This window comes from Carya illinoinensis, chromosome 15 (genome assembly GCF_018687715.1).
Source record: "Carya illinoinensis cultivar Pawnee chromosome 15, C.illinoinensisPawnee_v1, whole genome shotgun sequence".
Taxonomy (NCBI): Eukaryota; Viridiplantae; Streptophyta; class Magnoliopsida; order Fagales; family Juglandaceae; genus Carya; species Carya illinoinensis.
This window is the reverse complement of record NC_056766.1, coordinates 22,881,583-23,167,347: the sequence shown is the minus strand read 5'-3', so window position 1 is coordinate 23,167,347 and position 285,765 is coordinate 22,881,583. Positions and strand designations below refer to the sequence as shown.

Genomic DNA, 285,765 nt, shown 5'->3' with positions numbered 1-285,765 from the left:
AGTCTTGCTGTCTTGACACTTGAAAGAGCTATAGAGTTGAGTTTGGAGCTAGGTCTTCAGCAGGTAATATTTGAGGGGATGCCCTTGATCAAATGGTTAATGATGTTAGCTGTAAAGAAGAGAATTGGTCTTGGTTTGGACAGGCTGTAGAAGATATCAAAGACTTTTCTGTCTAGAAGATCAGATAACCAAGATATCCATATCAATGCAGTTAGAACCAAATGAACTATGAGCACTGAATTTGGTTATGGATATCTGCATTTGGTTCTCTAATGAAAGGGTTTATTGTTTTAAACATTATGGTATGAAAGGGAAAAGCCATGATATTACGATTGAATGCTAAGCTTTAGCATATCATCTAAAGATTCCATTTCAGGCCTACAAGAGATATATATAAACACAAAATCCCTTAGCATTCCGATTGCCCAAGTGATAAATCTATTTACTAGTCAAATTGTATCATTTGTGAAGTTGTACACAAAATATCACAAATAAATTGCTAAATGACCATGATCTGAATCTAATTATAATTCCCAAGGAATAAAAAAAAACTGCAGAAAAATGCCCAGAGCAACTTTTGTTTTGTTTTGTTTTCTTGTTTTTTTGTTTTTTTTTTTTGTTTTTTTTTTTTTGTTTGGGGGGGGGAGTGTGGGTTTGTTATTTTGGGCATAGCCCGGTCCATGAGTGCCAAATTATGCTTGACAATGAAATCATCAACTTATCACCAGGCATCCAAATATGTAAGTAGGGGTACTATTTTTTTTTTTTTTATAAGTAGAGGTACTATGAACTCATGAACTTATGTAATGCCAGTCCCTGAAATATCATACTCGAGATGTATGTAGGAGCGATCAGACTCAGGTTTGTGAAGCTCTTTTTGGCCAGCAACAGTAACTCTTCAGGAAAAAGAGTTAAAACCAACTTCAGTAAACACTAATAAAAATGACATAACCAAATGCAGATATCCATATCAATGCAGTTAGAAACGAAGCCCTAAAAACAGAGAGAGGATCATCTTTTTATTGCAAACAGAGAGAGGAAGGATCCAGGGCACAAAATCATCGCTCAGTTTAGGGGAAAATGAGTTTAATAGAGGGACTTACCGGCTTGGACAGCGAAGAAGAATGGTGAAGTCAAATGGCAAAATCGAACGGCGAAATTGAACGGCAGTGGCTAGGGTTTCTAAAACTGAGAGGAAGAGTTTGTGCAGTGAAAGCGTATAGCAGATCTATCGGTTTCGACCGATATGGATTTCTCTCAACCCGTAGGTGACATGGATCCGAAGAACCCGGCATTTGTCGGGTGGGCTCAATTCGGTTGCATCGGACGGACCGGCCCAAGTCCTTTTTTGCACACCCCTACATGCTATGCATCATTTTGAAAAAGAAATGAGTCTATTATTAAAAAATTAATTTTATTTTTATGTAGTTTTATTATTTATTTATTTTTTTAAAATGATTGTGCGACACTTGCACACTTATAATTATAAGTATCATTTTTCTTATTGTTTATGTCCATAATAATGAGATTTATTTGTACAAGTGGTGTGTTGACCTGGCCGAGTTACAAATAACCAAATATGAAGATTTTTTTTTTTGAAAATTTTTTTAACCGCACAATACGGACAATAACACGCATGTCGTGTCGGATATCTTGTTTCATCCCGACAGGGCCAAATTTACCGGGTTGCGCCACCCACCTTTTAAATCAATTGAGCATTTTCTTAAAAGTGAAACAATTGGAAAATGTGGAAGGTAAATGTTTTCTTTACAAAAAAAATTAAAAAAAAAATCCCTCCAACCAACGTGTTAATTTGTGTTTCATAAGAGTTCCGTACAACGAGTTTTACGTCTTATTATGCAATGTAATTATAAGACAAGCAATATCAGCTTGACATGTCATTTGTATTTTTAGTTTTATTTTTTATTTTTAAGGACATCATTCAGACATCATATCATTTCAAAATCTCTATAAAAAGAATTATTATTATTATTTTTTTTTAAATAGGAAATATCATTCAGACTACATATATAGAAGTTGGCAATTCCACCTCCAGCAAAGGTGTTTTTGTAGAGAGCATGTCTTAATATCTTACCTATAAAAAGAAACTTGATCAAAATGAAAATAGTAGACACCCCCAATGCCCTCTATGTTCATAGGAACAAGAAACCAGTGAACATATAGTATGGGAATGCATTGGTGCTGGTGATGTTTGGGGCAGTGCTCAAAGAAAATCCAAAAAAGCCTTAACGAAATTATGGAAGTAATGTTCATGAAGTTAAACAAGGAGGAGATGGAAGAACTGTAACTAGTACTTTCGAAACTTTAGGGGAGAAAAAATGATTTTATATTTAAAGATATTCTCACCCACCCAAACCCCAACATAATTGCTCACACTCTAGGCAAGAATGCATTAGGAATTTCTGATTTTATTGTTGACATGGAGGAAAGTCCTAATTGAATTCAATTTCTGTTTTATAGTTCTTAATCAATGAAAATTGCATGATTAAAAAAAAAAGAAAAGAAAAGAGCAAATCATTACAAAATCCCTAAAATCTAGCAACCCGCTTGTTCATCCTCCAGTGCTGCACTTTTCTCCATTGTCGCTTCACTACTGCTGCTATCAACCACGAAACCCACTTCCATATTGTTGTCCTTTTTATGTATTGTGCTTCCACCTGGAACTGAGTTCTTTTCATCTCCTTTTCTTGTTTGTTCTTCGGTTTGTGCCCTTTTCATCTCTTTACTCTATAGAAAAATGTTTTTTCCCGGATCTTATTGAAGTTATTTCATTTGACAGTTGATAATTGTAATTGTACCATGTCTGGTTAGCAGTTGTTGGCATTGAAACTTTAGCCCAAGACCAAGACTAGGCCCAGTCCACCTAAAGGCCACCATTGTGAGAGAGAGAGAGAGAGAGAGAGAGTAGAGGGGGGACAAGGAGGGGATAATGAGAGGAAGGATGTCAGAAGAAAATCTAGGTAAAGATAAGAGGGGAACGGAAAAAGCATAATGGAAATAAATATGTCAAATATGCAAGGGAAGGTGGCCAATCCTCACTACTGCCTAGGGGCACGTAGAAAGAGGGATCAGATCAAAGGAAATGACCAGATGATTTCTAGTGGACTTCGACTTCTTTTTCAACTTCTTCAACCTCTCGAAAGGGGTTCCAGCGAGATCATATTCTCCAGTAAATATATTCAAGATTTGTATTGTATAGTAAGAAATAAAGGGCAATAAAAGACTGTAAAACAAACATATCATAGTAGATTTCTCCTCAAATGACTCATGGACATAGGCAATATGCCGAACCACATAAATCCGTGTATTAATCTCTCTTTTATATTCTCGTTATTTATTTTCCATTCATTATTTATTTATTGATAAAGATTGTAGTATTTGTGACACCGCATGAATTGGGTTCTAATTCTTTCCTTCTTACTTTTATCTTTCTTCATTTAATTCTTTGGATAAAGTATCTTTGCCCAATAAGTACTTAAATTGAAGATAAATAATTTTTACAGTCGTGGAATGCACAAGTACTGTACAATCCTTTTAAAAAAAGTGACTAAATACCGGGCCCACATGGAAAAAAACTAATTTTTAATAATGGATCACACTTTTTTTCAAAATAATTATATGGCCTTTGTGCATTCCATGACTGGATTTAGCATTACTAATGAAGCTATGCACTTTGATAGGATAGCTAGGGTACCCAAGAATTGGATAGTCAGAGAAATGACAGGTGGGATGAGATTGGTTTGGATTTTAGGAGAAAGAGGAAGCTAGGATTCATAGAAGACAAGTGAGAAGGAGTTGGTAGACGCAAAGTTTTCAATTCTGTTTTGTTGATATTTCAGGTTAAGATATTAGAATGAAATATTTTGGTACCGATATGTTTTTGTGTACCGTTTGAAATAGTAGTTATATGTAGGGCTGTGCATAAAGGGCCTTGGGCCCGATCCATCCGACTAACCAATCCGTCCAATTTGAACAAAAACGGGTTCATCGAGTCAAGATATATTAGCGGGTTGTTTTTCATCGAAACCGTCGAACCGTTTCCTTCACCCCACTGCCCGTAGAAACCCTAGCCGGTGGCGTTCTTTGTTGCCATAGACCTTCTGTTGCTGCTCCCCTGGCCAGAAAAAGACACATGCATACCCTGAAGAGACCCATCTCACTGCTCGCATGATCTCCATGTTTTTCTCCTGCAATGGCTTCATTGTCTACCATCCAATGACCCACTTGGCGAGGGCTAATCATTGAGGCAGTGCTGAGGGCCAATCTAAGAGATTTTTCTAGTCGGTGTCCCCGATGGCAAAAGATTTGCCCAGAAGGATGCTCTACAAGGACATGTCTAAAAGCTTCTTGGCGGAGCAAGTTTTGAGTAAGTGCCTCTCATTTGCTTGTTTTGTCTTGTGCTCTGTTTGGTTGCCGTGGAAGCTTCCCTTTTGTTTTCCTCATAGTCAAACATGTTTCAAAAATTGAATAATATTTGCCATGAGAACTTTTTTATATAAATTAAAATGGTGATTAGAAATGGAGTAGCAACAGAGTGAAGAACTAGTGAGGTTTAGTTATGGATGATAAACAAAAGTATAAGAAGATGATTACTGAGAAGTGGTTGTTTGATTTGAAACAGGACACCCATGGAGAACCAGCGGCAGTGGAGGAGTGACCAGAATCCATCTCTTGCGCAATTGAGTGGGCATGCTCATCGACGATCCCAAAAGACTGGGGAAGAGGAAGTCAAGGGAAGACTAGTGGCCATTTTTTTGTTTTTGCATCTAATTATTTCCCTTTTCGTTTGATTTCTCCTTGGAATTGAATATGGTGGAATAATTGCTTTCTTCTTCCTGGAGAATTGGCCCTTGAAACTAAACTCAGATCTAACCCAACCCGAATTTTTTTGGGTTGGATCGGTTTGGGTTGGCGCGCATTTAAGTCTGTATTGGGTTGGGTCGGGCCCAAATCTGACTTTGGCTGGATGGGTTGTTTATATGAATAAATTATATATATGTATATATAAATAATTATATATAAAAAATATATTCCAAATTTTGAAAATATCAATGTAAGTGTTAAAAATATAATAAAAAGTGGATAGATTACCGATTGTAAATGGTATTCTTCATTTATAGGACAGTACGGTAACTACTAAACCTATGATGTTTTGCCACTTTTTGCTAATATAAAATCGTTGTAATAAATAAATATCTATATATATTATATAATATTTTCAGTGCAACTAAGTCTATTAATTTCTAAAATTCTTGTCCCTCCATCTTGTGATTGCAGGTTTTTATTTTTGGGTTCCTCACTCACTCATTGTGTACTTGATTCGATCTAATCCAATGCCTAAACTATTCGAACCTTCTCGGTTCAGACTCTAGGGTCTCATTTTGATGCTTTCTGCACTCGTCAGTTGTGGTTTGGTGAATCCTGTTATACACCTAAGTAGTAAGTGGAGTAATTTGCTCATTTCGAGGGTGAGTGCCTCCAGAAATTGAGGAATAAAATCGTCGTATTAGTTTTGCATAATTCCAAAAATTCCTGACACCAACGCTTTTATGCTTCTAACTTGTAAAAACCGAGTAAAAGATAAAATTACTATGCTTGACATAAAGGAAAATGACAGACACCCCACATGGGCTTAACTAGACTTAATTGGACTTACTTAAATGGACAATCTAATGGGCCTAGCCCTAATGGATACAAGAATAACCCATATCGTACTTATTGGACTCACTGCTAAAAGGACTTAAGCTTCGAAGCCCGTCAACCAACCCAAGCCCATTGGCCTACTGTCGATGAGAACCCTAGATCCCCTTAGGTTGTTTATTTCGGATATAACTCCATCTCTTCGCTACCATCAACCCCACTTTTCCTTCGTTGTTGTCAGCACCATGCTCAACTCCCTCAACTATGTTCCCACTATGTAACAGAGCACTTCTCTCAAGACACCTTGCCCACAAGACCTCCTTTGGCTTCAGTTGGAGCATTCCTTGGGAATTTATTGGAGGAGGGACAGTAACCGCAACCCTCTATTCTCCCAACTACTTCTTAACTTGGGAGATGTGGAATATTGGATGGATCTAGGTTGTGGATGGCAGTTTCAGCTTGTAGGCCACCTCCCCTACCCTGCTATCCACTTGGAATGGTCCGTAGAACCTTGGAGAGAGCTTAAGATTGTAGCGTTGGGCATCGCCATCTGGCAGTATGGTTGGAGTCTTAAAAAAACCCAAACTCCTTTGGTAAAGCTCTGTTCTTTCCTCTTCAAATTAGCATAATTTACCATTCTATCTTGTGCCTTGTGTAGATTATGACGAAGTAGTTGAGTATTTGATCCCTAGACTATAGCTCAGTTTGACCTCATTTACCTGTGTGGTTCCCGATATATAGGAAGTCGATTTTGGAGTGAGGTATTTATACAAAGCCTCAAAATGCATCATGTGGTAGAGGTATGCCGAGTGGTATTGTACCACCACTCAGCCAACGGCACCCACTTCACCCAATCCTTTGGCCTATCTCCCACAAAACGTCTCAAATAGGTTTCAAGATAAGTAGTACTGAATTCTAATTGCACTCCCTAAGCCTTAAACAACTCCTTCTAGAAAGTGCTAGTACAGGTGCTATCCCTATTGGAGACAATTGACTGGGGTAGCCCATGTAGCTTGAACACATGTTTCACAAACCGCTGAGCCACCGATTTAGATGTATAAGGATGTCCCAATGGAATGTTTACTTAAGCAATCCACAACAACCCAAGGAATGTTGAAACCATTAGAACTTGGCAATCCCTCGACAAAGTCTATGGTGATGTGAGTCCATGGTTGAGACGAAGTAGGTAAAGGCTGTAGTAACCCGCTAGGGAAAGAATGCTTAGTCTTTTGCTGTTGGCACACAACTCACCCTCTTATAAAGGCCCTCACTTCAGCTTTCATACCTGGCCAGTAGAATTCTTTCTTAACTCTGTCAATGGTTTTATCCACCCTCGAATGTCCACCCCAAGGGATCCCATGTAAGAGCTGCAGGAGTTTATTTTTGAGTGTTGGGTTCTATGCAATGTAAATTCTGCCCTTGTAATATAACAAACCTTCCCTCAAGTTATACTATTGTGATAATTGGTTACCTTGACATTTGGACACTAGTTCCTGCAACTTAGGATCCCCCACATAACTTTGTTTGATCTCACTTACCCACTCTAAAGAGGGTACTGCCAGCAATGCTAAGGAAATTTTCTCATCTTATAGTTTTTTGATAAAAGACCTAAAAGGTATGGTCTCCACTTCTAAATTGTAGTAACCAACACATATAGTTCCTTTTCATAAGTAGGTAGTAAAAGGGCCTTGCCCTTAAGGGCTTGAATATAAAAAGAAATGGGTAGACCTTGTCGCATTAACACAGCTGCCACCCCATTTCTTGAGGCATCACACTCTATTACAAATGATTTTGAAAGGGCTAGCACAGGAGGACTGGTCAGTGTAACAGCCCACTAGAAACTCAATAGTGGAATTTTTATAAGCTTTAGAAATCTCGTGAAAACCCAGTAAGTTTTCATAAATCGATCAATCATGTAGGTTTTAGTCTGTCAACATAATCAATGGTACCACTCACTATGATGCAAGAAGCGTGATTTTATTTATTTAAGATAGTTAGAAGTGTTAGAATGCGATATGGTCTATGCCATTAGACTCAGTTAATTATTTAGGATTTTATAGCACAATAATCTCATTTTCAGTTTTCGGACGAAACGCTTGTTCAAAAACATTGTTTATTACGAGGTACTTCAGGGTTGAATTTTGATAAATGAATTGCACATTAGGTTAGTGAAGATATTTAGGATTTTAAAATGTAAAGTTTAATTTTCACTTTCCTAGAGTGAATAGTAACCTCAATAGTAGAACCAAGTACAGTGTTTTCAGAATCACAATGTAGAATATCTAAATTAGGTTAGAGAAGTTTTATTTGGACATTTGGTAGGATCTTAGCCACCCTTGGTGAATAGTATTGGACACTTGGCACCAAGAGAAACCATGAGATGGATTGTAAAGAAATTAAAGTGTGTGATCATGCCACCTAAGCAAAACCTTATTTCATCCAACCATCCAAATTGTGTCAAACCAAAGAAGATTTCAACCCTAGTGAACCCTAAATGATTGAAATACAATTGAAATCCCAAAAGTTTGGTTGAAATTGAAACCTTAAACAGTTTCTCCAAATCCTAAAATTGGCCTCCAAACTCTATTTGATTCGATTTATAGCATTTTGTTTAATCGGTTGATTAAATCACTTTCACATGCTATTTGTTGGGGGGATTTTCCACAAGACTCCAGGTCCATGGGAACTGGCTTGGACTAGACATAAAGAGGATTCCCCAGAGGACCCCAAAAAGCCGGCCTAGGCCCATAGGGTCTCTCAGCAACCAGAATAAGACGCACGACCCATGGAGGTCGAGCATGCATGCCCTAGTCAGGATGGGACATTACATAGAGCACAAGAAGCCAAACCAGAGAAAAGGGAAGGAAGCATGCCAAAGAAAAGGGATGGGACTCCAAAGCAGCACAGGGAGATCACGCTACGTTAAATAGGTTCACCAAACAATCACGCTGAATTAATGACTGGTCTTAGATGGCCACACCGCATTAAAGACAAACCGAGTACCCTTAGTAGGCTCCAAAAGAGACAAATGATTGTCCCGAACATACTTATCTCTGAAAAAATTCGCCCAAAGAGACTTACCCTGAATAAGACACTAGACAAGTTTGCAATGTAAGGCCTTCTATATTTCGTCAAAATCCCGAATACCCAACCCACCCTCCTCTATAGGCCTACAAATGTTTTTCCAAGTAACCCATTTCTGTTTTCCTCTCCTATCAAAGTCACCCCAAAAGAAAGAACTTAAAAGTCTATTCAAAGCCAAAGTCACATTATGAGTAACCTGTAAACAGCCAGAAGGTGGGTAGCCATACTCGATAGCACATGTTGAAGGAGAATCGTCTGGCCACCAGCAGAAAGCATCTTCATCTTCCAGCCCGCAATCTTCTTATTAATTTTTCCAAGCAACTCACCAAAATCACTAGTTCTGAGCCTCTCATCCACGATAGGAACACCCAAATACTTAAAAGGAAAGGACCCTTCAACAAAACCAGTAGTGCGAAGAAGGGAAGCCTTCCTTTGAAAAAGAATCTTACGAGAGAAATAAATAGCACTCTTTTCTTTACTAAGAAGTTGACTCATCCAAGTTTCATAAAGATTTAGAACCTGCATCAACTTCCTCATAGACCTTTTCCCACCATTCGCAAAAACAACAATATCATCCGCATACATAAGATGAGATATAAGCGGGGTGCCTCTAGCTTGAGAAAATTGAGCAATAGTACCATTATCAAACGGAGTCTTGATAAGGCGAGAGAGCACATCTTGCATGATAATGAATAAATAAGGTGAGAGCGAATCACCCTGCCTTAGATCACATTTCCCTTTGAAAAAATCCAAAGAAGTACCATTCATCATAATTGAATACCAAGGCGTAGAGATGCACACATTAATCAGATTGCAAACACTAGGAGAAAACCCAAAAGCATCCAAAACATGTAATAAAAAATTCTAGTCAACTCTGTCATAGGCCTTAGACATATCAAGCTTGATGACCACATTGCCCCCATTAGACTTTTTATGAATCGAATGAACCATCTCTTGGGTAAGACTAATATTCTCAAAAATATTTTGACCAGGAATAAAAGCTCCTTGTTTATGGGAAATAATCTTTACAAGCAACTTAGTCATACGATTCACAATTATTTTAGCACAAATCTTATAAGTCACCGAACAAAGGCTCATAGGTCTAAATTTATCAAAACCAGTAGGATTTTCCACCTTAGGAATCAAGACATTAAAAGAAGCAGTATAAAACCTAGGAAGAGAATAGTTAAGGAAAAAAATCACAAGTGGCTTCCAGTAAGTCATCTTTAACCAGATTCTAACAAAATCTAAAGAAACCAGAACCAAAACCATCTGAGCCTGGGCTACTGACAATGGGGATACTAAAAAGAGCATCCTTCATTTCCTCAAGAGTAGGTGCTCTACAAATATCCAAATTTTCATCTTCTGTGATGACAGGAGAAATCAGATGACTTAACGTGGGCAAAAGACTACTTCTTTCAACACCCAAAAATTGATTAAAATAATCCACAGCTGCCTGATGAATATTTAAAGGGGAATCTAACACCATTCCATCAGATAAGCACATAGTTTTGACCCTTTTATGACTTTTAGCATTCAAATAAGCATGATAAAATTTCGAGTTCTGATCCCCATCTTTTAACCAGCTTTTTTTAGCCATATGAGAAAGACAGGTGTCCTCTCTGCCCATCCAAGTTAAAAGCTCCAATCTCTCAATGTGACTCTCTAGATCATTAATAATGGTATTAGTCCTACCAAAAACCTGCTTATTACATTCCCTTAGGGCCATTTTGACTCTTTTCAATTTACAAGATAATTTAAACATACTAGAACCATCTCCCTCCTCTTTCCACACCCCCTCAACCAAACGAAGGAAGTCGGCATGATCAGTCCACATATACTGGAAATGAAAGGGGCAAGGTCCATACCTGAATGGGTCTGTACCCATTTGAATCACCAGTGGCGAATGATCTGAAGTCGTTCGAGCTAATACTTGATAAGACACATTAGGGAAATTCTTAAGAAAATTAGAATCAAGGAGACAACGGTCTAACCTAGCCCAGCTCCGAGTTAGCCCGCTTGACCATTACACCAGGTCATTCTCAAGCCTTGATGCAACATTTCTAGCAGGTGACAATTTTGAATGAACAAGTTAAAATCCTCCATCGCTGCAAATGGACTGGGAAGACCACAAACCACCCAAGGAAGATGCCCATGACCATTCGCTGCTAGATCTTCCTAAAGTGTCTTCCTCTCAAGCTGATTACACTTGGCGTACATAATGGTAAGCACATAAATAGACCCATTGTCCTCAACTTTCACAGAAATAAATTGATTGGTTCTAGCTAGCCAATGAATAGAAACAAGAGAGTTTCACAACAACCAAATTTTGCCACCTTAAGCTTCATTAGTTAAAAATGAGTCACAACTGAACCTTCCCAGGAAAGTAGGGATTTTATCTTCTAACAAAAAAGGCTCAGCCAGAGCTATAATATTAGGATGGAACTGTTTAATAAGTTTCCTCAAACGCACCTGAGAAGTGCGAACTCCTAGAATATTCCAAAAAATAAAAGGACTAATCATAAATTAAGTTTGGATGGGCGGGTAGTTACCCTTGTAGAGTACCTTTTATTAAAATTACTAACTGGATTGTGAAGTCCTTTGGGCTCAGAATAGTAGTCTTTCCTCATGTCCTCTTTAAGTCTATCTCTCTCAGTTTCTTGATCTGAATGAGATTCATCTCTGACATCCACTTCATAAAAAGTTTCAGCTTGAACGTCCAATTCTGTATTGATAATATCAGAAGGAGACTCCAAATAGCTTAGAACCCCATTCGGCCCCTTGGATTGGAGCGTTTCATCAAGAGGCCCATCCTCACCAAAGCCCACAGACACTAACATAGCTTCTTTCTCAATGTGAACATTTTCTACTCTCGGATCCGCAAGACTTAGAGGTTCCATACTAGTTCCATTTTTCTAACCTGCAGATTGATCCTCACTTTCATTAACATCAGAAACTAAGTCTGTGGTTGGTGGGCCGAGAGCCACATGAATTTCCTTGTCCCCAGAATCAGGAACTGGGTGTATTAGTTGTATAGCCTTCATGCCCTCCTTATCCAGAGTCTCACTGTTACCATTCTCTATATGTGGATTGTTTGTGATTCCCGCTCCAAAACTAGAAAAACCATAGTCCACTTTGATTCCATCGGTGGCCTCCAAATCATGGATCTTCACATCAGCCAGCGAATCCTTAATTATACTCGGGTTAGACAGAGCCTCCCGATTGCTAGGTTCCCCATGTTCTTCAACCACTACACCCTCAAAATGCACCAAACACTTTTCATTTGTCTGTAAACTACCTTCCACGTGATCTTTCTCTCCCTTAGTTTTACGAGATTTTTGCACCCATATCTTCCTGGCCTTTGCCCTGTATTTTTTTTCCCTTCCACTACACTTTTGTTTGTTGTGACCTTGACAGCGGCGAGTAAGACAGTAAGCCGGCAGAGTCTCATAGATGATCTCTTGCCTTCTACTTCTTGGCATTCCAGGCATACCGATCCAGAAATGAGTGATAGGTTCCTTAGAGGCATCAATTTCTAAACACACTCGTGCCCCATCTGTGTGAGTGGCACAAGTCGTCAGATTGTCCCTATGAATGTACTTACCCAACGGTGCCGTAAACATCTTCAATAAAGATGAGTGATAATAGTTCGGCAGAAGACCCGGCAGAAAACCCAAACTGAAATGGTTGGCGGTTCAAAATCCTCATCAAACTCCGGTGTCCATGCAAATGGTCTATAATGAACACCCTCCATATTGCACGATTCCCTCAAGAGAGCTTTAAGAAAATCTGCTTCATTTGACATGCGAATGAAGATGTTCCTGGGATGTTTCATGGCTGAGACAACCGGCACACTGGACAGACCCTAGCGATTATGGATAAAAGCACGGATGGCATCAAAAGAAGGCCTTTGTCGAAGAAATTTTATCACCATCGAAAATTTAAAGGGCTCAGCAGTCTTGGCAATCTCGTCCGACGAGAACGTGAAGAACATTTCACCATCGACAAATTTTGGCTGCCGGAAAGAAACCACCGTCTCAGGCAAAGGTTGGGGCACTGCTGAAACCAGATCAACAAACGACCGAAGAGGACCTGCCATGGGAGGCTAGCCATCAAGGGCCGCCATGCAGCGGACGCACGTAACGGAAGAAAGAGAAGCGATGAAAACCCTAGCAGAGCAGGTTTTCATGTAAAAGGAAACTTTAAAAAGCATACTTGGTGTTAAAAATTAGACACATAAGTGGTATCCATTATTCACGATAAAATGAGGAAATAATTTACTTTTTCGTTCTCTCCCTCCTGGAGTCTCTCTCTCTCTCTCTCTCTCTCTCTCATAAGCTCTTCTCTTCCTTTCTACAGTCACTCTCTCTATCTCATCTCAAAATTGTAGCCTCTTTCTCCCCTAAGCTTGGAACCATTTCAACGTCACCTCTCTCTCATCTCAAATCGTGCCCACAACATCCAAAATAAGTCTGTTATAAGTCTTTTGGATTGGCTCTTCTTTCTTTCTATCTATCTTTCATTCTTTCTTTCTTCTTTTATATCTTTTTTATTTCCAGTTCCTTTTCTTTGAGAAATGCAAACAAAAATTATTTTAGACAGTAATGTGTCATGTATATAACTCTTTGTTTTATCATTAAAAAGGTCAATAGAGATCTCATGTCTAATGAGATGCTAAAAATAGTATAACAACTAGAGTATTTGCAAGCTAAACTTTGTTCCCGCATGGGAGGATCTTCTTATGAGGAAGTATAGGTATTTCGCAACTTATATATCTTTATTGGTCATTATTACAACAAATTGAACATGTTTTACAAATAAATTCTTGAAGATAAGTTGAGTCATTGACAAAAGTTACTTGATAAAACTAATCATGCAGGTTGTTAAGAAAAAGGGTCTCAATTTTGGCTTGAGTAGAGAGGGAGAAAGAGTCCCCACAAAGGATGTGGATTTCGACTTGTAGTCAGGAGGGAGAGAGTGGAGAAAGAGAGAGAACTTAGACTGAGGAAAAGAGAGTTGATTTGGATTTATTTTTACATACGTATCACCCTCTTATTGGAAGGTGAAAAACTTATTTACGCACCGCGTCTAGTTTGGACCATCTAATGTAATGTGTTTTTTGTTATAAATGATATAATATGAGTATTGCTAAATATAAGTTGCGCATACTCCAAAAGAATATTTAAAAAAAAAAAGTAAAACCTACTTAGAAAAATGTGTTTTTTTTTTCAAAAGGATTGCATAGCAGCCTGAATTTGTACAAATTATTATTTTTTTTAAATTTTATTATTTTTAGTCTTATGTGATTTTGATTCTAACACGTAATAAAAAACAATCAAATTATATTGCAGAAAGTCAACTCTTTTTTTTTAAAGGAGTATGGCACCTCCAAAACTTTATTGAAAACAACTCTCGATTATGCGGAGGAAAAACCTAACAAAACAAAACTATATATAAACCACTAAGCCTTACTAACAAAATACTAAACACCTGCAACAAAGGTGAACCCCACCCAAACATTATTTCCTAAAGCTAGGTAAGCCAAGATAATCCAATCTAATCAAACCTCTTAAATGGAGGGACAAATCATCAGTATCGATGTATGTACAATTCATCCCCTCCTCCCACTTTGCTAAAAAATCTGCTATTTTATTACCTTCTCTAAACTGATGTGTAATCGTGTAATCGAAGTCATGAATAACCTTAATAAGCTCTTTCCAAAAATCCCATAAATACCAAACTGTACAAGAAAATTTTTCCATCCTCTGTACCACCAGCATTGAGTCGCACTCAATCTCCAACTTCCTTATGTCTAGGTCCCTACAAAGCAATAAACCATGAAATAATGCACGAAGCTCAACTTCATTATTTGTACCATAATCAAAATTTGCCGAAAAGCTACCACCACTCATCCTCTATCATTTTCCACTACTCCACCACCCCCACAGCTGCCTGGGTTACCTCTACAAGAGCCATCAACATTGAACTTGAACCAACCTTCTCTTAGCCTCTTCCTAGAAATCTGCATAGGACAACAAAAATTTATAAGCAAAACCTGTATCTCAAGTTCCTCAAGGATAGCATGGTCCAAGCAAGATGCAGTCCCAACCTTCAGAGGCTTCCTAGAAATTAATCGCAACCAAGTTTTAATGGACAACCATACCCTATCCACTGAATCACATCTCCTTTCGATCCTATAGGGGCTTGGATCATTAATGCGTGGGGACTAAAGGAATTGCCGGCTGCCTTACCCCTTCATGGGCCCCTAGGTTCCTCCAGTCAAGATGCATTAATAGGGAACAGAAATGTAGAGAATCCTGTCCCCTGTAGGATTGGTCACATTGAATGCAGCTAAGAGTGGCTAGCCTCAAGGTTGGGCTCTTGTAGTTGACACAAACGGCCGTATTAAATGGAACATCATTGCCATTTGGGATAAATGCCATTATATTGACAAAAAGATACCACAAGAAATCGTTATAAAAAGAGAAAGGTTGACAACAAGAAGGAAGTTACAGGCTCGATATATCTCTCAATCCTTCCCCCAGCCCTTTGAGGAAGGCTGACAATGGGAAGGAGTTTACAGGCTCAAACTTTGAAGAAAGGACCTAACTTTGGCATTGTGATTGAGCTGAAATATTGCATATTTTAGCTATTTAAAACCAATGTATTTTAAATTCATCATGACATTATTATTGGTTTTAAATGGAAAAATGGTTAAAGTGAATAAATCAAAGTTGTGATTTTAATTGATTAAAAGCATGAATTTCTGCTTGAATTCTACCAACTATTGATTACTGTGCATTCTAGTCCATAATTTTTCTTGCTTTCTATTATCATTTGTGTTTGTACCATTGTTCTCCTTGTTCTCCTTGTGCTTCCTAAACAATAGTTGGGATGTAGAGAAGCTAGTGTAGTTGGTGGGGACTGATGTAGCGGAGGCAATTGTTTCTAATCTTGGGGGTCGAAAGCAAGGTGATGACCGTCTTATATGGCTAGTTACGTCGGATGGGTCTTTCCCTACCAAGAGTGTTTGGTCTTTTGTTCGAGTTACTGCTCCTAAATCTCAATGGTCTCATTGGATTTGGCATGGTATTTTGCCAAAGAAATTTTCCATACTCATGTGGAAGGCATTGAATAATAACCTTTCTGTGGATGATCAGATTAGAAGAATTGGTGTCCCTCTAGTTTCCAAGTGCAAATGCTGCCATGAAGGTGCTTTTGAGGATCTCAACCATGTTCTCTATGGAGGTAATATAGCAGTGGCCATATGGAAGTTTAGCCCACATTTGCTAGGCATTCCTTATGTCGCTAGTCGATCATGGAAGGCTACGGTTGAGGCTTGGTTTCATTGAGCTTCAAAGTTATCTCAGCAAAGAGAGATTATGTTGAGGAAAACCAGTAGAACAAACACGTGTTCACTCGGACAGCAGCAAAGCAAAACACTCACTCGGACATGCTTTGACAGCCAATCAACCATGCAGCACATGGACAGCAAAAGAAATGGACATGCTTTGACAGCCAATCACACATGCAGCAATAAACGTGACAGCAGCCACTCACACGATGCAACCATGCAGCACATGGACAGCACTTAAACAAACCATGCACATGCAGCTGCTACAGCAGGAGAACACCAGCTCACACCATAAAAGCAGCAGAACACATTCGGACCATGCAAGGAAACTCACACCATAAAAGCAGCAGACCATTCGGACCACATGACAGCAAACATGCAGACCATTCACCACATGGACAGCACACACACCCACTCACTCGGATGTGCAGCAGCTTCTGCAGCAAGGAAAAGCACACAGCCAGTTCACACATGCATGACAGCAGAGATGTTTGCATAATTTGGCACGTATTCTCCAGAGATGTGAGGAAAAAAATCTTTTACTTAATTGGGAGAAATGCCAATTTATGGTTACTCAGGGCATTGTATTTGGGCATATTGTTTCTTCTGAGGGTATAAAGGTTGACAAGGCAAAGATTGAATTAATATCTAAACTTCCTATCCCTAGGACAGTTAAGGATATTCGTTCTTTTCTTGGTCATGCTGGCTTTTATAGGCGGTTTATTCAAGGGTTTAGTTCTATTGCAAAACCTTTGTGCACTCTTCTACAAAATGATATTGAATTTGTTTGGACTGATGAGTGCCAAAAAGCCTTTGATACCTTGAAAAAGTCGCTTACCACTGCCCCTATTGTGCAACCCCCGCAGTGGGACCTTCCCTTTGAGATTATGACAGATGCTAGTGACTATGCCTTAGGAGCTGTTTTGGGGCAGCGAGTGGATAACAGACCTTTTGTGATTTATTATGCCAGTAGAACTTTGAATGATGCCCAGAAAAATTATACCACTACTGAAAAAGAATTGCTTGCAGTGGTTTTTGCACTTGATAAATTCCGGGCTTATATTCTTGGTTCTCCTGTTACTATTTTCACTGACCACTCTACTCTTAAGTATTTGTTGGCTAAGAAAGATGCAAAACCACGCTTGATTTGCTGGATTCTATTACTTCAAGAGTTCAACATCAACATTAAGGACAAGAAAGGAGTTGGAAACGTGGTAGCTGACCACCTCTCTAGATTGTCATCATCTCCTTCTTCACATGTCAGCCTTTCTCTTGATGATAGTTTCCCGGATGAGCAGTTGTTTGTGGTTGATAGAGCTCCCTGGTATGTTAACATAGTCAATTATCTGGTGACTGAGCGAATGCCTTCTGAATGGTCAACCCAAGATAAGCGTCGGTTTTTATCTTAGGTAAAACATTTCTACTTTGATGACCCTTATCTTTTCAAATATTGTTCGGACCAATTGATTCGGAGATGCATTCCTGATGATGAGTTTTCTTCGGTATTGAGATTTTGTCATATTGGTGCATGTGGTGGTCATTTTTCAGCAAATAAAACAGTGACAAAAATTTTGCAAAGCGGTTTTTATTGGCCTTCCATGTTTAAGGACGCTTACAATTTTTGTAAAGCATGTGAGTCTTGTCAAAAGTTGGGAGCCATTAGCAAAAGAAACATGATGCCCCTTTCCCCCATTCTTATTTTAGAAATCTTTGATTGTTGGGGAATAGACTTCATGGGACCTTTTCCGGTTTCCTTTGGAAACACATATATTTTATTGGCTGTGGACTATGTTTCAAAGTGGGTTGAGGCCATCGCTTGCAAAACCAATGACCATCATGTTGTACTAAAGTTTTTACAATCTTTGTTTGCTCGATTTGGCATGCCCAAGGTTATCATTAGTGACGGGGGTTCTCATTTTTGCAATAAACCATTTTCTACACTTATGAAGAAATATGGTATCACACACAGAGTTTCTACCCCTTATCACCCTCAAACAAATGGGCAAGCTGAATTGGCAAACAGAGAGATAAAAATCATTCTGGAGAAAACAGTAAATCCTAATAGGAAAGATTGGTCGATTAAGCTTATTGATGCTTTGTGGGCTTATAGGACAGCTTTTAAAACAAATCTAGGGATGTCTCCCTATCGATTAGTTTATGGTAAAGCTTGTCATTTACCTGTTGACATTCAGCATCGAGCTCTTTGGGCCATAAAACATGTTAACATGTCACTTGATGAAGCTTCAGGGTTGAGAAAATTGCAGATCAATGAATTGGATGAAGCTCGTCGGAATGCTTATGACAACGCGCAACTGGCAAAGGAACGCATGAAAATTCTGCATGATCAGAAAATTCATCCAAAGCATTTCACACTTGGCCAGGAAGTTCTTCTTTACACCTCTCGCTTGCATATTTTTCCTGGAAAGTTGAAATCCTGATGGAGTGGGCCGTACATTGTAAAGACCATTCATCCTCATGGCGCGGTAGACATTGTCAATCCGAAGAATGGTAATAGCTTCACTGTCAACGGACAACGTCTAAAGTCATTTCTGAAGGTCTTTGATCCACATGAAGAGATCTTGCTTGTGCAAGACCCCAGGGGAGTGCTTTAAGTTGTTTTTCCTTCTTTACAGTTTTCTTTACTTGCTTTGTTTTTATTTGTTCTTTTGCTTTGATTTTATATTTCATGTTGATTGTTTGTTTTGCTTGCTTAGTTCTGTGCACTTTGTTTTCTTTTGTTCGATTCATTGAGGTTTTCTTTTGTTCGATTTATTGAGGACTATGTATCTCACTAGTTGGGGGGTAGCATGTGTGCACATATAATAATAAAAAAAAAAATTGAAATTTAAGATTTGTGAAATTTGAGCATCTTGGTGGAGTAGTTGAACGGGATCATTTGTGAAAAATTTATTTTCAAGCTTAAACATAGAGCATGATTTTTGATGCATCATGTTTTGTTGATATGTGGCTTGAAACACTGGGATGTTATGCTTATTGAGATGAAACTTGATAAAATTTTTGTAGAACGAAAGGCAAATTTTGAAGGACATTTTGCACATGCTTACGCTTGTAGTGTTCCTTATTTACCATTCATTGATTTAACACTGGAGAAGTAAACTGCAGGACTACCGAGCCATGCCAAAAAAAAAAAAAATGAAAAGATTAGAATGAAAAAAAAAAAATAAAAGAGAGAAAAGGAAACTTAGTGAACTTTCCTAAGTAAAAAGGGCTAGAAACAGTTACCCAAGACTTTGGGGGTTGAGTGTCCAACCTTTAAAAAATAGAGCTGGCGTGAAAACTGCTAGTCCCTTGGGCTTTGAGGTAGTTAGAATCAGCAACGATTAATCTTAAGGTTGAAAAATCCTATGACAAATCATGGCTAGTAATAAGGAACGCACAGCCAGTTTAGCTCCACACACACATTTGAGTTATGAGGAATTTGCCTCAATTCTCCGTGAAAAATTGTTGAGATAGTCTTGATGGGTATAGCCCCTGGTGGTTTAGTGGTAACATGTCACTTTTGTGAGAATTCAGAATTATGTTTGATTGCTTTTGTTTGAATTTCGAGTTTTATGCAATGTTCATCTCAATTAATTTTCACTATTTTGCTCAAGGATTAGCAAAATGCTAGTTGGGGGGTGTGATTGAGCTGAAATATTGTATATTTTAGCTATTTAAAACCAATGTATTTTAAATTCATCATGACATTATTATTGGTTTTAAATGGAAAAATGGTTAAAGTGAATAAATCAAAGTTGTGATTTTAATTGATTAAAAGCATGAATTTCTGCTTGAATTCTACCAACTATTGATTACTGTGCATTCTAGTCCATAATTTTTCTTGCTTTCTATTATCATTTGTGTTTGTACCATTGTTCTCCTTGTTCTCCTTGTGCTTCCTAAACAATAGTTGGGATGTAGAGAAGCTAGTGTAGTTGGTGGGGACTGATGTAGCGGAGGCAATTGTTTCTAATCTTGGGGGTCGAAAGCAAGGTGATGACCGTCTTATATGGCTAGTTACGTCGGATGGGTCTTTCCCTACCAAGAGTGTTTGGTCTTTTGTTCGAGTTACTGCTCCTAAATCTCAATAGTCTCATTGGATTTGGCATGGTATTTTGCCAAAGAAATTTTCCATACTCATGTGGAAGGCATTGAATAATAACCCTTCTATGGATGATCAGATTAGAAGAATTGGTGTCCCTCTAGTTTCCAAGTGCAAATGCTGCCATGAAGGTGCTTTTGAGGATCTCAACCATGTCCTCTATGGAGGTAATATAGCAGTGGCCATATGGAAGTTTAGCTCACATTTGCTAGGCATTCCTTATGTCGCTAGTCGATCATGGAAGGCTACGGTTGAGGCTTGGTTTCGTTGAGCTTCAAAGTTATCTCAGCAAAGAGAGATTATGCTGAGGAAAACCAGCAGAACAAACACGTGTTCACTCGGACAGCAGCAAAGCAAAACACTCACTCGGACATGCTTTGACAGCCAATCAACCATGCAGCACATGGACAGCAAAAGAAATGGACATGCTTTGACAGCCAATCACACATGCAGCAATAAACGTGACAGCAGCCACTCACACGATGCAACCATGCAGCACATGGACAGCACTCAAACAAACCATGCACATGCAGCTGCTACAGCAGGAGAACACCAGCTCACACCATAAAAGCAGCAGAACACATTCGGACCATGCAAGGAAACTCACACCATAAAAGCAGCAGACCATTCGGACCACATGACAGCAAACATGCAGACCATTCACCACATGGACAGCACACACACCCACTCACTCGGATGTGCAGCAGCTTCTACAGCAAGGAAAAGCACATAGCCAGTTCACACATGCATGACAGCAGGAACACTCACACAAGCAGCCTCATTCGGACAGCACACACTCAGACAGCAGCTTTCGGCAAACATGCAAATCACACATGCAGAAAAATAGATGCAGAAAACGTGGACCTACAAACCAACACATGCAAACAATGCAGATCATTCGGACAGAACACCAGCTCACACACACATGCACACATGCAGAAAGCATTCAGACCACATGCTAAAAGCAACTCACGCATGCAGCCACTCGGACAGCAGCCACTCACACCAGTTCACACATGCAGACCAGCAAAGCATCCCCATGTACACGTGCAGAAGCACATCACACATGCAGTAAACATGCAGACCAGTAAACGTGCAGCAGCAGAGTTTTTTTTTTCTTTCTCATGTGAACGGGAAGCAGCAGCAGCAGGGAATGAGTATTCGGTTAGCTGAAGCAGCTGGACGTGCAGCTATTTATTAGCTGGTAGCAGCAGCAGCAGAAGGCAGTTTTTGTTTTGGACTTATTTTCTCTTTGTTTAGAAGCTAGTGGCAGCAGCAGTTTTTTTTTACTTACTTCTTTCCGTTTAGAAGCTAGAGAGAGCTATTGTTTTTTTTTTTGGTTTTTCATTCGGCTACAGTTGAGCAACTAAGTTCTTGAAGTTGCACTTGTTTTCCCGTTTGAGTTTTCTTTCCATATATAGCCGTAGGGCAACCTTGAGTTTATTTTCCTTCTCTTCCGTTTAAGTAGCAGAATTTTCATTTCATTTTCTTTGACTTTTCTTTCTTAATATAGATTGGGCAGTTTTTGTTTTTGCCTACAATGCTTTGTTGTTTTAAGAATTTTTATTAAGTATTAAGAATTGTTTTAGAATTTTATCTCATTAATTGTAATACCTTAATTTCTTTCAAGTGTGCTAGTTGGTTTCATGCAACAAGAGAATTGTTTTAGAAGTCTTTAATCAAGTATGCTGGTTTGTTTCATGAAATAAAGGAATTGTTTTAGAAGTTTTTAATTAAGTGTACTAGTTTAATTTATTGCAAGAAGGGTTTGGTAGAGAGCTTTTGTTTTTGTTTTAGTTGGGTAATTTAATTGTTGTTTGCTTATTTCATGTTATTTATTTTTATTGTTTCATTAAGCTTTCATTTTAATAGTGATTACAATTGTTATGGTTTAATTTGAGAATTTGTGATTTAGATACAATGATAAACCCTAGAATATTGGTTTTATGCATTTTCAATTTTCAATGCATGTTTTGTCAATTACTTTCTAATCTAGTTTAATTCTTAATTTAGTTTTATTAATCTCTGAATTTAATCTGTTAGTCATTTACATTCCAATCCGACAATCAAAAATCTAAAAATATGAATCTAGTCCATGACTAGTAACCTCTTCCATCTATTGTACATATCATCCTCTTGTTTTCTCTTTGTGAAGTTTTTCACATTCTTCAACAAGTTTAATTTTAAGTAACTTTCCCTGAGGAGACGATCTAGGAATTTATTCCTAATTATTACACGACATCCTCCTGCACTTGGGATAGCATTAGTGCTACTCATTTTTGAGTGAGTCACATTGGTGGTGACACAACCACCTTCAGCCCTTTTCTTTTACCCTCACAGGTACCAGAGAGTTTTCATTGCCTAGCAGCTACAAAACACTCATCGACATGTGCATTGATTGTACTTCTGACATGCCTCAACACTGTTTGATGCCCGCGCTCAAACTCGACTTATGTGGGGGAACACCTTTCTTAACTATCCCAGTCTCCCTTCACCATCCAACAAGTGTCCCAGACCCCCTTACCACCCAATCACTCAAGTTGATGGGCATAGGGGTGAACATCCTTCCATAGTGCCCCAGTCCCCCCTCGCTACTCAGCGCGTTTGATTTTAGATCATGTTTGGTGACTTAGGTCAATGCTCCATGCTTGGGCCTTGGCGTCCGAATGCCACCTATTGCAGTTAATTTTAGGGCCCGCTTGGTTACTAAGGCCGATGCTCCATGATCGGGCCCCGATATCCAAATGCCACATAGTGCTGTTGATCTCAAATCCCACCTAATCACTTGGGTCGATGCTCTACACTCGAACCAAAGCGGGTCACTTAGGTAGATGCTTAGAACTTGAAACTTGGCTACCGCTGGGGGAACACCTCTCTAAAGTATCCTAGTCTCCCATCACCACCCAGTATGGTTCATTTCAAATCCCATCTACCAAGGCCAATGCTCCGCGCTCGAAACTTAGGTGCAGTCAATTTCATATCAGGCCAATTCACTTAGGTCAATGCTCCATGCTCAAAACTTGACTGCCGATAGGGAGAACACCGATTCCAAGTATCCTAGTCCCTTATCGCCACTCAGCGTGATCGATTTTAGATCTTGCCTAGTGACATAGATGCTACATGCTCACGCCTCATCCCTCTAAATGCCACTTAGTGTAGTCAATTTTAGATCCGGCCTCGATGTCTCACACGCAAAACTCAACGGTTGCAGGGCAGAACACCCCTTACGAGTGTCCCAATCTCCCTTGGCCATCCAACACAGTTGATTTCAAATCCAACCTGGTGACTTAGGCTAATGCTCTACATTGGCGCCTTGGCATCCAAACTTCACACAATGCATTCGATTTGTCGATTTTAGATCCTGCTTGGTCACTCGAGTCAATGCTCCACGCTTGAACCTTGATGGGCATAGTGGGGAACACCTCTCCCAAGTGTCCCAGTCTGTGACCCAGTGTGATTGATTCTAGATCCTGCCTGAGTTTAGGCAGCCTTTGACTGTTGCTCAAAGTAGTTGACTCCAGATCCTACCTGACCTTGAGTGGCCTCTAACTGTCACTCAACGTGGTCAGTCTTTGACCCAACCTAATTCCTTGGGCCAATGCATCATGAGAAGGTGGACCCTGATAATTCAAAGGACGATAGGAAATCAGGAAGAAAACTCACAATTACAACGGAAAAAAGAATGCCAAAAGTCATATTCACTGAGTATTCCTGTGGTTACAAGGACCCAAGCCAATATAAGGTAACCTCCAACATTGGGTAGGACAAAAAAAAAAAAGGGAAAACATAATGAAAGTCATCTTGAACAATCATGGGCAGGAAATGGGATCACGGAAGACATCAGCCACTAGGTCACACCCTAGGGAGTCCAGGGATTCGCAATCCACTCGAGAGGGAGCTAAGTGAATGGGAGAAGAGTCTTACCGGGGAAAAGATGTTGTTGAGCTAATCAGCCATTTACCCATATCGCCTCCACCCTGGTGCACTCCTTGGTCACCCAAAGGGGTAGCAAAAGCATCCTGAGACCCTAGTGGGTTGAGCTGCTTGCTGGTCCTTTCAGTTTAAAGGGATTGTCTCCCCCACTAAGCAGAACCTTTTTGCTGTGCTACCCGATGAGCCCTCTAGTGGCTGCTTAGCCCCTCGTGGCATCGAAGGCCTCCTAGGAAAGCACGACCTGCCATATGGGACCGGTCGGGAGCGATGAGTTTGGTTTCCCTTCCCATTAAATCAGAGGACTCATCAAGAAATGCACTAAAGAGGTTTTCCTATTAGGGCGAGATGGTCCTTTCTAAACTTGATAAACCTGTGGCTAGAGCTCCCATCGACATGACGCTGCCCAAGTATCCTGCTCCCTAGGGTCTCTCCTGTGGGTACTCGGTGTTGTTGAGTGAAGACTGGTCCTCATTGTCTTTGGTAGATGTTTCGGTTAAACAAACTGTTCTATGGTTGGCAGTCCTTCATTCTTCTTGTGCCTCCACCTTGGGGCATCTCGGCTGGTTAGGACCATAAAGCAAGGAGTGCTCCTCATCATCTCGCCATGCAAAAGGGGTGCCAACGGTGCTATGGTGGAGGCAATGCCAAGGCTAGGGCGAAGGTGATTCTAGGGGTACCTTTTATGGTTGGTGAGCTAGGACTGGGGCATTTCGGAAAGGTGTTCCCCCACCTCCTCTAGTTATGGTTCAAGCATGGAGCATCGACTTGAGTGACTAGACTGGATCTGAAATGGACCATACTAGGTGGTGTTTGGTTGTCGAGGAGTGAGTGTAGAGTAATGGCCTATGTAACCATGTTTAGACGCTGAGGCACGAGCATAGAGCATTGGCCAAAGTAACTATGTGGGATCTGAAATTGACTACACTAGATAGTGTTTGAATGCAAAAATGCAAGCGTAGAGCATTAACCTAAGTCACAGGGTGGGATCTAAAATTGACCGCACTGGGTGGTGAGGGGGAATGACCCACTTGACCAAGTTGGATCTGAAATGGACTACACAAGGTGGCGTTAGGATGCTAAGGCACTAGAGCAAGGCATCGGTCACTAGGGTCAATGCTATGCGCTCAAACCTTGACCAACGTAGGAGGGAACACCTCTTCTAAGTGTCCCAGTCCCCCCTCACCACTTAGCACAGCCGATTTCAGATCCCACCTAGTGACTTAGGCCAATGCTCTGTGCTCATGCCTCGGCGTCTAAATGGCACCTGATGCGGTCCATGTCAGATCTACCCCAGTCACTTGGGTAAATGCTCCACACTCAAACCTTGAGGGGTACACCTTTCCCAAGTGTCCCAACCCCCCCTTCACCACCCAGCGTAGATTTCAAATCTCTCCTAGTCTCGAAGGTCGATGCTCTGTGCTTGCGCCTCAGCATCCAAACACCACAAAGTGCAGTTGATTACATATCCTAGTTTGATGCTTTATGCTTGAACCTCGACAGGCACTGGAAGGAACACCTCTCCCAAGTGTCCTATTCCCCCCTCACCATTTAGCAGGGTCGATTTCAAATCCCACTTGGTTACTTAGGCCAATGCTTTCTGATCACGCTTTGGCATCTAAACTGTACCCAATGTGGTCCATTTCAGACCCAGCATGGTAGCTTAGGTAAATTCTTCGCACTCAAACCTCGACGGGCACACCTTTCCCCAGTGTCCCAATCTCCCCTCACCACACAACATGGTTGATTTCAAATCTCGCCTAGTCCCGTAGGTCGATGCTCTACGCTTGTGTCTCAACATCCAAACACTGCCAAGTCCGATCAATTTCATATCCCAGGTCGATGCTCTGCGTTGGAAGGAACACCTCTCTCAAGTGTCCCAATCCCCCATCGCAACCCAATGCAGTTGATTTCAGATTGCTCGGGTGACTTAGGCCGATATTCCATGTCGTGCCTTAGAATCCTAATGCCACACAGTGCGATCAATTTTTGAACCCAGTGGTAAGTTAGGTCGAAGCTCAATCTCACTCCTATATGTCCAAAGGCCACCAAGTGCAGTCGATTTCATATCCTTCCTAATTACTCAGTCGATTTGCATTTGAATGCTACACAATGCGGTCGATGTTAGATCCCGCTTGGTTGCTTGGGTAATGTTCATCACTAAAATCTTGATGGGCTCACCTCTCCTAAGTGTCCCAGTCCTTCGTCACCACCCAGGAAGGTCGATTTCAAATCCCACGTAGTCTCGTAGGTCAATTCTCTGCTCTCACTCCTCAGCGTCCAAAGGCCACCAAGTGCAGTTGATTTCAGATCCCACCTAGTCACTCAAGTTGATGCTCTATGCTCAAACGTTGATGGGAGCAAGAGGGAACACCTCTCCCAAGTGTCCTAGTCCCCCCTTGTCACTCAATGTGGTTGATTCCATATCTCGGCTAGTGACTTAGGCTGATGCTCCGCCCTCACGCCTTAGCATCCAAACGCCACACAGTGCCATTGATTTCAGATCCCGCTCAATTGCTTGAGTAAATGCTTCGCACTCAAACCTCGATGGGTGCATATCTCCTGAGTGCCCCATTCCCTCGTCACCACCCAACACATTTCATATCTCACTTGGTCGATTCTCCATGCTTGACCCTCAATGTCTAAGCCCTACTAAGTGCAGTCAATTTTAGATCCCACTTGCTCACTCGAGTTAATGCTCTCTGCTCGAACATCGATGGGCATAGGAAGGACACATCTCCCAAGTGTCCTAGTCTCACTCACAACTCAACAATGTTGATTTCAAATCTTTCCTAGTGAGTTTAGTTGATGCTATGCCCTCATGCCTTAGTGTCTAAATGCTAGACAATGCGATCAATTCTAGGTCCTAATAGGTTACTTAGGCCAATGCTTCCCCCTCGAACCTCGATGTCCAAACAAAACCTAGTATGATCCCATGTGGTCACACAGGTCGGTGCTCCATGCTCAAACTAGATGGGCATAAGAGGGATGAACTCTTCCAAGTGCCCTAGTCCCCTCTCACAACCCAACACAGTGGATTTCAAATCCCGCCTAGTGACTTAGGTCGATGCTCTATGCTCGTGCCTTGGTGTCCAAACACTAGCTAGTGTAGTTGATTTTAGATTCAGCCAATCACTCGGGTAGATGCTCCATACTCAAACCTTGATGGTCGTAGGGGGAACATCTCTCCCATGTGTCCCAGTCCCCCCTCGCCACCTAGCGTGGTCAATTCCAAATCCCTCCTGGTCTCGTAGGTCGATGTTCTATAGTTGTGCCTCAGTGTCCAAATGCCACCAAGTGTTATTGGTTTCCAATCCCCCCTAGTCATTAGGAGTGAAGCTTTGCGCTCAAACCTCAATGATCGTAGGAGGGAACACCTCTCCCAAGTTTCCCAGTACCCCCTTGCCACCTAATGTGATCGATTTCAAACCCCTCCTGATGACTTAGGCTGAAGCTACAAGCTCACACCTCAAGATTCAAACTCCACCTTATCCAGTCGATTTCAGATCCTGCCTAGTCGCTCGGATAAATGCTCTACACTCAAACCTCTACGGGTGCACCTTGCCCAAGTGTTCCAGTACCCCCTCACCACCCAACACGATTGATTTTAGATCCCGCTTGGTCTCGTAGGTCGATGCTCTGAACTTGAGCCTCAATGGGTGTAGGAAGGAACACTTTTCCGAGTGTCCCAGTCCCCCCTAATGCCACCAAGTGTGGTCAATTTCAGATCCTGCCTAGTGACTTAGGTCAATGCATTGACGCACACCTCAGCGTCGAAACACCACCAAGTGTAGTCAATTTTAGATCACCCTCAATGGTCGTAGGATGGAATAACTCTCCCAAGAGTCCCAGTAGCCCCTTGTCTCTCAACGCAGTCAATTTTAGATCCCTTCTGTTGACTTAGGCTATTGCTACCAGCTTGGGCCTCGATGTTCAAATTCCACCTAATGCGATTGATTTCAAATCCCACCTGGTCACTTGGGTAAATGCTCCACACTCAAACCTTGATGGGCGAACCTCTCCCAAGTGTCCCAGTCCCCTACACGACCCAGCATGGTCAATGTTTTATCCTACCTGGTCTCCTAGGTCGATGCCCCGTGCTTGCGCCTTACCTCTGACTGCCACTCAATGTGGTCAGCCTCTGACCCAACCTCGTTCCTCGGGTCAATGCACCACGACAAGGTGGACCCCCAATAATTCAAAGGATGATAGGAAACCAAGAAGATAAACTCACAATCACAAGGGGGAAAGAATGCCAAAAGTTATATTCACTAAGTATTCATGTGGTTACAAGGACTCGAGCCAATATGAGATAATCCTCAGCATTGGGCGAGACCATAAAAAGAGAGAGAGAGAGAGAGAGAGAGAGAGAGAGAGAGAGACGATAAGAAAGTCATCCTGAATAGTCATGGGCCGGAAGTGAGATCATGGAAGACATCAGCCATCTGGTCACACCCTAGGGAGTCAAGGGATTTTCTGTCCACTCGGGTAGGAGCAAAGCTAATGGGAGAAGAGTCTTACCGAGGAAAGGATGCAATTGAGCTAATCCAACATTGCCTCTACCCTAGCACACTCCTTGGTCACTTAGAGGGGTAGCAGAAACATCCTGAGAGAATGGCAGGGTAGGAACTCTCTCAGGAGGAGTGGATTTGGATCACCGTGAGCTACTTGCGAGTCCCTTCAGTTCAAAAGGGACCATTTTGCCCTCCAAGCATAACCTCTTTGTTGTGCTACCTGATGAGCCCTCTGATGGCTGCTTAGCCTCTTGCGACATCAATGGTCCCCTAGGTAATCACAACCCGCCACGTGAGATTGATTTCCCTTCTCACTAAACAAGAGGGCTCATCGAGTGTAGAAAAGAGGTTTCGTTAGGAGTAGTGCTCGTTGGGTGTGGCTCCCACCAACACAATGCTGTCCAATAATCCCACTATGTAGGGTCTCTCCCATGGGAACTTGGTGTTGCTAAGTGAAGACTAGTCCTCATCTTGTACCGATGGTTTGGTTAAATAGGCAGCTCCGTAGTTGGCGGTCATTTTGCTCTTCCAATGCCTTTGCCCTTGGGCATCCCAGTGGATCTGGATCGTAGAGTGAGAAGGGTGCCTCGTCATCTTGCCCTGCAGAAGGGGTGCCAATAGGGCTAAAGTGGAGGCAATGCTAGGGTACCTTGTATTGGCTTGGGACTTTATAACCACATGAATACTTAGTGAATATGACTTTTAAAGTTCTTTTTGCCTCGCGATTGTGAGTTATATATCTTCTTGGTTTGCCACGTCGTCTTTTGAATTATTGGGAGCATAAACATCTAATGTGGTCACACGGGTAGATGTTCCACACTTGAATGCAACATGGGTAGGAGGGAAGACCTCCCCCAAGTTTCCCAATCCCCCCTTGGCACTCAACACAGTCGATTTCAGATCCTGCCTGGTGACATAAGCTGATGCTTTGTGCTCGCGTCTCTATGTCTAAATGGCACTTACTGTGGTTGATTTTAGATCTAGCCTGGTCGCTCTTGTAAATGCTCCACACTTGAACCTCGACGTGCATAACTCTCACAAGTGTCGCAATTCCCTATCACCGCCCACCACAATCGATGCTTTGCGCATGCACTCGAAATGCCACCAAGTGCGATCAATTTCAAATCCCCCTTAGTCACTCGGGTCGATGCTCTGTGCTCGAACCTCGATGGCCATAGGAAGGAACACCTCTCTCAAGTGTTCCAGTCCTGCCTCACTACCAATGTGGTTGATTTCAAATCCCGCCTGATGACTTAGGCTGATGCTCCACTCTCGTGCCATAGTGTCCTAATGCCACACAATGCCTCAGCGTCCAAATGCCGCTAAGTGCGATGGATTTCAAATCCCCCCTAGTCACTTGAGTCAAAGCCCATGCTAGAACCTCTATGGTTGTATAAGGGAACACCTCTCCTGGTCATGTAGGCCAATAGTCTACACTCACGCCTCTACATCCAAACACCACGTAGTGTGGTCTATTTCATATCCGTCTTGGTTGGCTAGTTTGATGCTCCTTGCTTAAAACTTGACAGGTTCAGGGTTAATACTTCTCCCAAATTTTCTATTCCCCTCTCACCACCAAGCATGGTCGATTTTAGATTCCACACTTGATGCCCCGTGCTCATGCCTTGGCATCTGATTGCCACCTGTGCGGTCGATTTTAGATCCCACCTGGTTAGTTAGGTCTATGCTCCATGCTCAAACCTCAGCATCCAAACACCACCCAGTGTAATCTCAAATTCTGCCTGATCACTCGGGTCCAAACACTACGCTCAAACCTTGGCGGGTGCAAGGATTTACACCTTTCCCAAGTGTCCCAGTCCCCCCACTACGCCTCGTGCAGTAGATTTCAAATTATACAATGTGACTAAGGCCAATTCTCCATGCTCGCCTCAGCATCCAAACGCCACCCAATGTTGTGGATTTCATATTCGGCCAGGTAACTTAGGTCGATGCTCCACTCTCGAACCTCAACGAACACAGAGGGGACCACCTCTTCCAAGTGTCCCAGTCGCCCCTCTCCAACTAGTGTTGTTGGTTCCATATCTTGATTTAGCTTGGGTGGCATCTGATTGCCACTCCAACTAACCCTCCAACCTTTTCACCCTTTCCTCAAGGCTGAGAGGATGTACGTGAAGAGATTGGTGTCTGTACCCCAAGCAGCCCACTTCGCGCCATTGTACCTTGGGGCAGTCAGAGCCCATATAGTGTCCTCAGCATTGATGAAGTTGTTAGCCCTATCCATGAAGTCTCGTAGCATCGCATGGGAGTGCGTTGACGCTGGCATCCAAAAGGCTTGCTGACCCTATTAGGCCAAAATAATATCAGATTCAATAGACAATGCCAACTATTGAAGTGTGTTTCGTAACAGCTTCGCAACAACAACACTCTTGTACTTGCGAGGGCAGAAGAAAAGGTGGCAAAGGGTGGTCGTGTCACCTTTGATGCCAAAGTCAGGTCTTTTCTTCAAGGACCAGGAAAGCAAAAAGCTATGGAAGTTAGAGAAATCAAGAGCTCGAGGATGGTGAGAATAATAAAAAGGGACCAAGCAAGGATCTAAAATTGATTGTGCTAGGTGGCGTTTGCACGCCTTGGCGCAAGCGCATAGCATCAGCTTTCATGACAAGGTTGGATTTAAAATTGACCGCATTGGGTGGCAAAGGGGGACTGGGACACTTGGGAGAGGTGTTCCCCCTTATGCCCATGAAGGTTGCCCTGGCTATCGGCCTGGGTGTTCAAGCAGAATCTCAAATCAACTGCATAGGGTGGTGCTCAAATGACATGACGTGAGCACAAAACATTGGCCTAATTCAATAGATGGGATCTTAAATTGATTACAAAGGGTGGCTAGGGGGGATTAAGGCACTTGGGAGAGGTGTTCCCCCTACGCTCGTCAAGATTAGAATGCAGACTATCAATCAACTGACTAGGCTGAATCTAAAATTGATCACACTTAAGAGCATCAGCCCGAATGACTAGGCGAGATTCAAAATCAACTACACTGGATGGCATTCTGACGTCAAGGTATGAACATAGAGCATCAGCCTATGTCACTAGGCAGGATCAGAAATTGGCGGCACAAGGTGGCTAGGCGGGATTGGGACACTTCGGAGAGCTATTCCAATTATGCCCATCAAGGTTCAAGTGCAGAGCATTGATCTGAGTGACCAAGCAGGATTTGAAATCTACCATAATAGGTGGTGATTGGATGCCTAGGCTCGAGTACAAGGCATCAGCCTACGAGACTAGGTGGAATCTGAAATCAACTTTGTTGGATGGTGAGTGGGGACTAGGACACTTTTTCGTGGTTTCGCTTCAATGTCCAAATGCCACCAAGTGTGGTTGATTTTGGATCCCACCTGGTCACTTAGGTCGATGCTCTTCGCTTAAACCTCAATGGGTGCAAGAAGGAACACTTCTACTAAGTGTTAGTCCCCCCTCGCCACCCTACATAGTGACTTCGGCAGATGATTCACCCTTACACCTTAGCATCCTAATGCCACATAGTGTGGTCATTTTTAGATTCTGCTAGTTACTCAGGTATATGCTCTGACTCATGCCTCTGCGTACAAACACCACCAAGTATGGTCTATTTCCTATCTCCCCCAGCCACTCGGGTTGAAGCTATGCACTTAAACCTCGATGGTAGTAGGAGGGCACACCTCTCCCAAGTTTCCCAGTACCCTATTGCCAGCCAAAGCGATCAATTTCAGATCCCTTCTGGTTACTTAGGTTGAAGCTACATGCTCATGCCTTAGCATTCAAACACCACCTGATGCGTTCAATTTCAAATCTCGCCTAGTCTATCGGGTAAATGCTTTCCACTCAGCCTCGACAGGTGCAACTCCCATCTTTGTGCTTGCACCCCACTATTCAAAGCACCCAACACGGTCAATTTTAGATCTCGCCTGGTCAAGTAGGCCGATGCTCTATAGTCACACCTTGATGGTTCACTCTAGATCCTGCCTGGTCACTCAGTTTGATGCTCTAGCATGAACCTCGAAGGGAAAAGATGGGAACAACTCTCTCATGTGTCTAAGTCCAAACATCGCACAATGCGGCCGATTCTAAATCCTGTCTGTTCACTTATGTTGATACTCTTTGTTGAACCTAACTAGCGTGAGGGGAACACTTCTCCTAAGTTTCCAAGTACCCACTCATCACCCAGCATGGTCGATTTGAGATCCTGCCTGGTCTCATAGCTCTAACTCACCTCTTGGCATCCAAACACCACCAGGTGGGGTCGATTTCAAATTTGGCCTATCACTTGGGTAGATTTCTACACTCGTACCTCGATGGGCATGAGGGGAACACTTCTCTCAAGTACCCCAATACCTCTTTGCCACCAAGTGCAGTCAATTTTAGATCTAGTTAGGTGACTTAGATTGATGCTTTATGCTCACACCTTGTTGTTTGAACGCCACCCAATGCAGTTAAATTTAGATCCTGCTTGGCCACTTGGGTTGATGCTCCGCCCAACCTTGGAACTCAAACCTAGACACTCAAAGGGGAAACACCTCCCCTAAGTGTCTCGATCCCCTTCGCCACCCAGCGGGGTTGATGTCAGATCCTGCCTAGTGACTTAAGTTGATGCTCCACAATCGCACCAAGGCATCTAAACCCTGCCTAGTGTGGTCGATTTCAGATCTTGCCTAGTCACTTGAGGTCCCGCAAGGATTGGGTGAAAAGGTTAGAGGGCGAGCTTGTTACCGTGAACAAGAAGCTTGTTTGGATCACGCGCTAGATTGAGGGGGCTAAACATCTCTGTAATCAAGCCTGGAGCAGAGAATATTCCTTGGGGTTAGAGAGGGTGATAGGACACCTGGCCAAGAACCCTCACGATGCCGCTGGGACTTTGTACTTGGCTTGATTTGCTCCTTCCTGAGTGGACAGTGAGTCACTTGACTCCCTAGGGTGAGACCTGATGGTCGATGTCTTACATGATCCTGATTCCCGCCCATGACCATTTGTGTTGACTTTCTTTTTGTTTCTCTTTTTAATTTGAGTGTCTCGCCCGATGTCAGGGGGTTGGGTCATTGTAACCACATGAATACTTTGTGAATATGACTTTTGGGGTTCTTTTTTTTCCTTGTGATTGTGAGTTTATGTCTTCCTAGTTTGTTGTTGGCCCATGGAACGGGGCTAGGTCAGAGGCTAGATCTAAAATGAACCACACTAGGGTTTTTTGGATGCCAAGTGTAAGCGTGGAACGTCAGCCTAAGTAACCAGGTGGGATCTGAAATTGTTCACACTAGGTTGCATTCGGATGCCAAGGTGCGAGGATGGCGCAGCGGTTTAATTCAGCAGGTAGGATTAGGGCACTTTGGAGAGGTGTTCCCCTTGCACCCGTCGAGGCTCAAGCATTGAACATCAACTTGAATGACCAGGCGAGATCTGAAATGGATCTCGCATCGGGTTTGGGGCACATGGGAGAGATGCCCCCTGCTGTTGATTTTAGATCTCACCTGGTCTCATAGATCTATACTTTACTCTCACATCTCCATGTCCAGCCGCCACCCAGTGTGGTTGATTTTAGATCCCACCTAGTCACTTGGGTCAAGGCTCCATGCTTGAACCTTGATGGGTGCAAGAGGAACACTTCTCCCATGAAATCAATTTTTGATCTTGCTTGGTCACTTAGTTTGATGCTCCGCACACAAACCTCGAAGGGCAAAGGTGGGAACTCCTCTCCCATGTGTCTCAGTCACCCTGGCCACCTAGTACGGTTGATTTCAAAGCCCACTTGGTGCCCCAATCCCTTCTTGTCATTTGAATGCCACCCAGTGCAGTTGATTTCAAATCCAACTTGGGCACCTAGGTAGATGTTCTTCATAACCTTAATGGGCCATGGGGAAACACCTCTCTCAAGTGTCTCAATCCCCCTCACCACCCAGAGCGGTTGATTTCAGATCCCACCAAGTGACTTAGGAAGATGCTACAAAATCGTGCCAAGGCATCCAAACATCGCCTAGTGTGGAGGATTTTAAATCTCACTTGGTCATGCCAGTCGATGCTCCAAGCTTGAACCTAGGAAGGGAACAAGGGAACACATCTCCCATGTGTCAAAATCTTTCCTTGCCGCTCAGCATAGTAGATCTTAGATCTTGATTAATGACATAGGCTGATGTTTCACACTTGTGCCTTATCGTTTGAATGCCACCCAGTGCGATTAATTCCAGATCCATCCTAGTCACTCAGGTTGATGCTATGTGCAACCTCTAGGGCACAAAAGGGAACACCTCTCTAGGGCACGAAGGGTCCCAGTCCCCTTGGCAACCCAGCATGGTCAATTTCATATCCCTCCTGGTCACGTAGGCCGATGCTTCAAGCTAGCTCCTTGGTGACGAAATGCCACCTATTGCGGTGGATTCGAAATCCTGTGTGCCCACTTAGGCCGATGCTCTACACTTAAATCTCAAAGGGAGCTTGGGAGAACACCATTCCAAAGTGTCCCAGTCCCCCTACGCCACCTTGCATGGTTGATTTCGGATCCAACTTGGTGACTTAGGATGATGCTCCGCTCTTCCGCCTAGGTGTCTAAATGCCACCTAGCCTAGTCGATTTTAGATTTTGGCTAGTCAGTTAAGTTGATGCTTTGAGCTCAAACCTCAACAAGCACAACAGGGAACACCTCTCTCAAGTGTCCCACTCACCCTCTCACCCAGTGCAATTGATTTCATATCCCACAGGGTCACGAAAGTTGATGCCCCCTTTTGTACCTCAGCATAAAAAAGCCACCTTGTGTGATTGATTTTAGATTTCTCCCTATCACATAGGTTGATGCTCCGTGCTCGTGCCTTGATGTCCAAACACCACCTAGTGCGGTCGAGTCTAGATCCCGCCTGGTCACTTGGGTTTATGCCCTGCACTCGAACCTCAACCAACATAGGGGGAAAACCATTCCCAAGTGTCCTAGGCCCCCCTTGCCACCCAATGAGGTAGATTTTAGACTTACCTGCGTCCAAATGCCACCATTGAAGTCAATTTCAGATCCCTCTTGGTCACTCAGATCGAGGTTCCACACTTGAACCTTGACAGTTGTAGGGGGAACACCTCTCCCATGTGCCCCAATCTCCCTTGCCACACAGTGCGTTCAATTTAAGATCCCAAATATTCTAGTATATCAATGCTCCACACTCACACCTCAGTGTCCAAATTCTACCTAGTACAATTGATTCCAGATCCCGCCTGGTCACTCAGGTCAATGATCCGTGCTCGCACCTCTACGCGTGTAGGGGTAACACCTCTTGCAAGTATCCTACGCTCCTTCGGCACCCAGCGTGGTCAATTTTAGATCCCGCCTAGTGACTAAGATTGATGCTTTACACTGGCCCCTCTAGGTCCAAATGCGACACATTGGAGTTGATTTCAGATCCCACATGGTTACTTAAGCTGATGCTCTATACTTGTGTCTTGACATCCAAACGCCTCTTAGTGCAGTTGATTTCAAATCCTGCCTCCACGGGCATAAGGGAACACCTCTCCCATGTGGGGTTCTCCTTTGCCACCCAGCAAGGTCGATTTTGGATCTCGCCTGGTCTCTTAGGTCGATGCTCTACGCTCACACCTTAGCATCCAAATGCCACCCAGTGCGGTCAATTCTAGATCTAGCCTAGTCACTCGAGTCGATGCTTTGTGCTCGAGCCTCGACAGGTACAGGGGGATTACCTCGCCTACACGGTTGACTTCAAATCCAATGTGGTTACTTTGGTCGATGCTTTGCGCTCATGCCTCATGGTCCAAAAGCCGCTTAGTGTGGCTGATTCCAAATCTTGTCTGGTCACTAAGGGCAAAGATGGGAACACCTCTCCCATGTATCGCACTCCCTCCATGCCACCAAGCATGGTCGATTTCAGATCTCACTTGGTGACTTAGGCCAATGCCATCATGCCATCATGTGCCATCATGTGCGGTTGATTGAAGTTCCTGCCCGGTAACTCAGGTTGATGATCCAGACAGGTAAAGGGGTTAACACCTCTCCCAAGTTCTCCAGTCTCCATGCCCCCTAGTGGGGTAAATTTTAGATCCCAGCTAGTGACTTAGGTCAATGCTCTACACTTGTAACTTGTTGTTTGAATGCCACCCAATGTGGTTGATTTTAGATCCTGCTTGGTCACATGGGTTGATGCTCTGCTCAACCTTGGTGGGCGCAAGGGGGAAAACCTCTCCCAAGTGTCCCAATCCCCTCTTGCCACCCAGCGTGGTTGATTTGTGATCCCACCTTGTCTTGAAGACCGATGCTCCACGCTTGCACCTCACCATTCAAATGCCACCAATCGTAGTCAATTTTAGATCTCGCCTAGTCAAGGAGGCCGATGCACTGCACTAGGGGTGTAACCGGTCCTGTTTGGTCCGGTTTTGAACAAAATTTAAGACCGAACCGATATGTACCGGTTTTACATTTTTCAAAACCGATTATGCACCGGTTACCCTCCTAAACCGGTACTCCGGTTTTACCGGTTTCCAGTCCGGTTCGGTCCGATTTTACCGGTTTTAATGTACTATATTATATATTATATAATATATAGTATATTATAGTATATAATACTATAGTGATAATATATTGTAGTATATTAGAATATATATTATAATTGTATTATAGACTATAATGATATATTATAATATATAATATAATGACATATTATATTATATTATAATCTATGGTGATATAGTATAAGTATAACTATTAATATGCACTATATAATATTAGTATAACTATTAATACAATAAGCAAAATGATATAAGATTTTAAAATTTAATATTATATTAATTAGTAATTTATTACAAAACTATTTTATATATAATTATATATTATATATAATATAAAAAATTAAAAAATATATAAATCGGTCCCATCCGATTTTAGAAAAAGAAAAATTAGAACTGGACCGATTTTGACCGGTTTTAAGAAAACTAAAACCGGTATCGGACCAAACCAACCTTGGAACCGGACCGATGCCACCGGTTTGGTTCGGTCCGGTCCGGTTTACCGGTTTATCGGTTTTTTTTTACACCCTTACTCCGCACTCATGCCTTGGAGGTCGATTTCAAATCCCACCTGGTCACTCAATTTGATGCTCCATGCACGAACCTTGTAGGGTGAAGGTGGGAACACCTCTTCCATTTGTCCAAGTCCCCCCTGGCCACCCGGAGTGGCTGATTAAAGATATTGCCTAGTCACTCAAGTCTATACTCTGAGTTTGAACCTCAATAGGCGGAGGGGGAACACTTCTTCCAAGAGTACCAGCTTGGTCAATTTTAGATCTCACCTAGTGACTTTGGTTGATGCTCTACAATCACGCAAAGGGGTTAAAAAGATGCTTAGTGTGGTCTATTTTAGATCCTACCCGGTCACTCAAGTTGATGCTCTGCACTCGAACCTCGATGAGCGGAGGGGGGAATACCTCTCCCAAGTTCCCCAACCCATATTGCCACCCAAGACAGTAAAGTTTAGATCGCGCCTTGTGATGTAAGTCGATGGTCTGATCTCATGCCTTGGTGCAAAAGTGCGATCGAGTGTGGTTGATTCTAAATCCTACCTAGTCACTCGAGTTGATTTCAAATCCCTCTTGCTCCATGCTTGAACCTCAAAGGGTGAAGATGGGAATGCCTCTCCCATGTGTCCCAGTCCCCCCCTCCACCTGCTTGGTCAATTTTAGACACTGCTTGGTGACTTAGGTTAATGCTCCGCCCTTGCGCCATAATGTCAAAACGCCACACAATGTTGTCGATTATAGATCCTACATGGTCACTCAGGTCGATACTCTGCATTGAACCTCTCCCATGTGCCGCAGTCCCCCCTTCACCCTGCGTTGAACCCCTAAGTTTTCCAGTCCTCCTTGCCACCTGGTGCAGTCGATTTCAAATCCTGCCTAGTCTCACAGGTTGATGCTCTGACCTGTGTCTAGGCTTAGAAATACGACCGCCCGGGGGGGGGGGGGGGGAGGGGTCACTTTCAAATTCAGCCTAGTCACTTGGGTCATTGCTCTGCACTCGAACCTCGATGGACACAAGGGGAAACACCTCTCCCAAGTGCACTAGTCCCTCTTCGCCACCTAGTGTGGTCAATTTTTTATCCAATTAGGTGACTTAGGTCACTGCTCTACACTTGTGCTTTGTTGTTTGAATTCCACCAAGTGCGGTTGATTTTAGATCCAGCTTGGCCACTCAGGTCAATGCTCTACGCAACCTTGACACTCAAACCTGGACTAGCATAGGGGAAACACCTTTCCCAAGCGTCCTGATCCCTCTCACCACCAAGAACGGTTGATTTTAGATCCCACCTAGTGACTCAATTGGATACTCCAAAATAGTGCCAAGGCATCCAAACACAACCCAGTGCGATCGATTTCAATGCTCCAAGCTCATGCCTCAGCATCTAAATACCAGTGGATGGAGTCAATTCTAGATCCCCTTGTTCCCTCGAGTTGAACCTCAATGGACGCAGAAGGGAACACCTCTCCCAAGTGTCCTAGTCCCCCCTCATCACCCAGTTCAGTAGATTACAAATCCTGCCTCAACTTGGGTGGCCTATGATCACCATTCAACACAGTTGGCCTCTAACCCAACCTAATTCCTTGTGTCCATGCACTACGGCAAGACAAACCCCATTAATTTGAAAGACGACACAACAAACTTGGAGGACATATAACTCACAATCACAAGGCAAAAAGAACTCCAAACTTGGAAGACATATAACTTGAGCCACAAGCGCGAAGTATTGACCTTGGTCACTAGGGAAAATCTAAAATTGACCGTGCTAGATGGGCAAGGGGGACTGGGACACTCCTTAGTGGTTTCCCCCTGCACCCATCGAGTTTTGAGCCAAGGGCATCAACCCAAGTGACCAGATCGGATCTGAAATTGATTGCACTAGGTGGCATTTGGAGGGCCGAGGTGCTTGGTGTTCTCCCCTACGGTTGTTGAGTTTCAAGTATGGAGCATCAACCTTAGTGAATAAGCTGAAATGAACTTGATTGGACTGGGTGGCGTTTGGACTTTGAGGCGCGAGCACGGAGCATCGATCTTCATTGGCAGGTTCTAAAATCAATCTTGTTGGGTGGTGAGGGGGGACTAGGTTACTTGGGAGAGGTGTTCCCCTTGTGGCAATTGAGTTTTGAGAGTGGGGCATCAGTCGGAGTGAGCTACTAATGTTTGAGTGCAGAGCATTGACCCAAATGATCTGGTGGGATTTAAGATCGATAGAACTAAGAGGCATTTGGATGCCTAGGCCCAAGAGCGGAGCAACAACCTAAGAAACTAGGTGGGATCTGAAATCGGTTGCACTAGGTGGCATTCAGAATCCAAAGTGCAAGCACAAAGGATTTATCAATGAGACCAGGTGAGATCTAAAATGGACATCGTTAGGTGGCAAAGGGGACTGGGACACTTGGGAGAGGTGTTTGCCCCTACACTCGACCACAGAGTATTTACTCGAGCTACCAGGTGGGATCTGAAATAGACCACATTAGGTGGTGTTTGGACATGAACGCGCGAGCGATGAATATCGACCTAAGTCACCATGAGGGATCTGTAATCGACCATGCTGGGTGTCGAAGGGGCACTGGAAAAGTAGGGAGAGGTAATCCCCCTACATACATTAAGGTTTGAGCATAGAGCATCGAACCATGTTGATGTGTGTAAGTACAAATAACGTGCATGTTGATGCATGTTTTGTAGCTACCCGGCAACAAAAACTCTCTAGTACCTATGATGGCAGAGAAAAGGGGCTGTGGGTGGTTGGAGCGTGGAGAGGAGTAGGAAAGGAAGAAAGTAGAAAGGAGTTCCCCCTGTGCCCATCGAGGTTCGAGCGTGGAGCATCAACCTAAGTGACCAAGAGGGATCCAAAATCTGCAAATCGACCCCACTGGGTAGTGTTTGGATGTTGTGATGCAAGCATGGAACATCGGCGTAAGTCACTTGGTAGGATCTTAAATTGATCACACTGGGTGGCCAACGGGTCTAGGACACTCCCAAGTGGTGTTCCCCTATGCCCGTCTAGTTTTGAGCGAGAGGCATCGACCCAAGTGACAAGGCCGAATTTGAAACCGACTGCACTAGGTGTCAAGTTTCGATAGCACTAGGTGTCAAGAGGGGGACTAGGACAATCAAAGCAAATGTTGATGCGTGTTTTGTAGTTGGTAGGCAATAAAATCTCTGTGGTACCTATTAGGGTGGAAGAAAGGGGATATGGGTGGTTGCGTCACCACCAATGCCAAAGGTAGATCTTTTCTTTAAGAACTAAGAAAGTAGGAAGCCATTGAAGGTTTAAGAAATGTATCAAGCTTGTAACCTCTTTCCCATTGTTAGCCTTCCTCAATTTATAGCGATTTCTCATTGGATACTTTCATCACTATAATGATATATGTCCTGGATGGCATGATATCCTATTTAATGCGGTTGCCCATGTCAACTATAGGAGCTCAACGTCGACCTAAATTCAATGCGGGCAACCCAGCATGGGATAGGATTCTTGGCATGTAGGATTCTTGGCATGTTTGTTCCCCATTAATATGTGGTGACTGGAGGAACGCAGGGGCCCAAGAAGGGGTAAGGCAGCCAACGGTTCCTCCAATCACCACGCGGGAAACAAACAGGTGTGATCCTGTCCCCTACAAGATGGGCTGCATTGAATGTTGTTTGGAGCGAGGTCTGGCTCCTGTAGCTAATTGGAATGGTGACATCATGCCATCTAGGACAAATGCATTATAGTGACAGAAGGATCATACGAGAAATTGACTATAAATAGAGGAAGTCTGACAACAAGAAGGAGGTTACATGTTCAAAATATCTCTCTAACTTTCCATAGCTTCCTGCTTTCATGGTCCTTGAAGAAAATACTTGACTTTGGTACATTTGTTCCCCCTACATCTATCGAGGTTCAAGCGTAGAGCACTTACCCAAGCTACCAGGCATGATCTGAAATCGACTGTACTAGGTAGTGTTTGGACACTAAGGTGCAAGCAAGGAGCATCGACTAAAGTCATAAGCATGATCTAAAATCAACCATGCTGGGTGACAAGGGGAGACTAAGACACTTGGGATAGTTGTTCCCCCTATGCTAGTTGAGGTTCTGACACAGAGCATTTACCTGAGCTACCAAGCGAGATCCAAAATCAACTACACTAGGTCATATTTGGACACCGAGGCGTGTACAAAGAGCATTGACCTACAAGACTAGGTGGGATCTAAAATCTTGGATGGCGAGGGGGGACTAAAAAACTTGGGAGAGGTATTTCCCCTACATACTTTGAGGTTTGAGCGTAGGGCATTGAACTGTGTTGATGTGTGTAAGTACAATGAACGAACATGTTGATGTGTGTTTTGTAGCTCCTAGGCAACAAAAACTCTCTAGTACCTACAAGGGTGGAAGAAAGGGGCTGTGTGTGATTGTGTTAAGGTGAGGTTTTGCATTAAGGACCAGGAAGCCATGGAAGGTTTGAGAGATATATCAAGCTTGTAACCTCTTTTCCATTGTAGGCCTTCCCTTATTTATAGCGATTTCTCATGGGATACTTTCGAAACTATAATGACATTTGACATGAATGGCATGATGTCCCGTTTAATGCAACCACTCATGTCAACTATAGGAGACCAACGTCTCGGCATGTCTGTTTCTCATTAATGCGTGGTGATTGGAGAAACCTAGGGGCCCAAGAAGGGGTACGGCAGCCGGCGGTTCCTCTAGTCACCAAGTGTTAATGGGAAATAGACAGGTGTGATCCTGTCCTCTACAGGATGGGCTGCATTGAATGTAGCTTGGAGCAAGGTCTGGCTCTTGTAGTTGATAGGAACGATAATGTCATGTCATCTGGAACAAATGCATTATAGCTTTAGAAGGATCCCACGGAAATGAACTATAACTAGAGGAAGTATCAGCCTAAGTCACCAAGCGGGATCTAAAATCCACTTTGTTAGGTTTCGAGGGGGGACTAGGGCACTTAGTAGAGCTCTTCCCCCTGTGCCCATCTAGTTCGAGCGCGGAGCATCGACCCGTGTGACCAAATTAGATCTCAAATCGACTGCACTCGATTTTGTTTGGATGTCGAGGTTCAAGCACAAAGCATTTGCCTTTGTAACCTGGTGGGATCTAAAATTGTTCACATTGTGTGGCGTTCGAATGTTAAGGCGTCAGGGTGTAGCATTGGCCAAAGTCTCCTGGCAGGATTTGAAATCTACTGTGTTGGGTGGCAAAAAGGGACTGGCACACTTGGGAGAGGTGTTCCCTCACGCTCCCGTCGAGGTTCAGTTGCAAAGCGTTGACCTGAATGACATTTGGACACTGAGGCGTGAGTGTGAAGCATCAACCTTGTGGGAGGTGGGATTGGGACACATGGGAAAGGTGCACCCATCGAGGTCTTAGTGCAGAGCTTTTACTCAAGTGTCTAGGTGGCATCTAAAATTGATCACACCGTGCAATGCTTGAACGCAAAGGCATGAGGGTGTAGCATTGACCAAAAGTCACTAGTCGGGATTTAAAATCAACATTGTTGGGTGGCAAAAAGGGACTGGGACACTTGGAAGAGGTGCTTCCTTGTGCACCCATGGAGGTTCAATCATAGAGCATCGACTGCACTTGGTGGCATTTGGACATTGAGGTGTGAGAGCAAAGCATCGGCCTACGAGACCATGCGGGATCTAAAATCGACCATGCTGGTTGGTGAGATGGGATTGGGACACTTCAGAGTGGTGTGCTCATCGAGGTTTTAGTGCAGAGCATTCACTCTATTGTCCAGGCGGGATCTAAAATTGTTCACACTGGTTTGAGTGCAGAGCATTTACACTGAGACACGAGCACATAGCATCGACCTAAGACACCAGGCAAGATCTGAAGTTGACCTTGTTGAGTGGCGAGGGCGGACTGGGACAGTCGGGAGAAGTGTTCCCTCCCACTCCCATTGAGGTTCGAATGTAAAGTATTGACTAGAGTGACCAGGTGGGATCTAAAATCAATTGTAGTTACAAGAATTTGGATGCTAAGGAGTGAGCTTAGGACATTAGCCTATGGGACCAGGCGGGACATAAAATCGACTATACTGGGTGGTGTGGGGGGATTGGGACAATTGAGAGAGGTGCACCCATCGAGGTTTGGGTGTGGATCATTTACCCGAGCGACAAAGTGAAATCTAAAATGAATCGCATCAAGTGGTATTTGAACACTGAGACGTGAGCTCGTAGCATTAGCCTTAGTCACTAGGAGGGATCTGAAATCAACTGGATTGGGTGGTGAGGGGGGATTGGAACACTTGGTAGTGGTGTCCCCCTGCGCCCGTTGATTGGAGTGATTATTGTGTAATTCCACCACTGAGGCGCCAGCATGGATCATCGATAGTTGGCAAGGGGGGCACTAGGACACTTAGGAGATTTGTTCCCCCTTAGCCTGTCTTGGTTCAAGCACATAGCATCATCCTGAGTGACCATGCGTGATTTGAAATGAAGAACACTAGGTGGCATTAGGAAGCCAAGGGGGAGACAAGAGCATCAACCTAGGCAGGATTTGAAATTGACCGTGCTGGGAGGCCAGCGAGTGACCAGGTTTTGAGAATAGACTCGAGTGACCAAGTGGGATTTGAAGTTGATAGCACTTGCTGGAACTTGGACACTGAGGCGTGAGTGTAGAGTATCGGCCTAAGAGACTAGGCAGGATCTAAATTCGACCGTGCTTGGTAGTGTGGCAAGGACTAGGCACTAGGGAGAGGTGCTCTTGTCGAGGTCTGAGTGTGGAGCATTTACCTGATTGACTAGGCTGGATTTGAAATCAAATGCATAAGGTGGCATTTGAATGTCGAGGCATGAGCTCATAGCTTCAACCTAAGTAACCAGGATGGATCTAAAATTGATTGCTTTGGATGACGACGGGGTATTGGGAAACTTGGAGAGGTGTTCCCTTCTACGGCCATCGAGGGTTGAGCGCATAGCTTTGACCCAAGTGACTGGGGGGCGGTTCTAAAATTGATCATTCTTGGTGGTGTTTGGACGTTGAGGCATGAGCTGAAGCATAGACCTAAGTAACTAGCAGAATCTAAAATTGATCGCACTATGTGGCGTTAGCACGCTAAGGTGGGAGGGTGAAGCATCAGCCTAAGTCACTGCGTAGGGTGGTGAGGGGGGACCGACACATTGGAGAAGTGTTCCTTTCTGCACCTGATGAGGTTCGAGTGCAGAGCATCAACCCAAGTGACTTGGTAGCGTTTGGACAAGCATGAAATTTCAACCTATGGGACCAGGTGGGATTTGAAATCAACCATGTTGGGTAGTGAGCAAGGATTGGAAGAGGTGCACCCATTGAGATTTGAGTGTAGAGCATTTACCCGAGTGACCTGGCTGGATCTGAATTCGAGCACAAATCATCAGCCTAGGTCACACCAAGCAAGATCTGAATTCAACCATCCTGAGTGGGGAGGGGGAATTGGGAAGCTTGGGAGAGTTCTTCCCTCCTGCATCTGTCGAGGTTTGAGTGCAGAGTATTGACCCGAGTGGTCATGCACGATCTTAAATTCACAATGCTGAGAGGCATTTGGACGCCGAGGAAGGTCGTCGAGCCTTTCAATCTACATGCACACACTTATATATGAAAAAATCATTTTTTATTCTTCTCACCGTCGATTCTTTACATTGGGAGCCATCGGATGCAAAAGAAAAGAGGAAAAAAGTGAGCTTTCATCTACATTGGAACACCTCATACCAACGGTTTGCGAGACCCTTGCCTGTTCGGCCCTGAGCAACATTAAGAAGTAAGAGGCCTATTTCCGTCCCCTACTATGAGAACTTGAGTTCGTCGGGTTCCTTTCCTCGTAGTTATTACACATAGCACTCACACACCATTCTTTGCTGGGAACTTTTTCTTAAGGTGGTAGGTTGAGGTAACCAGCTTCAGGTTGTTCAGTCGCGACCGCCCGATGGCATTGTATGAGGAGTGGGTTTTGACTACAAGGAAGTCGGCCATACGCATTGTCGTCTACCTTCCTGTCTTGGCTTTTTCCTATCTCTACTACTCGCTTTGAGGGTAGCTGGCGCCCGACTATCTACACATCTGTCCCTCCCCGAATCTCCTCCTATTCATCCTTGTAGATTTCCTCCATGACTTTCCTTTTCAGATAGAGTCTTCCAGCTTCGCTCTGGTGGCTCTCCTCCTCCATGATGCCCTTCCTTTAGCATCTACACGTGCAAGCTCGTGTGCACCTTCCTCAATGAGATGAAGTAGTTGCTCCTTTCCTCGCCTACCGTTTCCTTGCCTCAATCTCGTTCTCGTTAGTTTTGGCGTCAGTACCCCTCTTGGGGCTGCTTGTGGTCAGCTCCGTGCCAGTGTACCATAGGCTGGTTAGAGCCCGGAGGGTGTCCTTAGCATCGATGAAGTCGTTAGCCTGATCCATGAAGTCCTACAGGGTTGTTGGGATTTTCCGTACAATTTTCCCAATGGGCTAAATGAAACCCATGAGTGCTGCTAGGGTGATCTTCTCATCCAAGTCATCCGTGGTCATCCGCTCCTAATTAAAGAGGTAAGCGGCCAACCGTCTTCTTTTCCTGCTAGACATGAATTGGTGGCCCAGTTCCTCGAAGCTGATAATGGCTGGTTGAAGGGTGACAAACCATAAGTCAGGGGGAAAGCCTAGCACGTCATCTCTCCCCTAAAAGCCTTGTAGTTTCATGTGAGTTTTAAACGTTTCTAGGTGCTTGGCCTGAACCTTCAATCTGTTGTACATCTCTATCTATGGGGGCCTAAATTTTGAGGGAAGCGAGACTGCCCTCATTTCGACTCTATAGGCTAGGTCTATGGTGCTAAGTAGATTGATCCATAGTAGATGGTCATCGTATCCTCTTTTCCATCTCCTCAGACTTGCCCATGAGACTGGGTAGTTTGTCGCTTTTCCGCTTGTGCTCTTCATCTTTGGGTGGTGCCTCGCTAGTGTTCTGCGACTTCCCTTCTATCTGCTCAGTCTTGCATGGTCTGACACCTTCCTCGAACACTGCATTCTTCCACTTTAATATTTTGCTTTCCTACCGAAGGGCCCCATGTGAAAGGTCAATCGTTTCACAAGTTCTTCCACTTCTGTGATCCTTCCTTCAATGCTTGCCAACGTAGACTCTTACTTGAAGGTCGCACAGGCATGCATTGTGGTTGGCATACAAAAGGCACGCTAACCCTATTAAGCTGAAAAATATTAGATCTCACAGATGGTGCCAACTGTTGATGTGTGTTTTGTAGCAACTTTGGCAATGACAACTCTCTAGTACCAGCGAGAGAAGAAGAAATGGTGGTGGGGGGGGGTGTGGTTGTGCCATCTATGATGCCAAAGTCAAAGTCTTTTCTTCAAGGACCAGTAGAGCAGGAAGTTATAGAACTTGGAGGGATATATTGAGCTTGTAGCCTCCTTCCCATTGTCAGCCTTGTGGGATCCTTCTATCGATGTAGTGATGGACTTTGTCCAGGACGACATGATGTCAAATTTAATAAGGCCGCTCTTGTCAGTTACAGGAGCCCAACCTCGGTGCTGGCCACTTCGAGTTGCATTTAATGGGACCGATCTTGAAGTCTATAGGATTCTATTTTATCTATTCTGCATTATTGTGTGGTGACTAGAGGAATTTCTGCTACCTTAACCCTTTTTTGGGTCCCTTGGTTCTTCCAATTACCACGCATTAATGCAGAGCATATTAGCCTAGATCCTATCGCCTCCTGGATCGGCTGCATTGAATGGCTCTTATAATTGACAAATGCCATCATTACAATGATAGAATGATCTCACGAGAAATTGGCTATAACTTCCTGCTCTCTTGGTCCTTGGAAAAAATATTTTGACTTTGGCATGATAGATGACACAACCACCCCCGCCACCCTTTCTTCCTCTCTCGTTAGTACAAGAGAGCTGTCGTTGCCAAAGTTGCTACAAAACACACATCAACAATTGGCACCGTCTGTGAGATCTAATATTTTTCGGCCTAGAAAGGTTAACGTGCCTTTTGTATGCCGACCATAATATATGCATGTGTGACCTTCAAGTAAGAGCCTACATCGGCAAGCATTGAAGGAAGGTTCACGAATGTGGAAGAACTTGTGAAATGATTGACCTCTAACATAGGGCCCTTCAACAGAAGAACAAAATATTAAAGTGGAAGAATGCTGTGTTCGAGGGAGGTGTTGGACCATGCAAGATTGAGCAGATGGAAGGAAACTCATAGAACATTGGCGAGGCACCACCCAAAGATGAAGAGCACAAGCAGATAAGCGACAAACTATGCAGTCTCATGGGCAAGTATGAGGACATGGCAAAGAGGATACGAGGACTATTGACTCGGTTTCGAATGTGCTTCCAAGTATAGAAGTGTCAAGTTGTATCAAGGATAAGTCCAGGATCGTATTCCACAGGTGCAAAGGGTTATCAAAGCGTATATGAGATGTTTGAGTAACAAATGTGTCAATTATGAGAGATGAAAATAAAATTAAAATGCAATGCAAAAAAAAAATCGAAGTTGAAATTTGAGTTTCTAATCAAAAAGGCAAATTAACAAAAACTTGAGTTGGGTATTAGACTCTCTTTATTTCAGATCCTAGATAATTTTCTCGATTAACAATCCAATCAAGGCATTGATAAACAGAAGATAAAAAGTTGTGCTCAAGTTTTGCAATATTTTTCCTAAGGGATTCTCTACTTTACTAGCCAAACACACATTAACAAACAATCAAGAGAAGCCTTGATAATTTTCAAGCTTTTGTTGTGCCTTACGTCAATAACAAAACAAGAGCAAGAGCTGCAATCTATTTTCAATTTAGATCCGACTAGTAATATAGTGAAATCAACATTCAATCACAAAATATTGCATTAAACTAGAACCATGATATTTTTAACAACAAATAAATTAAGTCTCATTCCACAACCCAAGTTTTAGAAATTAGCTACACATGATATTTTTAACAACAAAAATAAGTCTAAGATGAGTCATGACAAAATCTAAAAGCAAAAGAAATCTAAAATAAAAATAAGCCGAAAGCCAAAAATTAACCAAGAAGAAAAGCCACCTCCAAGATGCTAGACGAAAAAAAAAACGTAAAGAAGAAGAACAAAGACGTCGAGCTGCCAAATGAAAATGTAAGCTGTAGAAAAATAATCCAATGCCGACAAGCAGCACCACGCTGACTCCACCACCCAATAAATCCAGAAAATCTAAAACTAAAAACAAGTAAATGAAACCGGCTGCCTAAAGTCTGAACCGAAAGAAACTTCAAATGAAATAAAATTGCTGCCGACCAAAATGGTCTGTAAATGAAAAAAGAATGCAGTAAATGCTGCCGACCAGTAGCTGTCTCAAAGGAAAAGAAGAATAAAATTCCAAGCTATTCGACCGCAAGGTCTAAACGAAAAGTAAAGTAATAAAACTAATGTGTGAAAGACAAATAGCATGCCCAAAGGCTACCAAAAATTCCCACCGTCTGGAACGAAAATGAAATAAAAATAAAACTGCTGTCCGAAGGTCTCTCCAAAAACAGAGTGCAGTAAGACAGAATCAAATGAAGCCGGCCAACCATCTGCTACCAAACGAAAAAAAGAAGAAGTAATAAAGCTAAAGACTAATCTACTGCTGCTGCTAGAGTCTAAAACGAAAAGGAAACCAGGTGAAAATAAAATGAAACCAGCCGCCACCTAAGGGTCTGAAAAAGCTCAAAACCAAAGGAATTAAAATGCTAATAAAAACTACCGAAAGATCAATCTTGTATTAGGAAAGAAAAGCCAAAGAAAATAAAATGAAAACTCTGCTACTTCTCCTTCTAAACGAAAACAAGAATAATAATGTGTTAAAGACAAAAACCAGCTTGCCGAACGAAACAGAAAGAATAAAGGTAAAACTCTGCTGTTGCTGCTGCACCGAACGAAAATGAAAAGAAAAAGAAAATCCAAAACCAGCTACTGCAAGGTCTAAATGAAAAGTAAAGAAGAAAATCCAAGCTAAGCTACTGAACTCCAACTTAAACGAAAAAAAAAAAGAAAAAGAAAGAAGGTTTCCTCTACTGCGAATGAATAACAAAAGAAGTAGAGAAATAATAAATAAAGACTTCTGCCCAGCGTCTTCAATGATCCAGTGCATATCCATGTGCTGTTGTAGAACCAACAAAAGGCATAAAACCTGCTGTCTTCAACGTGCTTCCATGCAAAAGCTAAAATTGAATCCTCAATGCTTTAGGAGTCAGCATCTGATCTCCATTTGGTGCCAGCGTGATCTCTTCTATCAAATTTGAGGGCCAGCTGTTCTGCTGACCTGCTGCACGTCCGAGTGCTTCCATCTCTTAGCTTCACATGCCAAAAGTTGCTTTCCAACAAAATGATGCATGAGCTGCATTGCTCCTGCTTTCCGAGTGTGTGCTGTCTGTCCGTGTGAATTTCCTTGTTGTAGTTTATTGCATGTGTGAGCTGCTGTGGTCCCACGTTTTCTACATGTGTGAGCTGCTAGTCCCACGTTTTCTGCATGTGTGAGTGGCTGGTTCCACGTTTTCTGCATGTGTGAGTGGCTAGCTGTGAGTTGCTGTTTTGATGTATGTGTGAGCTTCAGTTCTCGCTCTTTGGGCTTTTCTCAATTCTTCCATTTCTCTTCCAAACCTTTTCTGTTATAAGAGGAATAAAATTGAAATATTTATTTTCATGTGAAATAATTGCATTATAAATCTTCAAAAGCACTAAGAATATCAGAATTATCAATTAACTCAAGTATTATGATCTATTGCATAATTAAGTACTTAAATCATTTTTTTATTAAACAATTTATTCACTTAAGTAACTTAATCATGCAGTTTTAGCGCTTCATCAACTATCTGTTGTGGACCAGTCTACTTAGCACCATAGACCTAGCCTATAGCGTCGAAATGAGGGCAGTCTCGCTTCCCTCAAAATTTAGGCCCTCATAGATAGAGATGTACTACACATCGAAGGATTAGGCCAAGCACCTGGAAACGTTTAAAACTCACATGAATCTACATGGCTTCTAGGGGAAAGATGACATGCTAGGCTTTCCCCCTGACTTATGGTTTGTCACCCTTTAACCAGCCATTATTAGCTTCGAGGAGCTGGGCCACCAATTCATGTCTAGCAGGAAAAGAAGACGGTCGGCTGCTTACCTCATTAATAAGGAGCAGATGACCATAGATGACTTGGACGAGAAGATCATCCTAGCAGCACTCTTGGGTTTCATTTAGCCCTTTGGAAAAATTGTATGGAAAATCTCGACAACCTTGGAGGACTTCATGGATCAGGCTAATGACTTCATTGATGCTAAGGACACCCTCCGGGCTCTAACCACCCTATGGTACACGAGCGTGAAGCTGGCCATAAGCAGCCCCAAGAGGGGTACTGATGCCAAAACCAATGAGAATGAGATCGAGGCAAGGAAACGGTTGGCGGGGAAAGGAGTAACTTCTTCACCTCTTTGAGGAAGATGCACACGAGCATGCACATGTAGATGCTGAAGGAAGGGCATCATGGCGGAAGGTCGCTTGTACTGCGCCTACCATTAGGAGGAGGGCCACAGGAGCGAAGCTGGAAGACTCCAGCTGAGAAGGAAAGTCATGGAGGACATCTACAAGGACGAATAGGAGGAAATCTGGGGTGAGGATAGATGTGTAGATAGTCGGGTGCCAGCTACCCTTAAAGTGAGTAGGTAGAGATAGGAAGAAGCTAAGACAGGAAGGTAGATGATAACGTGTATGGCAGACTTCCTTGTAGTCAAAACTCACTCCTCATACAACGCCATTGGACGGCCGCCACTGAACAACCTGAAGCTGGTTACCTGAACCTACCACCTTAAGAAGAAGTTCCCAGCAAAGAATGGTGTGTGAGTGCTATGTGTAATAACTATGAGGATGGGAACCTGACGAACTCAAGTTCTCATAGTAGGGGAGGAAAATAGGCCTCTTGCTTCTTGATGTTGCTCAGGGCCGAACAGGTTAGGGTCTCGCAAACCGTTGGTACGAGGTGTTCTGATGTAGATGAAAGCTCAATTTTTTGCTCTTTTCTTTTGCATCTGATGGTTCCCAATGTAAAGAATCGACGGCGAGAAGAATAAAAAGTGATTTTTTCATATATAAGTGTGTACATGTGGATTGAAAGGCTCGACGACCTCCCTCGGCGTCCAAATGCCACTCAGCGCAGTTACTTTAAGATCAATCACACTAGGTGGCATTTGGACCCCGAGGCCAGAGCGTGGAGCATCAGCCTAACTCGCCAAGTGGAATCTAAAATATATCACACTGGGTGCCATTCAGGCACAAAGGCGCAAACCTGGAGCATTGACCTAAGTCACCAAATGGGGTATGAATCAACCCCGCTAGGTGGGTAGCGAGGGAGGACTGGGACACTTGGGAGAGGTATTCCCCCTGTGCCTGTTAACTCGAGTGACTGAGTGGAATCTGAAATCGACTGCACTGGGTGGCATTTAGACACTAAGGGCGAGCACAGAGCATCGGCCTAAGTCCCTAGGCAGGATCTGAAATGGATTGCGCTGGTTGGCTAGGGGGGAATAGGACACTTAGGTTGGATTTGGACGTTGAGGTGCAAGTGTAGAGCATCAACCTATGAGACCTGGCGGGATCAAAAATCATGACAGGGTGCCAAGGGTGGATCGGGACACTTGGTAAAGGTGTTCCCCCTACACCCACTGAGGGTCGAGGGCAAAGCATTTACCTGAACTATCAGGCTAAATCTAAACTCGATTGCACTGAGAACAACAGCCTAAGTCACCAGGCATGATCTAAAATTAGCTGCACTTAATGGGAAGGGAGGACTGGGACACTTGGGAAATGTGTTCCCCTTAGGAGTGTCCCAATCTCCCTTGGCCACCCAACACAGTCGATTTCAGATCCTACCTGGTGACTTATGCTAATGCTCTGCACTCGCACCTTGGTATCTAAACGTCACCTAATGCATTCGATTTGTCAATTTTAGATCCCGCTTGGTCACTAGAGCCGATGCTCCATGCTCGAACCTTGATGGGCATAGGGGGGAACACCACTCCCAAGTGTCCCAGTCATTGACCCAGCGGGATCGATTCTAGATCCTGCCTGAGTTTAGGCGGCCTTTGACTGTTGCTCAAAGTAGTCGACTCCAGATCTTGCTTGATGTTGAGTGGCCTCTAAATGTTGCTCAATGTGGTCAGTCTTTGACCCAACCCCATTCCTTGGGCCAATGCACCACGGCAAGGTGGACCCCGATAATTCAAAGGACGACAGGAAATCAGGAAGAAAACTCACAATCACAAGGGAAAAAGAATGCCAAAAGTCATATTCACAAAGTATTCCTATGGTTACAAGGACCTGAACCAATATAAGGTAGCCTACAGCATTGGGCAGGATAAAAAAAAAAAAAAAGAGAAAAAAAAAACCAGAGAAAACATAATGAAAGTCATCTTGAACTATCATTGGGCAGGAAGTGGGATCACGGAAGACATCGGCCATTAGGTCACGCCCTAAGGAGTCTAGGGATTTGCAATCCACTAAAGAAGGAGCTAAGTGAATGGGAGAAGAGTCTTACCAAGGAAAAGATGATGTTGAGCTAATCAACCATTTTCCCATATCGCCTCCACCCTGGTGCACTCCTTGATCACCCAAAGGGGTAGCGGAAGCATCTTGAGAGAACGGCAGGGTAGGAGTTCTCTTGGAAGGAGTGGATCTAGATTGCCCTGAGCTGTCTGCTGGTCCTTTCAGTTCAAAAGGTATTTTCTCCCCCTTTGAGTAGAACCTCTTTGCGGTGCTACCCGACAAGCCCTCTGGTGGCCGCTTAGCCCCTCGTGGCATCGAAGGCCCCCCTAGGAAAGCACGACCCACCATATGAGATTGATTCGGAGTGATGAGTTTGGTTTCCTTTCCCATTAAACTGGAGGGATCATCGGGCAATGCACCAAAGAGGTTTTCCTATGAGGGATAAATGGTCCCTTTTGAGCATGAGGAACCTATGGGCGGGGCTCCCACCGACATGATGCTGCCCAAGTATCCTGCTCCCTAGGGTCTCTCCTATGGGAACTCGATGTTGTTGAGTGAAGGTTGCTCCTCCTTGTATTTGGCCGATGCTTCGGTTAAATAGGCTATTCCATGGTTGGCAGTCCTTCATTCTTCTTATGCCTCTATCCTTGGGCATCTGGCGGGTTGGGACCATAGAGCATGGAGTGCTCCTCATCATCTTGCCCTGCAAATGGGGTGCCAACAGGGCTATGATGGAGGCAATGCCATAGGTACATTCTATCATTTCGAGACCTTATAACCACACAAATACTAAGTGAATATGACTTTTGGATTCTTTTTCCCTTGTGATTGTGAGTTTTATGTCTTCCAAGGTTGTTGCGTCTTCTTTTGAATTATTGGGGTCCATCCTGCCATGGTGCACTGACACAGGGAACAAGGACGTGACTAGGCAAGATCTGAAATCATATGCATTAGGTGGCATTCAAACGACCAGGCACGAGCACCGAGCATCAACCTAAGTCACCAGGTGAGATCTAAAATTGACCGCATTGGGTGGTGAGGGAGGACTAGTGCTTGGAGAGATATTCCCCCTGCACCTGTTTAGGTTTAAGCACAGAGCATCGACTGAGTTGCTAGGTTGAATCTAAAATTGACTAGACTTGGGAGCATCAACCCGAATGACTAGGCGAGATTTGAAATTGACCTGATGGGATGGCTTTCAGACACGAAGGTGCTAATGCTAATCATCAGCCTTAGTCACTAGGCAGGACATGAAATTTACCTGGCATGGTGGTGAAGGGGGACTAGGACACTTTAGAGAGGTATTCCCCCTGGTATTCCCCCTGTGCACTGATGAAGTGTTAGAAATGCATAATTAAGTTGTTTTAGTGAGTGATTTATTACATCAAATAAGGGTTGAACACTTAATTATGCATCAAAATTATAACATTTAATGGAAAATTTATTGATGATAATATTTTGCACATCAAAGTCTCATATTTGCTCTTGAAATACTTAAACTATAATATCATTTCATTTATATATTGTAGGGCATTTATGGAAGGAAAGAAAGAATGGGACCTATGAAGAAATAAAAGAATTGATTATGGTCAAGTTGGAATCTCATCTATGAGGCAGCATGTGGAGACCCTTGGACGGCTGGAGGTCTTTCGGTTCCTTAGCATTTTATTGTTTTGGTTTCCAGACCTAGGGTTCCTTCTTACAGCAGGATGTTTCTCTTTTTCGTTTGAGTGGAAGGGATGGCTGGCAATTCTCTTTTTGGTTTGTTTTTTTTCCTCTACATCTAAGGGGCTGCACGCTGGGCAGAAGTGGGGTGTTTCAGTTTTTTTTCACAAAGGAAAGCAGCAGAACCATGTGCTAACACCAAAAACGGAAAGCACATGGCAAGGTGGTCTATGGAAGGCACCAACCTGGACGTTGCAGACGCTGTACAGCAGTAGGGGAAGAAAACTCACACATGCAATAAACCACACCAGCTCACACATGCAGAAAATGTGACAACAACTCACACATGCAGCAACAAACATAGCAGACAGCAGCCTCACTCGGACAACACTCATTCAAACTCACACATGCAATAAACCTGCAGCAAGGAAATGCACACATGCAGACCAACAGAACACTCACACATGCAGACCAGCAGAACAAACACAGCAGACAGCACACTTGGAAAGCAGCACGTTGCAGACACTCGGACAACAGCATAATTATTTCTCTCTTTCTTTCTGGAAGTTGAACGTGCAACAGCAAAGAGTTTATTACCTTCTTTCTTTTGTTTAAGCTGGAGCAACAGGACATCACATGGGATCATGGAAGGCAAGCTGTTCATTTCAGCTTTCTTGCTTCTGCACATGAAAGGTCACCACGACATCACATGTACAGCTCACAAACACACGGCTATAAAATGAAAGAAGGCTGAAATGCTACGGGGGGTAGAGTAGCTTAGCTTGTATTTTTATTTTCTTTCTTTTGTTTTAGTTTTTGCGCAGCCAGTTTATCTTTCTTGCACTTTCTTTTGGTTTTTCATTCGGCTACAACAGTAGCTTAGCTTGGAGTTTATTACTTTCTTTCATTTTCTTTTAAGCCAGAGGCAGCAGTAGAGTTTTTTTTGTTTTTATTTTTTTGCTTTCCAGACAGTTTTATTACTTAGCTTTTCGTTTAGACCTGGAGGAGGGTAGTTCTTAGTTTTGTTCTTAGGAATTTTATTTCTTTTCTTTTAGTTTAGATGCAAGGCGACTGTTTTTGGAATTATTATTCTTCCTCTTTTCATTTTCGGTTCTAGGAGCAGCAGTAGAGTAGTTGAGTTTTATTTCTTTTCTTCGTTCAGTAGCTTATTTTCGTTCAAACCGTCGGTAGCTGAAGTAATTGGTTTTGTCTTTCACACATTAGTTTTTCTTGCTTTTCGTTTGAGTACTTTGGTGCAGCAGTAGAGTAGCTTGGAGTTTTATTTTCTTTACTTTTTGTTTAGAACTTTGGGGCGGCTGGTGTTGATTTTATTGCATTCTTGCTTTGCTTTTAGATAGTAGGCGACTGGGATTTATTTTCTGGTTCTTACTTTCAGTTTTGCTTCTTATTTTATTTTATGTTTTAGTCCAGGGGCGAGTAGACGGAAGCTCGTTCGCACTCTCGTTTTTCATTTATTTTTTTTCTACTCTTAGTTTGGATGTTTATGAACAGACGAAGCTCAGGCTCTACGTTTTCAGTTTTCATTTTACTTTAGTTGTCCTGCATGCAGCATCTCTAGGATTTATTTCGTTTGGAAATTTTCTCTTAGATTTTATCATGGTTCAACTTAGATTAATTTTTATTGCTAGAAATATAATGTGTAGCTAATTTCTAAAACTTGGGTTGTGGAGTGAGACTTAATTTATTTTAGGTTCTAGTGTAATGCAATATTTTGTGATTGAACGTTGATTTCACTATATTACTAGCCGGATCTAAACTGAAAATAGATTGCAGCTCTTGCTCTTGTTTTGTTGTTGACATAAGGCACAACAAAAGCTTGAAAATTATCAAGGCTTCTCTCGATTGTTTGTTAATGTGTGTTTGGCTAGTAAAGTAGAGAATCCCTCAGAAAAAAGATTGCAAAACTTGAGCATAACTTTTTATCTTCCGTTTATCAATGCCTTGACTGGATTGTTAATCGAGAAAATTATCTAGAATCCGAAATAAAAAGAGTCTCATACCCAACCCAAGTGTTCGTTAATTTGTTTTTTTTAGAAACTCTAATTTCAACTTCGATTATCTTCTTGCATTGCATTTGAATTTTATTTTCATCTCTCATACTTAATTCATTTGTTACTCACAAATCTCTTATACGCTTTGATAACCCATTGTCCCTGTGGAATACGATCCTGGACTTATCCTTGATACAACTTGACACTTCTACACTTGGAAGCACATTCGAAACCGAGTCAAGTTTTTGGCACCGTTGTCGGGGACAACTGGTGCTTATTAGAGCATTCCTCTACCACGAGTCATGCTTATTAGAGCATTCCTCTACCACCGTTGCCGGGGACAACTTGGAAGCACATTCGACCACGAGTCATGCACATCAAGGTTCAAGCATAGAGCATCAACCTGAGTGACAAGAGGAGATCAGAAATCGACTACACTAGGTGGCGTTAGGACTCTAAGGCTCGAGCATGGAACATCGGCCTTAGTAACCAGGCATTATCTGAAATTGACTGCACTGGGTGGCGAGCTGGGATTGAGGCACTTTAGAAAGGTGTTCCCCACCTCCTCTCGTTACGGTTCAAGCATGGAGCATCGACTTGAGTGACTAGACTGGATTTGAAATGGACCGTACTAGGTGGTGTTTGGTTGTCGATGCGCGAGTCGAGTAACGGCCTATGTAACCATGTGGAGTCTAAAATCGACTGCACTAGATGGTGTTTAGATGCTTAGGCATGAGCATAGAGAATCAGCCAAAGTAACTATATGGGATCTGAAATTGACTGCACTAGATGGTGTTCGAATGCCAAAATCTAAGAGTAGACATTAACCTAAGTCACAGGGTGAGATCTAAAATTGATTACGCTGGGTGGTTAGGGGGAATGACCAGCTTGACCAAGTAGGATCCGAAATGGACTGCACAAGGTGGCGTTTGGATGCTGAGGCACTAGAGCAAGGCATCGGTCACTAGGGTCGATGCTCTGCTCTCAAACCTCGACTAGCGTAGGAGGGAACACCTCTCCCAAGTGTCCCAGTCTCCCCTAACCAGTTAGCACAGTCGATTTCAGATCCCGCCTAGTGACTTAGGCCAATGCTTTGTGCTCACACCTCGGTGTCTAAATGGCACCCGATGCGGTCCATTTCAGATCTAGCCTAGTCACTTGGGTAAATGCTTGACACTCAAACCTCGAGGGGCACATCTTTCCCTAGTGTCGCAAACCCCCCTCACCACCCAGTAGGTTAGATTTCGAATCTCTCCTAATCTCGTAGGTCGATGCTTTGTGCTTGTGACTCAGCATCCAAACACCACAGAGTGCAGTTGATTTCATATCTCAGGTCGATGCTTTGTGCTTGAACCTTGAGAGGCACTGGAAGGAACACCTCTCCCAAGTGTCCTATTCCCCCCTTACCATTTAGCCCAGTCGATTTCAGATCCCACTTGGTGACTTAGGCCAATGCTCTGTGGTCATGCCTTGGCATCTAAACTACACCCAATGCAGTCCATTTCAGACCCAGCATGGTCACTTAGGTAAATGCTCCGCACTCAAACCTCGACGGGCACACCTTTCCCAAGTGTACCAATCCCCCCTCACCACCTAGCACGGTTGATTTAGAATCTCGCTTGGTCCCGTAGGTCGATGCTCTGTGCTGGAAGGAACACCTCTCTCAAGTGTCCTAGTCCCCCCTCGCAACCCAACACAATTGATTTCAGATTGCCCTGGTGACTTAGGCCGATATTCCATGCTTTGCCTTAGAATCCTAATGCCACATAGTGTGGTCAATTTTTGAACCCACTGGTTACTTAGGTTGAAGCTCAAACTCACTCCTATATGTCCAAAGGCCACCAAGTGCAGTTGATTTCATATCCTCCCTAATTACTCAGGTCGAAGCTCTGTGCTTGAACCTCCTCACCACCCAACGCAGTCAATTTCAGATCCATCCTAGTGACTTAGGCTGAAGCTATGAGCTCGCGTCTCGACATTCAAACGCCACCTGATGTGGTCAAATTAAGAACCCACCTGGTCAGTCGAGTAAATGCTTTGCACTCAAACCTCGACGCCAGTACCTTTCCCCAGAGTCCCAGTCCCACACCACCCAGCAAGGTTGATTTCAGATCCCGCCTAGTCTCATAGGCCGATACTCCACACTCATGCCTCAGGGTCCATAGTCCAGCAAGTGCTTTCGATTTTAGATCCCACCTGGTCACTCATGTTATTGCTCTGTGGTCAAACCTCAACGATTGTAGGAGGGAAAACCTCTCCCAAGTGTCCCAGTCCCCCCTTACCACCCAACATGGTGTCCCAATCCTCCCTAACGCCTTTGTATTTGAATGCCACACAATGCAGTTGATATTAGATCCCGCTTGGTTGCTCTGGCAGTGCTCATCACTAAAATCTCAACGGGCTAACCTCTCCCAAGTGTCCCAGTCCTCCAACACCACCCAGCAAGGTCAATTTCAGGTCCCGCCTAGTCTTGTAGGTCAATTCTCCATGCTCGCACCTCAACATCTAAGCCCTACTAAGTGCAGTCAATTTTAGATCCCACCTAGTCACTTGAGTTAATGCTCTCTACTCGAACATCAATGGGCATAGGAAGGACACCTCTCCCAAGTGTCCTAGTCCTGTTCACCACTCAACACTATTGGATTCAAATCTTTCTTGGTGACTTTGGTTGATGCTCTGCCCTCACGCCTTAGTGTCTGAACGCTAGACAATGCAAATGATTCTAGGTCCCAATAGGTTACTTAGGCCTATGCTTCCCGCTCAAACCTCGATGTCCAAACAAAACCCAGTACGATCCAATGTGGTCACACGGGTCGATGCTCTATGCTCAAACTCGATGGGCGTAAGAGGGAAGAGCTCTCCAAGTGCCCTAGTCCCCCCTCGCAACCCAACACAGTGGATTTCAGATCCCGCCTGGGGACTTAGGTCAATGCTCTATGCTCGTGCCTTGGTGTCCAAACACTGGCCAGTGTAGTTGATTTCAGATTTAGCCAAGTTACTCGGGGTAGGTGCTTCGTACTCGAACCTCGATGGTCGTAGGGTGGAATATCTCTCCCATGTGTCCCAGTCCCCCCTCGCCATCGAGCGCTGTTGATTCCAAATCCCCCTAGTTTCGTGGGTCGATGTTCTATAGTTGTGCCTCAGTGTCCAAATGCCACCAAGTGTTATCGATTTCAGATCCCCCCCGATCACTGGGAGTGAAGCTCTGCACTCAAACCTCAATGATCGTAGGAGGGAACACCGCTCCCAAGTTTCCCAATACCCCATTGCCACCAAATATGATCGATTTCAGACCCTCTTGGTGACTTATGTTGAAGCTACAAGCTCGCACATCAGGATTCAAATGCCACCTTATGCAATCGATTTAAGATCCTACCTAGTCACTTAGGTAAATGCTTCCCACTCAAACCTCTACGGGTGCACCTTGCCCAAGTGTTCCAGTACACCCTCACCAACCAGTACGATCGATTTCATATCCCACCTGGTCTCGTAGGTCGATGCTCTAAACTCGAGCCTCAATGGGCATAGGAAGGAACACTTTCCCAAGTGTCCCAGTGCCCCTTAATGCCACCAAGTGCGGTCAATTTTAGATCCTACCTAGTGACTTAAGTCAATGCTCTGACTCACACCTCAGCATCGAAACACCACCAAGTGTTGTCAATTTTGGATCACCCTTAATGGTCATAGGATGGAATAACTCTCCCAAGTGTCCTAGTACCCCCTCGTTTCTCAACTTAGTCGATTTTAGATCCCTTGTGTTGACTTAGGCTACTGCTACCAGCTTGGGCCTCAGTGTTCAAATGCCACCTAATGCGATTGATTTTAGATCCCACCTAGTCACTCGGGTAAATGCTCCACACTCAAACCTCGATGGGTGTACCTCTCCCAAGTGTCCCAGTCCCCCCACACCACCCAGCATGGTCAATTTTTTATCGTACCTGGTCTCGTAGGTCGATGCCAAGTGCTCACGCCTTACCCCTCCCAAGTGATTTCCTAGAGGGCCTTCAATTCTGCGAAGAGCTAAGAGGCCATTGATTTTTGCTCAAAGTGGTCAATTCTAGATCCTGCCTGAACCAATATAAGATTACCCTCAGCATTGATCCAAATGACTAGGCAAGATTCAAAATCAACTACACTGGATGGCATTCTGACGTTAAGGTATGAATATAGAGCATCATCCTATGTCACTAGCGGGATTAGAAATTGGTGGCACAAGTTGTCGAGGCGGGACTGGGACACTTCGGAGAGCTAAAATCGACTTTGTTAGATGGCGAGTGGGGACTGGGACACTTTTTTGTGGTTTGGCTTCAATGTCCAAATGCCACCAAGTGTGGTTGATTTTGGATCCCACCTAGTCACTTGGGTCGATGCTCTGTGCTCAAACCTCAACGGGCGCAAGAAGGAACACTTCTCCTAAGTGTCAGTCCCCCAACACCACCCTATGTAGTGACTTCGGCAGATGATTCACCCTTATGCCTTAGCATGCTAATGTTACACAGCGCAGTCATTTTTAGATTCTTCTAGTTACTCAGGTATATGATCTGACTCATGCCTCAGCATACAAACACCACCAAGTACAATCTATTTCAAATCTCCCTTGGTCACTCGGGTTGAAGCTTTGCGCTTGAACCTCGATGGCCGTAGGAGGGCACACCTCTCCCAAGTTTCCCAGTACCCCATTGCCACCTAAAGTGGTCAATTTCAGATCCCTCTTGGTTACTTAGGTTGAAGTGACATGCTCATGCCTCAGCATTCAAACACCACCTAATGTGTTCAATTTCAGATCTCGCCTGGTCGGTCGGGTAAATGCTTCGCACTCAGACCTTGACAGGTGAACCTCTCCCTAGATTCTAGTCCCCCCACACTGCCCAGCAAGGTTGATTTTAGATTCCCCCAAGTCTCATAGGTCAATACTTTAGACATGCGGCTCAACATCAAAATTCTAGCAAGTGCTATAGACTTCAAATCCCACCGGGTCACTTAGTTCGATACTTTATGCTCAAAACTTGACAGGCACAGGAGGGAACACCTCTCCCAAGTGTTCCAATCCCCCATTGCCACCCAACGCAGTTGATTTTGGATCCTGCCTGATGACTTAGACCATTGTTCTGCCCTCACGCCTTAGCATCCACACAATGTGGTCAATTTTAAATCACACTTGGCCATTCAGGTAAATGCTTCGCAGTCAAGCCACGATGGGAGCTCCTTTCCCAAGGGTCTCACCAACCAGCATGGTCGATTTCTGATTCAGCATGGTCTCGTAGATAAATTCTTTGCACTCAAGCCTCAATGTCCAAACACCACCAACTGCAGTCAATTTTAGATTCCATTTGGTCACTCGAGTGGATGCTTCATGATTTAACCTCGATGGATGCATGAGGGAACAACTCTCTCAAGTGTCCCAATTCCCTTTCACCACCCAACACAATTTATTTCTAATCCCGCCTAGTGACTTTGACCAATGCTACGCCTTCATGCCTTAGCGTCCAAACGCCACACTGTGCGATCAATTTTAAATCCTGCCAGGTTACTTAGGCCAATGCTTAGTGCTCGAACCTTGACATCCAAACAAAACCCGGTGCAGTCGATTTGATATATGATGTGGTCACTAGGGTTGATGCTCTACTCTCAAACTCGACAGGTGTAGAGGGAAGAGCTCTGCCAAGTGCCCCAGTCACAACCTAACACAGTGGATTTCTGATCCTGCTTGGTGACCTAGGCTGATGCTTTGTGATTGAGCTGAAATATTGCATATTTTAACTATTTAAAACCAATGTATTTTAAATTCATCATGACATTATTATTGGTTTTAAATGGAAAAATGATTAATAAGAATAAATGCAAGTTGTGATTTAAATTGATTAATAGCATGAGTTTATGCTTAATTTAATAACTTGAGATTTAATTGGATAATGTTTATTCATATGCATATTTTATCTTATTTAGAAAGCTTGGTATGAGATAAATTTTGTATGTGATCCATATGTTAAACTTTTTGAATAGATTGGAAGTCATTAACGCATGCATGACTCAAAACAATGTATTTTGGCTTGTAGGTCTTATACACATGACATGGAAAGATATATTGAATTGTTGACCACCTCTAGATTGAAGAGTGCCGTATGCACTTCATCCCACCAACTCAACACAAGTCACTCTCATCAATCATCCACCATCTCTTCCATTCACACTCAAATAAATCCACCAACTCCTTTCCAACCCATGGAAAAATACCTCTTTTGTCTTCCAATTGGTTGCATATCACATGAATTTAATCCATTCACATGGCAACAACTTGGCAAGTTGGAAGAAGGAGCTGAAATGTGATTGAAGGCTGCTGTCCACCGAAATTATACATTGAAGAAGCACATCAAAGGCTACTGCCTTTCCACTGAATTGGACAAGAGCTGTTGGAGAAGGAAGATAGAGAGCTGCATGTGATGTAGTCAAAAATTAACACCACCGAAAAGGGAAAATGGAAAGCAAGACAATACATGCAAGTTGGGTCAATGTTTACGGCAATGAGAAGAGAATAGAGAGAGGCATGTGAATGTTGTGCTGGAATTAACGTGTGTGTGTGGCTGGACGGTAGAATAAAGGTGTGAAAGGAGAGATGCCGTGATTGGTGTTCGGTGCATGATTTGCTTGAGCTGAAGTGTGATGTGCAGGAATTAACTAAGAGAAGTCGGTGGGTGCTTAATGTGTTGTGCTGAAACTGAAAAATCAAAAAGGAAAGAAAGCAAATTCGGTGCATGTGAGTGATGTGCTGGAATTAATTGAGAGAAGTCAGTGGGTACTTAATGTGTTGTGCTGAAACTGAAAAATAAAAAAGGAAAGAAAGCAAATTCAGTGCATGTGAGTGATGTGCTGGAATTAATTGAGAGAAGTCGGTGGGTACTTAATGTGTTGTGCTGAAACTGAAAAATAAAAAAGGAAAGAAAGCAAATTCGGTGCATGTGAGTGTTGTGCTGGAATTAATTGAGAAAAAGGAGTGAAGAGCAAAGTCGATGCATGATTAGAGGAAAGAGAGCCGTGCTTGACTTGTATAAAGCAATGGATGGTGAGAGAGACGTGGGATTAGAGGGAATTTTCTGGAGGTATACATACTGTGTTGGACTTGGTTGCTTGGTTTGAATTGAGAAACCGATTGAATAAAGAGTGTGAATGCAAGATTGAAAGTGAATGCAAGAGTCGGCTGGAATTATTCTTCAAGTGGAGTGTGAATGCAAGATAGAAAGTGAATGCAAGAGTCGGCTGGAATTATTCTTCAAGTGAAGTGTGAATGCAAGTGAAGTGTGAATGTGAGAGGCAACTAGTGGAGTTGTTCGGCTATAAAAGGGGTGCAAACCGAAGGAAAAAAAAGGAGGAGAACTTACAAGAACAACTTTGTGCTTTGTTATGTTCTTTAAATAATTGAGTCTTTCTTGTGTTCGGAGTTTTGTTTTTCCTTTTGGCTTCAATGCTTTGTTGTTTTAGAATTTTATTAAGTGTATTAAGAATTATTCTAGAATTTTATTTCATTAAGTGTAATACCTTAATTTCTATTAAGTGTGCTAGTTTGTTTCATTACTAGTTTGTTTCATGCAACAAAAGAATTGTTTTAGAAGTTTTAATTAAATATGCTAGTTGGTTTTATGCAACAAAAGAATTATTTTAGAAGTTTTAATTAAATATGCTAGTTGGTTCGATACAACAAAAGAATTGTTCTAGGAGTTCTCATTAAGTTTGTTACCTTAATTTATTGCAAGAAAGGTTTGGTTGTAAGCTTTTGTTTTTGTTTTTGATTTTTCTGAAACATCATACGTGGGGAGTAGAGGAATTGTTCTAGAGTTTTCATTAAAGGTTTGGAGATTAATTTTCAAGAGTGATACATGAGAAGTTGTTTCTTTTTGCTTTAGATTTCAATTGAATGGTGAAGGGGAGTTTTCATCTAGACTTTTCGTTCTCTATTTTATTTAACTTCAGTTTAAAGTTTATGGAATACTTTTGAAATTTTTTTGGCTTAGAAGTTTGGGTAATTTATTTGCTGTTTACTTATTTCATGTTTTTTATTTTTCTCACTTATTTAAGCTTTCATTTAATAGTGATTACAATTGTTATGTGTTATTTTGAGAATTTGTGATTTAAATACAAAAATGAATTCTAGAATCTTGGTTTTAGGCATTTTTAGTTCATGTTTTGTCAATTACATTCTAATTTAGTTTAATTCTTAATTTAGTTTTATTAATTTCTGAGTTTAATTTATTAGTCCTTTGCATTCCAATCCGACAATCAAAATCTAAAAATGTGAATCTAGTCCATGACTAGTAATCTCTTCCATCCATTGCACATATCATCCTCTTGTTTTCTCTTTGTGAAGTTTTTCACATTTTTCAACGAGTTTAATTTTAAGTAACTTTCCCTGAGGAGACGATCTAGGAATTTATTCCTAATTATTACACGACATCTTCCTGCACTTGGGATAGCATTAGTGCTACTCATTTTTGAGTGAGTCACTTTGTGCTCATGCCTTGGCATCCAAACACTGACTAGCACAGTTGATTTTAGATCCCACCTACTTAATCGAATCAATGCTCCGCTCTTGAACACTGTCATTGGGGGAACAGCTCTCTCATGTGTCTCAATCCACCTCCCACCACCTAGTGTGGTTGATTCTAGATTCTGCCTTTGCTTGGGGAGCCTCTAACCACCATTTAACAGGGTTGACCTTAGACCCCACCCCATCCCGCCTAGTCTCTCAATTTGATGCTTCACAGTCCAATCTTGACGAGCGCAAGGGGAATACCTCTCCCACGTAACCCAGTCCCCGCTCCCATTTAGCGCATTTGATTCAGATTCTACTTGGTATCATAGGTCAATGCTCTGTGCACCCAGTGTGGTCAATTTTAGATCCTGCTAGACCACTCGGATCGATACCCCATGCTCGAACCACAATGGGAGCAGCCCTAGTCCCCCTTCACCACCCAGTGCAGTTGATTTTAGATAGTGCCTGGTGACTTAGGCAGATGCTTCATGCAATTGACTTGTTCTTTGAACTCCACCTAGTGAGGTTAATTTCAGATCCTGCTTGGTCACTCATGTCAATGCTTCATGCAATCTCAGTAAGCACATGGGGGACACCTCTCCTAAATGTCCTAGTCCCCCTCCTTACCCAACGTAGTCAATTTCATATCTCATCTTGTTAATTAACTTGATGCTTCATGCTCACGCCTCGATGTCCAAATGCCACCAAGTGTGGTGGATTTCATATCCCACCTAGTCACTCAGGTTGATGCTCTATGCTTGAACCTCGACGACTGCTAGGGGAAACACCACTCGCAAGTGTCCTATTCCTCCTCGCTACCTAGCATGGTCGATTTAAATTCCTGCCTGGTCTCACAGGGTGATGCTAGGTCAATAATTCACACTTGAACCTCGATGGTCGGAGGGGGGATAATCTCTACCAAGTGCTAAGATTCCCCTAGCCACCCATCACAATCAATTTTAGATCTGAATGCCACCTAGTGATGTCAATTTCAGATTCTCCCTAGTCACAAAAATTGATGCTCCACACTCAATTTTAGTCCATAGTGACCAGGCACCCAACGGTTCAAAGCCAACCAATGCGGTCAATTTTAGATCTCGCCTGGTCAAGTAGGCCGATGCTCTACAGTCACACCTTGATGGTTGACTCCAGATCCAGCCTGGTCACTCGGTTTGATGCTCCAGCATAAACCTTGAAGTGCAAAGGTGGGAACAGCTCTCCCATATGTCCAAGTCCAAACTTCGCACAGTGCGGTTGATTCCAGATCCTGCCTGTTCACTTGTGTGATACTTTTTGTTGAACCTAACTAGCGTGAGGGGAGCACTTCACCTAAGTTTCCAAGTACCCCCTCACCACCCAGCGTGGTCGATTTGAGATCCTACCTAGTCTCGTAGGCTGATGCCCTGACTCACCTCTCGGCATCCAAACACCACCAGGTGGGGCCGAATTCAAATTTGGCCTGTCACTTGGGTCAATTTCTGCACACAGACCTCGATGGGCATGAGGGGAACACTTCTCTCAAGTACCCCAGTCCCTCTTTGCCACCAAGTGTGGTTGATTTTAGATCTAGTCAAGGTGACTTAGATTGATGCTATATGCTCGTGCCTTGTTGTTTGAACGCCACCCAGTGCGGTTAAATTTAGATCCTGCTTGGCCACTCGAGTTGATGCTCCACCCAACCTTGGCACTCGAACCTAGACGGGCATAGGGGAAACACCTCTCCTAAGTGTCTTGATCCCCATAGCCACCCAATGGAGTCGGTGTTAGATCCTGCCTAGTGACTTAAGTTGATGCTCCACAATCACACCAAGGCATCCAAAACCTGCCCAGTGTGGTCGATTTCAGATCTCGCCTAGTCACTTAAGGTCCTGCAAGGATTGGGTGAAAAGGTTGGAGGTCGAGCTTGTTACCATGAATGAGAAGCTTGCTTGGATCACCCCCTAGATTGAGGGGGCTAAACGTCTCCGTAACCAAGCCTGGAGTTGAGAATATTCCTTGGGGTTAGAGAGGGTGATAGGACACCTAGCGAAGAACCCTCAAGATGCCGTTGGGACTTTGTACTTGGCTCGATTCGCTCTTCCTGAGTGGATAGTGAGCCACTTGACCCCCTGGGGCTAGACCTAATGGTCGATGTCTTACATGATCCCGATTCCCTCCCATGATAGTTTGTGTTGACTTTCTTTTTGTTTCTCTTTTTAATTTGTGTGTCTTTCCCGATGTTAGGGGCTTGGGTCCTTGTAACAACCACATGAATACTTTGTGAATATGACTTTTGGCATTCTTTTTTCCTTGTGATTGTGAATTTATGTCTTCCTAGTTTGTTGTTGGCCCATGGAATGGGGCTAGGTCAGAGTGTAGATCTAACATCAACCACACTAGGGTTTTTTGGATGCTGAGGTGCGAGCGTGGAACATCAGCCTAAGTAACCAGGTGGGATCTGAAATTGTTCAAACTAGGTTGCATTCGGATGCCAAGGTGTGAGGATGGAGCATCGGTCTAATTCAATAGGTGGGATTGGGGCACTTTGGAGAGGTGTTCCCCTTGCACCCGTCCAGGCTCAAGCATCGAACATCAGCCCAAATGACCAGGCGAGAACTAAAATCGATCTCGCATTGGGTTTGGGGCACATGGGAGAGGTGCCCCTTGCTGTTGATTTTAGATCTCACCTGGTCTCTTTGGTCTATACTCTACTCTCACATCTGCATGTCCAACCGCCACCCAATGCGGTCGATTTTAGATCCCACCTAGTCACTTGGGTCAAAGCTCCACGCTTGAACCTTGATGGGTGTAGGAGGAACACTTCTTCGATGAAATCAATTTTAGATCTTGCTTGGTCACTCAGTTTTATGCTTCACACACAAACCTCGAAGGGCAAAGGTGGGAACACCTCTCCCATGTGTCTCAGTCACCCTGGCCATCTAGTGCAGTCGATTTCAAATCCCACCTAGTGCCCCAATCCCTTCTTGTCATTTGAATGCTACCCAGTGCAACTGATTTCAAATCCAACTTGGCCACCCAAGTCGATGTTCTTCATAACCTTGATGGGCCATGGGGAAACACTTCTCCCAAGTGCCTCAATCCCTCTCGCCACCCAGAGCAGTTGATTTTAGATCCCACCTAGTGACTTAGGAAGATGCTTCTAAATCAGGCCAAGGCGTCCAAACATTGCCTAGTATGGTGGATTTCAAATCTTGCTTGCCACACAGTGCGGTCAATTTAAGATCCCAAATGATCTAGTAGGTCAAAGCTCCACACTCACACCTCAATGTCCAAATGCCACCTAGTATAATTGACTCTAGATCCTGCCTAGTCACTCAGGTCAATGATCCGTGCTGGCACCTCTACTCGTGTAGGGGTAACACCTCTCACAAGTATCCCAGGCTCCCTCGACACCCAGTGTGGTCAATTTTAGATCTCGCCTAGTGACTAAGGCTGATGCTCGGCACTTGCCCCTCTGGGTCCGAATGCCACAAAGCGGAGTTGATTTTAGATCCCACATGGTTACTTAAGTTGATTCTCTGTACTTGTGTTTTGACATCCAAACTCCTTTTAGTGCGGTTGATTTCAAATCCTGCCTCCATGAGCATAGGGGGAACGCCTCTCCCATATGGGGTTCTCCTTTGCCACCTAGCAAGGTCGATTTTAGATCTCGCCTAGTCTCTCAGGTCGATGCTCTGTGCTCGCAGCTTAGAATCCAAATGCCACCTAGTGCAGTCAATTTTAGATCTCACCTAGTCACTCGAGTCGATGCTTCGTGCTCGAACCTTGACAGGTACAGGGGGATTACCTTGCCTATGTGGTTGACTTCAAATCCCGTGTGGTTACTTTGGTCAATGCTCTGCGCTCATGCCTCATGGTCCAAAAGCCACCAAGTGCGGCTGATTCCAAATCTTGTCTAGTCACTAAGGGCGAAGATGGGAACACCCCTCCCATGTATCGCACTCCTTCCATGCTACCAATCACGGTCGATTTCAGATCTCACTTGGTGACTTAGGCCAATGCTCCGTGCTCGTTTCTCAGTGTCCAAATGCCACCATGTGCGATTGATTGAAGTTCTTGCCTGGTAACTCATGTTAATGATCCAGACAGGCGAAGGGGTTAACACCTCTCCCAAGTTCTCCAGTCTCCATGCCCCCTTGTGGCGCCAATTTTAGATCCCAACTAGTGACTTAGGTCAATGCTCCACACTTGCAACTTTTTTTTTGAATGCCACCCAATGTGGTTGATTTCAGATTTTGCTTGGTCACATGGGTTGATGCTCTGCTCAACCTTGGCGGGCACAAGGGGGAAAACCTCTCCCAAATGTCCTAATCCCCCCTTGCCACCCAGCGTGGTTTATTTGTGATCCCACCTTGTCAAGAAGACCGATGCTCCACGCTTGCACCTCAGCATCCAAACACCACCAATTGCAGTCTATTTTAGATCTCGCCTAGTCAACGAGGCTGATGCTCCGCACTCATGCCTTGGAGGTCGATTCCAAATGCCACCTCGTCACTCAATTTGATGCTCCATGCATGAACCTCATAGGGTGAAGGTGGGAACACCTCTTCCATTTGTCCAAGTCCCCCCTGGCCACCTAGAGTGGTTGATTGAAGATATTACCTGGTCACTAAGGTTGATACTTTGAGCTTGAACCTCAATAGGCAGAGGGGGAACACTTCTTCCAAGAGTCCCAACTTGGTCAATTTTAGATCTTGCCTAGTGACTTTGGTTGATACTCTACAATCACATAAAAGGGTTAAAAAGATGCTTGGTGAGGTTGATTTTAGATCCTACCTGGTCACTCGAGTTGATGCTTTGCACTCAAACCTCGATGAACGGAGGGTGGAATACCTCTTCTAAGTTCCCCAACCCCCTATTGCCACCTAAGACAGTCAATTTTAGATCCCCCCTTGGTGTGAAAGTGAGATCGAGTGTGGTCGATTCTAGATTCTACCTGGTCACTCGGGTTGATTTCAAATCCCTCTTGCTCCATGCTCAAACCTCAAAGGGCGAACGTGGGAACATGTCTCAGATGTGTCCCAGTCCCCCCCCTCCACCTGCTCGATCAATTTCAGACACTGCTTGGTGACTTAGGTTAATGCTCTGCCCTTGCGCCTTAATGTCAAAACGCCACACAATATTGTTGATTATAGATCCTACATGGTCACTCAGGTCGATACTCTGCGTTGAATTACAATGGGCGCAGTCAATCGACCTTGCGCCTCTAGTCGATACTCTACGTTGAACCTCTCCCACATGTCCCAGTCCCACCTCCACCTAGCGTTGAACTCCTAAGTTTTCCAATCCCCCTTGCCACCTAGTGCAGTCAATTTAAGATCCTACCTAGTCTCACAGGTTGATTCTCTGACTTGCGTCTAGGCTTAGAAACACGACCGGGGGGGGTCACTTTCAAATTTTGCCTGGTCACTCGGGTCATTGCTCCACACTCAAACCTCAATGGACACAAGGGGAAACACCTCTCCCAAGAGGGATCTACAAATCGACTACATTGGGTGGCGTTTGGATGCCGAGCCGCAAGTGTGGTGTATCGACCTTGGTCACTAGGCAAAATCTAAAATTGACGGCGTTGGGTGGCCAAAGGGGACTAGGACAATCCTTAGTGGTGTTCCCCATGTGCCCATCAAGTTTTGAGCCAGGGGCATCAACCTAAGTGACTAGACTGAATCTGAAATTGATTGCACTAGGTGGCATTTGGAGGGTCTAGGTGCTAGGTGTTCTCCCTTACGGTCGTTGAGTTTCAAGTATGGAGCATCGACCTAAGTCAATAGGCTAAAATGAACTGAATTGGACTAGGTGGTGTTTGGACGTTGAGGCGCGAGCTTGGAGTATCGACCTTTGTAGGCAGGATCTAAAATCGATCTTGTTTGGTGACGAGGGGCAACTAGTTTACTTGGGAGAGTTTTGAGAGTGGGGCATCAGGTGGGATTTGAGATCAATTGCACTAGGAGGCATTTAGATGCCTAGGCCTGAGCACGGAGCAACGACCTAAGAAACTAGGTGGGATCTGAAATCAATCATACTAGGTGGCATTCAGAAGCCAAAGTGCGAGCACAAAGGATTTATCAATGAGACTAGGCGAAATCTAAAATGGACAGCGTTAGGTGACGAAGGGGACTGGGATGCTTGGGAGAGGTGTTTGCCCCTATGCTCAACCACAGAGTATTTACCCAAGCTACCAGGTGGGATCTGAAATAGACCACACTGGGTGGTGTTTGGACACAAACGCGCGAGCGATGAATATCAACCTAAGTCACTAGGAGGGTTCTGTAATCGATCATGCTCGGTGGTGAAGGGGCACTGGAAAACTAGGGAGAGGTAATCTTCCTGCATACATTAAGGTTTGAGCAGAGAGCATCGAACCATATTGATGTGTGTATGTACAAACAACGTGCATGTTGTGCATGTTTTGTAGCTATCCGGAAACAAAAACTCTCTAGTACCTGCAATGGTAGAGAAAAAGGGTTGTGGGTGGTTGTGTAACCACCAATGCCAAAGTTAGGTCTTTTCTTTTAGGACTAGGAAAGGAAGAAAGTAGGGAGGAGTTCCCCTTGTGCCCATCGAGGTTCAAGCGTGGAGCATCAACCTAAGTGACCAAGAGGGATCCAAAATCTACAAATTAACTACATTGGGTGGCGTTTGGATGTCGAACCACAAGTGCAGAGTATCGACCTTGGTCACTAGGCAAAATCTAAAATTGACCGCACTGGGTGGCCAAGGGGGACTGGGAAGCTCCTTAGTGGTGTTTCCCCTGTGCCTATCGAGTTTTGAGCCAGGGGCATCAACCCAAGTGACCAGGCTAGATCTAAAATTGATTGCACTAGGTGGCATTGGGAGTGCTGAGGTGCTAGGTTTCCTCCCCTACAGTCATTGAGTTTCAAGTATGGAGCATCGACCTAAGTGAATAGGCTGAAATGAACTCGATTGGACTTGGTGGCATTTGAACCTTAAGGCGTGAGCACGCAGCATCGACCTTCTTAGGTGGGATCTAAAATCGATCTTGTTGGGTGGCGAGGGGGGACTAGGTTACTTGGGAGAGGTATTCCCCATGTGGCAGTTGAGTTTTGAGAGTGGGGCATCAGTCAGAGTGAGCTGCTAATGTTCGAGTGTAGCGCATTGACCCAAATGATCAGGTGGGATTTGAGATCAATTGCACTAGGAGGCATTTGGATGCCTAGGCCCGAGCGTAGAGCAACGACCTAAGAAACTAGATGGGATCTGAAATCAATCATACTAGGTGGCATTCAGAAGCCAAAGCGCCAGCACAAAGGATTTATTAATGAGACTAGGCAAGATCTAAAATGGATAGCGTTAGGTGATGAAGGGGACTGGGACGCTTGGGAGAGGTGTTTGTCCCTACGCTCGACCATGAAATATTTACCCAAGCTACCAGGTGGGATCTGAAATAGACCACACTGGGTGGTGTTTAGACACGAACGCGCGAGTGATGAATATCTACCCAAGTCACTAGGAGGGATCTGTAATCGACCATGCTCGATGGTGAAGGGGCACTGGAAAACTAGGGAGACGTAATCCCCCTACATACATTAAGGTTTGAGCACAGAGCATCGAACCATGTTGATGCGTGTAAGTACAAACAACGTGCATGTTGATGCATGTATAGTAGTTGCCCAGAAACAAAAACTCTCTAGTACCTATGATGGCAGAGAAAAGAGGATGTGGGTGGTTGTGTCACCACCAATGCCAAAGTTAGGTCTTTTCTTTCAGGACTAGGAAAGGAAAAAAGTAGAGAGGAGTTCCCCCTGTGCCCATCGAGGTTCAAGCGTGGAGCATCAACCTAAGTGACCAAGAGAGATCAAAAATCTGCAAATCAACCCCATTGGGTAGTGTTTTTATGTTGTGACGCAAGCATGGAGCATCGGCTTAAGTCACTTGGTAGGATCTTAAATTGACCACGCTAGGTGGCCATGGTGTCTAGGACACTCCCAAGTGGTGTTCCATAGGCCTGTCAAGTTTTGAGGGAGGGGCATCAACCCAAGTGACCAAGCCAGATTTGAAACTGATTGCACTAGGTGGCATTTAGAGGGCTAAGGTGCTAGATGTTCTCCCTTGTGGCCATCAAGTTTCAATAGCACTTGGTGTTAAGAGAGGGGGACTAGGACACTTAGGAGATTTTTCCCCTTTGCCTGCTGAGGGTCAAGCACAGAGCATCTACCCAAGTGAACAAGCGAGATCTGAAATCAAGAACACTGTGTGACATTCAAAAGCTAAGGGGGAGCAGAGAGCATTGGCCTAAGTGGGATTTGAAATTGACTACCTTGGGTGACTTGAGGGGACTAGGACACACCATAGTGGCATTTAGACCTACTAGACTAGGTAGGATCTGAAGTTGATAGTGCTGGGTGGCGAAAGGGACTAGGACACTTGGGAAAGGTGTTTGCCCCTACACTTGCCGAGGCTCGACCACAAAGCATTTACCCAAGCTAGTAGGTGGGATCTGAAATAGACCTCACTATGAAGCATTTGGACACGGAGGCCTGAGTGACGAATATCGACCTAAGTCACCAAGAGGAATCTGAAATCGACTGCACTGGGTGGTGAGGGGGGACTAGAAAACTTGGGAGAGGCATTCCCCCTACATACGTCGAGGTACGAGCATAGGGCATCGAACCATGTTGATGCGTGTAAGTACAATCAATGTGAATGTTGATGCGTGTTTTGTAGTTGGTAGGCAACAAAATCTCTGTGGTATCTTTGAGGGTGGAAGAAAAGGGATATGGGTGGTTGCGTCACCACCAATGCCAAAGGTAGATCTTTTCTTTAAGAATTAGGAAAGAAACAAGCCATTGAAGGTTTTAGAAATGTATTGAGCTTGTAACCTCTTTCCCATTGTCAGCCTTCCTCAATTTATAGTGATTTCTCATGGGATACTTTCATCACTATAATGATATATGTCATGGATGACATGATGTCCTATTTAATGTGGTCGCTCGTGTCAACTATAGGAGCTCAACCTCGAGGTTGGCCACTCTAACCTGAATTCAATGCGGGCAATCCAGCATGGGACATAATTCTTGGCGTGTAGGATTCCTTGCATGTTTGATCCCCATTAATACGTGGTGACTGAAGGAACCCAAGGGCCCAAGAAGGGGTAAGGCAGCCGGCGGTTCCTCCAATCACCACGCGAGAAACAAATAGGTGTGATCCTGTCCCCTACAGGATGGGCTGCATTGAATGTAGCTTAGAGCTAGGTCTGGCTTCTGTAGTGAATTGGAACGGTGATGTCAAAATGCATTATAGTGACAAAAGGATCCTACGAGAAATTGACTATAAATAGAGGAAGTCTGACAACAAGAAGGAGGTTACATGCTCAAAATATCTCTCTAACTTTCCATAGCTTCTTGCTTTCATGGTCCTTGAAGAAAGTACTTGACTTTGGTATACTTGTTCCCCCTACACCTGTCGACGTTCAAGCGCAGAGCGCTTACTCGAGCTACCAAGCATGATCTGAAATCGACTGTACTAGGTAGTGTTTGGACACTAAGGTGCAAGCAAGGAGCATTGACTGAAGTCATAGGCATGATCTAAAATCAACCATGCTGGGTGGCAAGGGGAGACTAAGACGCTGGGGACAGTTGTTCCCCCTATGCTAGTTGAGGTTCCGACACAGAGCATTTACCTGAGCTACCGAGCGGGATCTGAAATCAACTACACTAGGTCGTATTTGGACACCGAGGCGCGTACAAAGAGCATTGACCTACGAGACCAGGTGGGATCTAAAATCTTGGATGGCAAGGGGGGACTCAAAAACTTGGGAGAGGTATTTCCCCTACATACATTGAGGTTCGAGCATAGGGCATCGAATTGTGTTGATGCGTGTAAGTACAATCAATGAACATGTTGATGTGTGTTTTGTAGCTGCTAGGCAAAAAAAACTCTCTGGTACCTACAAGGGCAGAGGAAAGGGGCTGTGTGTGATTGTGTCACCACCAATGCCAAGGTAAGGTTTTGCATTAAGGACCAGGAACCCATGGAAGGTTTGAGAGATATATCAAGCCTGTAGCCTCTTTTTCATTGTCGGCCTTCCCTTATTTATAGCTATTTCTAATGGGATACTTTTGAAACTATAATGACATTTGTCCTAAATGGCACGACGTCCCATTTAATGCAGCCGCTCATGTCAACTATAGGAGCCCAACGTCCTGGCGTGTTTGTTTCTCATTAATACGTGGTGACTGGAGAAACCCAGGGGCCTAAGAAGGGGTAAGGCAGCCGGCGGTTCCTACAGTCACCACGTATTAATGGGAAATTGACAGGTATGATCCTGTCCTCTACAAGATGGGCCGTATTGAAAGTAGCTTTGAGTGAGGTCTGGCTCCTGCAACTGACAGGAATGATAATGTCATGTCATTTGGAACAAATGAATTATAGCGTTGGAAGGATCCCACGAAGCGAGATCTGAGTCACCAAGCGGGATCTAAAATCCACTTTGTTAGGTTTCAAGGGGGGACTAGGGCACTTGGTAAGCTCTTCCTCCTGTGCCCCATTGAGTTCGAGCATGGAGCATCGACCCGTGTGACCACATCAGATCTCAAATTGACTGCACTCAGTTTTGTTTGGATGTCGAGGTTTGAGCGCAAAGCATTGGCCTAGGTAACCTGGTGGGATCTGAAATTGTTTGCATTGTGTGGCATTCGAATGCTAAGGTGTGAGGGTGTAGCATTGGCTGAAGTCTCCTGGCGGGATTTGAAATCAACCGTGTTGGGTGGTAAAAGGGGACTGGGACAATTGGGAGAGGTGTTCCCTCACACTCCCGTCGAGGTTCAGTCGCAAAGCATTGACCTGAGTGACATTTGGACACTGAGGTGTGGGTGTGAAGCATCAACCTACGAGACCTTGTGGGAGGTGGGATATGGACACTTGGGAAAGGTTTCCCTATCAAGGTCTGAGTGCAGAGCATTTACTCGAGTGTCTAGGTGGGATCTGAAATTGATCACACTGTGCAGTGCTCAAACTCTAAGGCATGAGGGCGTAGCATTGGCCAAAAGTCACCAAGAGGGATTTAAAATCAATTGTGTTGGGTGGCAAAAGGGGATGGGACACTTGGGAGAGGTGCTCCCTTGTGCACCCATGGAGATTCAATCGTAGAGCATCGACCGCACTTGGTGGCATTTGAACATTGAGGCTTGAGAGTGAAGATCGGCCTACGAGACCATGCAAGATCTGAAATCGACCATGCTGGTTGGGAAGGTGGGATTAGGACACTTCAGAGCGGTGCACTTGTTGAGGTTTGAGTGCAGAGCATTCACTCAATTGTCCAAGTGGGATCTAATATTGTTCACACTAATTTGAATGCAGAGCATTTTCACTAAGGGACAAACGTGGAGCATCGACCTAAGTCACCAGGCAAGATTTGAAGTTGACCGTGTTGAGTGGCAAGGGGGTACTGGGACACTTGGGAGAAGTGTTCCCTCAAGCTCCCATCGAGGTTTGAATGTAAAGCATTGACTAGAGTGACCAAGTGGGATTTGAAATCAATTGCAGTTATAAGAATTTGGATGCTAAGGAGTGAGCTTAGGACATCAGCCTAAAAGACCAGGCGGGACATAAAATCAACTACACTGGGTGGTGTGGGGGGATTGGGACCATTGAGAGAGGTACACCCATCGAGGTTTGGGTGTGGATCATTTACCCGAGCGACCAGGTGAAATTTGAAATCAATCGCATCAAGTGGTATTTGAACGCTGAGGCATGAGCTCATAGCATTAGCTTAAGTCACTAGGAGGGAACTGAAATCGACTGCATTGGGTGGCGAGGGGGGACTGGAACACTTGGGATTGGTGTCCCCCCATGTGCCCATTGATTGGAGTGATTAGGTGGCATCTAAAATTGACCGCTTATTGTGGCATTCCACCACTGAGGCGCCAGCAAGGATCATTGATAGTTGGCGAGGGGGGCACTGGGACACTTAGGAGATTTGTTCCCCCTTCACCTATCTTGGTTCAAGCATAGAGCATGGACCTGAGTGACCAATCATGATCTAAAATGAAGAACATTGGGTAGGAAGCCAAGGGGGATTGAAGAGCATCAGCCTAGGCAGGATTTGAAATTGACCGTGCTAAGAGTCCAGGGAGGACTGGGACATTTCAGATTGGCGTTCCCTCTAGTGCTTGTCAAGTTTTGAGAATAGACCCGAGTGACCAAGCGAGATCTAAAGTTGACATGACTTGCTGGAATTTGGACACTGAGGCACGAGTGTATAATATCAGCCTAAAAGACTAGGCAGGATCTGAAATTGACCGTGCTTGGTAGTGTGGCAAGGACTATACACTAGGGAGAGGTGCTCTTGTCGAGGTCTGAGTGTGGAGCATTTACCTGACCGACTAGGCTGGATTTGAAATCAAACGCATCTAGTGACATTTGAATGTCGAGGCATGAGCTCCTAGCTTCAACCTAAGTAATAGGAGGGTGAAGCATCAGCCTAAATCACTGCGGAGGGTGATGAGAGGGGACTGACACATAGGAGAAGTGCCCCTTCCTACACCTGATGAGGTTCGAGCACAGAGCATCAACCCAAGTGACTTGGTAGCATTTGGACATTGAGGCACAAGCATGGAATTTCAACCTATGGGACCAAGCGGGATTTAAAATCAACCATGTTGGGTGGTGAGCAGGGATTGGAAGAGGTGTGCCCATTGAGATTTGAGTGTAGGGCATTCACTCGAGTGACCAGGCTAGATCTAAATTTGAGCACAATTCATCAGCATAGGTCACACCAGGCAGGATCTGAATTCAACCATGTTGAGTGGTGAGGGGGAATTGGGAAGCTTGGGAGAGTTGTTCCCTCCTGCACCTGTCTAGGTTTGAGTGTAGAGTATTGACCCAAGTTGACCCGAGTGGTCACGTGAGATCCTAAATTCACAGTGCTGAGAGTGGCATTTGGACACTGATTGTCGAGCCTTTCAATCCACATGTACACACTTATATATGAAAAAATCACTTTTTATTCTTCTCACCGTTGATTCTTTACATTGGGAGCCATCGGATGCAAAAGAAAAGAGGAAAAAAGTGAGCTTTCATCTACATTGGAACACCTCATACCAACAGTTTGCGAGACCCTGGCCTATTCGGCCCCAAGCAACATCAAGAAGCAAGAGGCCTATTTCCCTCCCCTACTATGAGAACTTGAGTTCGTCGGGTTCCTTTCCTCGTAGTTATTACACATAGCACTCACACACCATTCTTTGCTTGGAACTTCTTCTTAAGGTGGTAGGTTGAGGTAACCAGCTTCAGGTTGTTCAGTGGCAGCCACCCGATGGCGTTGTATGAGGAGTGGGTTTTGACTACAAGGAAGTCTACCATACGTGTTGTCGTCTCAACTTCTTCCTACCTCTACCTACTCGCTTTGAGGGCAGCTGGCGCCTAACTGTCTACACATCTGTCCCTACCCCTGATTTCCTCCTATTCATCCTTGCAGATCTCGTCCATGACTTTCCTTCTCAGCTGGAGTCTTCCAGCTTTGCTCTAGTGGCCCTCCTCCTAATGGTAGGCGCAGTATGAGCAGCCTTCCTCCATGATGCCCTTCCTTCAGCATCTACTTGTGCATGCTCCTGTGCACCTTCCTTAATGAGGTGAAGAAGTTGGTCCTTTGCTGGCCAACCGTTTCCTTGCCGCGATCTCATTCTTGTTGGTTTTGGCATCAGTACCCCTCTTGGGGCTGCTTGTGGCTAGCTCCGCGCCCGTTTACCATAGGGTGGTTAGAGCCCGAAGGGTGTCCTTAACATCGATGAAGTCGTTAGCCCAATCCATGAAGTCCTACAGGGTTGTTGGAATTTTTCGTACAATTTTCCCAAGGCGCTAAATGAAACCCACGAGTGCTGCTAGGGTGATCTTCTCGTCCAATTCATATGTGGTCATCTGCTCCTTATTAAAGAGGTAAGTGGTCGACCGTCTTCTTTTCCTACTAGACATGAATTGGTGGCCCAGCTCCATGAAGGTGATGATGGCTAGTTGAAGGATGACAAACCGTAAGTCAGGGGAAAGCCTGGTACGTCATGTCTCCCCTAGAAGCCATGTAGTTTCATGTGAGTTTTAAATTTTTCCAGGTGCTTGGCTTGATCCTTTGATCGGTTGTACATCTCTATCTATTGGGGCCTAAATTTTGAGGGAAGCGAGACTATCCTCATTTCGACGCTATAGGCTAGGTCTATGGTGCTAAGTAGATTGGTCCATGGCAGATGATCCTTGTATCCTCTTTGCCATCTCCTCATACTTGCCCATGAGACTGGGTAGTTTGTCACTTATCTGCTTGTGCGACAAACTATAAAAGGCTAGGTCAATGCCCCACTTTCGCACAAAGGCGCGAATGTGGGGCATTGACCTAAGTCACCAAATGGGATATGAATCAACCTTGCTCGGTGGGAAACGATGGGGGACTGGGACACTTGGGAGAGGTATTCCCCCACTGCTTGTTGACCCAAGTGACCAAGTGGAATCTGAAATCGACCGCACTGGGTGGCGTTTGGACACTAAGGCACGAGCATAGAGCATTGGCCTAAGTCCCCAAGCAGGATCTAAAATTGATTGCTCTGCATGGCGAGGGGGGACTAGGACACTTAGGTGGCATTTAGACGCTGAGGTACAAGCGCAAAGCATCGACCTATGAAACCTAGCAAGATCAAAAATCGACCGTGTAGGGTGCCAAGGGAGGATCGAGACACTTGGTAAAGGTGTTCCCCCTACACCCACTGAGGGTTGAGTGCAAAGCATTTACCCGAACTATCAGGCTAAATCTAAAATTGACTGCACTGAGAACATCAGCCTAAGTCACCAGGCAGGATCTGAAATCGACCACACTTAATGGCAAGAGAGGACTGGGACACTTTGGAAATGTGTTCCCTTGCATCCGTCAAGGTTTCTAGCCGTGTTGATGCCTTTAGAGACCATTTCAATAAGTTATCAAGTAAGAATCTATTGGTAGTAAGAATCTAGTGGTGAATGTTGGTATGGGAGTCTTTTCAGCGACTCGTTGAGCTGAATTGTTGGCAATTATTAATAAGAGACAAAGTGAGGCATTGTCGAAGAGGTTCGAAGTGATGTTTGTGGATTAGAAGGATGAGATATTTGATAAAGTTCAGTTTGAGATAAGGATAGATGGGAAAGTTTCTTCCCCACTAAATTATTTTCCTCCTATGGAGCCACCAAAGGTGATTGATAAGGTAGGGGATGTTCAATTGGTGTCGCCTAATAAATCAGTGTGTAGTTGGTTTGAATTATCTAAGGAAAACTCTAAGTATGAGGTTGATGGTGACCGTGTGTCTGAGAAGAGTGTGTCACCGAGGAGTTTGCTCATGGTGGTTGATGAAGCTTTGGAGTTTGAATTTTGTCGTTTAGTTGAAAAAGAGGTTGGGGTTCCCAAACAGAGGTTTTCATTGTCTGAGAGCGACCCTGAGGATGACTTGGAGGAGCTAACAAATAAATGTTTTGATTCTGATTTGGAGTTGAATGTTCCATTGAAGTGTCTAAGAGAAAGGAAGAAGAAAAGTCCAATGACATTCCTAGAAAGGAAAACTCGGTCTCGAAAGCCATTTTAATTTTATTATGAAGATTCCTATTTGGAATATTAGGGGTATTCTTTCGTCGAAGAGTAGGCTTCGACATATTTTGAATAAAAGCCGTCTATCTGTGGTGGCACTGTTAGAACTTTTCTTGTTGCTAATAAATGTAGGCGATGGGCTAGATGATTGCATCGGCCTAATTTTATAAATAACGCCGAAGTAGGTGGTAAAGTATGGTTGTTCTAGGATGATGAGCTGGAGTTTGAGCTTGTTGCTATGTCGGATCAAGCACTATCTGGTTGGTTTATTTGCGGCAATATTAGAGTGATGGTTACTATTGTCTATGCGAGTTGTTTTTGGGTGACAAGACTAGAACTGTGGGATCATATTTGTGGTTTAGATATGGGTAGTTGGCCGGCTTTTTTTTGTGGGGGATTTTAATATTGTTCATGGGGATGATGAAAAAGTGAGAGGTCTTTTGAGAGCTCCTCGTGCAAAATTGGAGTTTAACAATTGTATTCATGATTGCAGACTGATTGATCTTCCTTCTATTGGGAAAAAATTTTCTTGGTGTATTGGGAGGCTTGGTGGTAGACGAATTTGGGCGAAGTTGGATCGTATTTTGGTTACGTCGAGGTTCTTGAATTTTTTTTTTTTTTTTGAGGAGGCTCATATGGAGTATTTTTTGCGGTCTTCTTCTAATCATTGTCCTATGCTATTTCATTTGATGAGAGAGAGGGGGAGCTGCATTAAATACTTTAGATTTCAGCGTATGTGGGGAACTCATGAGGGGTTTCTACCGTTGGTTCGGGAGGCTTGGAATCAAAATGTGGATGGCTCTCCTATGGTGAAAGAAAGTCAAAAACTTCAAATTTTAAAAAGCATGCTACGGAAATGGAACATTGATATTTTTGGGCAAGTTGATTTGGAATTGGCTAGTGTGGAAGCTCGGATGGTGGAAGTTGAAGATATGCTTAGGATCAGGAAAATGAGCTATTGGTTTGTAAAGAAAGCCATCTTAAATGGCTTCATTGAGAAGAGACTTTGGGATGTCAAAAATCTTGTATTAAATGGCTAGAAGGGGTTTTATATATAGCCTTTTTTCATGCATCTATGCATGTTAAAAAGAAGAGCTTGATTGTAGATCATATGTCGTTGAGTAATGGCCAGGTCTTGGATTCAATTGAAGTCGTGCATGATGAAGCTGTTCAATTCTTTCAGGAGCTCTTGTCAACATCAGATGTCAACTTGGATGAGGAGGCTCTAAGTTTATTATTGTCGGTGGTTTTGGAATAGGATAATGAGGCATTATGTGCCCCACCATCCTTGGAAGAGGTAAGAGAGGCATTATGGTCTATTCCACAGGGTGGAAATCCGAGACCGGATGGTTTCTCGACTAGCTTTATCATACTAGCATGGGAGGTGGTGAAACAAGATATTTTGGACATGGCTAAGGAATTTTTTGATGGGATTCCATTGACTACTTTTTTTGGGGCTACTAATCTTGTATTGATCCCAAAGGTGGGTGCTCCGGCTGGTTTTGGGCAATTTCGACCAATCAGTTTATGTTCGGTGGTCTATAAAATCTTGGCTAAAATCTTGGTGTCTCGTTTGGCCCCAATTCTTGGGGGAATTATTTCACCAGAACAAGCTGGTTTTATTTGGGGGCGTAGCATCTTTGATGATATGGCTCTTGCTCAGGAGCTTGTACATGGCATGAATCGTAAAACTAAGTGTGGAAATGTCATATTGAAGATCGATATGGCTAAAGCATATGATCGTGTAAACTAGAGATTTTTGTTGGAGGTGATGCGTAGTCTGGGTTTTTCAGATAAGTGGTGCTCTTTGATTTTCAATGCCATTTCATCACTTGCTTTTTTAGTTATGTTGAATGGTTGTTGCAACGGTTTTTTCAAGCCTTCCCGTAGACTTTGTCAAGGCAACCCACTTTTGCCGTATCTATTTATTTTGTTGGAGGAACTTCTTTCAAGAATGCTACATAAAGCATTTTCCCACGACCAATTTAAGTATTTTAATACTTGTGGGGGTGTGAGTATTTCTCATTTATTGTATGCTTATTATTTGCTAATTTTTGCTAATGGAAGTAAAGTTTCTACTCGGAATTTGAGGGGGTTGATTAAAAAATATGAAGAGATCTCAAGTTAGTTAGTAAATCCTAAAAAATCCTCGATTTTCTTCTCGTCTAATATTCCATGGGGTTGGAAAGAGGATTTGAAGCGGTTGTCAAGTTTTATAGAGGGTGCATGGAACTGTACGTAGATGGGAATTCCGTTACATGTTGGGCGTATTAATTTGAGATTGTTTGAGCCTTTGTTGTTTAGGGTGCAAAAAAAGTTGGCTGGGTGGAAGAGTAAATTGTTATCTTTCGGTGGAAAAATTAATCTTATAAAGCATGTGCTTACTAGTATGCTCATTCATTTAATGTCTGTGATGAACCTGCCTAAAGGAATTTTGGGAAACTGAATTCAATTTTCTCAAATTTTCTTTGGGATTCTAGTGACGAAACTAAGAAGCATAAATGGGTTTCATGGCAGAATAGTTGTTTCCCAATAGTGGAGGGGGGACTTGGTATTCGTGATTTGTCCGAGGTTCAAAAATCATTATTTATGAAGTTTGCTTGGAATTTGTTGAATGGGGGTTTGACTCACTCAAAAATGAGTAGCACTAAAGCTATCCCAAGTGCAGGAGGATATCGTGTAATAATTAGGAATAAATTCCTAGATCGTCTCCTCAGGAAAAGTTACTTAAAAATCAAACTCATCGAAAAATGTGAAAAACTTCACAAAGAGAAAACAAGAGGATGGTATATGCAATGGATGGAAGAGATTACTAGTCATGGACTAGATTCATGTTTTTAGATTTTGATTGTCGGATTGGAATGTAAAGGACTAATAAATTAAACTCAGAAATTAATAAAACTAAATTAAGAATTAAACTAAATTAGAAAGTAATTGACAAAACATGAACTGGAAATTGAAAATGCCTAAAACCAAGATTCTAGAATTCATCTTTGTATTTAAATCACAAATTCTCAAAATAACACATAACAATTGTAATCACTATTAAATGAAAGCTTAAATAAGTGTGAAAAATAAATAACATGAAATAAGTAAACAGCAAATAAATTACCCAAACTTCTAAACCAAAAAATCTCAAAAGTATTCCATAAACTTTAAACTGAAGTTAAATAAAATAGAGAACAAAAAGTCTAGACAAAAACTCCCCTTCACCATTCAATTGAAATCTAAAGCAAAAAGAAACAACTTCTCATGTATCACTCTTGAAAATTAATCTCCAAACCTTTAATGAAAACTCTAGAACAATTCCTCTACTCCCCACGTATGATGTTTCAGAAAAATCAAAAACAAAAACAAAAGCTTACAACCAAACCTTTCTTACAATAAATTAAGGTAACAAACTTAATGAGAACTCCTAGAACAATTCTTTTGTTGTATAGAACCAACTAGCATATTTAATTAAAACTTCTAAAATAATTCTTTTGTTGCATAAAACCAACTAGCATATTTTAATTAAAACTTCTAAAATAATTCTTTTGTTGCATAAAACCAACTAGCATATTTAATTAAAACTTCTAAAACAATTCTTTTGTTGCATGAAACAAACTAGTAATGAAACAAACTAGCACACTTAATAACAATTAAGGTATTACACTTAATGAAATACAATTCTAGAACAACTCTTCATACACTTAATAAAAATTCTAAAACAACAAAGCATTGAAGCCAAAAGGAAAAACAAAACTGCCGAACACAAGAAAGACTCAATTATTTAAAGAACATAACAAAGCACAAAGTTGTTCTTGTAAGTTCTTCTTCTTCTTTTATTTTCTTCGGATTGCACCCCTTTTGTAGCCGAACAACTCCACTAGTTGCCTCTCACATTCACACTTCACTTGCATTCACACTTCACTTGCATTCACACTCAATCTTGCATTCACATTCAATCTTGCATTCACACTCCACTTGAAGAATAATTCCAGCCGACTCTTGCATTCACATTCTTTATTCAATCGGTTTCTCAATTCAAACCAAGCAACCAAGCGCCTTTCACTCCCCAAACCAAGTCCAACACGTCTTCACACCTCCAAAAAATTCAGCACTGGCAACCGACCACTTTCCTTTAATCATGCACCGATTTTGCTTTCTTTCCTTTTTATTTTTCAGTTTCAGCACAACACATTAAGCACCCACCAACTTCTCTCAATTAATTCCAGCACATCACACTTCAACTCAAGCAAATCATGCACCGAATACCAATCACGGCATCTCTCCTTTCACACCTTTATTCTACCGTCCAGCTACACACACACACACACACACACACATATATATATATACATATGGTTGAATTCGGTGCTTCTCCATTCCATCCAGCAATATATATATCAAGTCGGTGCCAAACTCCCCCAACTACAATTCACTCCAGACGTGAGTGTAGAGTAACATCCTAAGAGACTAGGCAGGATCTAAATTCGATCGTGCTTGGTAGTGTGGCGAGGACTAGGCACAAGGGAGAGGTGCTCTTGTCGAGGTCTAAGTGTGGAGCATTTACCTGATCGACTAGGCTGGATTTGAAATCAAACGCATCAGGTGGCATTTGAATGTCGAGGCATGAGCTCGTAGCTTCAACCTAAGTAACCAAGAGGGATCTAAAATTGATTGCTTTGGATGACGACGGGGTACTGGGAAACTTTGAGAGGTGTTCCCTCCTACGGCCATCGAGGGTTGAGCGCATAGCTTCGACCCAAGTGACTGGGGGGATTCTAAAATTGATCATTCTTGGTGGTGTTTGGACGTTGAGGCATAAGTTGAAGCATAGACCTAAGTAACTAGCGGAATCTGAAATTGACTGCACTATGTGGCGTTAGCACGCTAAGGTGTGAGGGTGAAGCATAAGCCTAAGTCACTGCGTAGGGTGGTGAGGGGGGACCAACACTAGAGAAGTGTTCCTTCCTGCACCTGATGAGGTTCGAGTGCAGAGCATCAACCCAAGTGACTTGGTAGCATTTGGACAAGCATGGAATTTTGACCTATGGGACCAGGCGGGATTCGAAATCAACCATGTTGGGTAGTGAGCAAGGATTGGAAGAGGTGTGCCCATTGAGATTTGAGTGTAGAGCATTTACCCGAGTGACCTGGCTGGATCTAAATTCGAGCACAAATCATCAGCCTAGGTCACACCAGGCAAGATCTGAATTCAACCATGCTAAGTGGTGAGGGGGAATTGGGAAGCTTGGGAGAGTTGTTCCCTCCTACATCTGTCAAGGTTTGAGTGTAGAGTATTGACCTGAGTTGACCCGAGTGGTCATGCAAGATCTTAAATTCACTGTGCTAAGTGGCATTTGGACGCCGAGGAAGGTCGTCGAGCCTTTCAATCTACATGTACACACTTATATACGAAAAAATCACTTTTTATTCTTCTGACCGTCGATTCTTTACATTTGAGCCCTCGGATGCAAAAGAAAAAAGGAAAAAAGTGAGCTTTCATCTACATTAGAACACCTCATACCAACGGTTTGTGAGACCCTGGCCTGTTTGGCCCTAAGCAACATCAAGAAGCAAGAGGCCTATTTCCGTCCCCTACTATGAGAACTTGAGTTCATCGGGTTCCTTTCCTCATAGTTATTACACATAGCACTCACACACCATTCTTTGCTGGGAAATTTTTCTTAAGGTAGGTTGAGGTAACCAGCTTCAGGTTGTTCAGTGGTGGCCGCCCGATGGCATTGTATGAGGAGTGGGTTTTGAGTACAAGGAAGTCTGCCATACGTGTTGTCGTCTACCTTCCTGTCTCGGCTTCTTCCTATCTCTACTACTCGCTTTGAGGGTAGCTAGCATCTGACTGTCTACACATCTGTCCCTCCCCTAATCTCCTCCTATTCATCCTTGTAGATTTCCTCCATGGCTTTCCTTCTCAGCTAGAATCTTCCAGCTTCGCTCTAGTGGCTCTCCTCCTCCATGATGCCCTTCCCTCAGCATCTACATGTGCATGCTCGTGTGCACCTTCCTCAATGAGATGAAGTAGTTGCTTCTTTCCTCGCCAACCGTTTCCTTACCTCGATCTCATTCTCGTTAGTTTTGGCATCAGTACCCCTCTTGGGGCTGCTTGTGGCCAGCTCCATGCCCCTTTACCATAGGGTGGTCAGAGCCCGGAGGGTGTCCTTAGCATCGATGAAGTTGTTAGCCCAATCCATGAAGTCCTATAGGGTTCTTTGGATTTTTTGTACAATTTTCCCAATGGGCTAAATGAAACCCACGAGTGCTGCTAGGGTGATCTTGTCGTCCAAGTCATCCATGGTCATCTGCTCCTTATTAAAGAGGTAAGCGGCCGACCATCTTCTTTTCCTGCTAGACATGAATTGGGGGCCTAGCTCCTCGAAGCTGATAATGGCTGGTTGAAGGGTGACAAACCATAACTCAGGGGGAAAGCCTGGCACGTCATCTCTCCCCTAAAAGCCGTGTAGTTTCATGTGAGTTTTAAACGTTTCCAGGTGCTTGGCCTGAACCTTCGATCCGTCGTACATCTCTATCTATAGGAACCTAAATTTTGAGGGAAGCGAGAATGCCCTCATTTCGACTCTATAGGCTAGGTCTATGGTGCTAAGTAGATTGATCCATAGCAGATGGTCCTCGTATCCTCTTTGCCATCTCCTCATACTTGCCCATGAGACTGGGTAGTTTGTCGCTTTTTCGCTTATGCTCTTCATCTTTGGGTGGTGCCTCGCCAATGTTCTGTGACTTCCCTTCCATCTGCTCAGTCTTGCATGGTCTGACACCTCCCTCGAATACAACATTCTTCCACTTTAATATTTTGTTCTCCTGCCGAAAGGCCCCATGTCAAAGGTCAATCGTTTCATAAGTTCTTCCACTCCAGTGATCCTTCCTTCAATGCTTGCCAACGTAGACTCTTACTTGAAGTTCACACAGGCATGCACTGTGGTCGGCATACAAAAGGCACGCTAACCCTATTAGGCTGAAAAAATATTAGATCTCACAGATGGTGCCAACTGTTGATGTGTGTTTTGTAGCAACTTTGGCAATGACAGCTCTCTAGTACCAGCGAGAGAGGAAGAAAGGGTGGTGGGAGGGTGGTTGTGTCAACTATGATGCCAAAGTCAAAGTCTTTTCTTCAAGGACCAGGAGAGCAGGAAATTATAGAACTTGGAGGGATATACCGAGCTTATAGCCTCCTTCCCATTGTCAGCCTTGTGGGATCCTTTTATCGATGTAGTGACGGACTTTGTCCAGGACGACATGATGTCAAATTTAATAAGGCTGCTCCTGTCAGTTACAAGAGCCCAACCTCAATGCTGGCCACTCTGAGTTGCATTTAATGGGACCGATCTTGAAGTCTATAGGATCCTGTTCTATCTATTCTGCATTATTGTGTGGTGACTGGAGGAATTTATGCTACCTTACCCCTTTTTGGGCCCCTTGGTTCTTCCAGTTACCACACATTAATGTCGAGCATATTAGCCTAGATCTTATCACCTCCTGGATCGGCCGCATTGAATGGCTCTATAATTGACAAATGCCATCATTACAACGATAGAATGATCTCACGAGAAATTGGCTATAAATAGATGTTATAAGCTCAGTATATCCCTCTAAGTTCTATAAGTTCCTGCTCTCCTGGTCCTTGGAGAAAAGACTTTGACTTTGGCATCATAGATTACACAACCCCCCCCACCACCCTTTCTTCCTCTCTCGTTGGTACAAAAGAGCTGTCGTTGCCAAAGTTGCTACAAAACACTCATCAACAATTGGCACCGTGTGTGAGATCTAATATTTTTTCGGCCTAATAGGGTTAACGTGCCTTTAGTATGCTGACCACAATGTATGCCTGTGTGACCTTCAAGTAAGAGCCTACATCGGCAAGCATTGAAGGAAGAAGGTTCACAGAAGTGGAAGAACTTGTGAAATGATTGACCTCTGACATAGAGCCCTTCAACAGGAGAACAAAATATTAAAGTGGAAGAATGTTGTGTTCAAGGGAGGTGTCAGACCATGCAAGACTGAGCAGATGGAAGGGAAAGTCACAGAACACTGGCGAGGCACCACCCAAAGATGAAGAGCACAAGCAGATAAGCGACAAACTACCGAGTCTCGTGGGCAAGTATGAGGACATGGCAAAGAGGATACGAGGACCATCTGCTATGGCGGCATTTGGCGGGCCAAGGTGCTAGGTTTTCTCCACTACGGTCATTGAGTTTCAAGTATGGAGCATCTACCTAAGTCAATAGGCTGAAATGAACTCAACTGGACTGGGTGGCGTTTGGACGTTGAGGCGCGAGCACTGAGCATCGACCTTTGTAGGCGATATCTAAAATCAATCTTGTTGGGTGGCGAGGGGGGACTAGGTTACTTGGGAGAGGTGTTCCCTATGTGGCAGTTGAGTTTTGAGAGTGGGGCATCAGTCGGAGTGAGCTGCTCATGTTCGAGTGTAGAGCACTGACCCAAATGATCCGGTGGGATTTGAGATCAATTGCACTAGGAGGCATTTGGATGCCTAGGCCCGAGCGCAGAGCAACAACCTAAGAAACCAAGTGGGATCTGAAATCAGTCATACTAGGTGGCATTAAGAAGCCAAAGTGCGAGCACAAAGGATTTCTCAACGAGACTAGGCGAGATCTAAAATGGACAACGTTAGGTGACGAAGGGGACCGGGATGCTTGGGAGAGGTGTTTGCCCCTATGCTCAACCACAGAGTATTTACCCAAGCTACCAGGTGGCATCTGAAATAGACCACACTGGGTGGTGTTTGGACACGAATGTGCGAGCGATGAATATCGGCCTAAGTCACTAGGAGGGATCTGTAATCGACCATGCTCAGCGGTGAAGGGGCACTGGAAAACTAGGGAGAGGTAATCTTCCTGCATACATTAATGTTTGAGCAGATAGCATCAAATCATATTGATGTGTGTAAGTACAAACAACGTGCATGTTGATGCATGTTTTGTAGCTGCCCGGCAACAAAAACTCTCTAGTGCCTACGATGGCAGAGAAAAAGGGTTGTGGGTGGTTGTGTAACCACCAATGCCAAAGTCAGGTCTTTTCTTTCAGGACTAGGAAAGGAAGAAAGTAGATAGGAGCTCCCCTTGTGCCCATCGAGGTTCGAGCCTGGAGCATCAACCTAAGTGACAAGAGGGATCGAAAGTCTACAAATTAACTGCATTGGGTGGCGTTTGGATGTCGAACCACAAGTGTGGAGTATCAACCTTGGTCACTAGGCAAAATCTAAAATTGACCGCGCTGGGTGGCCAAGGAGGATTGGGACACTCCTTGGTGGTGTTCCCCATGTGCCCATCCAGTTTTGAGCCAGGGGCATCAACCCATGTGACAAGGCCAGATCTGAAATTGATTGCACTAGGTGGCATTTGGAGGGCCAAGGTGCTAGGTTTTCTCCCCTATGGTCGTTGAGTTTCAAGTATGGAGCATCGACCTAAGTGAATAGGCTAAAATGAACTCGATTGGACTTGGTGGCATTTGGACGTTAAGGCGCGAGCACGCAGCATTGACCTTCTTAGGCGGGATCTAAAATTGATCTTGTTGGGTGAGGGGGGACTAGGTTACTTGGGAGAGGTGTTCCCCATGTGGCAGTTGAGTTTTGAGAGTGGGGCATCAGTCAGAGTGAGCTGCAAGTGTTCGAGTGTAGAGCATTGACCCAAATGATCAGGTGGGATTTGAGATCAATTACACTAGGAGGCATTTGGATGCCTAGGCCAGAGCGTAGAGCAACGACCTAAGAAACTAGGTGGGATCTGAAATAGGCCATACTAGCTAGAGCAGCAGCACAAAGGATTTATCAATGAGAGCAGGCAAGATCTAAAATGGACAGCGTTAGGTGACGAAGGGGACTGGGACGCTTGGGAGAGGTGTTTGCCCCTACGCTCGACCACAAAGTATTTACCCAAGCTACCAGGTGGGATCTGAAATAGACCACACTGGGTGGTGTTTGGACACAAACGCCCGAGCGATGAATATCTACCCAAGTCACTAGGAGGGATCTGTAATCAACCATGTTCGGTGGTGAAGTGGCACTAGAAAACTAGGGAGAGGTAATCCCCTGCATACATTAAGGTTTGAGCAGAGAGCATCGAACCATCTTGATGTGTGTAAGTACAAACAATGTGCATGTTGATGCATGTTTAGTAGCTGCCCGGCAACAAAAACTCTCTAGTACCTACAATGGCGGAGAAAAGGGGCTGTGGGTGGTTGTGTCACCACCAATGCCAAAGTCAGGTCTTTTCTTTCAAGACTAGGAAAGGAAAAAAGTAGAGAGGAGTTCCCCTTGTGCCCATCGAGGTTCGAGCGTGGAGCATCAACCTAAGTGACCAAAAGGGATCCAAAATATGCAAATCAACCCCACTGGGTAGCGTTTGGATGTTGTGACGCAAGCATGGAGCGTCGGCTTAAGTCACTTGGTAGGATCTTAAATTGACCACGCTAGGTGGCCAAGGTGTCTAGGACACTCCCAAGTGGTGTTCCCTTATGCCTGTCAAGTTTAGAGGGAGGGGTATCGACCCAAGTGACCAAGCCAGATTTGAAATCGATTGCACTAGGTGGCATTTAGAGGGCTGAGGCGCTAGATGTTCTCCCTTGTGGCCGTCAAGTTTCAATAGCACTAGGTGTCAAGAGAGGGGGACTAGGACACTTAGGAGATTGATTCCCCTTCGCCTGCTGAGGGTCAAGCATAGAGCATCGACCCAATGGAACAAGCAAGATCTGAAATCAAGAACACTGTGTCTAAGGGGGAGCAGAGAGCATCGACCTAGGTGGGATTTGAAATTGACTGCGTTGGGTGGCTTGGGAGGACTAGGGCACACTGTGGTGGCATTTAGACATACTAGACTAGGTAGGATCTGAAGTTGACAGTGCTGGGTGGCAAAAGGGACTAGGACACTTGGGAAAGGTGTTTGCCCCTACACTCGCCAAGGCTCGACCACAAAGCATTTACCCAAGCTAGTAGGTGGGATCTGAAATAGACCTCACTACGAAGTATTTGGACACGGAGGCCTGAGCGATGAATATCGACCTAAGTCACCAAGAGAGATTTGAAATCGACTGCAGTGGGTGGTGAGGGGGGACTAGAAAACTTGGGAGAGGCATTCCCCCTACATACGTCGAGGTACAAGCATAGGGCATCGAACCGTGTTGATGCGTGTAAGTACAATTAACGCCAATGTTGATGCGTGTTTTGTAGTTGGTAGGCCACCAAAATCTCTGTGGTATCTTTGAGGGTGGAAGAAAGGGGATATGGGTGGTTGCGTCACCACCAATGCCAAAGGTAGATCTTTTCTTTAAGAATTAGGAAAGCAGCAAGCCATTAAAGGTTTAAGAAATGTATTGAGCTTGTAACCTCTTTCCCATTGTCAGTCTTCCTCAATTTATAGCGATTTCTCATGGGATACTTTCATCACTATAATCATATCTGTCAAGGATGACATGATGTCCTATTTAATGTGGTCGCCTGTGTCAACTATAGGAGCTCAACCTCAAGGTTGGCCACTCTGACCTAAATTCAATGTGGGCAACCCAGCATGGGACATGATTCTTGGCATGTAGGATTCCTTGCATGTTTGTTCCCCATTAATACGTGGTGACTAGAGGAACCCAAGGGCCCAAGAAGGGGTAAGGCCGCCGGCGGTTCCTCCAATCACCACGCGAGAAACAAATAGGCGTGATCCTGTCCCCTACAAGATGGGCTACATTGAATGTAGCTTGGAGCGAGGTCTGGCTCCTATAGCGAATTGGAACGGTGATGTCAAAATGCATTATATTGACAAAAGGATCCTATGAGAAATTGACTATAAATAGAGGAAGTCTGACAACAAGAAGGAGGTTACATGCTCAAAATATCTCTCTAACTTTCCATAGCTTCCTGCTTTCATGGTCCTTGAAGAAAGTACTTGACTTTGGTACACTTGTTCCCCCTACACCTGTCGAGGTTCAAGCGCAAAGCGCTTACCCGAGCTACCAAGCATGATCTGAAATCGACTGTACTAGGTAGTGTTTGGACACTAAGGTGCAAACAAGGAGCATCGGCTGAAGTCATAGGCATGATCTAAAATCAACCATGCTGGGTGGCAAGGGGAGACTAAGACACTTGGGAGAGTTGTTCCCCCTATACTAGTCGAGGTTCCGACACAGAGCATTTACCCGAGCTACCAAGTGGGATCCAAAATCAACTACACTAGGTCGTATTTGGACACCGAGGCACGTACAAAAAGCATTGACCTATGAGACCAGGTGGGATCGAAAATCTTGGATGGCGAGGGGGGACTCAAAAACTTGGGAGAGGTATTTCCCCTACATACATTGAGGTTCGAGCGTAGGGCATCGAACTGTGTTGATGCGTGTAAGTACAATCAACGAACATGTTGATGTGTGTTTTGTAGCTGCTAGGCAACAAAAACTCTCGGGTACCTACAAGGGCAGAGGAAAGGGGCTGTGTGTAATTGTGTCACGACCAATGCCAAGGTAAGGTTTTGCATTAAGGACCAGGAACCCATGGAAGGTTTGAGAGATATATCAAGCCTGTAACCTCTTTTTCATTGTTGGCCTTCCTTTACATATAGCGATTTCTAATGGGATACTTTCGAAACTATAATGACATTTGTCCTAAACGGCATGACGTCCCATTTACTGTAGCCGCTCATGTGAACTATAGAAGCCCAACGTCCCGGCATGTCTATTTCTCATTAATGCATGGTGACTAGAGAAACCCAGGGGCCCAAGAAGGGGTAAGGTAGCCGGCGGTTCCTACAGTCACCATGTATTAATGGGAAATTGAGAGGTGTAATCCTGTACTCTACAGGATGGGCCATATTGAAAGTAGCTTCGAGCGAGGTCTAGCTCCTATAGCTGACAGGAACGATAATGTCATGTCATTTGGAGCAAATGCATTATAACGTTAGAAGGATCCCACGAAGCAGGATCTAAGTCACAAAGCGGGATCTAAAATCCACTTTGTTAGGTTTCAAGGGGGGACTAGGGCACTTGGTAGAGCTCTTCCCCCTGTGCCCCATCGAGTTCGAGCGCGGAGCATCGACCCGTGTGACCACATCAGATCTCAAATCGACTACACTCGGTCTTGTTTGCATGTTGAGGTTTGAGCGCAAAGCATTGGCCTAGGCAACCTAGTGGGATTTGAAATTGTTCTCATTGTGTGGCATTCGAATGCTAAGGAGTGAGGGTGTAGCATTGGCCAAAGTCTCCTGGCGGGCATTGGCCAAAGTCTCCTGGGATACTTGGGAGAGGTGTTCCCTCACACTCCCGTCGAGGTTCAGTCGCAAAGCATTGACCCGAGTGACATTTGGACACTGAGGTGTGAGTGTGAAGCATCAACCTATGAGACCTTGTGGTAGGTGGGATTGGGACACTTGGACACAACATTTTTTTTTTTTTTTTTGCCTATAGTATACACACAAGCAAGTATATACAACAGATTATTTGGGTATTGGAGCGACTGCTCCTCCATTGCAAGTAGTGTCAACGTGAGACACTCATGTTGTTTTCTAATTTTTTTTATTGTTGTTCTTACTAAGTTTTGTTTCTTTACGTCCAACCATCTCAATTGCATCTCTCGGATCAGGATGATTATCAGGACAAGTATAAATGGTGGTGATTAGCAAGTATGTTTTGGTGGAAATGATTGTGTTCAGACACAATTATTGGAGTATGTTTTGGTGGAAATTATTGGAGTGCAATTTTGGTAGAAATTATTGAAGTATGTGGTGGTGTTTGGGTCCATTAAGTTATTTTAATGTAATATTGAATCGTGTAAAGCTACTTCCTGTAATAGGCTTAGTGCAATTTCCTATAATGCATTTTTGTACTAATGGACTTAGTGCAATATCTTGTAATGCACAATTTTGTGATGGAATGCATTTACAAGGTATCTTGTAAAAACTGAAGATGAAGAAATTGTCATGTGGAGGTATACAAAAATACAAACCTGTCCATTCATTCTCAAAAGTAAAATATTTACAAATTCACAACCAGAATAAGTTTACAAGGTATACTGTAAAATCTGAATCTATCCATGCATTCTCAAAAGTAAAATATTTACAAATTCACAACTAGAAGAAGTTTACAAGGTATCCTGTAAAAAGTGAAGCTGAAATTACCATGTGGAGGTATACAAAAATCTGAAACTGTCCATTCATTCTTAAAAGCAAAATATTTACAAATTCACAACCAGAATAAGTTTTCAAGGTATCCTGTAAAAATTGAAGTCGAAATTGCCATGTGGAGATATACAAAAATCTGAAACTGTCCATTCATTCTCAAAAGTAAAATTTTTACAAATTTACAACAAGAAATGCCCAAACCATAAAACTGCCCATCCATTACATGTCAATATTAAAGTACATCTCAGAACTACCCAAAGCATAAAAATACTTTCAACCCATGTGCCCATAGACGTCCATCGTGTGATAGCTTCTCAACACCACCTGAATACAGGTTTGCTAAATGTATCTTCAGTCAGTGTAAGCCAGACTTCCCTAAAGGTTGCCCTTGGGCAAACTCAAGCATTCCTTGATGGAGATCGAAACTCAAATGATTCAAATGTGTATGCATTGGGTATGCTTAGCCACGGAAATCCACATTGTGGGGATGGTAAAAGCCCTCCTCATCTCTCATTTTCCAAGCCACCTATGTGAGTAGGAAAAGCATATTGGTCAATATTAAGAGTCAGGAGAGGAAAAGCACATTCTTGAACACAACTGTCAGCCAAAGTCTAGACAAAAATATATAAAAAAGTTTACACACAAAGGCCTTTTTTCCCTTTTGGGTGGCACCATATGCAATATCAAGAGTTCAATAGATTAGCAAGTAAATCCATGGACTTATCATTGTTTCAAAAGAATTCCAATTTTTTTTATTAAGCTCAGGATATAAGAAATGGAGATCTTGCAGAAAGTTTAAGTTTAGTATCACATCGTTGAGAATGCCTCTCTAACTTAATCTTCTTTGCCTTTTTCACACTCCATTTCCATTCCTAAATTTTTGACAAATCCTCTTTGTGTGGTTTCTCAGGCACAGGAACCTACAATCACATTGGGAATGCAATATCATGGATCATTCAATCAAGCCGGTTCTTATAAGAATATGCGATAATGTGAGAAATGGGAGCCATCATTTGGAGGGTTTTGAAACCCTGCACCAGCTCAAACTACAATAGGACTAAATACATTCAGAGTTGAAAATAATGAAATTCACATCTACCACACAACCAACCATAAAAAACGCATGCCTAATTTACAACTTAAAATAAGGAAAGCTGAGAGAGAACATTATAAGAGCTAAAAACCTCTATCCTCAAATCTCTGTATAGCTGGTCAACTGTCCACAGCAATACTAGCTTTTCTTCTTTTGTATTTTGAATTCCTATTCCCATTCCACTCCTTAACTAGGTATTCTCTTATGTATACTTTCAGTATATGGGTTGCGATATTTAAATAAAACTCAGATGACATTATTTTTATTTTTTTAAAAAAAGAAGCCAACTGAAATAATAAAGGAAAGCTTGATTTCTCAAATATCGCCCAATCAACAACCAAAAACCAAAAAACTGAAGGCAAAAACTTTGAGTGAACAAGATTCATCGAGGAAACTTTCCAAGAATAATGGAAACTAAAAAAAACAAAGAATCACCTAGCTAGGAGAGATTGCTTACAGAAATTCACTGCCAGCAGAAATTTGCTGCTGAAGACACTTTGCACTCTTCTCTCTCCTCTCAATCCAAGTTTGATAGGCAGAAATTTAGATCAGATGTTGAGAGGATGCCTCGAGGGAGACAAGATGGCTCGGGGATATGTTCAGGCGAGGGTTCGTGGTTCAGGGAGATGTGTTCGTGTGGTTCAAGGAGATGAGGGAGATTCTCGAGTTCTTAGGTGGAGATGAGGTATATGAGGCAGATTAGGGATTTTTGATTTTCAGGGTTCGTAGGTGGAGAAGAGGGAGATTGGAGAAAAAATTTTTAGGCTTGGAGATGAGGGAGATTGGAGATAAAATTTTCAGGATTCGTGGGTGGAGATGAGAGAGATTGGAAAAATAAAAATTTCAGGTTTTGTACGTAGAGATGAGGAAGACGAGGGAGATTGGAGATTTTCAGTTCGTTATTCTATTTTATTTTTTTAATATCCACCTGGCAGCAGCCGAGTCAGTCGGTGGAGAATTTCGGTAAAAAATTCGTAGGGACATAGCATTTTCCTTTTTTCATAATCTTAAATATTTATTTATAAATAAAAAATTCACAACATTAATAAATAAATTTCATTAATTACTAAATAAATAAAAAATCCATTCGGGACACTTCTTCTAGACCCAAATTTGGATCCCAAAGTATTTCTGATTCAAATTACAAACATTGGGATTTGTATTATGAGCAATGCTACATACATTCATTTTTACGTGCTCTCTGCGCACTCTATTGATATTATTGGTTGGATCAATTTTTTTTAATACACAACCAATCACATCAGTGAAATGCACGAAAGAATACGTAAAAATGATTGCACATAAGATTTTTGTTGTATTATCTACATCGCAGAAGTAGGCAGTTAGAAGAGATAAATGCATGTTAATCCACAATATTTAATATTGATAAATGCGTGTTAAGAGTGACGAGATATAAAAATTTTCATCCAATTGTGTGATTGACTATGGGGAAAGAAAAATTCTAAACATAAACCCACACACCACACTTTTTGTTTTCTTTTACCAAATGTTTTTTATATGAAGAATGAGTAGAAAAATCCAATTAGTTTAAGAAGTGTGGTGTGTGAGATTATGTGTAGCAAAGCTCATGAAGAAATGCATGATGAACAAATCTTATTCATGAGTTTCGTGAATCCAATCTTTGGTTGGAAATTAACATCTAGTCTTCCCTATTTAAAATTGAAAAATTCTAAAAATAAGTCCACACACCACACTTTTATTTATTTAAACCAAAAAAGGGAAAACCTTGGATTCCTTCCCCAAAAATTGACATAAAAAACCGTTTATTTACACTTGATACTTGAGATGGAACTGAAAAAGGGCAATAAAATCAGGAATTAACAACCAATCAAAACAGGGTTGGAATCCACCAACCCATTTATTTCAATTTGCCAAACCATTTAATTTTTATTTTAATTTGCAGATCAAATGGCACCAAAAAAGGCAACGAAATAAAATTTAAAAAAAAAAGGTCCAAAATGTCGAGCGGTGCAAAAGGAAATTGAAGAACCAAACATCAAGCGGTGCAAATTAAAGAAAATATATAACCACGTATTTCTAAAGCTTCAAACACGTACCTTTTATACTGATTACTCATTTTTTTCACTCTCCAATAACAACGGATGTTCTTTATGATTCTCTTTCTAAGTAAATCTCTACCACATCTGAAGGTTCTCAAACGTTCGTTCAGGGCCTTTTCAGGCGTTCAGTTTGGGTGATTTCTTGCATTCTTTTTAATAGGTATACTATTTCTTTCGTCTCTTTTTTCTTGGATTATAAAATTAATGTGAAAGAGGTCTGCCATCTATGTATATTTTATTTGAATTAGATTAATAGTTTTGAGGTGACCATTTCTGTTCTTCAATAAAACTAAAAATGCAAAATGCTAGACTAGTATATCATAGAAGACAAACGATTGTAAATGATATAAGGAGTGGAGCAAGAATGCGTCATGATGGTGAACAAAGTAGTGACAGTATAAGTAATGACATACTTGTGCGACGTAGTAGACGAACGATAATGGATGATATAGGAAGTGGAACAAGAATGTGTGTTGATGGTAAACGAAGCAGAAATAGTAAAACTGACGAACTACCAAGTAAATGACTTAAGTACATAATTCATGTATAATGACATCATTTTTCACAATAGGATTAATAGTAATGATGCTTTTTGGTTTTGTTTTCTACGTTCCAGGAAAATATACAGAGCCTTGGAATTTTGATCCTCCATGTTATGAATGTGAGTAGCGTAAAGCAATATTATGGTATGAAGAAAGAACTCAAAAATCAAGGATGCCCACTCAACCGAGAATTTCTCTATTGTATGGAGGGTCAAGTTTTGTTACCTTTATTTAAGATGCCACCTTCTCTCTTAGAAGAACTGTTAAGTCCTATGGGTGGGCAATGTTAATAAAAGTTTAGGACACAAATACAAAGTTATAATATCGTCCTTGCTATGACTTCAACGGGTGGAAATGTAGACAAGAATATCAATGATGGAGGTGATCATTACATCTTTCGAGTTAATGGTCAAACTCATCATAAAATTGGAACCCTACATCCAATAAATGATTCAAATCCTCAATTTGCATAGTTATATTTCTATGACACTGAGAATGAAGTAGAAAATTGAATGAGTGTATTGAATCACAACACCTCTAATAAAAATATTGAATCATCAATTCTTACTGCATTGGTCCAAATACTTAATGAAATGAATGGATTGGTGAAAGGTCTTCGTATGGTAAGTGTTATAAAACTTTGTGTTTTATAGATACAAAAAATATTGCCAAGATTTGTAATAAAGAAATACAATTCAGATAACAAAGCTTTATCAGTTTCGGTTCTGAAAAACTTAACAAGTATATTTCTGTTTCTTGACTCAAAACCGAAATGCACAAGATTCACAATATACACAATACTATCAACTGTGTTCACAAAACCATCAGAATACCAACACAGATCTTATACAAGAATATACAGTACTTCCAGATCCAATTTATAAGCATGAATCAACAAATAACCGTGAGCATATATATACCAGAAATTAGCAAGGATATAAGAATGATCAATGAAATAAGAAAATAAGCAAAACATGGAAAGAACACACCGAGATACGTGGTTCGACCCTAATGGTCTACATCCACGGCAGGAATGGCCTCAGAGATCCTTTATTGATAAACCAATAATCACAGAGAAGCCTCAGTACATGGTGATACAAAAACCCCCTCTTTCTCACATAGAAATCGAACGGATTTCTCACTCAAAACAAACCCTAGAAAAGGAACCCTAGAACAATCGCCCCTTTTCTCCCTCTCTGCCTCTCTGATTTTACAGCCGATAGAAAATGAGTCTGCCCTAGGGTTACAACACATAAGTGGTATCTATATATGGTGCACCAGATCTGCGACAAGTGTCTCACACCCAGCGGCTTGGATCACTTCTTCAGATTGCACGACACATGCTTCTCACGTGCTTGTTTAAAAGCTGACTTAAAGCTTCAGGGAACCAGATCGAGCCACAAGACCTTCACTTAATTAAAACACATTTTAAACTCATTAGTAAGCACAGACAGAAATGAAGAAATGATTTGACATACACATTACAGTAAGGGACCGTTTCTCAGATAATAATATTCATAAAATGGGATTACGTCTTATTAGTTCAAGAACAAAAGATGGAATATAACATAATTTACCCAATTGTTATGAGATTGCTGCAATTATTATTGGTGACATTGGTAATATTGAGGATGCTCATCGGGATATTGTTGTCCAATATAAAGGAGGTGGATTGAAAATGATTAATGAGTTGCATCCATCATATATGGCATTACAGTATCCTCTTCTTTTTCCATATGAAGAAGATGGATTTATGCTTGGTATTTTACGTAGAACTGATCATAGAAGTACATAAAAAAAGAAGGAATTCATTACTATGAGGGAATATTATGCATATAAATTGCAAGAACGTGAAGGAGAAGGACACATTAATATATGACAATCGTTTATGCCAACAATTTGTTCTTAATGCATACACATGTATTAAAGAAACCCGGCTGATGTGGGTGAGAAGAAACGAACATAAATTAAGGGTTGAGTTATATAGTGGATTGAGAAATGCAGTTTTGAGAGGAGATACAACTGCTGCATCTATTGGAAAGAGAATTGTATTACCTTCAAATTCACAAGAAGCCCAAGATATATGGTTGAGAATTATCAAGATGTAAAGGCCATTTGTAGGTGGCCAATATAACATTCACATGCAATGCAAAATTGACAGAAATTGAAACTTTTCTGTCTAAGAGCCCTAGACAAAAAGCAAAGGATCGACCAGATACAGTCATAAGAGTTTTTAAAATTAAACTCAATCAACTTCTACATGACTTAAAACATGGCCAACACTTAGGGAGGTTGCTTGCTGACAATAATTTTTATCATTTATTATATTTATTTGTATCTTAAACTAGACATATATGTGCATATCTAACTAGACTTATATTGTGTGTATAGTTATCTACACTATTGAATACCAAGAGAGGACTACCTCATGCACATATATTGCTTTTTTTACATTATGATGACAAGCATCCAACTTAGACTGAAATAGATAGAAAAATATCCGTAAAGATCCCAGGTGTTAACGAAGATCCCAATATATGGTTCATGGTCCATGTGGATTTATAAATCCAACAATAAGTTGTATGATTAATAACAAGTATAGTAAAATTTTTTCGAACAAATTTAATAGGGAGACGTCAATTGATGAAGATGGATTTGCAGTATATAGGAGAAGAGATGATTTCGATATGTATATTGAAATGAATGGTGTTAAGTTGGACAACAGATTTATTGTTCCTTACAACATGAACCTACTGGTGAAATATCAAGCGCATATAAATGTAGAATGGTGCAATCGTTCAATAACTATTAAGTATTTGTTCAAATACAAAAATAAAGGACCTGACCGTGCGATTGTAATTCTAGAAGAAAATCTTCATATAAATGGTTCTATAGGATCACAACATGTTACTAATATTAATATGATTAAATCGTATTAAGATTGTAGATATGTATCTGCAACGGAAGCATGTTGGAGAATATTTCGGTTTGACATTCATTATTGTGAACCGGCAGTGGAGAGACTAAGTTTCCATCTTGAAAATGAGCATTCAAATGCTATGTATGAGGAAGCAAGAAATTTAACATATTCTAGTTCTCCATCCGAATGGGTTTGTAATAATGGAGACAAGGAATGGAATTTGAGAAAGTAAGGACGACGTGTAGGCCGAATATATTACTCACATCCTGGAAGTGGTGAATGATTTTATTTACACATACTTCTTAATATAGTTAAAGGAGCTCGATCTTTTGAAAAAATAAGAACAATAGATAACATATTATACCCATATCTCAAGTCAACATGTTATGCCCTTGGTTTACTTGATGATAAGGAATGGCATGAAGCTCTAAATCATGCTTCACAATGGGCATCTGGAAAGCAATTGCGTGAATTGTTTGTCACAATATTAACTTTTTGTGAGGCTATGGATCCTTATAAATAATGGATTGCTAACTATGAGTTGTTATCTGAAGACATTCTTCATCGCCAAGGAAGAGTTTTTCTATTTCACTTGCATCTTATTGAGATACAAATAAAAAAACTATGCACTTTTGTGAAATTGAATAGTTGTTGGTAAGAAATGGAAGATTGTTAAGAGAGTTTGAAAATATGGTGTATCTAGATGTATTACTAATTGGGGAAAACAATAACAGATTGTTACAAGAGGAGTTAGACTGTAATAGGGTTGGGTTAAATGAGGAACATTACAAGTTATTTGTTAATCTTAATGTTGAATAGAGGAGAATATATGACTCTGTCATTGAGTCTGTGAATGGTGAAAGGGTGGTTTTTATTTTGTATACGAACATGGTGATATAGGAAAAACTTATCTTTGGAACACGTTGATATTTTGATTATGTTGAGATAGGGAACTAGTACTTGCAGTTGCTTCATTCGGAGTTGCAGCTCTATTATTGCTTGGTGGTCAAATTGCTCATTCAAGATTTCAAATACCAATTAATGTGTCAAATAATTCAACTTGCTTATTTAAACAGAGCTCTCAAGTTGGGGAATTAATGGTAAGAACCAGTCTCAAAATTTGGGATGAGGCTCCTATGGCTCATCGGAATTGTTTTGAAGCTATGGATTGTTCATTAAGAGATATTTTACAATTTACCAACTTAAATAATGTAGAAAAACCATTTGGGGGGAAGTTCTCGGCGGTAATTTCTGTCAAATATTACCAATCGTATCCAAAGGTCAAAGAGAACAAATAGTTGAGGCAATCGATTTAGATGAACAAGTATTTTTCAATGCCGATTCGATATGTAAAGCCACAGACAATATTACAGACCAACAAACAATGTTTCCAGTAGAACTTTTAAATTCTTTGGAATTTCCCGATATTCTAAATAATGGACTGAGATTGAAAGTAGGGCACCATTAATGTTACTTCAGAATTTAAATCAGAGTAATGGTCATTGCAATGGCACTCGACTTATAGTTACTCGGTTATCAAAATGGGTTGTTGGGGCACGAATCATGACCGGAATGCATGTAGGGGAAAAAGTATCTATTTCTCACATCATTTTATCTCCTTCCGACTCAAAATTGTATTTTATAATGAAGAGAAGACAATTTCCAATCTCTAAATGCTTTGCAATGATAATCAACAAAAGTCAAGGTGAAACATTAGAAAGTGTCGGGCTTTTTCTTGAAAAACCAGTTTTAGTCATGGTCTACTATATGTCGCAATCTCTAGAGTTAAGAGAAGAGAATGATTAAAAATTCTTATCACAAAAAAAGGCTACGATGGTCATTTTTGTAAAAGAAAATATTGTATATAATGAAATCTTCAACAACCTGCCAAAAAGTATTTAATTGTCATTTATTTTTCAGTTAAATTTGTTTGTTTTGTTAACTTTATATATTTTTATACTTCCAATGAATAATAATTTGCATTTTTTTCTAACATGTTTTAATTTAAATTTTGTTTAGGTATGATTGACTGAGGTGAATATGGATTGCACACCTTTGAATAAATTATCATTTGAAAATGAATCATTGAACATTGAAGTTAGACTATTACGAATGTGGGATGCAACAAATATAGCAAATCAACACGACCCTTTTAGCCTTGACTTGATACTAACAGATGTCAATTTAAGTTGCTTTTCGATTTTTTTTTTCATACCTGCTTTTTACATTTATTTAGACCCTACTTAATTTTAGCTAATATATTTTCTCATTTCTATTTGAAAGGGAACTCTAATTCATACAAGTATAAGGAAAAATATGGTTAAGTGATTTTGACCTTTGTTGAATGAAGGGTTTACATATGTAATAAAAAATTTGTTGTTAAAGAATGTAAAGGGAAGTATCGTCCAGTGCCTACGAATTATAAGATTCTCTTTGCATCATCAACTTTGGTCTCTAAGCTTAATGGATTTAGTCAATTAGTACCTAAATTCCAGTTTGACTTTACAAATTATGAAACTATGTCAAAATGTTGCTGACCCTACATACTTGACTAGAATTTCTATATAATAAAATCTTATCATCTCATATATGAAGTTTAAGTTTAAATTCTATTTTCTATATGATGAAAGATTATCATCTCTCATACATAAAATTTAGACTAAAGTTCTATTTAAATTTAAACATCATGTTATGTCTTCGGATCATTATCAAATGTAATTGGAAGATTAGAATATGTGGGAGCTGTAGAGAAGAGAAATTCAAAGGGTCATCCTGTCATGCTATGGACAATTCAATTACTATTAGAAGAGTATGTACATTCTATTTCATGTTACATCATAGATAAATTAATTTACTGTTTAATAATATTACATATAAAAATGTCTAATTCACGCATTATAAATTTTAGGAACAAATATACCACTTTATGGGGGACTACCATAACGCAGATTAAAGATGATTTTTTTAAAAATAATCCAGAACCATCTGTGGTGGTAGTTACCTCGACAATAGTCAAGACATTTAGAGGTAGCATTTATATTATTGAAATTGAATTTGGATAAGTAATAATAACATTTATTATTTTTTATTCTCTAAATAATGAATCAGTATCATATTAATTATATCTATTAACATATTTTGAATGAATTAGATTTCAGAATGTCTCACGAATGGAAGTCAAAACCTTGAAACCAGAGCAACCGGTGATATCTAATATAGAACTTCCATTCCACAATAGAAAAAAATTTCTGAATTTAAAGAACTCGAATGGATCTGCAGAGTCAAACGTATTGATTTTGTGTTTTCAATTTAATACACTATACTATTTTTTAAGTTTATACACTTTTTATAATAATTAATAACAATTTAATATTGTAGGAATTATTAGTCATGTGCTTATGTAAAGTTGTAAAAATAGACATTAAATTTTGATGGTATTATAGTTCATGCCTTATATGCAAAACAAAAGTAAATTCATTGAAGGATCTTCTTGGTGTGAACAATGTAAGGTAGAACCAAAACTAATTGTACCAAAGTAATTTTACAAAACAAATTATGTGTATACATTCATTTGCACAAACACACACGTGAACATTTATATTTAATTTAATGTGTAGCCTATTTACTAAGTGTTTTGGTAATTATTTAGGTATCGGATAAATATGCAACCGATTGATAATTTGAGATCAACATCGTCGGTGCTATTTGACAAAGAGGCTGAGAAAATTTTACATAAAATTGCAAAAAAACTTACAAAAAAACACGACCAAGTAACAAAATGGTAAATATAATATTTTTTAACTAAAGATGATTATAGAAAGTACAACAAGTACATTCAAGCACTAGCATTGGATTAGCTAAATGTCAGTGCTCTTCATATTTTATGGAATGTTGATTAAATTGAGCCCACATTGAATTAGCTAAATGCTTTTTATATAAAATATTAGTTATAATAAATTCATCTTACATTCCATATATGAAAAGAACTGTAGCTATTTCAAACTAGTATTTTATTTCTTGTCCCACATTTGAGATTATAATATTATATATAGATATGGAATTTTTATTGATTGTACATATGACATTTTTATTTAAATATAAGATGTTACCATCTATGTACACATGAGATTATTATATTATAGATAGTTGGATTGTGAAAATGAAAATGAATATGATTATTTGAGTGTTTAGATTGGAGTGGGTGAGATTTTATAAAAGAGAAAAACTTCAAATTGGATAAAAATTAGACACATAAGTGGTATCCATTATTCACAGTAGAATGAGGAAAGAATCTACTTTTTCGTTCTCTCCCTCCTGGAGTCTCTCTCTCTCTCTCTCTCTCTCTCTCTCTCTCTCTCTCTCTCTCATCAGCTCTTCTCTTCCTTCTACAGTCACTCTCTCTATCTCATCTCAAACTTGTAGCCTCTCTCTCCTCTAAGCTCAGAACCATTTCGTCGTCGCCTCTCTCTCATCTCAAATCGTGCCCACAACATCCAAAATAAGTCTGTTATATAGGTCTTTTGGATTGACTCTACTTTCTTTCTATCTATCTTTCTTTCTTTCTTTCTTATTTATATCTTTTTTATTTCTAGTTCCTTTTCATCTTTGAGAAATGCAAACAAAAATTATCTGTGTCATGTATATAACTCTTTGTTGTACCATTAAAAAGGTCAATAGAGATCTCATGTCTAATGAGATGCTAAAAATAGGATAACAACTAGAGTATTTGAAAGCTAAACTTTGTGCCTGCATGGGAGGATCTTCTTAATTCTTATGAGGAAGTATAGGTATTTCGCAACTTATATCTCTTTATTGGTCATTATTACAACAAATTGAACATGTTTTACAAATAAATTCTTGAAGATAAGTTGAGTCATTGACAAAAGTTACTTGATAAAACAAATCATGCAGGTTGTTAAGAAAAAGGGTCTCAATTTTGGCTTGAGTAGAGAGGGAGAGAGAAGAAAGAGAGAGAGTCCCCACAAAGACATGGATTTCGACTTGTAGTCAGGAGGGAGAGAGTGGACAAAGAGAGAGAACTTAGACTGAGGAAAAGAGAGTTGATTTGGATTTATTTTTACATACGTATCACCCTCTTATTGGAAGGTGAAAAACTTATTTACGCACTGCGTTTAGTTTGGACCACCTAATATAATGTGTTTTTTGTTATAAATGATAAAATATGAGTATTGCTAAATATAAGTTGCACTTACTCCAAAAGAATATTTAAAAAAAAGTAAAACCTACTTAGAAAAATGTGTATTTTAATAGTTTTTGTTTTTTTTTTCAAAAGGATTGCATAGCATCCTGAATTTGTACAAATCATTTTTTTTTTAAATTTTATTGCTTTTAGTCTTATGTGATTTTGATTCTAACACGTAATAAAAACAATAAAATTATATTGCATAAAGTTAACTCTTTTTTTTAAAGGAGTACAGCACCTCCAAAACTTTATTGAAAACAACTCTCAATTATGGTGGAGGAAAAACCTAACAAAAGAAAACTATATATAAACCACTAAGCCTTACTAACAAAATACTAAACACCTGCAACAAAGGTGAACCCCACCCAAACATTATTTCCTAAAGCTAGGCAAGCCAAGATAATCCAATCTAATCAAACCTCTTAAATGGAGGGGCAAATCATCAGTATCGATGTATGTACAATTCATCCCCTCCTCCCACTTTGCTAAAAAATCTGCTATTTTATTACCTTCTCTAAACTGATGTGTAATCGAAGTCATGAATAATCTTAATAAGCTCTTTCCAAAAATCCCATAAATACCAAACTGTAAAAGAAAATATTTCCATCCTCTATACCACCAACATTGAGTCGCACTCAATCTCCAACTTCCTTATGTCCAGGTCCCTACAAAGCAATAAACAATGAAATAATGCACGAAGCTCAGCTTCATTATTTGTACCATAATCAAAATTTGCCGAAAAAGCTGCCACCACTCATCCTCTATCATTTTGCACTACTCCACCACCCCCACGGCTGCCTGGGTTACCTCTAGAAGAGCCATCAACATTTAACTTGAACCAACCTTCTCTTAGCCTCTTCCAAGAAATCTGCATAGGACAACGAAAATTTTTAAGCAAAACTTGTACCTCAAGTTCCTCAAGGATAGCACGGTCCAAGCAAGATGCAGTCCCAACCTTCAGAAGCTTCCTAGAAATTAATCGCAACCAAGTTTTAATGGACAACCATACACTATCCACTGAATCACATCTCCCTTCCATCCTAGCTAAGCACTGCCACTTCCATAATTTCCAAGAGATTAAAACTGGCATCAACCTAATCAGCACTCCCTTTTGAGATGACTTCTTGGCACACACAAACCAGAAGCAAACCCATCCCCACCAACTTGTAAACTCTTTGCAATTTACACCTAATGCCACTAACGCCCTCTTCCATATTTCTTTGGCTATATCTTCTGAATTTAGAACATGATCTTGATCCTCTATCTCACCCAAACCACAACAATTGCAATGAGAAACTAAAGGAACACCCACGGACTGTACATGAACATCTACTGGGAGGCGGTTAAACCTCACTTTCCAAGATTACTCCACATCCATTCCATTCCTTCCAACTTAGGCCCCTTTACTTGTATCACATCCCACGCTGAAGACAAAGAGAACTTACCATCACTACTTGGCAACCAAATTAACAAATCTTACCTTCACGTCGACCTGGAACTGCAGCAATAATATCCCTTGCCTGATTGCAACCAACCAAGCTTTCTCACAATCGCTCATCCCAAACGTTATCAACCCAACAACCTTTAACTTTCAACTGTGGACAAGAGACCATAGAGTTTGAAACAGCTAAAGGTCCATTAGAGATCCACTTATCAAACCAAAACGAAAGATTACCCTCTCGCACCTTAATAAATATATTTTCCAAGACTTCCGGCAACACCTTAGAAATTGATTTTCAAAGTCTAGAGTCGCCACTCTTTAAGAAGGAAATTAATTTCCAACGAAAGATTGGATTCATCAAACTTATGAATAAGATTTGTCAATCATAAAATTTCTTATACCTTGTCACTCTTGATTCTTAAAAAGAGATATATAGCACTTGGACTATATAGCATAGATATCTTAGATAATGTAAATCCCAATATTAAATATTGTGGATTAACATAATCTCTTCTAACTGTCCAAATTGCTTAAAATATAATATTATAAAATATTTAAAATAAAAATTATAAAAATCTTAGACAATTCAAACCGACACTTTGAACGACTTATTTTTGTAATTACTAGGTCTAAGAATGAAAACTTTGTAATTACTAGCTTCAATGTCGCCGTCCTATTGAAAAAATCCTATACTGCAAAATCGGAAATCCAAACCACCTAGTTCTAGAATAATTATAGGCTTACTACCCTTCTACCATTCTTTTACTAATTGTTTTATTTTTTTAATTCTCTTTTATGTAATGGTTAAGGAAATGATTATTAGTAAAGTTGCATATTTTTTAAAATTTTTTAATGATTAAATATGTTAAAAAAGTACTTAAAAGAAAATTATAAAAAAACAAAAATTTCAAATATACTGTAGAATAATAAATAGACAGTAAGAGGATATTAAGCTATCTCAGCTTCTGAAACAATTTGAAACTCAAATCTCTGTGTTCCAAAGATCTCATTTAAAGAAAAAAAAAACAAAAAACAAAAAATCATCAACGGTACCTTTTGCTCAAACGGCTACGTCTCTTTCTATGAAAAAAATTTCGACTCTCAGCAAACTTTCCCAAGAAACACTGTTTCTTCTCATCCAAACATTTTTAGCATACTAATGGCTGCTGCGATTGCAGTTATGGTAGGGGATAAAGAACTTATCTCTTTGGATTTCAGTTTATCATTTAATTTCACTTTCCTTCTCGTTCCCATGTTTTCTTGCAAATAGTCGGTGCTTTTCTTCTCCTAGATTACCATAATGTTTTTATACTATTTAGAATTGTAATTTCTAAATATTTTTGGTTATGTTGCTTTTCTTGGCAGGCGCAGTTGCTTAATATGTCTAATCCTCAAAAAGATCCACTTCTGTAAGTGGAAACAACATGTGGATCCCTTCTATATGAACATTAGGTTCTTTGGGAGTCTTTTGAATATGCAATAAGTTTCTTTTTCTTCTTCATTTTTCCTTCGTTATAATTCCCAACTCATTTTGAAATTGTATTGTGCATATAGTTCGCTAAAAATGATTTCTCTTTCCCGTTTTCTTTAAATCATATTATTCAGGACGAATTGGTGAATCAAATGCTGATCGGGATAAAATGTAGCTTGAGCTTGAAAAAGAATGTTTAGAAGTATACAGGAGAAAGGTAGATCTTGCAAGTCAATGTAGAGCTAAGTTACTCGAGGCAATAGCTGATGCTGAAGCAGCATTGGCTGCCATCTGTTCTGCAATTAGGGAGTGACTTGTACATATTAGGCATGTCTGCAATGATGAGCACACAATTGATTCTAGCTCTGCTATTTTGTGAATGACTGTATGTGTGGTTACTAGTCTATGCTTGTTTTCTGACAGAAAATGTTCACAAAGAAATTACAAAATGCTTTGCATTTTATGGGTCAAAACCCAGACCTTCAAAGACCCAGGGTGTTAAAAAAGTGATTCAACCTGAGGTGCAAGCAGTAAAAGACATTCACTTCGATATTCTTTCTCTACATCTAAATCCTTCTACTTAATGTATCACTTTTTGGTGGTTCAGGATGAGAACCAATATATTGCTGGAAGAGGTGCTCATCTTACTCTCAACCATGCTGAGAATGCTTGCTCTTTTGTTAGTAAACTTCTAGGTATACTCTGATCATATAGCTTAGCAGCCTTAATCAGGTATGGGGGCTCTATTAAAGAAGCAAACATGACATGAGACCAAATTGAATGGTGAATTCACATTTATGTGAGCTCATTGATTAAAATTATTTTATCTATAAGATCAAATAATTTGGCTTGTTTTCATTAAAGTTATGATTTTTCAGTTTTATAGTTTGCTTAAGAAGAAGCCAAAAATGTTATATATATAATATAAATCATAATAGTTACAATCTTTCTACTCTATTATTTCTGTTGATTGTCTTGTTTAGCTTACAGGCAACAACAACTCTACGAGGGTGGAAGAAAGGGTGGTAGGGGTTGGTTGTGTCACCTCCGATGCCAAAATTAGGTCTTTTCTTCAAGGACCATGAAATCAGAAAGCTATGGAAAGTTAGAGCGATAACCTCCTTCCCATTATCAGCCTTCCTCTATTTATAGTTGATTTCTCATGGAATCCTTCTGTCATTATAATGCATTTGTCTCGGGTGGCATGATGTTACCGTTCCTGACAGCTGTAGGAGCTAGACCTCACTCTGAGCTACATTCAATGTGGTCGATCCTGCAGGGACTTGGATCATTAATGCGTGGTGACAAAAGGAATTGCCGGCTGCCTTACCCCTTCATGGGCCCCTAGGTTCCTCCAGTCAGGACGCATTAATAGGGAACAAACATGCCGAGAATCCTATCCCCTGTAGGATTGGTCACATTGAATGCAGCTCATAGTAGCTAGCCTCAAGGTTGGGCTCTTGTAGTTGACACAGGCGGCCGTATTAAATGGAACATCATTGCTGTTTGGAATAAATGCCACTATAGTGACAAAAAGATACCACAATAAATCGTTATAAAAAGAGAAAGGTTGACAATGAGAAGGAAGTTACAGGCTCGATATATCTCTCAATCATTCCCCCAGCCCCTTGAGGAAGGCTGACAATGGGAAGGAGTTTACAGGCTCAAACTTTGAAGAAAGGACCTAACTTTGGCATTGGTGGCGACATAACCACCTTCAGCCCCTTTCTTCTACCCTCACAGGTACCAAAGAGTTTTCATTGCCTAGCAACTACAAAACACTCATTGACATGCGCATTAATTGTACTTCTGACATGCCTCAACAATGTTTGATGCTCGCGCTCAAAGTCGACTTATGTGGGGGAACACCTTTCTCAACTGTCCCAGTCTCCCTTCACCATCCAGCAAGGTCAATTTCAAATCTCGCTTGGTGACTTTGGCCAATGTTCATCGCTCGTACCTCTGCATCCAAACGCTAACCAGTGAGGTTGATTTTGGATCCTGCTTGATAGCTTAGGTAAATGCTCTGGGGTCAACCCTCGGCGAGCATAGGGGTGAACACCTCTCTCTCAAGTGTCCAAGTCCCCCTCGCCACCCAACACCGTCGATTTCAAATCCTGCCTAGTCTCATAGGCCAATGCTCTACATTCGCGTCTTAATGTCCAAATGCCACCGTGGTGTGTCCCAGTGCCCCCTCACCACCTAGCATAGTCAATTTCAGGTCTTGCCAGGTGACTTAGGTCGATGCTCTTGTGCTTCCCTTTGGCTTTTGAATGCCACCTAGTGTGCTTGATTTCAAATCTGGCCTAGTCGCTCTGGCTGATACTCCATGCTTTAACTTCAGCGGGCACAAGGGGAACACATTTCTCATCAACCAAGGCCGATGCTCTACACTTGAAACTTAGGTGCAGTCGATTTCATATCCGGCCAATTCACTTAGCTCAATGCTCCATGCTTAAAACTTGACCGCAGAAAGGGAGAACACCTATTCCACATATCCTAGTCCCTTATCACCACCCGCGTGGTCGATCTTTTATCCTGCCTAGTGACATAGATGCTACGTGCTCACACCTCAGCCCTCTAAATGCCACCTAATGTAGTCAGTTTTAGATTTGGCCTCGATGTCCCGCACTCAAAACTCAATGGTTGCAGGGCGGAACACCCCTTAGGAGTGTCCCAATCTCCCTTGGCCATCCCACACAGTTGATTTCAATTCCAACCTGGTGACTTAGGCTAATGCTCTACACTGGCGCCTTGGCATCCAAACGTCACACAATGCATTCGATTTGTAGATTTTAGATCCTGCTTGGTCACTCGAGTCAATGCTCCATGCTCGAACCTTGATGGGCATAGTGGGGAACACCTCTCCCAAGTGTCCCAGTCTGTGACCTAGTGTAATCGATTCTAGATCCTGCCTGAGTTTAGGTAGCCTTTGACTGTTGCTCAAAGTAATCGACTCCAGATCCTACCCTTGAGTGGCCTCTAACTGTCGCTCAACGTGTTCAGTCCTTGACCCAACCCCATTCCCTGGGCCAATGCACCATGAGAAGGTGGACCCTGATAATTCAAAGGACGATAGGAAATCAGGAAGAAAACTCACAATCACAATGGAAAAAGAATGCCAAAAGTCATATTCATTGAGTATTCCTGTGGCTACAAGGACCTGAGCCAATATAAGGTAACCTCCAGCATTGGGTAGGACAAAAAAAAAAAAAAAAAAAACAAAAGAAGAGAAAACATAATGAAAGTCAACTTGAATAATCATGGGCAGGAAACGAGATCACGGAAGACATCGGCCATTAGGTCACACCCTAGGGAGTCCAGGAATTCGTAATCCACTCGAGAAGGAGCTAAGTGAATGGGAGAAGAGTCTTACAGGGGAAAAGATGTTGTTGAGCTAATCGGCCATTTTCCCATATCGCCTCCGCCCTGGTGCACTCCTTGGTCACCTAAAGGGGTAGCAGAAGCATCCTGAGATAACGGTAGGGTAGCAGTTCTCTTGGGGGAAGTGGATTTGGATTTCCCTAAGCTGCTTGGTGGTCCTTTCAGTTCAAAAGGGATTGCCTCCCCCACTGAGCAGAACCTTTTTGCTGTGCTACCCGACGAGCCCTCTAGTGGCCGCTTAGCCCCTCGTGGCATCTAAGGCCTCCTAGGAAAGCACGACTCGCCATATGGGACCAGTCGGGAGCAATGAGTTCAGTTTCCCTTCCCATTAAACTGGAGGACTCATCAGGAAATGCACCAAAGAGGTTTTCCTATTAGGGCAAGATGGTCCTTTCTAAACTTGAGGAACCTGTGGGCACAGCTCCCACCGACATGACGCCGCCCAAGTATCCTGCTCCCTAGGGCATCTCCTGTGGGAACTCGGTGTTGTTGAGTGAAGGCTGGTCCTCCTTGTCTTTAGCATATGCTTCAGTTAAACAAGCTGCTCTATGGTTGGCAGTCCTTCATTCTTCTTGTGCCTCCACCTTGGGGCATCTTAGCGGGTTAGGACCTTAGAGGAAGGAGTGCTCGTCATCATCTCACCCTAAAAAAGGGGTGCCAAAGGGGCTATGGTGGAGGCAATGCCAGGGCTAGGGCGAAGGCGATCCCAGGGGTACCTTCTATTAGCTTGAGACCTTATAACCACACGAATACTTAGTGAATATGACTTTTGGATTCTCTTTCCCTTGTGATTGTGAGTTTTATGTCTTCCAAGGTTGCAACATTTTCTTTTGAATTATTAGGGTCTATCTTGCCGTGGTGCACCGACATAGGGAATAGGGATGTGACGAGGTAGGATCAGAAATTGTATGCATTAGGTGGTGTTCAAACGACTAGGCACGAGTACGGAGCATCAGCTTAAGTCACCAAGTGAGATCTAAAATTGACCACATTCGGTGGCGAGGGAGGACTAGTGCACTTGGAAAGGTATTTCCCCTGCATCGTCAAGGTTTGAGCGCAAAGCATCGACTGAGTGACTAGGTTGAATCTAAAACTGACTACACTTGGGAGCATCAACTAGAATGATTAGGCCAGATTTGAAATCGACCTCATAGGATGGATTTTAGACGCCAAGGTGCTAACGCTAATCATCAGCCCTAGTCACTAGGCAGGATCTGAAATTTACCTTGCACGGTGGTGAGGGGGGACTAGGACACTTTAGAGAGGTATTCCCCCAGTGCACATCACGGTTCAAGCACGGAGCATCAACCTGAGTGACAAGGCGGGATCAAAAATTGACTACAATAGGTGGCATTAAGACTCTAAGGCATGAGCATGGAACATCGGCCTTAGTAACCAGGCGGTATCTAAAATTAACTACATTGGGTGGTGAGCTAGGACTGGGGCATTTCGGAAAGGTGTTCCCCCACATCTTTTTGTTACAGTTCAAGCGTGGAGCATCGACTTGAGTGACTAGACTGGATCTGAAATGGACCGTACTAGGTGATGTTTGGTTGTCGAGGCGTGAGTGTAGAGTAACGGCCTATGTAACCATGTGAAGTCTAAAATCGACCGCACTAGGTGGTGTTTAGACGCTGAGACACGAGCATAGAGCATCGACCAAACTAACTATGTGGGATCTAAAATTAATTGCACTAGATGGTGTTCGAATGCCAAAATGCAAGCGTAGAGCATTAACCTAAGTCACAGGGTGGGATCTAAAATTGACCGCATTGGGTGGTGAGGGGGAATAACCCGCTTGACCAAGTAGGATCTGAAATGGACTATACAAGGTGGTGTTAGGATGCTGAGGCACTAGAGCAAGGCATTGGTCACTAGGGTCGATGCTATGCGCTCAAACCTTGACCAGCGTAGGAGGGAACACCTCTCCTAAGTGTCCCAGTCCCCCCTCACCACTTAGCATGGTCAATTTCAGATCTGACCTAGTGACTTAGGATAATGCTCTGTGCTCATGCCTTGATGCAGTCCATGTCAAATCTAGCCCTGTCATTTGGGTAAATGCTTCACACTCAAACCTCGAGGGGTACACCTTTCCCAAGTGTCCCAACCCCCCCCCCCTTCACCACCCAGCATAGATTTCAAATCTCTCCTAGTCTCATAGGTCGATGCTCTGTGCTTGCGCCTCAGCATCCAAACACCACAAAGTGCAATTGATTTCATATCCCAGTTTGATGCTTTGTGCTTGAACTTGGACAGGCACTAGAAGGAACACCTCTCCCAAGTGTCCTATTCCCCCCTCACCATTTAGCATGGTTAATTTCAGATCCCACTTGGTGACTTAGGCCAATGCTCTGTGATCACGCCTTGGCATCTAAATTGTACCCAATGTGGTCCATTTCAGACCCAGCATGGTTGCTTAAGTAAATTCTCTGCACTCAATCGTCGACGAGCACACCTTTCCCAATTGTCCCAATCTCCCCTCACCACCCAACACGGTTGATTTCAAATCTCACCTAGTCCCGTTGGTCGATGCTCTGTGCTTGTGTCTCAACATCCAAACACTGCCAAGTGCGGTCAGTTTCATATCCAGGTCGATGCTCTGCGTTGGAAGGAACACCTCTCTCAAGTGTCCCAATCCCCCATCGCAACCCAACGCAGTTGATTTCAAATTGCCCAGGTGACTTAGCCCGATATTCCATGTCGTACCTTAGAATCCTAATGCCACACAATGCGATCAATTTTAGACCCCAGTGGTAAGTTAGGTCGAAGCTCAAACTCACTCCTATATGTCCAAAGGCCACCAAGTGCAGTTGATTTCATATCCTCCCAAATTACTCAGTCGATTTGCATTTGAATGCCACACAATGCGGTCGATGTTAGATCCCGCTTTGTTGCTCGGGTAGTGCTCATCACTAAAATCTCGATGGGCTCACCTCTCCCAAGTGTCCTAGTCCTCCGTCACCACCCAGCAAGGTCGATTTCAAGTACCGCCTAGTCTTGTAGGTCAATTCTTTGCTCTCACTCCTCAGCATCCAAAGGCCACCAAGTGCGGTTGATTTCAGATCCCACCTAGTTACTCAAGTTGATGCTCTATGCTCAAACGTTGATGGGAGCAAGAGGGAACACCTCTCCCAAGTGTCCCAGTCCCCCCTTGTCACTCAACGTTGTGGATTCCATATCTCGCCTAGTGACTTAGGCCAATGCTCTACCCTCACGCCTTAGCATCCAAACGCCACACAGTGCCATTGATTTCAGATCCCACTCAATTGCTTGAGTAAATGCTTCTCACTCAAACCTCGATGGGTGCATCTCTACTGAGTGCCCACCCCATTCCCTCGTCACCACCCAACACATTTCATATCTCGCTTGGTCGATTCTCCATGCTCGCCCCTCAACGTCTAAGCCCTACTAAGTGTAGTCAATTTTAGATCCCACCTGCTCACTCGAGTTAATGGTCTCTGCTCGAACATCGATGGGCATAGGAAGGACACCTCTCCCAAGTGTCCTAGTCTCGCTCACCACTCAACACCTTAGCATCCTAATGCCACACAGTGTGGTCATTTTTAGATTCTGCTAGTTACTCAGGTATATGCTCTGACTCATGCCTCTGCGTGCAAACACCACCAACCACTCGGGTTGAAGCTATGCACTTAAACCTCGATGGTAGTAGGAGGGCACACCTCTCCCAAGTTTCCCAGTACCTCATTGCCACCCAAAGCGAACGATTTCAAATCCCTTCTGGTTACTTAGGTTGAAGCTACATGCTCATGCGTCAGCATTCAAACACCACCTAATGCGTTCAATTTCAAATCTTGCCTAGTCGATCGGGTAAATGCTTTGCACTCAGACCTCGACAAGTGGAACTCCCATCTTTGTGCTTGCACCCCACTATTCAAAGCACCCAACACAGTCAATTTTAGATCTCGCTTGGTCAAGTAGGCCGATGCTCTAAAGTCACACCTTGATGGTTGACTCCATGGTCAAGTAGGCCGATGCTCTATAGTCACACCTTGATGGTTGACTTCAGATCCTACCTGGTCACTCAGTTTGATGCTCCAAACCTCAAAGGGCAAAGGTGGGAACAGCTCTCCCATGTGTCCAAGTCCAAACTTCGCACAGTGTGGTCGATTCTAAATCCTGCCTGTTCACTCATGTTGATACTCTTTGTTGAACCTAACTAGCGTGAGGGGAACACTTCTCCTAAGTTTCCAAGTATCCACTCACCAACCAGCATGGTCGATTTGAGATCCTACCCGGTCTCATAGCTCTAACTCACCTCTTGGCATCCAAACACCACCAGGTGGGGTCGATTTCAAATTTGGCCTATCACTTGGGTCGATTTCTACACTCAGACCTCGATGGGCATGAGGGGAACACTTCTCTCAAGTACCCCAATCCCTCTTTTCCACCAAGTGCAGTCAATTTTAGATCTAGTCAGGTGACTTAGATTGATGCTTTATGCCCACACCTTGTTGTTTGAACGCCACCCAGTGCAGTTAAATTTAGATCCTGCTTGGCCACTCGGGTTGATGCTCTGCCCAACCTTGGAACTTGAACCTAGACGATCAAAGGGGAAACACCTCCCCTAAGTGTCTCGATCTCCTTCGCCACCTAGCGGGGTCGATGTCAGATCCTACCTAGTGACTTAAGTTGATGCTCCACAATCGCACCAAGGCATCTAAACCCTGCCTAGTGTGGTCGATTTCAGATCTCGCCTAGTCACTTGAGGTCCCGCAAGGATTGGGTGAAAAGGTTGGAGGGCAAGCTTGTTACCGTTAACAAGAAGCTTGTTTGGATCATGCGCTAGATTGAGGGGGCTAAACATCTCCATAACAGGCCTGGAGCAGAGAATATTCCTTGGGGTTAGAGAGGGTGATAGGACACCTAGCGAAGAACCCACGATGCTGCTGGGACTTTGTACTTGGCTTGATTTGCTCCTTCCCGAGTGGACTTTGTACCCGCCCATGACCATTTGTGTTGACTTTCTTTTTGTTTCTCTTTTTAATTTGTGTGTCTCGCCCGATGTTAGGGGCTTGGGTCATTGTAACCACATGAATACTTTGTGAATATGTCTTTTGGCATTCTTTTCTCCTTGTGATTGTGAGTTTATGTCTTCCTAGTTTGTTGTTGGCCCATGGAACGGGGCTAGGTCAGAGGCTAGATCTAAAATCGACCACACTAGGGTTTTTTGGATGCCAAGTGTGAGCGTGGAACATCAGCCTAAGTAACCAGGTGGGATCTAAAACTGTTCACACTAGGTTGCATTCGGATGCCAAGGTGCTAGGATGGAGCATCGGTCTAATTCAGCAACTTTGGAGAGGTGTTCCCCTTGCACCCGTCGAGGCTCAAGCATCAAACATCAACCCGAATGACCAGGCGAGATTTGAAATGGATCTCGCATTGGGTTTGGGGCACATGGGAGAGGTGCCCCTTGCTGTTGATTTTAGATCTCACCTGGCCTCATAGATCTATACTCTACTCCCACCTAGTCACTTGGGTCAAGGCTCCACGCTTGAACCTTGATGGGTGCAGGAGGAACACTTCTCCCATGAAATCAATTTTTGATCTTGCTTGGTCACTTAGTTTGATGCTCCGCACACAAACCTCGAAGGGCAAAGGTGGGAACTCCTCTCCCATGTGTCTCGGTCACCTTGGCCACCTAGTGCGGTCGATTTCAAGGCCCACTTGGTGCCCCAATCCCTTCTTGTCATTTGAATGCCACCCAGTGCAGTTGATTTCAAATCCAACCTGGGCACCTAGGTCGATGTTCTTCATAATCTCAATGGGCCATGGGGAAACACCTCTCCCAAGTGTCTCAATCCCCCTCGCCACCCAGAGCGGTTGATCTCAGATCCCACCTAGTGACTTAGGAAGATGTTACAAAATCATGCCAAGGCATCCAAACATCGCCTAGTTTGGTGGATTTCAAATCTCACCTGGTCATGCCAGTCGATGCTCCAAGCTTGAACCTAGGAAGGGAACAAGGGAACACATCTCCCATGTGTCAAAATCTTTGCTTGCCACTCAGCACAATAGATCTTAGATCTTGATTAATGACATAGGCTGATGTTTCACACTTGTGCCTTATCGTTTGAATGCCACCCAGTGCGATTAATTCCAAATCCAGCCTAGTCACTCAGGTTGATGCTATGTGCAACCTCTAGGGCACAAAAGGGAACACCTCTCCAAGGCACGAAGGGTCCCAGTCCCACTGGCAACCCAGCTTGGTCAATTTCATATCCCTCCTGGTCACGTAGGTCGATGCTTCGCGCCCGCTCCTTGGTGACGAAACGCCACCTATTGCAGTGGATTCCAAATCTTGTGTGCTCACTTAGGCCGATGCTCTGCACTTGAATCTCAAAGGGAGCTTGGGAGAACACCTCTCCAAACTGTCCCAGTCCCCCTACGCCACCTTGCGTGGCTGATTTCTGATCCAACTTGGTGACTTAGGATGATGCTCAGCTCTTCCACCTCGGTGTCTAAACGCCACCCAGCCTAGTCGATTTTAAACTTTGCCTAGTCAGTTAAGTTGATGCTTTGAGCTCAAACCTCAACAGGCGCAGCGGGGAACACCTTGTCCCAAGTGTCCCAAGTGTCCCAAGTGTCCCATTCACCCTCTCACCCAACGCAATTGATTTCATATCCCACAGGGTCACGAAAGTTGATGCCCTCGCTTGTACCTTAGCATCAGAAAGCCACCTTGTGTGATTGATTTTAGATTTCTCCCTATCACGTAGGTTGATGCTCCGTGCTTGTGCCTCGATGTCCAAACACCACCTAGTGCGGTCGAGTCCAGATCCCGCCTGGTCACTTGGGTTTATGCCCCGCACTCGAACCTAAACTAGCATGAGGGGAAAACCACTCCCAAGTGAATAGGCTGAAATGAACTCGATTGGACTGGGTGGCATTTGGACGTTGAGGCACGAGCACGGAGCATCGATCTTCATAGGTGGGTTCTAAAATCAATCTTGTTGGGTGGTGAGGGGGGACTAGGTTACTTGGGAGAGGTGTTCCCCTCGTGGCAGTTGAGTTTTCAGAGTGGGGCATCAGTTGGAGTGAGCTACTAATGTTTGAGTGCAGAGCATTGACCCAAATGATCAGGTGGGATTTAAGATCAATTGAACTAGGAGGCATTTGGATGCCTAGGCCCGAGCGCGGAGCAACAACCTAAGAAACTAGGTGGGATCTAAAATCGGTTGCACTAGGTGGCATTCAGAAGCCAAAGTGCAAGCACAAAGGATTTATCAATGAGACCAGGCGAGATCTAAAATGGACAACGTTAGGTGGCGAAGGGGACTGTGACACTTGGGAGAGGTGTTTGCCCCTACACTCGACCACAGATTATTTAACCAAGCTACCAGGTGGGATTTGAAATAGACCACATTAGGTGGTGTTTGGACACAAACGCAGGAGCGATGAATATCGGCCTAAGTCACCAAGAGGGATCTATAATCGACCATGCTAAGGGGCGAAGGAGCACTGGAAAACTAGGGAGAGGTAATTCCCCTGCATACATTAAGGTTTGAGCACAGAGCATCAAACCATGTTGATGCGTGTAAGTACAAATAACGTGCAAGTTGATGCATGTTTTGAAGCTACCCGGCAACAAAAACTCTCTAGTACCTACGATGGCAGAGAAAAGGGGCTGTGGGTGGTTGGAGTGTGGAGGGGAGTAGAAAAGGAAGAAAGTAGAGAGGAGTTCCCCCTATGCCCATCGAGGTTCGAGCATGGAGCATCAACCTAAGTGACCAAGAGGGATCCAAAATCTACAAATCGACCCCACTGGGTAGCGTTTGGATGTTGTGATGCAAGCATGGAACATCGGCATAAGTCACTTGGTAGGATCTCAAATTGACCACACTGGGTGGCCAAGGGGTCTAGGACACTCCCAAGTGGTGTTCCCTATGCCCGTCAGGTTTTGAGCGAGAGGCATCGACCCAAGTGACAAGGCCCAATTTGAAACTGACTACACTAGGTGTCAAGTTTCGATAGCACTAGGTGTCAAGAGGGGGACTTGGACAATCAAAGCAAATGTTGATGCGTGTTTTGTAGTTGGTAGGCAACAAAATCTTTGTGGTACCTATTAGGGTGGAAGAAAGGGGATATGGGTGGTTGCGTCACCACCAATGCCAAAGGTAGATCTTTTCTTTAAGAACTAGGAAAGCAGGAAGCCATTGAAGGTTTAAGAAATGTATCAAGCTTGTAACCTCTTTCCCATTGTTAGCCCTCCTCAATTTATAGTGATTTCTCATTGGATACTTTCATCACTATAATGATATATGTCCTGGATGGCAGGATGTCCTATTTAATGCGGTCGCCCATGTCAACTATAGGAGCTCAACGTCGACCTAAATTTAATGCGGGCAACCCAGTATGGGACATGATTCTTGGCATGTAGGATTCCTGGCAAATTTGTTCCCCTTAATACGTGGTGACTAGAGGAACGCAGGGGCCCAAGAAGGGGTAAGGCAGCAGACTGTTCCTCCAGTCACCAAGCATGAAACAAACAGGTGTGAACCTGTCCCCTACAGGATGGGCTGCATTGAATGTTGCTTGGAGCGAGGTCTGGCTCCTGTAGCTAATTGGAATGGTGACATCATGCCATCTGGGACAAATGCATTATAGTGACAGAAGGATCCTACGAGAAATTGACTATAAATAGAGGAAGTCTGACAACAAGAAAGAGGTTACATGCTCAAAATATATCTCTAACTTTCCATAGCTTCTTGCTTTCATGGTCCTTGAAGAAAATACTTGACTTTGGTACACTTGTTCCCCCTACACCTATTGAGGTTCAAGCGCAGAGCACTTACCCGAGCTACCAGGCATGATCTGAAATCGACTGTACTAGGTAGTGTTTGGACACTAAGGTGCAAGCAAGGATCATCGACTGAGGTCATAGGCATGATCTAAAATCAACCATGCTGGGTGACAAGGGGAGACTAAGACACTTGGGACAGTTGTTCCCCCTATGCTAGTCAAGGTTCCGACACAGAGCATTTACCCGACCAACCAAGCGAGATCCGAAATCAACTACACTAGGTCGTATTTGGACATCGAGGTGCGTACAAAGAGCGTTGACCTACAAGACCAAGTGGGATCTGAAATCTTGGATGGCGAGGGGGGACTCAAAAACTTGGGAGAGGTATTTGCCCTACATACGTTGAGGTTTGAGCGTAGGGCATCGAACTGTGTTGATGTGTGTAAGTACAATCAATGAACATGTTGATGTGTGTTTTGTAGCTGCTAGGCAACAAAAACTCTCGTGTACCAACAAGGGTGGAAGAAAGGGGCTGTGTGTGATTGTGTTAAGGTGAGGTTTTGCATTAAGGGCCAGGAAGCCATGGAAGGTTTGAGAGATATATCAAGCCTGTAACCTCTTTTCCATTGTCGGCCTTCCCTTATTTATAGTGATTTCTCATGGGATACTTTTGAAACTATAATGACATTTGTCCTGAATGACATGACATCCCGTTTAATGCAGCTGCTCACATCAACTATAGGAGACCAACCTCCCGGCATGTCTGTTTCTCATTAATGCGTGGTGACTGGAGAAACCCAGGGGCCCAAAAGGGGTAAGGCAGCAGGCTGTTCCTCCAGTCACCATGTATTAATGGGAAATGGATAGGTGTGATCCTGTCCTCTATAGGATGGGCTGCATTGAATGTAGCTTGGAGCGAGGTCGGGCTCCTGCAGCTGATAGGAACGATAATGTCATGTCATATGGAACAAATGCATTATAGCGTTAGAAGGATCCCATGGAAATGAACTATAAATAGAGGAAGCATCAGCCCAAGTCACCAAGCGGGATCTGAAATCCACTTTGTTAGGTTTCGAGGGGGGACTAGGGCACTTAGTAGAGCTCTTCCCCCTGTGCCATCGAGTTCGAGCGCGAAGCATCAACCTGTGTGACCAAATCAGATCTCAAATTGACTGCGCTCGATTTGTTTTAGATGTTGATGTTCAAGCACAAAGCATTGGCCTTTGTAACCTGGTGGGATCTAAAATTGTTCGCATTGTGTGGCGTTCTAATGCTAAGGCGTGAGGGTGTAGCATTGGCCAAAGTCTCATGGTAGGATTTGAAAGCAACTGTGTTGGGTGGCAAAAAGGGACTGGGACACTTGGGAGAGGTGTTCCCTCATGCTCCTGTTGAGGTTCAGTCGCAAAGCATTGACCTGAGTGACATTTGGACACTGAGGCATGAGATTGAAGCATCAACCTTGTGGGAGGTGGGATTCAGACACTTGGGAAAGGTGCGCCCAATGAGGTCTTAGTGCAGAGCTTTTACTCAAGTGTCTAGGTGGGATCTGAAATTGATCACACCGTGCGATGCTCGAACGCTAATGCATGAGGGCATAGCATTGACCAAAAGTCACCAGTCGGGATTTAAAATCAACCCTATTGGGTGGCGAAACTGGACTGGGACACTTGGAAGAGGTGCTTCCTTGTGCACCCATGAAGGTTTAGTCATAGAGCATTGACTGCACTTGGTGGCATTTGGACATTTAGGCGTGAGAGCGAAGCATCGGCCTATGAGACCATGCGGGATCTAAAATCGACCATGCTGGTTGGTGAGGTGGGATTGGGACACTTTGGAGTGGTGCGCTCATCGAGGTTTTAGTGCAGAGCATTCACTCTATTGTCCAGGCAGGATCTAAAATTGTTCACACTGGTTTGAGTGCAGAGCATTTACACTGAGGCACGAGCACGGAACATCGACCTAAGTCACCAGGCAAGATCTAAAGTTGACCGTGTTGAGTGGCGAGGGCGGACTGGGACACTCAGGAGAAGTGTTCCCTCCCACTCCCGTCGAGGTTGAATGTAAAGTATTGACTAGAGTGACCAAGTGGGATCTAAAATCAATTGCAGTTACAAGAATTTGGATGCTAAGGAGTGAGCATAGGACATTAGCCTACGGGACCAGGCGGGACATAAAATCGACTATACTGGGTGGTGTGGGGGGATTGGGACAATTGAGAGAGGTGCACCCATCGAGGTTTGGGTGTGGATCATTTACTTGCGCAACCAAGTGAAATCGGAAATCAATCGCATCAAGTGGTAGTGGTGTCCCCCCTGTGCCCGTTGATTGGAGTGATTATTGTGGTGTTCCACCACTGAGGCGCCAGCATGGATCATCGATAGTTGGCGAGGGGGGCACTAGGACACTTAGGAGATTTGTTCCCCCATTGCCTGCCTTGGTTCAAGCACAGAGCATCGACCTGAGTGACCACACATGATTTGAAATGAAGAACACTGGGTGGCATTAGGAAGCCAAGAGGTAGAGAAGAGCATCAGCCTAGGTAGGATTTGAAATTGACCATGCTGGGAGGCCAGCGAGTGACCAAGTTTTGACAATAGACCTGAGTGACCAAGTGGGATTTGAAGTTGATAGCACTTGTTGGAATTTGGACACTGAGGCGTGAGTGTAGAGTATCGTCCTAAGAGACTAGGCAGGATCTAAATTTGATCGTGCTTGGTAGTGTGGCAAGGACTAGGCACTAGGGAGAGGTGCTCTTGTCAAGGTCTGAGTGTGGAGCATTTACCTGATTGACTAGGCTAGATTTGAAATCAAACGCATCAGGTGGCATTTGAATGTCGAGGCATGAGCTCGTAGCTTCAACCTAAGTAACCAAGAGGGATCTAAAATTGATTGCTTTGGATGACGACGGGGTACTGGGAAACTTCGAGAGGTGTTCCCTCCTACGGCCATCAAGGGTTGAGCGCATAGCTTCGACCCAAGTGACTGGGGGGGTTCTAAAATTGATCATTCTTGGTGGTGTTTGGACGTTGAGGCATAAGTTGAAGCACAGACCTAAGTAACTAGCAGAATCTGAAATTGACTGCACTATGTGGCGTTAGCACGCTAAGGTGTGAGGGTGAAGCATCAGCCTAAGTCACTGCGTAGGGTGGTGAGGGGGGACCGACACACTAGAGAAGTGTTCCTTCCTGCACCTGATGAGGTTCGAGTGCAGAGCATCAACCCAAGTGACTTGGTAGCGTTTGGACAAGCATGGAATTTTCACCTATGGGACCAGGCGGGATTCAAAATCAACCATGTTGGGTAGTGAGCAAGGATTGGAAGAGGTGTGCCCATTGAGATTTGAGTGTAGAGCATTTACCCGAGTGACCTGGCTGGATCTAAATTTGAGCACAAATCATCAGCCTAGGTCACACCAGGCAAGATCTGAATTCAACCATGCTGAGTGGTGAGGGGGAATTGGGAAGCTTGGGAGAGTTGTTCCCTCCTGCATCTGTCGAGGTTTGAGTGTAGAGTATTGACCTGAGTTTACTTGAGTGGTCATGTGAGATCCTAAATTCACAGTGCTGAGAGTGGTATTTGGACACTGAGGGAGGTCGTCGAGCCTTTCAATCCACATATACACACTTATATATGAAAAAATCACTTTTTATTCTTCCCTCCATCGATTCTTTACATTGGTGGCCCAGCTCCTTCAAGGTGATGATGGTTGGTTGAAGGGTGACAAACCGTAAGTCAGGGGGAAAGCCTGGCACGTCATCTCTCCCCTAGAAGCCGTGTAGATTCATGTGAGTTTTAAACGTTTCCAGATGCTTGGCTTGATCCTTTGATCGGTCATACATCTCTATCTATGGGGGCCGAAATTTTGAGGGAAGCGAGACTGCCCTCATTTGGACACTATAATAGGCTAGGTCTATGGTGCTAAGCAGATTGGTCCATAGCAGATGGTCCTCGTATCCTCTTTGCCATCTCCTAATACTTGCCCATGAGACTGCATAGTTTGTCGCTTATCCGCTTGTGCTCTTCATCTTTGGGTGGTGCCTCGCCAGTGTTCTGCGACTTCCCTTCCATCTGCTCAATCTTGCATGGTTTGACACCTCCCTCGAACACAACATTCTTCCACTTTAATATTTTGTTCTCCTGCCAAAGGGCTCCTTGTCAGAGGTCAATCGTTTAACAAGTTCTTCCACTTTCGTGAACCTTCCTTGAATGCTTGCCGATGTAGACTGTTACTTGAAAGTCGCACAGGCATGCATTGTAGTCGGCATACAAAAGGCACGCTACAAGACATCAGCCTACAAGACCAAGCGAGACATAAAATCAACTACACTAGGTGGTGTGGGGGGATTTGGACAATTGAGAGAGGTGCACCCATCGAGGTTTGGGTGTGGATCATTTACCCGAGCAACCAAGTGAAATCTAAAATCAATCGCATCAAGTGGTATTTGAACACCGAGGCATGAGCTTGTAGCATTAGCTTACTTCACCAGGAGGGAACTGAAATCAACCGCATTTGGTGGTGAGGGGGGACTGGAACACTTGGGAGTGGTGTCCCCCTATGTGCCCATTGATAGAAGTGACTAGGTGGCATCTAAAATCGACCGCTTATTGTGGCATTCCACCACTGACGCGCCAGCATGGATCATCGATAATTGGTGAGGGGGGCACTGGGACACTTAGGAGATTTGTTCCCCCTTCGCCTATCTTGGTTCAAGCACAGAGTATCGACCCGAGTGACCAAGCATGATCTAAAATGAAGAACATTGGGTAGGAAGCCAAGGGGGGAGCGAAGAGAATCAGCTTAGGCAGGATTTGAAATTGACCGTGCTGGGAGGCCAGGGAGGACTGGGACACTTCGGATTGGTATTCCCTCTAGTGCTTGTCAAGTTTTGAGAGTAGACCCGAGTGACCAAGTGGGATCTAAAGTTGACAGCACTTGCTGGAATTTGGACATTGAGGCACGAGTGTAGAGTATCAACCTAAAAGACTAGGCAGGATCTAAAATCAACCGTGCTTGGTAGTGTGGCGAGGACTATGCACTAGGGAGAGGTGCTCTTGTCGAGGTCTGAGTATGGAGCATTTACCTGACGGGCTAGGCTGGATTTGAAATCAAACGCATCAAGTGACATTTGAATGTCGAGGCATGAGCTCGTAGCATCAACCTAAGTAACCAGGAGGGATCTAAAATTGACCGCTTTGGATGACGACGGGGTACTGGGAAACTTGGAGAGGTGTTCCCTCCTACGGCCATCAAGGTTTGAGAGCATAGCTTCGACCCAAGTGACCGGGGGGGATCTGAAATCTATCATTCTTGGTGGTGTTTGGACACTAAGGCGTGAGTCGAAGCATAGACATAACTAGCAGAATCTGAAATTGACCGCACTGTGTGGCGTTAGGACGCTAAGGCATGAGGGTGAAGCATCAGCCTAAATCACTGTGGAGGGTGATGAGGGGGGACTGACACATAGGAGAAGTGCTCCTTCCTGCACCTGATGAGGTTCGAGCGTAGAGCATCAACCCAAGTGACTTGGTACAATTTGGACGTTGAGGCACAAGCATGGAATTTCGACCTATGGGACCAGGCGGGATTTAAAATCAACCATGTTGGGTGGTGAGTAGGGATTGGAAGAGGTGTGCCCATTGAGATTTGAGTGAAGGGCATTCACTTGAGTGACCAGGCTAGATCTGAATTCGAGCACAATTCATCAGCCTAGGTCACACTAGGCAGGATCTGAATTCAACCATGCTGAGTGGTGAGGGGGAATTGGGAAGCTAGGGAGAGTTGTTCCCTCCTGCACCTGTCTAGGTTTGAGTGTAGAGTATTGACCCGAGTTTACTCGAGTGGTCATGTGAGATCCTAAATTCACAGTGCTGAGAGTGGTATTTGGACACTGAGGGAGGTCGTCGAGCCTTTCAATCCACATATACACACTTATATATGAAAAAATCACTTTTTATTCTTCCCTCCGTCGATTCTTTACATTGGTGGCCCAGCTCCTTCAAGGTGATGATGGTTGGTTGAAGGGTGACAAACCGAAAGTCAGGGGGAAAGCCTGGCACGTCATCTCTCCCCTAGAAGCCGTGTAGATTCATGTGAGTTTTAAACGTTTCCAGGTGCTTGGCTTGATCCTTCGATCGGTCATACATCTCTATCTATGGGAGCCTAAATTTTGAGGGAAGCGAGACTGCCCTCATTTGGACACTATACGCTAGGTCTATGGTGCTAAGCAGATTGGTCCATAGCAGATGGTCCTCGTATCCTCTTTGCCATCTCCTCATACTTGCCCATGAGACTGCATAGTTTGTCGCTTATCCGCTTGTGCTCTTCATCTTTGGGTGGTGCCTCGCCAGTGTTCTGCGACTTCCCTTCCATCTGCTCAATCTTGCATGGTTTGACACCTCCCTCGAACACAGCATTCTTCCACTTTAATATTTTGTTCTCCTGCCAAAGGGCTCCTTGTCAGAGGTCAATCGTTTAACAAGTTCTTCCACTTTCGTGAACCTTCCTTGAATGCTTGCCGATGTAGACTGTTACTTGAAAGTGGCACAGGCATGCATTGTAGTCGGCATACAAAAGGCATGCTACAAGACATCAGCCTACAAGACCAAGCGAGACATAAAATCAACTACACTAGGTGGTGTGGGGGGATTTGGACAATTGAGAGAGGTGCACCCATCGAGGTTTGGGTGTGGATCATTTACCCGAGCAAAAGGCATACAAAAGGCACGCTAACCCTATTAGGCCGAAAAACTATTAGATCTCACAGACGGTGCCAACTGTTGATGTGTGTTTTGTAGCAACTTTGGTAACGTTAGCTCTCTTGTACCAGCAAGAGAGGAAGAAAGGGTGGTAAGGGGTGGTTGTGTCATCTATGATGCCAAAGTCAAAGTCTTTTCTTCAAGGACAAAGAGAGCAGGAAGTTATAAAACTTGGAGAGATATACCGAGCTTATAGCCTCCTTCTTGTTGTCAGCCTTGTGGGATCCTTCTATTGATGTAGTGATGGACTTTGTCCAGGATGACATGATGTCAAATTTAATAAGGCCACTCCTGTCAGTTACAGGACCCCAACCTCGATCCTGGACACTCCGAGTTGCATTTAATGAGACCAAACTTGAAGTCTATAGGATCATGTTCTATCTATTCTGCATTATTGTGTGGTGACTGGAGGAATCACCAGCTGCCTTACCCCTTTTTGGGCCCCTTGGTTCTTCCAGTTACCACGCATTAATGTGGAGCATATTAGCATAGATCCTATCGCCTCCCAGATCGGCCGCATTGAATGGCTCATATAATTGACAAATGCCATCATTACAACGATAGAAGGATCTCACGAGAAATTGGCTATAAATAGAGGAAGTATGACAACAGGAATGAGGTTATAAGCTCTGTATATCCCTCCAAGTTCCATAACTTCCTGCTCCAATGGTCCTTGAAGAAAATATTTTGACTTTGACATTAGAGATGACACAACCACCCCCCACCACCCTTTCTTCCTCTCTTGCTGGTGCAAGAGAGTTGTCATTGTCAAAGTTACTACAAAATATACATCAACAGTTGGCACCATCTCAGAGATCTAATATTTTTTCGACCTAATAGGGTTAGCATGCCTTTTGTATGCCTACCACAATGCATGTCTGTGCGACCTTCAAGTAAGAGTCTACATTGGCAAGCATTGAAGGAAGGTTCACGAAAGTAGAATAACTTGTGAAATGATTGACCTCTGACAAGGAGCCCTTCAGCAAGAGAACAAAATATTAAAGTGGAAGAATGCTGTGTTTGAGGGAGGTGTCAAACCATGCAAGATTGAGCAGATGGAAGGGAAGTTGCAGAACACTGGTGAGGCACCACCCAAAGATGAAGAGCACAAGTGGATAAGCGACAAACTACGCAGTCTCATGGGCAAGTATGAGGAGATGGCAAAGAGGATACGAGGACCATCTGCTATGGACCAATCTACTTAGCACCATAGACCTAGCCTATAGTGTCCAAATGAGGGCAGTCTCGCTTCCCTCAAAATTTAGGCCCCCATAGATAGAGATGTACGACCGATCGGAGTATCAAGCCAAGCACCTGAAAACGTTTAAAACTCACATGAAACTACACGGCTTATAGGGGAGAGATCACGTGCCAGGCTTTCCCCCTGACTTACGGTTTGTCACCCTTCAACCAGCCATCATCACCTTCGAGGAGCTGGGCCACCAATTCATGTCTAGTAGGAAAAGAAGATGGTCGGCCACTTACCTCTTTACTAAGGAGTAGATGACCACCGATGAATTGGACGAGAAGATCACCCTAGCAGCACTCGTGGGTTTCATTTAGCACCTTGGGAAAATTGTACGAAAAATTCCGACAACCCTGTAGGACTTCATGGATCGGGCTAACGACTTCATCGATGTTAAGGACACCCTCCGGGCTCTAACCACCCTATGGTACACGGGAGCGGAGCTGGCCACAAGCAGCCCCAAGAGGGGTACTGACGCCAAAACCAATGAGAATGAGATTGAGGTAAGGAAATGGTTGGATGGGAAAGGAGCAACTTCTTCACCTCGTTGAGGAATGTGCACATGAGCATGCACATGTAGATGCTGATGGAGGGGCATCATGAAGGCCGCTCATACTGCGCCTACCATTTCATAAATAAAAAGGCTCGACAACCTCCCTCGGCGTCCAAATGCCACTCAGCGCAGTTACGTTAAGATCAATTGCACTAGTTGGCAATTGGACCCCGAGGCTAGAGCGTGGAGCATTAGCATAACTAGCCAAGTGGAATCTGAAATCGATCACACTGGGTGCCGTTTAGGCACAAAGGCGCGAATGTGGAGCATTGACCTAAGTCACCAAATGGGATATGAATCAACCCCGCTAGGTGGGTAGCAATGGGGGACTGGGACACTTGGGAGAGGTATTCCCCCAGTGCCTGTTGACCCGAGTGACCAAGTGGAATCTAAAATCAACCGCACTGGGTGGCATTTGGACACTAAGGTGCGAGCACAGAGCATTGGCCTAAGTCCCCAGGCAGGATCTAAAATCGATTGCACTAGGTGGCGAGGGGGGACTAGGACACTTAGGTGGCATTTGGACGCTGAGGTACAAGTGCAGAGCATCGACCTATGAAACCTGGCGAGATCAGAAATCGACCATGCAGGGTGCCAAGAGAGGATCGGGACACTTGGTAAAGGTGTTCCCCCTACACCCACTGAGGGTCGAGTGCAAGGCATTTACCTGAACTATCAGGCTAAAACTAAAATCGACTGCACTGAGAAAATTAGCCTAAGTCACCAGGCAAGATTTGAAATCGACCACACTTAATGGCAAGAGAGGACTGGGACACTTCGGAAATGTGTTCCCTTGCATCCCTCAAGGTTTCTAGCCGTGTTGATGCCTTTAGAGACCATTTCAATAAGTTGTCAAGTAAGAATCTGTTGGTAGAAAGAATCTAGTGGTGAATGTCTGTATGGATTAGAAGGATTAGATATTTGATAAAGTTCAGTTTGAGATAAGGATAGATGGGAAAATTTCTCCCCCTTTAAATTATTTTACTCCTACGGAGCCACCAAAGGTGATTGATAAGGTAGGGGATGTTCAATTGGTGTCGCCTAATAAATCAGTGTGTAGTTGGTTTGAATTATCTAAGGAAAACTCTGAGTTTGAGGTTGATGGTGATCGTGTGTTTGAGAAGAGTGTGTCACCGAGGAGTTTGCTCGTGGTGGTTGATGAAGCTTTGGAGTTTGAACTTTGTCGTTTAGTTGAAAAAGAGGCTGGGGTTCCCAAACAGAGGTTTTCATTGTTTGAGGGTGACCTTGAGGATGACTTGGAGGAGCTAACAAATAAATGTTTTGATTCTGATTTGGAATTGAATGTTCCATTGAAGTGTCTAAGAGGAAGGAAGAAGAAAAGTCCGATGATAGTCCTGGAAAGGAAAACTCGGTCTCGAAAGCCATTTTAATTTTATTATGAAGATTCTTATTTGGAATATTAGGGGTATTCTTTCGTTGAAGAGTAGGCTTCGACATATTTTGAATAAAAGTCATCTGTCTGCGGTGGCACTATTAGAACTTTTCTTGTTGCTAATAAATGTAGGCGATGGGCTAGGTGATTGCATCGGCCTAATTTTATAAATAACGTCGAAGTAGGTGGTAAAGTATGGTTGTTCTGGGACGATGAGCTGGAGTTTGAGCTTGTTGCTATGTCGGATCAAGCACTGTCTGGTTGGTTTATTTGCGGCAGTATCAGAGTGATGGTTACTATTGTCTATGCGAGCTGTTTTTGGGTGAAAAGACTAGAACTGTGGGATCATATTCGTGGTTTAGATATGGGTAGTTGGCCGGCTTTTTTTGGTGGGGGATTTTAATATTGTTCGTGGGGATGATGAAAAAGTGGGAGGTCTTTTGAGAGCTCCTCGTGCAAAATTGGAGTCTAACAATTGTATTCATGATTGCAGACTGATTGGTCTTCCTTCTATTGGGAATAAATTTTCTTGGTGTATTGGGAGGCTTGGTGGTAGACGGATTTGGGTGAAGTTTGATCGTATTTTGGTTACGTCGAGCTTCTTGAATTGTTTTTTTTTAGGAGGCTCATATGGAGTATTTTCTACAGTCTTCTTCTGATCATTGTCCTATACTATTGCATTTGATGAGAGAGAGGGGGAGCTGCATTAAATACTTTAGATTTTAGCGTATGTGGGGAACTCATGAGGGGTTTCTACCGTTGGTTCGGGAGGCTTGGAATCAAAATGTGGATGGCTCTCCTATGGTGAAAGTTAGTCGAAAACTTCAAATTTTAAAAAGCATGCTACGGAAATGGAACATTAATATTTTTGGGCAAGTTCATTTGGAATTGGCTAATGTGGAAGCTCGGATGGTGGAAGTTGAAGATATGCTTAGGATCGGGAAAATGAGCTATTGGTTTGTAAACAAAGCCATCTTCAAAGGCTTCATTGAGAAGAGACTTTGGGACGTCAAAAATATTGTATTAAATGGCTAAAGGAAGGGGATTTAAATATAGCTTTTTTTTCATGCGTCTATGCGTGTTAAAAAGAAGAGCTTGATTGTAGATCATATGTCGTTGAGTAATGGCCAGGTCTTGGATTCAGCTAAAGCCGTGCATGATGAAGCTGTTCAGTTCTTTTAGGAGCTCTTGTCAACATCAGATGTTAACTTGGATGAGGAGGCTCTAAGTTTATTATTGTCGGTGGTTTTGGAATAGGATAATGAGGCATTATGTGCCCCACCATCCTTGGAAGAGGTAAGAGAGGCATTATGGTCTATTCCACAGGGTGGCAGTCCGGGACTGGATGGTTTCTCGACTAGTTTTTTGATATTAGCAAGGGAGGTGGTGAAACAGGATATTTTGGACATGGCTAAGGAATTTTTTTATGGGATTCCATTGACTACTTTTTTTGGGGCTACTAATCTTGTATTGATCCCTAAGGTGGGTGCTCCGGCTGGTTTTGGGCAATTTCGACCAATTAGTTTATGTTCGGTGGTCTATAAAATCATGGCTAAAATCTTGGTGTCTCGTTTGGCCCCAGTTCTTGGGGAATTATTTCACCAGAATAAGCAAGTTTTATTTGGGGGCGTAGCATCTTTGATGATATGACTCTTGCTCAGGAACTTGTACATGGCATGAATCGTAAAACTAAGGGTGGAAATGTCATGTTGAAGATCGATATGGCTAAAGCATATGATCGTGTAAACTGGAGATTTTTGTTGGAGGTGATGCGTAGTCTGGGTTTTTTACATAAGTGGTGCTCTGTGATTTTCAATGCCATTTCATCACTTGTTTTTTCAGTTATGTTGAATGGTTGTTGCAAAGGTTTTTTCAAGCCTTCCCTTGGACTTCGTCAAGGCGACCCACTTTCGCCGTATCTATTTATTTTGTTGGAGGAACTTCTTTCAAGAATGCTACATAAAGCATTTTCCCTGGGCCAAGTTAAGTATTTTAATACTTGTGAGGGTGTGAGTATTTCTCATTTATTGTATGCTGATGATTTGCTAATTTTTGCTAATGGAAGTAAAGTTTCTACTCGGAATTCAAGGGGGTTGATTAAAAAATATGAAGAGATCTCAAGTTAGTTAGTAAATCCTAAAAAATCCTCGATTTTCTTCTCGTCTAATATTCCATGGGGTCGGAAAGAGGATTTGAAGCGGTTGTCAGGTTTTATAGAGGGTGCATGGAACTGTACATAGATGGGTATTCCGTTACATGTTGGGCGTATTAATTTGAGATTGTTTGAGCCTTTGTTGTATAGGGTGCAAAAAAAGTTGGCTGGGTGGAAGAGTAAATTGTTATCTTTTGGTGAAAAAATTATTCTTATAAAGCATGTGCTTACTAGTATGCTCATTCATTTAATGTCTGTGATGAACCTGCCTAAAGGAATTTTTGGGAAACTGAATTCAATTTTCTCAAATTTTCTTCGGGATTCTAGTGAGGAAACTAAGAAGCATAAATGGGTTTCATGGCAGAATAGTTGTTTCCCAATAGTGGAGGGGGGACTTGATATTCGTGATTTGTCCTAGTCCCCCTCGCCACCCAACACCGTCAATTTCAGATCCTGCCTAGTCTCATAGGCCAATGCTCTACGTTCGCGTCTTAATGTCCAATTGCCACCGTGGTGTGTCCCAGTCCCCCCTCACCACCTAGCGTAGTCAATTTCAAGTCTTGCCAGGTGACTTAGGTCGATGCTCTTGTGCTTCCCTTTGGCTTTTGAATGCCACCTAGTGTGCTTGATTTCAAATCTGGCCTAGTCACTCTGGTTGATACTCCATGCTTTAACTTCAGCGGGCACAAGGGGAACACATTTCTCATCAACCAAGGCCGATGCTCTGCACTTGAAACTTAGGTGCAGTCGATTTCATATCCGGCCAATTCACTTAGCTCAATGCTCCATGCTCAAAACTTGACCGCAAAAAGGGAGAACACCTATTCCACATATCCTAGTCCCTTATCGCCACACGCGTGGTCGATTTTTGATCCTGCCTAGTGACATAGATGCTACGCGCTCACGCCTCAGCCCTCTAAATGCCACCTAATGTAGTCAGTTTTAGATCTGGCCTTGATGTCCCGCACTCAAAACTCAATGGTTGCAGGGTGGAACACCCCTTAGGAGTGTCCCAATCTCCCTTGGCCATCCAACACAGTTGATTTCAAATCCAACCTGGTGACTTAGGCTAATGCTCTACACTGGCGCCTTGGCATCCAAACGTCACACAATGCATTTGATTTGTAGATTTTAGATCCTGCTTGGTCACTCGAGTCAATGCTCCATGCTCGAACCTTGATGGGCATAGTGGGGAACACCTCTCCCAAGTGTCCCAGTCTGTGACCCAGTGTAATCGATTCTAGATCCTGCCTGAGTTTAGGCAGCCTTTGACTGTTGCTCAAAGTAATCGACTCCAGATTCTACCCTTGAGTGGCCTCTAACTGTCGCTCAACGTGTTCAGTCCTTGACCCAACCCCATTCCCTGGGCCAATGCACCATGAGAAGGTGGACCCTGATAATTCAAAGGACGATAGGAAATCAGGAAGAAAACTCACAATCACAACGGAAAAAGAATGTCAAAAGTCATATTCACTGAGTATTCCCGTGGTTACAAGGACCTGAGCCAATATAAGGTAACCTCCAGCATTGGGTAGGACAAAAAAAAAAAAAAAGGAAGAGAAAACATAATGAAAGTCAACTTGAATAATCATGGGCAGGAAACGAGATCACGGAAGACATCGGCCATTAGGTCACACCCTAGGGAGTCCAGGAATTAGTATTCCACTCGAGAAGGAGCTAAGTGAATGGGAGAAGAGTCTTACAGGGGAAAAGATGTTGTTGAGCTAATCGGCCATTTTCCCATATCGCCTCCGCCCTGGTGCACTCCTTGGTCACCCAAAGGGGTAGCAGAAGCATCCTGAGATAACGGTAGGGTAGGAGTTCTCTTGGGAGAAGTGGATTTGGATTTCCTAAGCTGCTTGCTGGTCCTTTCAGTTCAAAAGGGATTGCCTCCCCCACTGAGCAGAACCTTTTTGCTGTGCTACCTGACGAGCCCTCTAGTGGCCGCTTAGCCCCTCGTGGCATCTAAGGCCTCCTAGGAAAGCACCACTAGCCATATGGGACCAGTAGGGAGCAATGAGTTCGGTTTCCCTTCCCATTAAACTGGAGGACTCATCGGGAAATGCACCAAAGAGGTGGTCCTTTCTAAACTTGAGGAACCTGTGGGCAGAGCTCCCACCGACATGACGCCGCCCAAGTATCCTGCTCCCTAGGGTATCTCCTGTGGGAACTCGGTGTTGTTGAGTGAAGGCTGGTCCTCCTTGTCTTTAGCATATGCTTTAGTTAAACAAGCTGCTCTATGGTTGGCAGTCCTTCATTCTTCTTGTGCCTCCACCTTGGGGCATCTCAGCGGGTTAGGACCAGAGGAAGGAGTGCTCGTCATCATCTCACCCTACAAAAGGGGTGCCAAAGGGGCTCTGGTGGAGGCAATGCCAGGGCTAGGGCGAAGGCGATTCCAGGGGTACCTTCTATCAGCTTGAGACCTTATAACCACACGAATAGTTAGTGAATATGACTTTTGGATTCTCTTTCCCTTGTGATTGTGAGTTTTATGTCTTCCAAGGTTGCAATATTTTCTTTTGAATTATTAGGGTCTATCTTGCCGTGGTGCACCGACATAGGGAATAGGGACGTGACGAGGTAGGATCAGAAATTATATGCATTAGGTGGTGTTCAAACGACTAGGCACGAGCACGGAGCATCAGCTTAAGTCACCAGGTGAGATCTAAAATTGACCGCATTCGGTGGCGAGGGAGGACTAGTGCACTTGGAGAGGTATTCCCCCTGCATCATCGAGCTTTGAGCGCAAAGCATCGACTGAGTGACTAGGTTGAATCTAAAACTGACTACACTTGGGAGCATCAACTAGAATGATTTGGCCAGATTTGAAATCGACCTCATAGGATGGATTTTAGACGCCAAGGTGCTAACGCTAATCATCAGCCCTAGTCACTAGGCAGGATCTGAAATTTACCTTGCACGGTGGTGAGGGGGGACTAGGACACTTTAGAGAGGTATTCCCCCAGTGCACATCACGGTTCAAGCACGAAGCATCAACCTGAGTGACAAGGCGGGATCAAAAATTGACTACAATAGGTGGCATTAAGACTCTAAGGCGTGAGCATGGAACATTGGCCTTAGTAACCAGGCGGTATCTAAAATTAACTACATTGGGTGGTGAGCTAGGACTGGGGCATTTCGGAGAGGTGTTCCCCCACCTCTTTTTGTTACAATTCAAGCGTGGAGCATCGACCTGAGTGGCTAGACTGGATCTGAAATGGACCGTACTAGGTGATGTTTGGTTGTCGAGGCGTGAGTGTAGAGTAACGGCCTATGTAACCATGTGGAGTCTAAAATCGACCGCACTAGGTGGTGTTTAGACGCTAAGACACGAGCATAGAGCATCAGCCAAACTAACTATGTGGGATCTAAAATTGATTGCACTAGATGGTGTTCGAATGCCAAAATGCAAGCGTAGAGCATTAACCTAAGTCACAGGGTGGGATCTAAAATTGATCGCACTGGGTGGTGAGGGGGAATAACCCACTTGACCATGTAGGATCTGAAATGGACTACACAAGGTGGCGTTAGGATGCTCAGGCACTAGAGCAAGGCATTGGTCACTAGGGTCGATGCTATGCGCTCAAACCTTGACCAGCATAGGAGGGAACACCTCTCCTAAGTGTCCCAGTCCCCCCTCACCACTTAGCATGGTCGATTTCAGATCCCACCTAGTGACTTAGGCCAATGCTCTGTGCTCATGCCTCGATGCAGTCCATGTCAAATCTAGCCCCGTCACTTGGGTAAATGCTTCACACTCAAACCTCGAGGGGTACACCTTTCCCAAGTGTCGCAACCCCCCCTTCACCACCCAGCATAGATTTCAAATCTCTCCTAGTCTCATAGGTCGATGCTCTGTGCTTGTGCCTCAGCATCCAAACACCACAAAGTGCAGTTGATTTCATATCCCAGTTCGATGCTTTGTGCTTGAACCTCGACAGGCACTGGAAGGAACACCTCTCCCAAGTGTCCTATTCCCCCCTCACCATTTAGCATGGTGAATTTCAGATCCCACTTGGTGACTTAGGCCAATGCTTTGTGATCACGCCTTGGCATCAAAACTGTACCCAATGCGGTCCATTTCAGACCCAACATGGTCTCTTAAGTAAATTCTTTGCACTCAAATGTCGACGGGCACACCTTTCCCAATTGTCCCAATCTCCCCTCACCACCCAACACAGTTGATTTCAAATCTCACCTGGTCCCGTTGGTCGATGCTCTGTGCTTGTGTCTCAACATCCAAACACTGCCAAGTGCGTCAGTTTCATATCCTAGGTCAATGCTCTGCGTTGGAAGGAACACCTCTCTCAAGTGTCCCAATCCCCCATCGCAACCCAACGCAATTGATTTCAGATTGCCCGGGTGGCTTAGGCCGATATTCCATGTCGTACCTTAGAATCCTAATGCCACACAGTACGATCAATTTTTGAACCCAGTGGTAAGTTAGGTCGAAGCTCAAACTCACTCCTATATGTCCAAAGGCCATCAAGTGCAGTCGATTTCATATCCTCCCTAATTACTCAGTCGATTTTCATTTGAATGCCACACAATGCGGTCGATGTTAGATCCCGCTTTGTTGCTTGGGTAATGCTCATCACTAAAATCTCGATGGGCTCACCTCTCCCAGGTGTCCCAGTCCTCCGTCACCACCCAGCAAGGTCGATTTCAAGTACCGCCTAGTCTTGTAGGTCAATTCTTTGCTCTCACTACTCAGCGTCCAAAGGCCACCAAGTGCGGTTGATTTCAGATCCCACCTAGTTACTCAGGTTGATGCTCTATGCTCAAACGTTGATGGGAGCAAGAGGGAACACCTATCCCAAGTGTCCTAGTCCCCCCTCACCACCCCGTTCGGTAGATTACAAATCCTACCTCAACTTGGGTGGCCTATGACCACCATTCAACACAATTGGCCTCTAACCCAGCCCAATTCCTTGTGTCCATGCACCACCACAAGACAAACCCCATTAATTTGAAAGACGACACGACAAACTTGGAAGACATATAACTCACACTCACAAGGCAAAAAGAACTCCAAACTTGGAAGACATATAACTTGAGCCACAAGCGCGGAGTATTGACCTTGGTCACTAGGCAAAATCTAAAATTGACCGCGCTAGATGGGAAAGGGGGATTGGGACACTCCTTAGTGGTGTTCCCCCTGCACACATCGAGTTTTGATCTAGGGGCATCAACCCAAGTGACCAAATCGGATCTGAAATTGATTGCACTAGGTGGCATTTGGAGGGCCGAGGTGCTTGGTGTTCTCCCCTACGGTTGTTGAGTTTCAAGTATGGAGCATCGACCTAAGTGAATAGGCTGAAATGAACTCGATTGGACTGGGTGGCGTTTGGACATTGAGCCACGAGCACAGAGCATCAATCTTCATAGGTGGGTTCTGAAATCAATCTTGTTGGGTGGTGAGGGGGGACTAGGTTACTTGGGAGAGGTGTTCCCCTTGTGGCAGTTGAGTTTTCAGAGTGGGGCATCAGTTGGAGTGAGCTACTAATGTTTGAGTGCAGAGCATTGACCCAAATGATCAGGTGGGATTTAAGATCAATTGAACTAGGAGGCATTTGGATGCCTAGGCCCGAGCGCTGAGCAACAACCTAAGAAACTAGGTGGGATCTGAAATTAGTTGCACTAGGTGGCATTCAGAAGCCAAAGTGCAAGCACAAAGGATTTATCAATAAGACCAGGCGAGATCTAAAATGAACAACGTTAGGTGGTGAAGGGGACTGGGACACTTGGGAGAGGTAATCCCCCTGCATACATTAAGGTTTGAGCACAGAGCATCAAACCAAGTTGATGCGTGTAAGTACAAATAACGTGCAAGTTGATGCATGTTTTGAAGCTACCCGGCAACAAAAACTATCTAGTACCTACGATGGCAGAGAAAAGGGGTTGTGGGTGGTTGGAGTGTGGAGAGGAGTAGAAAAGGAAGAAAGTAGAGAGGAGTTCCCCCTGTGCCCATCGAGGTTCGAGCATGGAGCATCAACCTAAGTGACCAAGAGGGATCCAAAATCTACAAATCGACCCCACTGGGTAGCGTTTGGATGTTGTGACGCAAGCATGGAACATCGGCGTAAGTCACTTGGTAGGATCTTAAATTGACCACACTAGGTGGCCAAGGGGTCTAGGACACTCCCAAGTGGTGTTCCCTATGCCCGTCAGGTTTTGAGCGAGAGGCACCGACCCAAGTGACAAGGCCGAATTTGAAACTGACTACACTAGGTGTCAAGTTTCGATAGCACTAGGTGTCAAGAGGGGGACTTGGACAATCAAAGCAAATGTTAATGCGTGTTTTGTAGTTGGTAGGCAACAAAATCTTTGTGGTACCTATTAGGGTGGAAGAAAGGGGATATGGGTGGTTACGTCACCACCAATGCCTAAGGTAGATCTTTTCTCTAAGAACTAGGAAAGCAGGAAGCCATTGAAGGTTTAAGAAATGTATCAAGCTTGTAACCTCTTTCCCATTGTTAGCCCTTCTCAATTTATAGCGATTTCTCATTGGATACTTTCATCACTATAATGATATATGTCCTGGATGGCAGGATGTCCTATTTAATGCGGTCGCCCATGTCAACTATAGGAGCTCAACGTCGACCTAAATTTAATGCGGGTAACTCAGCATGGGACAGGATTCTTGGCATGTAGGATTCCTGGCAAGTTTGTTCCCCATTAATACATGGTGACTAGAGGAACGCAGGGGCCCAAGAAGGGGTAAGGCAGCCGACGGTTCCTCCAGTCACCAAGCGGGAAACAAACAGGTGTGATCCTGTCCCCTACAGGATGGGCTGCATTGAATGTTGCTTGGAGCGAGGTCTGGCTTCTGTAGCTAATTGGAATGCTGGCATCATGCCATCTGGGACAAATGCATTATAGTGACAGAAGGATCCTACGAGAAATTGACTATAAATACAGGAAGTCTGACAACAAGAAAGAGGTTACATGCACAAAATATCTCTCTAACTTTCCATAGCTTCCTGCTTTCATGGTCCTTGAAGAAAATACTTGACTTTGGTACACTTGTTCCCCCTACACCTATTGAGGTTCAAGCGCAGAGCGCTTACCCGAGCTACCAGGCATGATCTGAAATCGACTGTACTAGGTAGTGTTTGGACACTAAGGTGCAAGCAAGGATCATCGACTGAAGTCATAGGCATGATCTAAAATCAACCATGCTAGGTGGCAAGGGGAGACTAAGACACTTGGGACAGTTGTTCCCCCTATGCTAGTCGAGGTTCCGACACAGAGCATTTACCCGAGCAACCAAGCGAGATCCGAAATCAACTACACTAGGTCATATTTGGACACCGAGGCGCGTACAAAGAGCATTGACCTACGAGACTAGGTGGGATCTGAAATCTTGGATGGCGAGGGGGGACTCAAAAACTTGGGAGAGGTATTTCCCCTACATACGTTGAGGTTTGAGCGTAGGGCATTGAACTGTGTTGATGCGTGTAAGTACAATCAACGAACATGTTGATGTGTGTTTTGTAGCTGCTAAGCGACAAAAAATCTCTTGTACCTACAAGGGCGGAAGAAAGGGGCTGTGTGTGATTATGTTAAGGTGACGTTTTGGATTAAGGACCAGGAAGCCATGGAAGGTTTGAGAGATATATCAAGCCTGTAACCTCTTTTCCATTGTCGGCCTTCCCTTATTTATAGTGATTTCTCATGGGATACTTTCGAAACTATAATGACATTTGTCCTGAACGGCATGTCTGTTTCTCATTAATGCGTGGTGACTGGAGAAACCCAGGGGCCCAAAAGGGGTAAGGCAGCAGGCAGTTCCTCCAGTCACCATGTATTAATGGGAAATAGATAGGTGTGATCCTGTCCTCTATAGGATGGGCTGCATTGAATGTAGCTTGGAGCGAGGTCGGGCTCCTGCAGCTGACAGGAAGGATAATGTCATGTCATATGGAACAAATGCATTATAGCGTTAGAAGGATCCCACGGAAATGAACTATAAATAGAGGAAGTATCAGCCTAAGTCACCAAGCGGAATCTGAAATCCATTTTGTTAGGTTTCGAGGGGGGACTAGGGCACTTTAGTAGAGCTCTTCCCCCTGTGCCCATCAAGTTCGAGCGCGAAGCATCAACCTGTGTGACCAAATCAGATCTCAAATTGACTGCACTCGATTTGTTTTAGATGTTGACGTTCAAGCACAAAGCATTGGCCTTTGTAACCTGGTGGGATCTAAAATTGTTTGCATTGTGTGGCGTTCGAATGCTAAGGCGTGAGGGTGTAGCATTGGCCAAAGTCTCATGGTAGGATTTGAAATCAACTGTATTGGGTGGCAAAAAGGGACTGGGACACTTGGGAGAGGTGTTCCCTCACGCTCCCATCGAGGTTCAGTCGCAAAGCATTGACCCGAGTGACATTTGGACACTGAGCCGTGAGTGTGAAGCATCAACGTTGTGGGAGGTGGGATTTGGACACTTGGGAAAGGTGTGCCCAACGAGGTCTTAGTGCAGAGCTTTTACTCAAGTGTCTAGGTGGGATATGAAATTGATCACACCATGCGATGCTCGAATGCTAAGGCATGAGGGCGTAGCATTGACCAAAAGTCACCAGTCGGAATTTAAAATCAACCCTATTGGGTGGCGAAAGGGGACTGGGACACTTGGAAGAGGTGCTTCCTTGTGCACCCATGGAGGTTCAATCATAGAGCATTGACTGCACTTGGTGGCATTTGGACATTGAGGTGTGAGAGCGAAGCATCGGCCTATAAGACCATGCGGGATCTAAAATCGACCATGCTGGTTGGTGAGGTGGGATTGGGAAACTTTGGAGTGGTGCGCTCATCAAGGTTTTAGTGCAGAGCATTCACTCTATTGTCTTGGCAGGATCTAAAATTGTTCACACTGGTTTGAGTGCAGAGCATTTACACTGAGGCACAAGCACAAAACATCGACCTAAGTCACCAGGCAAGATCTGAAGTTGACCGTGTTGAGTGGCGAGGGCGGACTGGGACACTCGAGAGAAGTGTTCCCTCCCATTCCCGTCGAGGTTTGAATGTAAAGTATAGACTAGAGGGACCAAGTGGGATCTAAAATCAATTGCAGTTACAAGAATTTGGATGCTAAGGAGTGAGCTTAGGACATTAGCCTACGGGACCAGGCGGGACATAAAATTGACTATATTGGGTGGTGTGGGGGGATTGGGACAATTGAGAGAGGTGCAACCATCGAGGTTTGGGTGTGGATCATTTACTTGTGCGACCAAGTGAAATCTGAAATCAATCGCATCAAGTGGTATTTGAATGCTGAGGCATGAGCTCGTAGCATTAGCTTTAGTCATTAGGAGGGATCTGAAATCGACTGGATTGGGTGGTGAGGGGGGACTGGAACACTTGGTAGTGGTGTCCCCCCTGTGCTCGTTGATTGGAGTGATTATTGTGGTGTTCCACCACTGAGGCGCCAGCAGGGATCATCGGTAGTTGGCGAGGGGGGCACTAGGACACTTAGGAGATTTGTTCCCCCTTTGCCTGTCTTGGTTCAAGCATAGAGCATCGACCTGAGTGACCAAGCGTGATTTGAAATGAAGAACACTGGGTGGCATTAGGAAGCTAAGGGGCAGAGAAGAGCATCAGCCTAGGTAGGATTTGAAATTGACCGTGCTGGGAGGCCAGCGAGTGACCAAGTTTTGAGAATAGACCCGAGTGACCAAGTGGGATTTAAAGTTGATAGCACTTGTTGGAATTTGGACATTGAGGCGTGAGTGTAGAGTAACATCCTAAGAGACTAGGCAGGATCCAAATTCGATCGTGCTTGGTAGTGTGGCAAGGACTACGAGGTCTGAGTGTGGAGCATTTACCTGATCGACTAGGCTAGATTTGAAATCAAACGCATCGGGTGGCATTTGAATGTCGAGGCATGAGCTCGTAGCTTCAACCTAAGTAACCAAGAGGGATCTAAAATTGACTGCTTTGGATGACGACGGGGTACTGGGAAACTTTGAGAGGTGTTCCCTCCTACAGCCATCGAGGGTTGAGTGCATAGCTTCGACCCAAGTGACTGGGGGGGTTCTAAAATTGAGGCAGAATCTGAAATTGACTGCACTATCGTGCATGCTTCACCTAAGTGCTTGGTGGTGTTTGGACGTTGAGGCATAAGTTGAAGCATAGACCTAAGTAACTAGCAGAATCTGAAATTGACTGCACTATGTGGCGTTAGCACGCTAAGGTGTGAGGGTGAAGCATAAGCCTAAGTCACTGCATAGGGTGGTGAGGGGGGACCAACACTAGAGAAGTGTTCCTTCCTGCACCTGATGAGGTTTGAGTGCAGAGCATCAACCCAAGTGACTTGGTAGCGTTTGGACAAGCATGGAATTTCGACCTATGGGACCAGGCGGGATTCGAAATCAACCATGTTGGGTAGTGAGCAAGGATTGGAAGAGGTGTGCCCATTGAGATTTGAGTGTAGAGCATTTACCCGAGTGACCTGGCTGGATCTAAATTCGAGCACAAATCATTAGCCTAGGTCACACCAGGCAAGATCTGAATTCAACCATGCTGAGTGGTGAGGGGGAATTGGGAAGCTTGGGAGAGTTGGTCCCTCCTGCATCTGTCGAGGTTTGAGTGTAGAGTATTGACCTGAGTTAACCCGAGTGGTCATGCAAGATCTTAAATTCACAGTGCTAAGTGGCATTTGGACGCCGAGGAAGGTCGTCGAGCCTTTCAATCTACATGTACACACTTATATACGAAAAAATCACTTTTTATTCTTCTGACCGTCGATTCTTTACATTTGAGCCCCCGGATGCAAAAGAAAAAAGGAAAAAAGTGAGCTTTCATCTACATTAGAACACCTCATACCAACGGTTTGTGAGACCCTGGCCTGTTTGGCCCTAAGCAACATCAAGAAGCAAGAGGCCTATTTCCGTCCCCTACTATGAGAACTTGAGTTCATCGAGTTCCTTTCCTCATAGTTATTACACATAGCACTCACACACCATTCTTTGCTGGGAAATTTGTCTTAAGGTGGTAGGTTGAGGTAACCAGCTTCAGGATGTTCAGTGGTGGCCGCCCGATGGCATTGTATGAGGAGTGGGTTTTGAGTACAAGGAAGTCTGCCATACGTGTTGTCGTCTACCTTCCTGTCTCGGCTTCTTCCTATCTCTACTACTCGCTTTGAGGGTAGCTAGCATCTGACTGTCTACACATCTGTCCCTCCCCTAATCTCCTCCTATTCATCCTTGTAGATTTCCTCCATGGCTTTCCTTCTCAGCTAGAATCTTCCAGCTTCGCTCTGGTGGCTCTCCTCCTCCATGATGCCCTTCCCTCAGCATCTACATGTGCATGCTCGTGTGCACCTTCCTCAATGAGATGAAGTAGTTGCTTCTTTCCTCGCCAACCATTTCCTTACCTCGATCTCATTCTCGTTAGTTTTGGCATCAGTACCCCTCTTGGGGCTGCTTGTGGCCAGCTCCATGCCCCTTTACCATAGGGTGGTCAGAGCCCGGAGGGTGTCCTTAGCATCGATGAAGTTGTTAGCCCGATCCATGAAGTCCTATAGGGTTCTTTGGATTTTTCGTACAATTTTCCCAATGGGCTAAATGAAACCCACGAGTACTGCTAGGGTGATCTTGTCGTCCAAGTCATCCATGGTCATCTGCTCCTTATTAAAGAGGTAAGCGGCCGACCATCTTCTTTTCCTGCTAGACATGAATTGGGGGCCTAGCTCCTCGAAGCTGATAATGGCTGGTTGAAGGGTGACAAACCATAACTCAGGAGGAAAGCCTGGCACGTCATCTCTCCCCTAAAAGCCGGGTAGTTTCATGTGAGTTTTAAACGTTTCCAGGTGCTTGGCTTGAACCTTCGATCCGTCGTACATCTCAATCTATAGAAGCCTAAATTTTGAGGGAAGCGAGAATGCCCTCATTTCGACTCTATAGGCTAGGTCTATGGTGCTAAGTAGATTGATCCATAGCAGATGGTCCTCGTATCCTCTTTGCCATCTCCTCATACTTGCCCATGAGACTGGGTAGTTTGTCACTTTTTTGCTTGTGCTCTTCATCTTTGGGTGGTGCCTCGCCAGTGTTCTGCGACTTCTCTTCCATCTGCTCAGTCTTGCATGGTCTGACACCTCCCTCGAATACAGCATTCTTCCACTTTAATATTTTGTTCTCCTGCCGAAAGGCCCCATGTCAAAGGTCAATCGTTTCATAAGTTCTTCCACTCCAGTGATCCTTCCTTCAATGCTTGCCGATGTAGACTCTTACTTTGAAGTTCACACAGGCATGCACTGTGGTCGGCATACAAAAGGCACGCTAACCCTATTAGGCTGAAAAAATATTAGATCTCACAGATGGTGCCAACTGTTGATGTGTGTTTTGTAGCAACTTTGGCAATGACAGCTCTCTAGTACCAGCGAGAGAGGAAGAAAGGGTGGTGGGAGGGTGGTTGTGTCATCTATGATGCCAAAGTCAAAGTCTTTTCTTCAAGGACCAGGAGAGCAGGAAGTTATAGAACTTGGAGGGATATACCGAGCTTATAGCCTCCTTCCCATTGTCAGCCTTGTGGGATCCTTTTATCGATGTAGTGATGGACTTTGTCCAGGACGACATGATGTCAAATTTAATAAGGCTGCTCCTGTCAGTTACAAGAGCCCAACCTCAATGCTGGCCACTCTGAGTTGCATTTAATGGGACCGATCTTGAAGTATATAGGATCCTGTTCTATCTATTCTGCATTATTGTGTGGTGACTGGAGGAATTTCTGCTGCCTTACCCCTTTTTGGGCCCCTTGGTTCTTCCAGTTACCACACATTAATGTCGAGCATATTAGCCTAGATCCTATCACCTCCTGGATCGGCCGCATTGAATGGCTCTATAATTGACAAATGCCATCATTACAACGATAGAATGATCTCACGAGAAATTGGCTATAAATAGAGGTTATAAGCTCAGTATATCCCTCCAAGTTCTATAAGTTCCTGCTCTCCTGGTCCTTGGAGAAAAGACTTTGACTTTGGCATCATAGATTACACAACCCCCCCCCCCCCACCACCCTTTCTTCCTCTCTCGTTGGTACAAAAGAGCTGTCGTTGCCAAAGTTGCTACAAAACACGCATCAACATTTGGCACCGTGTGTGAAATCTAATATTTTTTCGGCCTAATAGGGTTAACGTGCCTTTTGTATGCCGACCACAATGTATGCCTGTGTGACCTTCAAGTAAGAGCCTACATCGGCACGCATTGAAGGAAGAAGGTTCACGAAAGTGGAAGAACTTGTGAAACGATTGACCTCTGACATAGAGCCCTTCAACAGGAGAACAAAATATTAAAGTGGAAGAATGTTGTGTTCGAGGGAGGTGTCAGACCATGCAAGACTGAGCAGATGGAAGGAAAGTCACAGAACACTGGCGAGGCACCACCCAAAGATGAAGAGCACAAGCAGATAAGCGACAAACTATCGTGGGCAAGTATGAGGAGATGGCAAAGAGGATACGAGGACCATCTGCTATGGCGGCATTTGGCGGGCCAAGGTGCTAGGTTTTCTCCACTACGGTCATTGAGTTTCAAGTATGGAGCATCTACCTAAGTCAATAGGCTGAAATGAACTCAACTGGACTGGGTGGCGTTTGGACGTTGAGGCGCGAGCACTGAGCATCGACCTTTGTAGGCGATATCTAAAATCGATCTTGTTGGGTGGCGAGGGGGGACTAGGTTACTTGGGAGAGGTGTTCCCTATGTGGCAGTTGAGTTTTGAGAGTGGGGCATCAGTCGGAGTGAGCTGCTCATGTTCGAGTGTAGAGCACTGACCCAAATGATCCGGTGGGATTTGAGATCAATTGCACTAGGAGGCATTTGGATGCCTAGGCCCGAGCGCAGAGCAACGACCTAAGAAACCAGGTGGGATCTGAAATCAGTCATACTAGGTGGCATTAAGAAGCCAAAGTGCGAGCACAAAGGATTTCTCAACGAGACTAGGCGAGATCTAAAATGGACAACGTTAGGTGACGAAGGGGACCGGGATGCTTGGGAGAGGTGTTTGCCCCTATGCTCAACCACAGAGTATTTACCCAAGGTACCAGGTGGCATCTGAAATAGACCACACTGGGTGGTGTTTGGACACGAATGTGCGGGCGATGAATATCAGCCTAAGTCACTAGGAGGGATCTGTAATCGACCATGCTCGATGGTGAAGGGGCACTGGAAAACTAGGGAGAGGTAATCTTCCTGCATACATAAATGTTTGAGCAGATAGCATCGAATCATATTGATGTGTGTAAGTACAAACAACGTGCATGTTGATGCATGTTTTGTAGCTGCCCGGCAACAAAAACTCTCTAGTACCTACGATGGCAGAGAAAAAGGGTTGTGGGTGGTTGTGTAACCACCAATGCCAAAGTCAGGTCTTTTCTTTCAGGACTAGGAAAGGAAGAAAGTAGATAGGAGTTCCCCTTGTGCCCATCGAGGTTCGAGCCTGGAGCATCAACCTAAGTGACAAGAGGGATCGAAAGTCTACAAATTAACTGCATTGGGTGGCATTTGGATGTCGAACCACAAGTGTGGAGTATCAACCTTGGTCACTAGGCAAAATCTAAAATTGACCGCGCTCGGTGGCCAAGGAGGATTGGGACACTCCTTGGTGGTGTTCCCCATGTGCCCATCCAGTTTTGAGCCAGGGGCATCAACCCATGTGACAAGGCCAGATCTGAAATTGATTGCACTAGGTGGCATTTGGAGGGCCAAGGTGCTAGGTTTTCTCCCCTATGGTCGTTGAGTTTCAAGTATGGAGCATCGACCTAAGTGAATAGGCTAAAATGAACTCGATTGGACTTGGTGGCATTTGGACGTTAAGGCGCGAGCACGCAGCATTGACCTTCTTAGGCGGGATCTAAAATCGATCTTGTTGGGTGAGGGGGGACTAGGTTACTTGGGAGAGGTGTTCCCTATGTGGCAGTTGAGTTTTGAGAGTGGGGCATCAGTCGGAGTGAGCTGCAAGTATTCGAGTGTAGAGCATTGACCCAAATGATCAGGTGGGATTTGAGATCAATTACACTAGGAGGCATTTGGATGCCTAGGCCAGAGCGTAGAGCAACGACCTAAGAAACTAGGTGGGATTTGAAATAGGTCATACTAGCCAGAGCGGCAGCACAAAGGATTTATCAATGAGAGCAGGCAAGATCTAAAATGGACAACGTTAGGTGACGAAGGGGACCGGGATGCTTGGGAGAGGTGTTTGCCCCTACGCTCAACCACAAAGTATTTACCCAAGCTACCAGGTGGGATCTAAAATAGACCACACTGGGTGGTGTTTGGACACGAACGCCCGAGCGATGAATATCTACCCAAGTTACTAGGAGGGATCTGTAATCAACCATGCTCGGTGGTGAAGGGGCACTAGGAAACTAGGGAGAGGTAATCCCTTGCATACATTAAGGTTTAAGCATAGAGCATCGAACCATGTTGATGTGTGTAAGTACAAACAACGTGCATGTTGATGCATGTTTAGTAGCTGCCCGGCAACAAAAACTCTCTAGTACCTACAATGGCGGAGAAAAGAGGCTGTGGGTGGTTGTGTCACCACCAATGCCAAAGTCAGGTCTTTTCTTTCAAGACTAGGAAAAGGAAAAAAGTAGAGAGGAGTTCCCCTTGTGCCCATCGAGGTTCGAGCGTGGAGCATCAACCTAAGTGACCAAGAGGGATCCAAAATCTGCAAATCAACCCCACTGGGTAGCGTTTGGATGTTGTGACACAAGCACGGAGCGTCAGCTTAAGTCACTTGGTAGGATCTTAAATTGACCACGCTAGGTGGCCAAGGTGTCTAGGACACTCCCAAGTGGTGTTCCCTTATGCCTGTCAAGTTTAGAGGGAGGGGTATCGCCCCAAGTGACCAAGCCGGATTTGAAATCGATTGCACTAGGTGGCATTTAAAGGGCTGAGGCGCTAGATGTTCTCCCTTGTGGCCGTCAACTTTCAATAGCACTAGGTGTCAAGAGAGGGGGACTAGGACACTTAGGAGATTGATTCCCCTTTGCCTGCTGAGGGTCAAGCATAGAGCATTGACCCAATGGAACAAGCAAGATCTGAAATCAAGAACACTGTGTCTAAGGGGGAGCAGAGAGCATCGGCCTAGGTGGGATTTGAAATTGACTGCGTTGGGTGGCTTAGGAGGACTAGGGCACACCGTGGTGGCATTTAGACATACTAGACTAGGTAGGATCTGAAGTTGACAGTGCTGGGTGGCAAAAGGGACTAGGACACTTGGGAAAGGTGTTTGCCCCTACACTCGCCAAGGCTCGACCACAGAGCATTTACCCAAGCTAGTAGGTGGGATCTGAAATAGACCTCACTACGAAGCATTTGGACACGGAGGCCTGAGCGATGAATATCGACCTAAGTCACCAAGAGAGATTTGAAATCGACTGCAGTGGGTGGTGAGGGGGGACTAGAAAACTTGGGAGAGGCATTCCCCCTACATACGTCGAGGTACGAGCATAGGGCATCGAACCGTGTTGATGCGTGTAAGTACAATTAACGCCAATGTTGATGCGTGTTTTGTAGTTGGTAGGCCACCAAAATCTCTGTGGTATCTTTGAGGGTGGAAGAAAGGGGATATGGGTGGTTGCGTCACCACCAATGCCAAAGGTAGATCTCTTCTTTAAGAATTAGGAAAGCAGCAAGCCATTGAAGGTTTAAGAAATGTATTGAGCTTGTAACCTCTTTCCCATTGTCAGTATTCCTCAATTTATAGCGATTTCTCATGGGATACTTTCATCACTATAATCATATCTGTCAAGGATGACATGATGTCCTATTTAATGCGGTCACCTGTGTCAACTATAGGAGCTCAACCTCGAGGTTGGCCACTCTGACCTAAATTCAATGTGGGCAACCCAGCGTGGGACATAATTCTTGGCATGTAGGATTCCTTGCATGTTTGTTCCCCATTAATACGTGGTGACTAGAGGAACCCAAGGGCCCAAGAAGGGGTAAGGCAGCCGGCGGTTCCTCCAATCACCACGCGAGAAACAAATAGGCGTGATCCTGTCCCCTACAAGATGGGCTACATTGAATGTAGCTTGGAGCGAGGTCTGGCTCCTATAGCGAATTGGAACGGTGATGTCAAAATGCATTATAGTGACAAAAGGATCCTATGAGAAATTGACTATAAATAGAGGAAGTCTGACAACAAGAAGGAGGTTATATGCTCAAAATATCTCTCTAACTTTCCATAGCTTCCTGCTTTCATGGTCCTTGAAGAAAGTACTTGACTTTGGTACACTTGTTCCCCCTACACCTGTCGAGGCTCAAGCACAAAGCGCTTACCCGAGCTACCAAGATGATCTGAAATCGACTGTACTAGGTAGTGTTTGGACACTAAGGTGCAAACAAGGAGCATCGGCTGAAGTCATAGGCATGATCTAAAATCAACCATGCTGGGTGGCAAGGGGAGACTAAGACACTTGGGAGAGTTGTTCCCCCTATGCTAGTCGAGGTTCCGACACAGAGCCTTTACCCTAGCTACCAAGTGGGATCCAAAATCAACTACACTAGGTCGTATTTGGACACCGAGGCGCGTACAAAGAGCATTGACCTATGAGACCAGGTGGGATCGAAAATCTTGGATGGCGAGGGGGGACTCAAAAACTTGGGAGAGGTATTTCCCCTACATACATTGAGGTTCGAGCGTAGGGCATCGAACTGTGTTGATGCGTGTAAGTACATTCAACGAACATGTTGATGTGTGTTTTGTAGCTGCGAGGCAACAAAAACTCTCGGGTACCTACAAGGGCAGAGGAAAGGGGCTGTGTGTAATTGTGTCACCACCAATGCCAAGGTAAGGTTTTGCATTAAGGACCAGGAACCCATGGAAGGTTTGAGAGATATATCAAGCCTGTAACCTCTTTTTCATTGTCGGCCTTCCTTTACTTATAGCGATTTCTAATCGGATACTTTCGAAACTATAATGACATTTGTGCTAAACGGCATGACGTCCCATTTAATGTAGCCGCTCATGTCAACTATAGAAGCCCAACGTCCCGGCATGTCTGTTTCTCATTAATGCATCGTGACTGGAGAAACCCAGGGGCCCAAGAAGGGGTAAGGCAGCCGGCGGTTCCTACAGTCACCATGTATTAATGGGAAATTGAGAGGTGTAATCCTGTACTCTACAGGATGGGCCGTATTGAAAGTAGCTTCGAGCGAGGTCTAGCTCCTATAGCTGACAGGAACGATAATGTCATGTCATTTGGAGCAAATGCATTATAACGTTAGAAGGATCCCACGAAGTAGGATCTAAGTCACAAAGCGGGATCTAAAATCCACTTTGTTAGGTTTCAAGGGGGGACTAGGGCACTTGGTAGAGCTCTTCCCCCTGTGCCCCGTCGAGTTCGAGCACGGAGCATCTACCCGTGTGACCACATCAGATCTCAAATCGACTACACTCGGTCTTGTTTGCATGTTGAGGTTTGAGCGCAAAGCATTGGCCTAGGTAACCTGGTGGGATTTGAAATTGTTCTCATTGTGTGGCATTCGAATGCTAAGGCGTGAGGGTGTAGCATTGGCCAAAGTCTCCTGGCGGGATTTGAAATCAACCGTGTTGGGTGGCAAAAGGGGACTGGGACACTTGGGAGAGGTGTTCCCTCACGCTCCCGTCGAGGTTCAGTCGCAAAGCATTGACCCGAGTGACATTTGGACACTGAGGTGTGAGTGTGAAGCATCAACCTAGGAGACCTTGTGGTAGGTGGGATTGGGACACTTGGGAAAGGTGTGCCCATCGAGGTCTGAGTGCAGAGCATTTACTCAAGTGTCAAGGTGGGATCTGAAATTGATCACACCATGCGGTGCTCGAACGCTAAGGCATGAGGGCGTAGCATCGGCCAAAAGTCACCAAGAGGGATTTCAAATCAATCGTGTTGGGTGGCGAAAGGGGATGGGACACTTGGGAGAGGTGCTCCCTTGTGCACCCATGGAGATTCAATTGTAGAGCATCGACCGCACTTGGTGGCATTTGCACATTGAGGCTCGAGAGCGAAGATTGGCCTACGAGACCATGCGAGATCTGAAATCGACCATGCTGGTTGGGAAGGTGGGATTAGGACACTTTAGAGCGGTTTGCTTGTTGAGGTTTGAGTGCAAAGCATTCACTCGATTGTCCAGGTGGGATCTATTATTGTTCACACTAGTTTGAGTGCAGAGCAGTTACGCTAAGGCACATGCGCAGAGCATCGACCTAAGTCACCAGGCAAGATCTGAAGTTGACCGTGTTGAGTGGCAAGGAGGGACTGGGACACTCGGGAGAAGTGTTCCCTCATGCTCCCATCGAGGTTCGAATGTAAAGCATTGACTGGAGTGACCAAGTGGGATCTGAAATCAAATGAGTTATAAGAATTTGGATGCTAAGGAGTGAGCTTAGGGCATCAGCCTACAAGACCAAGCGAGACATAAAATCAACTACACTTGGTGGTGTGGGGGGATTTGGACAATTGAGAGAGGTGCACCCATCGAGGTTTGGGTGTGGATCATTTACCCGAGCGACCAAGTGAAATCTAAAATCAATCGCATCAAATGGTATTTGAACACCGAGGCATGAGCTCGTAGCATTAGCTTAAGTCACCAGGAGGGAACTGAAATCAACCGCATTTGGTGGTGAGTGGGGACTGGAACACTTGGGAGTGGTGTCCCCCTATGTGCCCATTAATAGAAGTGATTAGGTGGCATCTAAAATCGACTGCTTATTGTGGTATTCCACCACTGAGGCGCCAGCATGGATCATCGATAATTGGCGAGGGGGGCACTGGGACACCTAGGAGATTTGTTCCCCCTTCGTCTATCTTGGTTCAAGCACAGAGCATCGACCTGAGTGACCAAGCGTGATCTAAAATGAAGAACATTGTGTAGGAAGCCAAGGGGGGAGCGAAGAGAATCAGCTTAGGCAGGATTTGAAATTGACCGTGCTGGGAGGCCAGGGAGGACTGGGACACTTCGGATTGGTGTTCCCTCTGGTGCTTGTCAAGTTTTGAGAGTAGACCCGAGTGACCAAGTGGGATCTAAAGTTGACAGCACTTGCTGAAATTTGGACATTGAGGCACGAGTGTAGAGTATCAACCTAAAAGACTAGGCAAGATCTAAAATCAACCGTGCTTGGTAGTGTGGCGAGGACTATACACTTGGGAGAGGTGCTCTTGTCGAGGTCTGAGTATGGAGCATTTACCTGACGGGCTAGGCTGGATTTGAAATCAAACGCATCAAGTGACATTTGAATGTCGAGGCATGAGGTCGTAGCATCAACCTAAGTCACCAGGAGGGATCTAAAATTGACCGCTTTGGATGACGACGGGGTACTGGGAAACTTGGAGAGGTGTTCCCTCCTACGGCCATCAAGGTTTGAGAGCATAGCTTCGACCCAAGTGATCAGGTGGGATCTGAAATCTATCATTCTTGGTGGTGTTTGGACACTGAGGCGTGAGTCGAAGCATAGACATAACTAGTAGAATCTAAAATTGACCGCACTGTGTGGCGTTAGGACGCTAAGGCGTGAGGGTGAAGCATCAGCCTAAATCACTGCGGAGGGTGATGAGGGGGGATTGACACATAGGAGAAGTGCTCCTTCCTGCACCTGATGAGGTTTGAGCGTAGAGCATCAACCCAAGTGACTTGGTACGATTTGGACTTTGAGGCACAAGCATGGAATTTCGACCTATGGGACCAGGCGGGATTTAAAATCAACCATGTTGGGTGGTGAGCAGGGATTGGAAGAGGTGTACCCATTGAGATTTGAGTGAAGGGCATTCACTTGAGTGACCAGGCTAGATCTGAATTCGAGCACAATTCATCAGCCTAGGTCACACCAGGCAGGATCTGAATTCAACCATACTGAGTGGTGAGGGGGAATTGGGAAGCTAGGGAGAGTTGTTCCTTCCTGCACCTGTCTAGGTTTGAGTGTAAAGTATTGACCCGAGTTTACCCGAGTGGTCACGTGAGATCCTAAATTCACAGTGCTGAGAGTGGCATTTGGACACTGAGGGAGGTCGTCGAGCCTTTCAATCCACATGTACACACTTATATATGAAAAAATCACTTTTTATTCTTCTCTCCGTCGATTCTTTACATTGGGAGCCATTGAATGCAAAAGAAAAGAGGAAAAAAGTGAGCTTTCATCTACATTGGAACATCTCATAGCAACAGTTTGCGAGACACTGGCCAATTCAGCCCCAAGCAACATCAAGAAGTAAGAGGCCTATTTCCCTCCCCAACTATGAGAACTTGAGTTCGTTGGATTCCTTTCCTCATAGTTATTACACATAGCACTCACACACCATTCTTTGCTTGGTACTTCTTCTTAAGGTGGTTGGCTGAGGTAACCAGCTTCAGGTTGTTCAGTTGCAGCCACCCAATGGCGTTGTATGAGGAGTGGGTTTTGACTACAAGGAAGTCCACCATACGTGATGTCGTCTCGGCTTCTTCCTACCTCTACCTACTCGCCTTGAGGGCAGCTCGCGCTTGACTGTCTACACATCTCTGGTGCCTGACTGTCTACACATCTATCCCCACCCTTGATTTCCTCCTATTCATCCTTGGATATCTCGTCGATGACTTTCCTTCTCAGCTAGAGCCTTCCAGCTTCGCTCTAGTGGCCCTCCTCCTAATGGTAGGCGCAGTACGAGCGGCCTTCCTCCATGATGCCCCTCCATCAGCATCTACATGTGCATGCTCCTGTGCACATTCCTCAACGAGGTGAAGAAGTTACTCCTTTCCCATCCAACCATTTCCTTACCTCGATCTCATTCTCGTTGGTTTTGGTGTCCGTACCCCTCTTGGGGCTACTTGTGGCCAGCTCCGCTCCCGTGTACCATAGGGTGGTTAGAGCCCGGAGGGTGTCCTTAACATCGATGAAGTCGTTAGCCCGATCCATGAAGTCCTACAAGGTTGTCGGAATTTTTCGTATAATTTTCCCAAGGTGCGAAATGAAACCCACGAGTGCTGCTAGGGTGATCTTCTCGTCCAATTCATTGGTGGTCATCTGCTCCTTATTAAAGAGGTAAGTGGCCGACCGTCTTCTTTTCCTACTAGACATGAATTGGTGGCTCAGCTCCTCGAAGGTGATGATGGCTGGTTGAAGGGTGACAAACCGTAAGTCAGGGGGAAACCCTGGCACGTCATCTCTCCCCTAGAAGCCGTGTAGTTTCATGTGAGTTTTAAATGTTTCCAGGTGCTTGGCTTGATCCTTCGATCGGTCGTACATCTCTATCTATGGGGGCCTAAATTTTGAGGGAAGCGAGACTGCCCTCATTTGGACACTATAGGCTAGGTCTATGGTGCTAAGCAGATTGGTCCATAGCAGATGGTCCTCGTATCCTCTTTGCCATCTCCTCATACTTGCCCATGAGACTGCGTAGTTTGTCGCTTATCCGCTTGTGCTCTTCATCTTTGGGTGGTGCCTCGCCAGTGTTCTGTGACTTCCCTTCCATCTGCTCAATCTTGCATGGTTTGACACCTCCCTCGAACACAGCATTCTTCCACTTTAATATTTTGTTCTCCTGCCAAAGGGCTCCTTGTCAGAGGTCAATCGTTTAACAAGTTCTTCCACTTTCGTGAACCTTCCTTCAATGCTTGCTGATGTAGACTCTTACTTGAAAGTCGCACAGGCATGCATTGTGATCGGCATACAAAAGGCACGCTAACCCTATTAGGTCGAAAAAATATTAGATCTCACAGACGGTGCCAACTGTTGATGTGTGTTTTGTAGCAACTTTGGTAACGTTAGCTCTCTTGTACCAGCAAGAGAGGAAGAAAGGGTGGTAAGGGGTGGTTGTGTCATCTATGATGCCAAAGTCAAAGTCTTTTCTTCAAGGACCAAGAGAGCAGGAAGTTATAGAACTTGGAGAGATATACCGAGCTTATAGCCTCCTTCTTGTTGTCAGCCTTGTGGGATCCTTCTATTGATGTAGTGATGGACTTTGTCTAGGATGACATGATGTCAAATTTAATAAGGCCACTCCTGTCAGTTACAGGGGCCCAACCTCGATGCTGGCCACTCCGAGTTGCATTTAATGAGACCAAACTTGAAGTCTATAGGATCATGCTCTATCTATTCTGCATTATTGTGTGGTGACTGGAGGAATCGCCAGCTGCCTTACCCCTTTTTGGGCCCCTTGGTTCTTCCAGTTACCACGCATTAATGTGGAGCATATTAGCATAGATCCTATCGCCTCCCAGATCGGCCACATTAAATGGCTCCTATAATTGACAAATGCCATCATTACAACGATAGAAGGATCTCACGAGAAATTGGCTATAAATAGAGGAAGTATGACAACAGGAATGAGGTTATTATAAGCTCTGTATATCCCTCTAAATTCCATAACTTCCTGCTCTCCTGTTCCTTGAAGAAAAGATTTTGACTTTGACATCAGAGATGACACAACCACCCCCCACCACCCTTTCTTCCTCTCTTGCTGGTACAAGAGAGCTGTCATTGTCAAAGTTACTACAAAACACACATCAACAGTTGGCACCATCTCTGAGATCTAATATTTTTTCGGCCTAATAGGGTTAGCGTGCCTTTTGTATGCTGACCACAATGCATGCCTATGCGACCTTCAAGTAAGAGTCTACATTGGCAAGCATTGAAGGAAGGTTCACGGAAGTAGAATAACTTGTGAAACGATTGACCTCTGACAAGGAGCCCTTCGACAAGAGAATAAAATATTAAAGTGGAAGAATGCTGTGTTCGAGGGAGGTGTCAAACCATGCAAGATTGAGCAGATGGAAGGGAAGTCATAGAACACTGGCGAGGCACCACCCAAAGATGAAGAGCACAAGCGGATAAGCGACAAACTACGCAGTCTCATGGGCAAGTATGAGGAGATGGCAAAGAGGATACGAGGACCATCTGCTATGGACCAATCTGCTTAGCACCATAGACCTAGCCTATAGTGTCCAAATGAGGGAAGTCTCGCTTCCCTCAAAATTTAGGCCCCCATAGATAGAGATGTACGACCGATCGAAGGATAAGGCCAAGCACCTGAAAACGTTTAAAACTCACATGAAACTACACGGCTTCTAGGGGAGAGATGACGTGCCAGGGTTTCCCCCTGACTTACGGTTTGTCACCCTTCAACCAGCCATCATCACCTTCGAGGAGCTGGGCCACCAATTCATGTCTAGTAGGAAAAGAAGACGGTCGGCCACTTACCTCTTTAATAAGGAGCAGATGACCACCGATGAATTGGACGAGAAGATCACCCTAGCAGCACTCGTGGGTTTCATTTAGCACCTTGGGAAAATTGTACGAAAAATTCCGACAACCCTGTAGGACTTCATGGATCGGGCTAACGACTTCATCGATGTTAAGGACACCCTCCGGGCTCTAACCACCCTATGGTACACAGGAGTGGAGCTGGCCACAAGCAGCCCCAAGAGGGGTACTGACGCCAAAACTAACGAGAATGAGATCGAGGTAAGGAAATGGTTGGATGGGAAAGGAGCAACTTCTTCACCTCGTTGAGGAATGTGCACACGAGCATGCACATGTAGATGCTGATGGAGGGGCATCATGGAGGAAGGCCGATCGTACTGCGCCTACCATTTCATAAATAAAAAGGCTCGACGACCTCCCTCGGCGTCCAAATGCCACGCAGCACAGTTACCTTAAGATCAATTGCACTAGTTGGCAATTGGACCCTTTGGCTAGAGCGTGGAGCATTAGCCTAACTAGCCAAGTGGAATCTGAAATTGATCACACTGGGTGCCGTTCAGGCACAAAGGCACGAACGTGGAGCATTGACCTAAGTCACCAAATGGGATATGAAACAACCCCACTAGGTGGGTAGCGATGGGGGACTGGGACACTTGGGAGAGGTATTCCCCCAGTGCCTGTTGACTCGAGGGACCAAGTGGAATCTAAAATCGACCGCACTGGGTGGCATTTGGACACTAAGGCGCGAGCACAGAGCATTAGCCTAAGTCCCCAGGCAGGATCTAAAATCGATTGCACTGGGTGGCGAGGGGGGACTAGGACACTTAGGTGGCATTTGGACGTTGAGGTACGAGCGCAGAGCATCGACCTATGAAACCTGGTGAGATTGGAAATCGACCATGCAGGGTGCCAAGGGAGGATCGGGACACTTGGTAAAGGTGTTCCCTCTACACCCACAGAGGGTCGAGCGTAAAGCATTTACCTGAACTATCAGGCTAAAACTAAAATCTACTGCACTGAGAACATTAGCCTAAGTCACCAGGCAGGATCTGAAATCGACCACACTTCATGGCAAGAGAGGACTGGGACACTTTGGAAATGTGTTCCCTTGCATTCGTCAAGGTTTCTAGCCGTGTTGATGCCTTTAGAGACCATTTCAATAAGTTGTCAAGTAAGAATCTGTTGGTAGAAAGAATCTAGTGGTGAATGTCGGTATGGGAGTTTTTTCAGCGGCTCGTCGAGCTGAATTGTTGGCAATTATTAATAAGAGACAAAGTGAGGCATTGTCGAAGAGGTTCGAAGTGATGTTTGTGGATTAGAAGGATTAGATATTTGATAAAGTTCAGTTTGAGATAAGGATAGATGGGAAATTTCTCCCCCTTTAAATTATTTTACTCCTACGGAGCCACCAAAGGTGATTGATAAGGTAGGGGATGTTCAATTGGTGTCGCCTAATAAATCAGTGTGTAGTTGGTTTGAATTATCTAAGGAAAACTCTGAGTATGAGGTTGATGGTGATCGTGTGTCTGAGAAGAGTGTGTCACCGAGGAGTTTACTCATGGTGGTTGATGAAGCTTTGGAGTTTGAACTTTGTCGTTTAGTTGAAAAAGAGGTTGGGGTTCCCAAACAGAGGTTTTCATTGTTTGAGGGCGACCCTGAGGATGACTTGGAGGAGCTAACAAATAAATGTTTTGATTCTGATTTGGAATTGAATGTTCCATTGAAGTGTCTAAGAGGAAGGAAGAAGAAAAGTCCGATGATAGTCCTGGAAAGGAAAACTCGGTCTCGAAAGCCATTTTAATTTTATTATGAAGATTCTTATTTGGAATATTAGGGGTATTCTTTCGTCGAAGAGTAGGCTTCGACATATTTTGAATAAAAGTCGTCTGTCTGTGGTGGCACTGTTAGAACTTTTCTTGTTGCTAATAAATGTAGGCAATGGGCTAGGTGATTGCATCGGCCTAATTTTATAAATAACGCCGAAGTAGGTGGTAAAGTATGGTTGTTCTGGGACGATGAGCTGGAGTTTGAGCTTGTTGCTATGTCGGATCAAGCACTGTCTGGTTGGTTTATTTGCGGCAGTATCAGAGTGATGGTTACTATTGTCTATGCGAGCTGTTTTTGGGTGAAAAGACTATAACTGTGGGATCATATTCGTGGTTTAGATATGTGTAGTTGGCCGGCTTTTTTTGGTGGGGGATTTTAATATTGTTCGTGGGGATGATGAAAAAGTGGGAGGTCTTTTGAGAGCTCCTCGTGTAAAATTGGAGTTTAACAATTGTATTCATGATTGCAGACTGATTGATCTTCCCTCTATTGGGAATAAATTTTCTTGGCGTATTGGGAGGCTTGGTGGTAGACGGATTTGGGCGAAGTTGGATCGTATTTTGGTTACGTCGAGCTTCTTGAATTGTTTTTTTTTAGGAGGCTCATATGGAGTATTTTCTACAGTTTTCTTCTGATCATTGTCCTATACTATTGCATTTGATGAGAGAGAGGGGGAGCTGCATTAAATACTTTAGATTTCAGCGTATGTGGGGAACTCATGAGGGGTTTCTACCGTTGGTTCAGGAGGCTTGGAATCAAAATGTGGATGGCTCTCCTATGGTGAAAGTTAGCCGAAAACTTCAAATTTTAAAAAGCATGCTACGGAAATGGAACATTGATATTTTTGGGCAAGTTCATTTGGAATTGGCTAATGTGGAAGCTCGGATGGTGAAAGTTGAACATATGCTTAGGATCGAGAAAATGAGCTACTGGTTTGTAAACAAAGCCATCTTCAAAGGCTTCATTGAGAAGAGACTTTGGGATGTCAAAAATCTTGTATTAAATGGCTAAAGGAAGGGGATTTAAATATAGCTTTTTTTTCATGCGTCTATGCGTGTTAAAAAGAAGAGCTTGATTGTAGATCATATGTCGTTGAGTAATGGCCAGGTCTTGGATTCAGCTAAAGCTGTGCATGATGAAGTTGTTCAGTTCTTTCAGGAGCTCTTGTCAACATCAAATGTTAACTTGGATGAGGAGGCTCTAAGTTTATAATTTTCGGTGGTTTTGGAATAGGATAATGAGGCATTATGTGCCCCACCATCCTTGGAAGAGGTAAGAGAGGCATTATGGTCTATTCCACAGGGTGGAAGTCCGGGACCGGATGGTTTCTCGACTAGTTTTTTCATACTAGCATGGGAGGTGGTGAAACAGGATATTTTGGACATGGCTAAGGAATTTTTTGATGGGATTCCATTGACTACTTTTTTTGGGGCTACTAATCTTGTATTGATCCCTAAGGTGGGTGCTCCAGCTGGTTTTGGGCAATTTCGACCAATCAGTTTATGTTCGGTGGTCTATAAAATCATGGCTAAAATCTTGGTGTCTCGTTTGGCCCCAGTTCTTGAGGAATTATTTCACCAGAACAAGCTAGTTTTATTTGGGGGCGTAGCATCTTTGATGATATGGCTCTTGCTCAGGAACTTGTACATGGCATGAATCGTAAAACTAAGGGTGGAAATGTCATGTTGAAGATCGATATGGCTAAAGCATATGATCGTGTAAACTGGAGATTTTTGTTGGAGGTGATGCGTAGTCTGGGTTTTTCAGATAAGTGGTGCTCTTTGATTTTCAATGCCATTTCATCACTTGTTTTTTCAGTTATGTTGAATGGTTGTTGCAAAGGTTTTTTCAAGCCTTCCCGTGGACTTCGTCAAGGCGACCCACTTTCGCCGTATCTATTTATTTTGTCGGAGGAACTTCTGTCAAGAATGCTACATAAAGCATTTTCCCAGGGCCAAGTTAAGTATTTTAATACTTGTGGGGCTGTGAGTATTTCTCATTTATTGTATGCTGATGATTTGCTAATTTTTACTAATGGAAGTAAAGTTTCTACTCGGAATTCGAGGGGTTGATTAAAAAATATGAAGAGATCTCAGGTTAGTTAGTAAATCCTAAAAAATCCTCGATTTTGTTCTCGTCTAATATTCCATGGGGTCGGAAAGAGGATTTGAAGCGGTTGTCAGGTTTTATAGAGGATGCATGGAACTGTACATAGATGGGTATTCCGTTACATGTTGGGCGTATTAATTTGAGATTGTTTGAGCCTTTGTTGTTTAGGGTGCAAAAAAAGTTGGCTGGGTGGAAGAGTAAATTGTTATCTTTTGGTGAAAAAATTATTCTTATAAAGCATGTGCTTACTAGTGGAGGGGGGACTTAGTATTCGTGATTTGTCCGAGGTTCAAAGATCATTATTTATGAACTTTGCTTGGAATTTGTTGAATGGGGGTTCTCTATGGTCGAATTTTTTTCAGTCTAAATATGTGGGAAGCTCTCAGATTAGCTCGGTGATTGAGGGATCAAGGGGCTCTCGGTTTTGGCATGGGGTTATTCAGGCTCTACCTTTGGTGTTAATTAACTCAAGATGGTTGGTTCACAAGGGCTCTTCCAATTTTTGGTTTGATAATTGGCTCGGTGATGGTGTTATTGCTAATCGGAAAATGGTGGCGAGAGATGGAGAAACACAGGTCTGAGATATATTCAAAGGGGCGGATTGTAATGTTTCGATGTTAATATAGCTGGTCGATGAGGAAACTGTGAATAGGATTTTAATATCACAAGTTCGTATTCACGAGGGACCTGATTTTTTGGTATGGATACATTCTATAGATGGTAAATTTAATACTAAATCAGCTTGGAATATTGTTAGAGCTCATGGTTCTATCTGTCCTTGGAAGAAATGGTTATGGCAAGCTTCAGTTCCTAAAAAGATGTCTTTCTTACGTTGGCGTGCTCGTCGTAGTGCTCTCCCGGGGGATGAGGTAATTAAGAAACTTGGTATACCATTGGTTTCGAAGTTTCATTGTTGTCTATCTTCCCAAGCTGAATTTGTGGATCATATTCTTTGTGAGGGGGAGGTTCCAAGGAAGCTTTGGAATTATTTTGCAGCTATTTTTGGAATAAATAAATTTGCCTTCTATTTGGGTTTGGGGTGGGTTGATGAATACCTGGTGGAGCCATGCTTCGAATTCTTTCCAAGTACATTGGTTACGTGGTGTTATTCCTATCTTTATTTCTTGGGCACTTTTGAGATCTCGTTGTGCGGCTCGTATGGAGGGGCTGAATTTTGATTGGAAGAATGTTATTCGAATGGTAAAAGGTTTTATTTTAGAATCTTCGGGCATGGTGAGGAAGTTCAAAAGATTAGGCCCCCATGATGCTTCGATATTAGCAAATTTAAATTGTCCTATGGTGGCTTTGGAGAGTAGAACACCTAGATATAATGCGTGGGAGTTACCGGAGAATGGGATGGTGAAACTTAATGTTGATAGAGATTCTTGTGATAAGTCGAGCCGTTATTGATGGCCTTCGAATATGGTCTAGCCATTGCTATGGTCTTGGGTGGGTTTGCTCATTGTTAGAGATGATACTTGTTGCGTCTTGGGTGGGTTTGCTCATTGCTATGGTCAAGCCACGAATACTATTGCGGAAAGTCGAGCCGTTATTGATGACCTTCGAATATGCAAGCAACTTGGGTTGAGGAACTTCGTGATAGAGTCAGATTCTAGTGTTATAGTGGGATGGTTTCTCGCAAGTGTTTGTAATTATTGGAACCTTTGGGATTTTTGAGAGGAAGCTCAATGTCTATTTAGGGAGCTTAATGTTCACTTTAAAGTGGTGTTTAGAAAAGCAAATATGGTCGCTGATTTTTTAGCTAAACTTGGTGCTAATAGTGGGTCTCTAAATTTTTTTGGAGAATATTTTGGTACAGGAAGACTTAGAGGTCTTTTACGTTTGGATAGTTGGGGTTTCCCCTACAATAGATGCTAATTTTTGTGGGGCTAGGTCTTGCATTTGAAATTGGGATGTTTTTGTTACCACGGTATTCCTCCGCCATAAGTTAGGGTTTTTTTTAATAAAATTAGAAGGGGATCACTCATAGGCAGGTGATCTTCATCTCTTTCTTAAAAGGAAAAAAAAAAGTTATCAAGTAAGACCAACTATTTAAACACCCAGCACCTTGAAGAATAGGGAGCGTACTTAGACCTTCATATGTCAACTAAATGCCCCTTTCCCTCTTTTTGAAGCCAACGCATCAACCATTGCCGTACACAAACCACGTGGACAGAAATTTTGAGTTACCAGCAAAAAGTATGCGGGGGAATGGCAACTAGTAAGTAAAGAAACAACAGCAATAGGTGGGCACAAAAAGGAACCAATCAACAGAAATAATAAAGTAGAAAGATTATAACTATTATGATATATATAAATATATATAATATAATATATTTGGCTTCTTCTTGAGCAAACTCATAAACTAAAGAATCATAACTTCAATGAAAACCAGCCAAATTAGTTAATCCTATAGATACTAATAAAATAATTCTAATTAATGAACTCACATAAATGCGAATTCAAGATTAAGGCTGACAAGCTATATGATCAGAGTATACCTGGAAGTTTATTAACCAAAGAGCAAGCTTTCTCAGCACGCTTGAGAGTAAGATGCGCACCTCTTCCAGCATTGTATCGATCGGTTCTCATCCTGAACCACCAAAAAGTGATACATTAAGCAGAATGATGTAGACAACAGCATATTACAGCCAACCATTTCAATAAGCTGTCAATTGAGACTAACTAATTAAACACTCATCACCTTAAAGATAGTACTTACACCATCATATGTGAACTCAATGCCTCTTTCCTTCCCATGCCAGGATTTTTGAAGCCATCGCATCAACCATTGCTATATGCAAACCATGACAGATAAAAAGTTTTAGTTACCAGCAAGGTATGCTGGGGGAATGGGAACTGGGTGTGTAAAGAAACATCAGCAATAGGGGTGTCACAAAAAGGAAGATGAACAAGACAATCAACAGTAATAACAAATTAAATGAGTAGAAAGATTATAACTATTATGAAATATATATATATATAAAATATATTCTATATAATATCTTTCGCTTCTTCATGAGCAAACTAATAACCTGAGGAATCAAAACCAGCCAAATTAATTAATTAATCAAAACACCCATATTCCTGAACCTGCCTCAGGGATCACTCTACAGAAAGGAAAAGATCAAGCACGGCCAATAAGTAAAGAGCACCATCCACTAGCGCAATGATAGGCAGAACCATAAATGAAACGGGAATGAGAAAATATTGAAATATAATTCAACCTTCACCTTCAGAAGTTCATGCAGCTCTCTGTGCAACTCCTCAAGCTTTCTCAAAGACAAATCACGTTCATCTACTACCAACATGGATGAAATAAGTATACCCTGTGGATCCGTAGATCTCGTTTGAGATGTTCTGTATCTTCTCTTGGACTTCTAGGAATTGATTTCCTCTCTCAGATTTCCTTTTCCGCATCATCTCCAATTGTGGAAGAATTCTACTGAGCTCTTCGTTCAACCTTCAGTATTTACAGACTGGCCGTGCTTTTTTTTTTTTTTTTTTTAATAACCAATCAAGTTTTCCATTAAAAGTTAATGATCTTCATCGACAATGAAAGATAACAAGTGAATTACACAGCAACCAGATAAACTAAGCCAAGTCAAACCCAGACCATGCTTTCCACGCATACAACCAGGCGTCACAAACAGATAAGGAGACCTCTTGGAGTTGTGCATCTATGGAAACGCCCTCTTCCCCAACTTCCTCATCCTCTGCCTCCCGACCTTATCGCTCACATTCCACGGCACGAGCTCATCGTCCAAGTAATACTAATCATTTCCATCATCATCGCCCTTATCTGCTCCCAGGAAATTATATCAAGTGGAAGTATTTTTGAGAGAGAGAGAGAGAGCAGAAGATACTGCTAGTCTTCTGGAAATATTGAAATTAAGACGTTGAATTTGAAATTCAAATTTGAAAAGGAGAGGCTAGTTACTGAACAATGATTCCAAGAACAAAATGAAGAAACTTAAGGCAGCGAGATGCCCGAAATTGGATAATGCGGCCATGGGTAAAGTGTGTTTTGTTTTGTGCGTACTGGTGGGTTTCTAAGGTTTTTTCGGGTGGACCCATTTGCTAATTATTTGCTTAAGGCTGCAATGGATCGAGGGGAGGGAGACTGAAGGAAGACTGGGGAGAGAGAAGATTGTATTGAAAAATCACCTGAGATTGATTTTATTTTAATATTTTTAGAACTGTGATGTGTCGCCCGATCATTAGAGGGTGTAAACTCTCTCTTCACACCACATCCGGTTTGAAGTTATTCTCATTTGGAAGCTCAGAACAAGTAATTTTTTTTTTTTATTATTTTTTCATGGAAGTTGCTACAGTCACAGAAGAATACGGCTACAAAAAAAATTTTCATTATTTTTCTCTATTTAACTGCTACAATTGTGGCCTTTCAATATCCGAAAGAGTACTCGAAATCTCATCATTAATATATATACAGTACTAAATCAAAAGCAATGGCATTAGCATATATTTAAATTAGTTAATTTTAAAATCTACAAAAATATATATTATTTTCTTCATAGGAGATCACTTGTTGTTTCCTTCTGCTTGTATATTTTCTACTGTTTCCCTGGAGAGCAGATCAATACAATGTGAGCGGCACACAATATGCATCTCCTCAAACCCAGGTACTTCCTTTGGTGGTTTTTTGTTGTCACAGCAATTTGTATATTTTGTTTATATTTTGATGTTGTGTATGTGAATAATGCTATTGTATATTGCTACAGGATATAACAAATCAAATTTGGACACATGCACCAGAATTTTTTTCTACTCCTTTGACTACTCCTTCACAAGTAAACCTTCGTACGATATAAAAAATAAATTTTGTACTACTATTACATTTTGATAGTTTTGAAACTATTTTTTTATGCCTATAGTATACACACGGACAAGTATACACGACGGATTATTTGGGAATTAGAGTGATTGCTGCTCCTTCACAAGTAAACATTTGCAGAAATATAAAAAATCAAGTTTGTACTGCTCATTGGACACATTATGACCTTACATTTTGTTGGTTTTGACACAACATTTTTTTTTTTTTTTGCCTATAGTATACACACAAGCAAGTATATACAACAGATTATTTGGGTATTGGAGCGACTGCTCCTCCATTGCAAGTAGTGTCAACGTGAGACACTCATGTTGTTTTCTAATTTTTTTTATTGTTGTTCTTACTAAGTTTTGTTTCTTTACGTCCAACCATCTCAATTGCATCTCTCGGATCAGGATGATTATCAGGACAAATATAAATGGTGGTGATTAGCAAGTATGTTTTGGTGGAAATGATTGTGTTCAGACACAATTATTGGAGTATGTTTTGGTGGAAATTATTGCAGTGCAATTTTGGTAGAAATTATTGAAGTATGTGGTGGTGTTTGGGTCCATTAAGTTATTGTAATGTAATATTGAATCGTGTAAAGCTACTTCCTGTAATAGGCTTAGTGCAATTTCCTATAATGCATTTTTGTACTAATGGACTTAGTGCAATATCTTGTAATTGCACAATTTTGTGATGGAATGCATTTACAAGGTATCTTGTAAAAACTGAAGATGAAGAAATTGTCATGTGTATACAAAAATACAAACCTGTCCATTCATTCTCAAAAGTAAAATATTTACAAATTCACAACCAGAATAAGTTTACAAGGTATACTGTAAAATCTGAATCTATCCATGCATTCTCAAAAGTAAAATATTTACAAATTCACAACTAGAAGAAGTTTACAAGGTATCCTGTAAAAAGTGAAGCTGAAATTACCATGTGGAGGTATACAAAAATCTGAAACTATCCATTCATTCTTAAAAGCAAAATATTTACAAATTCACAACCAGAATAAGTTTTCAAGGTATCCTGTAAAAATTGAAGTCGAAATTGCCATGTGGAGATATACAAAAATCTGAAACTGTCCATTCATTCTCAAAAGTAAAATTTTTACAAATTTACAACAAGAAATGCCCAAACCATAAAACTGCCCATCCATTACATGTCAATATTAAAGTACATCTCAGAACTACCCAAAGCATAAAAATACTTTTAACCCATGTGCCCATAGACGTCCATCGTGTGATAGCTTCTCAACACCACCTGAATACAGGTTTGCTAAATGTATCTTCAGTCAGTGTAAGCCAGACTTCCCTAAAGGTTGCCCTTGGGCAAACTCAAGCATTCCTTGATGGAGATCGAAACTCAAATGATTCAAATGTGTATGCATTGGGTATGCTTAGCCACGGAAATCCACATTGTGGGGATGGTAAAAGCCCTCCTCATCTCTCATTTTCCAAGCCACCTATGTGAGTAGGAAAAGCATATTGGTCAATATTAAGAGTCAGGAGAGGAAAAGCACATTCTTGGACACAACTGTCAGCCAAAGTCTAGACAAAAATATATAAAAAAGTTTACACACAAAGGCCTTTTTTCCCTTTTGGGTGGCACCATATGCAATATCAAGAGTTCAATAGATTAGCAAGTAAATCCATGGACTTATCATTGTTTCAAAAGAATTCCAATTTTTTTTATTAAGCTCAGGATATAAGAAATGGAGATCTTGCAGAAAGTTTAAGTTTAATATCACATCGTTGAGAATGCCTCTCTAACTTAATCTTCTTTGCCTTTTTCACACTCCATTTCCATTCCTAAATTTTTGACAAATCCTCTTTGTGTGGTTTCTCAGGCACAGGAACCTACAATCACATTGGGAATGCAATATCATGGATCATTCAATCAAGCCGGTTCTTATAAGAATATGCGATAATGTGAGAAATGGGAGCCATCATTTGGAGGGTTTTGAAACCCTGCACCAGCTCAAACTACAATAGGACTAAATACATTCAGAGTTGAAAATAATGAAATTCACATCTACCACACAACCAACCATAAAAAACGCATGCCTAATTTACAACTTAAAATAAGGAAAGCTGAGAGAGAACATTATAAGAGCTAAAAACCTCTATCCTCAAATCTCTGTATAGCTGGTCAACTGTCCATAGCAATACTAGCTTTTCTTCTTTCGTATTTTGAATTCCTATTCCCATTCCACTCCTTAACTAGGTATTCTCTTATGTATACTTTCAGTATATGGGTTGCGATATTTAAATAAAACTCAGATGACATTATTTTTATTTTTTTTAAAAAAGAAGCCAACTGAAATAATAAAGGAAAGCTTGATTTCTCAAATATCGCCCAATCAACAACCAAAAACCAAAAAACTGAAGGCAAAAACTTTGAGTGAACAAGATTCATCGAGGAAACTTTCCAAGAATGATGGAAACTAAAAAAAACAAAGAATCACCTAGCTAGGAGAGATTGCTTACAGAAATTCGCTGCCAGTAGAAATTTGCTGCTGAAGACACTTTGCACTCTTCTGTCTCCGCTCAATCCAAGTTTGATAGGCAGAAATTTAGATCAGATGTTGAGAGGATGCCTCGAGGGAGACAAGATGGCTCGGGGATATGTTCAGGCGAGGGTTCGTGGTTCAGGGAGATGAGGGAGATTCTCGAGTTCTTAGGTGGAGATGAGGTATATGAGGCAGATTAGGGATTTTCGATTTTCAGGGTTCGTAGCTGGAGAAGAGGGAGATTGGAGAAAAAAATTTTAGGCTTGGAGATGAGGGAGATGAGGGAGATTGGAGATAAAATTTTCAGGATTCGTGGGTGGAGATGAGAGAGATTGGAAAAATAAAAATTTCAGGTTTTGTACGTAGAGATGAGGAAGACGAGGGAGATTGGAGATTTTCAGTTCGTTATTCTATTTTATTTTTTTAATATCCACCTGGCAGCAGCTGAGTCAGTCGGTGGAGAATTTTGGTAAAAAATTCGTAGGGACATAGCATTTTCCTTTTTTCATAATCTTAAATATTTATTTATAAATAAAAAATTCACAACATTAATAAATAAATTTCATTAATTACTAAATAAATAAAAAATCCATTCGGGACACTTCTTCCAGACCCAAATTTGGCTCCCAAAGTATTTCTGATTCAAATTACAAACATTGGGATTTGTATTATGAGCAATGCTACATACATTCATTTTTACGTGCTCTCTGCGCACTCTATTGATATTATTGGTTGGATCAATTTTTTTTAATACACAACCAATCACATCAGTGAAATGCACGAAAGAATACCTTAAAAATGATTGCACATAAGATTTTTGTTGTATTATCTACATCGCAGAAGTAGGCAGTTAGAAGAGATAAATGCATGTTAATCCACAATATTTAATATTGATAAATGCGTGTTAAGAGTGACGAGATATAAAAATTTTCATCCAATTGTGTGATTGACTTTGGAGAAAGAAAAATTCTAAACATAAACCCACACACCACACTTTTTGTTTTCTTTTACCAAATGTTTTTTATATGAAGAATGAGTAGAAAAATCCAATTAGTTTAAGAAGTGTGGTGTGTGAGATTATGTGTAGCAAAGCTCATGAAGAAATGCATGATGAACAAATCTTATTCATGAGTTTCGTGAATCCAATCTTTGGTTGGAAATTAACATCTAGTCTTCCCTATTTAAAATTGAAAAATTCTAAAAATAAGTCCACACACCACACTTTTATTTATTTAAACCAAAAAAGGGAAAACCTTGGATTCCTTCCCCAAAAATTGACATAAAAAACCGTTTATTTACACTTGATACTTGAGATGGAACTGAAAAAGGGCAATAAAATCAGGAATTAATAACCAATCAAAACAGGGTTGGAATCCACCAACCCATTTATTTCAATTTGCCAAACCATTTAATTTTTATTTTAATTTGCAGATCAAATGGCACCAAAAAAGGCAACGAAATAAAATTAAAAAAAAAGGTCCAAAATGTCGAGCGGTGCAAAAGGAAATTGAAGAACCAAACATCAAGCGGTGCAAATTAAAGAAAATATATAACCACGTATTTCTAAAGCTTCAAACACGTACCTTTTATACTGATTACTCATTTTTTTCACTCTCCAATAACGACGGATGTTCTTTATCATTCTCTTTTTAAGTAAATCTCTACCACATCTGAAGGTTGTCAAACGTTCGTTCAGGGCCTTTTCAGGCGTTCCGTTTGAGTGATTTCTTGCATTCTTTTTAATAGGTATACTATTTCTTTCGTCTCTTTTTTCTTGGATTATAAAATTAATGTGAAAGAGGTCTGCCATTTATGTATATTTTATTTGAATTAGATTAATAGTTTTGAGGTGACCATTTCTATTCTTCAATAAAACTAAAAATGCAAAATGCTAGACTAGTATATCATAGAAGACAAACGATTGTAAATGATATAAGGAGTGGAGCAAGAATGTGTCATGATGGTGAACAAAGTAGTGACAGTATAAGTAATGACATACTTGTGCGACGTAGTAGACGAACGATAATGGATGATATAGGAAGTGGAACAAGAATGTGTGTTGATGGTAAACGAAGCAGAAATAGTAAAACTGACGAACTACCAAGTAAATGACTTAATTACATAATTCATGTATAATGACATCATTTTTCACAATAGGATTAATAGTAATGATGCTTTTTGGTTTTGTTTTCTACGTTCCAGGAAAATATACAGAGCCTTGGAATTTTGATCCTCCATGTTATGAATGTGAGTAGCGTAAAGCAATATTATGGTATGAAGAAAGAACTCAAAAATCAAGGATGCCCACTCAACCGAGAATTTCTCTATTGTATGGAGGGTCAAGTTTTGTTACCTTTATTTAAGATGCCACCTTCTCTCTTAGAAGAACTGTTAAGTCCTATGGGTGGGCAATGTTAATAAAAGTTTAGGACACAAATACAAAGTTATAATATCGTCCTTGCTATGACTTCAACGGGTGGAAATGTAGACAAGAATATCAATGATGGAGGTGGTCCTTACATCTTTCGAGTTAATGGTCAAACTCATCATAAAATTGGAACCCTACATCCAATAAATGATTCAAATCCTCAATTTGCATAGTTATATTTCTATGACACTGAGAATGAAGTAGAAAATTGAATGAGTGTATTGAATCACAACACCTCTAATAAAAATATTGAATCATCAATTCTTACTGCATTGGTCCAAATACTTAATGAAATGAATGGATTGGTGAAAGGTCTTCGTATGGTAAGGGACCGTTTCTCAGATAATAATATTCATAAAATGGGATTACGTCTTATTAGTTCAAGAACAAAAGATGGAATATAACATAATTTACCCAATTGTTATGAGATTGCTGCAATTATTATTGGTGACATTGGTAATATTGAGGATGCTCATCGGGATATTGTTGTCCAATATAAAGGAGGTGGATTGAAAATGATTAATGAGTTGCATCCATCATATATGGCATTACAGTATCCTCTTCTTTTTCCATATGAAGAAGATGGATTTATGCTTGGTATTTTACGTAGAACTGATCATAGAAGTACATAAAAAAAGAAGGAATTCATTACTATGAGGGAATATTATGCATATAAATTGCAAGAACGTGAAGGAGAAGGACACATTAATATATGACAATCGTTTATGCCAACAATTTGTTCTTAATGCATACACATGTATTAAAGAAACCCGGCTGATGTGGGTGAGAAGAAACGAACATAAATTAAGGGTTGAGTTATATAGTGGATTGAGAAATGCAGTTTTGAGAGGAGATACAACTGCTGCATCTATTGGAAAGAGAATTGTATTACCTTCAAATTCACAAGAAGCCCAAGATATATGGTTGAGAATTATCAAGATGTAAAGGCCATTTGTAGGTGGCCAATATAACATTCACATGCAATGCAAAATTGACAGAAATTGAAACTTTTCTGTCTAAGAGCCCTAGACAAAAAGCAAAGGATCGACCAGATACAGTCATAAGAGTTTTTAAAATTAAACTCAATCAACTTCTACATGACTTAAAACATGGCCAACACTTAGGGAGGTTGCTTGCTGACAATAATTTTTATCATTTATTATATTTATTTGTATCTTAAACTAGACATATATGTGCATATCTAACTAGACTTATATTGTGTGTATAGTTATCTACACTATTGAATACCAAGAGAGGACTACCTCATGCACATATATTGCTTTTTTTACATTATGATGACAAGCATCCAACTCAGACTGAAATAGATAGAAAAATATCCGTAAAGATCCCAGGTGTTAATGAAGATCCCAATATATGGTTCATGGTCCATGTGGATTTATAAATCCAACAATAAGTTGTATGATTAATAACTAGTAAAATTTTTTCGAACAAATTTAATAGGGAGACGTCAATTGATGAAGATGGATTTGCAGTATATAGGAGAAGAGATGATCTCGGTATGTATATTGAAATGAATGGTGTTAAGTTGGACAACAGATTTATTGTTCCTTACAACATGAACCTAATGGTGAAATATCAAGCGCATATAAATGTAGAATGGTGCAATCGTTCAATATCTATTAAGTATTTGTTCAAATACAAAAATAAAGGACCTGACCGTGCGATTGTAATTCTAGAAGAAAATCTTCATATAAATGGTTCTATAGGATCACAATATGTTACTAATATTAATATGATTAAATCGTATTTAGATTGTAGATATGTATCTGCAACGGAAGCATGTTGGAGAATATTTCGGTTTGACATTCATTATTGTGAACCGGCAGTGGAGAGACTAAGTTTTCATCTTGAAAATGAGCATTCAAATGCTATGTATGAGGAAGCAAGAAATTTAACATATTCTAGTTCTCCATCCGAATGGGTTTGTAATAATGGAGACAAGGAATGGAATTTGAGAAAGTAAGGACGATGTGTAGGCCGAATATATTACTCACATCCTGGAAGTGGTGAATGATTTTATTTACACATACTTCTTAATATAGTTAAAGGAGCTCGATCTTTTGAAAAAATAAGAACAATAGATAACATATTGTACCCATATCTCAAGTCAACATGTTATGCCCTTGGTTTACTTGATGATAAGGAATGGCATGAAGCTCTAAATCATGCTTCACAATGGGCATCTGGAAAGCAATTGCGTGAATTGTTTGTCACAATATTAATTTTTTGTGAGGCTATGGATCCTTATAAATAATGGATTGCTAACTATGAGTTGTTATCTGAAGACATTCTTCATCGCCAAGGAAGAGTTTTTCTTTTTCACTTGCATCTTATTGAGATACAAATAAAAAAACTATGCACTTTTGTGAAATTGAATAGTTGTTGGTAAGAAATGGAAGATTGTTAAGAGAGTTTGAAAATATGGTGTATCTAGATGTATTACTAATTGGGGAAAATAATAACAGATTGTTACAAGAGGAGTTAGACTGTAATAGGGTTGGGTTAAATGAGGAACATTACAAGTTATTTGTTAATCTTAATGTTGAATAGAGGAGAATATATGACTCTGTCATTGAGTCTGTGAATGGTGAAAGGGTGGTTTTTATTTTGTATACGAACATGGTGATATAGGAAAAACTTATCTTTGGAACACGTTGATATTTTGATTATGTTGAGATAGGGAACTAGTACTTGCAGTTGCTTCATTCGGAGTTGCAGCTCTATTATTGCTTGGTGGTCAAATTGCTCATTCAAGATTTCAAATACCAATTAATGTGTCAAATAATTCAACTTGCTTATTTAAACAGAGCTCTCAAGTTGGGGAATTAATGGTAAGAACCAGTCTCAAAATTTGGGATGAGGCTCCTATGGCTCATCGGAATTGTTTTGAAGCTATGGATTGTTCATTAAGAGATATTTTACAATTTACCAACTTAAATAATGTAGAAAAACCATTTGGGGGGAAGTTCTCGGCGGTAATTTCTGTCAAATATTACCAATCGTATCCAAAGGTCAAAGAGAACAAATAGTTGAGGCAACTATTAATAGATATTCATCATAGAGGATGTGTGTAGTTTTTACAATGACTTAAAATATGAGACTCGACCAAGATATGGGAGATATTGCTACAAGAGATTTTGCACATTGGATCTTAAGTATTGGTGACAATGACTTAAGTTGTGTCGAAAGTCGAGGAATGATTGCGATACCACCTGATTTAATTGTTCAATCTAATAATCATCCTATTGGCAATATCGTAAATGCTGCTTATCCAAATTTGATAGGCAAATGTAATAATTCTAGATAGTTGAGAGAAAGATCAACTCTAGCACCTACCAATGATTTTGTTCAGGATATCAATGACTACATGATAGATCAGCTCATCGATTTAGATGAACAAGTATTTTTCAATGCCGATTCGATATGTAAAGCCAGAGACAATATTACAGACCAACAAACAATGTTTCCAGTAGAACTTTTAAATTCTTTGGAATTTCCCGATATTCCAAATAATGGACTGAGATTGAAAGTAGGGCACTATTAATGTTACTTCAGAATTTAAATCAGAGTAATGGTCATTGCAATGGCACTCGACTTATAGTTACTCGGTTATCAAAATGGGTTGTTGGGGCACGAATCATGACCGGAATGCATGTAGGGGAAAAAGTATCTATTTCTCACATCATTTTATCTCCTTCCGACTCAAAATTGTATTTTATAATGAAGAGAAGACAATTTCCAATCTCTAAATGCTTTGCAATGATAATCAACAAAAGTCAAGGTGAAACATTAGAAAGTGTCAGGCTTTTTCTTGAAAAACCAGTTTTAGTCATGGTCTACTATATGTCGCAATCTCTAGAGTTAAGAGAAGAGAATGATTAAAAATTCTTATCACAAAAAAAGGCTACGATGGTCATTTTTGTAAAAGAAAATATTGTATATAATGAAATCTTCAACAACCTGCCAAAAAGTATTTAATTGTCATTTATTTTTCAGTTAAATTTGTTTGTTTTGTTAACTTTATATATTTTTATACTTCCAATGAATAATAATTTGCATTTTTTTCTAACATGTTTTAATTTAAATTTTGTTTAGGTATGATTGACTGAGGTGAATATGGATTGCACACCTTTGAATAAATTATCATTTGAAAATGAATCATTGAACATTGAAGTTAGACTATTACGAATGTGGGATGCAACAAATATAGCAAATCAACACGACCTTTTTAGCTTTGACTTGATACTAACAGATGTCAATTTAAGTTGCTTTTCGATTTTTTTTTCATACCTGCTTTTTACATTTATTTAGACCCTACTTAATTTTAGCTAATATATTTTCTCATTTCTATTTGAAAGGGAACTCTAATTCATACAAGTATAAGGAAAAATATGGTTAAGTGATTTTGATCTTTGTTGAATGAAGGGTTTACATATGTAATAAAAAATTTATTGTTAAAGAATGTAAAGGGAAGTATCGTCCAGTGCCTACGAATTATAAGATTCTCTTTGCATCATCAACTTTGGTCTCTAAGCTTAATGGATTTAGTCAATTAGTACCTAAATTCTAGTTTGACTTTACAAATTATGAAACTATGTCAAAATGTTGCTGACCCTACATACTTGACTAGAATTTCTATATAATAAAATCTTATCATCTCATATATGAAGTTTAAGTTTAAATTCTATTTTCTATATGATGAAAGATTATCATCTCTCATACATAAAATTTAGACTAAAGTTCTATTTAAATTTAAACATCATGTTATGTCTTCGGATATTTATCAAATGTAATTGGAAGATTAGAATATGTGGGAGCTGTAGAGAAGAGAAATTCAAAGGGTCATCCTGTCATGCTATGGACAATTCAATTACTATTAGAAGAGTATGTACATTCTATTTCATGTTACATCATAGATAAATTAATTTACTGTTTAATAATATTACATATAAAAATGTCTAATTCACGCATTATAAATTTTAGGAACAAATATACCACTTTATGGGGGACTACCATAACGCAAATTAAAGATGATTTTTTTTAAAATAATCCAGAACCATCTGTGGTGGTAGTTACCTCGACAATAGTCAAGACATTTTTAGAGGTAGCATTTATATTATTGAAATTGAATTTGGATAAGTAATAATAACATTTATTATTTTTTATTCTCTAAATAATGAATCAGTATCATATTAATTATATCTATTAACATATTTTGAATGAATTAGATTTCAGAATGTCTCACGAATGGAAGTCAAAACCTTGAAACCAGAGCAACCGGTGATATCTAATATAGAACTTCCATTCCACAATAGAAAAAAATTTCTAAATTTAAAGAACTCGAATGGATCTGTAGAGTCAAACGTATTGATTTTGTGTTTTCAATTTAATACACTATACTATTTTTTAAGTTTATACACTTTTTATAATAATTAATAACAATTTAATATTGTAGGAATTATTAGTCATGTGCTTATGTAAAGTTGTAAAAATAGACATTAAATTTTGATGGTATTATAGTTCATGCCTTATATGCAAAACAAAAGTAAATTCATTGAAGGATCTTCTTGGTGTGAACAATGTAAGGTAGAACCAAAACTAATTGTACCAAAGTAATTTTACAAAACAAATTATGTGTATACATTCATTTGCACAAACACACACGTGAACATTTATATTTAATTTAATGTGTAGCTTATTTACTAAGTGTTTTGGTAATTATTTAGGTATCGGATAAATATGCAACCGATTGATAATTTGAGATCAACATCGTCGGTGCTATTTGACAAAGAGGCTGAGAAAATCTTACATAAAATTGCAAAAAAACTTACAAAAAAACACGACCAAGTAACAAAATGGTAAATATAATATTTTTTTAACTAAAGATGATTATAGAAAGTACAACAAGTACATTCAAGCACTAGCGTTGGATTAGCTAAATGTCAGTGCTCTTCATATTTTATGGAATGTTGATTAAATTGAGCCCACATTGAATTAGCTAAATGCTTTTTATATAAAATATTAGTTATAATAAATTCATCTTACATTCCATATATGAAAAGAATTGTAGCTATTTCAAACTAGTATTTTATTATTTCTTGTCCCACATTTGAGATTATAATATTATATATAGATATGGAATTTTTATTGATTGTACATATGACATTTTTATTTAAATATAAGATGTTACCATCTATGTACACATGAGATTATTATATTATAGATAGTTGGATTGTGAAAATGAAAATGAATATGATTATTTGAGTGTTTAGATTGGAGTGGGTGAGATTTTATAAAAGAGAAAAACTTCAAATTGGATAAAAATTAGACACATAAGTGGTATCCATTATTCACGGTAGAATGAGGAAAGAATCTACTTTTTCGTTCTCTCCCTCCTGGAGTCTCTCTCTCTCTCTCTCTCTCTCTCTCTCTCTCTCTCTCTCTCATCAGCTCTTCTCTTCCTTTCTACAGTCACTCTCTCTATCTCATCTCAAACTTGTAGCCTCTCTCTCCTCTAAGCTCGGAACCATTTCGTCGTCGCCTCTCTCTCATCTCAAATCGTGCCCACAACATCCAAAATAAGTCTGTTATAAGTCTTTTGGATTGACTCTACTTTCTTTCTATCTATCTTTCTTTCTTTCTTTCTTATTTATATCTTTTTTATTTCTTGTTCCTTTTCATCTTTGAGAAATGCAAACAAAAATTATCTGTGTCATGTATATAACTCTTTGTTGTACCATTAAAAAGGTCAATAGAGATCTCATGTCTAATGAGATGCTAAAAATAGGATAACAACTAGAGTATTTGAAAGCTAAACTTTGTGCCTGCATGGGAGGATCTTCTTAATTCTTATGAGGAAGTATAGGTATTTCGCAACTTATATCTCTTTATTGGTCATTATTACAACAAATTGAACATGTTTTACAAATAAATTCTTGAAGATAAGTTGAGTCATTGACAAAAGTTACTTGATAAAACAAATCATGCAGGTTGTTAAGAAAAAGGGTCTCAATTTTGGCTTGAGTAGAGAGGGAGAGAGAAGAAAGAGAGAGAGTCCCCACAAAGACATGGATTTCGACTTGTAGTCAGGAGGGAGAGAGTGGACAAAGAGAGAGAACTTAGACTGAGGAAAAGAGAGTTGATTTGGATTTATTTTTACATACGTATCACCCTCTTATTGGAAGGTGAAAAACTTATTTACGCACTGCGTCTAGTTTGGACCACCTAATATAATGTGTTTTTTGTTATAAATGATAAAATATGAGTATTGCTAAATATAAGTTGCACTTACTCCAAAAGAATATTTAAAAAAAAGTAAAACCTACTTAGAAAAATGTGTATTTTAATAGTTTTTTTTTTTTTTTCAAAAGGATTGCATAGCATCCTGAATTTGTACAAATCATTTTTTTTTAAAATTTTATTGATTTTAGTCTTATGTGATTTTGATTCTAACACGTAATAAAAAACAATAAAATTATATTGCATAAAGTTAACTCTTTTTTTTAAAGGAGTACAGCACCTCCAAAACTTTATTGAAAACAACTCTCAATTATGGTGGAGGAAAAACCTAACAAAAGAAAACTACATATAAACCACTAAGCCTTACTAACAAAATACTAAACACCTGCAACAAAGGTGAACCCCACCCAAACATTATTTCCTAAAGCTAGGCAAGCCAAGATAATCCAATCTAATCAAACCTCTTAAATGGAGGGGCAAATCATCAGTATCGATGTATGTACAATTCATCCCCTCCTCCCACTTTGCTAAAAAATCTGCTATTTTATTACTTTCTCTAAACTGATGTGTAATCGAAGTCATGAATAATCTTAATAAGCTCTTTCCAAAAATCCCATAAATACCAAACTGTAAAAGAAAATATTTCCATCCTCTATACCACCAACATTGAGTCGCACTCAATCTCCAACTTCCTTATGTCCAGGTCCCTACAAAGCAATAAACAATGAAATAATGCACGAAGCTCAGCTTCATTATTTGTACCATAATCAAAATTTGCCGAAAAAGCTGCCACCACTCATCCTCTATCATTTTGCACTACTCCACCACCCCCACGGCTGCCTGGGTTACCTCTAGAGAGCCATCAACATTTAACTTGAACCAACCTTCTCTTAGCCTCTTCCAAGAAATCTGCATAGGACAACGAAAATTTTTAAGCAAAACTTGTACCTCAAGTTCCTCAAGGATAGCACGGTCCAAGCAAGATGCAGTCCCAACCTTCAGAAGCTTCCTAGAAATTAATCGCAACCAAGTTTTAACGGACAACCATACACTATCCACTGAATCACATCTCCCTTCCATCCTAGCTAAGCACTGCCACTTCCATAATTTCCAAGAGATTAAAACTGGCATCAACCTAATCAGCACTCCCTTTTGAGATGACTTCTTGGCACACACAAACCAGAAGCAAACCCATCCCCACCAACTCGTAAACTCTTTGCAATTTACACCTAATGCCACTAACGCCCTCTTCCATATTTCTTTGGCTATATCTTCTGAATTTAGAACATGATCTTGATCCTCTATCTCACCCAAACCACAACAATTGCAATGAGAAACTAAAGGAACACCCACGGACTGTACATGAACATGTACTGGGAGGCGGTTAAACCTCACTTTCCAAGATTACTCCACATCCATTCCATTCCTTCCAACTTAGGCCCCTTTACTTGTATCACATCCCACGCTGAAGACAAAGAGAACTTACCATCACTACTTGGCTACCAAATTAACAAATCTTACCTTCACGTCGACCCGGAACTGCAGCAATAATATCCCTTGCCTGATTGCAACCAACCAAGCTTTCTCACAATCGCTCATCCCAAACGTTATCAACCCAACAGCCTTTAACTTTCAACTGTGGACAAGAGACCATAGAGTTTGAAACAGCTAAAGGTCCATTAGACATCCACTTATCAAACCAAAACGAAACATTACCCTCTCGCACCTTGATAAATATATTTTCCAAGACTTCTGGCAACACCTTAGAAATTGATTTTCAAAGTCTAGAGTCGCCACTCTTTAATAAGGAAATTAATTTTTAACGAAAGATTGGATTCATCAAACTTATGAATAAGATTTGTCAATCATAAAATTTCTTATACCTTGTCACTCTTGATTCTTAAAAAGAGATATATAGCACTTGGACTATATAGCATAGATATCTTAGATAATGTAAATCCCAATATTAAATATTGTGGATTAACATAATCTCTTCTAACTGTCCAAATTGCTTAGAATATAATATTATAAAATATTTAAAATAAAAATTATAAAAATCTTAGACAATTCAAACCGACACTTTGAACGACTTATTTTTGTAGTTACTAGGTCTAAGAATGAAAACTTTGTAATTACTAGCTTCAATGTCGCCGTCCTATTGAAAAAATCCTATACTGCAAAATCGGAAATCCAAACCACCTAGTTCTAGAATAATTATAGGCTTACTACCCTTCTACCATTCTTTTACTAATTTTTTTATTTTTTTGATTCTCTTTTATGTAATGGTTAAGGAAATGATTATTAGTAAAGTTGCATATTTTTTAAAATTTTTTAATGATTAAATATGTTAAAAAAGTACTTAAAAGAAAATTATAAAAAAACAAAAATTTCAAATATACTGTAGAATAATAAATAGACAGTAAGAGGATATTAAGCTATCTCAGCTTCTGAAATAATTTGAAACTCAAATCTCTGTGTTCCAAAGATCTCATTTAATGAAAAAAAAAACAAAAAACAAAAAATCATCAACGGTACCTTTTGCTCAAACGGCTACGTCTCTTTCTATGAAAAAAATTTCGACTCTCAGCAAACTTTCCCAAGAAACACTGTTTCTTCTCATCCAAACATTTTTAGCATACTAATGGCTGCTGCGATTGCAGTTATGGTAGGGGATAAAGAACTTATCTCTTTGGATTTCAGTTTATCATTTAATTTCACTTTCCTTCTCGTTCCCTTGTTTTCTTGCAAATAGTCGGTGCTTTTCTTCTCCTAGATTACCATAATGTTTTTATACTATTTAGAATTGTAATTTCTAAATATTTTTGGTTATGTTGCTTTTCTTGGCAGGCGCAGTTGCTTAATATGTCTAATCCTCAAAAGGATCCACTTCTGTAAGTGGAAACAACATGTGGATCCCTTCTATATGAACATTAGGTTCTTTGGGAGTCTTTTGAATATGCAATAAGTTTCTTTTTCTTCTTCATTTTTCCTTTTGTTATAATTCCCAACTCATTTTGAAATTGTATTGTGCATATAGTTCGCTAAAAATGATTTCTCTTTCCCGTTTTCTTTAAATCATATTATTCAGGACGAATTGGTGAATCAAATGCTGATCGGGATAAAATGTAGCTTGAGCTTGAAAAAGAATGTTTAGAAGTATACAGGAGAAAGGTAGATCTTGCAAGTCAATGTAGAGCTAAGTTACTCGAGGCAATAGCTGATGCTGAAGCAGCATTGGCTGCCATCCGTTCTGCAATTAGGGAGTGACTTGTACATATTAGGCATGTCTGCAATGATGAGCACACAATTGATTCTGGCTCTGCTATTTTGTGAATGATTGTATGTGTGGTTACTAGTCTATGCTTGTTTTCTGACAGAAAATGTTCACAAAGAAATTACAAAATGCTTTGCATTTTATGGGTCAAAACCCAGACCTTCAAAGACCCAGGGTGTTAAAAAAGTGATTCAACCTGAGGTGCAAGCAGTAAAAGACATTAACTTCGATATTCTTTCTCTACATCTAAATCCTTCTACTTAATGTATCACTTTTTGGTGGTTCAGGATGAGAACCAATATATTGCTGGAAGAGGTGCTCATCTTACTCTCAACCATGCTGAGAATGCTTGCTCTTTCGTTAGTAAACTTCTAGGTATACTCTGATCATATAGCTTAGCAGCCTTAATCAGGTATGGGGGCTCTATTAAAGAAGCAAACATGACATGAGACCAAATTGAATGGTGAATTCACATTTATGTGAGCTCATTGATTAAAATTATTTTATCTATAAGATCAAATAATTTGGCTTGTTTTCATTAAAGTTATGATTTTTCAGTTTTATAGTTTGCTTAAGAAGAAGCCAAAAATGTTATATATATAATATAAATCATAATAGTTACAATCTTTCTACTCTATTATTTCTGTTGATTGTCTTGTTTAGCTTACAGGCAACAACAACTCTACGAGGGTGGAAGAAAGGGTGGTAGGGGTTGGTTGTGTCACCTCCGATGCCAAAATTAGGTCTTTTCTTCAAGGACCATGAAATCAGAAAGCTATGGAAAGTTAGAGAGATAACCTCCTTCCCGTTATCAGCCTTCCTCTATTTATAGTTGATTTCTCATGGAATCCTTCTGTCATTATAATGCATTTGTCTCGGGTGGCATGATGTTGCCGTTCCTGACAGCTGTAGGAGCTAGACCTCACTCTGAGCTACATTCAATGTGGTCGATCCTGCAGGGACTTGGATCATTAATGCGTGGTGACAAAAGGAATTGCCGGCTGCCTTACCCCTTCATGGGCCCCTAGGTTCCTCCAGTCAGGACGCATTAATAGGGAACAAACATGCCGAGAATCCTATCCCCTGTAGGATTGGTCACATTGAATGCAGCTCAGAGTAGCTAGCCTCAAGGTTGGGCTCTTGTAGTTGACACAGGCGGCCGTATTAAATGGAACGTCATTGCTGTTTGGAATAAATGCCACTATAGTGACAAAAAGATACCACAATAAATCGTTATAAAAAGAGAAAGGTTGACAATGAGAAGGAAGTTACAGGCTCGATATATCTCTCAATCATTCCCCCAGCCCCTTGAGGAAGGCTAACAATGGGAAGGAGTTTACAGGCTCAAACTTTGAAGAAAGGACCTAACTTTGGCATTGGTGGCGACATAACCACCTTCAGCCCCTTTCTTCTACCCTCACAGGTACCAAAGAGTTTTCATTGCCTAGCAACTACAAAACACTCATTGACATGCGCATTGATTGTACTTCTGACATGCCTCAACAATGTTTGATGCTCGCGCTCAAAGTCGACTTATGTGGGGGAACACCTTTCTCAACTGTCCCAGTCTCCCTTCACCATCCAGCAAGGTCAATTTCAAATCTCGCTTGGTGACTTTGGCCAATGTTCATCGCTCGTACCTCTGCATCCAAATACTAACCAGTGAGGTTGATTTTGGATCCTGCTTGATAGCTTAGGTAAATGCTCTGGGGTCAACCCTCGGCGAGCATAGGGGTGAACACCTCTCTCTCAAGTGTCCAAGTCCCCCTCGCCACCCAACACCGTCAATTTCAAATCCTGCCTAGTCTCATAGGCCAACGCTCTACGTTCACGTCTTAATGTCCAAATGCCACCGTGGTGTGTCCCAATGCCCCCTCACCACCTAGCGTAGTCAATTTCAGGTCTTGCCAGGTGACTTAGGTCGATGCTCTTGTGCTTCCCTTTGGCTTTTGAATGCCACCTAGTGTGCTTGATTTCAAATCTGGCCTAGTCGCTCTGGCTGATACTCCATGCTTTAACTTCAGCGGGCACAAGGGGAACACATTTCTCATCAACCAAGGTCGATGCTCTACACTTGAAACTTAGGTGCAGTCGATTTCATATCCGGCCAATTCACTTAGCTCAATGCTCCATGCTCAAAACTTCACCGCAGAAAGGGAGAACACCTATTCCACATATCCTAGTCCCTTATCACCACCCGCGTGGTCGATTTTTTATCCTGCCTAGTGACATAGATGCTACGTGCTCACACCTCAGCCCTCTAAATGCCACCTAATGTAGTCAGTTTTAGATTTGGCCTCGATGTCCCGCACTCAAAACTCAATGGTTGCAGGGCGGAACACCCCTTAGGAGTGTCCCAATCTCCCTTGGCCATCCAACACAGTTGATTTCAATTCCAACCTGGTGACTTAGGCTAATGCTCTACACTGGCGCCTTGGCATCCAAACGTCACACAATGCATTCGATTTGTAGATTTTAGATCCTGCTTGGTCACTCGAGTTAATGCTCCATGCTCGAACCTTGATGGGCATAGTGGGGAACACCTCTCCCAAGTGTCCCAGTCTGTGACCTAGTGTAATCGATTCTAGATCCTGCCTGAGTTTAGGTAGCCTTTGACTGTTGCTCAAAGTAATCGACTCCAGATCCTACCCTTGAGTGGCCTCTAACTGTCGGTCAACGTGTTCAGTCCTTGACCCAACCCCATTCCCTGGGCCAATGCACCATGAGAAGGTGGACCCTGATAATTCAAAGGACGATAGGAAATCAGGAAGAAAACTCACAATCACAATGGAAAAAGAATGCCAAAAGTCATATTCATTGAGTATTCCTGTGGCTACAAGGACCTGAGCTAATATAAGGTAACCTCCAGCATTGGGTAGGACAAAAAAAAAAAAAAAAAAAACAAAAGAAGAGAAAACATAATGAAAGTCAACTTGAATAATCATGGGCAGGAAACGAGATCACGGAAGACATCGGCCATTAGGTCACACCCTAGGGAGTCCAGGAATTCGTAATCCACTTGAGAAGGAGCTAAGTGAATGGGAGAAGAGTCTTACAGGGGAAAAGATGTTGTTGAGCTAATCGGCCATTTTCCCATATCGCCTCCGCCCTGGTGCACTCCTTGGTCACCTAAAGGGGTAGCAGAAGCATCCTGAGATAACGGTAGGGTAGCAGTTCTCTTGGGAGAAGTGGATTTGGATTTCCCTAAGCTGCTTGGTGGTCCTTTCAGTTCAAAAGGGATTGCCTCCCCCACTGAGCAGAACCTTTTTGCTGTGCTACCCGACAAGCCCTCTAGTGGCCGCTTAGCCCCTCGTGGCATCTAAGGCCTTCTAGGAAAGCACGACTCGCCATATGGGACCAGTCGGGAGCAATGAGTTCGGTTTCCCTTCCCATTAAACTGGAGGACTCATCGGGAAATGCACCAAAGAGGTTTTCCTATTAGGGCGAGATGGTCCTTTCTAAACTTGAGGAACCTGTGGGCACAGCTCCCACCGACATGACGCCGCCCAAGTATCCTGCTCCCTAGGGTATCTCCTGTGGGAACTCGGTGTTGTTGAGTGAAGGCTGGTCCTCCTTGTCTTTAGCATATGCTTCAGTTAAACAAGCTGCTCTATGGTTGGCAGTCCTTCATTCTTCTTGTGCCTCCACCTTGGGGCATCTTAGCGGGTTAGGACCGTAGAGGAAGGAGTGCTCGTCATCATCTCACCCTACAAAAGGGGTGCCAAAGGGGCTATGGTGGAGGCAATGCCAGGGCTAGGGCGAAGGCGATTCCACGGGTACCTTCTATTAGCTTGAGACCTTATAACCACACGAATACTTAGTGAATATGACTTTTGGATTCTCTTTCCCTTGTGATTGTGAGTTTTATGTCTTCCAAGGTTGCAACATTTTCTTTTGAATTATTAGGGTCTATCTTGCCGTGGTGCACCGACATAGGGAATAGGGATGTGACGAGGTAGGATCAGAAATTGTATGCATTAGGTGGTGTTCAAACGACTAGGCACGAGCACGGAGCATCAGCTTAAGTCACCAAGTGAGATCTAAAATTGACCACATTCGGTGGCGAGGGAGGACTAGTGCACTTGGAAAGGTATTTCCCCTTCATCGTCAAGGTTTGAGCGCAAAGCATCGACTGAGTGACTAGGTTGAATCTAAAACTGACTACACTTGGGAGCATCAACTAGAATGATTAGGCCAGATTTGAAATCGACCTCATAGGATGGATTTTAGACGCCAAGGTGCTAACGCTAATCATCAGCCCTAGTCACTAGGCAGGATCTGAAATTTACCTTGCACGGTGGTGAGGGGGGACTAGGACACTTTAGAGAGGTATTCCCCCAGTGCACATCACGGTTCAAGCACGGAGCATCAACCTGAGTGACAAGGCGGGATCAAAAATTGACTACAATAGGTGGCATTAAGACTCTAAGGCGTGAGCATGGAACATCGGCCTTAGTAACCAGGCGGTATCTAAAATTAACTACATTGGGTGGTGAGCTAGGACTGGGGCATTTCGGAAAGGTGTTCCCCCACGTCTTTTTGTTACAGTTCAAGCGTGAAGCATCGACTTGAGTGACTAGACTGGATCTGAAATGGACCGTACTAGGTGATGTTTGGTTGTCGAGGCGTGAGTGTAGAGTAACGGCCTATGTAACCATGTGAAGTCTAAAATCGACCGCACTAGGTGGTGTTTAGACGCTGAGAGACGAGCATAGAGCATCGGCCAAACTAACTATGTGGGATCTAAAATTAATTGCACTAGATGGTGTTCAAATGCCAAAATGCAAGCGTAGAGCATTAACCTAAGTCACAGGGTGGGATCTAAAATTGACCGCACTGGGTGGTGAGGGGGAATAACCCGCTTGACCAAGTAGGATCTGAAATGGACTATACAAGGTGGTGTTAGGATGCTGAGGCACTAGAGCAAGGCATTGGTCACTAGGGTCGATGCTATGCGCTCAAACCTTGACCAGCGTAGGAGGGAACACCTATCCTAAGTGTCCCAGTCCCCCCTCACCACTTAGCATGGTCAATTTCAGATCCGACCTAGTGACTTAGGCCAATGCTCTGTGCTCATGCCTTGATGCGGTCCATGTGAAATCTAGCCCTGTCATTTGGGTAAATGCTTCACACTCAAACCTCGAGGGGTACACCTTTCCCAAGTGTACCAACCCCCCCTTCACCACCCAGCATAGATTTCAAATCTCTCCTAGTCTCATAGGTCGATGCTCTGTGCTTGCGCCTCAGCATCCAAACACCACAAAGTGCAATTGATTTCATATCCCAGTTTGATGCTTTGTGCTTGAACTTGGACAGGCACTAGAAGGAACACCTCTCCCAAGTGTCCTATTCCCCCCTCACCATTTAGCATGGTTAATTTCAGATCCCACTTGGTGACTTAGGCCAATGCTCTGTGATCATGCCTTGGCATCTAAATTGTACCCAATGTGGTCCATTTCAGACCCAGCATGGTCGCTTAAGTAAATTCTTTGCACTCAAACGTCGACGGGCACACCTTTCCCAATTGTCCCAATCTCCCCTCACCACCCAACACGATTGATTTCAAATCTCACCTAGTCTCATTGGTCGATGCTCTGTGCTTGTGTCTCAACATCCAAACACTGCCAAGTGCGGTCAGTTTCATATCCAGGTCGATGCTCTGCGTTGGAAGGAACACCTCTCTCAAGTGTCCCAATCCCCCATCGCAACCCAACGCAGTTGATTTCAAATTGCCCGGGTGACTTAGGCCGATATTCCATGTCGTACCTTAGAATCCTAATGCCACACAATGCGATCAATTTTTGAACCCAGTGGTAAGTTAGGTCGAAGCTCAAACTCACTCCTATATGTCCAAAGGCCACCAAGTGCAGTTGATTTCATATCCTCCCAAATTACTCAGTCGATTTGCATTTGAATGCCACACAATGCGGTCGATGTTAGATCCCGCTTTGTTGCTCGGGTAGTGCTCATCACTAAAATCTCGATGGGCTCACCTCTCCCAAGTGTCCTAGTCCTCTGTCACCACCCAGCAAGGTCGATTTCAAGTACCGCCTAGTCTCGTAGGTCAATTCTTTGCTCTCACTCCTCAGCGTCCAAAGGCCACCAAGTGCGGTTGATTTCAGATCCCACCTAGTTACTCAAGTTGATGCTCTATGCTCAAACGTTGATGGGAGCAAGAGGGAACACCTCTCCCAAGTGTCCCAGTCCCCCCTTGTCACTCAACGTGGTGGATTCCATATCTCGCCTAGTGACTTAGGCCAATGCTCTGCCCTCACGCCTTAGCATCCAAACGCCACACAGTGCCATTGATTTCAGATCCCACTCAATTGCTTGAGTAAATGCTTCTCACTCAAACCTCGATGGGTGCATCTCTACCGAGTGCCCACCCCATTCCCTCGTCACCACCCAACACATTTCATATCTCGCTTGGTCGATTCTCCATGCTAGTCCCTCAACGTCTAAGCCCTACTAAGTGTAGTCAATTTTAGATCCCACCTGCTCACTCGAGTTAATGGTCTCTGCTCGAACATCGATGGGCATAGGAAGGACACCTCTCCCAAGTGTCCTAGTCTCGCTCACCACTCAACACCTTAGCATCCTAATGCCACACAGTGTGGTCATTTTTAGATTCTGCTAGTTACTCAGGTATATGCTCTGACTCATGCCTCTGCGTACAAACACCACCAACCACTCGGGTTGAAGCTATGCACTTAAACCTCGATGGTAGTAGGAGGGCACACCTCTCCCAAGTTTCCCAGTACCTCATTGCCACCCAAAGCGAACGATTTCAAATCCCTTCTGGTTACTTAGGTTGAAGCTACATGCTCATGCCTCAGCATTCAAACACCACCTAATGCGTTCAATTTCAAATCTTGCCTAGTCGATCGGGTAAATGCTTTGCACTCAGACCTCGACAGGTGCAACTCCCATCTTTGTGCTTGCACCCCACTATTCAAAGCACCCAACACAGTCAATTTTAGATCTCGCTTGGTCAAGTAGGCCGATGCTCTAAAGTCACACCTTGATGGTTGACTCCATGGTCAAGTAGGCCGATGCTCTATAGTCACACCTTGATGGTTGACTTTAGATCCTACCTGGTCACTCAGTTTGATGCTCCAAACCTCGAAGGGCAAAGGTGGGAACAGCTCTCCCATGTGTCCAAGTCCAAACTTCGCACAGTGTGGTCGATTCTAAATCCTGCCTGTTCACTCATGTTGATACTCTTTGTTGAACCTAACTAGCGTCAGGGGAACACTTCTCCTAAGTTTCCAAGTATCCACTCACCACCCAGCATGGTCGATTTGAGATCCTACCCGGTCTCATAGCTCTAACTCACCTCTTGGCATCCAAACACCACCAGGTGGGGTCGATTTCAAATTTGGCCTATCACTTGGGTCGATTTCTACACTCAGACCTCGATGGGCATGAGGGGAACACTTCTCTCAAGTACCCCAATCCCTCTTTTCCACCAAGTGCAGTCAATTTTAGATCTAGTCAGGTGACTTAGATTGATGCTTTATGCCCACACCTTGTTGTTTGAACGCCACCCAGTGCAGTTAAATTTAGATCCTGCTTGGCCACTCGGGTTGATGCTCTGCCCAACCTTGGAACTTGAACCTAGACGATCAAAGGGGAAACACCTCCCCTAAGTGTCTCGATCTCCTTCGCCACCTAGCGGGGTCGATGTCAGATCCTACCTAGTGACTTAAGTTGATGCTCCACAATCGCACCAAGGCATCTAAACCCTGTGTAGTGTGGTCGATTTTAGATCTCGCCTAGTCACTTGAGGTCCCGCAAGGATTGGGTGAAAAGGTTGGAGGGCGAGCTTGTTACCGTTAACAAGAAGCTTGTTTGGATCATGCGCTAGATTGAGGGGGCTAAACATCTCCATAACAGGCCTGGAGCAGAGAATATTCCTTGGGGTTAGAGAGGGTGATAGGACACCTAGCGAAGAACCCACGATGCTGCTGGGACTTTGTACTTGGCTTGATTTGCTCCTTCCCGAGTGGACTTTGTACCCGCCCATGACCATTTGTGTTGACTTTCTTTTTGTTTCTCTTTTTAATTTGTGTGTCTCGCCCGATGTTAGGGGCTTGGGTCATTGTAACCACATGAATACTTTGTGAATATGTCTTTTGGCATTCTTTTTTCCTTGTGATTGTGAGTTTATGTCTTCCTAGTTTGTTGTTGGCCCATGGAACGGGGCTAGGTCAGAGGCTAGATCTAAAATCAACCACACTAGGGTTTTTTGGATGCCAAGTGTGAGCGTGGAACATCAGCCTAAGTAACCAGGTGGGATCTAAAACTGTTCACACTAGGTTGCATTCGAATGCCAAGGTGCTAGGATGGAGCATCGGTCTAATTCAGCAAGAAGGATTAGGGCACTTTGGAGAGGTGTTCCCCTTGCACCCGTCGAGGCTCAAGCATCAAACATCAACCCGAATGACCAGGCGAGATTTGAAATGGATCTCGCATTGGGTTTGGGGCACATGGGAGAGGTGCCCCTTGCTGTTGATTTTAGATCTCACCTGGCCTCATAGATCTATACTCTACTCCCACCTAGTCACTTGGGTCAAGGCTCCACGCTTGAACCTTGATGGGTGCAGGAGGAACACTTCTCCCATGAAATCAATTTTTGATCTTGCTTGGTCACTTAGTTTGATGCTCCGCACACAAACCTCGAAGGGCAAAGGTGGGAACTCCTCTCCCATGTGTCTCGGTCACCTTGGCCACCTAGTGCGGTCGATTTCAAGGCCCACTTGGTGCCTCAATCCCTTCTTGTCATTTGAATGCCACCCAGTGCAGTTGATTTCAAATCCAACTTGGGCACTTAGGTCGATGTTCTTCATAATCTCAATGGGCCATGGGGAAACACCTCTCCCAAGTGTCTCAATCCCCCTCGCCACCCAGAGCGGTTGATCTCAGATCCCACCTAGTGACTTAGGAAGATGTTACAAAATCATGCCAAGGCATCCAAACATCGCCTAGTTTGGTGAATTTCAAATCTCACCTGGTCATGCCAGTTGATGCTCCAAGCTTGAACCTAGGAAGGGAACAAGGGAACACATCTCCCATGTGTCAAAATCTTTCCTTGCCACTCAGCACAGTAGATCTTAGATCTTGATTAATGACATAGGCTGATGTTTCAAACTTGTGCCTTATCGTTTGAACGCCACCCAGTGCGATTAATTCCAAATCCAGCCTAGTCACTCAGGTTGATGCTATGTGCAACCTCTAGGGTACAAAAGGGAACACCTCTCCAAGGCATGAAGGGTCCTAGTCCCACTGGCAACCCAGCTTGGTCAATTTCATATCCCTCCTGGTCACGTAGGTCGATGCTTCGCGCCCCCTCCTTGGTGACGAAACGCCACCTATTGCAGTGGATTCCAAATCTTGTGTGCTCACTTAGGCCGATGCTCTGCACTTGAATCTCAAAGGGAGCTTGGGAGAACACCTCTCCAAACTGTCCCAGTCCCCCTACGCCACCTTGCGTGGCTGATTTCTGATCCAACTTGGTGACTTAGGATGATGCTCCGCTCTTCCACCTCGGTGTCTAAACGCCACCCAGCCTAGTCGATTTTAGATTTTGCCTATCAGTTAAGTTGATTCTTTGAGCTCAAACCTCAACAGGCGCAGCGGGGAACACCTTGTCCCAAGTGTCCCAAGTGTCCCATTCACCCTCTCACCCAACGCAATTGATTTCATATCCCACAGGGTCATGAAAGTTGATGCCCTCGCTTGTACCTTAGCATCTAAAAGCCACCTTGTGTGATTGATTTTAGATTTCTCCCTATCACGTAGGTTGATGCTCCATGCTTGTGCCTCGATGTCCAAACACTACCTAGTGCGGTCGAGTCCAGATCCCGCCTGGTCACTTGGGTTTATGCCCTGCACTCGAACCTAAACTAGCCTGAGGGGAAAACCACTCCCAAGTGAATAGGCTGAAATGAACTCGATTGGACTGGGTGGCATTTGGACGTTGAGGCACGAGCACGGAGCATCGATCTTCATAGGTGGGTTCTAAAATCAATCTTGTTGGGTGGTGAGGGGGGACTAGGTTACTTGGGAGAGGTGTTCCCCTCGTGGCAGTTGAGTTTTCAGAGTGGGGCATCAGTTGGAGTGAGCTACTAATGTTTGAGTGCAGAGCATTGACCCAAATGATCAGGTGGGATTTAAGATCAATTGAACTAGGAGGCATTTCGATGCCTAGGCCCGAGCGTGGAGCAACAACCTAAGAAACTAGGTGGGATCTAAAATCGGTTGCACTAGGTGGCATTCAGAAGCCAAAGTGCAAGCACAAAGGATTTATCAATAAGACCAGGCGAGATCTAAAATGGACAACGTTAGGTGGCGAAGGGGACTGGGACACTTGGAAGAGGTGTTTGCCCCTACACTCGACCACAGATTATTTAACCAAGCTACCAGGTGGGATTTGAAATAGACCACATTAGGTGGTGTTTGGACACGAACGCAGGAGCGATGAATATCGGCCTAAGTCACCAAGAGGGATCTATAATCGACCATGCTAGGGGGCGAAGGAGCACTGGAAAACTAGGGAGAGGTAATTCCCCTGCATACATTAAGGTTTGAGCACAGAGCATCAAACCATGTTGATGCGTGTAAGTACAAATAACGTGCAAGTTGATGCATGTTTTGAAGCTACCCAGCAACAAAAACTCTCTAGTACCTACGATGGCAGAGAAAAGGGGCTGTGGGTGGTTGGAGTGTGGAGAGGAGTAGAAAAGGAAGAAAGTAGAGAGGAGTTCCCCCTGTGCCCATCGAGGTTCGAGCATGGAGCATCAACCTAAGTGACCAAGAGGGATCCAAAATCTACAAATCGACCCTACTGGGTAGCGTTTGGATGTTGTGACGCAAGCATGGAACATCGGCGTAAGTCACTTGGTAGGATCTTAAATTGACCACACTAGGTGGCCAAGGGGTCTAGGACACTCCCAAGTGGTGTTCCCTATGCCCGTCAGGTTTTGAGCGAGAGGCATCGACCCAAGTGACAAGGCCAAATTTGAAACTGACTACACTAGGTGTCAAGTTTCGATAGCACTAGGTGTCAAGAGGGGGACTTGGACAATCAAAGCAAATGTTGATGCGTGTTTTGTAGTTGGTAGGCAACAAAATCTTTGTGGTACCTATTAGGGTGGAAGAAAGGGGATATGGGTGGTTGCGTCACCACCAATGCCAAAGGTAGATCTTTTCTTTAAGAACTAGGAAAGCAGGAAGCCATTGAAGGTTTAAGAAATGTATCAAGCTTGTAACCTCTTTCCCATTGTTAGCCCTCCTCAATTTATAGTGATTTCTCATTGGATACTTTCATCACTATAATGATATATGTCCTGGATGGCAGGATGTCCTATTTAATGCGGTCGCCCATGTCAACTATAGGAGCTCAACGTCGACCTAAATTTAATGCGGGCAACCCAGTATGGGACAGGATTCTTGGCATGTAGGATTCCTGGCAAATTTGTTCCCCTTAATACGTGGTGACTAGAGGAACGCAGGGGCCCAAGAAGGGGTAAGGCAGCAGACTGTTCCTCCAGTCACCAAGCATGAAACAAACAGGTGTGAACCTGTCCCCTACAGGATGGGCTGCATTGAATGTTGCTTGGAGCGAGGTCTGGCTCCTGTAGCTAATTGGAATGGTGACATCATGTCATCTGGGACAAATGCATTATAGTGACTATAAATACAGGAAGTCTGACAACAAGAAAGAGGTTACATGCTCAAAATATATCTCTAACTTTCCATAGCTTCTTGCTTTCATGGTCCTTGAAGAAAATACTTGACTTTGGTACACTTGTTCCCCCTACACCTATTGAGGTTCAAGCGCAGAGCACTTACCCGAGCTACCAGGCATGATCTGAAATCGACTGTAATAGGTAGTGTTTGGACACTAAGGTGCAAGCAAGGATCATCGACTGAGGTCATAGGCATGATCTAAAATCAACCATGCTGGGTGACAAGGGGAGACTAAGACACTTGGGACAGTTGTTCCCCCTATGCTAGTCAAGGTTCCGACACAGAGCATTTACCCGACCAACCAAGCGAGATCCGAAATCAACTACACTAGGTCGTATTTGGACATCGAGGTGCGTACAAAGAGCGTTGACCTACGAGACCAAGTGGGATCTGAAATCTTGGATGGCGAGGGGGGACTCAAAAACTTGGGAGAGGTATTTGCCCTACATACATTGAGGTTTGAGCGTAGGGCATCGAACTGTGTTGATGTGTGTAAGTACAATCAATGAACATGTTGATGTGTGTTTTGTAGCTGCTAGGCAACAAAAACTCTCTTGTACCTACAAGGGTGGAAGAAAGGGGCTGTGTGTGATTGTGTTAAGGTGAGGTTTTGCATGAAGGGCCAGGAAGCCATGGAAGGTTTGAGAGATATATCAAGCCTGTAACCTCTTTTCCATTGTCGGCCTTCCCTTATTTATAGTGATTTCTCATGGGATACTTTCGAAACTATAATGACATTTGTCCTGAATGACATGACATCCCGTTTAATGCAGCTGCTCACATCAACTATAGGAGACCAACCTCCCGGCATGTCTGTTTCTCATTAATGCGTGGTGACTGGAGAAACCCAGGGGCCCAAAAGGGGTAAGGCAGCAGGCTGTTCCTCCAGTCACCATGTATTAATGGGAAATGGATAGGTGTGATCCTGTCCTCTATAGGATGGGCTGCATTGAATGTAGCTTGGAGCGAGGTCGGGCTCCTGCAGCTGATAGGAACGATAATGTCATGTCATATGGAACAAATGCATTATAGCGTTAGAAGGATCCCACGGAAATGAACTATAAATAGAGGAAGCATCAGCCCAAGTCACCAAGCGGGATCTGAAATCCACTTTGTTAGGTTTCGAGGGGGGACTAGGGCACTTAGTAGAGCTCTTCCCCTTGTGCCCATCGAGTTCGAGCGCGAAGCATCAACCTGTGTGACCAAATCAGATCTCAAATTGACTGCGCTCGATTTGTTTTAGATGTTGACGTTCAAGCACAAAGCATTGGCCTTTGTAACCTGGTGGGATCTAAAATTGTTCGCATTGTGTGGCGTTCTAATGCTAAGGCGTGAGGGTGTAGCATTGGCCAAAGTCTCATGGTAGGATTTGAAAGCAACTGTGTTGGGTGGCAAAAAGGGACTGGGACACTTGGGAGAGGTGTTCCCTCATGCTCCTGTTGAGGTTCAGTCGCAAAGCATTGACCTGAGTGACATTTGGACACTGAGGCATGAGATTGAAGCATCAACCTTGTGGGAGGTGGGATTCAGACACTTGGGAAAGGTGCGCCCAACGAGGTCTTAGTGCAGAGCTTTTACTCAAGTGTCTAGGTGGGATCTGAAATTGATCACACCATGCGATGCTCGAACGCTAATGCATGAGGGCGTAGCATTGACCAAAAGTCACCAGTCAGGATTTAAAATCAACCCTATTGGGTGGCGAAATTGGACTGGGACACTTGGAAGAGGTGCTTCCTTGTGCACCCATGAAGGTTTAGTCATAGAGCATTGACTGCACTTGGTGGCATTTGGACATTGAGGCGTGAGAGCGAAGCATCGGCCTATGAGACCATGCGGGATCTAAAATCGACCATGCTGGTTGGTGAGGTGGGATTGGGACACTTTGGAGTGGTGTGCTCATCGAGGTTTTAGTGCAGAGCATTCACTCTATTGTCCAGGCAGGATCTAAAATTGTTCACACTGGTTTGAGTGCGGAGCATTTACACTGAGGCACGAGCACGGAACATCGACCTAAGTCACCAGGCAAGATCTAAAGTTGACAGTGTTGAGTGGCGAGGGTGGACTGGGACACTCAGGAGAAGTGTTCCCTCCCACTCCCGTCGAGGTTGAATGTAAAGTATTGACTAGAGTGACCAAGTGGGATCTAAAATCAATTGCAGTTACAAGAATTTGGATGCTAAGGAGTGAGCATAGGACATTAGCCTACGGGACCAGGCGGGACATAAAATCGACTATACTGGGTGGTGTGGGGGGATTGGGACAATTGAGAGAGGTGCACCCATCGAGGTTTAGGTGTGGATCATTTACTTGCGCAACCAAGTGAAATCGGAAATCAATCGCATCAAGTGGTATTTGAATGCTGAGGCATGAGCTTGTAGCATTAGCTTTAGTCATTAGGAGGGATCTGAAATCGACTGGATTGGGTGGTGAGGGGGGACTGGAACACTTGGTAGTGGTGACCCCCCTGTGCCCGTTGATTGGAGTGATTATTGTGGTGTTCCACCACTGAGGCGCCAGCATGGATCATCGATAGTTGGCGAGGGGGGCACTAGGACACTTAGGAGATTTGTTCCCCCATTGCCTGCCGTGGTTCAAGCATAGAGCATCGACCTGAGTGACCACGCATGATTTGAAATGAAGAACACTGGGTGGCATTAGGAAGCCAAGAGGTAGAGAAGAGCATCAGCCTAGGTAGGATTTGAAATTGACCATGCTGGGAGGCCAGTGAGTGACCAAGTTTTGGCAATAGACCTGAGTGACCAAGTGGGATTTGAAGTTGATAGCACTCGTTGGAATTTGGACACTGAGGCGTGAGTGTAGAGTATCGTCCCAAGAGACTAGGCAGGATCTAAATTTGATCGTGCTTGGTAGTGTGGCGAGGACTAGGCACTAGGGAGAGGTGCTCTTGTCAAGGTCTGAGTGTGGAGCATTTACCTGATTGACTAGGCTAGATTTGAAATCAAACGCATCAGGTGGCATTTGAATGTCGAGGCATGAGCTCGTAGCTTCAACCTAAGTAACCAAGAGGGATCTAAAATTGATTGCTTTGGATGACGACGGGGTACTGGGAAACTTTGAGAGGTGTTCCCTCCTACGGCCATCGAGGGTTGAGCGCATAGCTTCGACCCAAGTGACTGGGGGGGTTCTAAAATTGATCATTCTTGGTGGTGTTTGGACGTTGAGGCATAAGGTGAAGCACAGACCTAAGTAACTAGCGGAATCTGAAATTGACTGCACTATGTGGCGTTAGCACGCTAAGGTGTGAGGGTGAAGCATCAGCCTAAGTCACTGCGTAGGGTGGTGAGGGGGGACCGACACACTAGAGAAGTGTTCCTTCCTGCACCTGATGAGGTTCGAGTGCAGAGCATCAACCCAAGTGACTTGGTAGCATTTGGACAAGCATGGAATTTTCACCTATGGGACCAGGCGGGATTCAAAATCAACCATGTTGGGTAGTGAGCAAGGATTGGAAGAGGTGTGCCCATTGAGATTTAAGTGTAGAGCATTTACCCGAGTGACCTGGCTGGATCTAAATTTGAGCACAAATCATCAGCCTATGTCACACCAGGCAAGATCTGAATTCAACCATGCTGAGTGGTGAGGGGGAATTGGGAAGCTTGGGAGAGTTGTTCCCTCCTGCATCTGTCGAGGTTTGAGTGTAGAGTATTGACCTGAGTTGACCCGAGTGGTCATGCAAGATCTTAAATTCACAGTACTAAGTGGCATTTGGACGCCGAGGAAGGTCGTCTAGCCTTTCAATCTACATGTACACACTTATATACAAAAAAATCATTTTTTATTCTTCTCACCATCGATTCTTTACATTTGGAGCCCTCGGATGCAAAAGAAAAGAGGAAAAAAGTGAGCTTTCGTCTACATTAGAACACCTCATACCAACGGTTTGTGAGACCCTGGCCTGTTTGGCCCTGAGCAACATCAAGAAGCAAGAGGCCTATTTCCGTCCCCTACTATGAGAACTTGAGTTCGTCGGGTTCCTTTCCTTGTAGTTATTCCACATAGCACTCACACACCATTCTTTGCTGGGAACTATTTCTTAAGGTGGTAGGTTGAGGTAACCAGCTTCAGGTTGTTCAGTGGTGGCCACCCGATGGCATTGTATGAGGAGTGGGTTTTGACTACAAGGAAGTCTGCCATACGTGTTGTCGTCTACCTTCCTGTCTCGGCTTCCTCCTATCTCTACTACTCCTTTGAGGGTAGCTGGCGTCCGACTGTCTACACATCTGTCCCTCCCCTAATCTCCTCCTATTCATCCTTGTAGATTTCCTCCATGGCTTTCCTTCTCAGCTAGAATCTTCCAGCTTCGCTCTGGTGGCTCTCCTCCTCCATGATGCCCTTCCCTCAGCATCTACATGTGCATGCTCGTGTGCACCTTCCTTAATGAGATGAAGTAGTTGCTTCTTTCCTTGCCTACCGTTTCCTTACCTTGATCTCATTCTCATTAGTTTTGGCATCAGTACCCCTCTTGGGGCTGCTTGTGGCCAGCTCCATGCCCGTTTACCATAGGGTGGTCAGAGCCCGGACGGTGTCCTTAGCATCGATGAAGTTGTTAGCCCGATCCATGAAGTCCTACAGGGTTCTTTGGATTTTCCGTACAATTTTCCCAATGGGCTAAATGAAACCCACGAGTGCTGCTAGGGTGATATTGTCGTCCAGGTCATCCATGGTCATCTGCTCCTTATTAAAGAGGTAAGTGGCCGACCATCTTCTTTTCCTACTAGACATGAATTGGGGGCCTAGCTCCTCGAAGCTGATAATGGCTGGTTGAAGGGTGACAAACCATAACTCAGGGGGAAAGCCTGGCCGTCATCTCTCCCCTAAAAGTCGTGTAGTTTCATGTGAGTTTTAAACGTTTCCAGGTGCTTGGCCTGAACCTTTGATCTGTCGTACAACTCTATCTATGGGAGCCTAAATTTTGAGGGAAGCGAGAATGCCCTCATTTTGACTCTATAGGCTAGGTCTATGGTGCTAAGTAGATTGATCCATAGCAGATGGTCCTCGTATCCTCTTTGCCATCTCCTCATACTTGCCCATGAGACTGGGTAGTTTGTCGCTTTTCCGCTTGTGCTCTTCATCTTTTGGTGGTGCCTCGCCAGTGTTCTGTGACTTCCCTTCTATCTGCTCAGTCTTGCATGGTCCGACACCTTCCTCGAACACTGCATTCTTCCACTTTAATATTTTGTTCTCCTGCCGAAAGACCCCATGTCAAAGGTCAATCGTTTCACAAGTTCTTCCACTTCCATGATCCTTCCTTCAATGCTTGTCGACATAGACGCTTACTTGAAAGTTGCACAAGCATGCATTGTGGTCAGCATACAAAAGGCACGCTAACCCTATTAGGCTGAAAAAATATTAGATCTCACAGATGGTGCCAACTGTTGATGTGTGTTTTGTAGCAACTTTGGCAACGACAGCTCTCTAGTACCAGCGAGAGAGGAAGAAAGGGTGGTGCGAAAGGGGATGGGACACTTGGGAGAGGTGCTCCCTTGTGCACCCATGGAGATTCAATCATAGAGCATCGACCGCACTTGGTGGCATTTGCACATTGAGGCTCGAGAGTGAAGATTGACCTACGAGACCATGCGAGATCTAAAATCGACCATGCTGGTTGGGAAGGTGGGATTAGGACACTTTAGAGCGGTGTGCTTGTTGAGGTTTGAGTGCAGAGCATTCACTTGATTGTCCAGGTGGGATCTAATATTGTTCACACTAGTTTGAGTGCAGAGCAGTTACGCTGAGGCACAAGTGCGGAGCATCGACCTAAGTCACCAGGCAAGATCTGAATTTGACCATGTTGAGTGGCAAGGGGGGACTGGGACCCTCGGGAGAAGTGTTCCCTCATGCTCCCATCGAGGTTCGAATGTAGAGCTTTGATTGGAGTGACCAAGTGGGATCTGAAATCAATTGCAGTTATAAGAATTTGGATGCTAAGGAGTGAGCTTAGGACATTAGCCTACAAGACCAAGCGAGACATAAAATCAACTACACTAGGTGGTGTGGGGGGATTTGGACAATTGAGAGAGGTGCACCCATCGAGGTTTGGGTGTGGATCATTTACCCGAGCAACCAAGTGAAATCTAAAATCAATCGCATCAAGTGGTATTTGAACACCGAGGCATGAGCTTGTAGCATTAGCTTACTTCACCAGGAGGGAACTGAAATCAACCGCATTTGGTGGCGAGGGGGGACTGGAACACTTGGGAGTGGTGTCCCCCTATGTGCCCACTGATAGAAGTGACTAGGTGGCATCTAAAATCGACCGCTTATTGTGGCATTCCACCACTGAGGCGCTAGCATGGATCATCGATAATTGGCGAGGGGGGCACTGGGACACTTAGGAGATTTGTTCCCCCTTCGCCTATCTTGGTTCAAGCATAGAGTATCGACCCGAGTGACCAAGCATGATCTAAAATGAAGAACATTGGGTAGGAAGCCAAGGGGGGAGCGAAGAGAATCAGCTTAGGCAGGATTTGAAATTGACCGTGCTGGGAGGCCAGGGAGGACTGGGACACTTCGGATTGGTATTCCCTCTAGTGCTTGTCAAGTTTTGAGAGTAGACCCGAGTGACCAAGTGGGATCTAAAGTTGACAGCACTGGCTGGAATTTGGACATTGAGGCACGAGTGTAGAGTATCAACCTAAAAGACTAGGCAGGATCTAAAATCAACCGTGCTTGGTAGTGTGGCGAGGACTATGCACTAGGGAGAGGTGCTCTTGTCGAGGTCTGAGTATGGAGCATTTACCTGACGGGCTAGGCTGGATTTGAAATCAAACGCATCAAGTGACATTTGAATGTCGAGGCATGAGCTCGTAGCATCAACGTAAGTAACCAGGAGGGATCTAAAATTGACCGCTTTGGATGACGACGGGGTACTGGGAAACTTGGAGAGCTGTTCCCTCCTACGGCCATCAAGGTTTGAGAGCATAGCTTCTACCCAAGTGACCGGGGGGGATCTGAAATCTATCATTCTTGGTGGTGTTTGGACACTAAGGCGTGAGTCGAAGCATAGACATAACTAGCAGAATCTGAAATTGACCGCACTGTGTGGCGTTAGGACGCTAAGGCATGAGGGTGAAGCATCAGCCTAAATCATTGTGGAGGGTGATGAGGGGGGACTGACACATAGGAGAAGTGCTCCTTCCTGCACCTGATGAGGTTCGAGCGTAGAGCATCAACCCAAGTGACTTGGTACAATTTGGACGTTGAGGCACAAGCATGGAATTTCGACCTATGGGACCAGGCGGGATTTAAAATCAACCATGTTGGGTGGTGAGCAGGGATTGGAAGAGGTGTGCCCATTGAGATTTGAGTGAAGGGCATTCACTTGAGTGACTAGGCTAGATCTGAATTCGAGCACAATTCATCAGCCTAGGTCACACCAGGCAGGATCTGAATTCAACCATGCTGAGTGGTGAGGGGGAATTGGGAAGCTAGGGAGAGTTGTTCCCTCCTGCACCTGTCTAGGTTTGAGTGTAGAGTATTGACCCGAGTTTACCCGAGTGGTCATGTGAGATCCTAAATTCACAGTGCTGAGAGTGGTATTTGGACACTGAGGGAGGTCGTCGAGCCTTTCAATCCACATATACACACTTATATATGAAAAAATCACTTTTTATTCTTCCCTCCGTCGATTCTTTACATTGGTGGCCCAGCTCCTTGAAGGTGATGATGGTTGGTTGAAGGGTGACAAACCGTAAGTCAGGGGGAAAGCCTGGCACGTCATCTCTCCCCTAGAAGCCGTGTAGTTTCATGTGAGTTTTAAACGTTTCCAGGTGCTTGGCTTGATCCTTCGATCGGTCATACATCTCTATCTATGGGGGCCTAAATTTTGAGGGAAGCGAGACTGCCCTCATTTGGACACTATAGGCTAGGTCTATGGTGCTAAGCAGATTGGTCCATAGCAGATGGTCCTCGTATCCTCTTTGCCATCTCCTCATACTTGCCCATGAGACTGCGTAGTTTGTCGCTTATCCACTTGTGCTCTTCATCTTTGGGTGGTGCCTCGCCACTGTTCTGCGACTTCCTTTCCATCTGCTCAATCTTGCATGGTTTGACACCTCCCTCGAACACAGCATTCTTCCACTTTAATATTTTGTTCTTCTGCCGAAGGGCTCCTTGTCAGAGGTCAATCATTTAACAAGTTCTTCCACTTTCGTGAACCTTCCTTCAATGCTTGCCGATGTAGACTGTTACTTGAAAGTCGCACAGGCATGCATTGTGGTCGGCATACAAAAGGCACGCTAACCCTATTAGGCCGAAAAACTATTAGATCTCACAGACGGTGCCAACTGTTGATGTGTGTTTTGTAGCAACTTTGGTAACGTTAGCTCTCTTGTACCAGCAAGAGAGGAAGAAAGGGTGGTAAGGGGTGGTTGTGTCATCTATGATGCCAAAGTCAAAGTCTTTTCTTCAAGGACCAAGAGAGCAGGAAGTTATAAAACTTGGAGAGATATACCGAGCTTATAGCCTCCTTCTTGTTGTCAGCCTTGTGGGATCCTTCTATTGATGTAGTGATGGACTTTGTCCAGGATGACATGATGTCAAATTTAATAAGGCCACTCCTGTCAGTTACAGGACCCCAACCTCGATCCTGGACACTCCGAGTTGCATTTAATGAGACCAAACTTGAAGTCTATAGGATCATGTTCTATCTATTCTGCATTATTGTGTGGTGACTGGAGGAATCACCAGCTGCCTTACCCCTTTTTGGGCCCCTTGGTTCTTCCAGTTACCACGCATTAATGTGGAGCATATTAGCATAGATCCTATTGCCTCCCAGATCGGCCGCATTGAATGGCTCATATAATTGACAAATGCCATCATTACAACGATAGAAGGATCTCACGAGAAATTGGCTATAAATAGAGGAAGTATGACAACAGGAATCAGGTTATAAGCTCTGTATATCCCTCCAAGTTCCATAACTTCCTGCTCCAATGGTCCTTGAAGAAAATATTTTGACTTTGACATCAGAGATGACACAACCACCCCCCACCACCCTTTCTTCCTCTCTTGCTGGTGCAAGAGAGTTGTCATTCTCAAAGTTACTACAAAATATACATCAACAGTTGGCACCATCTCAGAGATCTAATATTTTTTCGACCTAATAGGGTTAACGTGCCTTTTGTATGCCGACCACAATGCATGTCTGTGCGACCTTCAAGTAAGAGTCTACATTGGCAAGCATTGAAGGAAGGTTCACGAAAGTAGAATAACTTGTGAAATGATTGACCTCTGACAAGGAGCCCTTCGGCAAGAGAACAAAATATTAAAGTGGAAGAATGCTGTGTTTGAGGGAGGTGTCAAACCATGCAAGATTGAGCAGATGGAAGGGAAGTTGCAGAACACTGGTGAGGCACCACCCAAAGATGAAGACCACAAGCGGATAAGCGACAAACTACGCAGTCTCATGGGCAAGTATGAGGAGATGGCAAAGAGGATACGAGGACCATCTACTATGGCGAAGGCGATTCCAGGGGTACCTTCTATCAGCTTGAGACCTTATAACCACACGAATACTTAGTGAATATGACTTTTGGATTCTCTTTCCCTTGTGATTGTGAGTTTTATGTCTTCCAAGGTTGCAGCATTTTCTTTTGAATTATTAGGGTTTATCTTGCCGTGGTGCACCGACATTGGGAATAGGGACATGACGAGGTAGGATCAGAAATTATATGCATTAGGTGGTGTTCAAACGACTAGGCACGAGCACGGAGCATCAGCTTAAGTCACCAGGTGAGATCTAAAATTGACCGCATTCGGTGGCGAGGGAGGACTAGTGCACTTGGAGAGGTATTCCCCCTGCATCGTCGAGCTTTGAGCGCAAAGCATCGACTGAGTGGCTAGGTTGAATCTAAAACTGACTACACTTGGGAGCATCAACTAGAATGATTTGGCCAGATTTGAAATCGACCTCATAGGATGGATTTTAGACGCCAAGGTGCTAACGCTAATCATCAGCCCTAGTCACTAGGCAGGATCTGAAATTTACCTTGCACGGTGGTGAGGGGGGACTAGGACACTTTAGAGAGGTATTCCCCCAGTGCACATCACGGTTCAAGCACGAAGCATCAACCTGAGTGACAAGGCGGGATCAAAAATTGACTACAATAGGTGGCATTAAGACTCTAAGGCGTGAGCATGGAACATCGGCCTTAGTAACCAGGCAGTATCTAAAATTAACTACACTGGGTGGTGAGCTAGGACTGGGGCAATTCGGAGAGGTGTTCCCCCACCTCTTTTTGTTACAGTTCAAGCGTGGAGCATCGACCTGAGTGACTAGACTGGATCTGAAATGGACCGTACTAGGTGATGTTTGGTTGTCGAGGCGTGAGTGTAGAGTAACGGCCTATGTAACCATGTGGAGTCTAAAATCGACCGCACTAGGTGGTGTTTAGACGCTGAGACACGAGCATAGAGCATCGGCCAAACTAACTATGTGGGATCTAAAATTGATTGCACTAGATGGTGTTCGAATGCGAGATCTAAAATGGACAACGTTAGGTGGCGAAGGGGACTGGGACACTTGGGAGAGGTAATCCCCCTGCATACATTAAGGTTTGAGCACAGAGCATCAAACCAAGTTGATGCGTGTAAGTACAAATAACGTGCAAGTTGATGCATGTTTTGAAGCTACCCGACAACAAAAACTATCTAGTACCTACGATGGCAGAGAAAAGGGGTTGTGGGTGGTTGGAGCGTGGAGAGGAGTAGAAAAGGAAGAAAGTAGAGAGGAGTTCCCCCTGTGCCCATCGAGGTTCGAGCATGGAGCATCAACCTAAGTGACCAAGAGGGATCCAAAATCTACAAATCGACCCCACTGGGTAGCGTTTGGATGTTGTGACGCAAGCATGGAACATCGGCGTAAGTCACTTGGTAGGATCTTAAATTGACCACACTAGGTGGCCAAGGGGTCTAGGACACTCCCAAGTGGTGTTCCCTATGCCCGTCAGGTTTTGAGCGAGAGGCATCGACCCAAGTGACAAGGCCGAATTTGAAACTGACTACACTAGGTGTCAAGTTTCGATAGCACTAGGTGTCAAGAGGGGGACTTGGACAATCAAAGCAAATGTTGATGCGTGTTTTGTAGTTGGTAGGCAACAAAATCTTTGTGGTACCTATTAGGGTGGAAGAAAGGGGATATGGGTGGTTGCGTCACCACCAATGCCAAAGGTAGATCTTTTCTCTAAGAACTAGGAAAGCAGGAAGCCATTGAAGGTTTAAGAAATGTATCAAGCTTGTAACCTCTTTCCCATTGTTAGCCCTCCTCAATTTATAGCGATTTCTCGTTGGATACTTTCATCACTATAATGATATATGTCCTGGATGGCAGGATGTCCTATTTAATGCGGTCGCCCATGTCAACTATAGGAGCTCAACGTCGACCTAAATTTAATGCGGGCAACTCAGCATGGGACAGGATTCTTGGCATGTAGGATTCCTGGCAAGTTTGTTCCCCATTAATACATGGTGACTGGAGGAACGCAGGGGCCCAAGAAGGGGTAAGGCAGCCGACGGTTCCTCCAGTCACCAAGCGGGAAACAAACAGGTGTGATCCTGTCCCCTACAGGATGGGCTGCATTGAATGTTGCTTGGAGCGAGGTCTGGCTTCTGTAGCTAATTGGAATGCTGGCATCATGCCATCTGGGACAAATGCATTATAGTGACAGAAGGATCCTATGAGAAATTGACTATAAATACAGGAAGTCTGACAACAAGAAAGAGGTTACATGCACAAAATATCTCTCTAACTTTCCATAGCTTCCTGCTTTCATGGTCCTTGAAGAAAATACTTGACTTTGGTACACTTGTTCCCCCTACACCTATTGAGGTTCAAGCGCAGAGCGCTTACCCGAGCTACCAGGCATGATCTGAAATCGACTGTACTAGGTAGTGTTTGGACACTAAGGTGCAAGCAAGGATCATCGACTGAAGTCATAGGCATGATCTAAAATCAACCATGCTGGGTGGCAAGGGGAGACTAAGACACTTGGGACAGTTGTTCCCCCTATGCTAGTCGAGGTTCCGACACAGAGCATTTACCCGAGCAACCAAGCGAGATCCGAAATCAACTACACTAGGTCATATTTGGACACCGAGGCGTGTACAAAGAGCATTGACCTACGAGACTAGGTGGGATCTGAAATCTTGGATGGCGAGGGGGGACTCAAAAACTTGGGAGAGGTATTTCCCCTACATACGTTGAGGTTTGAGCGTAGGGCATCGAACTGTGTTGATGCGTGTAAGTACAATCAACGAACATGTTGATGTGTGTTTTGTAGCTGCTAAGCAACAAAAAATCTCTTGTACCTACAAGGGCGGAAGAAAGGGGCTGTGTGCGATTATGTTAAGGTGAGGTTTTGGATTAAGGACCAGGAAGCCATGGAAGGTTTGAGAGATATATCAAGCCTGTAACCTCTTTTCCATTGTCGGCCTTCTCTTATTTATAGTGATTTCTCATGGGATACTTTCGAAACTATAATGACATTTGTCCTGAACGGCATGTCTGTTTCTCATTAATGCGTGGTGACTGGAGAAACCCAGGGGCCCAAAAGGGGTAAGGCAGCAGGCAGTTCCTCCAGTCACCATGTATTAATGGGAAATAGATAGGTGTGATCCTGTCCTCTATAGGATGGGCTGCATTGAATGTAGCTTGGAGCGAGGTCGGGCTCCTGCAGCTGACAGGAAGGATAATGTCATGTCATATGGAACAAATGCATTATAGCGTTAGAAGGATCCCACGGAAATGAACTATAAATAGAGGAAGTATCAGCCTAAGTCACCAAGTGGGATCTGAAATCCATTTTGTTAGGTTTCGAGGGGGGACTAGGGCACTTTAGTAGAGCTCTTCCCCCTGTGCCCATCGAGTTCGAGCGCGAAGCATCAACCTGTGTGACCAAATCAGATCTCAAATTGACTGCCCTCGATTTGTTTTAGATGTTGACGTTCAAGCACAAAGCATTGGCCTTTGTAACCTGGTGGGATCTAAAATTGTTTGCATTGTGTGGCGTTCGAATGCTAAGGCGTGAGGGTGTAGCATTGGCCAAAGTCTCATGGTAGGATTTGAAATCAACTGTATTGGGTGGCAAAAAGGGACTGGGACACTTGGGAGAGGTGTTCCCTCATGCTCCCGTCGAGGTTCAGTCGCAAAGCATTGACCCGAGTGACATTTGGACACTGAGCCGTGAGTGTGAAGCATCAACGTTGTGGGAGGTGGGATTTGGACACTTGGGAAAGGTGTGCCCAACGAGGTCTTAGTGCAGAGCTTTTACTCAAGTGTCTAGGTGGGATCTGAAATTGATCACACCATGCGATGCTCGAACGCTAAGGCATGAGGGCGTAGCATTGACCAAAAGTCACCAGTCGGAATTTAAAATCAACCCTATTGGGTGGCGAAAGGGGACTGGGACACATGGAAGAGGTGCTTCCTTGTGCACCCATGGAGGTTCAATCATAGAGCATTGACTGCACTTGGTGGCATTTGGACATTGAGGTGTGAGAGCGAAGCATCGGCCTATAAGACTATGCGGGATCTAAAATCGACCATGCTGGTTGGTGAGGTGGGATTGGGAAACTTTGGAGTGGTGCGCTCATCGAGGTTTTAGTGCAGAGCATTCACTCTATTGTCTTGGCAGGATCTAAAATTGTTCACACTGGTTTGAGTGCAGAGCATTTACACTGAGGCACAAGCACGGAACATCGACCTAAGTCATCAGGCACGATCTGAAGTTGACCGTGTTGAGTGGCGAGGGCGGACTGGGACACTCGGGAGAGGTGTTCCCTCCCACTCCCGTCGAGGTTTGAATGTAAAGTATAGACTAGAGTGACCAAGTGGGATCTAAAATCAATTGCAGTTACAAGAATTTGGATGCTAAGGAGTGAGCTTAGGACATTAGCCTACGGGACCAGGCGGGACATAAAATTGACTATATTGGGTGGTGTGGGGGGATTGGGACAATTGATAGAGGTGCACCCATCGAGGTTTGGGTGTGGATCATTTACTTGTACGACCAAGTGAAATCTGAAATCAATCGCATCAAGTGGTATTTGAATGCTGAGGCATGAGCTCGTAGCATTAGCTTTAGTCATTAGGAGGGATCTGAAATCGACTGGATTGGGTGGTGAGGGGGGACTGGAACACTTGGTAGTGGTGTCCCCCCTGTGCTCGTTGATTGGAGTGATTATTGTGGTGTTCCACCACTGAGGCGCCAGCAGGGATCATCGGTAGTTGGCGAGGGGGGCACTAGGACACTTAGGAGATTTGTTCCCCCTTTGCCTGTCTTGGTTCAAGCATAGAGCATCGACCTGAGTGACCACGCGTGATTTGAAATGAAGAACACTTGTTGGCATTAGGAAGCTAAGGGGGAGGGAAGAGCATCAGCCTAGGTAGGATTTGAAATTGACCGTGCTGGGAGGCCAGCGAGTGACCAAGTTTTGAGAATAGACCCGAGTGACCAAGTGGGATTTAAAGTTGATAGCACTTGTTGGAATTTGGACACTGAGACGTGAGTGTAGAGTAACATCCTAAGAGATTAGGCAGGATCTAAATTCGATCGTGCTTGGTAGTGTGGCAAGGACTAGGCACAAGGGAGAGGTGCTCTTGTCGAGGTCTGAGTGTGGAGGATTTACCTGATCGACTAGGCTGGATTTGAAATCAAACGCATCGGGTGGCATTTGAATGTTGAGGCATGAGCTCGTAGCGTCAACCTAAGTAACCAAGAGGGATCTAAAATTGACTGCTTTGGATGACGACGGGGTACTGGGAAACTTTGAGAGGTGTTCCCTCCTACAGCCATCGAGGGTTGAGTGCATAGCTTCGACCCAAGTGACTGGGGGGGTTCTAAAATTGATCATTCTTGGTGGTGTTTGGACGTTGAGGCATAAGTTGAAGCAGAGACCTAAGTAACTAGCAGAATTTGAAATTGACTGCACTATGTGGCGTTAGCATGCTAAGGTGTGAGGGTGAAGCATAAGCCTAAGCCACTGCGTAGGGTGGTGAGGGGGGACCAACACTAGAGAAGTGTTCCTTCCTGCACCTGATGAGGTTTGAGTGCAGAGCATCAACCCAAGTGACTTGGTAGCGTTTGGACAAGCATGGAATTTCGACCTATGGGACCAAGCGAGATTCGAAATCAACCATGTTGGGTAGTGAGCAAGGATTGGAAGAGGTGTGCCCATTGAGATTTGAGTGTAGAGCATTTACCCGAGTGACCTGGCTGGATCTAAATTCGAGCACAAATCATTAGCCTAGGTCACACTAGGCAAGATCTGAATTCAACCATGCTGAGTGGTGAGGGGGAATTGGGAAGCTTGGGAGAGTTGTTCCCTCCTGCATCTGTCGAGGTTTGAGTGTAGAGTATTGACCTGAGTTGACCCGAGTGGTCATGCAAGATCTTAAATTCACAGTGCTAAGTGGCATTTGGACGCCGAGGAAGGTCGTCGAGCCTTTCAATCTACATGTACACACTTATATACGAAAAAATCACTTTTTATTCTTCTGACCGTCGATTCTTTACATTTGAGCCCCCGGATGCAAAAGAAAAAAGGAAAAAAGTGAGCTTTCATCTACATTAGAACACCTCATACCAACGGTTTGTGAGACCCTGGCCTGTTTGGCCCTAAGCAACATCAAGAAGCAAGAGGCCTATTTCCGTCCCCTACTATGAGAACTTGAGTTCATCGGGTTCCTTTCCTCATAGTTATTACACATAGCACTCACACACCATTCTTTGCTAGGAAATTTTTCTTAAGGTGGTAGGTTGAGGTAACCAGCTTCAGGTTGTTCAGTGGTGGCCGCCCGATGGCATTGTATGAGGAGTGGGTTTTGAGTACAAGGAAGTCTGCCATACGTGTTGTCATCTACCTTCCTGTCTCGGCTTCTTCCTATCTCTACTACTCGCTTTGAGGGCAGCTAGCATCTGACTGTCTACACATCTGTCCCTCCCCTAATCTCCTCCTATTCATCCTTGTAGATTTCCTCCATGGCTTTCCTTCTCAGCTAGAATCTTCCAGCTTCGCTCTGGTGGCTCTCCTCCTCCATGATGCCCTTCCCTCAGCATCTACATGTGCATGCTCGTGTGCACCTTCCTCAATGAGATGAAGTAGTTGCTTCTTTCCTCGCCAACCGTTTCCTTACCTCGATCTCATTCTCGTTAGTTTTGGCATCAGTACCCCTCTTGGGGCTGCTTGTGGCCAACTCCATGCCCCTTTACCATAGGGTGGTCAGAGCCCGGAGGGTGTCCTTAGCATCGATGAAGTTGTTAGCCCGATCCATGAAGTCCTATAGGGTTCTTTGGATTTTCCGTACAATTTTCCCAATGGGCTAAATGAAACCCACGAGTGCTGCTAGGGTGATCTTGTCGTCCAAGTCATCCATGGTCATCTGCTCCTTATTAAAGAGGTAAGCGGCCGACCATCTTCTTTTCCTGCTAGACATGAATTGGGGGCCTAGCTCCTCGAAGCTGATAATGGCTGGTTGAAGGGTGACAAACCATAACTCAGGGGGAAAGCCTGGCACGTCATCTCTCCCCTAAAAGCCGTGTAGTTTCATGTGAGTTTTAAACGTTTCCAGGTGCTTGGCCTGAACCTTCGATCTGTCGTACATCTCAATCTATAGGAGCCTAAATTTTCAGGGAAGCGAGAATGCCCTCATTTCGACTCTATAGGCTAGGTCTATGGTGCTAAGTAGATTGATCCATAGTAGATGGTCCTCGTATCCTCTTTGCCATCTCCTCATACTTGCCCATGAGACTGGGTAGTTTGTCACTTTTTTGCTTGTGCTCTTCATCTTTGGGTGGTGCCTCGCCAGTGTTCTGCGACTTCCCTTCCATCTGCTCAGTCTTGCATGGTCTGACACCTCCCTCGAATACAGCATTCTTCCACTTTAATATTTTGTTCTCCTGCCGAAAGGCCCCATGTCAAAGGTCAATCGTTTCATAAGTTCTCACAGATGGTGCCAACTGTTGATGTGTGTTTTGTAGCAACTTTGGCAATGACAGCTCTCTAGTACCAGCGAGAGAGGAAGAAAGGGTGGTGGGAGGGTGGTTGTGTCATCTATGATGCCAAAGTCAAAGTCTTTTCTTCAAGGACCAGGAGAGCAGGAAGTTATGGAACTTGGAGGGATATACCGAGCTTATAGCCTCCTTCCCATTGTCAGCCTTGTGGGATCCTTTTATCGATGTAGTGATGGACTTTGTCCAGGACGACATGATGTCAAATTTGATAAGGCTGCTCCTGTCAGTTACAAGAGCCCAACCTCAATGCTGGCCACTCTGAGTTGCATTTAATGGGACCGATCTTGAAGTATATAGGATCCTGTTCTATCTATTCTGCATTATTGTGTGGTGACTGGAGGAATTTCTGCTGCCTTACCCCTTTTTGGCCCCCTTGGTTCTTCCAGTTACCACACATTAATGTCGAGCATATTAGCCTAGATCCTATCACCTCCTGGATCGGCCGCATTGAATGGCTCTATAATTGACAAATGCCATCATTACAACGATAGAATGATCTCACGAGAAATTGGCTATAAATAGAGGTTATAAGCTCAGTATATCCCTCCAAGTTCTATAAGTTCCTGCTCTCCTGGTCCTTGGAGAAAAGACTTTGACTTTGGCATCATAGATTACACAACCCCCCCCCCACCACCCTTTCTTCCTCTCTCGTTGGTACAAAAGAGCTGTCGTTGCCAAAGTTGCTACAAAACACGCATCAACAATTGGCACCGTGTGTGAGATCTAATATTTTTTTGGCCTAATAGGGTTAACGTGCCTTTTGTATGCCGACCACAATGTATGCCTGTGTGACCTTCAGGTAAGAGCCTACATCGGCACGCATTGAAGGAAGAAGGTTCACGAAAGTGGAAGAACTTGTGAAACGATTGACCTCTGACATAGAGCCCTTCAACAGGAGAACAAAATATTAAAGTGGAAGAATGTTGTGTTCGAGGGAGGTGTCAGACCATGCAAGACTGAGCAGATGGAAGGAAAGTCACAGAACACTGGCAAGGCACCACCCAAAGATGAAGAGCACAAGTAGATAAGCGACAAACTACCGAGTCTCGTGGGCAAGTATGAGGAGATGGCAAAGAGGATACGAGGACCATCTGCTATGGCGGCATTTGGCGGGCCAAGGTGCTAGGTTTTCTCCACTACGGTCATTGAGTTTCAAGTATGGAGCATCTACCTAAGTCAATAGGCTGAAATGAACTCAACTGGACTGGGTGGAGTTTGGACGTTGAGGCGCGAGCACTGAGCATCGACCTTTGTAGGCGATATCTAAAATCGATCTTGTTGGGTGGCGAGGGGGGACTAGGTTACTTGGGAGAGGTGTTCCCTATGTGGCAGTTGAGTTTTGAGAGTGGGGCATCAGTCAGAGTGAGCTGCTCATGTTCGAGTGTAGAGCACTGACCCAAATGATCCGGTGGGATTTGAGATCAATTGCACTAGGAGGCATTTGGATGCCTAGGCCCGAGCGCGGAGCAACGACCTAAGAAACCAGGTGGGATCTGAAATCAGTCATACTAGGTGGCATTAAGAAGCCAAAGTGCGAGCACAAAGGATTTCTCAACGAGACTAGGCGAGATCTAAAATGGACAACGTTAGGTGACGAAGGGGACCGGGATACTTGGGAGAGGTGTTTGCCCCTATGCTCAACCACAGAGTATTTACCCAAGGTACCAGGTGGCATCTGAAATAGACCACACTGGGTGGTGTTTGGACACGAATGTGCGAGCGATGAATATCAGCCTAAGTCACTAGGAGGGATCTGTAATCGACCATGCTCGGTGGTGAAGGGGCACTGGAAAACTAGGGAGAGGTAATCTTCCTGCATACATAAATGTTTGAGCAGATAGCATCGAATCATATTGATGTGTGTAAGTACAAACAACGTGCATGTTGATGCATGTTTTGTAGCTGCCCGGCAACAAAAACTCTCTAGTACCTACGATGGCAGAGAAAAAGGGTTGTGGGTGGTTGTGTAACCACCAATGCCAAAGTCAGGTATTTTCTTTCAGGACTAGGAAAGGAAGAAAGTAGATAGGAGTTCCCCTTGTGCCCAACGAGGTTCGAGCCTGGAGCATCAACCTAAGTGACAAGAGGGATCGAAAGTCTACAAATTAACTGCATTGGGTGGCGTTTGGATGTCGAACCACAAGTGTGGAGTATCAACCTTGGTCACTAGGCAAAATCTAAAATTGACCGCGCTCGGTGGCCAAGGAGGACTGGGACACTCCTTGGTGGTGTTCCCCATGTGCCCATCCAGTTTTGAGCCAGGGGCATCAACCCATGTGACAAGGCAGGATCTGAAATTGATTGCACTAGGTGGCATTTGGAGGGCCAAGGTGCTAGGTTTTCTCCCCTATGGTCGTTGAGTTTCAAGTATGGAGCATCGACCTAAGTGAATAGGCTAAAATGAACTCGATTGGACTTGGTGGCATTTGGACGTTAAGGCGCGAGCATGCAGCATTGACCTTCTTAGGCGGGATCTAAAATCGATCTTGTTGGGTGAGGGGGGACTAGGTTACTTGGGAGAGGTGTTCCCTATGTGGCAGTTGAGTTTTGAGAGTGGGGCATCAGTCGGAGTGAGCTGCAAGTGTTCGAGTGTAGAGCATTGACCCAAATGATCAGGTGGGATTTGAGATCAATTACACTAGGAGGCATTTGGATGCCTAGGCCAGAGCGTAGAGCAATGACCTAAGAAACTAGGTGGGATTTGAAATAGGTCATACTAGCCAAAGCGGCAGCACAAAGGATTTATCAATGAGAGCAGGCAAGATCTAAAATGGACAGCGTTAGGTGACGAAGGGGACTGGGACGCTTGGGAGAGGTGTTTGCCCCTACGCTCGACCACAAAGTATTTACCCAAGCTACCAGGTGGGATCTGAAATAGACCACACTGGGTGGTGTTTGGACACGAACGCCCGAGCGATGAATATCTACCCAAGTCACTAGGAGGGATCTGTAATCAACCATGCTCAGTGGTGAAGGGGCACTAGAAAACTAGGGAGAGGTGATCCCCTGCATACATTAAGGTTTAAGCATAGAGCATCGAACCATGTTGATGTGTGTAAGTACAAACAACGTGCATGTTGATGCATGTTTAGTAGCTGCCCGGCAACTAAAACTCTCTAGTACCTATAATGGCGGAGAAAAGGGGCTGTGGGTGGTTGTGTCACCATCAATGCCAAAGTCAGGTCTTTTCTTTCAAGACTAGGAAAGGAAAAAAGTAGAGAGGAGTTCCCCTTGTGCCCATCGAGGTTCGAGCGTGGAGCATCAACCTAAGTGACCAAGAGGGATCCAAAATCTGCAAATCAACCCCACTGGGTAGCGTTTGGATGTTGTGACACAAGCATGGAGCGTCGGCTTAAGTCACTTGGTAGGATCTTAAATTGACCACGCTAGGTGGCCAAGGTGTCTAGGACACTCCCAAGTGGTGTTCCCTTATGCTTGTCAAGTTTAGAGGGAGGGGTATCGACCCAAGTGACCAAGCCGGATTTGAAATTGATTGCACTAGGTGGCATTTAGAGGGCTGAGGCGCTAGATGTTCTCCCTTGTGGCCGTCAACTTTCAATAGCACTAGGTGTCAAGAGAGGGGGACTAGGACACTTAGGAGATTGATTCCCCTTTGCCTGCTGAGGGTCAAGCATAGAGCATCGACCCAATGGAACAAGCAAGATCTGAAATCAAGAACACTGTGTCTAAGGGGGAGCAGAGAGCATCGGCCTAGGTGAGATTTGAAATTGACTGCGTTGGGTGGCTTGGGAGGACTAGGGCACACCATGGTGGCATTTAGACATACTAGACTAGGTAGGATCTGAAGTTGACAGTGCTGGGTGGCAAAAGGGACTAGGACACTTGGGAAAGGTGTTTGCCCCTACACTCGCCAAGGCTCGACCACAGAGCATTTACCCAAGCTAGTAGGTGGGATCTGAAATAGACCTCACTACGAAGCATTTGGACATGGAGGCCTGAGCGATGAATATCGACCTAAGTCACCAAGAGAGATTTGAAATCGACTGCAGTGGGTGGTGAGGGGGGACTAGAAAACTTGGGAGAGGCATTCCCCCTACATACGTCGAGGTACAAGCATAGGGCATCGAACCGTGTTGATGCGTGTAAGTACAATTAACGCCAATGTTGATGCGTGTTTTGTAGTTGGTAGGCCACCAAAATCTCTGTGGTATCTTTGAGGGTGGAAGAAAGGGGATATGGGTGGTTGCGTCACCACCAATGCCAAAGGTAGATCTTTTCTTTAAGAATTAGGAAAGCAGCAAGCCATTGAAGGTTTAAGAAATGTATTGAGCTTGTAACCTCTTTCCCATTGTCAGTCTTCCTCAATTTATAGCGATTTCTCATGGGATACTTTCATCACTATAATCATATCTATCAAGGATGACATGATGTCCTATTTAATGCGGTCGCCTGTGTCAACTATAGGAGCTCAACCTCGAGGTTGGCCACTCTGACCTAAATTCAATGTGGGCAACCCAGCATGGGACATAATTCTTGGCATGTAGGATTCCTTGCATGTTTTTTCCCCATTAATACGTGGTGACTAGAGGAATCCAAGGGCCCAAGAAGGGGTAAGGCAGCCGGCGGTTCCTCCAATCACCACGCGAGAAACAAATAGGCGTGATCCTGTCCCTTACAAGATGGGCTACATTGAATGTAGCTTGGAGCGAGGTCTAGCTCCTATAGCGAATTGGAACGGTGATGTCAAAATGCATTATAGTGACAAAAGGATCCTATGAGAAATTGACTATAAATAGAGGAAGTCTGACAACAAGAAGGAGGTTACATGCTCAAAATATCTCTCTAACTTTCCATAGCTTCCTGCTTTCATGGTCCTTGAAGAAAGTACTTGACTTTGGTACACTTGTTCCCCCTACACCTGTCGAGGTTCAAGCGCAAAGCGCTTACCCGAGCTACCAAGCATGATCTGAAATCGACTGTACTAGGTAGTGTTTGGACACTAAGGTGCAAACAAGGAGCATCGGCTGAAGTCATAGGCATGATCTAAAATCAACCATGCTGGGTGGCAAGGGGAGACTAAGACACTTGGGAGAGTTGTTCCCCCTATGCTAGTCGAGGTTCCGACACAGAGCATTTACCCGAGCTACCAAGCGGGATCCAAAATCAACTACACTAGGTCGTATTTGGACACCGAGGCGCGTACAAAGAGCATTGACCTATGAGACCAGGTGGGATCGAAAATCTTGGATGGCGAGGGGGGACTCAAAAACTTGGGAGAGGTATTTCCCCTACATACATTGAGGTTCGAGTGTAGGGCATCGAACTGTGTTGATGCGTTTAAGTACATTCAACGAACATGTTGATGTGTGTTTTGTAGCTGCGAGGCAACAAAAACTCTCGGGTACCTACAAGGGCAGAGGAAAGGGGCTGTGTGTAATTGTGTCACCACCAATGCCAAGGTAAGGTTTTGCATTAAGGACCAGGAACCCATGGAAGGTTTGAGAGATATATCAAGCCTGTAACCTCTTTTTCATTGTCGGCCTTCCTTTACTTATAGCGATTTCTAATCGGATACTTTCGAAACGATAATGACATTTGTCCTAAACGGCATGACGTCCCATTTAATGTAGCCGCTCATGTCAACTATAGAAGCCCAACGTCCTGGCATGTCTGTTTCTCATTAATGCATCGTGACTGGAGAAACCCAGGGGCCCAAGAAGGGGTAACAGTCACCATGTATTAATGGTAAATTGAGAGGTGTAATCCTGTACTCTACAGGATGGGCCGTATTGAAAGTAGCTTCGAGCGAGGTCTAGCTCCTATAGCTGACAGGAACGATAATGTCATGTCATTTGGAGCAAATGCATTATAACATTAGAAGGATCCCACGAAGTAGGATCTAAGTCACAAAGCGGGATCTAAAATCCACTTTGTTAGGTTTCAAGGGGGGACTAGGGCACTTGGTAGAGCTCTTCCCCCTGTGCCCCATCGAGTTCGAGCGCGGAGCATCGACCCGTGTGACCACATCAGATCTCAAATCGACTACACTCGGTCTTGTTTGCATGTTGAGGTTTGAGCGCAAAGCATTGGCCTAGGTAACCTGGTGGGATTTGAAATTGTTCTCATTGTGTGGCATTCGAATGCTAGGGCGTGAGGGTGTAGCATTGGCCAAAGTCTCCTGGTGGGATTTGAAATCAACCGTGTTGGGTGGCAAAAGGGGACTGGGACACTTGGGAGAGGTGTTCCCTCACGCTCCCGTCGAGGTCCAGTCGCAAAGCATTGACCCGAGTGACATTTGGACACTGAGGTGTGAGTGTGAAGCATCAACCTAGGAGACCTTGTGGTAGGTGGGATTGGGACACTTGGGAAAGGTGTGCCCATCGAGGTCTGAGTGCAGAGCATTTACTCAAGTGGCAAGGTGGGATCTGAAATTGATCACACCGTACGGTGCTCGAACGCTAAGGCATGAGGGCGTAGCATCGGCCAAAAGTCACCAAGAGGGATTTCAAATCAATCGTGTTGGGTGGCGAAAGGGGATGGGACACTTGCGCAGAGCAGAGCAGTTACGCTAAGGCACATGCGCAGAGCATCACCTAAGTCACCAGGCAAGATCTGAAGTTGACCGTGTTGAGTGGCAAGGAGGGACTGGGACACTCGGGAGAAGTGTTCCCTCATGCTCCCATCGAGGTTCGAATGTAAAGCATTGACTGGAGTGACCAATTGGGATCTGAAATCAAATGAGTTATAAGAATTTGGATGCTAAGGAGTGAGCTTAGGGCATCAGCCTACAAGACCAAGCGAGACATAAAATCAACTACACTTGGTGGTGTGGGGGGATTTGGACAATTGAGAGAGGTGCACCCATCGAGGTTTGGGTGTGGATCATTTACGCGAGCGACCAAGTGAAATCTAAAATCAATCGCATCAAATGGTATTTGAACACCGAGGCATGAGCTCGTAGCATTAGCTTAAGTCACCAGGAGGGAACTGAAATCAACCGCATTTGGTGGTGAGTGGGGACTGGAACACTTGGGAGTGGTGTCCCCCTATGTGCCCATTAATAGAAGTGATTAGGTGGCATCTAAAATCGACCGCTTATTGGGGTATTCCACCACTGAGGCACTAGCATGGATCATCGATAATTGGCGAGGGGGGCACTGGGACACCTAGGAGATTTGTTCCCCCTTCGTCTATCTTGGTTCAAGCACAGAGCATCGACCTGAGTGACCAAGCGTGATCTAAAATGAAGAACATTGTGTAGGCAGCCAAGGGGGGAGCGAAGAGAATCAGCTTAGGCAGGATTTGAAATTGACCGTGCTGGGAGGCCAGGGAGGACTGGGACACTTCGGATTGGTGTTCCCTCTGGTGCTTGTCAGGTTTGAGAGTAGACCCGAGTGACCAAGTGGGATCTAAAGTTGACAGCACTTGCTGAAATTTGGACATTGAGGCACAAGTGTAGAGTATCAACCTAAAAGACTAGGCAGGATCTAAAATCAACCGTGCTTGGTAGTGTGGCGAGGACTATACACTTGGGAGAGGTGCTCTTGTCGAGGTCTGAGTATGGAGCATTTACTTGACTGACTAGGCTGGATTTGAAATCAAACGCATCAAGTGACATTTGAATGTCGAGGCATGAGGTCGTAGCATCAACCTAAGTCACCAGGAGGGATCTAAAATTGACCGCTTTGGATGACGACGGGGTACTGGGAAACTTGGAGAGGTGTTCCCTCCTACGGCCATCAAGGTTTGAGAGCATAGCTTCGACCCAAGTGACCGGGTGGGATCTGAAATCTATCATTCTTGGTGGTGTTTGGACACTGAGGCATGAGTCGAAGCATAGACATAACTAGTAGAATCTGAAATTGACCGCACTGTGTGGCGTTAGGACGCTAAGGCGTGACGGTGAAGCAACAGCCTAAATCACTGCGGAGGGTGATGAGGGGGGATTGACACATAGGAGAAGTGCTCCTTCCTGCACCTGATGAGGTTTGAGCGTAGAGCATCAACCCAAGTGACTTGGTACGATTTGGACGTTGAGGCACAAGCATGGAATTTCGACCTATGGGACCAGGCGGGATTTAAAATCAACCATGTTGGGTGGTGAGCAGGGATTGGAAGAGGTGTCCCCATTGAGATTTGAGTGAAGGGCATTCACTTGAGTGACCAGGCTAGATCTGAATTCGAGCACAATTCATCAGCCTAGGTCACACCAGGCAGGATCTGAATTCAACCATGCTGAGTGGTGAGGGGGAATTGGGAAGCTAGGGAGAGTTGTTCCTTCCTGCACCTGTCTAGGTTTGAGTGTAGAGTATTGACCCGAGTTTACCCGAGTGGTCACGTGAGATCCTAAATTCACAGTGCTGAGAGTGGCATTTGGACACTGAGGGAGGTCGTCGAGCCTTTCAATCCACATGTACACACTTATATATGAAAAAATCACTTTTTATTCTTCTCTCCGTCGATTCTTTACATTGGGAGCCATTGGATGCAAAAGAAAAGAGGAAAAAAGTGAGCTTTCATCTACATTGGAACATCTCATACCAACAGTTTGCGAGACACTGGCCTATTCAGCCCCAAGCAACATCAAGAAGTAAGAGGCCTATTTCCCTCCCCAACTATGAGAACTTGAGTTCGTTGGATTCCTTTCCTCATAGTTATTACACATAGCACTCACACACCATTCTTTGCTTGGTACTTCTTCTGAAGGTGGTTGGTTGAGGTAACCAGCTTCAGGTTGTTCAGTTGCAGCCACCCAATGGCGTTGTATGAGGAGTGGGTTTTGACTACAAGGAAGTCCACCATACGTGATGTCGTCTCGGCTTCTTCCTACCTCTACCTACTCGCCTTGAGGGCAGCTCGCGCTTGACTGTCTACACATCTCTGGTGCCTGACTGTCTACACATCTATCCCCACCCTTGATTTCCTCCTATTCATCCTTGGATATCTCGTCGATGACTTTCCTTCTCAGCTGGAGCCTTCCAGCTTCGCTCTAGTGGCCCTCCTCCTAATGGTAGGCGCAGTACGAGCGGCCTTCCTCCATGATGCCCCTCCATCAGCATCTACATGTGCATGCTCCTGTGCACATTCCTCAACGAGGTGAAGAAGTTACTCCTTTCCCATCCAACCATTTCCTTACCTCGATCTCATTCTCGTTGGTTTTGGCGTCCGTACCCCTCTTGGGGCTACTTGTGGCCAGCTCCGCTCCCGTGTACCATAGGGTGGTTAGAGCCCGGAGGGTGTCCTTAACATCGATGAAGTCGTTAGCCCGATCCATGAAGTCCTACAAGGTTGTCGGAATTTTTCCTACAATTTTCCCAAGGTGCGAAATGAAACCCACGAGTGCTGCTAGGGTGATCTTCTCGTCCAATTCATTGGTGGTCATCTGCTCCTTATTAAAGAGGTAAGGGGCCGACCGTCTTCTTTTCCTACTAGACATGAATTGGTGGCTCAGCTCCTCGAAGGTGATGATGGCTGGTTGAAGGGTGACAAACCGTAAGTCAGGGGGAAACCCTGGCACGTCATCTCTCCCCTAGAAGCCGTGTAGTTTCATGTGAGTTTTAAATGTTTCCAGGTGCTTGGCTTGATCCTTCGATCGGTCGTACATCTCTATCTATGGGGGTCTAAATTTTGAGGGAAGCGAGACTGCCCTCATTTGGACACTATAGCCTAGGTCTATGGTGCTAAGCAGATTGGTCCATAGCAGATGGTCCTCGTATCCTCTTTGCCATCTCCTCATACTTGCCCATGAGACTGTGTAGTTTGTCGCTTATCCGCTTGTGCTCTTCATCTTTGGGTGGTGCCTCGCCAGTGTTCTGTGACTTCCCTTCCATCTGCTCAATCTTGCATGGTTTGACACCTCCCTCGAACACAGCATTCTTCCACTTTAATATTTTGTTCTCCTGCCAAAGGGCTCCTTGTCAGAGGTCAATCGTTTAACAAGTTCTTCCACTTTCGTGAAACTTCCTTCAATGCTTGCTGATGTAGACTCTTACTTGAAAGTCGCACAGGCATGCATTGTGATCGGCATACAAAAGGCACGCTAACCCTATTAGGTCGAAAAAATATTAGATCTCACAGACGGTGCCAACTATTGATGTGTGTTTTGTAGCAACTTTGGTAACGTTAGCTCTCTTGTACCAGCAAGAGAGGAAGAAAGGGTGGTAAGGGGTGGTTGTGTCATCTATGATGCCAAAGTCAAAGTCTTTTCTTCAAGGACCAAGAGAGCAGGAAGTTATAGAACTTGGAGAGATATACCGAGCTTATAGCCTCCTTCTTGTTGTCAGTCTTGTGGGATCCTTCTATTGATGTAGTGATGGACTTTGTCCAGGATGACATGATGTCAAATTTAATAAGGCCACTCCTGTCAGTTACAGGGGCCCAACCTCGATGCTGGCCACTCCGAGTTGCATTTAATGAGACCAAACTTGAAGTCTATAGGATCATGCTCTATCTATTCTGCATTATTGTGTGGTGACTGGAGGAATCGCCAGCTGCCTTACCCCTTTTTGGGCCCCTTGGTTCTTCCAGTTACCACGCATTAATGTGGAGCATATTAGCATAGATCCTATCGCCTCCCAGATCGGCCGCATTAAATGGCTCCTATAATTGATAAATGCCATCATTACAACGATAGAAGGATCTCACGAGAAATTGGCTATAAATAGAGGAAGTATGACAACAGGAATGAGGTTATAAGCTCTGTATATCCCTCTAAGTTCCATAACTTCCTGCTCTCTTGGTCCTTGAAGAAAAGATTTTGACTTTGACATCAGAGATGACACAACCACCCCCCACCACCCTTTCTTCCTCTCTTGCTGGTACAAGAGAGCTGTCATTGTCAAAGTTACTACAAAACACACATCAACAGTTGGCACCATCTCTGAGATCTAATATTTTTTCGGCCTAATAAGGTTAGCGTGTCTTTTGTATGCCGACCACAATGCATGCCTATGCGACCTTCAAGTAAGAGTCTACATTGGCAAGCATTGAAGGAAGGTTCACGGAAGTAGAATAACTTGTGAAACGATTGACCTCTGACAAGGAGCCCTTCGGCAAGAGAATAAATATTAAAGTGGAAGAATGCTGTGTTCGAGGGAGGTGTCAAACCAGGCAAGATTGAGCAGATGGAAGGGAAGTCGTAGAACACTGGCGAGGCACCACCCAAAGATGACAAGCACAAGCGGATAAGCGACAAACTACGCAGTCTCATAGGCAAGTATGAGGAGATGGCAAAGAGGATACGAGTACCATCTGCTATGGACCAATCTGCTTAGCACCATAGACCTAGCCTATAGTGTCCAAATGAGGGCAGTCTCGCTTCCCTCAAAATTTAGGCCCCCATAGATAGAGATGTACGACCGATCGAAGGATCAAGCCAAGCACCTGAAAATGTTTAAAACTCACATGAAACTACACGGCTTCTAGGGGAGAGATGACGTGCCAGGCTTTCCCCCTGACTTACGGTTTGTCACCCTTCAACCAGCCATCATCACCTTCGAGGAGCTGGGCCACCAATTCATGTCTAGTAGGAAAAGAAGACGGTCGGCCACTTACCTCTTTAATAAGGAGCAGATGACCACCGATGAATCGGACGAGAAGATCACCCTAGCAGCACTCGTGGGTTTCATTTAGCACCTTGGGAAAATTGTACGAAAAATTCCGACAACCCTGTAGGACTTCATGGATCGGGCTAACGACTTCATCAATGTTAAGGACACCCTCCGGGCTCTAACAACCCTATGGTACACGGGAGCGGAGCTGGCCACAAGCAGCCCCAAGAGGGGTACTGACGCCAAAACCAACGAGAATGAGATCGAGGTAAGGAAATGGTTGGATGGGAAAGGACCAACTTCTTCACCTCGTTGAGGAATGTGCACACGAGCATGCACATGTAGATGCTGATGGAGGGGCATCATGGAGGAAGGCCGATCGTACTGCGCCTACCATTTCATAAATAAAAAGGCTCGACGACCTCCCTCGGCGTCCAAATGCCACGCAGCGCAGTTACCTTAAGATCAATTGCACTAGTTGGCAATTGGACCCCGTGGCTAGTGCGTGGAGCATTAGCCTAACTAGCCAAGTGGAATCTGAAATTGATCACACTGGGTGCCGTTCAGGCACAAAGGCACGAACGTGGAGCATTGACCTAAGTCACCAAATGGGATATGAAACAACCCCACTAGGTAGGTAGCGATGGGGGACTGGGACACTTGGGAGAGGTATTCCCCCAGTGCCTATTGACTCGAGGGACCAAGTGGAATCTAAAATCGACCGCACTGGGTGGCATTTGGACACTAAGGCGCGAGCACCGAGCATTGGCCTAAGTCCCCAGGCAGGATCTAAAATCGATTGCACTGGGTGGCGAGGGGGGACTAGGACACTTAGGTGGCATTTGGACGCTGAGGTACGAGCGCAGAGCATCGACCTATGAAACCTGGCGAGATTGGAAATCGACCGTGCAGGGTGCCAAGGGAGGATCGGGACACTTGGTAAAGGTGTTCCCTCTACACCCACTGAGGGTCGAGCGTAAAGCATTTACCTGAACTATCAGGCTAAAACTAAAATCGACTGCACTGAGAACATTAGCCTAAGTCACCAGGCAGGATCTGAAATCGACCACACTTCATGGCAAGAGAGGACTGGGACACTTTGGAAATGTGTTCCCTTGCATCCGTCAAGGTTTCTAGCCGTGTTGATGCCTTTAGAGACCATTTCAATAAGTTGTCAAGTAAGAATCTGTTGGTAGAAAGAATCTAGTGGTGAATGTCGGTATGGGAGTTTTTTCAGCGGCTCGTCGAGCTGAATTGTTGGCAATTATTAATAAGAGACAAAGTGAGGCATTGTCGAAGAGGTTCGAAGTGATGTTTGTGGATTAGAAGGATTAGATATTTGATAAAGTTCAGTTTGAGATAAGGATAGATGGGAAATTTCTCCCCCTTTAAATTATTTTACTCCTACGGAGCCACCAAAGGTGATTGATAAGGTAGGGGATGTTCAATTGGTGTCGCCTAATAAATCAGTGTGTAGTTGGTTTGAATTATCTAAGGAAAACTCTGAGTATGAGGTTGATGGTGATCGTGTGTCTGAGAAGAGTGTGTCACCGAGGAGTTTACTCATGGTGGTTGATGAAGCTTTGGAGTTTGAACTTTGTCGTTTAGTTGAAAAAGAGGTTGGGGTTCCCAAACAGAGGTTTTCATTGTTTGAGGGCGACCCTGAGGATGACTTGGAGGAGCTAACAAATAAATGTTTTGATTCTGATTTGGAATTGAATGTTCCATTGAAGTGTCTAAGAGGAAGGAAGAAGAAAAGTCCGATGATAGTCCTGGAAAGGAAAACTCGGTCTCGAAAGCCATTTTAATTTTATTATGAAGATTCTTATTTGGAATATTAGGGGTATTCTTTCGTTGAAGAGTAGGCTTCGACATATTTTGAATAAAAGTCGTCTGTCTGTGGTGGCACTGTTAGAACTTTTCTTGTTGCTAATAAATGTAGGCAATGGGCTAGGTGATTGCATCGGCCTAATTTTATAAATAACGCCGAAGTAGGTGGTAAAGTATGGTTGTTCTGGGACGATGAGCTGGAGTTTGAGCTTGTTGCTATGTCGGATCAAGCACTGTCTGGTTGGTTTATTTGCGGCAGTATTAGAGTGATGGTTACTATTGTCTATGCGAGCTGTTTTTGGGTGAAAAGACTATAACTGTGGGATCATATTCGTGGTTTAGATATGTGTAGTTGGCCGGCTTTTTTTGGTGGGGGATTTTAATATTGTTCGTGGGGATGATGAAAAAGTGGGAGGTCTTTTGAGAGCTCCTCGTGTAAAATTGGAGTTTAACAATTGTATTCATGATTGCAGACTGATTGATCTTCCTTCTATTGGGAATAAATTTTCTTGGCGTATTGGGAGGCTTGGTGGTAGACAGATTTGGGCGAAGTTGGATCGTATTTTGGTTACGTCGAGCTTCTTGAATTGTTTTCTTTTAGGAGCCTCATATGGAGTATTTTCTATAGTCTTCTTCTGATCATTGTCCTATACTATTGCATTTGATGAGAGAGAGGGGGAGCTGCATTAAATACTTTAGATTTCAGCGTATGTGGGGAACTCATGAGGGGTTTCTACCGTTGGTTCGGGAGGCTTGGAATCAAAATGTGGATGGCTCTCCTATGGTGAAAGTTAGCCGAAAACTTCAAATTTTAAAAAGCATGCTACGGAAATGGAACATTGATATTTTTGGGCAAGTTCATTTGGAATTGGCTAATGTGGAAGCTCGGATGGTGAAAGTTGAAGATATGCTTAGGATCGGGAAAATGAGCTACTGGTTTGTAAACAAAGCCATCTTCAAAGGCTTCATTGAGAAGAGACTTTGGGATGTCAAAAATCTTGTATTAAATGGCTAAAGGAAGGGGATTTAAATATAGCTTTTTTTTCATGCGTCTATGCATGTTAAAAAGAAGAGCTTGATTGTAGATCATATGTCGTTGAGTAATGGCCAGGTCTTGGATTCAGCTAAAGCCGTGCATGATGAAGCTGTTCAGTTCTTTCAGGAGCTCTTGTCAACATCAGATGTTAACTTGGATGAGGAGGCTCTAAGTTTATAATTTTTGGTGGTTTTGGAATAGGATAATGAGGCATTATGTGCCCCACCATCCTCGGAAGAGGTAAGAGAGGCATTATGGTCTATTCCACAGGGTGGAAGTCCGGGACCGGATGGTTTCTCGACTAGTTTTTTCATACTAGCATGGGAGGTGGTGAAACAGGAGATTTTGGACATGGCTAAGGAATTTTTTGATGGGATTCCATTGACTACTTTTTTTGGGGCTACTAATCTTGTATTGATCCCTAAGGTGGGTGCTCCAGCTGGTTTTGGGCAATTTCGACCCATCAGTTTATGTTCGGTGGTCTATAAAATCATGGCTAAAATCTTGGTGTCTCGTTTGGCCCCAGTTCTTGAGGAATTATTTCACCAGAACAAGCTAGTTTTATTTGGGGGCGTAGCATCTTTGACGATATGGCTCTTGCTCAGGAACTTGTACATGGCATGAATCGTAAAACTAAGGGTGGAAATGTCATGTTGAAGATCGATATGGCTAAAGCATATGATCGTGTAAACTGGAGATTTTTGTTGGAGGTGATGCGTAGTCTGGGTTTTTCAGATAAGTGGTGCTCTTTGATTTTCAATGCCATTTCATCACTTGTTTTTTCAGTTATGTTGAATGGTTGTTGCAAAGGTTTTTTCAAGCCTTCCCGTGGACTTCGTCAAGGCGACCCACTTTCGCCGTATCTATTTATTTTGTCGGAGGAACTTCTTTCAAGAATGCTACATAAAGCATTTTCCCAGGGCCAAGTTAAGTATTTTAATACTTGTGGGGCTGTGAGTATTTCTCATTTATTGTATGCTGATGATTTGCTAATTTTTACTAATGGAAGTAAAGTTTCTACTCGGAATTCGAGGGGGTTGATTAAAAAATATGAAGAGATCTCAGGTTAGTTAGTAAATCCTAAAAAATCCTCGATTTTGTTCTCGTCTAATATTCCATGGGGTCGGAAAGAGGATTTGAAGCGGTTGTCAGGTTTTATAGAGGATGCATGGAACTATACATAGATGGGTATTCCGTTACATGTTGGGCGTATTAATTTGAGATTGTTTGAGCCTTTGTTGTTTAGGGTGCAAAAAAAGTTGGCTGGGTGGAAGAGTAAATTGTTATCTTTTGGTGAAAAAATTATTCTTATAAATCATGTGCTTACTAGTGGAGGGGGGACTTAGTATTCGTGATTTGTCCGAGGTTCAAAGATCATTATTTATGAACTTTGCTTCGAATTTGTTGAATGGGGGTTCTCTATGGTCGAATTTTTTTCAGTCTAAATATGTGGGAATCTCTCAGATTAGCTCAGTGATTGAGGGATCAAGGGGCTCTCGGTTTTGGCATGGGGTTATTCAGGCTCTACCTTTGGTGTTAATTAACTCAAGATGGTTGGTTCACAAGGGCTCTTCCAGTTTTTGGTTTGATAATTGGCTCGGTGATGGTGTTATTGCTAATCGGAAAATGGTGGCGAGAGATGGAGAAACACAGGTCTGAGATATATTCAAAGGGGCGGATTGTAATGTTTCGATGTTAATATAGCTGGTCGATGAGGAAACTGTGAATAGGATTTTAATATCACAAGTTCGTATTCACGAGGGACCTGATTTTTTGGTATGGATACATTCTATAGATGGTAAATTTAATACTAAATCAGCTTGGAATATTGTTAGAGCTCATGGTTCTATCTGTCCTTGGAAGAATGGTTATGGCAAGCTTCAGTTCCTAAAAAGATGTCTTTCTTACGTTGGCGTGCTGAGTGGTGAGCTGCAAGTATTCGAGTGTAGAGCATTGACCCAAATGATCAGGTGGGATTTGAGATCAATTACACTAGGAGGCATTTGGATGCCTAGGCCAGAGCGTAGAGCAACGACCTAAGAAACTAGGTGGGATTTGAAATAGGTCATACTAGCCAGAGCGGCAGCACAAAGGATTTATCAATGAGAGCAGGCAAGATCTAAAATGGACAGCGTTAGGTGACGAAGGGGACTGGGACGCTTGGGAGAGGTGTTTGCCCCTACGCTCAACCACAAAGTATTTACTCAAGCTACCAGGTGGGATCTGAAATAGACCACACTGGGTGGTGTTTGGACACGAACGCCCGAGCGATGAATATCTACCCAAGTCACTAGGAGGGATCTGTAATCAACCATGCTCGGTGGTGAAGGGGCACTAGGAAACTAGGGAGAGGTAATCCCTTGCATACATTAAGGTTTAAGCATAGAGCATCGAACCATGTTGATGTGTGTAAGTACAAACAACGTGCATGTTGATGCATGTTTAGTAGCTGCCCGGCAACAAAAACTCTCTAGTACCTACAATGGCGGAGAAAAGGGGCTGTGGGTGGTTGTGTCACCACCAATGCCAAAGTCAGGTCTTTTCTTTCAAGACTAGGAAAAGGAAAAAAGTAGAGAGGAGTTCCCCTTGTGCCCATCGAGGTTCGAGCGTGGAGCATCAACCTAAGTGACCAAGAGGGATCCAAAATCTGCAAATCAACCCCACTGGGTAGCGTTTGGATGTTGTGACACAAGCATGGAGCGTCGGCTTAAGTCACTTGGTAGGATCTTAAATTGACCACGCTAGGTGGCCAAGGTGTCTAGGACACTCCCAAGTGGTGTTCCCTTATGCTTGTCAAGTTTAGAGGGAGGGGTATCGACCCAAGTGACCAAGCCGGATTTGAAATCGATTGCACTAGGTGGCATTTAGAGGGCTGAGGCGCTAGATGTTCTCCCTTGTGGCCGTCAACTTTCAATAGCACTAGGTGTCAAGAGAGGGGGACTAGGACACTTAGGAGATTGATTCCCCTTTGCCTGCTGAGGGTCAAGCATAGAGCATCGACCCAATGGAACAAGCAAGATCTGAAATCAAGAACACTGTGTCTAAGGGGGAGCAGAGAGCATCGGCCTAGGTGGGATTTGAAATTGACTGCGTTGGGTGGCTTGGGAGGACTAGGGCACACCGTGGTGGCATTTAGACATACTAGACTAGGTAGGATCTGAAGTTGACAGTGCTGGGTGGCAAAAGGGACTAGGACACTTGGGAAAGGTGTTTGCCCCTACACTCGCCAAGGCTCGACCACAGAGCATTTACCCAAGCTAGTAGGTGGGATCTGAAATAGACCTCACTACGAAGCATTTGAACACGGAGGCCTGAGCGATGAATATCGACCTAAGTCACCAAGAGAGATTTGAAATCGACTGCAGTGGGTGGTGAGGGGGGACTAGAAAACTTGGGAGAGGCATTCCCCCTACATACGTCGAGGTACGAGCATAGGGCATCGAACCGTGTTGATGCGTGTAAGTACAATTAACGCCAATGTTGATGCGTGTTTTGTAGTTGGTAGGCCACCAAAATCTCTGTGGTATCTTTGAGGGTGGAAGAAAGGGGATATGGGTGGTTGCGTCACCACCAATGCCAAAGGTAGATCTCTTCTTTAAGAATTAGGAAAGCAGCAAGCCATTGAAGGTTTAAGAAATGTATTGAGCTTGTAACCTCTTTCCCATTGTCAGTATTCCTCAATTTATAGCGATTTCTCATGGGATACTTTCATCACTATAATCATATCTGTCAAGGATGACATCATGTCCTATTTAATGCGGTCACCTGTGTCAACTATAGGAGCTCAACCTCGAGGTTGGCCACTCTAACCTAAATTCAATGTGGGCAACCCAGCATGGGACATAATTCTTGGCATGTAGGATTCCTTGCATGTTTGTTCCCCATTAATACGTGGTGACTAGAGGAACCCAAGGGCCCAAGAAGGGGTAAGGCAGCCGGCGGTTCCTCCAATCACCACGCGAGAAACAAATAGGCGTGATCCTGTCCCCTACAAGATGGGCTACATTGAATGTAGCTTGGAGCGAGGTCTGGCTCCTATAGCGAATTGGAACGGTGATGTCAAAATGCATTATAGTGACAAAAGGATCCTATGAGAAATTGACTATAAATAGAGGAAGTCTGACAACAAGAAGGAGGTTACATGCTCAAAATATCTCTCTAACTTTCCATAGCTTCCTGCTTTCATGGTCCTTGAAGAAAGTACTTGACTTTGGTACACTTGTTCCCCCTACACCTGTCGAGGTTCAAGCGCAAAGCGCTTACCCGAGCTACCAAGCATGATCTGAAATCGACTGTACTAAGTAGTGTTTGGACACTAAGGTGCAAACAAGGAGCATCGGCTGAAGTCATAGGCATGATCTAAAATCAACCATGCTGGGTGGCAAGGGGAGACTAAGACACTTGGGAGAGTTGTTCCCCCTATGCTAGTCGAGGTTCCGACACAGAGCATTTACCCGAGCTACCAAGTGGGATCCAAAATCAACTACACTAGGTCGTATTTGGACACCGAGGCGCGTACAAAGAGCATTGACCTATGAGACCAGGTGGGATCGAAAATCTTGGATGGCGAGGGGGGACTCAAAAACTTGGGAGAGGTATTTCCCCTACATACATTGAGGTTCGAGCGTAGGGCATCGAACTGTGTTGATGCGTGTAAGTACATTCAACGAACATGTTGATGTGTGTTTCGTAGCTGCGAGGCAACAAAAACTCTCGGGTACCTACAAGGGCAGAGGAAAGGGGCTGTGTGTAATTGTGTCACCACCAATGCCAAGGTAAGGTTTTGCATTAAGGACCAGGAACCCATGGAAGGTTTGGGAGATATATCAAGCCTGTAACCTCTTTTTCATTGTCGGCCTTCCTTTACTTATAGCGATTTCTAATCGGATACTTTCGAAACCATAATGACATTTGTGCTAAACGGCATGACGTCCCATTTAATGTAGCCGCTCATGTCAACTATAGAAGCCCAACGTCCCGGCATGTCTGTTTCTCATTAATGCATCGTGACTGGAGAAACCCAGGGGCCCAAGAAGGGGTAAGGCAGTCGGCGGTTCCTACAGTCACCATGTATTAATGGGAAATTGAGAGGTGTAATCCTGTACTCTACAGGATGGGCCGTATTGAAAGTAGCTTCGAGCGAGGTCTAGCTCCTATAGCTGACAGGAACGATAATGTCATGTCATTTGGAGCAAATGCATTATAACGTTAGAAGGATCCCACGAAGTAGGATCTAAGTCACAAAGCGGGATCTAAAATCCACTTTGTTAGGTTTCAAGGGGGGACTAGGGCACTTGGTAGAGCTTTTCCCCCTGTGCCCCATCGAGTTCGAGCGCGGAGCATCTACCCGTGTGACCACATCAGATCTCAAATCGACTACACTCGGTCTTGTTTGCATGTTGAGGTTTGAGCGCAAAGCATTGGCCTAGGTAACCTGGTGGGATTTGAAATTGTTCTCATTGTGTGGCATTCGAATGCTAAGGCGTGAGGGTGTAGCATTGGCCAAAGTCTCCTGGCGGGATTTGAAATCAACCGTGTTGGGTGGCAAAAGGGGACTGGGACACTTGGGAGAGGTGTTCCCTCACGCTCCCGTCGAGGTTCAGTCGCAAAGCATTGACCCGAGTGACATTTGGACACTGAGGTGTGAGTGTGAAGCATCAACCTACGAGACCTTGTGGTAGGTGGGATTGGGACACTTGGGAAAGGTGTGCCCATCGAGGTCTGAGTGCAGAGCATTTACTCAAGTGTCAAGGTGGGATCTGAAATTGATCACACCGTGCGGTGCTCGAACGCTAAGGCATGAGGGCGTAGCATCGGCCAAAAGTCACCAAGAGGGATTTCAAATCAATCGTGTTGGGTGGCGAAAGGGGATGGGACACTTGGGAGAGGTGCTCCCTTGTGCACCCATGGAGATTCAATTGTAGAGCATCGACCGCACTTGGTGGCATTTGCACATTGAGGCTCGAGAGCGAAGATTGGCCTACGAGACCATGCGAGATCTGAAATCGACCATGCTGGTTGGGAAGGTGGGATTAGGACACTTTAGAGTGGTGTGCTTGTTGAGGTTTGAGTGCAAAGCATTCACTCGATTGTCCAGGTGGGATCTATTATTGTTCACACTAGTTTGAGTGCAGACCAGTTACGCTAAGGCACATGCGCAGAGCATCACCTAAGTCACCAGGCAAGATCTGAAGTTGACCGTGTTGAGTGGCAAGGAGGGACTGGGACACTCGGGAGAAGTGTTCCCTCATGCTCCCATCGAGGTTCGAAAGTAAAGCATTGACTGGAGTGACCAAGTGGGATCTGAAATCAAATGAGTTATAAGAATTTGGATGCTAAGGAGTGAGCTTAGGGCATTAGCCTACAAGACCAAGCGAGACATAAAATCAACTACACTTGGTGGTGTGGGGGGATTTGGACAATTGAGAGAGGTGCACCCATCGAGGTTTGGGTGTGGATCATTTACCCGAGCGACCAAGTGAAATCTAAAATCAATCGCATCAAATGGTATTTGAACATCGAGGCATGAGCTCGTAGCATTAGCTTAAGTCACCAGGAGGGAACTGAAATCAACCGCATTTGGTGGTGAGTGGGGACTGGAACACTTGGGAGTGGTGTCCCCCTATGTGCCCATTAATAGAAGTGATTAGGTGGCATCTAAAATCGACCGCTTATTGTGGTATTCCACCACTGAGGCGCCAGCATGGATCATCGATAATTGGCGAGGGGGGCACTGGGACACCTAGGAGATTTGTTCCCCCTTCGTCTATCTTGGTTCAAGCAGAGCATCGACCTGAGTGACCAAGCGTGATCTAAAATGAAGAACATTGTGTAGGAAGCCAAGGGGGGAGCGAAGAGAATCAGCTTAGGCAGGATTTGAAATTGACCATTCTGGGAGGCCAGGGAGGACTGGGACACTTCGGATTGGTGTTCCCTCTGGTGCTTGTCAAGTTTTGAGAGTAGACCCGAGTGACCAAGTGGGATCTAAAGTTGTCAGCACTTGCTGAAATTTGGACATTGAGGCACGAGTGTAGAGTATCAACCTAAAAGACTAGGCAGGATCTAAAATCAACCGTGCTTGGTAGTGTGGCGAGGACTATACACTTGGGAGAGGTGCTCTTGTCGAGGTCTGAGTATGGAGCATTTACCTGATGGGCTAGGCTGGATTTGAAATCAAACGCATCAAGTGACATTTGAATGTCGAGGCATGAGGTCGTAGCATCAACCTAAGTCACCAGGAGGGATCTAAAATTGACCGCTTTGGATGACGACGGGGTACTGGGAAACTTGGAGAGGTGTTCCCTCCTACGGCCATCAAGGTTTGAGAGCATAGCTTCGACCCAAGTGACCGGGTGGGATCTGAAATCTATCATTCTTGGTGGTGTTTGGACACTGAGGCGTGAGTTGAAGCATAGACATAACTAGTAGAATCTGAAATTGACCGCACTGTGTGGCGTTAGGACGCTAAGGCGTGAGGGTGAAGCATCAGCCTAAATCACTGCGGAGGGTGATGAGGGGGGATTGACACATAGGAGAAGTGCTCCTTCCTGCACCTGATGAGGTTTGAGCGTAGAGCATCAACCCAAGTGACTTGGTACGATTTGGACTTTGAGGCACAAGCATGGAATTTCGACCTATGGGACCAGGCGGGATTTAAAATCAACCATGTTGGGTGGTGAGCAGGGATTGGAAGAGGTGTACCCATTGAGATTTGAGTGAAGGGCATTCACTTGAGTGACCAGGCTAGATCTGAATTCGAGCACAATTCATCAGCCTAGGTCACACCAGGCAGGATCTGAATTCAACCATGCTGAGTGGTGAGGGGGAATTGGGAAGCTAGGGAGAGTTGTTCTTTCCTGCACCTGTCTAGGTTTGAGTGTAGAGTATTGACCCGAGTTTACCTGAGTGGTCACGTGAGATCCTAAATTCACAGTGCTGAGAGTGGCATTTGGACACTGAGGGAGGTCGTCGAGCCTTTCAATCCACATGTACACACTTATATATGAAAAAATCACTTTTTATTCTTCTCTCCGTCGATTCTTTACATTGGGAGCCATTGGATGCAAAAGAAAAGAGGAAAAAAGTGAGCTTTCATCTACATTGGAACATCTCATACCAACAGTTTGCGAGACACTGGCCAATTCAGCCCCAAGCAACATCAAGAAGTAAGAGGCCTATTTCCCTCCCCAACTATGAGAACTTGAGTTCGTTGGATTCCTTTCCTCATAGTTATTACACATAGCACTCACACACCATTCTTTGCTTGGTACTTCTTCTTAAGGTGGTTGGTTGAGGTAACCAGCTTCAGGTTGTTCAGTTGCAGCCACCCAATGGCGTTGTACGAGGAGTGGGTTTTGACTACAAGGAAGTCCACCATACGTGATGTCGTCTCGGCTTCTTCCTACCTCTACCTACTCGCCTTGAGGGCAGCTCGCGCTTGACTGTCTACACATCTCTGGTGCCTGACTGTCTACACATCTATCCCCACCCTTGATTTCCTCCTATTCATCCTTGGATATCTCGTCGATGACTTTCCTTCTCAGCTGGAGCCTTCCAGCTTCGCTCTAGTGGCCCTCCTCCTAATGGTAGGCGCAGTACGAGCGGCCTTCCTCCATGATGCCCCTCCATCAGCATCTACATGTGCATGCTCCTGTGCACATTCCTGAACGAGGTGAAGAAGTTACTCCTTTCCCATCCAACCATTTCCTTACCTCGATCTCATTCTCGTTGGTTTTGGCGTCCGTACCCCTCTTGGGGCTACTTGTGGCCAGCTCCGCTCCCGTGTACCATAGGGTGGTTAGAGACCGGAGGGTGTCCTTAACATCGATGAAGTCGTTAGCCCGATCCATGAAGTCCTACAAGGTTGTCGGAATTTTTCCTACAATTTTCCCAAGGTGCGAAATGAAACCCACGAGTGCTGCTAGGGTGATCTTCTCGTCCAATTCATTGGTGGTCATCTGCTCCTTATTAAAGAGGTAAGGGGCCGACCGTCTTCTTTTCCTACTAGACATGAATTGGTGGCTCAGCTCCTCGAAGGTGATGATGGCTGGTTGAAGGGTGACAAACCGTAAGTCAGGGGGAAACCCTGGCACGTCATCTCTCCCCTAGAAGCCGTGTAGTTTCATGTGAGTTTTAAATGTTTCCAGGTGCTTGGCTTGATCCTTCGATCGGTCGTACATCTCTATCTATGGGGGTCTAAATTTTGAGGGAAGCGAGACTGCCCTCATTTGGACACTATAGCCTAGGTCTATGGTGCTAAGCAGATTGGTCCATAGCAGATGGTCCTCGTATCCTCTTTGCCATCTCCTCATACTTGCCCATGAGACTGTGTAGTTTGTCGCTTATCCGCTTGTGCTCTTCATCTTTGGGTGGTGCCTCGCCAGTGTTCTGTGACTTCCCTTCCATCTGCTCAATCTTGCATGGTTTGACACCTCCCTCGAACACAGCATTCTTCCACTTTAATATTTTGTTCTCCTGCCAAAGGGCTCCTTGTCAGAGGTCAATCGTTTAACAAGTTCTTCCACTTTCGTGAACCTTCCTTCAATGCTTGCTGATGTAGACTCTTACTTGAAAGTCGCACAGGCATGCATTGTGATCGGCATACAAAAGGCACGCTAACCCTATTAGGTCGAAAAAATATTAGATCTCACAGACGGTGCCAACTATTGATGTGTGTTTTGTAGCAACTTTGGTAACGTTAGCTCTCTTGTACCAGCAAGAGAGGAAGAAAGGGTGGTAAGGGGTGGTTGTGTCATCTATGATGCCAAAGTCAAAGTCTTTTCTTCAAGGACCAAGAGAGCAGGAAGTTATAGAACTTGGAGAGATATACCGAGCTTATAGCCTCCTTCTTGTTGTCAGTCTTGTGGGATCCTTCTATTGATGTAGTGATGGACTTTGTCCAGGATGACATGATGTCAAATTTAATAAGGCCACTCCTGTCAGTTACAGGGGCCCAACCTCGATGCTGGCCACTCCGAGTTGCATTTAATGAGACCAAACTTGAAGTCTATAGGATCATGCTCTATCTATTCTGCATTATTGTGTGGTGACTGGAGGAATCGCCAGCTGCCTTACCCCTTTTTGGGCCCCTTGGTTCTTCCAGTTACCACGCATTAATGTGGAGCATATTAGCATAGATCCTATCGCCTCCCAGATCGGCCGCATTAAATGGCTCCTATAATTGATAAATGCCATCATTACAACGATAGAAGGATCTCACGAGAAATTGGCTATAAATAGAGGAAGTATGACAACAGGAATGAGGTTATAAGCTCTGTATATCCCTCTAAGTTCCATAACTTCCTGCTCTCTTGGTCCTTGAAGAAAAGATTTTGACTTTGACATCAGAGATGACACAACCACCCCCCACCACCCTTTCTTCCTCTCTTGCTGGTACAAGAGAGCTGTCATTGTCAAAGTTACTACAAAACACACATCAACAGTTGGCACCATCTCTGAGATCTAATATTTTTTCGGCCTAATAAGGTTAGCGTGTCTTTTGTATGCCGACCACAATGCATGCCTATGCGACCTTCAAGTAAGAGTCTACATTGGCAAGCATTGAAGGAAGGTTCACGGAAGTAGAATAACTTGTGAAACGATTGACCTCTGACAAGGAGCCCTTCGGCAAGAGAATAAATATTAAAGTGGAAGAATGCTGTGTTCGAGGGAGGTGTCAAACCAGGCAAGATTGAGCAGATGGAAGGGAAGTCGTAGAACATTGGCGAGGCACCACCCAAAGATGACGAGCACAAGCGGATAAGCGACAAACTACGCAGTCTCATAGGCAAGTATGAGGAGATGGCAAAGAGGATACGAGTACCATCTGCTATGGACCAATCTGCTTAGCACCATAGACCTAGCCTATAGTGTCCAAATGAGGGCAGTCTCGCTTCCCTCAAAATTTAGGCCCCCATAGATAGAGATGTACGACCGATCGAAGGATCAAGCCAAGCACCTGAAAATGTTTAAAACTCACATGAAACTACACGGCTTCTAGGGGAGAGATGACGTGCCAGGCTTTCCCCCTGACTTACGGTTTGTCACCCTTCAACCAGCCATCATCACCTTCGAGGAGCTGGGCCACCAATTCATGTCTAGTAGGAAAAGAAGACGGTCGGCCACTTACCTCTTTAATAAGGAGCAGATGACCACCGATGAATTGGATGAGAAGATCACCCTAGCAGCACTCGTGGGTTTCATTTAGCACCTTGGGAAAATTGTACGAAAAATTCCGACAACCCTGTAGGACTTCATGGATCGGGCTAACGACTTCATCAATGTTAAGGACACCCTCCGGGCTCTAACAACCCTATGGTACACGGGAGCGGAGCTGGCCACAAGCAGCCCCAAGAGGGGTACTGACGCCAAAACCAACGAGAATGAGATCGAGGTAAGGAAATGGTTGGATGGGAAAGGACCAACTTCTTCACCTCGTTGAGGAATGTGCACACGAGCATGCACATGTAGATGCTGATGGAGGGGCATCATGGAGGAAGGCCGATCGTACTGCGCCTACCATTTCATAAATAAAAAGGCTCGACGACCTCCCTCGGCGTCCAAATGCCACGCAGCGCAGTTACCTTAAGATCAATTGCACTAGTTGGCAATTGGACCCCGTGGCTAGTGCGTGGAGCATTAGCCTAACTAGCCAAGTGGAATCTGAAATTGATCACACTGGGTGCCGTTCAGGCACAAAGGCACGAACGTGGAGCATTGACCTAAGTCACCAAATGGGATATGAAACAACCCCACTAGGTAGGTAGCGATGGGGGACTGGGACACTTGGGAGAGGTATTCCCCCAGTGCCTATTGACTCGAGGGACCAAGTGGAATCTAAAATCGACCGCACTGGGTGGCATTTGGACACTAAGGCGCGAGCACCGAGCATTGGCCTAAGTCCCCAGGCAGGATCTAAAATCGATTGCACTGGGTGGCGAGGGGGGACTAGGACACTTAGGTGGCATTTGGACGCTGAGGTACGAGCGCAGAGCATCGACCTATGAAACCTGGCGAGATTGGAAATCGACCGTGCAGGGTGCCAAGGGAGGATCGGGACACTTGGTAAAGGTGTTCCCTCTACACCCACTGAGGGTCGAGCGTAAAGCATTTACCTGAACTATCAGGCTAAAACTAAAATCGACTGCACTGAGAACATTAGCCTAAGTCACCAGGCAGGATCTGAAATCGACCACACTTCATGGCAAGAGAGGACTGGGACACTTTGGAAATGTGTTCCCTTGCATCCGTCAAGGTTTCTAGCCGTGTTGATGCCTTTAGAGACCATTTCAATAAGTTGTCAAGTAAGAATCTGTTGGTAGAAAGAATCTAGTGGTGAATGTCGGTATGGGAGTTTTTTCAGCGGCTCGTCGAGCTGAATTGTTGGCAATTATTAATAAGAGACAAAGTGAGGCATTGTCGAAGAGGTTCGAAGTGATGTTTGTGGATTAGAAGGATTAGATATTTGATAAAGTTCAGTTTGAGATAAGGATAGATGGGAAATTTCTCCCCCTTTAAATTATTTTACTCCTACGGAGCCACCAAAGGTGATTGATAAGGTAGGGGATGTTCAATTGGTGTCGCCTAATAAATCAGTGTGTAGTTGGTTTGAATTATCTAAGGAAAACTCTGAGTATGAGGTTGATGGTGATCGTGTGTCTGAGAAGAGTGTGTCACCGAGGAGTTTACTCATGGTGGTTGATGAAGCTTTGGAGTTTGAACTTTGTCGTTTAGTTGAAAAAGAGGTTGGGGTTCCCAAACAGAGGTTTTCATTGTTTGAGGGCGACCTTGAGGATGACTTGGAGGAGCTAACAAATAAATGTTTTGATTCTGATTTGGAATTGAATGTTCCATTGAAGTGTCTAAGAGGAAGGAAGAAGAAAAGTCCGATGATAGTCCTGGAAAGGAAAACTCGGTCTCGAAAGCCATTTTAATTTTATTATGAAGATTCTTATTTGGAATATTAGGGGTATTCTTTCGTTGAAGAGTAGGCTTCGACATATTTTGAATAAAAGTCGTCTGTCTGTGGTGGCACTGTTAGAACTTTTCTTGTTGCTAATAAATGTAGGCAATGGGCTAGGTGATTGCATCGGCCTAATTTTATAAATAACGCCGAAGTAGGTGGTAAAGTATGGTTGTTCTGGGACGATGAGCTGGAGTTTGAGCTTGTTGCTATGTCGGATCAAGCACTGTCTGGTTGGTTTATTTGCGGCAGTATTAGAGTGATGGTTACTATTGTCTATGCGAGCTGTTTTTGGGTGAAAAGACTATAACTGTGGGATCATATTCGTGGTTTAGATATGTGTAGTTGGCCGGCTTTTTTTGGTGGGGGATTTTAATATTGTTCGTGGGGATGATGAAAAAGTGGGAGGTCTTTTGAGAGCTCCTCGTGTAAAATTGGAGTTTAACAATTGTATTCATGATTGCAGACTGATTGATCTTCCTTCTATTGGGAATAAATTTTCTTGGCGTATTGGGAGGCTTGGTGGTAGACAGATTTGGGCGAAGTTGGATCGTATTTTGGTTACGTCGAGCTTCTTGAATTGTTTTCTTTTAGGAGCCTCATATGGAGTATTTTCTATAGTCTTCTTCTGATCATTGTCCTATACTATTGCATTTGATGAGAGAGAGGGGGAGCTGCATTAAATACTTTAGATTTCAGCGTATGTGGGGAACTCATGAGGGGTTTCTACCGTTGGTTCGGGAGGCTTGGAATCAAAATGTGGATGGCTCTCCTATGGTGAAAGTTAGCCGAAAACTTCAAATTTTAAAAAGCATGCTACGGAAATGGAACATTGATATTTTTGGGCAAGTTCATTTGGAATTGGCTAATGTGGAAGCTCGGATGGTGAAAGTTGAAGATATGCTTAGGATCGGGAAAATGAGCTACTGGTTTGTAAACAAAGCCATCTTCAAAGGCTTCATTGAGAAGAGACTTTGGGATGTCAAAAATCTTGTATTAAATGGCTAAAGGAAGGGGATTTAAATATAGCTTTTTTTTCATGCGTCTATGCGTGTTAAAAAGAAGAGCTTGATTGTAGATCATATGTCGTTGAGTAATGGCCAGGTCTTGGATTCAGCTAAAGCCGTGCATGATGAAGCTGTTCAGTTCTTTCAGGAGCTCTTGTCAACATCAGATGTTAACTTGGATGAGGAGGCTCTAAGTTTATAATTTTTGGTGGTTTTGGAATAGGATAATGAGGCATTATGTGCCCCACCATCCTCGGAAGAGGTAAGAGAGGCATTATGGTCTATTCCACAGGGTGGAAGTCCGGGACCGGATGGTTTCTCGACTAGTTTTTTCATACTAGCATGGGAGGTGGTGAAACAGGAGATTTTGGACATGGCTAAGGAATTTTTTGATGGGATTCCATTGACTACTTTTTTTGGGGCTACTAATCTTGTATTGATCCCTAAGGTGGGTGCTCCAGCTGGTTTTGGGCAATTTCGACCCATCAGTTTATGTTCGGTGGTCTATAAAATCATGGCTAAAATCTTGGTGTCTCGTTTGGCCCCAGTTCTTGAGGAATTATTTCACCAGAACAAGCTAGTTTTATTTGGGGGCGTAGCATCTTTGACGATATGGCTCTTGCTCAGGAACTTGTACATGGCATGAATCGTAAAACTAAGGGTGGAAATGTCATGTTGAAGATCGATATGGCTAAAGCATATGATCGTGTAAACTGGAGATTTTTGTTGGAGGTGATGCGTAGTCTGGGTTTTTCAGATAAGTGGTGCTCTTTGATTTTCAATGCCATTTCATCACTTGTTTTTTCAGTTATGTTGAATGGTTGTTGCAAAGGTTTTTTCAAGCCTTCCCGTGGACTTCGTCAAGGCGACCCACTTTCGCCGTATCTATTTATTTTGTCGGAGGAACTTCTTTCAAGAATGCTACATAAAGCATTTTCCCAGGGCCAAGTTAAGTATTTTAATACTTGTGGGGCTGTGAGTATTTCTCATTTATTGTATGCTGATGATTTGCTAATTTTTACTAATGGAAGTAAAGTTTCTACTCGGAATTCGAGGGGGTTGATTAAAAAATATGAAGAGATCTCAGGTTAGTTAGTAAATCCTAAAAAATCCTCGATTTTGTTCTCGTCTAATATTCCATGGGGTCGGAAAGAGGATTTGAAGCGGTTGTCAGGTTTTATAGAGGATGCATGGAACTATACATAGATGGGTATTCCGTTACATGTTGGGCGTATTAATTTGAGATTGTTTGAGCCTTTGTTGTTTAGGGTGCAAAAAAAGTTGGCTGGGTGGAAGAGTAAATTGTTATCTTTTGGTGAAAAAATTATTCTTATAAATCATGTGCTTACTAGTGGAGGGGGGACTTAGTATTCGTGATTTGTCCGAGGTTCAAAGATCATTATTTATGAACTTTGCTTCGAATTTGTTGAATGGGGGTTCTCTATGGTCGAATTTTTTTCAGTCTAAATATGTGGGAATCTCTCAGATTAGCTCAGTGATTGAGGGATCAAGGGGCTCTCGGTTTTGGCATGGGGTTATTCAGGCTCTACCTTTGGTGTTAATTAACTCAAGATGGTTGGTTCACAAGGGCTCTTCCAGTTTTTGGTTTGATAATTGGCTCGGTGATGGTGTTATTGCTAATCGGAAAATGGTGGCGAGAGATGGAGAAACACAGGTCTGAGATATATTCAAAGGGGCGGATTGTAATGTTTCGATGTTAATATAGCTGGTCGATGAGGAAACTGTGAATAGGATTTTAATATCACAAGTTCGTATTCACGAGGGACCTGATTTTTTGGTATGGATACATTCTATAGATGGTAAATTTAATACTAAATCAGCTTGGAATATTGTTAGAGCTCATGGTTCTATCTGTCCTTGGAAGAAATGGTTATGGCAAGCTTCAGTTCCTAAAAAGATGTCTTTCTTACGTTGGCGTGCTGAGTGGTGAGCTGCAAGTATTCGAGTGTAGAGCATTGACCCAAATGATCAGGTGGGATTTGAGATCAATTACACTAGGAGGCATTTGGATGCCTAGGCCAGAGCGTAGAGCAACGACCTAAGAAACTAGGTGGGATTTGAAATAGGTCATACTAGCCAGAGCGGCAGCACAAAGGATTTATCAATGAGAGCAGGCAAGATCTAAAATGGACAGCGTTAGGTGACGAAGGGGACTGGGACGCTTGGGAGAGGTGTTTGCCCCTACGCTCAACCACAAAGTATTTACTCAAGCTACCAGGTGGGATCTGAAATAGACCACACTGGGTGGTGTTTGGACACGAACGCCCGAGCGATGAATATCTACCCAAGTCACTAGGAGGGATCTGTAATCAACCATGCTCGGTGGTGAAGGGGCACTAGGAAACTAGGGAGAGGTAATCCCTTGCATACATTAAGGTTTAAGCATAGAGCATCGAACCATGTTGATGTGTGTAAGTACAAACAACGTGCATGTTGATGCATGTTTAGTAGCTGCCCGGCAACAAAAACTCTCTAGTACCTACAATGGCGGAGAAAAGGGGCTGTGGGTGGTTGTGTCACCACCAATGCCAAAGTCAGGTCTTTTCTTTCAAGACTAGGAAAAGGAAAAAAGTAGAGAGGAGTTCCCCTTGTGCCCATCGAGGTTCGAGCGTGGAGCATCAACCTAAGTGACCAAGAGGGATCCAAAATCTGCAAATCAACCCCACTGGGTAGCGTTTGGATGTTGTGACACAAGCATGGAGCGTCGGCTTAAGTCACTTGGTAGGATCTTAAATTGACCACGCTAGGTGGCCAAGGTGTCTAGGACACTCCCAAGTGGTGTTCCCTTATGCTTGTCAAGTTTAGAGGGAGGGGTATCGACCCAAGTGACCAAGCCGGATTTGAAATCGATTGCACTAGGTGGCATTTAGAGGGCTGAGGCGCTAGATGTTCTCCCTTGTGGCCGTCAACTTTCAATAGCACTAGGTGTCAAGAGAGGGGGACTAGGACACTTAGGAGATTGATTCCCCTTTGCCTGCTGAGGGTCAAGCATAGAGCATCGACCCAATGGAACAAGCAAGATCTGAAATCAAGAACACTGTGTCTAAGGGGGAGCAGAGAGCATCGGCCTAGGTGGGATTTGAAATTGACTGCGTTGGGTGGCTTGGGAGGACTAGGGCACACCGTGGTGGCATTTAGACATACTAGACTAGGTAGGATCTGAAGTTGACAGTGCTGGGTGGCAAAAGGGACTAGGACACTTGGGAAAGGTGTTTGCCCCTACACTCGCCAAGGCTCGACCACAGAGCATTTACCCAAGCTAGTAGGTGGGATCTGAAATAGACCTCACTACGAAGCATTTGAACACGGAGGCCTGAGCGATGAATATCGACCTAAGTCACCAAGAGAGATTTGAAATCGACTGCAGTGGGTGGTGAGGGGGGACTAGAAAACTTGGGAGAGGCATTCCCCCTACATACGTCGAGGTACGAGCATAGGGCATCGAACCGTGTTGATGCGTGTAAGTACAATTAACGCCAATGTTGATGCGTGTTTTGTAGTTGGTAGGCCACCAAAATCTCTGTGGTATCTTTGAGGGTGGAAGAAAGGGGATATGGGTGGTTGCGTCACCACCAATGCCAAAGGTAGATCTCTTCTTTAAGAATTAGGAAAGCAGCAAGCCATTGAAGGTTTAAGAAATGTATTGAGCTTGTAACCTCTTTCCCATTGTCAGTATTCCTCAATTTATAGCGATTTCTCATGGGATACTTTCATCACTATAATCATATCTGTCAAGGATGACATCATGTCCTATTTAATGCGGTCACCTGTGTCAACTATAGGAGCTCAACCTCGAGGTTGGCCACTCTAACCTAAATTCAATGTGGGCAACCCAGCATGGGACATAATTCTTGGCATGTAGGATTCCTTGCATGTTTGTTCCCCATTAATACGTGGTGACTAGAGGAACCCAAGGGCCCAAGAAGGGGTAAGGCAGCCGGCGGTTCCTCCAATCACCACGCGAGAAACAAATAGGCGTGATCCTGTCCCCTACAAGATGGGCTACATTGAATGTAGCTTGGAGCGAGGTCTGGCTCCTATAGCGAATTGGAACGGTGATGTCAAAATGCATTATAGTGACAAAAGGATCCTATGAGAAATTGACTATAAATAGAGGAAGTCTGACAACAAGAAGGAGGTTACATGCTCAAAATATCTCTCTAACTTTCCATAGCTTCCTGCTTTCATGGTCCTTGAAGAAAGTACTTGACTTTGGTACACTTGTTCCCCCTACACCTGTCGAGGTTCAAGCGCAAAGCGCTTACCCGAGCTACCAAGCATGATCTGAAATCGACTGTACTAAGTAGTGTTTGGACACTAAGGTGCAAACAAGGAGCATCGGCTGAAGTCATAGGCATGATCTAAAATCAACCATGCTGGGTGGCAAGGGGAGACTAAGACACTTGGGAGAGTTGTTCCCCCTATGCTAGTCGAGGTTCCGACACAGAGCATTTACCCGAGCTACCAAGTGGGATCCAAAATCAACTACACTAGGTCGTATTTGGACACCGAGGCGCGTACAAAGAGCATTGACCTATGAGACCAGGTGGGATCGAAAATCTTGGATGGCGAGGGGGGACTCAAAAACTTGGGAGAGGTATTTCCCCTACATACATTGAGGTTCGAGCGTAGGGCATCGAACTGTGTTGATGCGTGTAAGTACATTCAACGAACATGTTGATGTGTGTTTCGTAGCTGCGAGGCAACAAAAACTCTCGGGTACCTACAAGGGCAGAGGAAAGGGGCTGTGTGTAATTGTGTCACCACCAATGCCAAGGTAAGGTTTTGCATTAAGGACCAGGAACCCATGGAAGGTTTGGGAGATATATCAAGCCTGTAACCTCTTTTTCATTGTCGGCCTTCCTTTACTTATAGCGATTTCTAATCGGATACTTTCGAAACTATAATGACATTTGTGCTAAACGGCATGACGTCCCATTTAATGTAGCCGCTCATGTCAACTATAGAAGCCCAACGTCCCGGCATGTCTGTTTCTCATTAATGCATCGTGACTGGAGAAACCCAGGGGCCCAAGAAGGGGTAAGGCAGTCGGCGGTTCCTACAGTCACCATGTATTAATGGGAAATTGAGAGGTGTAATCCTGTACTCTACAGGATGGGCCGTATTGAAAGTAGCTTCGAGCGAGGTCTAGCTCCTATAGCTGACAGGAACGATAATGTCATGTCATTTGGAGCAAATGCATTATAACGTTAGAAGGATCCCACGAAGTAGGATCTAAGTCACAAAGCGGGATCTAAAATCCAATTTGTTAGGTTTCAAGGGGGGACTAGGGCACTTGGTAGAGCTTTTCCCCCTGTGCCCCATCGAGTTCGAGCGCGGAGCATCTACCCGTGTGACCACATCAGATCTCAAATCGACTACACTCGGTCTTGTTTGCATGTTGACGTTTGAGCGCAAAGCATTGGCCTAGGTAACCTGGTGGGATTTGAAATTGTTCTCATTGTGTGGCATTCGAATGCTAAGGCGTGAGGGTGTAGCATTGGCCAAAGTCTCCTGGCGGGATTTGAAATCAACCGTGTTGGGTGGCAAAAGGGGACTGGGACACTTGGGAGAGGTGTTCCCTCACGCTCCCGTCGAGGTTCAGTCGCAAAGCATTGACCCGAGTAACATTTGGACACTGAGGTGTGAGTGTGAAGCATCAACCTACGAGACCTTGTGGTAGGTGGGATTGGGACACTTGGGAAAGGTGTGCCCATCGAGGTCTGAGTGCAGAGCATTTACTCAAGTGTCAAGGTGGGATCTGAAATTGATCACACCGTGCGGTGCTCGAACGCTAAGGCATGAGGGCGTAGCATCGGCCAAAAGTCACCAAGAGGGATTTCAAATCAATCGTGTTGGGTGGCGAAAGGGGATGGGACACTTGGGAGAGGTGCTCCCTTGTGCACCCATGGAGATTCAATTGTAGAGCATCGACCGCACTTGGTGGCATTTGCACATTGAGGCTCGAGAGCGAAGATTGGCCTATGAGACCATGCGAGATCTGAAATCGACCATGCTGGTTGGGAAGGTGGGATTAGGACACTTTAGAGTGGTGTGCTTGTTGAGGTTTGAGTGCAAAGCATTCACTCGATTGTCCAGGTGGGATCTATTATTGTTCACACTAGTTTGAGTGCAGACCAGTTACGCTAAGGCACATGCGCAGAGCATCACCTAAGTCACCAGGCAAGATCTGAAGTTGACCGTGTTGAGTGGCAAGGAGGGACTGGGACACTCGGGAGAAGTGTTCCCTCATGCTCCCATCGAGGTTCGAATGTAAAGCATTGACTGGAGTGACCAAGTGGGATCTGAAATCAAATGAGTTATAAGAATTTGGATGCTAAGGAGTGAGCTTAGGGCATCAGCCTACAAGACCAAGCGAGACATAAAATCAACTACACTTGGTGGTGTGGGGGGATTTGGACAATTGAGAGAGGTGCACCCATCGAGGTTTGGGTGTGGATCATTTACCCGAGCGACCAAGTGAAATCTAAAATCAATCGCATCAAATGGTATTTGAACACCGAGGCATGAGCTCGTAGCATTAGCTTAAGTCACCAGGAGGGAACTGAAATCAACCGCATTTGGTGGTGAGTGGGGACTGGAACACTTGGGAGTGGTGTCCCCCTATGTGCCCATTAATAGAAGTGATTAGGTGGCATCTAAAATCGACCGCTTATTGTGGTATTCCACCACTGAGGCGCCAGCATGGATCATCGATAATTGGCGAGGGGGGCACTGGGACACCTAGGAGATTTGTTCCCCCTTCGTCTATCTTGGTTCAAGCACAGAGCATCGACCTGAGTGACCAAGCGTGATCTAAAATGAAGAACATTGTGTAGGAAGCCAAGGGGGGAGCGAAGAGAATCAGCTTAGGCAGGATTTGAAATTGACCATTCTGGGAGGCCAGGGAGGACTGGGACACTTCGGATTGGTGTTCCCTCTGGTGCTTGTCAAGTTTTGAGAGTAGACCCGAGTGACCAAGTGGGATCTAAAGTTGTCAGCACTTGCTGAAATTTGGACATTGAGGCACGAGTGTAGAGTATCAACCTAAAAGACTAGGCAGGATCTAAAATCAACCGTGCTTGGTAGTGTGGCGAGGACTATACACTTGGGAGAGGTGCTCTTGTCGAGGTCTGAGTATGGAGCATTTACCTGACGGGCTAGGCTGGATTTGAAATCAAACGCATCAAGTGACATTTGAATGTCGAGGCATGAGGTCGTAGCATCAACCTAAGTCACCAGGAGGGATCTAAAATTGACCGCTTTGGATGACGACGGGGTACTGGGAAACTTGGAGAGGTGTTCCCTCCTACGGCCATCAAGGTTTGAGAGCATAGCTTCGACCCAAGTGACCGGGTGGGATCTGAAATCTATCATTCTTGGTGGTGTTTGGACACTGAGGCGTGAGTTGAAGCATAGACATAACTAGTAGAATCTGAAATTGACCGCACTGTGTGGCGTTAGGACGCTAAGGCGTGAGGGTGAAGCATCAGCCTAAATCACTGCGGAGGGTGATGAGGGGGGATTGACACATAGGAGAAGTGCTCCTTCCTGCACCTGATGAGGTTTGAGCGTAGAGCATCAACCCAAGTGACTTGGTACGATTTGGACTTTGAGGCACAAGCATGGAATTTCGACCTATGGGACCAGGCGGGATTTAAAATCAACCATGTTGGGTGGTGAGCAGGGATTGGAAGAGGTGTACCCATTGAGATTTGAGTGAAGGGCATTCACTTGAGTGACCAGGCTAGATCTGAATTCGAGCACAATTCATCAGCCTAGGTCACACCAGGCAGGATCTGAATTCAACCATGCTGAGTGGTGAGGGGGAATTGGGAAGCTAGGGAGAGTTGTTCTTTCCTGCACCTGTCTAGGTTTGAGTGTAGAGTATTGACCCGAGTTTACCTGAGTGGTCACGTGAGATCCTAAATTCACAGTGCTGAGAGTGGCATTTGGACACTGAGGGAGGTCGTCGAGCCTTTCAATCCACATGTACACACTTATATATGAAAAAATCACTTTTTATTCTTCTCTCCGTCGATTCTTTACATTGGGAGCCATTGGATGCAAAAGAAAAGAGGAAAAAAGTGAGCTTTCATCTACATTGGAACATCTCATACCAACAGTTTGCGAGACACTGGCCAATTCAGCCCCAAGCAACATCAAGAAGTAAGAGGCCTATTTCCCTCCCCAACTATGAGAACTTGAGTTCGTTGGATTCCTTTCCTCATAGTTATTACACATAGCACTCACACACCATTCTTTGCTTGGTACTTCTTCTTAAGGTGGTTGGTTGAGGTAACCAGCTTCAGGTTGTTCAGTTGCAGCCACCCAATGGCGTTGTACGAGGAGTGGGTTTTGACTACAAGGAAGTCCACCATACGTGATGTCGTCTCGGCTTCTTCCTACCTCTACCTACTCGCCTTGAGGGCAGCTCGCGCTTGACTGTCTACACATCTCTGGTGCCTGACTGTCTACACATCTATCCCCACCCTTGATTTCCTTCTATTCATCCTTGGATATCTCGTCGATGACTTTCCTTCTCAGCTGGAGCCTTCCAGCTTCGCTCTAGTGGCCCTCCTCCTAATGGTAGGCGCAGTACGAGCGGCCTTCCTCCATGATGCCCCTCCATCAGCATCTACATGTGCATGCTCCTGTGCACATTCCTCAACGAGGTGAAGAAGTTACTCCTTTCCCATCCAACCATTTCCTTACCTCGATCTCATTCTCGTTGGTTTTGGCGTCCGTACCCCTCTTGGGGCTACTTGTGGCCAGCTCCGCTCCCGTGTACCATAGGGTGGTTAGAGCCCGGAGGGTGTCCTTAACATCGATGAAGTCGTTAGCCCGATCCATGAAGTCCTACAAGGTTGTCGGAATTTTTCGTACAATTTTCCCAAGGTGCGAACTGAAACCCACGAGTGCTGCTAGGGTGATCTTCTCGTCCAATTCATTGGTGGTCATCTGCTCCTTATTAAAGAGGTAAGTGGCCGACCGTCTTCTTTTCCTACTAGACATGAATTGGTGGCTCAGCTCCTCGAAGGTGATGATGGCTGGTTGAAGGGTGACAAATCGTAAGTCAGGGGGAAACCCTGGCACGTCATCTCTCCCCTAGAAGCCGTGTAGTTTCATGTGAGTTTTAAATGTTTCCAGGTCCTTGGCTTGATCCTTCGATCGGTCGTACATCTCTATCTATGGGGGCCTAAATTTTGAGGGAAGCGAGACTGCCCTCATTTGGACACTATAGCCTAGGTCTATGGTGCTAAGCAGATTGGTCCATAGCAGATGGTCCTCGTATCCTCTTTGCCATCTCCTCATACTTGCCCATGAGACTGCGTAGTTTGTCGCTTATCCGCTTGTGCTCTTCATCTTTGGGTGGTGCCTCGCCAGTGTTCTGTGACTTCCCTTCCATCTGCTCAATCTTGCATGGTTTGACACCTCCCTCGAACACAGCATTCTTCCACTTTAATATTTTGTTCTCCTGCCAAAGGGCTCCTTGTTAGAGGTCAATCGTTTAACAAGTTCTTCCACTTTCGTGAACCTTCCTTCAATGCTTGCTGATGTAGACTCTTACTTGAAAGTCGCACAGGCATGCATTGTGATCGGCATACAAAAGGCACGCTAACCCTATTAGGTTGAAAAAATATTAGATCTCACAGACGGTGCCAACTGTTGATGTGTGTTTTTTAGCAACTTTGGTAACGTTAGCTCTCTTGTACCAGCAAGAGAGGAAGAAAGGGTGGTAAGGGGTGGTTGTGTCATCTATGATGCCAAAGTCAAAGTCTTTTCTTCAAGGACCAAGAGAGCAGGAAGTTATAGAACTTGGAGAGATATACCGAGCTTATAGCCTCCTTCTTGTTGTCAGCCTTGTGGGATCCTTCTATTGATGTAGTGATGGACTTTGTCAGGATGACATGATGTCAAATTTAATAAGGCCACTCCTGTCAGTTACAGGGGCCCAACCTCGATGCTGGCCACTCCGAGTTGCATTTAATGAGACCAAACTTGAAGTCTATAGGATCATGCTCTATCTATTCTGCATTATTGTGTGGTGACTGGAGGAATCGCCTGCTGCCTTACCCCTTTTTGGGCCCCTTGGTTCTTCCAGTTACCACGCATTAATGTGGAGCATATTAGCATAGATCCTATCGCCTCCCAGATCGGCCGCATTAAATGGCTCCTATAATTGACAAATGCCATCATTACAACGATAGAAGGATCTCACGAGAAATTGGCTATAAATAGAGGAAGTATGACAACAGGAATGAGGTTATAAGCTCTATCTATCCCTCTAAGTTCCATAACTTCCTGCTCTCCTGTTCCTTGAAGAAAAGATTTTGACTTTGACATCAGAGATGACACAACCACCCTCCACCACCCTTTCTTCCTCTCTTGCTGGTACAAGAGAGCTGTCATTGTCAAAGTTACTACAAAACACACATCAACAGTTGGCACCATCTCTGAGATCTAATATTTTTTCGGCCTAATAGGGTTAGCGTGCCTTTTGTATGCCGACCACAATGCATGCCTATGCGACCTTCAAGTAAGAGTCTACATTGGCAAGCATTGAAGGAAGGTTCACGGAAGTAGAATAACTTGTGAAACGATTGACCTCTGACAAGGAGCCCTTCGGCAAGAGAGTAAAATATTAAAGTGGAAGAATGCTGTGTTCGAGGGAGGTGTCAAACCATGCAAGATTGAGCAGATGGAAGGGAAGTCGTAGAACACTGGCGAGGCACCACCCAAAGATGAAGAGCACAAGCGGATAAGCGACAAACTACGCAGTCTCATGGGCAAGTATGAGGAGATGGCAAAGAGGATACGAGGACCATCTGCTATGGACCAATCTGCTTAGCACCATAGACCTAGCCTATAGTGTCCAAATGAGGGCAGTCTCGCTTCCCTCAAAATTTAGGCCCCCATAGATAGAGATGTACGACCAATCGAAGGATCAAGCCAAGCACCTGAAAACGTTTAAAACTCACATGAAACTACACGGCTTCTAGGGGAGAGATGACGTGCCAGGGTTTCCCCCTGACTTACGGTTTGTCACCCTTCAACCAACCATCATCACCTTCGAGGAGCTGGGCCACCAATTCATGTCTAGTAGGAAAAGAAGACGGTCGGCCACTTACCTCTTTAATAAGGAGCAGATGACCACCGATGAATTGGACGAGAAGATCACCCTAGCAGCACTCGTGGGTTTCATTTAGCACCTTGGGAAAATTGTATGAAAAATTTCGACAACCCTGTAGGACTTCATGGATCGGGCTAACGACTTCATCGATGTTAAGGACACCCTCCGGGCTCTAACCACCCTATGGTACACGGGAGTGGAGCTGGCGACAAGCAGCCCCAAGAGGGGTACTGACGCCAAAACCATCGAGAATGAGATCGAGGTAAGGAAATGGTTGGATGGGAAAGGAGCAACTTCTTCACCTCGTTGAGGAATGTGCACACGAGCATGCACATGTAGATGCTGATGGAGGGGCATCATGGAGGAAGGCCGATCGTACTGCGCCTACCATTTCATAAATAAAAAGGCTCGACGACCTCCCTCGGCGTCCAAATGCCACGCAGCACAGTTACCTTAAGATCAATTGCACTAGTTGGCAATTGGACCCCGTGGCTAGAGCGTGGAGCATTAGCCTAACTAGCCAAGTGGAATCTGAAATTGATCACACTGGGTGCCGTTCAAGCACAAAGGCACGAACGTGGAGCATTGACCTAAGTCACCAAATGGGATATGAAACAATCCCACTCGGTGGGTAGCGATGGGGGACTAGGACACTTGGGAGAGGTATTCCCCCAGTGCCTGTTGACTCGAGGGACCAAGTGGAATCTAAAATCGGCCGCACTGGGTGGCATTTGGACACTAAGGCGCGAGCACAGAGCATTGGCCTAAGTCCCCAGGCAGGATCTAAAATCGATTGCACTGGGTGGCGAGGGGGGACTAGGACACTTAGGTGGCATTTGGACGTTGAGGTACGAGCGCAGAGCATCGACCTATGAAACCTGGCGAGATTGGAAATCGACCGTGCAGGGTGCCAAGGGAGGATCGGGACACTTGGTAAAGGTGTTCCCTCTACACCCACTGAGGGTCGAGCGTAAAGCATTTACCTGAACTATCAGGCTAAAACTAAAATCGACTGCACTGAGAACATTAGCCTAAGTCACCAGGTAGGATCTGAAATCGACCACACTTCCTGGCAAGAGACGACTGGGACACTTTGGAAATGTGTTCCCTTGCATTCGTCAAGGTTTCTAGCCGTGTTGATGCCTTTAGAGACCATTTCAATAAGTTGTCAAGTAAGAATCTGTTGGTAGAAAGAATCTAGTGGTGAATGTCGGTATGGGAGTTTTTTCAGTGGCTCGTCGAGCTAAATTGTTGGCAATTATTAATAAGAGACAAAGTGAGGCATTGTCGAAGAGGTTCGAAGTGATGTTTGTGGATTAGAAGGATTAGATATTTGATAAAGTTCAGTTTGAGATAAGGATAGATGGGAAATTTCTCCCCCTTTAAATTATTTTACTCCTACGGAGCCACCAAAGGTGATTGATAAGGTAGGGGATGTTCAATTGGTGTCGCCTAATAAATCAGTGTGTAGTTGGTTTGAATTATCTAAGGAAAACTCTGAGTATGAGGTTGATGGTGATCGTGTGTCTGAGAAGAGTGTGTCACCGAGGAGTTTACTCATGGTGGTTGATGAAGCTTTGGAGTTTGAACTTTGTCGTTTAGTTGAAAAAGAGGTTGGGGTTCCCAAACAGAGGTTTTCATTGTTTGAGGGCGACCCTGAGGATGACTTGGAGGAGCTAACAAATAAATGTTTTGATTCTAATTTGGAATTGAATGTTCCATTGAAGAGTCTAAGAGGAAGGAAGAAGAAAAGTCCGATGATAGTCCTGGAAAGGAAAACTCGGTCTCGAAAGCCATTTTAATTTTATTATGAAGATTCTTATTTGGAATATTAGGGGTATTCTTTCGTCGAAGAGTAGGCTTCGACATATTTTGAATAAAAGTCGTCTGTCTGTGGTGGCACTGTTAGAACTTTTCTTGTTGCTAATAAATGTAGGCAATGGGCTAGGTGATTGCATCGGCCTAATTTTATAAATAACGCCGAAGTAGGTGGTAAAGTATGGTTGTTCTGGGACGATGAGCTGGAGTTTGAGCTTGTTGCTATGTCGGATCAAGCACTGTCTGGGTTGTTTATTTGCGGCAGTATCAGAGTGATGGTTACTATTGTCTATGCGAGCTGTTTTTGGGTGAAAAGACTATAACTGTGGGATCATATTCGTGGTTTAGATATGCGTAGTTGGCCGGCTTTTTTTGGTGGGGGATTTTAATATTGTTCGTGGGGATGATGAAAAAGTGGGAGGTCTTTTGAGAGCTCCTCGTGTAAAATTGAAGTTTAACATTTGTATTCATGATTGCAGACTGATTGATCTTCCCTCTATTGGGAATAAATTTTCTTGGCGTATTGGGAGGCTTGGTGGTAGACGGATTTGGACGAAGTTGGATCGTATTTTGGTTACGTCGAGCTTCTTGAATTGTTTTTTTTTAGGAGGCTCATATGGAGTATTTTCTACAGTCTTCTTCTGATCATTGTCCTATACTATTGCATTTGATGAGAGAGAGGGGGAGCTGCATTAAATACTTTAGATTTCAGCGTATATGGGGAACTCATGAGGGGTTTCTACCGTTGGTTCGGGAGGCTTGGAATCAAAATGTGGATGGCTCTCCTATGGTGAAAGTTAGCCGAAAACTTCAAATTTTAAAAAGCATGCTACGGAAATGGAACATTGATATTTTTGGGCAAGTTCATTTGGAATTGGCTAATGTGGAAGCTCGGATGGTGAAAGTTGAAGATATGCTTAGGATCGAGAAAATGAGCTACTGGTTTGTAAACAAAGCCATCTTCAGAGGCTTCATTGAGAAGAGACTTTGGGATCTCAAAAATCTTGTATTAAATGGCTAAAGGAAGGGGATTTAAATATAGCTTTTTTTTCATGCGTCTATGCGTGTTAAAAAGAAGAGCTTGATTGTAGATCATATGTCGTTGAGTAATGGCCAGGTCTTGGATTCAGCTAAAGCCGTGCATGATGAAGCTGTTCAGTTCTTTTAGGAGCTCTTGTCAACATCAGATGTTAACTTGGATGAGGAGGCTCTAAGTTTATAATTTTTGGTGGTTTTGGAATAGGATAATGAGGCATTATGTGCCCCACCATCCTCGGAAGAGGTAAGAGAGGCATTATGGTCTATTCCACAGGGTGGAAGTCCGGGACCGGATGGTTTCTCGACTAGTTTTTTCATACTAGCATGGGAGGTGGTGAAACAGGATATTTTGGACATGGCTAAGGAATTTTTTGATGGGATTCCATTGACTACTTTTTTTGGGGCTACTAATCTTGTATTGATCCCTAAGGTGGGTGCTCCAGCTGGTTTTGGGCAATTTCGACCAATCAGTTTATGTTCGGTGGTCTATAAAATCATGGCTAAAATCTTGGTGTCTCGTTTGGCCCCAGTTCTTGAGGAATTATTTCACCAGAACAAGCTAGTTTTATTTGGGGGCGTAGCATCTTTGACGATATGGCTCTTGCTCAGGAACTTGTACATGGCATGAATCGTAAAACTAAGGGTGGAAATGTCATGTTGAAGATCGATATGGCTAAAGCATATGATCGTGTAAACTGGAGATTTTTGTTGGAGGTGATGCGTAGTCTGGGTTTTTCAGATAAGTGGTGCTCTTTGATTTTCAATGCCATTTCATCACTTGTTTTTTCAGTTATGTTGAATGGTTGTTGCAAAGGTTTTTTCAAGCCTTCCCGTGGACTTCGTCAAGGCGACCCACTTTCGCCGTATCTATTTATTTTGTCGGAGGAACTTCTTTCAAGAATGCTACATAAAGCATTTTCCCAGGGCCAAGTTAAGTATTTTAATACTTGTGGGGCTGTGAGTATTTCTCATTTATTGTATGCTGATGATTTGCTAATTTTTACTAATGGAAGTAAAGTTTCTACTCGGAATTCGAGGGGGTTGATTAAAAAATATGAAGAGATCTCAGGTTAGTTAGTAAATCCTAAAAAATCCTCGATTTTGTTCTCGTCTAATATTCCATGGGGTCGGAAAGAGGATTTGAAGCGGTTGTCAGGTTTTATAGAGGATGCATGGAACTGTACATAGATGGGTATTCCGTTACATGTTGGGCGTATTAATTTGAGATTGTTTGAGCCTTTGTTGTTTAGGGTGCAAAAAAAGTTGGCTGGGTGGAAGAGTAAATTGTTATCTTTTGGTGAAAAAATTATTCTTATAAAGCATGTGCTTACTAGTGGAGGGGGGACTTAGTATTCGTGATTTGTCCGAGGTTCAAAGATCATTATTTATGAACTTTGCTTGGAATTTGTTGAATGGGGGTTCTCTATGGTCGAATTTTTTTCAGTCTAAATATGTGGGAAGCTCTCAGATTAGCTCGGTGATTGAGGGATCAAGGGGCTCTCGGTTTTGGCATGGGGTTATTCAGGCTCTACCTTTGGTGTTAATTAACTCAAGATGGTTGGTTCACAAGGGCTCTTCCAGTTTTTGGTTTGATAATTGGCTCGGTGATGGTGTTATTGCTAATCGGAAAATGGTGGCGAGAGATGGAGAAACACAGGTCTGAGATATATTCAAAGGGGCGGATTGTAATGTTTCGATGTTAATATAGCTGGTCGATGAGGAAACTGTGAATAGGATTTTAATATCACAAGTTCGTATTCACGAGGGACCTGATTTTTTGGTATGGATACATTCTATAGATGGTAAATTTAATACTAAATCAGCTTGGAATATTGTTAGAGCTCATGGTTCTATCTGTCCTTGGAAGAAATGGTTATGGCAAGCTTCAGTTCCTAAAAAGATGTCTTTCTTACGTTGGCGTGCTCGTCGTAGTGCTCTCCCGGTGGATGAGGTAATTAAGAAACTTGGTATACCATTGGTTTCGAAGTTTCATTGTTGTCTATCTTCCCAAGCTGAATTTGTGGATCATATTCTTTGTGAGGGGGAGGTTCCAAGGAAGCTTTGGAATTATTTTGCAGCTATTTTTGGAATAAATAAATTTGCCTTCTATTTGGGTTTGGGGTGGGTTGATGAATACCTGGTGGAGCCATGCTTCGAATTCTTTCCAAGTACGTTGGTTACGTGGTGTTATTCCTATCTTTATTTCTTGGGCACTTTTGAGATCTCGTTGTGCGGCTCGTATGGAGGGGCTGAATTTTGATTGGAAGAATGTTATTGGAATGGTAAAAGGTTTTATTTTAGAATCTTCGGGCATGGTGAGGAAGTTCAAAAGATTAGGCCCCCATGATGCTTCGATATTAGCAAATTTAAATTGTCCTATGGTGGCTTTGGAGAGTAGAACACCTAGATATAATGCGTGGGAGTTACCGGAGAATGGGATGGTGAAACTTAATGTTGATAGAGATTCTTGTGATAAGTCGAGCCGTTATTGATGGCCTTCGAATATGGTCTAGCCATTGCTATGGTCTTGGGTGGGTTTGCTCATTGTTAGAGATGATACTTGTTGCGTCTTGGGTGGGTTTGCTCATTGCTATGGTCAAGCCACGAATACTATTGCGGAAAGTCGAGCCGTTATTGATGACCTTCGAATATGCAAGCAACTTGGGTTGAGGAACTTCGTGATAGAGTCAGATTCTAGTGTTATAGTGGGATGGTTTCTCGCAAGTGTTTGTAATTATTGGAACCTTTGGGATTTTTGAGAGAAAGCTCAATGTCTATTTAGGGAGCTTAATGTTCACTTTAAAGTGGTGTTTAGAAAAGCAAATATGGTCGCTGATTTTTTAGCTAAACTTGGTGCTAATAGTGGGTCTCTAAATTTTTTTGGAGAATATTTTGGTACAGGAAGACTTAGAGGTCTTTTACGTTTGGATAGTTGGGGTTTCCCCTACAATAGATGCTAATTTTTGTGGGGCTAGGTCTTGCATTTGAAATTGGGATGTTTTTGTTACCACGGTATTCCTCCGCCATAAGTTAGGGTTTTTTTTAATAAAATTGAAAGGGGATCACTCATGGGCAGGTGATCTTCATCTCTTTCTTAAAAGGAAAAAAAAAAGTTATCAAGTAAGACCAACTATTTAAACACCCAGCACCTTGAAGAATAGGGAGCGTACTTAGACCTTCATATGTCAACTAAATGCCCCTTTCCCTCTTTTTGAAGCCAACGCATCAACCATTGCCGTACACAAACCACGTGGACAGAAATTTTGAGTTACCAGCAAAAAGTATGCGGGGGAATGGCAACTAGTAAGTAAAGAAACAACAGCAATAGGTGGGCACAAAAAGGAAGCAATCAACGGAAATAATAAAGTAGAAAGATTATAACTATTATGATATATATAAATATATATATATATATAATATAATATATTTGGCTTCTTCTTGAGCAAACTCATAAACTAAAGAATCATAACTTCAATGAAAACCAGCCAAATTAGTTAATCCTATAGATACTAATAAAATAATTCTAATTAATGAACTCACATAAATGCGAATTCAAGATTAAGGCTGACAAGCTATATGATCAGAGTATACCTGGAAGTTTATTAACCAAAGAGCAAGCTTTCTCAGCACGCTTGAGAGTAAGATGCGCACCTCTTCCAGCATTGTATCGATCGGTTCTCATCCTGAACCACCAAAAAGTGATACATTAAGCAGAATGATGTAGACAACAGCATATTACAGCCAACCATTTCAATAAGCTGTCAATTGAGACTAACTAATTAAACACTCATCACCTTAAAGATAGTACTTACACCATCATATGTGAACTCAATGCCTCTTTCCTTCCCATGCCAGGATTTTTGAAGCCATCGCATCAACCATTGCTATATGCAAACCATGACAGATAAAAAGTTTTAGTTACCAGCAAGGTATGCTGGGGGAATGGGAACTGGGTGTGTAAAGAAACATCAGCAATAGGGGTGTCACAAAAAGGAAGATGAACAAGGCAATCAACAGTAATAACAAATTAAATGAGTAGAAAGATTATAACTATTATGAAATATATATATATAAAAAATATATTCTATATAATATCTTTCGCTTCTTCATGAGCAAACTAATAACCTGAGGAATCAAAACCAGCCAAATTAATTAATTAATCAAAACACCCATATTCCTGAACCTGCCTCAGGGATCACTCTACAGAAAGGAAAAGATCAAGCACGGCCAATAAGTAAAGAGCACCATCCACTAGCGCAATGATAGGCAGAACCATAAATGAAACGGGAATGAGAAAATATTGAAATATAATTCAACCTTCACCTTCAGAAGTTCATGCAGCTCTCTGTGCAACTCCTCAAGCTTTCTCAAAGACAAATCACGTTCATCTACAACCAACATGGATGAAATAAGTATACCCTGTGGATCCGTAGATCTCGTTTGAGATGTTCTGTATCTTCTCTTGGACTTCTAGGAATTGATTTCCTCTCTCAGATTTCCTTTTCCGCATCATCTCCAATTGTGGAAGAATTCTACTGAGCTCTTCGTTCAACCTTCAGTATTTACAGACTGGCCGTGCTTTTTTTTTTTTTTTTTTTTAATAACCAATCAAGTTTTCCATTAAAAGTTAATGATCTTCATCGACAATGAAAGATAACAAGTGAATTACACAGCAACCAGATAAACTAAGCCAAGTCAAACCCAGACCATGCTTTCCGCGCACACAACCAGGCGTCACAAACAGATAAGGAGACCTCTTGGAGTTGTGCATCTATGGAAACGCCCTCTTCCCCAACTTCCTCATCCTCTGCCTCCCGACCTTATCGCTCACATTCCACGGCACGAGCTCATCGTCCAAGTAATACTAATCATTTCCATCATCATCGTCGTCGCCCTTATCTGCTCCCAGGAAATTATATCAAGTGGAAGTATTTTTGAGAGAGAGAGAGAGCAGAAGATACTGCTAGTCTTCTGGAAATATTGAAATTAAGACGTTGAATTTGAAATTCAAATTTGAAAAGGAGAGGCTAGTTACCGAACAATGATTCCAAGAACAAAATGAAGAAACTTAAGGCAGCGAGATGCCCGAAATTGGATAATGCGGGCATGGGTAAAGTGTGTTTTGTTTTGTGCGTACTGGTGGGTTTCTAAGGTTTTTTCGGGTGGACCCATTTGCTAATTATTTGCTTAAGGCTGCAATGGATCGAGGGGAGGGAGACTGAAGGAAGACTGGGGAGAGAGAAGATTGTATTGAAAAATCACCTGAGATTGATTTTATTTTAATATTTTTAGAACTGTGATGTGTCGCCCGATCATTAGAGGGTGTAAACTCTCTCTTCACACCACATCCGGTTTGAAGTTATTCTCATTTGGAAGCTCAGAACAAGTAATTTTTTTTTTTTATTATTTTTTCATGGAAGTTGCTACAGTCACAGAAGAATACTGCTACAAAAAAAATTTTCATTATTTTTCTCTATTTAACTGCTACAATTGTGGCCTTTCAATATCCGAAAGAGTACTCGAAATCTCATCATTAATATATATACAGTACTAAATCAAAAGCAATGGCATTAGCATATATTTAAATTAGTTAATTTTAAAATCTACAAAAATATATATTATTTTCGTACGAAGGTTTACTCCTTCACAAGTAAACCTTCGTACGATATAAAAAATAAAGTTTGTACTACTATTACATTTTGATAGTTTTGAAACTATTTTTTTATGCCTATAGTATACACACGGACAAGTATACACGACGGATTATTTGGGAATTGGAGTGATTGCTGCTCCTTCACAAGTAAACATTTGCAGAAATATAAAAAATCAAGTTTGTACTGCTCATTGGACACATTATGACCTTACATTTTGTTGGTTTTGACACAACATTTTTTTTTTTTTTTTTGCCTATAGTATACACACAAGCAAGTATATACAACAGATTATTTGGGTATTGGAGCGACTGCTCCTCCATTGCAAGTAGTGTCAACGTGAGACACTCATGTTGTTTTCTAATTTTTTTTATTGTTGTTCTTACTAAGTTTTGTTTCTTTACGTCCAACCATCTCAATTGCATCTCTCGGATCAGGATGATTATCAGGACAAGTATAAATGGTGGTGATTAGCAAGTATGTTTTGGTGGAAATGATTGTGTTCAGACACAATTATTGGAGTATGTTTTGGTGGAAATTATTGGAGTGCAATTTTGGTAGAAATTATTGAAGTATGTGGTGGTGTTTGGGTCCATTAAGTTATTGTAATGTAATATTGAATCGTGTAAAGCTACTTCCTGTAATAGGCTTAGTGCAATTTCCTATAATGCATTTTTGTACTAATGGACTTAGTGCAATATCTTGTAATGCACAATTTTGTGATGGAATGCATTTACAAGGTATCTTGTAAAAACTGAAGATGAAGAAATTGTCATGTGGAGGTATACAAAAATACAAACCTGTCCATTCATTCTCAAAAGTAAAATATTTACAAATTCACAACCAGAATAAGTTTACAAGGTATACTGTAAAATCTGAATCTATCCATGCATTCTCAAAAGTAAAATATTTACAAATTCACAACTAGAAGAAGTTTACAAGGTATCCTGTAAAAAGTGAAGCTGAAATTACCATGTGGAGGTATACAAAAATCTGAAACTGTCCATTCATTCTTAAAAGCAAAATATTTACAAATTCACAACCAGAATAAGTTTTCAAGGTATCCTGTAAAAATTGAAGTCGAAATTGCCATGTGGAGATATACAAAAATCTGAAACTGTCCATTCATTCTCAAAAGTAAAATTTTTACAAATTTACAACAAGAAATGCCCAAACCATAAAACTGCCCATCCATTACATGTCAATATTAAAGTACATCTCAGAACTACCCAAAGCATAAAAATACTTTCAACCCATGTGCCCATAGACGTCCATCGTGTGATAGCTTCTCAACACCACCTGAATACAGGTTTGCTAAATGTATCTTCAGTCAGTGTAAGCCAGACTTCCCTAAAGGTTGCCCTTGGGCAAACTCAAGCATTCCTTGATGGAGATCGAAACTCAAATGATTCAAATGTGTATGCATTGGGTATGCTTAGCCACGGAAATCCACATTGTGGGGATGGTAAAAGCCCTCCTCATCTCTCATTTTCCAAGCCACCTATGTGAGTAGGAAAAGCATATTGGTCAATATTAAGAGTCAGGAGAGGAAAAGCACATTCTTGAACACAACTGTCAGCCAAAGTCTAGACAAAAATATATATAAAAGTTTACACACAAAGGCCTTTTTTCCCTTTTGGGTGGCACCATATGCAATATCAAGAGTTCAATAGATTAGCAAGTAAATCCATGGACTTATCATTGTTTCAAAAGAATTCCAATTTTTTTTATTAAGCTCAGGATATAAGAAATGGGGATCTTGCAGAAAGTTTAAGTTTAGTATCACATCGTTGAGAATGCCTCTCTAACTTAATCTTCTTTGCCTTTTTCACACTCCATTTCCATTCCTAAATTTTTGACAAATCCTCTTTGTGTGGTTTCTCAGGCACAGGAACCTACAATCACATTGGGAATGCAATATCATGGATCATTCAATCAAGCCGGTTCTTATAAGAATATGCGATAATGTGAGAAATGGGAGCCATCATTTGGAGGGTTTTGAAACCCTGCACCAGCTCAAACTACAATAGGACTAAATACATTCAGAGTTGAAAATAATGAAATTCACATCTACCACACAACCAACCATAAAAAACGCATGCCTAATTTACAACTTAAAATAAGGAAAGCTGAGAGAGAACATTATAAGAGCTAAAAACCTCTATCCTCAAATCTCTGTATAGCTGGTCAACTGTCCATAGCAATACTAGCTTTTCTTCTTTCGTATTTTGAATTCCTATTCCCATTCCACTCCTTAACTAGGTATTCTCTTATGTATACTTTCAGTATATGGGTTGCAATATTTAAATAAAACTCAGATGACATTATTTTTATTTTTTTTTAAAAAGAAGCCAACTGAAATAATAAAGGAAAGCTTGATTTCTCAAATATCGCCCAATCAACAACCAAAAACCAAAAAACTGAAGGCAAAAACTTTGAGTGAACAAGATTCATCGAGGAAACTTTCCAAGAATGATGGAAACTAAAAAAAACAAAGAATCACCTAGCTAGGAGAGACTGCTTACAGAAATTCACTGCCAGCAGAAATTTGCTGCTGAAGACACTTTGCACTCTTCTCTCTCCGCTCAATCCAAGTTTGATAGGCAGAAATTTAGATCAGATGTTGAGAGGATGCCTCGAGGGAGACAAGATGGCTCAGGGATATGTTCAGGCGAGGGTTCGTGGTTCAGGAAGATGTGTTCGTGTGGTTCAAGGAGATGAGGGAGATTCTTGAGTTCTTAGGTGGAGATGAGGTATATGAGGCAGATTAGGGATTTTCGATTTTCAGGGTTCGTAGGTGGAGAAGAGGGAGATTGGAGAAAAAATTTTTAGGCTTGGAGATGAGGGAGATGAGGGAGATTGGAGATAAAATTTTCAGGATTCGTGGGTGGAGATGAGAGAGATTGGAAAAATAAAAATTTCAGGTTTTGTACGTAGAGATTAGGAAGACGAGGGAGATTGGAGATTTTCAGTTTGTTATTCTATTTTATTTTTTTTAATATCCACCTGGCAGCAGCCGAGTCAGTCGGTGGAGAATTTCGGTAAAAAATTCGTAGGGACATAGCATTTTCCTTTTTTCATAATCTTAAATATTTATTTATAAATAAAAAATTCACAACATTAATAAATAAATTTCATTAATTACTAAATAAATAAAAAATCCATTCGGGACACTTCTTCTAGACCCAAATTTGGATCCCAAAGTATTTCTGATTCAAATTACAAACATTGGGATTTGTATTATGAGCAATGCTACATACATTCATTTTTACGTGCTCTCTGCGCACTCTATTGATATTATTGGTTGGATCAATTTTTTTTAATACACAACCAATCACATCAGTGAAATGCACGAAAGAATACGTAAAAATGATTGCACATAAGATTTTTGTTGTATTATCTACATCGCAGAAGTAGGCAGTTAGAAGAGATAAATGCATGTTAATCCACAATATTTAATATTGATAAATGCGTGTTAAGAGTGACGAGATATAAAAATTTTCATCCAATTGTGTGATTGACTATGGAGAAAGAAAATTCTAAACATAAACCCACACACCACACTTTTTGTTTTCTTTTGCCAAATGTTTTTTCTATGAAGAATGAGTAGAAAAATCCAATTAGTTTAAGAAGTGTGGTGTGTGAGATTATGTGTAGCAAAGCTCATGAAGAAATGCATGATGAACAAATCTTATTCATGAGTTTCGTGAATCCAATCTTTGGTTGGAAATTAACATCTAGTCTTCCCTATTTAAAATTGAAAAATTCTAAAAATAAGTCCACACACCACACTTTTATTTATTTAAACCAAAAAAGGGAAAACCTTGGATTCCTTCCCCAAAAATTGACATAAAAAACCGTTTATTTACACTTGATACTTGAGATGGAACTGAAAAAGGGCAATAAAATCAGGAATTAATAACCAATCAAAACAGGGTTGGAATCCACCAACCCATTTATTTCAATTTGCCAAACCATTTAATTTTTATTTTAATTTGCAGATCAAATGGCACCAAAAAAGGCAACGAAATAAAATTTAAAAAAAAAAGGTCCAAAATGTCGAGCGGTGCAAATTAAAGAAAATATATAACCATGTATTTCTAAAGCTTCAAACACGTACCTTTTATACTGATTACTCATTTTTTTCACACTCCAATAACGACGGATGTTCTTTATGATTCTCTTTTTAAGTAAATCTCTACCACATCTGAAGGTTCTCAAATGTTCATTCAGGGCCTTTTCAGGCGTTCAGTTTGGGTGATTTCTTGCATTCTTTTTAATAGGTATACTATTTCTTTCGTCTCTTTTTTCTTGGATTATAAAATTAATGTGAAAGAGGTCTGCCATTTATGTATATTTTATTTGAATTAGATTAATAGTTTTGAGGTGACCATTTCTGTTCTTCAATAAAACTAAAAATGCAAAATGCTAGACTAGTATATCATAGAAGACAAACGATTGTAAATGATATAAGGAGTGGAGCAAGAATGCGTCATGATGGTGAACAAAGTAGTGACAGTATAAGTAATGACATACTTGTGCGACGTAGTAGACGAACGATAATGGATGATATAGGAAGTGGAACAAGAATGTGTGTTGATGGTAAACGAAGCAGAAATAGTAAAACTGACGAACTACCAAGTAAATGACTTAATTACATAATTCATGTATAATGACATCATTTTTCACAATAGGATTAATAGTAATGATGCTTTTTGGTTTTGTTTTCTACGTTCCAGGAAAATATACAGAGCCTTGGAATTTTGATCCTCCATGTTATGAATGTGAGTAGCGTAAAGCAATATTATGGTATGAAGAAAGAACACAAAAATCAAGGATGCCCACTCAACCGAGAATTTCTCTATTGTATGGAGGGTCAAGTTTTGTTACCTTTATTTAAGATGCCACCTTCTCTCTTAGAAGAACTGTTAAGTCCTATGGGTGGGCAATGTTAATAAAAGTTTAGGACACAAATACAAAGTTATAATATCGTCCTTGCTATGACTTCAACGGGTGGAAATGTAGACAAGAATATCAATGATGGAGGTGGTCCTTACATCTTTCGAGTTAATGGTCAAACTCATCATAAAATTGGAACCCTACATCCAATAAATGATTCAAATCCTCAATTTGCATAGTTATATTTCTATGACACTGAGAATGAAGTAGAAAATTGAATGAGTGTATTGAATCACAACACCTCTAATAAAAGTATTGAATCATCAATTCTTACTGCATTGGTCCAAATACTTAATGAAATGAATGGATTGGTGAAAGGTCTTCGTATGGTAAGGGACTGTTTCTCAGATAATAATATTCATAAAATGGGATTACGTCTTATTAGTTCAAGAACAAAAGATGGAATATAACATAATTTACCCAATTGTTATGAGATTGCTGCAATTATTATTGGTGACATTGGTAATATTGAGGATGCTCATCGGGATATTGTTGTCCAATATAAAGGAGGTGGATTGAAAATGATTAATGAGTTGCATCCATCATATATGGCATTACAGTATCCTCTTCTTTTTCCATATGAAGAAGATGGATTTATGCTTGGTATTTTACGTAGAACTGATCATAGAAGTACATAAAAAAAGAAGGAATTCATTACTATGAGGGAATATTATGCATATAAATTGCAAGAACATGAAGGAGAAGGACACATTAATATATGACAATCGTTTATGCCAACAATTTGTTCTTAATGCATACACATGTATTAAAGAAACCCGGCTGATGTGGGTGAGAAGAAACGAACATAAATTAAGGGTTGAGTTATATAGTGGATTGAGAAATGCAGTTTTGAGAGAAGATACAACTGCTGCATCTATTGGAAAGAGAATTGTATTACCTTCAAATTCACAAGAAGCCCAAGATATATGGTTGAGAATTATCAAGATGTAAAGGCCATTTGTAGGTGGCCAATATAACATTCACATGCAATGCAAAATTGACAGAAATTGAAACTTTTCTGTCTAAGAGCCCTAGACAAAAAGCAAAGGATCGACCAGATACAGTCATAAGAGTTTTTAAAATTAAACTCAATCAACTTCTACATGACTTAAAACATGGCCAACACTTAGGGAGGTTGCTTGCTGACAATAATTTTTATCATTTATTATATTTATTTGTATCTTAAACTAGACATATATGTGCATATCTAACTAGACTTATATTGTGTGTATAGTTATCTACACTATTGAATACCAAGAGAGGACTACCTCATGCACATATATTGCTTTTTTTACATTATGATGACAAGCATCCAACTCAGACTGAAATAGATAGAAAAATATCCGTAAAGATCCCAGGTGTTAACGAAGATCCCAATATATGGTTCATGGTCCATGTGGATTTATAAATCCAACAATAAGTTGTATGATTAATAACAAGTATAGTAAAATTTTTTCGAACAAATTTAATAGGGAGACGTCAATTGATGAAGATGGATTTGCAGTATATAGGAGAAGAGATGATCTCGGTATGTATATTGAAATGAATGGTGTTAAGTTGGACAACAGATTTATTGTTCCTTACAACATGAACCTACTGGTGAAATATCAAGCGCATATAAATGTAGAATGGTGCAATCATTCAATATCTATTAAGTATTTGTTCAAATACAAAAATAAAGGACCTGACCTTGTGATTGTAATTCTAGAAGAAAATCTTCATATAAATGGTTCTATAGGATCACAACATGTTACTAATATTAATATGATTAAATCGTATTTAGATTGTAGATATGTATCTGCAACGGAAGCATGTTGGAGAATATTTCGGTTTGACATTCATTATTGTGAACCGGCAATGGAGAGACTAAGTTTCCATCTTGAAAATGAGCATTCAAATGCTATGTATGAGTGTGATGACCCGTTTTTGAGTGTATTTTCGCTGAAATAATTGTTTTTATTTTAATTAATATATTAGCTATTTATTTTAATTTATTTGCGTTTTTTAATGTTGGTTTTTAAATTAATTTATTTTATTTGGTGTTGTGTTTTATTTAGTTGTTTTGTGTTTTTTTTAATCTTTTTGGCGGGTTAGTTTTGCTTTCCGGAATGAGGTTTGGACCTCATCTTTTCCCTTTTTCCTCTCTTTTTTCTTTTTCTTTTTCCTTTTTTTCTTTCTTCTTCTTTCTTTTTTTTTTCTTTTCTTTTTTTTTTTTTCCCTCCCTTTCTCTCTCCCCGATCGGCTCCCCCCCGTGCTCTCTCTCTCTTCCCTCCCTCTCCCGCGTCGTCTCTGTCTCTCCTCCGGCCCAGCGCCGTCCGGCCACCTCCCGACCTCCCACCGGTCCCATTTTCTTCCCCTCCCTCCGGTGCACCTCCCCACCGAAAACCACCCCCAACCGGCCGGCCATTTGGCCGGAAAAAGCTTCCAAAGGGCGCACGGATTTCACTCCGATCCGCCGCCGTCGCTCCACCTCCGGCCACCATTTCTTCACCACTTCATCATCGACCTCTTGCCGTCCTAACCCACCCATTTCCGGCCTCCATCGACCACCGGAGCAGCTCCCACGAGCTTGTTTTCCGATTTGCCATTTTCGGCCATTTTCGGCCATTCCGCCGCCACCCACGGCCGTCTGTCGCTTCCATTAGCTTCACAACCACCTCTAGACCATTCCCTATCAATCTCGTGTCCTAGTTTGTCCCCGTTCAAAAGTGGGTTTTTCGGACCCACGGCCACAGTGAATTTTCACTGTGACGTTGCTGTTTTTCCGCCGTTAGCAACGCCGCGAGCTTTCTAAAAATACCGTATAGCGCTGTAAGTATTTTCCAAACCCTATTTTCAGATTTTAATATATATTGCTCATTCAATTGATTTATTTATTTAATTATTTATTTAATTATTTGTTGTTGGTTGTTGATTCCGGACTGAGTCCGAGGAGTTTCGGGGGTCGGATGGATTGAGGACGGAGTGTTTGTTTGGTTGGTTGTTATTGGTTGTTTCGATTGGGCCGTGTGGTGTGCGTTGCATTTTATTTGTGTGCGTTGCATATCGCGTGCATGTGCATCATGTTTATCGGCGTTTTGGCGTTTGGGTGCGTGTGTCTCACGAGCCCAAGTCGTGATGGGTTATTATCACGGTGGAGCTCCTCTGGTCACTCGGGAGTGGTCAATACTGAGTGACATCCCCTGAGTAGTCGTCTGGGCGCTGACGAGTTTGGTACTAGAGGATGGGTCTGGCCCGGTACGTGCTGAGCACGAGTTCAGGCATCGCTCTATTCACCGATTCTGAGGCCCTGCGCGATGACGGAGTAGTATTAGAGGATGGGTCTGGCCCGGTACGTGCTGAGCACGAGTCCAGGCATCGCTCTACTCACTGACTCCGGGAGCGGAAATTAGAGGATGGGTCTGGCCCGGTACGTGCTGAGCACGAGTCCAGGTATCGCTCTATTCACCGATCCCGTGGCCCTTCGCTGGCGAGGGCTAGAGGATGGCCCGGCCCGGTACGTGCATGGCACGAGTCTGGGCATCGCTCGTTTAGGTGTCGCACGCGTAGCCGTTCTCTACGGTGTGGCACTGAGCCAGGGTGTGCGGATGATCCCTAGGGGAGATCATGGTGCATACGGAGCGGGTTGTGGTATGGTTTTTCTGTTATGATCCTTTTTCTGGGAAAAATGGTGGTTTGGGCCATTATCTGGGATAATGGCGAGGTGTGGCTTTATGGAGGTTGGTGGGCCTTTTGGGTTTTGGCGTGCGTGTTAAAATATATGTGTAGCGGGGCGTGTGTTTGTTTGATCTTGTTTTCTTGTTGTTTGGGTTGTATGTATTTTCATCTGGTAGTGTTTGGGTCATACTTACCTGCGGAACCTTTCTTGGTTCCGTAGCTTTTGGTGCAGAGATCGAGGAAGAGGAGGAGGAGGCTGAGCCCGAGGATGCGGCTCCGCCGGGTTGCTGATGCTGTGCTTTTTATCTGTTTTCAAACTTGTATTTGTGTTTCTTGTAATATTTTATTTAAGTATGTTTTAAACAGTTTGTATTACATTAAGAAAAATTCTGGTACTTAATTATTGACTTGCTTCTCGCTGCGTTTGTCTTGTGCACTTTGTCGCTCTTGCACACACTTGGCACACGTCGTTAGGATGGTGGTCCGGGTTGTCACCATCCGGACGTCTCGATTTCCCCGTGTTCGGGCGTGGGGATTTGGGGGCGTCACAATGAGGAAGCAAGAAATTTAACATATTCTAGTTCTCCATCCGAATGGGTTTGTAATAATGGAGACAAGGAATGGAATTTGAGAAAGTAAGGACGATGTGTAGGCCGAATATATTACTCACATCCTGGAAGTGGTGAATGATTTTATTTACACATACTTCTTAATATAGTTAAAGGAGCTCGATGTTTTGAAAAAATAAGAACAATAGATAACATATTGTACCCATATCTCAAGTCAACATGTTATGCCCTTGGTTTACTTGATGATAAGGAATGGCATGAAGCTCTAAATCATGCTTCACAATGGGCATCTGGAAAGCAATTGCGTGAATTGTTTGTCACAATATTAATTTTTTGTGAGGCTATGGATCCTTATAAATAATGGATTGCTAACTATGAGTTGTTATCTGAAGACATTCTTCATCGCCAAGGAAGAGTTTTTCTTTTTCACTTGCATCTTATTGAGATACAAATAAAAAAACTATGCACTTTTGTGAAATTGAATAGTTGTTGGTAAGAAATGGAAGATTGTTAAGAGAGTTTGAAAATATGGTGTATCTAGATGTATTACTAATTGGGGAAAACAATAACAGATTGTTACAAGAGGAGTTAGACTGTAATAGGGTTGGGTTAAATGAGGAACATTACAAGTTATTTGTTAATCTTAATATTGAATAGAGGAGAATATATGACTCTGTCATTGAGTCTGTGAATGGTGAAAGGGTGGTTTTTATTTTGTATACGAACATGGTGATATAGGAAAAACTTATCTTTGGAACACGTTGATATTTTGATTATGTTGAGATAGGGAACTAGTACTTGCAGTTGCTTCATTCGGAGTTGCAGCTCTATTATTGCTTGGTGGTCAAATTGCTCATTCAAGATTTCAAATACCAATTAATGTGTCAAATAATTCAACTTGCTTATTTAAACAGAGCTCTCAAGTTGGGGAATTAATGGTAAGAACCAATCTCAAAATTTGGGATGAGGCTCCTATGGCTCATCGAAATTGTTTTGAAGCTATGGATTGTTCATTAAGAGATTTTTTACAATTTACCAACTTAAATAATGTAGAAAAACCATTTGGGGGGAAGTTCTCGGCGGTAATTTCTGTCAAATATTACCAATCGTATCCAAAGGTCAAAGAGAACAAATAGTTGAGGCAACTATTAATAGATATTCATCATAGAGGATGTGTGTAGTTTTTACAATGACTTAAAATATGAGACTCGACCAAGATATGGGAGATATTGCTACAAGAGATTTTGCACATTGGATCTTAAGTATTGGTGACAATGACTTAAGTTGTGTCGAAAGTCGAGGAATGATTGCGATACCACCTGATTTAATTGTTCAATCTAATAATCATCCTATTGGCAATATCGTAAATGCTACTTATCCAAATTTGATAGGCAAATGTAATAATTCTAGATAGTTGAGAGAAAGATCAATTCTAGCACCTACCAATGATTTTGTTCAGGATATCAATGACTACATGATAGATCAGCTCATCGATTTAGATGAACAAATATTTTTCAATGCCGATTCGATATGTAACGCCAGAGACAATATTACAGACCAACAAACAATGTTTCCAGTAGAATTTTTAAATTCTTTGGAATTTCCCGATATTCCAAATAATGGACTGAGATTGAAAGTAGGGCACCATTAATGTTACTTCAGAATTTAAATCAGAGTAATGGTCATTGCAATGGCACTCGACTTATAGTTACTCGGTTATCAAAATGGGTTGTTGGGGCACGAATCATGACCGGAATGCATGTAGGGGAAAAAGTATCTATTTCTCACATCATTTTATCTCCTTCCGACTCAAAATTGTATTTTATAATGAAGAGAAGACAATTTCCAATCTCTAAATGCTTTGCAATGATAATCAACAAAAGTCAAGGTGAAACATTAGAAAGTGTCGGGCTTTTTCTTGAAAAACCAGTTTTAGTCATGGTCTACTATATGTCGCAATCTCTAGAGTTAAGAGAAGAGAATGATTAAAAATTCTTATCACAAAAAAAGGCTACGATGGTCATTTTTGTAAAAGAAAATATTGTATATAATGAAATCTTCAACAACCTGCCAAAAAGTATTTAATTGTCATTTATTTTTCAGTTAAATTTGTTTGTTTTGTTAACTTTATATATTTTTATACTTCCAATGAATAATAATTTGCATTTTTTTCTAACATGTTTTAATTTAAATTTTGTTTAGGTATGATTGACTGAGGTGAATATGGATTGCACACCTTTGAATAAATTATCATTTGAAAATGAATCATTGAACATTGAAGTTAGACTATTACGAATGTGGGATGCAACAAATATAGCAAATCAACACGACCTTTTTAGCCTTGACTTGATACTAACAGATGTCAATTTAAGTTGCTTTTCGATTTTTTTTTCATACCTGCTTTTTACATTTATTTAGACCCTACTTAATTTTAGCTAATATATTTTCTCATTTCTATTTGAAAGGGAACTCTAATTCATACAAGTATAAGGAAAAATATGGTTAAGTGATTTTGACCTTTGTTGAATGAAGGGTTTACATATGTAATAAAAAATTTGTTGTTAAAGAATGTAAAGGGAAGTATCGTCCAGTGCCTACGAATTATAAGATTCTCTTTGCATCATCAACTTTGGTCTCTAAGCTTAATGGATTTAGTCAATTAGTACCTAAATTCCAGTTTGACTTTACAAATTATGAAACTATGTCAAAATGTTGCTGACCCTACATACTTGACTAGAATTTCTATATAATAAAATCTTATCATCTCATATATGAAGTTTAAGTTTAAATTCTATTTTCTATATGATGAAAGATTATCATCTCTCATACATAAAATTTAGACTAAAGTTCTATTTAAATTTAAACATCATGTTATGTCTTCGGATCATTATCAAATGTAATTGGAAGATTAGAATATGTGGGAGCTGTAGAGAAGAGAAATTCAAAGGGTCATCCTGTCATGCTATGGACAATTCAATTACTATTAGAAGAGTATGTACATTCTATTTCATGTTACATCATAGATAAATTAATTTACTGTTTAATAATATTACATATAAAAATGTCTAATTCACGCATTATAAATTTTAGGAACAAATATACCACTTTATGGGGGACTACCATAACGCAAATTAAAGATGATTTTTTTAAAAATAATCCAGAACCATCTGTGGTGGTAGTTACCTCGACAATAGTCAAGACATTTAGAGGTAGCATTTATATTATTGAAATTGAATTTGGATAAGTAATAATAACATTTATTATTTTTTATTCTCTAAATAATGAATCAGTATCATATTAATTATATCTATTAACATATTTTGAATGAATTAGATTTCAGAATGTCTCACGAATGGAAGTCAAAACCTTGAAACCAGAGCAACCGGTGATATCTAATATAGAACTTCCATTCCACAATAGAAAAAAATTTCTGAATTTAAAGAACTCGAATGGATCTGTAGAGTCAAACGTATTGATTTTGTGTTTTCAATTTAATACACTATACTATTTTTTAAGTTTATACACTTTTTATAATAATTAATAACAATTTAATATTGTAGGAATTATTAGTCATGTGCTTATGTAAAGTTGTAAAAATAGACATTAAATTTTGATGGTATTATAGTTCATGCCTTATATGCAAAACAAAAGTAAATTCATTGAAGGATCTTCTTGGTGTGAACAATGTAAGGTAGAACCAAAACTAATTGTACCAAAGTAATTTTACAAAACAAATTATGTGTATACATTCATTTGCACAAACACACACGTGAACATTTATATTTAATTTAATGTGTAGCTTATTTACTAAGTGTTTTGGTAATTATTTAGGTATCGGATAAATATGCAACCGATTGATAATTTGAGATCAACATCGTCGGTGCTATTTGACAAAGAGGCTGAGAAAATCTTACATAAAATTGCAAAAAAACTTACAAAAAAACACGACCAAGTAACAAAATGGTAAATATAATATTTTTTAACTAAAGATGATTATAGAAAGTACAACAAGTACATTCAAGCACTAGCGTTGGATTAGCTAAATGTCAGTGCTCTTCATATTTTATGGAATGTTGATTAAATTGAGCCCATATTGAATTTGCTAAATGCTTTTTATATAAAATATTAGTTATAATAAATTCATCTTACATTCCATATATGAAAAGAACTGTAGCTATTTCAAACTAGTATTTTATTTCTTGTCCCACATTTGAGATTATAATATTATATATAGATATGGAATTTTTATTGATTGTACATATGACATTTTTATTTAAATATAAGATGTTACCATCTATGTACACATGAGATTATTATATTATAGATAGTTGGATTGTGAAAATGAAAATGAATAAGATTATTTGAGTGTTTAGATTGGAGTGGGTGAGATTTTATAAAAGAGAAAAACTTCAAATTGGATAAAAATTAGACACATAAGTGGTATCCATTATTCACGGTAGAATGAGGAAAGAATCTACTTTTTCGTTCTCTCCCTCCTGGAGTCTCTCTCTCTCTCTCTCTCTCTCTCTCTCATCAGCTCTTCTCTTCCTTCTACAGTCACTCTCTCTATCTCATGTCAAACTTGTAGCCTCTCTCTCCTCTAAGCTCGGAACCATTTCGTCGTCGCCTCTCTCTCATCTCAAATCGTGCCCACAACATCCAAAATAAGTCTGTTATAAGTCTTTTGGATTGACTCTACTTTCTTTCTATCTATCTTTCTTTCTTTCTTTCTTATTTATATCTTTTTTATTTCCAGTTCCTTTTCATCTTTGAGAAATGCAAACAAAAATTATCTATGTCATGTATATAACTCTTTGTTGTACCATTAAAAAGGTCAATAGAGATCTCATGTCTAATGAGATGCTAAAAATAGGATAACAACTAGAGTATTTGAAAGCTAAACTTTGTGCCTGCATGGGAGGATCTTCTTAATTCTTATGAGGAAGTATAGGTATTTCGCAACTTATATCTCTTTATTGGTCATTATTACAACAAATTGAACATGTTTTACAAATAAATTCTTGAAGATAAGTTGAGTCATTGACAAAAGTTACTTGATAAAACAAATCATGCAAGTTGTTAAGAAAAAGGGTCTCAATTTTGGCTTGAGTAGAGAGGGAGAGAGAAGAAAGAGAGAGAGTCCCCACAAAGACATGGATTTCGACTTGTAGTCAGGAGGGAGAGAGTGGACAAAGAGAGAGAACTTAGACTGAGGAAAAGAGAGTTGATTTGGATTTATTTTTACATACGTATCACCCTCTTATTGGAAGGTGAAAAACTTATTTACGCATTGCGTCTAGTTTGGACCACCTAATATAATGTGTTTTTTGTTATAAATGATAAAATATGAGTATTGCTAAATATAAGTTGCACTTACTCCAAAAGAATATTTAAAAAAAAGTAAAACCTACTTAGAAAAATGTGTATTTTAATAGTTTTTTTTTTTTTTCAAAAGGATTGCATAGCATCCTGAATTTGTACAAATCATTTTTTTTTTAAATTTTATTGCTTTTAGTCTTATGTGATTTTGATTCTAACACGTAATGAAAAACAATAAAATTATATTGCATAAAGTTAACTCTTTTTTTTAAAGGAGTACAGCACCTCCAAAACTTTATTGAAAACAACTCTCAATTATGGTGGAGGAAAAACCTAACAAAAGAAAACTATATATAAACCACTAAGCCTTACTAACAAAATACTAAACACCTGCAACAAAGGTGAACCCCACCCAAACATTATTTCCTAAAGCTAGGCAAGCCAAGATAATCCAATCTAATCAAACCTCTTAAATGGAGGGGCAAATCATCAGTATCGATGTATGTACAATTCATCCCCTCCTCCCACTTTGCTAAAAAATCTGCTATTTTATTACCTTCTCTAAACTGATGTGTAATCTAAGTCATGAATAATCTTAATAAGCTCTTTCCAAAAATCCCATAAATACCAAACTGTAAAAGAAAATATTTCCATCCTCTGTACCACCAACATTGAGTCGCACTCAATCTCCAACTTCCTTATGTCCAGGTCCCTACAAAGCAATAAACAATGAAATAATGCACGAAGCTCAGCTTCATTATTTGTACCATAATCAAAATTTGCCGAAAAAGCTGCCACCACTCATCCTCTATCATTTTGCACTACTCCACCACCCCCACGGCTGCCTGGGTTACCTCTAGAAGAGCCATCAACATTTAACTTGAACCAACCTTCTCTTAGCCTCTTCCAAGAAATCTGCATAGGACAACGAAAATTTTTAAGCAAAACTTGTACCTCAAGTTCCTCAAGGATAGCACGGTCCAAGCAAGATGCAGTCCCAACCTTCAGAAGCTTCCTAGAAATTAATCGCAACCAAGTTTTAATGGACAACCATACACTATCCACTGAATCACATCTCCCTTCCATCCTAGCTAAGCACTGCCACTTCCATAATTTCCAAGAGATTAAAACTGGCATCAACCTAATCAGCACTCCCTTTTGAGATGACTTCTTGGCACACACAAACCAGAAGCAAACCCATCCCCAACAACTCGTAAACTCTTTGCAATTTACACCTAATGCCACTAACGCCCTCTTCCATATTTCTTTGGCTATATCTTCTGAATTTAGAACATGATCTTGATCCTCTATCTCACCCAAACCACAACAATTGCAATGAGAAACTAAAGGAACACCCACGGACTGTACATGAACATCTACTGGGAGGCGGTTAAACCTCACTTTCCAAGATTACTCCACATCCATTCCATTCCTTCCAACTTAGGCCCCTTTACTTGTATCACATCCCACGCTGAAGACAAAGAGAACTTACCATCACTACTTGGCTACCAAATTAACAAATCTTACCTTCACGTCGACCCGGAACTGCAGCAATAATATCCCTTGCCTGATTGCAACCAACCAAGCTTTCTCACAATTGCTCATCCCAAACGTTATCAACCCAACAGCCTTTAACTTTCAACTGTGGACAAGAGACCATAGAGTTTGAAACAGCTAAAGGTCCATTAGACATCCACTTATCAAACCAAAACGAAACATTACCCTCTCGCACCTTGATAAATATATTTTCCAAGACTTCCGGCAACACCTTAGAAATTGATTTTCAAAGTCTAGAGTCGCCACTCTTTAATAAGGAAATTAATTTCCAACGAAAGATTGGATTCATCAAACTTATGAATAAGATTTGTCAATCATAAAATTTCTTATACCTTGTCACTCTTGATTCTTAAAAAGAGATATATAGCACTTGGACTATATAGCATAGATATCTTAGATAATGTAAATCCCAATATTAAATATTGTGGATTAACATAATCTCTTCTAACTGTCCAAATTGCTTAAACTATAATATTATAAAATATTTAAAATAAAAATTATAAAAATCTTAGACAATTCAAACCGACACTTTGAACGACTTATTTTTGTAATTACTAGGTCTAAGAATGAAAACTTTGTAATTACTAGCTTCAATGTCGCCGTCCTATTGAAAAAATCCTATACTGCAAAATCGGAAATCCAAACCACCTAGTTCTAGAATAATTATAGGCTTACTACCCTTCTACCATTCTTTTACTAATTTTTTTATTTTTTTAATTCTCTTTTATGTAATGGTTAAGGAAATGATTATTAGTAAAGTTGCATATTTTTTAAAATTTTTTAATGATTAAATATGTTAAAAAAGTACTTAAAAGAAAATTATAAAAAAACAAAAATTTCAAATATACTGTAGAATAATAAATAGACAGTAAGAGGATATTAAGCTATCTCAGCTTCTGAAACAATTTGAAACTCAAATCTCTGTGTTCCAAAGATCTCATTTAAAGAAAAAAAAACAAAAAACAAAAAATCATCAACTGTACCTTTTGCTCAAACGGCTACGTCTCTTTCTATGAAAAAAATTTCGACTCTCAGCAAACTTTCCCAAGAAACACTGTTTCTTCTCATCCAAACATTTTTAGCATACTAATGGCTGCTGCAATTGCAGTTATGGTAGGGGATAAAGAACTTATCTCTTTGGATTTCAGTTTATCATTTAATTTCACTTTCCTTCTCGTTCCCTTGTTTTCTTGCAAATAGTCGGTGCTTTTCTTCTCCTAGATTACCATAATGTTTTTATACTATTTAGAATTGTAATTTCTAAATATTTTTGGTTATGTTGCTTTTCTTGGCAGGCGCAGTTGCTTAATATGTCTAATCCTCAAAAGGATCCACTTCTGTAAGTGGAAACAACATGTGGATCCCTTCTATATGAACATTAGGTTCTTTGGGAGTCTTTTGAATATGCAATAAGTTTCTTTTTCTTCTTCATTTTTCCTTTTGTTATAATTCCCAACTCATTTTGAAATTGTATTGTGCATATAGTTCGCTAAAAATGATTTCTCTTTCCCGTTTTCTTTAAATCATATTATTCAGGACGAATTGGTGAATCAAATGATGATCGGGATAAAATGTAGCTTGAGCTTGAAAAAGAATGTTTAGAAGTATACAGGAGAAAGGTAGATCTTGCAAGCCAATGTAGAGCTAAGTTACTCGAGGCAATAGCTGATGCTGAAGCAGCATTGGCTGCCATCTGTTCTGCAATTAGGGAGTGACTTGTACATATTAGGCATGTCTGCAATGATGAGCACACAATTGATTCTAGCTCTGCTATTTTGTGAATGACTGTATGTGTGGTTACTAGTCTATGCTTGTTTTCTGACAGAAAATGTTCACAATGAAATTACAAAATGCTTTGCATTTTATGGGTCAAAACCCAGACCTTCAAAGACCCAGGGTGTTAAAAAAGTGATTTAACCTGAGGTGCAAGCAGTAAAAGACATTCACTTCGATATTCTTTCTCTACATCTAAATCCTTCTACTTAATGTATCACTTTTTGGTGGTTCAGGATGAGAACCAATATATTGCTGGAAGAGGTGCTCATCTTACTCTCAACCATGCTGAGAATGCTTGCTCTTTCGTTAGTAAACTTCTAGGTATACTCTGATCATATAGCTTAGCAGCCTTAATCAGGTATGGGGGCTCTATTAAAGAAGCAAACATGACATGAGACCAAATTGAATGGTGAATTCACATTTATGTGAGCTCATTGATTAAAATTATTTTATCTATAAGATCAAATAATTTGGCTTGTTTTCATTAAAGTTATGATTTTTCAGTTTTATAGTTTGCTTAAGAAGAAGCCAAAAATGTTATATATATAATATAAATCATAATAGTTACAATCTTTCTACTCTATTATTTCTGTTGATTGTCTTGTTTAGCTTACAGGCAACAACAACTCTACGAGGGTGGAAGAAAGGGTGGTAGGGGTTGGTTGTGTCACCTCCGATGCCAAAATTAGGTCTTTTCTTCAAGGACCATGAAATCAGAAAGCTATGGAAAGTTAGAGAGATAACCTCCTTCCTGTTATCAGCCTTCCTCTATTTATAGTTGATTTCTCATGGAATCCTTCTGTCATTATAATGCATTTGTCTCTGGTGGCATGATGTTGCCGTTCCTGACAGCTGTAGGAGCTAGACCTCACTCTGAGCTACATTCAATGTGGTCGATCCTGCAGGGACTTGGATCATTAATGCGTGGTGACAAAAGGAATTGCCGGCTGCCTTACCCCTTCATGGGCCCCTAGGTTCCTCTAGTCAGGACGCATTAATAGGGAACAAACATGCCGAGAATCCTATCCCCTGTAGGATTGGTCACATTGAATGCAGCTCAGAGTAGCTAGCCTCAAGGTTGGGCTCTTGTAGTTGAAACAGGCGGCCGTATTAAATGGAACGTCATTGCTGTTTGGAATAAATGCCACTATAGTGACAAAAAGATACCACAATAAATCGTTATAAAAAGAGAAAGGTTGACAATGAGAAGGAAGTTACAGGCTCGATATATCTCTCAATCATTCCCCCAGCCCCTTGAGGAAGGCTGACAATGGGATGGAGTTTACAGGCTCAAACTTTGAAGAAAGGACCTAACTTTGGCATTGGTGGCGACATAACCACCTTCAGCCCCTTTCTTCTACCCTCACAAGTACCAAAGAGTTTTCATTGCCTAGCAACTACAAAACACTCATTGACATGCGCATTGATTGTATTTCTGACATGCCTCAACAATGTTTGATGCTCGCGCTCAAAGTCGACTTATGTGGGGGAACACCTTTCTCAACTGTCCCAGTCTCCCTTCACCATCCAGCAAGGTCAATTTCACATCTCGCTTGGTGACTTTGGCCAATGTTCATCACTTGTACCTCTGCATCCAAACGCTAACCAGTGAGGTTGATTTTGGATCCTGCTTGATAGCTTAGGTAAATGCTCTGGGGTCAACCCTCGGCGAGCATAGGGGTGAACACCTCTCTCTCAAGTGTCCAAGTCCCCCTCGCCACCCAACACCGTCGATTTCAAATCCTGCCTAGTCTCATAGGCCAACGCTCGACATTCGCGTCTTAATGTCCAAATGCCACCGTGGTGTGTCCCAGTGCCCCCTCACCACCTAGCGTAGTCAATTTCAGGTCTTGCCAGGTGACTTAGGTCGATGCTCTTGTGCTTCCCTTTGGCTTTTGAATGCCACCTAGTGTGCTTGATTTCAAATCTGGCCTAGTCGCTCTGGCTGATACTCCATGCTTTAACTTCAGCGGGCACAAGGGGAACACATTTCTCATCAACCAAGGCCGATGCTCTACACTTGAAACTTAGGTGCAGTCGATTTCATATCCGGCCAATTCACTTAGCTCAATGCTCCATGCTCAAAACTTGACCGCAGAAAGGGAGAACACCTATTCCACATATCCTAGTCCCTTATCACCACCCGCGTGGTCGATCTTTTATCCTGCCTAGTGACATAGATGCTACGTGCTCACACCTCAGCCCTCTAAATGCCACCTAATGTAGTTAGTTTTATATTTGGCCTCGATGTCCCGCACTCAAAACTCAATGGTTGCAGGGCGGAACACCCCTTAGGAGTGTCCCAATCTCCCGTGGCCATCCAACACAGTTGATTTCAATTCCAACCTGGTGACTTAGGCTAATGCTCTACACTGGCACCTTGGCATCCAAACGTCACACAATGCATTCGATTTGTAGATTTTAGATCCTGCTTGGTCACTCGAGTCAATGCTCCATGCTCGAACCTTGATGGGCATAGTGGGGAACACCTCTCCCAAGTGTCCCAGTTTGTGACCTAGTGTAATCAATTCTAGATCCTGCCTGAGTTTAGGTAGCCTTTGACTGTTGCTCAAAGTAATCGACTCCAGATCCTACCCTTGAGTGGCCTCTAACTGTCGGTCAACGTGTTCAGTCCTTGACCCAACCCCATTCCATGGGCCAATGCACCAAGAGAAGGTGGACCCTGATAATTCAAAGGACGATAGGAAATCAGGAAGAAAACTCACAATCACAATGGAAAAAGAATGCCAAAAGTCATATTCATTGAGTATTCCTGTGGCTACAAGGACTTGAGCCAATATAAGGTAACCTCCAGCATTGGGTAGGACAAAAAAAAAAAAAAAAAAAAAAACAAAAGAAGAGAAAACATAATGAAAGTCAACTTGAATAATCATGGGCAGGTAACGAGATCACGGAAGACATCGGCCATTAGGTCACACCCTAGGGAGTCCAGGAATTCGTAATCCACTCGAGAAGGAGCTAAGTGAATGGGAGAAGAGTCTTACAGGGGAAAAGATGTTGTTGAGCTAATCGGCCATTTTCCCATATCGCCTCCGCCCTGGTGCACTCCTTGGTCACCTAAAGGGGTAGCAGAAGCATCCTGAGATAACGGTAGGGTAGCAGTTCTCTTGGGAGAAGTGGATTTGGATTTCCCTAAGCTGCTTGGTGGTCCTTTCAGTTCAAAAGGGATTGCCTCCCCCACTGAGCAGAACCTTTTTGCTGTGCTACCCGACGAGCCCTCTAGTGGCCTCTTAGCCCCTCGTGGCATCTAAGGCCTCCTAGGAAAGCACGACTCGCCATATGGGACCAGTCGGGAGCAATGAGTTCGGTTTCCCGTCCCATTAAACTGGAGGACTCATCGGGAAATGCACCAAAGAGGTTTTCCTATTAGGGCGAGATGGTCCTTTCTAAACTTCAGGAACCTGTGGGCACAGCTCCCACCGACATGACGCCGCCCAAGTATCCTGCTCCCTAGGGTATCTCCTGTGGGAACTCGGTGTTGTTGAGTGAAGGCTGGTCCACCTTGTCTTTAGCATATGCTTCAGTTAAACAAGCTGCTCTATGGTTGGTAGTCCTTCATTCTTCTTGTGCCTCCACCTTGGGGCATCTTAGCGGGTTAGGACCGTAGAGGAAGGAGTGCTCGTCATCATCTCACCCTACAAAAGGGGTGCCAAAGGGGCTATGGTGGAGGCAATGCCAGGGCTAGGGCGAAGGCGATTCCAGGGGTACCTTCTATTAGCTTGAGACCTTATAACCACACGAATACTTAGTGAATATGACTTTTGGATTCTCTTTCCCTTGTGATTGTGAGTTTTATGTCTTCCAAGGTTGCAACATTTTCTTTTGAATTATTAGGGTCTATCTTGCCGTGGTGCATCGACATAGGGAATAGGGATGTGACGAGGTAGGATCAGAAATTGTATGCATTAGGTGGTGTTCAAACGACTAGGCACGAGCACGGAGCATCAGCTAAAGTCACCAAGTGAGATCTAAAATTGACCACATTCGGTGGCGAGGGAGGACTAGTGCACTTGGAAAGGTATTTCCCCTGCATCGTCAAGGTTTGAGCGCAAAGCATCGACTGAGTGACTAGGTTGAATTTAAAACTGACTACACTTGGGAGCATCAACTAGAATGATTAGGCCAGATTTGAAATCGACCTCATAGGATGGATTTTAGACGCCAAGGTGCTAACGCTAATCATCAGCCCTAGTCACTAGGCAGGATCTGAAATTTACCTTGCACGGTGGTGAGGGGGGACTAGGACACTTTAGAGAGGTATTCCCCCAGTGCACATCACGGTTCAAGCACGGAGCATCAACCTGAGTGACAAGGCGGGATCAAAAATTGACTACAATAGGTGGCATTAAGACTCTAAGGCGTGAGCATGGAACATCGGCCTTAGTAACCAGGCGGTATCTAAAATTAACTACATTGGGTGGTGAGCTAGGACTGGGGCATTTCGGAAAGGTGTTCCCCCACGTCTTTTTGTTACAGTTCAAGCGTGGAGCATCGACTTGAGTGACTAGACTGGATCTGAAATGGACCGTACTAGGTGATGTTTGGTTGTCGAGGCGTGAGTGTAGAGTAACGGCCTATGTAACCATGTGAAGTCTAAAATCGACCGCACTAGGTGGTGTTTAGACGCTGAGACACGAGCATAGAGCATCGGCCAAACTAACTATGTGGGATCTAAAATTAATTGCACTAGATGGTGTTCGAATGCCAAAATGCAAGCGTAGAGCATTAACCTAAGTCACAGGGTGGGATCTAAAATTGACCGCACTGGGTGGTGAGGGGGAATAACCCACTTGACCAAGTAGGATCTGAAATGGACTATACAAGGTGGTGTTAGGATGCTGAGGCACTAGAGCAAGGCATTGGTCACTAGGGTCGATGCTATGCGCTCAAACCTTGACCAGTGTAGGAGGGAACACCTCTCCTAAATGTCCCAGTCCCCCCTCACCACTTAGCATGGTCAATTTCAGATCCGACCTAGTGACTTAGGCCAATGCTCTGTGCTCATGCCTTGATGCGGTCCATGTCAAATCTAGCCCTGTCATTTGGGTAAATGCTTCACACTCAAACCTCGAGGGGTACACCTTTCCCAAGTGTCCCAACCCCCCCTTCACCACCCAGCATAGATTTCAAATCTCTCCTAGTCTCATAGGTCGATGCTCTGTGCTTGCGCCTCAGCATCCAAACACCACAAAGTGCAATTGATTTCATATCCCAGTTTGATGCTTTGTGCTTGAACTTGGACAGGCACTAGAAGGAACACCTCTCCCAAGTGTCCTATTCCCCCCTCACCATTTAGCATGGTTAATTTCAGATCCCACTTGGTGACTTAGGCCAATGCTCTGTGATCACGCCTTGGCATCTAAATTGTACCCAATGTGGTCCATTTCAGACCCAGCATGGTCGCTTAAGTAAATTCTCTGCACTCAAACGTCGACGGGCACACCTTTCCCAATTGTCCCAATCTCCCCTCACCACCCAACACGGTTGATTTCAAATCTCACCTAGTCCCGTTGGTTGATGCTCTGTGCTTGTGTCTCAACATCCAAACACTGCCAAGTGCGGTCAGTTTCATATCCAGGTCGATGCTCTGCGTTGGAAGGAACACCTCTCTCAAGTGTCCCAATCCCCCATCGCAACCCAACGCAGTTGATTTCAAATTGCCCGGGTGACTTAGGCCGATATTCCATGTCGTACCTTAGAATCCTAATGCCACACAATGCGATCAATTTTTGAACCCAGTGGTAAGTTAGGTTGAAGCTCAAACTCACTCCTATATGTCCAAAGGCCACCAAGTGCAGTTGATTTCATATCCTCCCAAATTACTCAGTCGATTTGCATTTGAATGCCACACAATGCGGTCGATGTTAGATCCCGCTTTGTTGCTCGGGTAGTGCTCATCACTAAAATCTCGATGGGCTCACCTCTCCCAAGTGTCCTAGTCCTCCGTCACCACCCAGCAAGGTCGATTTCAAGTACCGCCTAGTCTTGTAGGTCAATTCTTTGCTCTCACTCCTCAGCGTCCAAAGGCCACAAGTGCGGTTGATTTCAGATCCCACCTAGTTACTCAAGTTGATGCTCTATGCTCAAACGTTGATGGGAGCAAGAGGGAACACCTCTCCCAAGTGTCCCAGTCCCCCCTTGTCACTCAACGTGGTGGATTCCATATCTCGCCTAGTGACTTAGGCCAATGCTCTGCCCTCACGCCTTAGCATCCAAACGCCACACAGTGCCATTGATTTCAGATCCCACTCAATTGCTTGAGTAAATGCTTCTCACTCAAACCTCGATGGGTGCATCTCTACCGAGTGCCCACCCCATTCGCTTGTCACCACCCAACACATTTCATATCTCGCTTGGTCGATTCTCCATGCTAGCCCCTCAACGTCTAAGCCCTACTAAGTGTAGTCAATTTTAGATCCCACCTGCTCACTCGAGTTAATGGTCTCTGCTCGAACATCGATGGGCATAGGAAGGACACCTCTCCCAAGTGTCCTAGTCTCGCTCACCACTCAACACCTTAGCATCCTAATGCCACATAGTGTGGTCAGTTTTAGATTCTGCTAGTTACTCAGGTATATGCTCTGACTCATGCCTCTGCGTACAAACACCACCAACCACTCGGGTTGAAGCTATGCACTTAAACCTCGATGGTAGTAGGAGGGCACACCTCTCCCAAGTTTCCCAGTACCTCATTGCCACCCAAAGCGAACGATTTCAAATCCCTTTTGGTTACTTAGGTTGAAGCTACATGCTCATGCCTCAGCATTCAAACACCACCTAATGCGTTCAATTTCAAATCTTGCCTAGTCGATCGGGTAAATGCTTTGCACTCAGACCTCGACAGGTGCAACTCCCATCTTTGTGCTTGCACCCCACTATTCAAAGCACCCAACACAGTCAATTTTAGATCTCGCTTGGTCAAGTAGGCCGATGCTCTAAAGTCACACCTTGATGGTTGACTCCATGGTCAAGTAGGCCGATGCTCTACAGTCACACCTTGATGGTTGACTTCAGATCCTACCTGGTCACTCAGTTTGATGCTCCAAACCTCGAAGGGCAAAGGTGGGAACAGCTCTCCCATGTGTCCAAGTCCAAACTTCGCACAGTGTGGTCGATTCTAAATCCTGCCTGTTCACTCATGTTGATACTCTTTGTTGAACCTAACTAGCGTGAGGGGAACACTTCTCCTAAGTTTCCAAGTATCCACTCACCACCCAGCATGGTCGATTTGAGATCCTACCCGGTCTCATAGCTCTAACTCACCTCTTGGCATCCAAACACCACCAGGTGGGGTCGATTTCAAATTTGGCCTATCACTTGGGTCGATTTCTACACTCAGACCTCGATGGGCATGAGGGGAACACTTCTCTCAAGTACCCCAATCCCTCTTTTCCACCAAGTGCAGTCAATTTTAGATCTAGTCAGGTGACTTAGATTGATGCTTTATGCCCACACCTTGTTGTTTGAACGCCACCCAGTGCAGTTAAATTTAGATCCTGCTTGGCCACTCGGGTTGATGCTCTGCCCAACCTTGGAACTTGAACCTAGACGATCAAAGGGGAAACACCTCCCCTAAGTGTCTCGATCTCCTTCGCCACCTAGCGGGGTCGATGTCAGATCCTACCTAGTGACTTAAGTTGATGCTCCACAATCGCACCAAGGCATCTAAACCCTGCCTAGTGTGGTCGATTTCAGATCTCGCCTAGTCACTTGAGGTTCCGCAAGGATTGGGTGAAAAGGTTGGAGGGCGAGCTTGTTACCGTTAACAAGAAGCTTGTTTGGATCATGCGCTAGATTGAGGGGGCTAAACATCTCCATAACAGGCCTGGAGCAGAGAATATTCCTTGGGGTTAGAGAGGGTGATAGGACACCTAGCGAAGAACCCACGATGCTGCTGGGACTTTGTACTTGGCTTGATTTGCTCCTTCCCGAGTGGACTTTGTACCCGCCCATGACCATTTGTGTTGACTTTCTTTTTGTTTCTCTTTTTAATTTGTGTGTCTCGCCCGATGTTAGGTGCTTGGGTCATTGTAACCACATGAATACTTTGTGAATATGTCTTTTGGCATTCTTTTTTCCTTGTGATTGTGAGTTTATGTCTTCCTAGTTTGTTGTTGGCCCATGGAACGGGGCTAGGTCAGAGGCTAGATCTAAAATCGACCACACTAGGGTTTTTTGGATGCCAAGTGTGAGCTTGGAACATCAGCCTAAGTAACCAGGTGGGATCTAAAACTATTCACACTAGGTTGCATTCGGATGCCAAGGTGCTAGGATGGAGCATCGGTCTAATTCAGCAAGAAGGATTAGGGCACTTTGGAGAGGTGTTCCCCTTGCACCCGTCGAGGCTCAAGCATCAAACATCAACCCGAATGACCAGGCGAGATTTGAAATGGATCTCGCATTGGGTTTGGGGCACATGGGAGAGGTGCCCCTTGCTGTTGATTTTAGATCTCACCTGGCCTCATAGATCTATACTCTACTCCCACCTAGTCACTTGGGTCAAGGCTCCACGCTTGAACCTTGATGGGTGCAGGAGGAACACTTCTCCCATGAAATCAATTTTTGATCTTGCTTGGTCACTTAGTTTGATGCTCCGCACACAAACCTCGAAGGGCAAAGGTGGGAACTCCTCTCCCATGTGTCTCAGTCACCTTGGCCACCTAGTGCGGTCGATTTCAAGGCCCACTTGGTGCCCCAATCCCTTCTTGTCATTTGAATG

The 285,765-nt window shown here is 43.2% G+C and overlaps 3 long non-coding RNA genes across 5 annotated transcripts; all 3 read right to left on the bottom strand.

Moving 5' to 3' along the window:
• Positions 1 to 95,119: 95,119 nt before the first annotated feature.
• LOC122295674 lies at positions 95,120 to 166,412 on the bottom strand. Of its 2 annotated transcripts, XR_006238220.1 has the most exons (4): positions 165,318 to 166,412; positions 164,807 to 164,878; positions 164,586 to 164,677; positions 95,120 to 95,520 (listed from the first exon to the last, which is right to left on the bottom strand). It is a non-coding gene; the product is annotated as an uncharacterized LOC122295674 (long non-coding RNA). The 2 variants fall into 2 exon arrangements; XR_006238219.1 differs by lacking the exon at positions 95,120 to 95,520 and having other exon boundaries at positions 164,440 to 164,677.
• A 1,579-nt stretch (positions 166,413 to 167,991) lies between these two features.
• Positions 167,992 to 258,732, bottom strand: LOC122295520. 2 transcript variants are annotated; one of them, XR_006238146.1, is made up of 4 exons: positions 257,861 to 258,732; positions 257,350 to 257,421; positions 257,129 to 257,220; positions 167,992 to 168,392 (listed from the first exon to the last, which is right to left on the bottom strand). It is a non-coding gene; the product is annotated as an uncharacterized LOC122295520 (long non-coding RNA). The 2 variants fall into 2 exon arrangements; XR_006238145.1 differs by lacking the exon at positions 167,992 to 168,392 and having other exon boundaries at positions 256,951 to 257,220; positions 257,861 to 258,728.
• A 1,556-nt stretch (positions 258,733 to 260,288) lies between these two features.
• Positions 260,289 to 262,131, bottom strand: LOC122297624. Its single transcript, XR_006238841.1, has 2 exons — positions 261,714 to 262,131; positions 260,289 to 260,689 (listed from the first exon to the last, which is right to left on the bottom strand). It is a non-coding gene; the product is annotated as an uncharacterized LOC122297624 (long non-coding RNA).
• Positions 262,132 to 285,765: the final 23,634 nt, after the last annotated feature.